This window comes from Cetorhinus maximus, chromosome 28 (genome assembly GCF_964194155.1).
Source record: "Cetorhinus maximus chromosome 28, sCetMax3.hap1.1, whole genome shotgun sequence".
Classification (NCBI taxonomy): domain Eukaryota; kingdom Metazoa; phylum Chordata; class Chondrichthyes; order Lamniformes; family Cetorhinidae; genus Cetorhinus; species Cetorhinus maximus.
In genome coordinates this window covers 17,759,562-17,975,574 of record NC_135906.1, presented here as the reverse complement: position 1 = coordinate 17,975,574, position 216,013 = coordinate 17,759,562, and the positions used below count along the sequence as shown (strand labels likewise).

General features: G+C 46.5%; 8 protein-coding genes across 15 annotated transcripts; 6 read left to right on the top strand and 2 right to left on the bottom strand.

Moving 5' to 3' along the window:
• The first annotated feature begins 2,871 nt into the window (after nt 1-2,871).
• On the top strand, nt 2,872-18,208 carry fdx2 (ferredoxin 2). The gene is made up of 5 exons (XM_078531303.1): nt 2,872-3,027; nt 5,006-5,057; nt 5,573-5,679; nt 10,373-10,460; nt 16,739-18,208. Exons 1-5 carry the CDS (start codon nt 2,883-2,885, stop codon nt 16,893-16,895), a joined length of 549 nt encoding a protein of 182 aa, XP_078387429.1. The 5' UTR covers nt 2,872-2,882; the 3' UTR covers nt 16,896-18,208.
• Nucleotides 18,209-27,808: 9,600 nt separating this feature from the next.
• On the top strand, nt 27,809-33,874 carry LOC144668866 (F-box/LRR-repeat protein 12). Its single transcript, XM_078531302.1, has 3 exons — nt 27,809-28,004; nt 31,515-31,587; nt 32,340-33,874. Exons 1-3 carry the CDS (start codon nt 27,898-27,900, stop codon nt 33,150-33,152), a joined length of 993 nt encoding a protein of 330 aa, XP_078387428.1. The 5' UTR covers nt 27,809-27,897; the 3' UTR covers nt 33,153-33,874.
• Nucleotides 33,875-43,827: 9,953 nt separating this feature from the next.
• On the top strand, nt 43,828-65,635 carry atg4da (autophagy related 4D, cysteine peptidase a). 3 transcript variants are annotated; one of them, XM_078531292.1, is made up of 12 exons: nt 43,828-43,891; nt 43,948-44,173; nt 49,323-49,632; nt 50,199-50,282; nt 50,380-50,619; nt 51,880-52,246; nt 52,977-53,047; nt 55,644-55,789; nt 56,152-56,230; nt 57,502-57,578; nt 59,233-59,352; nt 63,860-65,635. In XM_078531292.1, the coding sequence occupies exons 3-12, from the start codon at nt 49,416-49,418 to the stop codon at nt 64,040-64,042; spliced, it is 1,584 nt and encodes a 527-aa protein (XP_078387418.1). In that variant the 5' UTR covers nt 43,828-43,891; nt 43,948-44,173; nt 49,323-49,415; the 3' UTR covers nt 64,043-65,635. The 3 variants fall into 3 exon arrangements, with proteins under 3 accessions (XP_078387418.1, XP_078387420.1, XP_078387419.1); XM_078531294.1 differs by having other exon boundaries at nt 43,829-43,891; nt 50,383-50,619; XM_078531293.1 differs by lacking the exons at nt 43,828-43,891; nt 43,948-44,173 and adding an exon at nt 44,231-44,792.
• Nucleotides 65,636-72,354: 6,719 nt separating this feature from the next.
• LOC144668864 (coiled-coil domain-containing protein 159-like) lies at nt 72,355-101,196 on the bottom strand. Of its 5 annotated transcripts, none has more exons than XM_078531295.1 (12): nt 101,059-101,196; nt 93,385-93,461; nt 89,298-89,331; nt 89,063-89,181; nt 86,989-87,070; nt 83,583-83,787; nt 82,426-82,493; nt 81,196-81,272; nt 79,700-79,773; nt 79,093-79,178; nt 77,802-77,869; nt 72,355-72,499 (listed from the first exon to the last, which is right to left on the bottom strand). In XM_078531295.1, exons 2-12 carry the CDS (start codon nt 93,442-93,444, stop codon nt 72,485-72,487), a joined length of 888 nt encoding a protein of 295 aa, XP_078387421.1. In that variant the 5' UTR covers nt 93,445-93,461; nt 101,059-101,196; the 3' UTR covers nt 72,355-72,484. The 5 variants fall into 5 exon arrangements, with proteins under 5 accessions (XP_078387421.1, XP_078387423.1, XP_078387422.1 ...); XM_078531297.1 differs by having other exon boundaries at nt 89,298-89,328; XM_078531296.1 differs by lacking the exon at nt 101,059-101,196 and adding an exon at nt 100,923-100,998.
• tmem205 (transmembrane protein 205) lies at nt 101,100-114,131 on the top strand. The gene is made up of 4 exons (XM_078531301.1): nt 101,100-101,231; nt 110,074-110,192; nt 111,293-111,456; nt 113,654-114,131. The coding sequence occupies exons 2-4, from the start codon at nt 110,093-110,095 to the stop codon at nt 113,954-113,956; spliced, it is 567 nt and encodes a 188-aa protein (XP_078387427.1). The 5' UTR covers nt 101,100-101,231; nt 110,074-110,092; the 3' UTR covers nt 113,957-114,131.
• Nucleotides 114,132-121,652: 7,521 nt separating this feature from the next.
• On the top strand, nt 121,653-135,147 carry crb3a (crumbs homolog 3a). The gene is made up of 4 exons (XM_078531291.1): nt 121,653-121,839; nt 126,616-127,023; nt 132,500-132,549; nt 133,472-135,147. The coding sequence occupies exons 2-4, from the start codon at nt 126,957-126,959 to the stop codon at nt 133,664-133,666; spliced, it is 312 nt and encodes a 103-aa protein (XP_078387417.1). The 5' UTR covers nt 121,653-121,839; nt 126,616-126,956; the 3' UTR covers nt 133,667-135,147.
• A 2,221-nt stretch (nt 135,148-137,368) lies between these two features.
• On the bottom strand, nt 137,369-194,443 carry LOC144668861 (DENN domain-containing protein 1B-like). 2 transcript variants are annotated; one of them, XM_078531288.1, is made up of 23 exons: nt 194,339-194,443; nt 185,115-185,176; nt 176,016-176,059; nt 174,935-174,984; nt 173,544-173,663; nt 169,540-169,609; nt 168,456-168,536; nt 166,992-167,066; nt 165,862-165,915; nt 165,035-165,145; nt 160,965-161,065; nt 160,767-160,812; nt 159,728-159,829; nt 157,311-157,436; nt 155,399-155,500; nt 154,730-154,820; nt 154,550-154,590; nt 153,938-154,009; nt 153,085-153,141; nt 145,692-145,826; nt 144,939-145,006; nt 143,146-143,356; nt 137,369-140,135 (listed from the first exon to the last, which is right to left on the bottom strand). In XM_078531288.1, exons 1-23 carry the CDS (start codon nt 194,353-194,355, stop codon nt 139,029-139,031), a joined length of 2,943 nt encoding a protein of 980 aa, XP_078387414.1. In that variant the 5' UTR covers nt 194,356-194,443; the 3' UTR covers nt 137,369-139,028. The 2 variants fall into 2 exon arrangements, with proteins under 2 accessions (XP_078387414.1, XP_078387416.1); XM_078531290.1 differs by lacking the exon at nt 166,992-167,066.
• Nucleotides 194,444-208,725: 14,282 nt separating this feature from the next.
• spc24 (SPC24 component of NDC80 kinetochore complex) lies at nt 208,726-215,763 on the top strand. Its single transcript, XM_078531287.1, has 6 exons — nt 208,726-209,503; nt 209,612-209,791; nt 210,401-210,545; nt 211,512-211,616; nt 212,229-212,305; nt 214,710-215,763. The coding sequence occupies exons 2-6, from the start codon at nt 209,629-209,631 to the stop codon at nt 214,814-214,816; spliced, it is 597 nt and encodes a 198-aa protein (XP_078387413.1). The 5' UTR covers nt 208,726-209,503; nt 209,612-209,628; the 3' UTR covers nt 214,817-215,763.
• Nucleotides 215,764-216,013: the final 250 nt, after the last annotated feature.

Here is a 216,013-nt window from a genome sequence, read left to right as displayed (position 1 = left end):
GGACTGAAGTGGGGGAGATTAGAAATGGTTCCTGCTCCTGATTTCTATCCAGCCAATGCTGAATGCAGTTACGTGGATTTTATTTATTCATTCATGGGATGTGGGCGTTAGTGGCTAGGCCAATTTATTGCCCATCCCAAGTTGCCCTTGAGAAGGTGGTGGTGAGCTGCCTTCTTGAACCACTGTAGTTCATATGGTGTAGGTACACCCACAGTGCTGTTAGGGAGGGAGTTCCAGGATTTTGACCCAGTGACAGTGAAGGAAGGTGCTGTCAGAGGAGCCTAGGTGAGTTGCTCCAGCGAATCTTGTAGATGGTACACACTGCTGCCACCGTACGTCAGTGGTGGAGAAAATTATTGTTTAAGTTGGTGGATGGGGTGCCAATTAAGCGGGATGCCAATTAAGCAGGCTGCTTTGGCCTGGATGGTGTCGAGTTTCCTGAGTGTTGTGGGAGCTGCACTCATCCAGGCAAGTGGAGAGTATTCCATCACACTCCTGACTTGTGCCTTGTAAATGGTGGAAAGGCTTTGGGGAGTCGGGAGGTGAGTTACCCTCTGCAGAATTCCCAGCCTCTGACCTGTGAGTCAGGCTCAGCTGTGCAGTTAAATTGCCTGCTAAAATTAAAATGCTGCTAATGCAGAAACACATTAACAGGTAACAGAAATAACATCAGCATAAATCAATAAAGATAGAAATCTTCTTACCTGGGGACAGACTATATTGGAGACGTATGTAATAACCTTGCAGAAGTCTAAGCCTTCAATTTCACGTTGATTTGTTGTACTCAGTTTTGGTAATTTTTCAGTGTAGGTCCCTGTGCAAATATTCTTTTGCTGCCAGACTCGCTTTCTTGGTAACATTGCAAATACTAATACACTTTATTTTTGATCAGCTAAAGAACTTGGAACACTGTTGAGACTGAACACACATCCTCTCTGGCCACAGGGGAGGTACCAGAGGACTGGAGGACAGCAAATATGGTACCATTATTAAAGAAGGGTAGTAGGGATAAACTAGGTAATTACAGGCCAGTCAGTCTAACATCAGTGGTAGGGAAACTATTGGAAAAAGTTCTGAGGGACAGGAATAATCTCCACTTGGAGAGGCAGAGATTAATCAGGGATAGTCAGCATAGCTTTGTCAGGGGGAGATCATTTCTAACAAATTTGAATTTTTCAAGGAGCTGACTAGGTGTTTAGATGAGGGTAGTGCAGTTGATGTAGTCTATATGGACTTCAGTAAGGCTTTTGACAAGGTCCCACATGGGAGAATGGTCAAGAAGGTAAGAGCTCATGGGACCCAGGGCAATTTGGCAAATTGGATCCAAAATTAGCTTAGTGGCAGGAGACAGGGTGGTGGGCGAAGGTTCTTTTTGCGATTGGATTGTAGTGTACATTAATGATTTAGATTTGAATATAGGAGGATGATCAGTAAGTTTGCAGATGACACGAAAATTGGTGGTGTTGTAAATAGTGAGGAGGAACGCCTTAGATTACAGGACAATGTAAGTGGACTGGTAAAATGGGTAGAAGAGTGGCAAATGGAATTTAATCCTGAAGTGTGAGGTGATGCATTTTGGGAGGACTATCATGGCAAGGGAATACACAATGAATGGTAGGACCCTAGGAAGTACAGAGGATCAGAGGGACCTTGGTGTACATGTGCACAGATCCCTGAAGGCAGTAGCACAGCTAGATAAGGTGGTTAGGAAGGCAAATGGGATACTTGCGTTTATTAGCTGAGGCATAGTATACAAGAGCAGGAAGGTTATGTTGGAACTGTATAAACTGCTAGTTAGGCCACAGGTGGAGCACTGTGTGCAGTTCTGGTCGCCACACTATGGGAAGGATGTGATTGTACTGGAGAGGGTGCAGAGGAGATTCACAAGGCTGTTGCCTGGGCTGGAGCGTTTCAGCTATGAAGAGAGATTGAATGGGCTAGGGTTGTTTTCCTGAGAGCAGAGGAGGCTGAGGGGGGACCTGATAGAGGTGTACAAAATTGTGAGGGGCATAAATAGGGTAGATAGGAAGAAACTTTTCCCTTTAGTGGAGGTGTCAATAACCAGGGGGCATAGATTTAAGGTAAGGGACAGGAGGTTTGGAGGGGATTTGAGGAAAATATTTTTCACCCAGAGGATGGTTGGAATCTGGAACTCACTGCCTGAGGGGATGGTAGAGGCAGGAACCCTCACGACATTTAAGAAGTATTTAGTTGAGCACTTGAGACGCCATAGCATACAGGGCTACGGGCTAAGTGCTGGAAAATGGGACTAGATTGGATAGGTACTTGATGGCCGACACGGACATGATGGCCCGAAGGGTCTGTTTCTCTGCTGTATAACTCTCTGACTCTAAATTAATTTACGATAAAATTAGTGTTTGACCATTCAGGCATGAAACAGATCATGACGAACAACTGGGGCTTTCAAAACGGAGAAAGATAAAGCGATCAATGGTGTGAAAATGGAGTTGAGGTGCAGTTGAGCAGTGGTCGAATTGAATGGCGGCACAGAGTCAAGGGGCTGAATGGCCTCCTGCTATTCGGATGTGGAGACAAAGTTATTGCTGCGACCAACAATTCAGAAAAATGAGTCAGAAAATCAGATGGGGAGAGTTCTGGATTTCCTATGGGAGGTAATTTCTGGAGCCAGATTTTAATATTTATTTCTGACGATTTAATTCCAGAAGTTGGGAAAGTGAAAACAAAGTAAGCCTTTGTTATTTCGAGAAAACATCTCAATATTTCACCATTTCAGAATTTACCTTTTTTTTGGGCTTTGGCAATTCTAATAGATTTTTTTTCTCCTTTAAGAAACTTGAGCAACTTCCCCTTTAAGAGGCGGCGCTGACGTCACGGTTGCGTCACGTGGCCGTGCGGCTGTCATGGCGGCGGCCAGTGCTCGGCGCGGCTTCCGCTGGGTCCTGAGGCTCGGAGTCGCTCAGTGGGAACCGGGCCCGCGATCCCCGCGGGGGCATCGGCAGGAAAACCGGCTCAGAGACCGGACTCGGACATTCCACACCGGCCCGAGTGAGTGAGAGAGAGGAGGGAGGCCACCCTGGAGCTGAGCGGGATTCCCGGAGGGGCCGTGACTCCCCCCACCAGGGGGAGAGGGGCGGGGGAGACAGTGACTCCCCTCCCAGGGAGAGAGGGGCGGGGGAGACAGTGACTCCCCTCCCAGGGGGAGAGGGGCGGGGGAGACAGTGACTCCCCTCCCAGGGGGAGAGGGGCGGGGGAGACAGTGACTCCCCTCCCAGGGGGAGAGGGGCGGGGGAGACAGTGATCTCCCTCCAGAGGGAGAGGGCCAGGGGAGACAGTGACTCCCCTCCCAGGGGGAGAGGGGCGGGGGAGACAGTGACTCCCCTCCCAGGGGGAGAGGGGCGGGGGAGACAGTGACTCCCCTCCCAGGGGGAGAGGGGCAGGGGAGACAGTGATCTCCCTCCAGAGGGAGAGGGCCAGGGGAGACAGTGACTCCCCTCCCAGGGGGAGAGGGGCGGGGGAGACAGTGACTCCCCTCCCAGGGGGAGAGGGGCGGGGGAGACAGTGATCTCCCTCCAGAGGGAGAGGGCCAGGGGAGACAGTGACTCCCCTCCCAGGGGGAGAGGGGCGGGGGAGACAGTGACTCCCCTCCCAGGGGGAGAGGGGCGGGGGAGACAGTGACTCCCCTCCCAGGGGGAGAGGGGCGGGGGAGACAGTGATCTCCCTCCAGAGGGAGAGGGCCAGGGGAGACAGTGACTCCCCTCCCAGGGGGAGAGGGGCGGGGGAGACAGTGACTCCCCTCCCAGGGGGAGAGGGGCGGGGTAGACAGTGACTCCCCTCCCAGGGGTGAGGGGCGGGGGAGACAGTGATCTCCCTCCAGAGGGAGAGGGCCAGGGGAGACAGTGACTCCCCTCCCAGGGGGAGAGGGGCGGGGGAGACAGTGACTCCCCTCCCAGGGGGAGAGGGGCGGGGTAGACAGTGACTCCCCTCCCAGGGGGAGAGGGGCGGGGTAGACAGTGACTCCCCTCCCAGGGGGAGAGGGGCGGGGGAGACAGTGACTCCCCTCCCAGGGGGAGAGGGGCGGGGGAGACAGTGACTCCCCTCCCAGGGAGAGAGGGACGGGGGAGACAGTGATCCCCCCACCAGGGGGAGAGGGACGGGGGAGACAGTGATCCCCCCACCAGGGGGAGAGGGGCGGGGGAGACAGTGACTCCCCTCCCAGGGGGAGAGGGGCGGGGGAGACAGTGATCTCCCTCCAGGGGGAGAGGGGCGGGGGAGACAGTGACTCCCCTCCCAGGGGGAGAGGGGCGGGGTAGACAGTGACTCCCCTCCCAGGGGGAGAGGGGCGGGGGAGACAGTGACTCCCCTCCCAGGGGGAGAGGGGCGGGGGAGACAGTGACTCCCCTCCCAGGGAGAGAGGGACGGGGGAGACAGTGATCCCCCCACCAGGGGGAGAGGGGCGGGGGAGACAGTGATCCCCCTCCAGGGGGAGAGGGGCAGAGGAGACTGACTCCCCTGGCAGAGAGGATAAAGACCCGAGGGGTAAGGAGCAGTGACCCCCCTGTTGGGGGGAAGGCTGGAGAAATGATAGGGGTACAAAAGAAGGACAGTAATCCCGAGATGGGACAGTGGAGACTGACCCTTTAGGCGGGGCAGTGACCCCAAGGGTGGGAAAGTGATCCTGGGGAAATGGGTCCCTCCCCATGATTGAGCCACAGTCTGACTCTGACACCACCCAGCTGATGAGCGGCTGGTGCAGCTGACTCTGACCGTTGGTTTTGGCCTCAAACACGGCTCTGTGAGTAATCCAATGCAAAGGCAACTTTAAATATTTATCTTTGTTTCAGGCAGTTAGAAATGAAAAATTACCAAGATCAGGCCAGTGTTCAATTCACTTGTTAATTGCACCACAGTAAATGTCCAACCTGAACCATCACCTGTTGTACAAGTCACTTTTGGACTGACTCATCTTGGACGTGACTTCAAGCTGTCCTCAGTTAAAATGCTGACCACTTTTGTTTGTTCCTAGATACCCATCAGTGTGAAGAGACAAGCCAGAAAACTCAGAGTTTGATGGATGTGTAAGTACAGAGGCTTGTGTCTCCCATTCTATTTTACTTTCCGTTTAATTCTTGTCCTCCCTCAGCTTTTTTTCTCATGAATGTGCTGACTCATGCTGAGATACAATCACTCCCTCTAGGTAAGGCCTTTTGGTGTTATATTTGCTGTGCTGTTGGTGGAGAGATCTGGTGAGTAATGCAGAATCTGGCTCGATCGATATTGCAGATTACTTTGTATCAAAGGTTCTGTGAGTTCATAGGGCGGGAACTTGCCTATGGAAGTGATTATTGAGATAAAGTACCTAAAATGCTTAAATCATTACAGCAAATATTTCCATCAGGGCTGTTGGAGAAATCACAGGCAGCTGAGCGGGACCACATCGTTTCACAGAAAATCAACACCTTTAGGAGTAAAACTGGCATAAAATAAATTATAGATTTTTACAGAGAATCTTCAATAAATATACCAAAATCTCTTAATTGTAATGTTAATCATCTAATAATTGTGTTACAGACAATGTTTTCCCTTGTTTTAGTGTAAATGTAACCTTTATCGACCGTTCAGGGAATCGGATTCCTGTGAAGGGGAAGGTGGGCGACAATATACTGTACTTGGCTCATGAAAATGGGATTGATCTGGAGGGTGAGTACCGATGGAGTGAAATTTTTTAATTCTTCACCTTAAAGAAAGAGAACAAGCTGACTTAGTGAAACAACAATAGAAAATGCTGGAAAAACTCAGCAGGTCTAACAGCATCTGTGGAGAGACGAACACAGTTAACGTTTCGAGTCCGTATGACTCTTCTTCAGAACTAAAAAGTAAAAATGTGATGGAATTTATACTGTTTAAGGGGGGTGGAGGAGTTGGATAGAAGGCCAGCGATAGGTGGGGGCAAAGGAGAGATTGCCAAAGATGTCATGAACAAAAGGGCAAAGGGGTGTTAATAGTAGCGGTGCTGGCTAAAGGAGGTGCTGATGGTGGCATCAGAAAGCAGAATGTGATAATAGCAGGACAAAGGTAAGCACTCTGGAAAGAACAACATGGACAAGTGACAGATGGCCCGGGGGGAGGGGGTGGTGATGGGGAAAAAAGATTGAAAATAGGAAACAAAAGTGAGGATAAAACAATAAAAATGAAAATAAATAAAAATGTGGATAAAAATTTTAAAATTAATATTGAAAAATGGGGATAAAAAAGGGGTGAGGATGGAAGAGAGAGTTCATGGTCTGAAGTTGTTGAACTCAATGTTAAGTCCAGAAGGTTGTAAAGTGCCTAATCGGAAGATGAGATGTTGTTCCTCCAGTTTGCGTTGAGCTTCACTGGAACATTGCAGCAGGCCAAGGACGAACATGTGGGCAAGAGAACAGGGTGGTGTGTTGAAATGGCAAGCGACAGGAGGGCCTGGGTCATGCTTGCGGACAGACCAAAGGTGTTCCGCATGCGGTCACCCAGTCTGCGTTTTGTCTCTCCAATGTAGAGGAGACTGTATTGGGAGCAGCAAATGCAATAGACTAAATTGAGGGAAGTGCAAGTGAAATGCTGCTTCACTTGAAAGGAGTGTTCGGGCCCTTGGACGGTGAGGAGGTAAAGGGGCAGATGTTGCACCTTCTGCGGTTGCATGGGAAGGTGCCGTGGGAGGGGGATGAGGTTTTGGGGGTGATGGAATGGACCAGGGTGTCCCAGATGGAATGGTCGCTATGGAAGGCCAACAGTGTGGGGGGGGGTGAAGGGAAGATGTGTTTGGTGGTGGCATCATGCTGGAGTTGGCGGAAATGGCAGAGGATGATCCTTTGGATGCGGAGGCTGGTGGAGTGAAAATGGAGGGCAAGGGGGACCCTATCATGGTTCTGGGAGGGAGAGGAAGGTGTGAGGGCAGAGGTGCGGGAGATGGGTCAGACATGGTTGAGGGCCCTGTCAACCACAGTGGATGGGAAACCTCAGTTAAAAAAGAAGGAAGACATGCCAGAAGCACTGTTTTGGAAAGTGGCATCATCAGAACAGATGCGACGGAAGTGAAGGAACTGAGAGAATGGGATGGAGTCCTTACAGGAAGCGGGGTGTGAGGAGCTGTAGGAGTTGGTAGGCTTGTAATGAATATCGGTGGACAGTCTATCACCAGAAATTGAGACAGAGGTCAAGGAAGGAGGGGAAGTGTCAGTGATGGACCATGTGAAAGTGATAGAGAGGTGGAAATTGAGAGCAAAATTAATAAATCTTTCCAGATCCAGACAAGAGCATGAAGCGGCATCGAAGCAGTCATTGATGTGCTGAAAAAAGAGTTGTGGGAGGAGGCCCCAGTAAGACTGGAACAAGGAAAGTTCCTCATACCCCATAAAGAGACAGACATAACTGGGGCCCATAGCCACACCTTTTATTTGGAGGAAGTGAGACGAGTTTAAGGAGAAATTGTTCAGTGAGAGAACAAATTCAGCCAGACGCAGGAGAGTGGTGGGTGATGGGGATTGTTCGGGCATCTGTTCGAGGAAGAAACGGAGAACCCTCAGACCATCCTTGTGGGGGATGGAGGTATAGAGGGATTGGACATCCATGGTGAAGAGGAGGTGCTTGGGGCCAGGGAACTGGAAATTGTTGATATGATGTAGGGCATCAGAGGAATTGCAGATGTAGGTGGGAAGAGACTGTACAAGGGGAGAGAGAACGGAGTTAATGTAGGAAGGAATAAGTTCCGTGGGGCAGGATCAGACTGACACGATCGGTCTACTGCGACAGTTCTGTTTGTGGATTTTGGGAAGGAGGTAGAAGCGGGCGGTTGGGAGACTATGAGGTTGGAAGCTGTGGAGGGAAGGTCTCCAGAGGTGATGAGGTCAGTGACAGTCCTGGAAACAATGGCTTGATGTTCGGTGGCGGGGTCATGGTCCAGGGGGAAGTAGGAGGAAGGTGTCTACGAGTTGGCGCTCAGCCTCTGCGAGGTTGAGGTCAGTGCGCCAGACAACAGCAGCACCACCCTTGTCAGCAGGTTTGATAAAGTCAGGGTTGGACTGAGAATGGAGTGCGGCAAGCTCAGAAGGAGACAGGTTAGAGTGGGTGAGAGGAACAGAGAAACTGAGCCGGCCGATGTCACGTCGGCAGTTCTCAATGAAAATGGTGATAGACTGCTCACCGATATTCATGACAAGCCCATCGACTCCCACAGCTACCTCGACTACAGCTCCTCATACCCTGCTTCCTGTAAGGACTCCATCCTGTTCTCTCAGTTCCTTCGCATCTGTTCCAATGATGCCACTTTCCAAAACAGTGCTTCTGGCATGTCTTCCTTCTTCCTTAACCGAGGTTTCCCACCCACAGTGGTTGACAGGGCCCTCAACCGTGCCTGACCCATCTCCCGTGCCTCTGCCCTCAGGCCTTCCTCTCCCTCCCAGAACCATGATAGAGTACCCCTTGTCCTCACTTTTTACCCCACCAGCCCCCCCATTCAAAATATCATCCTCCGCCATTTCCGCCAACTCCAGCATAATGCCACCACCAAACACATCTTCCCTTCACCCCCCCCCACACTGTTGGCCTTCCATAGCGACCATTCCATCTGGGACAGCCTGGTCCACTCCTCCATCACCCCCTACACCTCATCCCCCTCCCACGGCACCGTCCCACGCAATCGCAGAAGGTGCAACACCTGCCCCCTTACCTCCTCCGCTTCACTTGCACCTCCTTCAATTTAGTCTACTGCATCCCCTGCTCCCAATGTGGTCTCCTCTACATTGGAGAGACCAAACGCAGACTGGGTGACCGCTTTGCAGAACACCTTCGGTCTGTCCACAAGCATGACCCAGACCTCCCTGTCGCTTGCCATTTCAACACTCCACCCTGCTCTCATGCCCACATGTCCGTCCTTGGCCTGCTTCAATGTCCCAGTGAAGCTCAACGCAAACTGGAGGAACAGCACCTCATCTTCCAACTAGGCACTTTGCAGCCTTCCGGACTTAACGTTGAGTTCAACAACTTCAGACCATGAACTCTCTCCTTCATCCCCACCCCCTTTTTAATCTGCTTTTTTCAATATTCATTATTTAATTTTTATTTTTTATCCACTTATTTTTATTTTTATTTAGTTTCATTTTTATTAATTGTTTTATCCCCACTTTTTATCCTATTTTCAATCTTTTTTCCCACCACCGTCTCCTCCCCCACCCCATCCATCTGTCACTTGCTCATGTTGTTCTTTCCAGACTGCTTACCCTTGTGCTGCTATTATCACATTCTGCTTTCTATCCTTAACGCCACCATCAGCACCTCCTTTAGCCAGTACCAGCACCATAAACACCCCCTTTGTCCTTTTGTTCATGATATCTTTGTCAATCTCTCCTTTGCCCCCACCTATCACTGGCCTTCTATCCAGCTTCACCTGCTCCACCCCCCTTAAACAGTATCAATTTCATCACATTTTTACTTCCTTTTAGCCCTGAAGAAGAGTCACATGGACTCGAAACGTTAACTGTGTTTTTCTCTCCACAGATGCTGAGCTTTTCCAGCATCTTCTGTTTTTGTTTCAGGTTTCCAGCATCCGCAGTATTTTGCTTTCAAGCTGATTTAGTGATGTTGGTTAAGGGATAAAAATTTGACAGGACACTGGGTAAAACCCACCCCCCCTTCTGTTCTGTGAATAGTACCCTGTGAATGAGATCTTACCTGAGAAGGAAGACAGGGCCTTGGTATAAAGTCCCTCCTATGAATTACAGTATTTTGCACATTCCACAGTTCTGTGAAAACAGGATATCAGCCAGTCAGCTGCGTATTGCTGAATTATTTTGTCAGAGGGTGTAAATAATGGAGACATACCTTTGTAAGCTGTGTAAAGGCCCTCTATGTTCTGGCACCTCATGTGGTAAATACACTGCCTGGTGTGGTGCTGAACAACACACACCACAAAAAGGCTCCAGGTTTTATCTCTGCTGTTTGCTGCAGGAGCCAACATCGTCTGCCTGGCGGTAGTTGGGCTGAGGGATGCTGGCAAAGGTTGTAGTTTGTGCATCTAATCACTATCCAGTGACCCCTGGTGAAATGTGTGTGCGCGTGCATGTGCAAGCACATGCCTGTGCCCCGGTCAGGCACCGTGTGTGCGAGCGTGAGTTCTGTTTGTGTAGATTTTAATGAGGGACAGGATCAGATTCGGCTGTGAGCTCATCTGTGGTTAATTTCAACAACTCTGACTCACGTATAAAGAAAGGAGACTTGAGCACAGCACCAGAGGGCTGCCCCAACTCAATGATACACTTGTACCCCAGCAAGAGTTGGTGTTTTCAAGAAACATGGAGAGAAAATTAGAAAGGACCTGTGGCCAGTGTATGTAAAATAACCATTTCCTTTCCATGTATAGGTGCATGTGAAGCTTCGCTGGCCTGTTCAACCTGTCACGTGTATGTGAATGAAGAACATTTTGATAAACTGCCTGAACCAGCTGAAAGGTACAAAAATGTTGCTATACCTGCGCATGCATTGTAAGCACAAGGATTACAATTCAGGTCCTAATTCATGCTAACTTTCCATTTGCTAACCTGTGTTCTCCATGATATAATATTTGCAGTATGGCGAATGTGAGTAATCAGCCCAAGAGCCAACAATTATACCCTTTTACCATTGGGTTTAGCAGTAAAAGTTGTAAAGGATCCCAGTTGTATAATCCTAATCTTTTCCATAGATGAAACAGCACCATACTGTCAGGTAATATATTTCAGGTTACACTGCAGATCAGAATTTATTACAAAAATACATGTACACAGATTACAGCAGCAGATAAACAGTAATATAGTGCTCATAGCAAAACTTCATATCTCATACGGAAATCAAAATTAATAAACTGTTTAAATAACTCTTATATGGGACACTGCTATGCCTGTGATGTTCTCCACTGTTGATCATTAATGCTTTAATTGGGTTTTTGAGGAACTGAGTGCTGCCTGCTGGTACACATCACACTTCCCTTTGAAGCAGATGCAAGTTATTGTTGTAAGTGGACCATGAACAGCAGCCCCCCTTCACAACCTGGGACAATCTTCATGGGTCATACCTGAGTGAAGTGGGGATTCTTCAGTGACCTGGATACAAGCGTATTACTAGGGGAAGACGGTGGATTAATAGTAATGTCACTCGATTAGTAATCCTCCGGAGGCCCAGGCCTCTTGGGACATGGGTTCAAATCCCATCACGGCAGCTGGTAGAATTTAAATTCAATTAATAAAATGTGGAATTGAAAGCTAGTCTCAGTGATGGCGACCATAAAACTATCATTGGTTAAAACAAAAAGCTAAAAGCTACTGCGGATGCTGGAAATCCAAAACAAAAACAGAATTACCTGGAAAAACTCAGCAGGTCTGGCAGCATCGGTGGAGAAGAAATCAGTCAACGTTTCGAGTCTTCATGACCCTTCGGCAGAACTGAAGCATAGTTAGGAGAAAGATGAAATATAAGCTGGTTTAAGGTGGGGGGGTGGGGGGAGAGAGAGAAGTTGAGGGTGTGGTGATTGTGGAGATAAGCGAGCAGTGATAGGAGCAGATAATCAAAAGATGTTACAGACAAAAGGATCAAAGAGGTGTTGAAGGTGGTGATATTGTCTAAGAAAGGTGCTAATTAAGAATGGAAGACAGGACACTCAAGGTACAGCTCTAGTGGGGGTGGGGTGGAAAGACTAACAAAGTTTTAGTTTTAGATTTAAAAATAATGGAAATAGGTGGGAAAAGAAGAATCTATATAAATTATTGGAAAAAAAAGGGAGGGGGGAGAAACGGGGTGGGGATGGGGGGAGGGGGGGTGGTGGGGGGGGGTAGTTTAAGATCTAAAGTTGTTGAATTCAATATTCAGCCCGGAAGGCTGTAAAGTGCCTAGTCGGAAGATGAGGTGCTGTTCCTCCAGTTTGCGTTGGGCTTCACTGGAACAATGCAGCAAGCCAAGGACAGACATGTGGGCAAGAGAACAGGGTGGAGTGTTAAAATGGCAAGCGACAGGGAGGTTTGGGTCATTCTTGCGGACAGACCGCAGGTGTTCTGCAAAGCGGTCGCCCAGTTTGCGTTTGGTCTCTCCAATGTAGAGGAGACCGCATTGGGAGCAATGAATGCAGTAGACTAAGTTAGGGGAAATGCAAGTGAAATGCTGCTTCACTTGAAAGGAGTGTTTGGGCCCTTGGACGGTGAGGAGAGAGGAAGTGAAGGAGCAGGTGTTGCATCTTCTGCGTGGGCATGGGGAGGTGCCATAGGTGGGGGTTGAGGAGTAGGGGGTGACGGAGGAGTGGACCAGGGTGTCCCGGAGGGAACGATCCCTACGGAATGCCGTCAGGGGGGGTGAAGGGAAGATGTGTTTGGTGGTGGCATCATGCTGGAGTTGGCGGAAATGGCGGAGGATGATCCTTTGAATGCGGAGGCTGGTGGGGTGATAAGTGAGGACAAGGGGGACTCTATCATGTTTCTGGGAAGGAGGAGAAGGCGTGAGGGAGGATGCGCGGGATATGGGCCGGACACGGTTGAGGGCCCTGTCAACGACCGTGGGTGGAAAACCTCGGTTAAGGAAGAAGGAGGACATGTCAGAGGAGCTGTTTTTGAAGGTAGCATCATCAGAACAGATGCGACGGAGGTGAAGGAACTGAGAGAATGGGATGGAGTCCTTACAGGAAGCGGGGTGTGAGGAGCTGTAGTCGAGGTAGCTGTGGGAGTCGGTAGGCTTGTAATGGATATTGGTGGACAGTCTATCATCAGAAATTGAGATAGAGAGGTCAAGGAAGGGAAGAGAAGTGTCAGAGATGGACCATGTGAAAATGATGGAGGGGTGGAGATTGGAAGCAAAATTAATAAATTTTTCCAGGTCCCGACGAGAGCATGAAGCAGCACCGAAGTAATCATCGATGTACCGGAGAAAGAGTTGTGGGAGGGGGCCATCATTCATTGGTTGTCATTGGTTGTTGTATAAACCCATCTGGTTCACTAATGTCCTTTAGGGAAGAAAATCTGCCATCCTTACCTGGTCTGGCCTACATGTGACTCCAGACCCAAAGCAATGTAGATGACTCTTAACTCCCCTCTCAAATGGCCTAGCAAGACACTCAGCTCAAGGTTAATTAGGGATGGGCAATAAATGCTGATTTGCTGGTGATGCCTACATCCAATGAAAGAATAAATTTTAAAAATACACTAGAACCATTACAGCTCTCAAATCCGTCAACTTTTCAAGGAAAAATATTAAAATTGTACTGCTTTTCATAATTCAAGCTGCTTTAGCATGAACATTTATCACACCCGCTATTCATGACATTGACACACAAGTATGTAATGGAAGCATAAATATATAGAAAATTATCTGCAGGTAATGTCCCAGATAATTATCGTAGGAGGCCTGAAATCACGTGACATGACTTTAAGGAATGCTCCCCCATTATTAAACTGATTTCTGTAATACCTGTTTAAATGTCAGCTTTCTTTTAAGATAGGCTATCGCTCTGGACTCAGTCCTTTGTCAGATTAAAGATGTGGAATTAGTCAAGGCTTTTGAGATATGTATAGACATGAATGATCCAACTCACTACTAAATGATGTAGGTTCAGTCTTATTGAGATTGTAGGATTCTCTGATACCGCTGGAATAATGTAGATTGTAAAATCTGACGCCCTTGAAGAAATCATTGACCTCTCTTGAAGGTGCAGCTGATGGTAAAATTTGTAACAGAGCCAGGAATAAAAGAAACTTCAAGAGGAGAGTTATTTTATGGTAACTTTGGCTAAAATTATTTTTGTGCCTCTGGTTTGTTGAGAAGAGGAGAAACTTTTTCTACGCAGCGAGTGGTCAAGGTCTGGAATGCGCTGCCTGGGAGTGTGGTGGAAGCAGGTTCAACTGAAGCATTTAAAAGGGAATTAGACTGTTATCTGAAAAGGAAGAATGTGCAGGTCTAGGGAGAGAAGGCAGGCAAATGGTACTAGGTGAGTTACTCATTTGGAAAGCCGGTGCAGACACGATGGGCTAAATGGCCGCCTCCTGCTCTGTAACAATTCTGTGGAAGTACAGTGTTAATACCTTTTTAAAAAAATAAGTAGTTTTACTGAAAATTGAGAAATGGAGTTATAACTTCTGAATTTATTGCATCTGCCAAGAATGCAGCCTTGAAGTAAAATTTCTGTTTCTCACAATACGGAGAAACAATGGGGCCAATGGGACTGATTGGAGTTTGGGCAGCTATTTCAAAGAGTCGGCACAGGCATGATGGGCTGAATGGCCTCCTGTGCTGTGTCATTCTGTGATTCAGTTTAACCACCCAGCAACGACTGAGGCACAGAAAACAACGGTAAATTCAGCCCTTTGCAAAGTCCTCCTTACTAGCATCTGGGGGCTAGTGCCAAAATTGGGAGGGCTGTCTCACAGACTAGTCAAGCAACAGCCTGACATAGTCATCCTTAGGGAATCATACCTTACAGATAATGTCCCAGACACCACCGTCACCATTCCTGGGTATGTCCTGACCCACCAGCAGGAGAGACCCAGCGGAAGTGGCTGCACAGTGGTATACAGTCAGGAGGGAGCTGCCTTGGGAGTCCTCAATATCGACTCCGGACCTCACGAAGTCTCATGGCATCAGGTCAAACATGGGCAAGGAAACCTCCTGCTGATTACCACGTACTGCCCTCCCTCAGCTGATGAATCAGTGCTTCTCCATGTTGAGCATCACTTGGAGGAAGCACTGAGGGTGGCAAGGGTGCAGAAGGTACTCTGGGTGGGGGACTTCAATGTCCAATGCTCACGGTGCTTTCTAGCACCATGACAGTATTAGTAGGAGTGACCACTGCACAGTCCTTGTGGAGATGAAGCCCCATCTTCACATTGAGGATACCCTCCATCATGTGTGGCACCACCACCATACTAAAGGGGATAGACCTTGAACAGATATAGCAACCCAAAACTGGGCGTCATGAGGCACCGTGGGCCATCAGCAGCAGCAGAATTGTACTCGAATGCAATCTGTAACCTCATGGTCTGGCATATCCCCCACTCTACCATTACTATCAAGCCAGGGGATCAACCTTGGCTCAATGAAGAGTGCAGGAGGGCATGCCAGGAGCAGCACCAGGCATACCTAAAAATGAGGTGTCAACCTGGTGAAGTTATAACACAGGACTACTTGCGTGCCAAACAGCATAAGCAGCAAGTGATAGAGCTGAGTGATTCCACAACCAACGGATCAGACCTAAGATCTGCAGTCCTGCCGCATCCAGTCATGAATGGTGGTGGACAATTAAACAACTCACTGGAGGAGGAGGCTCCATAAATATCCCCATCCTTGATGATGGGGGAGCTCAGCACGTCAGGGCAACAGATAAGGCTGAAGCATTTGCAACAATCTTCAGCCAGAAGTGCCATCTCGGCCTCCTCCAGAAGTCCCCAGCATCACAGATGCCAGACTTCAGCCATTTCGATTCACTCCAAGTGGTATCAAGAAACAGCTGAAGACATTGGATACTGCAAAGGCTATGGGCCCTGACAACATTCCAGCAATAGTATTGAAGACTTTTGCTCCAGAGCTTGCCACGCCCCTAGCCAAGCTGTTCCAGTACAGCTATAACACCAGCATCTACCTGTCAAGGTGGAAAGTTGCCCAGGTATGTCCTGTACACAAAAAGGAGGACAAATCCAACCTGGCTGATTACTGCCCCATCAGTCTACTCTAGATCATCAGTAAAGTGATGGAAGGGGTCAAGAGGCACTTTCTTAGCAATAACCTGATCACTAACGCTTAATTTGGGTTCCGCCAGGGCCACTCAGCTCCTGACCTCTTTACAGCCTTAGTTCGAACGTGGAGAAAAAAGCTGAACTCGTGAGGTGAGTGTGACTGCTCTTGACATCAAGGCCACATTTGACTGAGTGTGGCATCAAGGAGCTCTAGCAAAACTGGAGGCAATGGGAATCAGGGGGAAAACTCTCCGCTGGTTGAGTCATACCTAGCACAAAGGAAGATGGTAGTGGTTGTTGGAGGTCAGTCATCTCAGTCCCAGATATTTGCTGCAGGAGTTCCTCAGGGTAGTGTCCTCAGCCCAACCATCTTCAGCTGCTTCATCAATGACCTTCCTTCTGTCATACGGTCAGAAGTGGCGATGTGCAATCATCAGCAAACAATGTTCAGCGCCATTCGTGACTCCTCAGTTTCTGAAGCAGTCTGTGCCCGTATGCAGCAAGACCTGGACAACATTCAGGTTTGGGCTGATAAGTGGCAAGTAACATTCGCACCACACAAGCCAGGCAATGACCATTTCCAACAGGAGAGAATCTATTCATTGCCCCTTGACATTCAGTGGCATTATCATCGCTGAATCCCCCACTATCGACATCCTGGGGGTTACCATTGACCAGAAACTGAACTGGACTAGCCATATAAATACTGTGGCTACAAGAGCAGGTCAGAGGCTAGGAATCCTGTGACGAGTAACTCACCTCCTGACTCCCCAAAGCCATCTACAAGGCACAAGTCAGGAGTGTGATGGAATACTCCCCACTTGCCTGGATGAATGAAAGTAATTTCAGTTGTAACTGTGAATGTAGGAATTCATAATGAAAACAAGTTCATCCAAAAATGTGGCAACAGGTTTTGTCAAAGGGAAGTAACATTTTTAATACTTTTTCAATAGATATACGTGTCAGAGTTTGCAAAGGATGAGAGTCAGCTGCAAATGAAAATGTATGACTGATTAAACGAATTAAATGTATTGTTTTTCCAGGGAGGAAGACATGTTGGACATGGCACCAGTCCTGCAGCTCAACTCCCGGCTGGGATGTCAGATCATCCTCACCAAAGAGTTAGAAGGCATGGAACTGACGCTGCCTAAAATCACCAGGAACTTCTATGTGGATGGGCATGTGCCAAAACCCCACTGATGGGCATTTGCTGGGGCTTGTGGTATATAGGGAGACTCGCATCATTCCAGTAATGCTTCAGTCACATGGTTCACTTTGTGATGGACCAGCACCTAATGGGCAGTCACTTCCACCTCAAGGCAGGGGGGGGGAGAGGAACAGTAAAAGCAATTTGTCAACTTGGAGTTGGGGAGAAGACGGGCAACAAGAAATTTAGGGGTAAAGGTCACCCTCTACTCAGCCCAGCCCCACCCCTCCCACTGCCCTCCCAACGTCTCCCTCCCTCCCGTGAATTCCCTGAGGACTTCCAAGCAGTGTGTAGAACTCCTGCCCGGGTCCTCATTACTCCACAGGAAATGATATGTTTGTTGCTGGAACTCTCTGCCCCGTCCCATTCTGACCTCTGCCATTAACGCCATTAAAGTGCTGTCCATCAGATGGGACTAGCCTGTTGTGATTTGGGACTGTGCCGTTAGCATTTCAGTCCTCATTTGTTTGCTGAGCTTTGTAAAGCCACAACCCAGCGCGACTAGAATCCCTAATTCCAAGAGTCTCCTCCTTTTAGGGTGAAGGGGACAATGGTTTCTGGGCATAAATAGATAAAATAACTTTTCAACTGGGAGGTTCAGTCGTTGCAGTTGCTTCTTGAGAAGGACCACAGAGAATGCTACAATAATCTAAAACATAGCACAACAGAAGATTTTGAAGTATTTCTGAAGGATAAGGATCAAGTGCTGCTGTAAGAGAGTGCAGATTTCCAGAGGGTGTTCAGGAAATGAAGGTTTGCTAATGAAATGAGAGAGAATTACGCTGCAGCGTGGATTCCTGGGATTGATTACAAAACTCTCTGGGATTTGAGCACCGGACAGTTGAAGGCTAAGGCTCTGACTAATTCATCAAAGCTGCAAAGTGAGATCCCTCTTCTCCCACAGATCTGTGAACCCAAAAGCGGATAATACCTCACCCAGGTTGATAACTGCTTTGTAACCCACCAGAGAACAGCTTGTATGAATCACACTGTGGATGTGCAGCCAGCCAGTGCAAAGGCTACCTGTCTCTCAGCCTCTCAAACAGCAATGTCCTGACAACACAGTCAGTTCACAAGCTGCTCGAACACAACAGTGTGTTTCAGAGCTAAATATATATATTACAATATTTCAAGCAATGCTACAATTCTATTCTTGTTAGTTGGGGTGAACCAGGAAGGATTGTTCTTTTTGTGTTACGGTTGGTAAATGTGGCGGGATTTTAAACATATGGAGTTTATTTAAACTTTATTACAGTAAAATATTGATGCATAAAATCTACAATAAAATCAGATACATATTTTGTCACCACTACTTGTCATGTTTCTACTTGAAGAGCTGTGTTCCTGAAACCCGTGCTGATTTCCTCCATAGAACAGTCTAAACAAACTGCCCACCGTGCGTTTTTGTGAAAAGTTTGAACCAATGTTGCCTGTTCCTGGTGCAGGTTCAGGATGAAAATCAGAATTGAGGTTAGACAGTTGAAGGAGGTGTTACAAATGCAAAGTTTTATAAGATTGTTATGTTTCCAAACTGCCCGTTTTAAGTTAGGATAAAATGGAGGAAGGAAGGGAGGTTCTGAATTCGACTCAACAACGAGCTTGGGTGCAAAAGCCGATATAGTGGATGCTGGAAAATCTGAAAGGAGAAGTAATTGTGGAAATGCTCAGCAGGTCAGGCACCGCTGTGGGGAGAAACAAGAATTCATGTTTCAGGTCGATGACCTTTCATCAGACTTTTTTTTTACGGTTGGGAAGAGACTACAAGGAGAGAGTCGAGATAGGAAGAAGTTCCAAGTAGCAGGGACAGACTGAAACAGTGGACTGACCAGGGCAGCCCTGTTTGTGAATTGTAGGAAGAAGGTAGAGGCAGGCTGTACGTGTTTGGGGGACTATGAGGTTAGAAGCTGGGGAGGGAAGATCCCCAGTGGAGATGAGGTCAGTAATAGTCCTGGATCCAATAGTTTGATGTTCGGTAGTGGGGTCATGGTCCAGGGGGAGGTAGGAGGAAATGTCGGAGAGTTGGCATTTGGCCTCGGCGAGGTAGAGGCCCATACATCAGACAACACCACCATCCTCGTCAGCAGGTTTGATGACATGTCAGAGTTAGACTTGAGAGAATGGAGGGCGGCAAGTTCAGAGGGAGACGGGTTAGAGTGAATGAGAGGAGCAGAGAAATTGGGACAGCCGATGTCACGCCAGCAGTTCTCAATTGAAAGATCTAAAGAGAGTAAGAGGCCGGAGGGAAGCGGAGGGAGGGAGAATACTGGAGATGGGAGAAGCAATCCGTTAAGTGGTGGGGGAAGACTTCTGTTCTCATGAAAGGGCAGCAACTGAAACGTTAACTCTTTCTCCACACAGATGCTGCCTGAGCATCATGGGTGACTTGATTGTTACCGGTTAAAGGGAGCCCCAGGTTTTCTTCCTCGAAAGAAGGTGCAAGATATTCACTCTTGTAAAGAATGATACGAGCAGCTGTGCTGTTAGTGGATAGACTATTAGTCTCCAACTCCCAGGGAGGTGTTAACAATATCCGGTTTCGTAAATGGTTATACTTTAAACTGTCTATTTAATTCCAAGATAGAATGAGGGTCTCGAGGATAGCTAATAAGTGTTTCTACCTGGTGTTACAGGCAGAATTTATCTGTTCTGTTATTGCCTGTGATCAATATCATACAGAAAGAGGTGTGTGTTTTCTTAAGCCTGGAGTGTGTATTCCAATTATAACATTCCGCAAGCTTTTGTGAGTTTAAAAATAATGGTTATTTATTCTCACACACTTGCCCCAAATTTAACAGAACGTCTCACATGCACACAGTCTCACTCATGCACCCAAACACACACACGTTGGATACAGATAAAGGCCATGCACTTTTACAGGTTACAGTTATCTCAGTCTCTGATTTACGATCTCCGGTCTCCCACGTACAGGCTTGTGGTCTTTTTAATTGATTTGATGATTTAAAGTTGAAGTGAGGGTTTTGTCAAGCGAAGGGTTCACAGCAGATTGTGAGGTTTCTTGAAGGCAAATAGTCAGGAGGTTGGTTCTCAGACAAACTTTAAACTGGAACACAGTATGTACTCTGGCTAAGAACAGAAAATGCTGGAAATCGCTAGCTGCCTGATGCCTAGCACCTTGTTTCTGAGCTTGGTTCACAGACTGGCTGAACTGATGCGTTGGTAGAACTGACTGCTCTCAGCTCCTAGCCAATCTTTCAAACAGACAAAGAAAACACGGCTGCCTTCATGTAGTTTTTCACAAATTCAATATATTTTCCAAATAAGGTCTGGTGTTCATGTTGATTCCACATCCTGTGTTGTGGGTTAACACCTCTGAGGTCCACCCAGCCTAGTTTGGATGGGGAAAACCATCATGATACAATGAGATAAAAACAGAAAGTACTGGAAAAATGTAGCAGGTCTGGCAGCATCTGTGGAGAGAGGAACAGAGCTAACGTTTTGAGTCGGTATGACTCTACTTCAGAGAAGCAATTTCAACAGCTGGTTTGTATCCATTTTTTAAACATATTGTCCGAAAGTTCATAATTACTGGGCATGACACTGGATACGAAGCCCATGTGCTTCACGTTGCCATGAAGCTGGGCTTTGAGAGTGGAAGAGTCCATAGGAAGACAACATTGCAGGATTAGGTTGCAGTTTTCCCTAAGAATATCACTGAACCTGTGCAGGCAGGGTCAGTCTGCAAGAGTCCAAGAGAGTGCGATAAAGGCAGCAAGTCTCTATTGTCCACCATGCAGGATGCACGTGGGAGCTTGCGCGCAAATCGAGGAGGCCAAGTTTGTGAGTTTTTAAACAAAGCTAGAAGATTCGCCCAGATTTGGCTAGAGGGAGGGATCTCCAATTTGTCCCTCGTGGTGAAAGTCCGTTCTGGGAGTAGAGGTTACCAAGCTGGAAAAGGAGCTGAGAATAGCCTTGCACTGGTTCCAGGACAATGAAGTGTCTACTTAAGAGACAGAGTGAGCATAAGAACGGAGGGATATTTTTGGTTGTTTTAAATGTTAAGTGGGGGACCTTTTCTGTAGTTCCAGTCAAGAGAAAGGACTGCAAGACATTATTGATGGATGAGGAACAGGAGGTGAGGTGGGTGGAGCATTTTCTTAACCAGCCCAATTCCAGCTCCATGTCTGAGTTCGACAACAGCAATGCAGCTCAATAGCTGAACATCAACCTTGGAGAAATGAGCAGATCAGAGGTCCAAAGAGCCTGAAAAACAAGGCACCTGGGATTGTCGAGATACCAGATCATTGAAACACGGTAAGAAAACGGTCATAACAGAGCTCATGGAGCTGTTCAGCAGGCTCTGGACTGCAGAGGGCATCCTGGATAATTGGGGGCAAGGGAAAATCGTCAAGCTGTCCAAGAAGGAAAACTTCAGTGACTGCAACAACTGGAGGGGCATAACTCTGTTGGCAGTACATGGCAAGGTCTTCAGCATGTTGCTCCTCATCAGGTTGAAAGCAAAAGTAGACGGTACTCTTTGTGAAGAACAGGCAGGTTTCAAGGTGGTAGGTCATGCTGTGAGCAGATCATATACCAGAGCCTGGAGTATCAGAGGCCACGTGTTATCAACTTCTTTGATTTCAAAAAGGCTTTTGATAGTGTCCATCAGTAGTCACTCTGCACATTGTAAGATAGTAGAGCAGCCCAGAGCAGCATATTAACATCTTCAGGGCCTTTTACCATGACTTCAACTGTTGCGACAGGACCACCACGGGCACCACAGATTCCTTCAACATCAAAGGACTAGGGCAAGGCTACATATTCTCCTCATTCCTTTTCCTGTTGGTTATTGATTTCATCATGAGAAAGATGAGGGTGGGATTTGAGCCCATGTCCCCAGAGCATTAGAACAAATACAAAAATACCTGGAAAAACTCAGCAGGTCTGACAGCAACTGCGGAGAGGAACACAGTTAATGTTTCGAGTCCGAATGACTCTTTGTCAGAACTAAGGAAAAATAGAAAAGAGGTGAATTATAAGCTGGTTTAAGGGGTCGGGGTCGGGGGCGGGGGGTGGGGGGGGAGGTGGGACAGATAGAGGGCCAATGATAGGTGGAGATTGCCAAAAGATGTCATAGACAAAAGAACAAAGAGGTGTTGACGGTGGTGATATTATCTAAGGAATGTGCTAAAGGGGACATTAATGGTAGAAAGCAGGACGAGCAAGGTACAGATAGCCCTAGTGGGGGTGGGGTGGGGGAGGGAATCGAAATAGGCTAAAAGGTAGAGATAAAACAATGGATGGAAATAAATTTAAAAATAATGGAAATAGGTGGGAAAAGAAAAATATATTTAAATTATTGGAAAAGGGGAGTCGGAAAGGGGGTGGGGATGGAGGAGAGAGTTTATACATTCCGGAAGGCTGTAAAGTGCCTAGTCGGAAGATGAGGTGCTGTTCCTCCAGTTTGCGTGAAGCTCAACCGACTAAGTACTTTACAGCCTTCCGGACTGAATATTGAGTTCAACAACTTTAGATCATGAACTCTCTCCTCCATCCCCACCCTCTTTCCAACCACCCCCCACCCCACCCCTTTCCAATAATTTATATATGTTTTTCTTTTCCCACCTATTTCCATTATTTTTAAATGTATTTCCATCTATTGTTTTATCTCTACCTTTTAGCCTATTTCGATCCCTTCACCCCACCCCACCCCCACTAGGGCTAACTGTACCTTGCTTGTCCTGCTTTCTACCCTTAATGTCCCCTTTAGCACATTCCTTAGATAATATCACCACCGTCAACACCTCTTTGTCCTTTTGTCTATGACATCTTTTGGTTATCTCCACCTATCACTGGCCCTCTATCCAGCTCTACCTGTCCCACCCCACCCTCCCTTAAACCAGCTTATATTTCAAAACAAAAATAACAAAAGCTGGAAAAACTCAGCAGGTCTGGCAGCATCTGCAGAGAGGAACACAGTTAATGGATGACTCTTCAACAGGACTAATTAAAAATAGAAAAGAGGTGAAATAAAAGCTGGTTCAAGGGGGGTGGGACAGGTAGAGCTGGATAGAGGGCCAGTGATAGGTGGAGATAACCAAAAGATGTCATAGACAAAAGCACAAAGAGGTATTGACATGGCTGCAAGGGGATCAGGACTGGGAGCTAAATATCCAAGGATATACATCCTATCGAAAAGATAGGCAGATTGGCAGAGGGGGTGGGGTTGCTTTGTTAGTAAGAAATTAAATTAAATCGATAGCAAGAAACGACGTAGGGTCAGATGATGTAGAATCTGTGTGGGTAGAGTTGAGGAACCGCAAAGATAAAAAAACCATAATGGGAGTTATGTACAGGCCTCCGAACAGTAGTCAGGATGTGGGGCACAAGGTACACCAGGGGATAGAAAAGGCGTGTAAGAAAGGCAAGGTTACAGTGATCATGGGGGATTTCAATATGCAGGTACACTGGGAAAATCAGGTTGGTAGTGGATCCCAAGAAAAGGAATTCGTGGAATGTCTACGAGATGGCCTTTTGGAGCAGCTTGTGGTGGAGCCCACTAGGGAACAGGCAATTCTAGATTTAGTGATGTGTAATGAGGCAGATTTGATAAGGGAGCTTAAGGTGAAGGAACCCTTAGGAGGAAGTAACCATAATATGATAGAATTTACCCTGCAATTTGAGAGGAAAAAGCTGGAATCAGATGTAACAGTATTACAGTTGAATAAATGCAACTACAGAGGCATGAGGGAGGAGCTGGCCAGAAATGACTGGGAGATGAGCCTAGCAGGAAAGACAGTGGAACAGCAATGGCAGGAGTTTCTGGGAGTAATTTGGAAGACACAGCAAAAATTCATCCCTCGGAAGAAGAAGCATACTAAAGGGAGGACGAGGCAACCATGGCTGACAAGAGAAGTCAGGGACAGCATAAAAGCTAAAGAGAAAGCATACAATGCGGTGAAGAGCAGTGGGAAACCAGGGGATTGGGAAGCCTACAAAGACCAACAGAGGACAACTAAAAAAGAAATAAGGAGGGAGAAGATTAAATATGAGGGTAAACTAGCCAGTAATATAAAAGAAGATTGCAAGAGTTTTTTTAGATATATAAAGGGTAAGAGAGAGGCATAAGTGGACATTGGGCCGCTGGAAAATGACGCTGGAGAAGTAGTAGTGGGGAACAAAGAAATGGCGGAGGAACTGAATAGGTACTTTGCGTCACTCTTCACGGTGGAAGACACGAGTAACATCCCCAAAGTTCAAGAGAGTCGGGGGGGCAGAGGTGAGTATGGTGGCCATTACCAAGGAGAAGGTGCTAGGAAAACTGAGAGGTCTGAAGGTGGATAAATCACCTGGACCAGATGGATTACACCCCAGAGTTCTGAAGGAGATAGCTGAAGAGATAGTAGAGGCGTTAGTGGTGATCTTTCAGGAATCACTCGAGTCAGGGAGGGTCCCAGAGTACTGGATAATCACTAATGTAACCCCCCTGTTTAAGAAGGGAGTGAAGCAAAAGACGGGAAATTACAGGCCGATTAGCCTGACCTCGGTCGTTGGTAAGATTTTAGAGTCCATTATTAAGGATGAGATTTCAGAATACTTGGAAGTGCATGATAAAATAGGGCAAGTCAGCATGGTTTCATCAAGGGGAGGTCATGCCTGACAAATCTGTTAGAATTCTTTGAGGAGGTAACGAGTAGGCTAGACAAAGGAGAGCCAATGGATGTTATCTATTTGGACTTCCAGAAGGCCTTTGACAAGGTGCCGCACAGGAGGCTGCTCAGTAAGATAAGAGCAAGGTACTAGCATGGATAGAAGATTGGCTGTCTGGCACGAGGCAGAGAGTGGGGATAAGGGGGCCCTTCTCAGGATGGTGGCCGGTGACTAGTGGAGTTCCGCAGGGGTCAGTGTTGGGACCACAACTTTTCACTTTATACATTAATGATCTAGATGAAGGAACTGGGCATCCTGGCTAAGTTTGCAGATGATACAAAGATAGGTGGAGGGACAGGTAGTATTGAGGAGGCGGGGAGGCTGCAGAAGGATTTGGACAGGTTAGGAGAATGGGCAAAGAAGTGGCAGATGGAATACAATGTGGGGAAGTGTGAGGTCATGCACTTTGGTAGGAAGAATAGAGGCATAGACTATTTTCTAAATGGGGAGAGAATTCAGAAATCTGGAGTTCAAAGGGACTTGGGAGTCCTAGTCCAGGATTCTCTTAAGGTTAACTTGCAGGTTGAGTCGGTAGTTAGGAAGGCAAATGCAATGTTGGCATTTATTTCGAAAGGACTAGAATATAAAAGCAGGGATGTGCTGCTGAGGCTTTATAAGGCTCTGGCCAGACCACATTTAGAATATTGTGAGCAATTTTGGGCCCCGTATCTCAGGAAGGATGTGCTGGCCCTGGAGAGGGTCCAGAGGAGGTTCACGAGAACGATCCCAGGAATGAAAGGCTTAACATATGAGGAACGTTTGAGGACTCTGGGTCTATACTCGATGGAGTTTAGAAGGATGAGGGGGGATCTGATTGAAACTTACAGAATACTGAAAGGCCTGGATAGAGTGGATGTGAGGAAGATGTTTCCATTAGTAGGAGAGACTAGGACCCAAGGGCACAGCCTCAGAGTAAAGGGAAGACCTTTTAGAACAGAAATGAGGAGAAACTTCTTTAGCCAGAAAGTGGTGAATCTATGGAATTCATTGCCACAGAAGGCTGTGGAGGCCAGGTCATTGAGTGAATTTAAGACCGAGATAGATAGGTTCTTGATTGGTAAGAGGATCAAAGGTTACGGGGAGAAGGCGGGAGAATGGGGTTGAGAAACTTATCAGCCATGATTGAATGACGGAGCAGACTCGATGGGCCGAATGGCCTAATTTCTGCTCCTATGTCTTATGGTCTTATGACGGTGGTGATATTATCTAAGAAATGTGCTAAAGGAGACATTAAGGGTAGAAAGCAGGACGAGCAAGGTATAGATAGCCCTAGTGGGGGTGGGAATCGAAAAAGGCTAAAAGGGAGAGATAAAACAATGGATGGAAATAAATTTAAAAATAATGGAAATAGGTGGGAAAAGAAAAATATATATAAATTATTGGAAAAGGGGGGGGTCGGAAAGGGGGTGGGGATGGAGGAGATAGTTCATGATCTAAAATTGTTGAACTCAATATTCAGTCCGGAAGGCTGTAAAGTGCCTAGTCGGAAGATGAGGTGCTGTCCCTCCAGTTTGCGTGAAGCTCAACCGACTAAGTACTTTACAGCCTTCCGGACTGAATATTGAGTTCAACAATTTTAGATCATGAACTCTCTCCTCCATCCCCACCCCCTTTCCGAATGCCCCCCCCACTTTTTCCAATAATTTATATAGATTTTTCTTTTCCCACCTATTTCCATCCATTGTTTTATCTGTACCTTTTAGCCTATTTTGACCCCTTCCCCCCACCCCCACTAGGGCTATCTGTACCTTGCTGGTCCTGCTTTCTACCCTTAATTAGTACATTCCTTAGATAATATCACCACCTTCAACACCTCTTTGTGCTTTTGTCTGTGACATCATTTGGTTATCTCCACCTATCACTGGCCCTCTATCCAGCTCTACCAGTCCCACCCCCCCTTAAACCAGCTTATATTTCACCTCCTTTCTATTTTTCCTTAGTTCTGTTGAAGAGTCATACGGACTGGAAATGTTAACTGTGTCCCTCTCCGCAGATGCTGTAAAACCTGCTGAGTTTTTCCAGGTATTTTTGTTCTAGATTTCCAGCATCCGCAGTTTTTTGCTTTTACCCCCAGATCATTAGCCTGGGCATCTGGTTTACTAACCGAGTGATATGACCACTCCGCCATCATCTCCCACACTGTCACGCAGAGAAGGCCAGGGCAGGTATTTTGCCTCCTGGGCGTATGTCAGGCCAGAATGGCAGCAGGGTGGACACCAGCCGCTGCAAGATGACGACGTCGCCGAGCGACGAGGGCGGGGCCGGGCGACGGGCCAGGCGTCAAGGGCGGGGGGCGGGGCCGAGCGACGAAGGCGGAGCCGGGGGCGGGACCAGGCGACGAGGCCACGGTGGGGGGGGCGGGGCCGGACGACGAGGGAGGGCCGAGCGACGAAGGCGGGGCCGGGCAACGAGGGCGGGGCCGGGCGACGAAGACCTGCTGAAGTACGTTGAAGGAGAGACTGAGTTTGGAATGTGTTGATAATAGAAATAGTGTTTAGTCAATGTTTGTTTTTAGTTTCTTTTTCTTAAAAACTTGAAATCTCCTGTGTGATCTTTTCAGTCATTTACAGGCAATTCGAATTTCTTAAGAAAAATTAATGGTCTCAGAAAATCCAAATGGGAGACCTGATGGAGGGAGATTCCAGAACATTGGAGAGTGGCTGGAGGGGCAGGAGGTCGGGCCCGGGAGGGGGCGGTGTGCCGGGAGGCCGGGCTCGGTGTGCCGGGATGGGGTGGTGTGCCGGGAGGCCGGACTCGGCGCCGGGAGGTGGAGCTGTGCCGGGAGGCCGGGCTCGGTGCCGGGAGGGGGCGGTGTGCCTGGAGTCCGGGCTCCGGGCCGGGAGGGGGCGGTGTGCCGGGGGGCTGGTGTGCGGGGAGGGCGGGCTCGGGGCCGGGATGCCGGGAGGGCGGGCTCGGGGGCGGTGTGGCGGGAGTCCGGGCTAGGGGCCGGGAGGTGGAGCTGTGCCAGGAGGCCGGGCTCGGGGCCAGGAGGGGGCGGGAGGCCGGGAGGGGGCGGTGTGCCGGGAGGGCGGGCTCGGGGCCGGGAGGGGGCGGTGTGCCGGGAGGCCGGACTGGGGGCCGGGAGGGGGCGGTGTGCCGGGAGGCCGGACTCGGGGCCGGGAGGGGGCGGTGTGCCGGGAGGGCGGGCTCGGGGCCGGGAGGGGGCGGTGTGCCGGGAGTCCGGGCCGGGAGGGGGCGTTGTGCCGGGAGGGCGGGCTCGGGGCCGGGAGGGGGCGGTGTGCCGGGAGGCCGGGCCGCTGGTTACGGGGCTCGGAGCCGGGACTGAGTCTCTGACAGGCGGATGTTGTCGGTTTAGTTGCTGTGAAAATGGCCACAATGTTGGGGGAAAAGGCGACATTGAACTCGCTGCCGGAGAATGTGTTGGTGGAAATCCTGTCCTACCTGTCAACCCGGGATCTGCTCCGGATCAGCAGGTACCGGCCGGGATGGAGAGACCGAGTCCCGGAGGAGCAGGGGGGGGGGGTGAAGAGATAGACCCAAGGGGTGGGGGGAACATTTCAGATTTCCCCCACTCCCACCCCCTCCCCCATTCTTCCCCCAGAGCCCCTCCCCTCCACCCCCCAGACCCCCCTCCCCTCCAGACTCCCCCTCCCCCCCCAGACTCCCCCTCCCCCCCCAGACTCCCCCTCCCCACTACCCCCCAGACCCCCCTCCCCTCCATCCCCCCAGATCCCCCCCACCCCCCAGACACCCCCTCCCCACCACCCCACAGACACCCCCTCCCCACCACCCCCCAGACCCCCCTCCCCTCCACCCCCAGACCTCCCCTCCCCTCCACCCCCCAGACCTCCCCTCCCCTCCACCCCCTCGCCTCCACCCCCACACCCCCCCTTCCTCTCCACCCCCCACACCCCCCGCCCCTCCACCCCCCACACCCCCCGCCCCTCCACCCCCCACACCCCCCGCCCCTCCACCCCCCACACCCCCCTCCCCTCACACCCCCCCTCCCCTCACACCCCCTCCCCTCACACCCCCCTCCCCTCCACCCCCACACCCCCTTCCCCTCCAACCCCCTCCCACCACCCCCCAGACACCCCTCCCCTCCATCCCCCCAGATCCCCCTCCCTCCATCCCCCCAAATCCCCCCCACCCCCCAGACACCCCCTCCCCACCACCCCCGACACCCCCTCCCCACCACCCCCGACACCCCCTCCCCACCACCCCCCAGACACCACCCCCCAGACACCCCCTCCCCACCACCCCCCAGAACCCCCCTCCCCCCACGCCCCAGATCCTCCCCATCCCCCAGATCCCCCTCCCCACCACCCCCCAGACCCCCCCTCCCCTCCACCCCCCACACTCCACCCCCCCTCCCCCACCACCCCCCCAGACCCCCCCTCCCCTCCACCCCCCACACTCCACCCCCCCTCCCCACCACCCCCCAGACCCCCCCTCCCCTCCACCCCCCACACTCCACTCCCCCTCCCCTCCACCCCCCAGACCTCCCCTCCCCTCCACCCCCCAGACCTCCCCTCCCCTCCACCCCCCAGACCTCCCCTCCCCTCCACCCCCCAGACCTCCCCTCCCCTCCACCCCCCAGACCTCCCCTCCCCTCCACCCCCCAGACCTCCCCTCCCCTCCACCCCCTCGCCTCCATCCCCCACACCCCCCCTTCCCCTCCACCCCCCAGACCCCCCCTCCCCTCCACCCCCAGATTCCCCCTCCCCTCCACCCCCCAGACCCCCCCTCCCCTCCACCCCCCAGATTCCCCTCCCCTCCACCCCAGATTCCCCTCCCCTCCACCCCCCGGATTCCCTCCCCACCACCTCCCAGACCCCCCTCCCCTCCACCCCCCCAGACCCCCCTCCCCTCCACCACCCAGACACCCCCCAGACCTCCCCTCCCCTCCACCCCCAGACCTCCCCTCCCCTCCACCCCCCAGACCCCTCCCCTCCACCCCCAGACCTCCCCTCCCCTCCACCCCCACCTCCCCTCCCCTCCACCCCCCCTCCCCACCCCTCCCCTCCCCACCCTCCACCCCCCCCACCCCACCCCCCCTTCCTCCCCCCACACCCCCCGCCCCTCCACCCCCCACACCCCCCTCCCCTCACACCCCCCTCCCTCACACCCCCTCCCCTCACACCCCCCTCCCCTCCACCCCCACACCCCCTTCCCCTCCAACCCCCTTCCCCTCCAACCCCCTTCCCCTCCACCCCCTCCACCCCCACCTCCCCTCCTCTCCCCCACCCCCCCCTCCTCTCCCCCACCCCCCCTCCTCTCCCCCACCCCCCCTCCTCTCCCCCACCCCCCCTCCTCTCCCCCACCCCCCATCCTCTCCCCCTCATCCCACCTCCACCCCCTCCCCGTCCCCGCCCCCACCCCCTCCCTGTACCTGTCCCCACCCCCTCTTCCCCCCAACCAGCCTCCAATCCCTCTTCGCCCCCCTCCCCAGTCCTCCACCTCCCCCTTCCCCCCCACCAGTTCCCATCCCCCTCCCGCCATCTGCACCTTTAGGAGAGGGGGTTCTCGGCATTTTCCAGTGAGGAGGCTATGCTGAGCAGCATTTTGAAATCATTCCTCTGTACATTATGGAAGTTCATTACTGGACATAAATCTGTGGAAATGTTTATCTACATGGTTCCCCATCGTTTGTGCTGGGGGAAGGGAGCAATGGCCAGGATTCCAACTTCTGCCGCAACTCTCCTTTCCCTCCCCCTGCCCCCAACCCAGCTAAAAGAAAAACCAGCTGGTACTTACATTTTTAAAGCATTGTTCATATGAAAGTGTCTCAGAATGGTTCACAATGAATTATTTGCGAAGATCAGTGAGAATTGTGAATGAACTGAACTGGTTTCGGGTGAGAGAACGTTGCCCAGGATTCCAGTCGAATCCTCTGCTTGACGTATCACATTGAGCTCCACCCTGTGCATCCTTGACAATGTAGCACTCCCTTAGCACTGCGCTGGGAGCACAGGGGAGGAAGTTATGCTGCATTTGTATGACGCTTTGGTATGCCCTTCGGAGCAGTAAGCTCAATTCTGGGTACAGTCTGGATCTTCGAGGCAATTCATCACAGATTAACCAGAATAATACTGGGGCTAAAAGAGTTAAAATTATAAGCACAACCTATATCAACTTGGCTTCCATTCCCTTCACAAAAGCAGGGGTGATTGATTAAAATGTTAGTAGAGGGAAAGAGAGAGAAACTAGTTCTTCCCGAGAGGGGAAATGGAGAATAAAAATTTGAGCCAGACTAATTGGGAGGAGACTCTTTTCATTCTCAAAGAGTGAGAATTTTGAAATGTTGAGGCTGTGGATGCTGGGAGTCAAATAGAAATAGACTGAGATCAATAGGGGTGAGTGATGGGGGTGAGTAAATCAAGGGATATGGAGCTGACATACTGACTAAATGGTGAAGGAGGCTCAATGGTGAGTGGCTGCCTCCTGTTCCTGTGGAGTGCCAGTTTGGTTTCCGCTGAAACTTTGGGTGCGGGAGGAGGCGTACTCTGGCGGGCTGGAGTGGTGGGGAGGCTTGAAGACGGGGAGGTGGGGTGGAGGGGCAAAGCTTGTGTCTGGGAGGGTGGCGGGGAGGGGTAAGGCTTGTTACTCTGAAGGTTATGACCCTGAGGCAAGTGTGTCATTAACTGAGGCAAGCTGAGGTTTGAGTTGCTGCAGGCAGCGGTCAGGCTGCCAAGGAAATCAGTGGAAAAACCAAGCAGGTCTGGCAGTACCTCTGGAGTGAGAAACAGAGTTAACCTTTTTGAGTGGAATATGACTTCTTCAGAACCAGAGTTCAATAGGAGAGTCATAATGGACTCAAATGTTAACTCTGTTTCTCACTCCACAGATACTGCCAGACCTGCTGAGTTTTTCCAGCATTTTCTGTTTTTATTTCAGATTTCCAGCATCGGCAGTATTTTGCTTTAATTATATAAAATAAATCAGTTGTTAAACTGACACATTCATATTTTCTGCTTCTACAGAGTTTGTAAAAGATGGAGAAGATTAGCTTATGACAAAGGACTCTGGAAAGATGTTAATTTAACTCCATACAAGGTATAGAACAATTGCACACAAGTGATTATTTCTGTTAAAAGATTTTGGATTGTCACAGGTTTTTAACCAAGGGGATTTTGGGTGCAGTTTAAAACCTGATGTTTCTAAAGATTCCAAACTTCACAGTTAAGGATATTAATTCCCTACATGCAAACATCATCAATAATTAAAAGATAATGCTTTTCTAGGGTTCAGATTTCCACTGCCTTATTCTGTGAGGATGCTTATCCTCTCATTGCCCTGATCAGCTTACCCCTGGTTTTAATGTTGTAACCCCTGGTTTTAATGTTGTAACCCCTGGTTTTAATGTTGTAACCCCTGGTTTTAATGTTGTAACCCCTGGTTTTAATGTTGTAACCCCTGGTTTTAATGTTGTAACCCCTGGTTTTAATGTTGTAACCCCTGGTTTTAATGTTGTAACCCCTGGTTTTAATGTTGTAACCTCTGGTGTTAATGTTCTAACCCCTGGTTTTAATGTTGTAACCTCTGGTGTTAATGTTCTAACCCCTGGTTTTAATGTTGTAACCTCTGGTGTTAATGTTGTACCCTCTTGTTCTGGAAGAGCTTCTCTCTTTTCCCTATCACAAGGCAGCCCTTATGATCCACACTGATGACGCTACATGTAGACACTGGGAATATGTTGTGTTTCTCAGCTCAGAATTCTCACCCTGAAACCTTTTCTCAAAATAAGTCCATGTCTTCTCAGAATGTTTCCTGTGTGAATCACTAATGGTTTGATGCTGCTGTTTCAGGTAAACTCACGGATACTCTGGCACCTGGTCAGGCATTACCTTGGTGGCACTCTGAGGACCCTAAGGGTTAAAGGTGTCCTTCATTCCATCAAGAAACACGAATCGCTGACTGAAGCCTTGCTGTTGGAGATTGGGAAACGCTGTCCAAACCTGAGTGAGCTCCGGCTCATTGAGATGAATCTGCGAGGCATTAGTTATGAGTGTCTGCCTCCGTCGCTGCTCAGTCTGGAGCTGACGCACTGTGAGATCCCCTTGCATTGGTTCAGAGTGGCAGCGATGTCCAACGGGACCCGCGTCCCACCTCGGATCAAGAACCTGGAGGTGGACAATGTGCCGAACTTCTCAGACCAGCACCTCCAGAACCTTGCGTCACGCACGGCCTTGAAGGTGCTGATCCTCTCTGGCACATACAGGGTGACCGACTCTGGGATTGAAAAATCGGCCGAGTCTCTCTCGGAGGTTGTCCACCTCAAGCTGCACGGCTGCAACATCTCAGACGACTCACTGCGCCACATTGCCCGGCACCTGACACAGCTCCGCACTTTAGACCTCACAAACTTCTGCTCCATGACTGACGCAGGCCTGACCTGTCTCGGAGGTTTGCGCTCCCTCCAGTCGCTGTGCTTCGAGTATTGTGACCAGATTACTGTTGAAAAGCTCCTGGCTGTCTGCACTGGCCTTCCATCGCTGACCAAACTGAACCTGAACGGAAATCCATATTCCGAAGAAGACCTGCAGAGAATACGGCAGAGTTTACCGAACTGCACCGTCACCAACGATTTCCCTGACATGGATTCTATGCCTAAATTTTAACAGTGGATTGCTGGTGCCTATTATCATGGCACTGGTTTGGCTTGTGGCTGGGGAGGGCCGGGGGTTGCTGATTGTATAGCTGGGGCTGTTCTTTTTTTCCCCTTGGTTTGAATTGATTCCACGTGGATCATCAGGCCCTGAGAACATTGTGTTTTAATAAGTGGGAACATCCCCGTTCACCCACTGAGTAAATGAGCACCCCAAAATCAATGTGTACACTCCCAACCTTAGCGGGAGAGGTTATGGGGCGGTGAGCGCACAAATTACTACCATGGACTAATGAGGTTGAGGAGTGTATTCACACAAGGCACGTACACGGAATGCTGGGCAGAGGTGAGATAGGAAGGAAGTGATTTACTTTGGTTCCTCGAAAGATTGGATCGTGGGATCATTGATGCTTTGTATCTTGCATCTTGCTCCTTTTCAGATGGAAGAATATGGTATTTGGGGTTGCAGCAACCTGTCTGAGGAAAACCGTTTAGAAATATATCCAACTGCAACTTGCCGCACATTGTAAGACTGGTAAACAGTATGACATACAGATCTTAGACCACAAGAGTGAATACACAAGTGTGGCTAACCAATGGTTTACATTACTAGGTCCTGACAGCCTATGAACAACATTTAAACTCTTCAGTAATTGTTATACCATTAAGCTAAGTAATTTTATTTGGCAGCTTTGTTTCATTGCTATTGAAAATAAACTTTATCATTTGTAATAATTCATCTCTATTTCCTGTATTTAATGTAAAGAAATTGATGTCCCTTATGAACAACCTCGTTGGCCAATTGTGACCATGTGACTTTGAATTTTGATGCTTTGAGCAAATCTCATTGGCCAATAGTCATCACATGACCGGAACATAATCCCATCTTCACCAATAACTGTCCCTTGAGTTTGGTTATTGGCCATCTCCATGCTGGTTCCATTCTTATCTATCCTGACATAGCCAGGGAATCACCTGCAATGGCTTCTCTTCCAGCTCCTGCACTATTACCTCTGGTGGCCCCCTAGCTTCTATCCTTGTCTTCCTCCTATTTCTCCCCTAAACGCTGCCACTTGGTAACATCGTCAAAAACACAGTAGGTTCCACATGCTGACAATACAGAAGCTTTACCTCACCACCTCCTCGCTACCTGATTTGTCAGATTGCTTATCCAACATCCAGTAATGGTTGAGCACAAGTTTCCTCTAATTAAATATTTTAAAAATTGACTTTGGTTCCCGCCACCAGCTGCATCTCTCAAGCTGGCAACAGCCTGAGGATGAACCAGACTCCTCATAACCTTAACGATGAGCTTCTGACCACATCATCAACTCCACCACCAAGCCCACCTACTTAAATCTCTGTAACATCACCCGAATCCACCCTTCTCTCAGTTCATCTGCTGCTGAAACCCACATCTATGCCCTCGTTACCTTAAATTGTTCCCACATTCTCCTGGCAAGCCTCCCACTTCGCACCCTCTAAACCTGAAGCGAAAACTCTGCTGCCTGTGCCCTTGTACCAACTCCTATTCACCCATCACCCCTGTGCTTGTTGACCAACATTGGCACCCTTTCTGGCAACATATCGGTTTTAAAAATGTCATCCTTGTTTTCAAATTCCTCCATTGCCTAATCTCCTCCGTATCTCTGTAAAAGATGTAAATGCGTTGGAAGCAGCTCAGAGAAGGTTTACTAGACTGATACCAGGAACGGGTGGGTTGTCTTATGAGGAAAGGCTAGATAGGTTAGGCTTGTAGCCACTGGAGTTTAGAAGAGTAAAAGGTGACTTGATTGAAACCTTTAAGATCCTGAGGGGTCTTGACAAGGCGGATGTTGGAGAATCTAGAACTAGGAGTCACTAATAATAAGGGGTCACTCATTTAAAACGGAGATGACAATTTCTTTTCTCTGAGGTTTGAGAGTCTTTGGAACTCTCTTCCTCAAAAGACGGTGGAAGGAGAGACTTTGAATATTTTTAAGGCAGAGCTAGATAGATTCTTGATTAACAAGGGGCTGAAAAGTTATCGAGATATGCAGGAATGTGGGGTTGAGTTACAATTAGATCAGCCATGATCTTATTGAATGGCGGAGCAGGCTCAAGGGTCTGAGTGGTCTACTCCTGCTCCTAGCTCTTATATCCTGCAGCCCTCACTCCTCCAATCTGGCCTCTTGTGCCATCCCAATTTTAATCACCCCACTATTAGTACCTGTGCTTTCAGCTGCCAAAGCTCTAAGATCTGGAATTCCTTCAGTAAGCCTCTAGGTCACCACCACCCCCTTGTCCCCAACCTTTAAGATGCTCCTTAAAATCCACCCATGTTTGCAAAAGGGCTGGAGTATAAAAGAAGGGAAGCCTTGACACAGGGCATTGATGAGACTGCACCTGGAGTATTGTGTACAATGTTGGTTTCTTTATTTAAGGGTGGAGGGGAGTTTTATTTGCACTGGAAACAGTTCAGAGAAGGTTCACTGGGCTGATTCCTGGGATGAAGGGATTGTCTTATAAGGAAAGGCTGGACCTATATCCATTGGAGTTTAGAAGAATGAGAGATGATCTTCTTGAAACATAAGATTCTGAGGGGGTCTTAACCAGGTAGATGCTGACTGCATTTCTCCTTTTGACAAGGAATCTAGAACCAGGGGGCATCTCCCATAGTGGTATTTGTCACTGGACTGGTAATCCAGGGACCTAGGGCAATGCTCTGGGGAACTGGGTTCAAATCCCGCCAGAGCAAATGGTGGAATTTGAATTCAATAAAAATCTAGAATTAAAAGTCTGATGATGACCCTGAAACCATTGCTGTTTGTTGTAAAAATCCAGCTGGTTCACTATGGTCCTCCCTTTAGGGAAGGAAATCTGCCGTCCTTACCTGGTCTGACTTAAATCTGACTCCAGACTCAGCACTGTGGTTTGACTCTCAAATGCCCTCTGAACAAGGGCAATTTGGGCAATAAATGCTGGCCCAGCAAGCAACACTCACATCCCATGAACAAATGTAAAAAAAAAATTAAAACAGAGATGAGGAGGAATTTCTTCTCTTAGGATGGTTAGTCTGTGGAATCCTCTTCTTAGAGAGCAGTGGATGCTGGGTCATTGAAGATATTCAAAGCTGAGTTAGATTTTTGATTGACAAGGGAGTCAAAAGTTATTGGGAGTAGACAAAACAGTGGAGTTAAGGCCACATTAGATCAGCCATGATCTCATTGAATGGTGGAGCAGGTTTGAATGGCCCTACTGCTCCTAGTGTCACCTATTTGGCCAAGCTTTTGGTCACCTGTCACCCATGCCAGCCATTGTGGCTCAGTGTCAAATTTTGTTTGCTCACTGCTCTTGTGAAGTACCTTGGCATGCTGTACTACTTTAAAAACGCTACATAAATGCAATTGTTGTTGAGACTGCCGCGACACGAGTCACAAACAGAGCATGTTGCAATTTCCTTCTTTATCTACTTTGATCTTTCTATGATGTTTGATGTGATTGATCACTGTCGTGGGACATCCCATGACCCTTTCCGTTTTATCTGGCTGTTTGGTGATTTGAACCCTCACGAGGCTCAAGTTTGATCAACTGAACGTTGACAAGATTGAAGCCTTGGGTTCTCACCACACTATCTGCAGCTTAGATACCGGTTCCATCTCCCTCCCTCGCCTCTCAATCAAATTGCACACAATCTTAGTCCATACTCAGAGCGAATAAACAAGAACAATGAAAGCTACAAAACAAACCCATTAAGCTACAAGGTGAATAAATCAGAATGAATCAAGAGACAGAAAAGCAAACAAAAAAGTACAGGAATAAAGAAAAACATTGGGAGCAACTTCAGAGAATTGTTTGCAGATGCATTCCCGAAGGGCAGTCATCTCTTGCCTTTTAATTCATTTTCACTGATATTTAACTCCCAAGCTCTCACTATTGGGGAGGTTTCGTTTTGAAGACTTTCTAACGTCTCCAAGCTGTTCAGTGACATTGTTGCATTTCTGACACTGTTGAATCTTGTTATGGTTGTTTGGTTTGTGCAATGTTTTATAGTTACTGTAGTTTTTAGTTAGTTAATATAGTTGTAATCTGTTCTGGTAAAAGCACCAGAGGAGAAATAAAAAATATTTCAATACCATCCCTTGTCTAGCTTTTATTTAATGTCTTTGTTTGGTAAGTTTGCGTATAATCCATAATCAAAGGACAGGGATTAACCACGTCAAATTCATCTTAATTATACTGAATCTGGGAATTGCATTCTGAGATTGTCCATTTTACAGTTTATCGTAACTGCATTCTAATTATGAGTTTCCAGGAGTTTCTGTTTTGGGATCAGATTTCATAATCCCAGTTTTTTGTTTTCAAGAGTTATAAACCAGCTCAAGGCCACAAACATTGTTCAGAACCACTCAAAGAACACGATGTGCTATTAGAAATCCCATGCAGTTAAAAAGAACAGCCTTGCAGTGATATAAATCACACATTTCAGTCTATGCCTCATGTGCTTTTTGTACTTTATTCCTGAAATTGTTTTGTTGCTGCACCATCAGTGTATCCACACCAACGCCCCAGTGTCTCTCTCCGCACATGGCTTCTTGAGTTTGGGAAATGAGATGGTCTTGATTTGGACGCTGGGAGAATTTCTCTGCTCTTCTTTAGAATAGTACCAGGGAATCTTTTACATTAATAGTACCAGGGAATCTTTTACATTCATCTCAGAGGGCAGTTTAATATTTTATCTGAGAAACAGCACCCCTGACAAAGCTGCGCTCTGATCATGTGCTCAGAACCTGGATTGGAGCTTGAATGTAGAACCCGCCGACTGAGAAGTGAGAGTCGTGCCAACTGAAGGAAAACTGACTGAGAGATATTAGGTGCTGAACCACCTGCTGATGCAAATTTCACACACACACAAACCGTTGGGCTGAAGTAAACATTCTAGTGGTTTGAGTGTGAGCAGCAGCTGCAGCCTCATCACCCAGAATCGCTGTCAAACCTGTAGCAGTTTCTGTCTGTTCCACTCTCGATTGCTTCTCTTTAATTCCCCACGCAATTGCTTTCAGTGCCAAAATTTCAAATTTTTCTTTTAAAAGCTGCCTGTAAAACAAGCAAAACTTAGTGTGCAAGCTGTTTATTCTGAGGGCAGAGCCGTTTCCCCATCAATATAATACTAATAATCTAGAAAACTGCAAGCGTCCGTCTCCCTGTCTCCGCACTGCGAGCGTCCGTCTCTCCCTGTCTCCGCACTGCGAGCGTCCGTCTCTCCCCGTCTCCGTCCTGCGAGTGTCCGTCTCTCCCCGTCTCCGTCCTGCGAGTGTCCGTCTCTCCCCGTCTCCGTCCTGCGAGCGTCTGTCTCTCCCCGTCTCCGTCCTGCGAGCGTCCGTCTCTCCCCGTCTCCGCCCTGCTATGCGTCAGTCTTTCCCCGTCTCCGTCCTGCGAGCGTCCGTCTCTCCCCGTCTCCGCCCTGCTATGCGTCAGTCTTTCCCCGTCTCCGTCCTGCGAGCGTCCGTCTCTCCCCGTCTGCGTCCTGCGAGCGTACGTCTCTCCCCGTCTGCGTCCTGCGAGCGTCAGTCTCTCCCCATCTCCGTCCTGCGAGTGTCCGTCTCTCCCCGTCTCCGTCCTGCGAGCGTCCGTTTCTCCCCGTCTCCGTCCTGCAGGCGTCCGTCTCTCCCCGTCTCCGTCCTGCGAGCGTCCGTCTCTCCCCGTCTCTGCCCTGCGAGCGTCCGTCTCTCCCCGTCTCTGCCCTGCGAGCGTCCGTCTCTCGCCGTCTCTGCCCTGCGAGCGTCAGTCTCTCCCCGTCTGCGTCCTGCGAGCGTCCGTCTCTCCCCGTCTCCGCCCTGCGAGCGTCAGTCTCCCCGTCTCCGTCCTGCGAGCGTCCGTCTCTCCCCGTCTCCGCCCTGCGAGCGTCAGTCTCCCCGTCTCCGTCCTGCGAGCATCCGTCTCTCCCCGTCTCCGTCCTGCGAGCGTCAGTCTCTCCCCGTCTCCGTCCTGCGAGCGTCCGTCTCTCCCCGTCTCCGCACTGCGAGCGTCCGTCTCTCCCCGTCTGAGCCCTGCGAGCGTCCGTCTCTCCCCGTCTCCGTCCTGCGAGCATCCGTCTCTCCCCGTCTCCGTCCTGCGAGCGTCCGTCTCTCCCCGTCTCCGTCCTGCGAGCGTCCGTCTCTTCCCGTCTCCGTCCTGCGAGCGTCCGTCTCTCCCCGTCTCCGTCCTGCGAGCGTCCGTCTCTCCCCGTCTCCGTCCTGCGAGTGTCCGTCTCTCCCGTCAGTCTCTTCTCGTCTCCATCCTGCTGTCATTTCACTCCTATCTTGCAGCATTTCTGGCACTCAGCATCTTCCCCAGATGCTATGACGCAGACTGGGATACTCATTGCAGTGCACACGCACTCCAAGGAAGAAATACAGCCATGACTTGTGTTCCAGCACTCCTGCAAAACAAATAGTATTAACTCGCTGCTGAAAGATTGTATTTGTTTTAAATGACCTGAAGTGTCAGCCTTGATTGAGTGAGTAACACTCTTGCTTCTGAGTCAGGTTATGGATTCGATTCCTACCCTTGTGACTTGTACGCACAATCCAGGCTGACTCTCTCAGTGCAATACTGGAAGTGGAGGGAGGATAGTTTTGGGTCTGGCTGTAATGCTACTTTTGGCCTTGTACCCTTCCTGAACAATGTGACATGTCCAGCTCCGTTTTCTTTGGCTGATTATGCTCCTATGAAGCACCTTGAACCATTTTATTACATTGAAGACGCTATAGAAACGCAAATTGTTGTCATAATGGAACAAACACAGTGTCTGTGGACTGGATGAGGGCGCTGTGGGATGCTAAATCCAGATCTTGAGGGGTCTTGACAGGGTGGATATGGAGATGATGTTTCCTCTTTGGGGGAATCTAGAACTAGGGTCACTGTTTAAAAATAAGGGGTCACCCATTTAAAACAGAGATAAGGCGAAATGTTTTCTCTTAAAGGGTTGTGAGTCTTTGGAACTCTCTTCCTGAAAAGGTGGTGGAAGCAGAGTCTTTGAATATTTTCAAGGCAGTGTGGATAGATTTTGGTAAGCAAGGGGGTGATAGGTTATCGGGTTACCAGGTTAGGTTAATAGGTTATTGGGAGTAGGCGGGATGCAGATTTGAGGTTACTATCAGATCAGCCATGACCTTATTAAATGGGGGAACAGGCTGGAGGGGCTGAATGGCCTACTCCTGCTCCTTGTTCGAATGGGAAAGTCAGTCCACTGCTGTAACAAAAGATACTGAAAACTACAGAGTGGCAGAAACATTTTATTTGTGAAAAGGTGCAGAAGTTGGGATTATGGCTTGGAATTCCAGTCCCGACTTGCTTCTTTACCCAAAGCTTGTGAGAGTACAGTGAAATTACACACGACAATACCCATCTCAAAATACCTCTGTATGGAAATGCCCCATCTCCCTCACGCTGTTATATAACTCATCAGTTCAACAGACTAGACGGGTAGTAAAACCTTTCTTTGATGATGCATGTTGGGTCTGACTTTTTCCATACAAACATTAAATGTGTCGTGACAATAACTATGTGTAAATGCATTCTTCTAAAGTGGCTGTGAAAAATACAACCCCCTCCCATGCAACTTCTTATGAATACATTTGACTATTTTTCTTAAACACCCACTACTGCAGGCAAGCTGTACAAGTGACTGGGTCTGACTCCTATTCTGTGTTAGGCTGCCCGTGTTTGACCCCTGCCCTCTGTTGTGTTAGCTGATGTTAGCTGTTGTAAAACAAGAGAATTTCAATTGTTAATGCAGTGTTTTAATGCAGCTCAGATGCAGAGGATAATGTTGACCTCGTCTGTGATGATCTAACCTGAAATAAGATAGAGGACCAAGCCTTCTGGGTCAAAATTGGTTGAAGGAAATTAACCTTGATTGGCAGTGAGATTTCAAAAGGAAGCAGGAAGAGTTCCTGAGTTGGAAAAGGAACAAGGCAAGGTACTTCAGAAAGAGCCTGGGGAATCCAAGGACCACAGCTGGATGAAAAAGGAGTGTGTAGCCGTTCAGCAGCCTGAAGAAATGAAGACTGTCTTAAAGAACGACCTGGAAGAACAGCAGAAGAAACCCAAAGGGACTCTGCTGAATTACAGAATTCAAGATGAAGTGAGTGAGCTTCACAAAGAAAAGGTAAACCTGTTGAAAGACCTTCACACACACCACAAGGATCCCTCAGGTCAAAGTTCGTGTCTCTGGAAAATTACAAAGAGAAACAGGAAGAATTTAACATCTCTCTGAACAAACTGAAGAACCAGTTGGCAGAGAAGATGCAGCAATGTTCAAGTTTCCAGGAGGAAGCCAACAGATACAAGAAGGAGACGGAAGAGCTGAAGAATCAGCTGAATGAAGCTAAAGAGGCTTTACAAACAAAAGTCATTGAACTTTCCAAGATGCGAGTAGATCATGAAGTCATGGGTAGCTCAACTGCTGAACTAAGACAAGTTGAGATTGCATCTGGGAGAAATCTGGCCAACAGTGAAGTCAAAAAGAAGGCCGAGACTAAATTCTTTGGTAAAAAGGAGAAGGCACGTAGCAAGAGGATGCAGAATTATCAATGAGGCACCATCTTTGGATAAGTCTAAGCCTAATACTTCCAAATTTGGAGGGGAAGGTGGAGAAAAGTCAAGGGAACCAAAAAGCGACTGATGATTTGCATAGTTGTGAGTGACAATTTACTGTTGGAGAAGGAGTATACATAAGGAATTTCGGTGGAGGACCGAAGTTGTTACCTGGTAAAGTAAGCCATGTGACCAGACCATTGGCATACCACGTGGAAGTGGAGGGCTGGATCACCCATAAGCATGTGGATCATTTATGTAAAAGGGAGATACCCCAAGAAAATGATGTTCCACCTGTAAGTATTACTGAACCTGTGGTTCCTGTTGAAGTTGCTCAACCAAGGACAGACATGTCTGATGTCTCTGTCGGAGTGGCAGACACTGAACTGCATGTGCCTAATGAGGTTCCTGATGTTAATGCGGTTCCAGAGAATGTGGTTCCTGTCAAAGAATTGGAAGTCATGAAGCTACGAAGTTCGACACAGATCAGGTAACCATCTGAAAGACAACTTGTAATTTCATGACCTGTGTAAACATTGTAATGTCATGAGATAAATATCCTTGTAAATACAAAATGTACAGAAAAGTTAAAGGGGGAGGAATGTAGTAATTATAGTTTTGATAAACGTAGGACTGTAGCTTTAAGAATAATCCTGTGTTGTAAGATCACACGATCTGTGAAAACCAATGTGTTAGCAGTGCAGGTAACATCTAGTAGAGAGAGTTCTTCTTTAGTTATGGAGTTTGATGCACAAGTGTAGTTGCTGCTGCTGCCTTGCAAATTAAGTTAAATGAGTCCACAAAGAAAAGTTGTCTGGAATCACAGTACCCTTTCCCTGATGATTGTAATTGTTTTAAGTTCCTCCCTTCCTTTCACCTCCTGATTCACAATTATTTTTGGGATGCTATTTGTATCCTCTACAAGGAAGACAGATACAAAATATCTGTTCAATTCATCTGTCATTCCCTTATTTTCCATTTTTAATTCCCATTCTCACTCTCTAGAGGACCAACATTCACTTTACTTACCTTTTTAAATACCTGTAGAAACTCTTACTATCTGTTTTTATATTTCTAGTTAGCTTTCTCTCATATTCTAATTTCTCCCCCTTACTAATCTTTTAGTCATTATTTGCTGTTCTTTATATTCTGTTCAGCCTTCTGACCTGCCACTCCTTTTCACGGAATGAGACACTTTTTCTTCCAATCAGATACTACCTTTAACTTTTTTAGTTAGCCACATAGGGTGTGTTCTCTTTTAGTCTTTTTTTCATTGCAGTGTATCTTTTCTAAGTATTCTGAAACATCTCCTTAAATGTCTGCCACTGCATCTCTGCTGACCTTAGATAAAAACTAAAAACTGCGGATGCTGGAAATCCAGAACAAAAAACAGAAACAGAAATACCTGGAAAAACTCAGCAGGTCTGGCAGCATCGGCGGAGAAGAGCACAATTGACGTTTCGAGTCCTCATGACCCTTAGTTGAAGTTCAACTAAGGGTCATAAGGACTCAAAACGTCAACTCTCCGCCGATGCTGCCAGACCTAAGGGTCATGAGGACTCGAAACGTCAACTCTTTTCTTCTCCGCCGATGCTGCCAGACCTGCTGAGTTTTTCCAGGTATTTCTGTTTCTGTTTTTGTTCTCTACTGACCTTATTGCTTAACCTAATTTTCCAGTTCATCTGCTGTACCTGCATTCTAACCTTTTGTGATTCATGTACCATGACACCCAGATCCCTCTGCATCGCAGCAATGGGCAGTCTCTCTCCATTCAAACAATATTCTGCTTTTCTATTCTTGCTGCCAAAATGGACAACCTCACACGAAGGTGGCGCTGTAGCGGAGCTCAACAAACACGCTCCCCCCACGCGGCTCCCCAGCTCCTCCCGGACTGCAGGTGACGCTGTAGCGGCGCTTACCAGCAACCTCCCCCGCCCCCCCCCCCCCAACCGGCTCCACCCCAAGCTCTTCCCGGACTGCAGGTGGCGCTGTATTGGCGCTCACCACACCCGGTCCCCCCCCCCCAGCTCCTCCCGGACTGCAGGCGGCGCTGTAGCGGGGCTCACCATTCCCCGCCCCCCCCCCCCGCCCACCACCGCCCCCGATCCCGCCTTGCCCCCGATCCGCCAGCTGCTACTGGACTGCAAGAGGCGCCCACCACCCCACGGCCTTCCATCTCCTCCCGGACTGTAGGTGGCGCTGTAGCGGCGCCCACCACCCCCGGCCTTCCAGCTCCTCCCGGACTGCAGGTGGCGCTGTAGCGGCGCCAGCCGTGAGTTTGTGCTCGGTCGCCGCTTTCTCTCCACTGGTGACAATTGTCGTGAGGGGACGGCTGTCTGGTCAGTTAATCTGACACTTGACAGGAAAGCGAATAAACTATGGGCTAAGATGACCGTTTAAACTCCAATCAACCGAAACGAAGCTGTTCCAAATCTTGCCTTTTTTTAAAGAGAGACCCTGGAGAAATGGGTTAAGGTGAGCGCCTGAAATAAAATCTCCACAATTAAAGCCCGAGAGTCGAGCTGACGGCACAGGGCAGGGGGCGGGACCAGGGTCAAATCGGGCGGCGATTGGCTAGCTGCCTGCCGATCAGGCTGAATCTGCCCTTTGATTGGTCCGCACGGATGTCAATCAAAGCTCCCTCCGGAGTGGGGACAAGTTTGGTGTCTGCCTGGCGTGGGGCCCGAAACCTTCAGACCAGCGTCTGCCCTGCAGACTCTCTGCTACTTCAACAGAGAGTGGGGCGCCCTGGAGCGGTTTAATAGACCCGTCAGCTTTCCACTTCTGTGAATTGAAGCTCCTGTCGTTCCGGATTGTTCACAAGCTTTCCCTCCATATCCTGAACCCAGTGCTGGGGGCGGGGGGGTGAGTTCCCGACTGTTCCTGATCACCCCCCTAACATTCGGCCCATCTACTTCCATCCCAAACCATGACTTACAGCTCTCAATCACCAGAGTCTGTCATCAGATTTGTTGTTACTTAGGAGTCACTTCCTCATGTCGACCATTTAGTTTATTTTTGCTGGTGTATCTTCAGCTGATCAACATGTGGGGGATGTGAACACTGCGGGATCACTGATTATGAAGCAACTACCGTAAGCTTAGTTAATGATACTTTACCAGGGGATAATATTCTGACCTTCAGTGTGTTCGTCGGGAGAAGCTGGGGGAATTTTTTTGCTTCTGGAGGGAGCTTTTTTTCCTGTTTCAAGAGGCGAGTACATAAAGCTACATGAAAGTCGAGTGGTCCAAAGACACCAAGAATATGGGTGAGAAACAGAGGCAGTTCAAGGACAATTAAGTGGTGAATGAAAGTTTTAAAAGTTGGATAATTCGCGGATGAAGGAAATGAGGAGTCCCACAATTCAAAATTTGGAATGGGAGATGCTCCACACAGTTAGGATTTAGGAAGGAGGTGAGGTGTGTAAGGGCACACTTGGATATTTGGGAGCATGAGATAAAACAGCTCGGGGGCAAGATATATAAGCATCAGGACAATAATGTTCCAGAGGTGATATTGTTTTTCTGTAAATAATTAAAGTTGGATAAGAGGCGGTTACTCCCTCAGAAATATTATGAAACATATTTTTATTCTAATATTTGACTCGTCTGCAATTCATAGAGGAAAATATTAGTAAGAATTCTTAGTACTGTTTTACTGGTATTCTGTCAAGGATGGGAATGGAGGCGGAATGGCTGTGCCCTATTTTACACAGGGTGTGTCCCTCCAATGATATGGGGAAGTTTTTGTGGTATGTTTCATTGAGCTGTATTTGACAAGCTTATTATTTGCCAAATTATTTTTGAAGAACGCTGGTTTAAATGTAGCAGAATAGTTTCCAAAGTGTGAAAGATTTCAGACACTTCATTGCTTTTCACTTGCTGTAAGTCTATAAATTGATGAGCACAGTCAGCTCTGTAACCACATGATTTGCATGTAATGCAGACCAAAGTATTTATTTCAGTTCTTTTACTTGTTTACTCTGGTTAATGGGAGTGCAAACTGCAGGTGAAAATAAAAATTGCTTGGTATGGTCCTTTTCAGTTTGAGCATCAGTGAAACTGATGGTATTGCAGTTGTTGTTAAAGTGCTAACTTGTCATGTTGGGAGTTATTAAAGAGTTGTCATTAACTAACAGGAGTCACTAACTTCTCATTGCATTGACATCAACAACTTGTGTTTATACTTTTAACACAGTAAAACATCCTAAGGTGTTTCACAGGAGTGATATCAAACAAAATAAGACACTGAGCCACATGAGATCTTAGGACACATCACCAAAAGCTTGGTCAAAGAGGTCAGTTTTAACAATCGTCCTAAAGGAGGAGAGAGAGAGATAGAGAGGTTTATAACCCCAGAGAACTTGAGGCACAGGCCAAGGATGGAATGATTAAAATCAGGTATGTGCAAGAGGCCAGAATAGGAGGAGCATAAAGATCTTAGAGAGTTGTAGGGCTGGAGGAGATTACAGAACAGGAGGGGCACAGACCACCGAGAGTTGTAGGGCTGGTGGAGATTACAATGATCTAGAGGGACAATGATGTGGAGAGATTTGAAAGTAAGAAAGAGAATTTTAAAATTGAGATGTTGGTGGACTGGGAGCCAGTGTAGACTCATACCCTCACCTACTGGACTCTTTTTAACAGAACCTCAGAGCGGTGAAACACTTTTGTCTTCCTTTCCTCCTACATTTTACAGCTTCTAAAGCCTAAGTTTAGCTTCGCAAATCACAGAAGCCTCAATGATTTCTCCAACCCTTTTCAGTCTTGGTACTGTCCTATACACTGGGCCTGGTGAAGGTCGCACTGGTGTAACTCTGGCATTTTGAATGTATTGAAATTGGGACATTGATTCTGTGACCACATACACACACCCGAGGTTCTCTACTGTAAAATTAAATCATGTGGAAGCAAAGTTGAGGCCTTCATTGGTACCCTCTTCAAACCTGTATTGGAAGTACTCACACTGTTACTCAAGTGTTGAAGATTATTTAAGAGAGATTATTGACCCAGCATTGACTGTACCTGTAGCAGCACACACTGTCTAGCGTTGACTCTACGTTTAGCAGCGCACACTGTCCCAGCATTGACTATACCTGTAGCAGCACACACTGCACCAGCATTGACTCTACATGTAGCAGCACACACTGCCCCAGCATTGACTGTACCTGTAGCAGCGCACACTGCACTAGCATTGACTGTACCTGTAGCAGCGCACACTGTCGCAGCATTGACTGTACCTGTAGCAGCACACACTGCCCCAGCATTGACTGTACCTGTAGCAGCACACATTGCCCCAGCATTGACTGCACCTGTAGTAGCGCACACTGTCCCAGCATTGACTGTACCTGTAGCAGCGCACACTGTCCCAGCATTGACTGTACCTGTAGCAGAATACACTGCCCCAGCATTGACTGTACCTGTAGCAGCACACACTGCCCCAGCATTGACTCTATATGTAGCAGCACACACTGCCCCAGCATTGACTCTACGTGTAGCAGCGCACACTGCCCCAGCATTGACTGTACCTGTAGCAGCGCACACTGCACTAGCATTGACTGTACCTGTAGCAGCGCACACTGTCGCAGCATTGACTGTACCTGTAGCAGCACACACTGCCCCAGCATTGACTGTACCTGTAGCAGCACACACTGCCCCAGCATTGACTGCACCTGTAGTAGCGCACACTGTCCCAGCATTGACTACCTGTAGCAGCGCACACTGTCCCAGCATTGACTGTACCTGTAGCAGAATACACTGCCCCAGCATTGACTGTACCTGTAGCAGCACACACTGCCCCAGCATTGACTCTATATGTAGCAGCACACACTGCCCCAGCATTGACTCTACGTGTAGCAGCGCACACTGCCCCAGCATTGACTGTACCTGTAGCAGCGCACACTGCACTAGCATTGACTGTACCTGTAGCAGCGCACACTGTCGCAGCATTGACTGTACCTGTAGCAGCACACACTGCCCCAGCATTGACTGTACCTGTAGCAGCACACACTGCCCCAGTATTGACTGTACCTGTAGCAGCGCACACTGCCCCAGCATTGACTGTACCTGTAGCAGCACACACTGTCCCAGCATTGACTGTACCTGTAGCAGCGCACACTGTCCCAGCATTGACTTTACCTGTAGCAGTGCACACTGCCCCAGCATTGACTGTACCTGTAGCAGCGCACACTGCCCCAGCATTGACTGTACCTGTAGCAGCGCACACTGCCCCAGCATTGACTATACCTGTAGCAGCATACACTGTCCTAGAATTGACTGTACCTGTAGCAGTCCTAGCATTGACTGTACCTGTAGCAGCACACACTGTCCTAGCATTGTCTGTACCTGTAGCAGAACACACTGTCCTAGCATTGTCTGTACCTGTAGCAGCGCACACTGCCCCAGCATTGGCTGTACCTGTAGCAGCGCACACTGCCCCAGCATTGGCTGTACCTGTAGCAGTGTACACTGCCCCAGCATTGGCTGTACCTGTAGCAGCGCACACTGCCCCAGCATTGGCTGTACCTGTAGCAGCGCACACTGCCCCAGCATTGGCTGTACCTGTAGCAGCGCACACTGCCCCAGCATTGGCTGTACCTGTAGCAGCGCACACTGTCCCAGCATTGGCTGTACCTGTAGCAGCGCACACTGCCCCAGCATTGGCTGTACCTGTAGCAGCGCACACTGCCCCAGCATTGGCTGTACCTGTAGCAGCACGCACTGTCCTAGCATTGTCTGTACCTGTAGCAGTGCACACTGCCCCAGCATTGGCTGTACCTGTAGCAGCGCACACTGTCCCAGCATTGACTGTACCTGTAGCAGCACACACTGTCCTAGCATTGACTGTACCTGTAGCAGCGCACACTGCCCCAGCATTGGCTGTACCTGTAGCAGCACGCACTGCCCCAGCATTGACTCTACGTGTAGCAGCACACATTGTCCCAGCATTGATTATACCTGTAGCAACACGCCCTGTCCTAATTTGAAACTGTGATTTTATTAATCTGGAGTGTACCTGTTGGTGCTTTTATACTGTGTAACTTGGCATTTACAAGACAAAAAAAATTAGAAATACACTGAAACCTCATCTTCTGAAAAAATAGTTTACTGTTGTGTGTGGGTGTGGTTAGCCTTCATCAGAACAACCTGTTAAATTTATTACTTTAACAACTGCAGTGTTGCCATCCTCCGTAATGCAGCCAACAAAGCTGGCTCAAATGCAAAATAGACTGGAAATCTGAAATAAAACTAGAAAATGCTGGAAAAATCTAGCAAGTATTTCTTTCTTCCACCTCTTGTGTCCTCGTCTTATCACAGTGCTACTTGACCTCTGGTACGTACCATCCCTGGGTTTTCTAGTTCACAGCATATCATTAGACCTGCTACTCCAGACACATTGTGGATCTAGTGGCAGCATTAACTCATTACAAACAGATTTTGTACCAAGCAAAATAAATGTGCTTGAAAGAACACCCAAGTCAAATTGGGATACCCCCTCATTCTTTCTGTGCTCAGTTGTGCCTTCAGCCTGCTTAGCTTGTAGGTCTGTGTTCTTGTGAATTTTATGACTGCCACACTTTGCTGAATTTTAATTGCTTTCTTTGTATGTGTTTTCCCTCTTCTAGGCAATTCTTGCTCTAACTTAGATGGCCAAGAGGCAAATGAATAAATGCACTGTCCACCAATGCTGTGTCTTACCACAGTTAACTACATGACCAATGAATTCCGTCTCGCCTTCCTCCGCTCAGTACATCCAAAGCCGGGAAGACTTGCGTCCGTCAGACTCAATAAGGCAATTGCTTCCAGGACCCAGTGATCATGAGAATCGCTGGAACAGCCATTGTAGTTCAGCAGAGAAGCCTCAACAGAACGAACCAGACGAGGTGGACAAGATTAAAGCTAAACTGATGACAGCATGGAATAATGTCAAATATGGTGAGGACTTTTGTTTGCAAAGATGGGAATGTTTCTTTCCTCTTTGTTTGCTGCCCTGTACTGAAAGCACTGTGTCATGTTGGCTACACCTGCTGTCCTTCCTCCATTGTGTTGTCTAAATGATTATTGAGATTGTTGAAAATCAGTTGATTTTCTCATGTTCTCGTGTACTTTCTAGCAGCAGTTTCTGGATCTGAAGCTGAGAGCTTGCTAACTCTAGTTACCACTGCTGCCCTGATCAACCAGCTGTGCTGGGATTAAAACCCCTGGCTCCCTTGCCCTCAAGCCTGCCTCTCTTTTCCATTAAAATAACAGCTGATAATTATGATCAGGGAACTTGCTTGGATGAGTTCCTGACCCTGACAGCACGAGAGAATTGACCGCACGTTGTAAAATAATGAGGTTTAATACATGTTCCTCTACTGATGTTCATCCAGACATCTCACACTTCTGACTTTAATATCTTCCCTTCCCCCTCAGCCAGTGGTGTTGTCAGCACTTGTTGTGGAGAGGATTATCCTCACTAGTCAGTTGTGCTAATCTGTTTCTTTTCTGTGTCTTCATAGGTTGGGTGGTGAAAGGGAGAACAAACTTCAGCAAAACGTCCCCAGTTTTTCTTCTGGGACGGTGCTACTGCTTTGAGTCAGAAGGTAATGTGTTCACCCCACCCCCAGACCAGGACGAACTGCGACATTGTAAGTCACTAACTGCCAGGAGCTAATAATATCACCTCCTTCCTTTTCCCAGCAGCTGATTCACCACCAAACTCAGACGCAAGTTATGAGACAAGCAACAACCAAAATTCCCCTCCTACCTCGGTGGAATTATTCCGGAAGGACTTTGCTTCACGCATCTGGTTGACGTACAGGCGCGAATTTCCTCAGCTGGAGGGTTCTGTGTGGACCACGGACTGTGGCTGGGGTTGCATGTTACGCAGTGGGCAGATGTTACTGGCTCAAGGACTTCTTGTTCATCTTCTGTCTCGAAGTAAGTCTTGCCCCTTTTTGTTTTATGCTCTCCTTTCTTCTCTCCTGAATGCACTGACTGTTGCTGAGGTGCATGGGATGTGGGCTTCGCTGGCTGGGCCAGCATTTATTGCCCATCCCTAATTGCCCTTGAGAAGGTGGTGGTGAGCTGCCACCTTGAACTGCTGCAGTCCATGTGGTGTAGGTACACCCACAGTGCTGTTAGGAAGAAATACTTGTCTAAGTGGCCATTTTTATACTGGAAGCATGGGGATTGGGTGCCGTGCTATTTACCCAAGTGAGGCATTACAGCTGAACACCATCCTGCTCTTTAATGTCATCTACATACCGGCATTTCCCCACAGACATCAGTGGGTGGCAATCTGTGATCGGTAATCCTGCCTGATTCTCTCTCTCTTTTCCCCGCGTTCCCCACAAATCCTAGCCCAGGTTGCCACAGAAAACTCTAGCCCTAATTGCAGCCCAGTTGAGATCACCTAAGTCCAATCAGATTTGGTCTTTAAGGCAAAGAAATGTACTGAGCAGAATGTTACCCACGAAGACAAAAGCTTATATAATATGATAGTTAATGTGTTTGTCAGCATATTGCAATACATAGCAAAGGCATGATGCAGATCTTAGAGTAACTCTAAAGCTGGAATCTAAAGACGGATTTTAACATAAACTGCAAGTGTGATAAGGTGGTATGCAACAAACCTCACTAAGTCCAACTTTCCTTCCTACATATAAAATACGTTTTAGAATTGAATATTTGTTTCTCTAATGCAACAAGAGCGCCACCATACAGACTAGAAGGTTATAGAGTCATAGAGTTTTACAGCAGGGAAAGAGGCCTTTCAGCCCATCGTGTCCACACCGGTCATTACCCTATCTACTCTAATCCCATTTTCCAGCACTTGGCCCATAGCCCTGTATGCTATGGCGTTTCAAGTGTTCATCTAAATACTTCTTAAATGTTGTGAGGGTTCCCGCCTCTACCATCCTTTCAGGCAGTGAGTTCTGGATACCTCCCACCCTCTGGGTGAAAAAAATTTTCTTCAAATCCTAGGTCCGAGGCTCAATCTCTGGGCAATGTTGATGTTTGCAGTAACAGTTGTACAATTGACTTTACTGTCCTTAAGCAAAAGAGGAGAAAATTCAGGTTCCTGCTCCTGATTGCTATCTAGCCACCGCTGCTGGGAAGTGTGATGTGTTGGGTGAGGACAGGGTCAGCCTTGGATGTGATGTATGTGTCACTATTGAATGACCTTTATTTTTTCAGACTGGACCTGGCCTGATGTGTTACTGTCTGTTGAATCAGAAGCTGAGTCCAGAGCACCCTCCAAATCAAACGCTTTAAATTGGCCAATCTTCTCTGAGGTTCTTGGCTCGCAATTGGACAGAAGTAGAAGCCTCAGGGATACGCAGAGAACCACCATGACACAAACACACGCACAAGCATGGAGACAGGCCAACATTGACCAGTACACTATGGACAAAGAGGAATTGGAGCACCGGAAAATCATCTCCTGGTTTGGAGATCACCCCAAAGCTCCATTTGGAGTACATCAGTTGGTGGAATATGGGAAGAGATCTGGGAAGAAGGCTGGGGACTGGTATGGCCCATCCATTGTAGCTCACATAATCAAGTGAGTAAAAGCTGTCTGCAACAGCAGCGAGTACTTGCATTAATATAGCACCTTTCAAATCATCAGAGTGTCCAACAGTAATCCATTAGTTGTAAAATAGTCACCATTATACTGGTAAGTGTAGCAGCCAATTTGAATTATAAGATCCCACATACAGCAAATAAGATGAATAAGCTGTCTGTCCTGACTTGGACAAGAGTGTAACCACTGAACCGTGCCGACTAGCTCAAGGTGTGAAGGGTGGATCATAAGCTTCAACACTTAACGTCAGAAATTAAATATAAATTTTGACCCAAGATTGTTGGCAAGTGAATCATAAGTACCAAATGATACCACCCTTTTACTTGCTTCCTGCCATGGGAATAGCTCCTCTGATAGTTTCTGGGTAAGTTCATAATGCAATACGCAAAGATATAAATTCCAAACTCCTTTCTCTTCATCACTCTCCTGTGACTACTCCTAGAAATTACCTCTGAACATATACTGGGATAGGACAGGATCAGGCTGGGACTACAGTGCCTTCCATTGTTGAATAACGAGCTGATATATTGCCTCGGCACAGACATAAGGAATGTCACTTGGCTGAGGTGCTGAAAGGCTGCTGGTGTCCGTACAGTTTCACCCCAGGATGGGTCTGAAGAAAGAGAGCTGAATTTGTTTGTAGTTATGTCTTTATCACTGTAGTTGTTTTACTTGACTCCTCATAATCCTAGTTCTCCATTTCTTTCAGGAGGGCAGTAGAAAAAGCTGAAGATCCTGAATCTCTTAACATTGCTGTCTATGTAGCACAGGACTGCACAGGTGAGTGTGTGCTATGGTCCTTACAGAAGTACATATTCAGTACTGCACTAATTATTTAGTGAGGGTAAAGGTCCCTTTCTTGTTTTTTTTTTCACGAGTTACTGTTAGTGGAGTTAAGTTCCTCTATAATTTTATTTGTGCAAGATTTATTAGAAGTGTTCAGAGTTATGAAACTATTTGCAGTGACAGAAGGGTCAGTAACCAGAGGACACAGCTTTAAGGTGAATGGCAGAGAGCTAGAGGTGATATGAGGAAACTTTGTTTTTACACAGCGCGTTCTCGTGATCCGGAATGCGCTACCAGATTTGATAGTAATATTCAAACTTGGATAAATACTTGAAAAGAAAAAGAATTGCAGGGCTATGGCGAATTAGCTGGGGAGGGGCTCCAATTGGATAGCATAGGTGCAATGGGCTGAATGGCCTCCTAGTCTCCTATACCTTTCTACAATTCTACCAGTTCTCCATCTGCCATGTCAGCTGCATGAATAATCAACCTATTCCCAAGCCACCGCCAGCTGAATTTTCCATTTAGCTGCTCAAGGGTGTTAGGTGTTCATCCAGATGCTTAATTCTGAATGGTGTGTTGTCAAACTTGGTGTGTTGTCAAACATCCCCTTTCCACAGAATTCTGCATTAGGATCTGTGCTGAAGTTAAGGCCCATTCTTTAAGTGTATATTTACACAGTACACAGCAAACTCTGATCCAAACACTCTTGAGTTTGTTGTGGGTATTGACATTGTTCAATGCTGCTGTAAGAGCTTTGCCAGCAGTAGGGAGGGTAGTGTGTGAGAGTGGCTCAAGGCAAATTCCTCCTTCAGTTTTTCCCCCTGTCGCAGTGATGATGAGCTATGTTATTTTGGGTAGGGTGAGGAGGACACTGAAAAAATAAGCGGAAGTATCTGCTGTCACATTCCAGCCTGAAAAGGCTGTAATTGGATTTATTTTCTGGAGAACCAGTCATCTGACTTCCAGTTCCTCATGCATTGGAAGAGCTTCTCTGAAGTAACAGCCTAACCCCACTAATGTGAAGAATTTGCTGCATTCCAATGATTTATTCGGTTTTTTTATATACGTTCCCGGAATGTGGGTGTTGCTGGCCAGGCCAGCATTTATTGTCCATCCATAATTGCCCTTGAGAAGGTGGTGGTGAGCTGCCTTCTTGAACTGCTGCAGTCCATGTGGTTTAGGTACACCCACAGTGCTGTTAGGGAGGGAGTTCCAGGATTTTGACCCAGTGACAGTGAAGGAATGACGATATATTTCCAAGTCAGGGTGGTGAGTGATTGGGAGGGGAACTTCCAGTTAGTGGTGTTCCCATGTATCTGCTGCCCTTGTCTTTCTAGATAGTAGCAGTCGTGGGTTGGAAAGTGCTGTCTAAGGAGGCTTTCTGAGTTCCTGCAGTGCATCTTGTTGGTACACACTGTTGCTACCGTACGTCAGTGGTGGAGGGAGTGAATATTTATTGTGGTGAATGGGGTGCCAGTCAAGTAGGCTGCTTTGTCCTGAATGGTATTGAGCTTCTTGAGTGTTGTTGGAGCTGCACAGCCACAGCTGCAATTCTGGCATCTATCTGGCAATGTGGAGAATTACTCAGGTTTGAAAGTAAATGCTTACCCTTAAAGGATAGGTGGAGATGCACAGCTTCTGCCCACCCCTTGCACACACACCCTCCGCCGCCGCCGCCGCCCCCCCCCCCCCCCCCCCCCCCCAGTTGATAGGAAAACAACTCACTGCCCCTTCTCTAAGAAAAAAAAGAAATTAACTGCATTTACATAGCACATCTTTCGTGACCTTGGAATGATCCAAAGTACCTGAGAGCCACTGGGGTGCTTTTGAACTGTAGAAATACATCAGCTAACTCTCACACAGCAAAGTCCCATAAACAACAATGAGATAAATAACCACATAATCTACATTAGTAATGTTGGTTGAGGGTTAAGGATTAGCTAGGACACCAGAACAACCCTTTTCCCCTACCCCTGTTCCAGCTCCGGTTGTGGTAATGGCATGGAATCTTTTGCTTTCAGCTGAGAAGGCAGAAGGGGCCTCAGTTTATCTCATAAAAGATAAAGCCCCCGACAGTGCAGCACTCCCTCAATACTGCACTGAAGCATCAGTCTAGATTTTGACCTGAAGCCTTTGGAGTGGGGTTTGAACCTGTGACCTCTTAACTCGGCGGCACGAATGTTACCCCCGAATCCAGGCTGACACCGACACCTGACCCCGCCTCAACTGGAGTTCAGACTGCTAGTGGGACAAAGTAAACAAAGCCGCCTCTTTGCAATGCTGTGATGTTGCATGTTACCATTCTGTGTCATACTGAAGGGGAAATTAGCTGATGATCAATGGATCTTTAGTCCTCAGGAGGTATTTTAAATATTTTATTTCCAGGAATTTTTTTTTTCACCAAATTTTGAAAGCTGTAAATCTGAATCCTGCAAAAATTCTGCCAGGTGATCAAATACCAGTATTGGGGTGGTGAATAATCAAAGTTCTGTTGTATGTGTATAGTATTTTACATGATTTGAAGCAGAATGCTTCTTGTTGTGGCAACTTGGAAGTTGGCAACTTTTTTTTTCCCTGTCTGAGACAGTGTACGAAGGAGACGTGCTGAATCTCTGTGAGACACAGTTAAAGAGTGGAATAGTTCCTGGTTTTGATTGGAAGTCCGTTATTATCCTGGTGCCTGTTCGACTTGGAGGAGAAAATCTCAATCCAGTGTACATGCAGTGTGTGAAGGTAATAAAGCTGTGATGATTGAGTTATAAATCTTTCAGCGTGTCCTGTGCTTACATCTCCCTCGCATACTAACAGCGGAAATCATTCATTTTGCTATTAAAATGCAAAGTATTTTGATGTCTATCTTAAACATTGCACCAGACATTTAACTGAGTTTGCACTCATGACGCTTCCCAAACAGCAGCATCAGTCCCTAGCACTCTCCCTGCTTTACAGGCACTCTGTCTTTATCCTGTTGGTGACCAGTTCTTACAGCTTCCCTACTGGTGTGCTCAGGTGTGCCTTCCTGTCTCACCTTTCATGTGGCTATGCTAAACAAATGGCACGGCAATATACCAAAACTGATCCTTGTTTGTTTGTAGGAGATTCTGAAGCTTGAATGTTGCATTGGAATCATCGGTGGGAAACCCAAACACTCACTTTACTTCATTGGCTTTCAAGGTAGGTGTTGGAGCAGAGTAGATTTTTTTTTTGTTCTGGGCTGTGGACAAAGGAAAATGATGAAGAAAGAGTTGGAAATCATTGCTGCATGTGCATTTTTAGTGATAATGATCCGTCGGAGGCAGGCAGCTGGACGGAAAACTAATAAGATTTTATTGCTCAGACCATTGAGTGCAAAATGAAACTCACTGTAGGTAGGAAATAGAAGGCTGTGGAGAGTTTGGAGTATTAAGTTCAGTGTTGGAACTGGAACTGGAGACTTTGAAAAGGGTGCAGAGGAAAAGTGACCTGCGATGATATTAAATCCAGAAGTTTTTAGTTATGAGGATTTAGGATTTTTTTTGTTTCTAAGAAGCACTGGCTCAGTGAATTGGATATATTGTTAAATGAAGGGAATTGATGTCGTCCCATTAGGTTATTTGGATTCTATAGGGTTGCCACTTAAATGTGAAGACAAAGAGTTACGTTGGATTCTGGGAAGTATTTCTTTTCAGAGTCATCATTGTACAGAACAAATTTCTGTGATGTGGTGAGTATGGGGTTGCTACAGTCCTTTGAAAAGGAACTTAACAAGTTCTTGAAAGAAGAGAACATGGCCAGTTACAGGGTTACATGGTTTAAGTCGTGACGTATCACAGAGGACTTTCCCAGAATTTTCCCTGCATTGACCACAGCTTTTTTTTTCCTGTCTTTTTTATTTGTTTTTCTCGGGAGTTAGCACAAAGAGGCGATGGGCTGGGGTGGACTGGATTGGGGTGAGCTGGTTGGATCAGATGGATTTGTATCTCAACCAGATGAGGAAGCTCCCAGGTTAGATCCTTTGCCTAGGCCTCGGGGCCAGGTTTAAGGAGACAAAAACCAGCTGGGGCTTCCTTACCCAAGACTCCTGACCAGTGTGTAGGCTTGTGCTTGGCTGTGACCACCCGACTGCCAAATATCTTATCAGTACTCAGTATCTGGGCTCGTATAAGAATAGTGATCAGTTGTTTTGGCACCAGTCAAAGTTAAACAAGAAATAAATCATTTTTGACTATTCAGCAATGGGACCAATCTTATGCTGAATGTGCAGACACACATCCTTGAGAAGTCACAGGATATTCATCAGGGACATTCTGTTAATTTTAAATCTCCTTCTGCTCTCCAAGCCTAGGAGCACGGAACACTGTTTCATTGTTCCTAAAGCCATGTTAGCTGAGATTACTTTTATCCTTGGTGGAAGTATGAGTTGTGATGAAACAGAATACGAAGTAATTGGTGCCATCATTTTGCAGATGATTTCTTGCTGTATTTGGACCCTCACTACTGCCAGCCTGTTGTGGATGTAACTAAACGTGGCTTTCAGTTGGAGGTAAGCAATGCTACACTGTTGGTATGGGGCGGGTCTGCATCAGTTGCTGTCCTGGACTCAGTGCCTAATGATTGTAGGGGAAGAGAGATGGACTTGTATTTTGAGGATTATAGAGACTAAATTGAATGCACAGTTTAGAGCTGTCTAATTTGGTATTACAAGGATTAATTTCTTGTTGGTATGTGTCTATGCTATTTTAAACCAACTGCCACTTCTATTTCAAATAAGATAGTAAGGCATTATCATCATAGAAAGAGGAACTTGATATGCAGTGGACTAAAATAACACCCAGAGGAACTGGAAACTGTTAATCTTTCTTGTAAGAGATCAAAGGGCTACTTGCTATGGGAAATTGTAGTATCAACTTGATGTAGTCTGATGTTAGGGTTCAGGCAGGTTGTTGGGGTGGAATAGAGACAGCTTTGCACTTTTACCCACGCTTCAGCCAACTTGGAAAAGTTTCCTATTTCAGAGCAGTTGCATTTCTCAAAACCCACCCAATTAGTGCTTTGTACTGAGTTTTATTTTGGCTCTGATGGGCTTATCATTGCTCAGGATGTGGAGGGGAAACTTGGGCTAGAGAATTTGATGGAGTCAGGGTCAGAGGGTCAGGTTCGGCTGAGGTGACCCCCACCCCACCCCCCATCAACTTGCACATGGAGAATGGCCAATGTAACTAGTCCTGGCCGGGGGGGGCGACAATCACTGTGCTCTATTACCAGACCCCATTGGGAGGGATGGAAATCTACTGAAAAGAGCTTTTTAAAAAATTTTATATCGTTAATGGGATGAGAGTGTTACTGGCAAAGGCTACACTTTATTGTAGATCCCTTATTGCCCTTGAGAAGGTGGTGGTGAGCCACCTTCTTGAACCGCTGCAGTCTGTGCGGTGAAGGTACACCCACAGTGTCGTTAGGGAGTTCTAAGATTTTGGCCCAACGACAACAAAGGAACAGCGATATATTTCTAAGTTACAATGGTGGGTGACTTGGAGAGGAAATTGCAAGTGATGGTGTTCCTGTATTTCCCTTGTCCTTCTGGGTGATTGAAGGGTTTGGGAGGTGAGCTAGGAGGATATTCTCTCCTTCCCTTTCTTCTGCTCACTGACCGCTAATTCCGACTGCAACCCTGTACTGATTTCATAAATATTTTACTTCCCCTCTTGATACTTCATATACGGTCAGAGTTCTCTCCTAAATCCCTTCAGGGCTGGTGAGACAGATTCAGGAGGCAGTTCTGGTGGTTTGGAGAAGGAAGTACTGAATAACACACAGAATAATTTCTGAATATATTACATATGTCGATTAGTCTGTCATAATATACTTGGATTTCTGGAGACGGATGCCCTACAGTACCAAAGTGTCCATCATTCATGTGATCAAATGTCAACTAGCTGTTCACCTATATGTGCGATGTAGCTGAGCCAATGTTGTTCTCACCTTATGTTCACACACTCTAGAATGATCAGGAGTGGAAAGCTAAGCTAATTATTTATTCATATTACCTTTTCCTTCACCCCCTTCAGTCAAGAGGGAGATTGAACTGATGTTCTTGCGAACCTCATCATCCAGATGTATATTGGGGGTTAGAGGAGGATTAAGTGTTTCACTTAAAAAGGGAGCTCTTTATGAATAGATGATTGTTTATTCCACAGTCATTTCATTGCATCTCTCCAAGAAAGCTGTCCTTCAGTAAGATGGATCCCAGCTGTACCATAGGGTTTTATGCAAAGACGAAGGGGGATTTTGAAAACTTGTGTAAAAATGTCACAATGGTGAGTGTCATGTCATTCTGAGCAGTAAGTCTGTCCTATATTCTATATTTCTGGTTAAAATTCTGTGTGAGGAAATGAAATGTTCCAAATGCTGCAAAAGTAACTAAATGGCATACTAATATATTGAACTGAAAATAAATTTTAGCATATTTGTTTCTGTGTTGCTGCCTGTCATATGCTGGAGATGTCTCATGGTACTGGAACCATGGTGTTCCAGTCCATTGCTGTACAAGATCAGTCTGGCACATAAGAGAATGACCAACTTTATTAGATAACTCCACTCCTGGTGTTATAGGAGAGTGTGATGGGCCTGAGGAATCAAAGTGTGAGTGCTGTACGTGGGAAGGGCAAATGAGCAATACAAACGCATAACTGCATGAATGGAAATAGTAAAGGGTGAAGTCAAGCGACCTAGGAACCTGAGTAGGCGCAGCCCTCAATATATCCAACCAAGACAGAATAAAGTTATTGGGCTGTTAAACTACACTGCCAAAATAGTTCAGCACATGTCGAAGAAACTGGTGATCAAACTGTATAGGGAACATAGGAAATAGGAGCAGCAATAGACCATTCGGCCCCTCAAGTGTACTCTGCCATTCAACTAGATCATGACTGATCCTCTACCTCAACACCGTTTTCCTGCACTATCCCATATCCCTTGATGTTTTTCATATCTAGAAATCTGTCGATCTTTGTCTTGAACATAATGACTGAGCCTCCACAGCTCCCTCGGGTAGAGATTTCAATATATTTAATGCTGGGATAGACAGATTTTTGGTGTCTCAGGGAATCAAGGGATATAGGGAGCAAGCAGGAAGGTGGAGTTGAAGCCCAAGATTGACCACGATCCTGTTGAATAGCGGAACAGGGTTGATGGGCCATATAGTTTTCTCCTGCTGCTGTTTCTTATGGCCATGGGATCTTTTGCATCCACCTGAGAGGACAGAGGGGGTCCGGGTTTAACATCTCATCCAAAAGTCAGCACCCCTGATAGTGCAGCACCCCTTCAGTGTCAGCTTGGATTTTGCACTCGAGTCTCTGGAGTGGGACTTGAACCCAAAGTTGAGAGTGCTACCCACTGAGCCAGAGCTCTGGTTAGATGACACGGTGAACACTGAATCATGTTCTAGTCACTGAGAAACAAGAAAGATATTCAAGCTCTGGAAGAGTTGCTAAGAAAAGACACAGAGCTGATCCTAGTGTCAGGGATTTGGGATGTGAGGTAAGACCAGAGAAAGGTGAATCTTCAGCCTGGAAATGAAGTAACTGAAAGACCTTTGTAGACGGATCTTTCATAAAGGGATACAAAATAATAAATAGTATGGAAAAAGTTTAATCTAAAATACCACAAATTAATCTTGAGTTTTCAACAAGGGCACCAGTTCAAGCTAGTGAAATGTAACTTTAGGTCGAAAATTAAGAGGTGGTTCTTCATGCATAAAGTGATTAATAGTTGGAGTAGACTCCTGGGCTGAGTGCTTGAGATCAAAACCTAGGAGCTATTTACAAAGGAACTATATGCAGCAATTGAGGGACTGCAAGGTTTTTCTGAATAGATGAATTAAGATGGGCTGAATGGTGTTCCTCGTCTGTAAATATCTTGCAAATCCCTAATTTCATTGAGTCACTGTGTGGGAATTCTTCACCATTTGTTGATTTAGTCAATTCGCCCAGAGTTAATATCTGCTGTCACCAAAGTTATCCCATCAGCTGCAAGTTCCCTAACCTTAATGAACAGTAAGTTCCTTCTTGCACCTAACTTTAAAAAATCTGCAGTGTTGTTACTACCTTCCAACCCTGAAATCTTCTCAATATCTGTTGATCCAGCTCCTTTTAAACAATGAATCATTGACCCTGATCAATTACATTTTCTGAGCCAAAAACAAAAATACCTGGAAAAACTCAGCAGGTCTGGCAGCATCTGCGGAGAGGAATACAGTTAACGTTTCGAGTCCGTATGACTCCTCAACAGAACTAAGGAAAAATAGAAGAGAGGTGAAATATAAGCTGGTTTAAGGTGGGGGTGGGACAGGTAGAACTGGATAGAGGGTCAGTGATAGTTGGAGATTGCCAAAAGATTTCATAGACAAAAGGACAAAGAGGTGTTGAAGGTGGTGATGTTGTCTAAGGAATGTGATAATAAAGGTACAGATAGCCCTAGTGGGGGTGGGGGGAAGGGATCGAAATAGGCTAAAAGGCAAAGATAAAACAATGGATGGAAATACATTTAAAAATAATGGAAATAGGTGGGAAAAGAAAAATCTGTATAAATTATTGGAAAAAAGGGGGATCGGAAAGGGGGTTTTGATGGAGGAGAGAGTTCATGATCTAAAATTGTTGTACTCAATATTCAGTCTGGAAGGCTGTAAAGTGCCTAGTCGGAAGATGAGGTGCTGTTCCTCCAGTTTGCGTTGAGCTTCACTGGAACAATGCAGCAGGCCAAGAACGGACATGTGGGCATGAGAGCAGGGTGGAGTGTTGAAATGGCAAGCGACAGGGAGGTCTGGGTCATGCTTGCGGATAGACCAAAGGTGTTCTGCAAAACGGTCACCCAGTCTGAGTTTGGTCTCCCCAATGTAGAGGAAACCACATTGGGAGCAGTGAATGCAGTCGACTAAATTGAGGGAAGTGCAAGTGAAATGCTGCTTCACTTGAAAGGAGTGTTTGGGCCCTTGGACAGTGAGGAGAGGGGAAGTAAAGGGGCAAGTGTTGCACCTTCTGCGGTTGCATGGGAAGGTGCCGTGGGAGGGGGTTGAGGTATAGGGGGTGATGGAGGAGTGGACCAGGGTGTCCCGGAGGGAACGATCCCTGCGGAATGCCGCCGGGGGGGTGAAGGGAAGATGTGTTTGGTGGTGGCATCATGCTGGAGTTGGCGGAAATGGTGGAGGATGATCCTTTGAATGCAGAGGCTGGTGTGGTGATAAGTGAGGACAAGGGGGACCCTATCATGGTTCTGGGAGGGAGCAGAAGGCGTGAGGGCGGATGCGCGGGAGATGGGCCGGACACGGTTGAGGGCCCCGTCAACCACCATGGGTGGAAAACCTCGGTTAAGGAAGAAGGAAGACATGTCAGAGGAACTGTTTTTGAAAGTGGCATCATCAGAACAGATGTGACGGAGGCGAAGAAACTGAGAGAATGGGATGGAGTCAGGAAGTGGGGTGTGAGGAGCGAGGAGCTGTAGTCGATGAAGCTGTGGGAGTCGGTAGGCTTGTAATGAATATTGGTGGACAGTCTATCACCCGAAATTGAGACAGAGAGGTCAAGGAAGAAGGGAAGGGAAGTGTCAGAGATGGACCATGTGAAAATGATGGAGGGGTGGAAATTGGAAGCAAAATTAATAAATTTTTCTAGGTCCAGACGAGAGGATCATCCTCCGCCATTTCCGCCAACTCCAGCATGATGCCACCACCAAACACATCTTCCCTTCACCCCCCCACCCCCCCCCCCCCGGCAGCATTCCACAGGGATTGTTCCCTCCGTGACACCCTGGTCCAGTCTTCCATCACCCCCTATACCTCAACCCCCTCCCACGGCACCTTCCCATGCAACTGCAGAAGGTGCAACACCTGCCCCTTTACTTCCCCTCTCCTCACCGTCCAAGGGCCCAAACACTCCTTTCAAGTGAAGCAGCATTTCACTTGCACTTCCCTTAATTTAGTCTACTGCATTCGCTGCTCCCAACGTGGTTTCCTCTACATTGGAGACCAAACGCAGACTGGGTGACCGTTTTGCGGAACACCTTCAGTCTGTCCGCAAGCATGACCCAGACCTCCCTGTCGCTTGCCATTTCAACACTCCACTGTGCTCTCATGCCCACATGTCCGTCCTTGGTCTGCTGCATTGTTCCAGTGAAGCTCAACGCAAACTGGAGGAACAGCACCTCATCTTCCGACTAGGCACTTTACAGCCTTCCGGACTGAATATTGAGTTCAACAATTTTAGATCATGAACTCTCTCCTCCATCCTCACCCCCTTTCCAATCCCCCCTTTTTTCCAATAATTTATATAGATTTTTCTTTTCCCACCTATTTCCATTATTTTTAAATGTATTTCCATCCATTGTTTTATCTTTGCCTTTTAGCCTATTTCGATCCCTTCCCCCCACCCCACCCCCACTAGGGCTATCTGTACCTTTATTATCACATTCCTTAGATAACATCACCACCTTCAACACCTCTTTGCCTTTTGTCTATGATATCTTTTGGCAATCTCCAACTATCACTGGCCCTCTAACCAGCTCTACCTGTCCCATCTCCCCCCTTAAACCAGCTTATATTTCACCTCTCTTCTATTTTTCCCTAATTCTGTTGAAGAGTCATACGGACTTGAAACGTTAACTGTGCTCCTATCCGCAGATGCTTTCAGATCTGCTGAGTTTTTCCAGGTATTTTTGTTTTTATTTTGGATTTCCAGCATCCGCAGTTTTTTGCTTTTACATTTTCTGAGTGTTTGTTTCATGTTATAAGGGCGAGTTTGTGATCTGATGTATTTTATTTTTTCCCTTTAGGTATTGAGCTCCTCATCTTTGAAAGAGAAGTACCCCATTTTCACCTTTGCAGGGGGCTGTGCTCAGGATTATAGTCTGGATGAACTCTGCACTCACAAACCGGATAAAACTGTGCTAATCTCCAAGTCTGGAAGACCAGGGAAGTCAAAGCAGAACAGCACTGATGAATTTGTCTTCCTGTGATGAGCAAATGGACTCAGTTAGATATCTGTGTCTGTTATATTTCAGCAGGGAATAAACTGGGAGCCTCTGAGTGTTCCTATATTTATATTCTGTTGCCTTTCCACAAAGGGGATGGTATCATGAAGATACACAACCTCCCCTGTGGATGGCTTTTATTTTGACACTGGTGTTAGCTCTCTTCCTTCCTGACCAAGCATCATTTGGTGGGATTTTCTTTCCCTCGTAGCAGTGCTGGTGCTGCACATGTCTGTTGTAGATCTGTTTGGTGCAGGTGTTTCGGGGTGGGGGGTTACAGGACGTGGGGGTGCAGTTTGTCGATTGCAAGCTGACCAACACTGGTTTGAATTCAAACATGTTATGGGTATCACAAAAGGCCCACCTGTTGCTGGATCATTTAGAGTAAGATGGTGACTTACACTGGGATAGGTGACAGCAGGCCCTCATAACTTGCCCAGTCTTTATAGTGTGTGAGCCTGAACAGTGAGTGGCAGGCAGGGAGTTAGTTCCTTGGGGGGGTGGCTGGGGGGCACAGGAATTGGAGCAGAGTTTGGTGCTGCCTTCACCAATGTTCATGTTCATGCACAATTCCAGGAGATCAGGTTGCAGTCAAGGCTGGGAATCCTGACTCACTTCCCCTTTTCCCCGGGACCACTGAGGCTGATTGTCTGGTTCCACTGCTCCCTTGACAAGTAGACAAATTCAGCAGAGAATCAAGGAAATCCACCTTTTAATTTGCATGTTTCTTTTTCTTATATTTCACCCCTGGGAAGAAAGACAAATCAGCCCCAAGGTCCACATTCACACAAGTGACTAGACTCTATTGAGTTAATGTAGGTCATACAGTACTGTAGGTCATGTGGGAGAAAATAACACGGAAGTCACCCTCGACCCACATTGACTCAATATAGACCAGTCACTAGTGTGAGCGTAGACTTATACCCTGCCTCTCCACAACACAGAATGGTGGGCCTGCAACATTCCTTTGGAATTTCTCTTTTCAGACTCCTGGTTTGCCTCACACATTCTATTTAAAGATAAATTGACAGTGTTGTAACCCGAATACTTTTGGTGCCTCTGGAACTGCACTTTCAGGTGGGAAATAGAAGAGCAAAATGTTTAGTTCTGAAAATTGGAATTAACATAAAATATTTTTTTACTGATTCTTTTTAAATTCAAACATGAAGTAGTGCTGACATCAAAAGAATGACATTGAACAAGGGAAAGATCAGTACAAATACTATTATTAAAAACTAGTGTTACCTCAGTGTCAAATCATATAGCTCTCTTGCACTGTGATCTTTTTAACCCAATGCTTCTGATACAATCTCGTTCGTTTTTTGACATTTTTTATGGTGCAGGGAGAATTGGGTGAGGCACCTTTTACCTCTGGGACCTGGATTCAAATCTATCTCAGTGACGAGATGGAATGGCTGCTACCTTATTGGTAAGGAGCATAGACAGTTTAAAACTAGACATTAGAGAACAGCACAGAATGTAATACTAATAGGCACTAAAATCTCTGACCACGGGACGTGGGAAATGGAAAAGACCAGTGTTGGAGGGGCTCTTTTCTGAGGTTTATGTTAAGGCGCAACATTGTTCTGCACCTACCCATACTGCACTTGATGACCTACAATCTGTGAACATAGGATGACCCCCCAGGGATGTTCTGATCCCTGTGTGACCTGTGACTCCAGCACTCCTACCTAACCCAAACCTGCAACACTTATTGCCAGCTAATCAGTGCTGGCTGCAAAAGCTTGAAGAGTGACTACTAATCCAAATGACACCCCAAAAGTGTCATCTTTCTTAACTAATTGATCAAAAAAAGAGCTGGCTAATTGCATCATTATTTAGGTTGTGTTATTTATTTCATGCAGTCCAATTCCTGTATTGTGAGATGCGGATGTTTGTGTTTTTGGAATTGCTCTTGATCTGAAGCAGAGCTGTGTTTATTTCCTTGTGTCTGACTGTGCCCTTCCCAGCCCCCAGGAGGGGATCTGTTGCATGTTAGTATAGCACTTTCAAAGTTTTTGCACATGAAACAATCTGCCAGAACGCTAGTAGGATTTCCTGCACCAGTGTACATCAACAGGGAGGTAATTGGTCAGAGATCGTCAGAAACTGATGGCTTCCCCTTGGGTCACTGTATAAAATAAGTGCAAAAAGTACCAAACTGACCCCAAAGTTAAACCGGGAAACCTTATTTTTAAATCCTTTTTCTATTTTGGTGGGGAATCTCAATGCAGGAATTTTAGGTTTGTTGCCCTAGTTATTTTGGTTTCGCATGCAGCCTAATATATCCTTGCAAACAGAAGCTGATGTCACTAGCAAGGTACAGAACTTCACTGGAAATTTTAGAATACTGTTTGGAAACTTGTGAACATTGCTAGACAGATGGCTAGAATAAAGGCTTTTCAACAGCATTGCTGAAGATGATGCATCGGATGGCTGTGAGGAGGGCAAGAGTACCCACCCTCAGAGGTGACAGCGAGAGTACACTGCTGTCTTTACAATGAGAGCGTTCTGAAACTTCAACATCTCCAATATCTCCATCACCAGGGAGTCTGAGCTTTCCCTGCTCTTGTCAACAACCATTGCTAGACAGATTTTTCCTTCAGACAGTGCCTATTTTGTGTTTACAGCAGATGAAGAATGTCACATACATGTCATTTGTAACTAGCAACCTTTAAATGTGTTTTGTGTGTATGACAGATTGGCTTAATTTCCTCTAAACCTTGTGATGGTTGAATCTGTACCCTTCAGTCTAATCTGGCTGGTGTAGATTTTAGCTTGCAAGACCTGATAGCTTTGTTAAAATTATTCGATGGCTTTATTTGGGAGTGTATGTACACCATAGTGCCTATATATGTAATGAGAAACCCATGAAAGCCAAATATTGCCTTTAGGGATATTGCTTGGCTGAAAGATGTGAGCTCCTTGGAGAGAGGAGCCGCAGTAGCACATTCAGAAGTGATTTGCAAGGACAGAGGGGATGGGGTGGGTGTTGACAAGAACTGGGAAAGCTCAGACTCCCTGGTGATGAAGATCTTGGAGGTGTTGAAGTTTCAGAACGCTCTCAGTGAAAGCTGATTGTAAATACAGCAGTGTACTCTCACTGTCACCTCTGAGGGTGGATACTCTTGCCCTCCTCACAGCCATCCGATGTATCGTCCTTAGCAATGCTGTTGAAAAACCTTTATATCAATATTTGCCTTTATGAGCTCAGTTCATTAAACCTGTTAATTGTTGCATTTCAGTCTCCCACTGAAAGAAAAGCACTGGACTAAACCATCAGTAGAACATGGTGGCCAGTCTAATCTTTGTGTAAATGTTAACATATATCCTCAAATCTTTTTTAGAAGGAAGAGATGATGTTTCTAATCGCTTGTACAATAATTTGGACATGTATGCTACGTTTAGAGAAGTAATTTTACGTTGCACCTTTATTAATTTTTTTAAACTTAGACAGAACAGATAAGAAAAACCTATTTAAGTTTTCGTGGTCCATCTTTCTTTACTTTAACTGGAAGGTTAGTGGTGGAACTGTCACAGCCTTCGTCACTCCCAGTACGATTTACTAATGGGTGTGCTTTACTGTGGGGTGTGTAGTGCACTGTAAATTCAGAATTAATGAAATTGCAAAATTGGCAGCAAGGGTTGGGAGTGCACTGTCAGTTTTGAATGTATTATTAAAAATGGTCACACCCAATCTTCCTAAGCAAACTCAAATGTATAATCATTGACTATTTTGCTAATGACCGTAACTGTGCATTACTAACATGCTTTTCTGATTACCTCTCAACTATTTCCATGCCAACATCCAGTCCTGGGGTTTTTTTCATTGTAGGTGTTGGGTTAGACTGTCAGAAGATATGCAAACACTCCTCACTTACTGAAGCCTTGCTGTCTGAGAGATAGTAATGCTGTCTGAATATGCAAGGATGGTAAGTCCCCTCTTTCACCAGTTCATTGGGGTTTCTGTCACCTGCCCTAATGTAGAATAGTTCACTCTTGAATCTCAATCCATCCAAAGTAGATACAAAATTGGATTGCTTCTTCTGTTTTGAACAGGCTGATTATAACCAAGAAATTATTGTTGTTTTATTCTCCATTTTGTGTGTTCCCCTCCACCACCACCACTACTCTTGTGGCCTCCTGCTCATGTGGTTCAGGTGAATGTTCAAGATCCCAGGGCACCATTCACAGAAGTGTAGGGAATTTTCCCGGTGTGGTGGATTGGCCAACTTTCCTCCCTTAACATCACCAAAACAGATGTAACATCTCATTGCTCTTTGTGGGACCTTGTGTGCAAAATCCTGCCATATTTACCCATAGAACCACGGTCATTTGCTGTAATTATCGTACGAGAAGCACTTTGAGATATTTGAGAGAGATGTTAAGTTGCTATACAAATCCAAGTTCTTCTTTTTCAATATACTAGCTGAATTGCTTCTTTCAAAATTCTCTCAGCAGGGTTGTACTCCCAGATTCCTTGTTCCTCCACCACTATCTGAAATGCACCATCAACCAGCATATTCACAGTGCATGTGGGGCTGTGATGGAATTTCTCCCACTGAGCTCAGTCTGACTCGGGCTCACCACTCTAACCCTGTCTGTGTGTATCTTGTACCAATTTTGGCTTCAATCATTGACACAACTGGTTTAGTATTCAGGACATCACGGAGAAATTCCATGGTGGTTAGGACTACTATTGTGGGCTGAGAAAGTTGGCTGTCTTCATGATTTCTGTGTATTGTCAAAGCTTGCACTTGGGTGGCAGGGAGGATCGAGTCTGTTGGCTGTAGGGTGGTGTTCTCTGTAGAATTTTGTTTCCTTTGTCTCAACTACTGATGGAAGTTCCATCACTTTTGTTTTTGTGATTTTGTTTCTCTTTGCTCACTGCCCCAAACATGGACTCATTGCTAGGATAAATATGGCTTCCTGCATCTCTTCCCACCCCTCAATCAAACATGTAACTCATATTGGTGAGTGCAGGCAGGCTATTTAGCTGTGGAGAACTTCACAGCCTGATCCTTGCCTTTGCATTTCCAACAAGGGTCATTGAATAGTGATCAGGGAACATGAACAAAAGGCAATTCCCCTCTCTTCCAACCATTATCCTAAGATAGGCAGACTAGACTGGACCAGACATTGAAACTGTGATCTTCCTGACTCAACTAGCGTCTTTACCTCTAAGCCATTCAGGGAGTTTTCCCCTCTTTTTATTTGAAGCAAACTCCTTGCATGACTCTGAATTGAAAGTTAGAATCGTAACTCCCACCCCCCAGGGCTGGCTGATGGCAGTGGTGTGTGCCTCCCTGGTTACAGACTTCCAAATCATATGTAAATCAAATCCTGCAAGATTGATGAGAAAATCAGGTGTATAATTTCTCTTTGGAGCCTTTGCTGTGTTTGTATACATTTTAATTCCAATTCCCAACTTTGAAATGAAGAATTATATTAACTTGGAATGGGGGGAAATTGGCATCAATGGCCAGTGCAATGGTCATTGTTTTGTCTAAGAGAATGTTGAACTGTTTGTGTTTAAATGATGTTTGTATTCACACTGTGTCATTGAAATCTGTTCATTGTTGATGCTGTTGTGCATGTACTACTGAAGACAGCTGTTCCAACACTGCTGTTTTAGTAGGGCCTGTGTGTCTACTGAGAGTGTCCAAATTATTTTATAGCTCCCTTTAAGAGCATAGTGTGGAATTGTGCCATATTATGCTGCTCAGTCATGAATGATCAGGAAAATCCCAAGCTCTATCCCTGGTCTGTGCTGAGCTTTCCTGTTCTCAGCTGGGGATTTGGTGCCTCTGGGTTAGAGAGGAAGAGAAAAATCAGCCAGGATTTGGGTTCTTGATTGCTGGATCTGCGTGTAAAGATCAGGTGAAGACCAGCATCCTTGATCACATTCAATTATGGTTGTGGTCCCTGAGCGTGGCTGGCATGAGAACCATATCCCAGTGTGGCTCAGCGCCTTCAGAAGAGGAGGGAAGGTGAAGGGTAAATTTTACTCTGAATTTACCCTCCTGCTGGTTGCTGCTGTAGGGTCAGACAGCTGTGCTCCCTTCAGCCTGATGCAGAAGCTTTGTGTAGACAATCCCATCTTTTCACTAACACAGAATCGACACAGGCCTTCCTAAAACACTGTACTCTGCAACTAATCGCAGTACTGCTAAACCAGATACTTTTACTGTGGAATATGAGGGGTTCCCAGGTAACACTAGGAGCTTTTAACCCTTTGAGGATGTATTTTTTTGATGGGGAAGGGGAGAGAAAAGTGCATTCCACCTCCTCCCAGCGTCCTTGCACATCTTGCAGTTGAGAGGGAGGGTGGAGCAGCTCACTGACTACTCTGTATGTGTCCGCCACTTCAAGGTTAGAGCTGTGCAGTCAGTTTTGGTCCCTTTTCACCCTACATGTAACATTAAAGGGGTGGGGCAAGTCACTTTAAAGATTTTCTTCTCTAAATGTATGTGCAGCCAGGATAAAACATTCCGTAATATGGAACATGAGGGGACTTGTGCAAGGACCTCAAGTTTGAAAGACCGTGAAAATGTCTGAAATTGCAGTATTTTCAGATCTGTTGTACAAAAGTGTCAACCGCACTCCTCAAAAGGGTTAAAGCCTCACTTCTTTCTAATTTATTTTTGTTCAGAAATAAACTCTTGTTATCTTGAAGCTGTTAGGCAGCTTTAAATAAATGGAAATATCCACAATTGACAATCCCTATACTCCAGCTTCTATTGTTTTATTTAACAGACTTGTTATTTAAAAAGATCTAACCCAGCCATCCACAGACACAACATGTGCCAAGGTAAAGAGTCTGAGGGGAGGTACAAAAGGTACTTAATGGGCTAAAGAGAGTAAACCTAAAATAGCATTGAATACACAAGGAAGCAGAGCAATGGGCACATGTTCAATGTTATTGAAGGCAAACTTAGAGCAAATGACAGAGAATATTTCTGTACGCAGTGATCAGTGGCAAGAATGGGTTACCAGGAAGGATGGTTGAGGACCTTGGGCTCATTTACCAAGCAGTTGGATTTGCAGAGAGAGAGTTCAGGTGAGATGAGACTCTGCTTTCTGCCTGTGATAGTCATGCAATGTTTGATTCAAATTCAAAGATTTATTTTCAAGCCATTGTTTTTCATTATCCTGACAATTTGTGGTCTGCGTTGGAGGGAATCACAGGCCAGTCCGATTGTTTCCCCACCAGGGATCACTGGATGGCGATCAAGAGTAAGGACCCTGGCTGTTTCCTTTATTCATTTGCTCTTTTGTTGATTAGGTATTAGCTAGGACCATTTGTTCTAAGTGACTTACAGCTTATTTCCTACAGTACTTAAGTGACTACACTTCAAAAGTACTTTATTGGCTGTAAAGCACATTGGGATGTCCTGAGTTTGTGAAAGGCAGGTTTCTTAGTATTTAACACTGCATTAGCCATCTGGTTCATTGAAGCACTCAATATCTTGCTTTCAATTATAAGGTAGCAATGGTAGGGACCTAGATGACATTAGTTAGGTGCACTCTTCACTTTTGGGATTTGGCTTTGAATGCATTCTTGGCTTGTGTGCATGAGTCAATTAGGATTCCAACTTACAGTATCAGGTGATGAAAAGTCACAGACCAGAAACATAAACTCTGTTTTTTCTGTCCACGCATGCGGCTTGCCCAGCTGAGTATTTGCAACATTTTCTGTTTTTATTTCAGATTTCCAGCACCCACAGTATTTTGCTTTTGTTTGAGCATTTTGACTCAGGTTCACCTGCTATTGTAAATTGTGGCGTCAAAAGTAAAGTCATTTCCCATCGAAACTAAAATGGTAACTGCAGCCTTGACTCGGCCATGGGGTTGGGGAGGGTGGTGGAAAGGGGTAAATGCATTGCCTTCTGGATCAGACAGCTTCATTCCCTGCCTCATTTGAGCTTGCTGGAGCAGCAGAAAGAGTATAGTCTTGCTGCTGATTGTGCTGGTGGAAGTAAGGAAATAAAGCAAAGGTTGCTATTCTTAACTGCTACTTCATGTCTCCTGCTGTCATATGTGCATGTTTGTGCTTGGCTATGATCCTCTCCATGGTTCAATAGCTGCCAATGGTTGTTAAACTCACATCATAAAGGATCATCACTTGGACAAGTTGCCTGATGACTGCCAAGCAGTGAGAAAAAAACTTGATTTCAAAGCTGCTTCCTCTCTCTTACTGCTCCAAAGCAAACCTTTTGATACAAGTAACCTGGTGTGTGAGGACCCTCCTGAGAAGCTAGAAAACTTTGACATCTCAATAAATAAGAGACTGCTCTGGAGTTTGTGTAATTCATTTTATTAAGCTTGAGGCTCCTGGCCTTTTGCACCTGTCTGTGATGCTGTTCCAGCAGCTGGGTCATTGGATGATGGTATTCAGGGCAGTAGCTGTCAAAAGCTTAGACTGTTCTACCATGTGTCGGTCTAAAGGGAAAGGAAAGGGATGCAGTTGGTCAAGAGTGGGATAGAAATCAGAATTTTCCAGGGTGAGAGAGGGGGGAGGGCTATATTCTCCTCCATTATCTCTTTCTAGATTGGTATGAGCTTGTGAATGGGGCAGGGATGGTATGTTACAGTATAAAAACAAATATCTGACTTTGACTATGCCAAGGGTATTTAAGTGTTTTGCTGTCTTTTTTCCCTGGAACACTCAAACATCAGATTAACTCCCAAGGAACCAGGTTGCCTTGTGTTGCCCTTGTCTTAGTTCAGGAGAGGAAGAGAGAGATGTTGGAGTGGGGAATTGACCATAAACACTATTTGCATCATTGCTCTCTGTGACAATGAGTGAGATCAGTTGCAATTATCTCGCTGAATGTGAGATGTGCATTTTTAGCCTAGAATTATTTATTTTGGATTGCAGTGCTAATGAGGGGCGAATGGTATTAGGCCAGCCCCAAGTACCCGTTTGCTTTTCACTCAGTTGCCTTTGCCTTTCAGGCAAATGGAAATCTAGCTGTTAAACTCCAGAAGATAGCGGATCTGCACTATCCTGCACTGGATGCAGGGACCAGGTAAAACTGGCGCTTTATATTTCTAATGAGGAACTGTCTCACAGCGCTTGTCGAACACCGAATCATTGTCCTGAGGTCTTGAAAGATGATTATATAAATACGAGTTATTGTTGGTTTCTAACATAGCAATGAGCCTTTCACTCAGTGGTACCATCCCCACCCCTGAGCCAGAAGGTGAAGGGTTCTCATTCAAAACAGACCAGGCAAGTGGAGACTGCAGCTTCAATGCTGAATGCTGGATTGGCATGTAGCAGATACTCGCATTCCATGATTTTGGGTGGTCTCCTCTTCATCATATTGGAGCCCATGATAACAACGCCCCCTCCACCTCATATAGGATTAATCTGCCTATCCACTGGTTAAAAAAATATGCTTACAGCCATGGAAGGAGTGTTCAGGTGGCAGCCTGTCAGAAGACTAGGATAGAGAGATTGGTAGGGCTTGGATCAGGACCAAGGTTTAACTTCTGAAGCAGCATACTGGGGAATGGAGACTCTTTTGCACCAGTGTTGCACCAAGACATGACATTCAAGAAGAATAGGAAGCTAGGTGAAGGGGTAGCACTGTTAATCAAAGAGGGCATTGATGCAATAGTTAGAGATGACCTTGGTTCAGGAGATCAGGATGTGGAATTGGTTTGGCTGGAGATGAGGAATGGTAGGGGGAAAAGTAATTAGTAGGAGTGGTTTACAGGCCCCCTAACAGTAGCCACGGTGTAGGACAAAGTATTCAAGAGAAAATATTGTGTGCTTGTGATAAAGAGATGGCAATAATCATGGGTGATTTTAATCTACACATAAATTGGAAAATTCAGATTGGCAGTAGTAGCCTGGATGAGGAGTTCTTAGAATGCTTTCCAGATAGTTTCTTAGAGCAGCATGTTCTGAAACCAACCAGAAAGCGGGTTATATTAGACTTGGTATTGTGTAACGTGACAAGATTAATTAATGGCCTTAGAGTAAAGGCACCCCTAGGTAGCAGCAACTACTATATGATGGAATTTTACATTCAGTTTGAAAGGGAGAAGACTAGTATCTTAAACTTAAATAAGGGCAACTATGTGGGGATGAAAGCTGAGCTAGCTGAAGTGAACTAGGGAACTAGCCTAGAGGTTAGATCAATAGAGAAGCAGTGGCAGATATTTAAGGGGATATTTCAGAGTATTCAGAATAAGTACATTCCTACTATAAAGAAAAATTCTAAGGGGAGGACCCACCATCCGTGGTTAACTAAAGATGTTAAGGAAAGGATCAAACTTAAGGAAAAAGCATACAACTCCACAAAGTGGCAGGACAGATGATTGGACAGAATATGGCAGAGAATGACTAAAAGGTTAATCAGGAGAAAGAAATTAGTGACAGTGGGGAGTTGATAGATAATAAGGAAATGGTGGAAGAAATGAACAAATATTTTGCTTCTGTGTTCACTATAGAGGATACAAAAAACATTCCAGCAATAGCTGCAAATCAGGAGGTGAACGGGAGAAAGGAACTTGGTGAAATTTAATCACGAGGGAAACGGTACTGAGCAAACTGATGGAGCTGCGGGCTGGCAAGTCTCCGGGTCCTGATGGACTACATCCTAGGGTCTTAAGAGGTGGCTAATGAGGTAGTTGATGTGCTGGTGTTAATTTTCCAAAATTCGCTAGTTCTGGAAAAGTTCCATCAGATTGGAAAGTAGCAAATATAACCCCTGTATTCAAAAAGGGAGGGAGGCAGGAAACTATAGGCCAGTTAGCTTGACGTCTGTCGTGGGGAAGTTATTAGAATTGATCATCGAGGAGGCTTTAGCTGGGCACTTAGAAGAGCTCAAGGCAATAGGGAAGAGTCAGCATGGTTTTGTGAAAGGAAAATCATGTTTAACCAATTTATTGGAGTTTTTTGAAGGAGTAACATGTGCAGTGGGTAAAGGGGAGCCTGTAGATGAACTGTACTTAAATTTCCAGAACGCAATTGATAAGGTGCCACTTCAAAGATTATTACGGAAAATAAAAATGCATGGTGTAGTGGGCAACATATTAACATGGATAGAAGATTGGCTGGCTGGCTGGCAGAAAGCAGAGAGTATGTATAAATGGCAGGATGTGATGAATGGACTCCCACAGGGGTTTACTGGGGGCTCAACTTTTTACGATTTACATCAATGATTTAGATGAGGGGAGTGAAGACATGGTAGCTAAATTTACAGATGACACAAAGATTGGAAAGTATGTTGTGAAGAGGACATGAGGTTGCAGGTGGATATAGATAGGTTGAGTGAATAGGTAAAGATCTGGCAAATGGAGTTTAATGTGGGAAAATGTGACATTGTTCACTTTGATAGGAAGAGCAAAACAGTAGAGTATTACTTAAATGGAGAACGGTTGCATAATTCTGAGGTGCAGAGGGATCTAGGTGTTCTTGTATATGAGTCACAAAAAGTTAGTATGCAGGTACAGCAAGTAGTTAAGAAGGCTAATGGATGCTATCCTTTATTACGAGAGGGATTGAACATAAAAGTAAGGATGTTATGCTTCAGTTATACAGGGCATTGATGAGACCGCACCTCGAATACTGTGTGCAGTTTTAGTCTCCTTATTTAAGGACGGATGTAAATGCATTGGAGGCGGTTCAGAGGAGGTTTACTAGATTGATACCTGGAATGAGTGGGTTATTTTATGAGGAAAGATTGGACAGACTGGGCTTGTTTCCACTGGAGTTTAGAAGAGTGAGGGGTGATTTGACTGAAGTATACAAGATCCTGAACGGCCTTGACAAGGTGGACATCGAAAGGATGTTTCCTGTTGTGGGTGAATCCAGAACTAGGGGGCACTGTTTTAAAATTAGGGGTCGCCCTTTTAGGACAGAAATGAGGAGAAATTCTTTCTCTGAGGGTTGTGCGACTTTGGAACTCTCTGCCTGAGAAGGTGGTGGAGGCGGGTTCATTGAATATTTTTAAGGCAGAGGTAGATAGATTCTTGTTAGGCAAAGGAATCAAAGGTTATCGGGGTGAGATGGGAATGTGGAAATCAAAGCACAAGAAGATCAGCCATGATCTTATTGAATGGCGGAGCAGGCTCGAGGGGCCGAGTGGTCTACTCCTGTTCCTATTTCTTATGTTCTTAGTTTTGATAGCCAACCTAGGTTGAATATAACATGGGTGCCGTGCATCATAAATCCCCCAATTACACTAGCCCAGTTAGGTGCCGTGTGAAGCTCCCTCTTTTCCGTTCAAACAACAAGCACAACCTCCTCCAGCCCCACTCCAATCGCAGAAAAGATGAGGAAGGCAAATCATTTCCACCCTCATATTATTGGACTGGATCCACTTTAAACCAGCAAAACCTAAACAGCAGATTTCTGTTGCTTAGTTCTTTGTACATCTGCGCGTGGGCATAAGGAAACAAAATATTCTCATCCTGTGATTTACTGTTGAAATTTGAAGGACAGCTTACAGAGCTGTTGGCTCTTACATGGCCACAAATGGCATTTTAGAATATTGACCGTCTGAGGCCAACCTGTTGGAAAATGATTTGGATGAAGGAATCTTCACCTAAATTTGGGTTATCTTCCCTAATGACTCAGTGGTGAATGCAGAGGCTGGTGTAGTTATGGGGTTATAAAAGCCATCCCTTGTCTGTAAGGAATTAGCTGGGTGGCTAAAATTAACATCAGTATTTTAGGTTATAGTGGGGAGGGGGGCGGGGGGGAGGGGGCGCAGGGGGTTAGCTTCAAGGGTCCCTAACTCATTAAATTGCAAAATAGAACATGAGATAACAAAGTGGTCTAGTGAGGATCTGTCAAAGAGCAACCATGAGTTCCCTCTCCTACAAAGGGTGAACATCAGCTACTTGTGGAGGGGAAGTTGTCAACACCTGTGGACCATAGAAACATTTACAGCACAGAAAAAAGCCATTTGGCTCATTTATACTGTGCCAGCCAAAAAAAACACTAGCTCGACTAATCCTATCTTCCAGCTCTTGGTCTGTAGGATTATATAGGTTACAGCATTTCAATTACGTATCCAATTGGTTTTTTTTAAATACAATGAGGGTTTCTGCCTTTATCACCTTTTCACACAGTGAGTTCCAGACTCCCAACACCCTCTAAAAGAAAATAATTACTCCTCAAGTCCCCTCTAATCCTTCTACCAATTTAAATCTATGACCCTCTGCTAATGGAGATAGGTCTTTCCTATCCACTTTATCCAGGCCCATCATAATCACCTCAATTAAATTTCTCCTCTGTCCCCAGCCTATCCAATCTTTCCTCTTAGCTAAGATTCTCCAAGCCTGGCAATATCCTCATAATTAGAATGTGCAGGTTTAGGGGAAGAAATGGAAGCACTAGCTGAATTGCTCATTCAGAGAGCCAGCATAGACACAATGGGCTAAATGGCCTCCTCCTGTACTGTAATAATTATCTGATTCTGTGAACTCTCTTCTGTGCCCTCTCTAGTGTGATCACATCCCTCCTGTAATGAGGTGAACAGAACTGGACTTAGTACTCTAGCTATGGCCTAATGAGTGTTTTATACAGTTCTAGCTTCAACTAATAAAACAAAGGACTCAGTTTGCCCTCTTGACCACCTTAGCTATCTGTCCTGCTGCCTTCAGTGATCTGTGGACATACACTCCAAGGCCCATATCGTGAGTTCACACCTTTAGGACAGATGGGAAGACAGAGGAGCAGGGTGAGCAAGGCAATGGGTGGGCATGTGAACGTCTAACTCACATCAGAATCTGAGGCATTGGACAAGTGTTTCACCATCATCTCTTTCCTTGTGCATTCAATACTTCTACCTATTAAAGAGAAGAAAAGTTCCATTAGTAATGACCCCGATGTACTCATTGTGTTGGTTAGACACTCTGGTCAGATTGACTCGTGTTACTGATGACTGCCATTAAGCACCATTAACTTTATAGGACTCCGTGATGCAAAATGTTACTGTTCTTGCATCCCTGGCAGGAAGGTTATTTCAATTGTTACATAAACATAAATGTTAGGCTCCCCTGATGGCTCAGTCCAAATTAGCTAGGTGAGCACCCGACACCAAGGCTGCAACCATCCTGGTACCAGCTTAGTGCCAACACATCGGGTAGTGCCCTCACCGACTGAACCATCAGTGAAAATTTGGCAATTGTTCTGTAGACTGGAATGTAAATGGGCAGATGGTTATAGCTCCCATGGAGTACTGAGTGAGAGGGCAAGACAGTGATTTCCATTTTTTTGCTGGTTCGCTCACTGATAACCAGCAACAGGTTAGTGTCAAGTGTTCTGGCCATAAGCAGTGATCAAAGATAACACAGGGTGTCATGAGATGCCAGTTCCTAGCCATTGTCAAACCTGGAAATATTGTTGGTTTGGAGTGAATCTTTATCCTCCCACCCAAATAATAAAAAAAGGAATCAAATATTGGGCCACTGAGAGGAGAGAAAGATGGTTGTTTGCTCTTACAGCTCTTGGTAGCAGTTTTAAGAACTGTATTGTAACATTGGCCAGGGATAGCTCATGCCTAGGGGGGATCCAAGAATGGGAATTAGAGTGAGGATTATGGAGCTCACAGCCACAGCTTAAAATTTAAATGACTTGGGAACACAAAATATATTGTGGATAGGTTTAGATTTTGTGTTAGCTTCTGTTTCCCCTTCTAATGAGATGAAGCTTGTTGTAATATGGGTTCTTTAGATGTCTCAATGATAAGATCTTGAGACTTGTATATTTAAACATGAACCCTTTATGTTAATCTTTAACTATTTACAAATCCCAGGTTACTGTCATGCATGGTGCTATTACCTCCATGCAGGCTGGTTCCAGTGTGTTCTTTCTAGACTGTTCTCTCAGCCCATTACCATGTGACTCTATACATCATACCGTGGGTGGTGCTATTCTCCAGTCCCACGTTAACCCTTGCTCTGCCAAGCATCTTTACATTGCATTGGCATGCAGGCACATCATACAACAAAAATCTCAAATTGGACGCTGTTAAAGAACAAGTCATGGAATCTGTGCTGTTTAGACTGACCTCTCTTAATTCTGGCAATGGTATTGTTTTGTTTGCTGGAATAACAAAGGTTCTGAATCTGCTCCTGCATATCAATCATTGCTAATCTGTGTGGAAAGACAAGTGGGGAACATAAACAATTACAGACCTGATTGGGGTCACACTCAAACTCACTCACTCCACCCTCGGGTTCATACTCACTCCACCCTTTGTGTTCATTTTCTTGTTGGTTGTTCTTGTTTCCCACTCAGCACCATCCCTAACCCCAAGGTTGCTAACTCTTGCTGGTTCCTCACTAAAAGGTCATTCTGTGTGACCCTAGCCAGTGAGTGGCAGCAGAATATTTAGCCTTGGCATAACATCACAGCCAAGCCTAATCCTCTCCTCCTGTTCCAGTAAAGATCACTGGATAACAAACATGAGCAGGAATCCAAAGCCTAGCTGATCTGGACACTGCGACCAATTACTGCACTAGGACTGTTGGAGGTCCTGACTGGGCCCTTGCTGCTCTGTATGGATCAATATTACCCCAGGCAGTGCATTTATCATTGAGCAGTCCATTCTCACGTCATTGCATTCACATTCACTCCCGCAATTTCTGCTTCCAGCCAGTTTCTGTGCCACCTACTTAATGTCTTTCAGCTCCTGTTCAGGATCCAGAGACTGCACTTGTCTGCATCTTTGTATTAGTCTCTCTAGAATCTGCGTGGGGGGCAAAGAACACAAGATGTTACTTTGACGCACTGATGCCAGCCACAAGACCAACAGCATAAGCTGTCATTGCAATGCATTGGCACTATCAAATAGTCCATTCCACCCCTGCTCTGTGCTGAGTTAGCTGGTAACAGTGGTGGTACCATAGTCAAGTTTGTGTCCATGACCCAAGAACAGTATCAGGCAAAATTCACACTCCTGGTCACTGTTCTGTGACCCCTGTGTGGACATCAGGGGTGAGGATAAGATCAAGGCAGTAATGGAGGTTCTTCTGCTGTTTCTGAAATTACAGCCTGAGGTGAGGAGGAAGAAGCGGAGAATATTTTAGACCGATCTCTCTTAAGTATTATTTCCATTCTGCCGCATTGAAAGGCAATTTAGGATTATTTGCAGGATGGCTGACACACTGATCAATAAGAGTCATTAGTCCAAAGGAAATCTTATTCTACTAACAGAGAAATAGTGTGTACATGCAATGGTCTAAACACCCTTTAGGGACCCTGGTGTTTTGAGCAGGACTCCCATTCAGAGATTCTCGTTCCTCTAGGAGACGTGCCTTAGACTTCCATTCAAAGAGATTGGCAGCTCAGCTGTAGAGTGTTTGATTCCTATCAGTTAGCCCCTGCAGTTTAAATTCTTGCCTCAATTAGTTCATCATAAACTGCACTGTGCCCGGTGGGCACCGCGGGGACTGGGGTGTTTTGTTGACCCCTTTAATCACATCTTGGTTTAATATTTGCAAGGTTCCTTTAAAGTTTTTCCTTGATTTTACAGCTGACCTGACTTAGGGGCTGTGCTTGATTTCTCCCCTGTTATTGTTAATTTAGTTAATTGTTTTAACTCTACAAGAGATAAACTGCACTGTGCACAGGAGCTTCCTAGCACCAGCTGCCCTGTGTCTGCAACACTAATGGCAAATTCCCATTGCACAGAAACACATAGGGGCTTTCCCTGGCTTAGCATTCCCAGTGGTAATGGAGAGTTAATGGATGGACCAAGGTCTCCAATTGAGCTAAGAAGCATGGATAAAGAGAAATTCGTGGTGGTAAATAGGTAGTTTAATTCACTATAGCAAGGACTGGTGGGGCTAGAATTCAGGTTTACAGATGTCCATATGGAAGCTCCCTTGAAGCCTGGTGGGAAAGCCCTAGGATATGGCTACAGTGTAGTACCGGTGTTTGACCAGGGACTAGCAAGAAGGACTTGGAGAAAAGTCAACATTAAAATCAACAACAAGGCAAAAGAAACTATTTTGTTGATCTTTTGTAAGCAGATGTGAGTTGTAAGTACTTGATTTCCAGCCAGCCAGAAAGTTGGTGCAATAATTACGAGGGCAACCAGATTGCAAGTAACTTTAAAAAAAGAACAACAGAATGAAGAGCACAGTGAATAATTATCTTGCTGCTGTACCTGATTATATTTCTTTTGGTTTTGTCTGAGTATCTTGCAATCTGTCAAACTGCTTAACAAATCATCCTCTTGAATAGCTGCAATCAAAAAGGGACACATGTTGAATGTATTTTCATTTTATTCCCAGTCTCTCTAGGTTTACGTGAGTCACCCATAATTCTCCCTGGGTTGGTGGGAGGATAATTGGGAGTGGTCTGAGGTGATCTGCTTTCTTTTTGTCCTGGCTTCTGGTGCCTCCTTTGTCCCTGACAGGATACCCTGAGTTGCCACGGAATGGCGCAGAGACTAGCAGTCACAGGACTTCCCAACCTCATTTCATGCAGGTTATCAGACACGGTAGATTTCATGAAACCACTTCAGGCTGCATTTGAACTCAGGCCCTGGGGTGAAGAGACAGACTCTCAATGTCCTGCTTATGTAAGTTTCCCCTCTCCTCTCTGCTGAATACACTGATTAATGAGATAAAGTTCCCAGAGGGCAGATTTCCAAGCAGTGGGCAGGACTAAGGAGTGCATTACAACCAAACAAAACCTGTCTTCATTCAACCTCCACATGTGCTGTCTGATTTGGGAGGGAGCGGTGGTGCCTTTCGTCAGTGAGTGGGAGCAGAATTTGTGTCCCCCTTTTTTCCTCTCCAGCCTAGAGATGCTGCAACCAACAGAAATGTTTTAGCTTCACCCTGGCTATGATCTGATCGGCCTGGGACCCTCCACATCTTTAAGGCTTAATTCCACACTGGCCACTTTCCCAGTCAGAAAGACTTTGAGGGAGCTGCATTGCTGTTTTTCAGCTGAAGATGGGAGTGTCCTTTAAACAGCCTCTCCAGCTGCTTTAAATTTATATATAATTACACAAAATATCACACTCTGCTGTGTGATGTGAACAGATAATGGGGTGAAATTGGTCAGGCAGCAGTGTCAAGTGGCCAGTAGCTAATTGCTCAAAATGTGCCCAGTCCAAGATCACCCCCCAATATCTTTTGGGGGTGAAATAATAACTGCTTCAGCCTTGCTTTCAAAGCTTTTTCAATCCTGCATCGGGTAATTGCCTTGTAAGGTGTTTCCAATGCGGTATTAACCTGCTGATAAACACCAATGTGGCATCGTCCTGTTGGTACCAAACTCCAATGTGGCACTAATCTGCCTATCTGGTACCTCAGCCCCAGCCTATCATTTGTCAAGTTTATCAACCAATACACATCACAATGCAAGTTGGGTAAAGGATACTGACTTAGCTTTCGATTAATTTGCTCTATTTCTTTCCGCAATGATTCACATTCTTCCCATAAAAACTTTTTACTGTAAGAAACAAAAATAATTCAGTTAATCTCTGGATTTTGACATATCAGGGAACATTTCATTTCATCTACAGCAAATGGAAGAGAAGCTGTCCCAATATGGTATCCCATCATCCAGATGTCACTCTGGTCTCTGACGAATTTATTTCAATTGAGACCAGATCCATTGTTAATTGTTGTAAAACTTTCCCCGTCCTATCCCTGAATCTGTGTCACCAATCAGCAGGCCTTGAAGTTCACTGAAGTTGAAGAACATAAAATCCAGAGCAAGAGAAGGCCATTCAGCCCATCAAGTCCACACCTTCCAGAATCCATAGCTCATTATTCTGTCATGCATTTTCCCATCTACATCACGTGTTAATCCCCTACTGTAAGGAACACTGAGTTCTTTCCCTCACCATCCCTGGAAAAAATATTAAACAGCTCCATTAGTATCTTTCTAACTTCACTCTTCACTTCTCATCAGATATTAAGCCAGTTGACCCCCATTTCTCTCGCTCCTCCAGGAATCTAATTCCATACAAATTATCCTGCGTAGAAGGTGCAGTTATTTTCTCTAACCTGAAACTCACCAACCAGCAAAGCAAATTCCTGCAGAGATGGAATCAAACCTGCTGCTCCTCAGTGGGAGTCCAACACTTAAGTTTGTAGCTACCAGATCACCATTAATCTAGGCTTTTATATCATCAAACCTGGGAGTTACTAAGCTGGGATTGTGACTCCATCCAGCGATTGCTGTGGGAATCAACGGCCAACGAGTTGTTGAGCTGGGATATGGCTCCACAAGCACCAAAAGCTATGCGACAATGAGTAACAAGAGGTTTCTTGACTGTGGGACCATTGACGGACAAATTGTATCTCCCCAGCATCCATAAAAATTGGGGACGGAGGGGGAGGGGTCTCTGACATCAATAAAGAATGGAAATCTTGGCCATTATCCCTTCCCTGACTAATTTCTAGTCACCTGTGCCCTAATGGAGATTGGCTCAGTAAGCGCAGACCTGGGGTTTGATCTCACTGAGCTCTGTTAAGTTTTACATATATTTTTTGTAATAAAAGTCTTCATTTTCTCTCTCTTTGCATTGCCTACCTCTCATGTATTTCTGCAGCAAGTTCTTCGGCATGGCTGCTGGTGTCTGTGGTCTGCACTTGGTTTTCTGTTTGCTGGACTGCCTCTTGTGCTTTGGTTAGGTTTGAGGACAGTTCCTTCTTCCAGTCTTCAATCTTTCTGTCTATCATTAAATTAATCCTGTCCTCTTCAATATTACTGCTCATGCTCAGTCTCCTCACTTCCGCTGTGTAAGACATAAATAGTTTACCAATGCGATGAAAGTGGCCATACCATCTGTCCACTGTCTTACTATCTGTCAGGTTTCGGGTGGGGAAGTGTGGGCCTGCCATCTCATATAGGTGGCGTAGTGAGTCAGTGCACAAATTCAGCTGCATCATTCCAATGGGGACATGGTTACAGTCACTCCCTCTAGTTCACGTTGAGTTCCCAATCTCAGCCATGGGGAGGCATTAAAGAGAAACCCAGGTGAGGGTCAGAAATGAGGTTTCTCCTCTGGGTCTGTTGGATGACTTTGAGTCTCTGTCAACAGTATTGGGTCTTGGATGTGGGAGCAGATTAGTGGACTGGCCTCAGATCTGAAGATGTTATAAGAAGAAAATCGAAGATTCAGACCAGAAAAGAAACAAACAATTTGTACCAGTCCACGCTCGTTCCTGGCTGAGTTAGTTGTTCTTAGCCAATGTGAGATGGGACACAATTGGAAAGTGCACACGTGTGAACAGGATTGCAGCAGCTGATTTCCCCTTATGATTGAATATCTTACCAACGGACACTATCGGGGCACATACATGACAAATAGCCCCCTTGTTTGAAGTACTGGAGGGTGGTGACCAACCCAGCATGAGTTAACATCTTTTTGACAGGGTGTAGCAAGGTTAACAAAATAGAATGAATAAATACGGCTCATGTTGTGCTGAGGGAGTGCTGCACATTCTGAGGCTCTGTCTTTCAGGTGAGACATTAAACCAAGGTCCCATCTATCTTCTTGGTGAACATAAAAGATCCCAAGGCACTATTTCAGATAAGCTGGGGAGTTCTCTCTGGTGTCCTGACAAATATCAACATCACTAACCAACATCACAAAATCAGATTATCTGGCCAATGATCTTATTTATGTTTGTGGGACTTGCTGTGGCCAAATTTGCTGCTGTGTTTCCTACAGAGCAACAGGGACTACACTTCAGAAATACTTCATTGGCTGTAAAGCGCTTTGATGATGTGAAAGGTGCTATTAATAAATGCAACTTCTTTCATCTTTACCTCTCCATTGGAACTGGGTTAGTATTTCGCCACTATCCACATTCAAGTTGCCTTCCTTGAAGTGCGTGCTGGGATAGTGAGTGTGGGCAGGCTTTTGGCTATGAAAGGTCCACACCACTGCTGCCACTATCTTCCATCCCCCTGCCACACCCCTATTCTCCCACTGTGCATCCTCATAACCTGAACTTATCCTTCCAGATTTTGGTAAATATTTGTTAGACCATAAATATTGAGGCCACCTGGAGGCTCCTCTCATGTGCTAGATCTTGGTCTGTACGGCTTATACCACAATTATTGATACCTCTGAGCCACTGGAACCATTCTTTTATTCATAGGATGTGGGTGTCACTGGCTCAGCCAGCATTTATTGCCCATCCCTAGATGCCCTTGAGAAGGTGGTGTTGAGCTGCCTTCTTGAACCGCTGCAGTCCATGTAGTGTAGGTACACCTACAGTGCCGTTAGGAAGGGAGTTCCAGGATTTTGACCCAGCGACAGTGAAGGAACAGCGATATATTCCCAAGACAGAATAGTGAGTGGCTTGGAGGGAAAATTCCAGGTGTTAGTGTTCCCATCCATCTGCTGCCCTTGTCCTTCTAGACCGTGGTGGTCATGGATTTTGAAGGTGCTGTCTAAGAAGCCTTGGTGAGTTCCTGCAGTGCATTTTGTAGATGGCACCCACTGCAGACACTATGTGTCAGGGGTGGAGGGAGTGAATGTTTGTGGATGTGGTGCCGATCAAGTGAGCTGCTTTGTCCTGGATGGTGTCAAGTTTCTTGAGTGTTGTTGGAGCTACACTCATCCAGGCAAGTGGGGAGTATTCCATCACACTCCTGACTTGTGCCTTGTAGATGGCGGACAAGCTTTGGGGAGTTAGGAGGTGAGTTACTCACCACAGGGTTCCTAGCCTCTGACCTGCTCTTGTAGCCACAGTATTTATATGGCTAGTCCAGTTTAGTTTCTGGTCAATGCTAATCCCCAGGACGTTGATAGTGAGGGATTCAGCGATGGTAATGCCATTGAATGTCATGGGGCGATGGTTAGATTCTCCCTTGTTGGTTCCCTCACCACCTGCCGCAGACCCAGTCTAGCAGCCATGTCCTTTAGGACTTGGCCATCTTGGTCAGTAGAGGTGCTACCGAGCCACTCTTGGTGATGCACATTGAAGTCCCCCCACTCAGAGTACATATGTGCCCCTGCCACCCTCAGTGCTTCCTCCAAGTGATGTTCAACATGGAGGAGTACTGATTCATCAGCTGAGGGCAGGGGGGGTGGTGCAGTTGAGGATGGGGTGCTTTGTGGTAATCAGCAGGAGGTTTCCTTGCCCATGTTTGACCTGATGCCATGAGACTTCATGGGTTCCGGAGTCGATGTTGAGGACTCCCAGGGCAACTCCCTCCCGACTGTATACCACTGTGCCGCCACCTCTGCTGGGTCTGTCCTGCCGGTGGGACAGGACATACCTAGGGATGGTGATGGTGGTGTCTGGGACATTATCTATAAGATATAATTCCGTGAGGATGACTATGTCAGGCTGTTGCTTGACTAGTCTGTGAGACAGCTCTCCCAATTTTGGCACTAGCCCCCAGATGTCAGTAATGAGGAATTTGCAGGGTCGACAGGGCTGCGATTGCCGTTGTTGTTTCCGGTGCCTAGGTCGATGCCAGGTGGTCTGTCCAGTTACATTCGTTATTGACTTTCTAGTGGCTTGCTAAGGCATTTAAGAGTCAGCCACATTACTGTGGATCTGGAGTCACATGCAGGCCAGACCAGGTAAGGAAGGCAGACATTAGTGAACCAGATGGGTTTCTACGACAATTGACAATGGTTTCACGGTCAACATTAGACTTTTAATTTCAGATATTTATTGATTGAATTCAAACTCCACCATCTGCCATGGCGGGATTCAAACTCAGGTACCCAAAGCATTACCCTGGGTCTCTGGATTACTCATCTAGTGACTTACACCCCCATATAACCTCAGATAACAGATGTTCAAAGATGTTTGGGCAGTGCCAGATTTGGCCAAGAGATTACTGGGAAATGTATCGAACATGGTGCTACCTCCTGACCACTTCCTGAACCCAGCCCCCTGCCCATTCTGGTCACTCTCTACCAACCCCAATCCACATGTCTGGCCTACGTACATTTCCCTGTCCCACGTACCCTCCAGTAGTCGGATCTGCTGCTGATGATGGCTTCGCTCCTTTGCTAGGAGGCTCACTGTTTGATTCAAGGATTCAATAGTCTAGGAATAAAGTAAACTGTGAGAACAAAAGCAACAACGCAACCCGCTAGCACTGTGCACTGTTAAACCACATGGCAACTTCTGTTACAAATACATAGGGCACACAGACATACGGCATAAGATTAATTAGGAATATGTCAGAGTCTGTTATATAAGGAATAACGGCTGCGTGGGATACATTGGACAAGACAACAGATAGTGCGGGGGAGAGATGTAAACACAGAACAGAAAGTGATGGGGGAGTTACAGTAACAGATAGCTGGAGGTGGGTGCATGATGCAGAATAACAGTGTTGCATAGTAGATGATGGGTTGCAGCAAGTGCGTTCTTTTACTTTCTTTGCTGTGCTTAGCAACGCACACAAGACAAACCATTTCTTCCACATATTTACATCCGGTAAATTGCGCTCTGGGTCATTTCATAATAAAGTCCCTCATTTGATTAGACACGTGGCTAGCCTGACTCTGCTCGATGCAATAAGGAGAGAGTCACTCCACTTAGGACTAACCCAGCATTCAGAGGCCAGGCTACTCTGGGCGGTTTCACTGCATTCCCACCAGTCGTCAGTTCTCTGTTGGATGTTAAAGCATTATATGTGGACTGGACACTCTCACCTTAACTTTCCAGGGCTGTCTGGAGTGAAACTCGAACCTACAACCTTCCAGCTCAGAGATAGGAATGTTAGCCCTGAGTCTAGGCTCATTCCTAAGAAGGTAATATGCACAATAGATAGTAATGAGTGTGTTAAACAGAAGATGAGATAATGCTAGGGTGTGTGTTATAGGGAATATAACTGATAACAGGAAGGTTCTACATGGAAAATAACAGCACATCAGGCATAGAATGTTTGATAAGTGACAGTACATGACTTGGAGGGTAACGAGGCTGGGGGTGTGATACATGGAGGGTAACGGGGCTGAGTTACGTGGAGGGTAATGAGGCTGGGGGTGTGATACATGGAGGGTAACGGGGCTGAGTTACGTGGAGGGTGATGAGGCTGAGTTAATGGAGGGTGACGGGGGTGAGTTACATGGAGGGTGACAAAGCTGAGTTAATGGAGGGTAACGAGGGTGAGTTACGTGGAGGGTGACGAGGCTGAGTTAATGGAGGGTAATGAGGCTGAGTTACGTGGAGGGCGACGAGGCTGAGTTAATGGAGGGTGACGAGGCTGAGTTACGTGGAGGGTGACAGGGCTGAGTTAAGTGGAGGATGACGGGGCTGAGTTACGTGGAGGGTGACGAGGCTGAGTTAAGTGGAGGGTGACGGGGCTGAGTTAAGTGGAGGATGACGGGGCTGAGTTACGTGGAGGGTAACGGGGGCTGAGTTAAGTGGAGGATGACAGGCTGAGTTATGTGGAGGGTGATGAAGCTGAGTTAATGGAGGGTGACGAGGCTGAGTTATGTGGAGGGTGATGAAGCTGAGTTAATGGAGGGTGATGGGTCTGAGTTATGTGGAGGGTGACGAGGCTGAGTTAATGGAGGTAACGAGGCTGAGTTAATGGAGGGTGATGAAGCTGAGTTAATGGAGGGTGACGAGGCTGAGTTAAGTGGAGGGTAATGAGGCTGAGTTACATGGAGGGTAACACGGCCGGGTTATGTGGAGGGTAATGAGGCTGAGTTAGATTGAACATAACAGGGCTGAGTTACGTGGAGGGTAATGAGGCTGAGTTAATGGAGGGTGATGAGGTTGAGTTAATGGAGGGTGACGAGGCTGAGTTATGTGGAGGGTGACGGGGCTGAGTTATGTGGAGGGTGACGGGGCTGAGTTACGTGGAGGGTAATGAGGCTGAGTTAGATTGAACATAACAGGGCTGAGTTACGTGGAGGGTAACGAGGCTGAGTTAATGGAGGGTGATGAGGTTGAGTTAATGGAGGGTGACGAGGCTGAGTTAAATGGAGGGTAATGAGGCTGAGTTACATGGAGGGTAAGAGTACATGAGAAAGGAGTAACTTGTGAAGTCAGAAAAAGAAATGTTTTTTGCCTGAGCCATACTCTGGTTTGGACTTCAATGTGGAACTTGATGACCTCAAGCTCATCCATCAGGTGCTTGCTGTCAGGTGGAGATCCCGAGTGGGTGTCAGGGAAACTTCGCACTTTATTAAATGTAGGGTCTGAAAAACAAGAGGAATTTCATCAGACCTGCTGGTCAAGTTGTCTTTTTAATGACAGTAAACACTCGTGCTGATGGACTGCAGATTTGATTTGAAATATGAACACACATCCCCACCTTTCTGGTGACAGCCGCCAAACTTCAATGTCTGCTGCAATGGAAGAAAATAATATCAGTGATTCAATACTAACTTCTGGGAGAGTTTGAGACTGGCTCCAACTTTACTCATTCTGTACTCCACACAGGAATAAACTATTTGCCCCACCAGTTTGCTACACCACTTTGTCAGCAACAGTTACTCTATCACTTTACATCCATATCCTTTGAAACTCTTGCTTCCAAAGTAACTTTTCCAGTTTAAATGACTTAATGGGCTCTGGAACTATGGTTCAGATCTTTTTAGTTTTTTTTCCTGAATTCTCTTGCCTCCTCTCAGTGTTGGACTGACTAAGCCAGCCCAGGAGGATCCCAGAATACACTCCAGTGCACAGGCACTGCAGCAGATGGTGCTACAGCTGACTGCAACAGTCCTGAGTAACCAAGAGAGAGAAACATCAAAGGTCCCTGTTCTTGTTTGCTATCCAGTGGCTCCTGCTGGACAGTATATATGAATGTAAAGTGGGTGAGGCCCTCCACCATTGAATGGCCTCACCTCTCCAATATTTGAAACATTTACTTTTGGGAATTCTCCTCAAATGATTCGGAAATGTCAAATCGATCATCTTGAAGTCTAATTTCCAAAGGAACCAAATTACCTTCAGATCTCTGATCCCTGGAACCATACCCCCCTACCCAACCACCCCCCAGTTAGAAATCATAATCTTGCAGTGTTGGCAATATATATATAATGTATGTGGTATGGTTTGCAGGGAGGGTGGGAGCAAGCTTTACCTTGCAGCTTACAGACAGCCCAGGAGCTGCTCCTGGTGCGAGTTCCTGGGATTCACTAGTATAGCTGTTTGCTGCAGTTATTCCCACCACTGCTCTTTTTAAGTGAAATCCCACTAACAGGCCGCTCTTGCTGTTCAATGCTTGGATTATACGGCTGTTGCTGTCAGCATCTCAGTCCAGTGTCTGCAGTAGAACACAAATGGCAAACAGACCTTTGAGCATTTCCCTTAAATGGTGCAGCCTTTTGTCCCCGGCTGACTACACTCCATATCACTTCAGCCCACACTGAGCGACAGGCAATTCATCTGTCTGCCACCTTCTTCGTTTGACTACAGTTAGGAGCCAACCCATTTCTGGAACCAATGTCAGAACACTCAGCAGGCCGTGAGCTGGGCTGGCTTAGCAACAACTTGCATTGATGTGGCAGGTCAGGCAGCATCTGTGGAGAGAAACAGAGTTAATGTGGCAAGATGACCTTCCATCAAAACTGATGAAAGGTCATCTTGAGCTGAAACATTACCTTACAAAACTTGACCTGCTGAGTATTTCCAGCATTTTCTGTTTAATTTCGGATTCCCAGCATCCAGTGTTTTGCTTTTGCATTTCTGTAGCATCTTTAATGTAGGTAACCATCACAAGGCTCAGGAGCATTATCAGACAACATTTGATAACAAGCCACATTGGGAGATATTAGGTTAGACTTGATTAAAGAGATAGGTTTTAGGGAGGGAGGGAGAGAGAGAGAGAGAGAGAGAGGCAGAGAGAGAGAGAGGGAGAGGCAGAGAGGTTTAGGGAGGATATTCCAGAGCTTAGGGACTTGGCAGCTGAATGTATAGCTGTACATAGTGGGGTGAAGGAAATTGAGGATGCACAAGAGGTCAGACTAGGGGGAGCGCAGAGACCTCAGAGGGTTGTAGAGCTGGAGGAGATTACAGCTCATTCACATGGTGGGAGGAATTTGAACATTGCCAACACTGCTTTGCAATTTTGAGGTAAAATGTGAGTAAAATGTCCCCTCCCCAGCACAGCCTCTACCCATCATTGCTCTAGGGTTCCATTTGCACAGATCTGAACATTGATCTTAACTTGCCCTTTGAATCTATTGCAGGTGGAAACAGTACATGATGGCTCACAACTCAATTCCCAATAGGACCCAAATGAGAACACTTGGCTTGCTATCTTTGTATCATCTGGGTACGTCAATGGCTGGATGCCCCTAGTTAACAAGGTATGAAATAGCTTGTTTTGGGGGTAGCAGAAGGTGTTTTGGAAGATGTGATATTAAGGAATATAGTAGCTCTGTTTTCAGTGAACTCTGCATGCTTGATGTGCCAGAAGTTGGAGCTCTTACCATGATGGGAATGTCAAGATTGTGTGATATGCATAAATATAGCTGAGGACTGGCCTATTTTTCATCATACTCACAAGGATACTCTAAGTTAAAGGGTGTAGCTGAGGGACATGGGGAGAGCTTTGGAATGGCACCACAGGAATGGTCATTGGTGACACCTGATTCAGCACTACCCAACCTGTTCTGCGGCGGCATTGGTAGGTACTGCTATTTGGACTTTGGGACACTCAGTAATAAGAATTGCTTGAAGTGTTTTCTCTCTACTCAAGTAACTCAGTATTTGCCCTTTTCTTTTACTACAGCTGGGCAGACTGATCCCATTGTTCTGTTTAACACAAAGAGTGCAACCTCCAGATCTCATAGTCCAAGAACAATAGAAAAGAGGAAAAGAAAGAGAAGGGGATGAATTAAAACATTAGTTAGGCCATGGCTAGCGTGCTGTGTAGAGTCCTGGTCACCAAGTTACAGGAAGGGTATGAACACACTAGAGAAGGTACAGAGGAGATTGTGAGGACGTTGCCAAGGCTGGAGAATTTTGGCGATGAACAAAGATTAGATAGGCTGGGAAAACTCAGCAGGTCTGGCAGCATCTGTGGAGAGAGAAACAGAATTAACGTTTTGAGTCCTTATGACTCTTCTTCAGGGTCAAAGAGGGGTAGAAATGTGATGGATTTTATACTGTGATGGATTTTATTCTGTTTTTATTTCAGATTTACAGCATCCGCAGTATTTTGCTTTCATCCTAGATAGGCTGGGGTTGTTTTGATTGGAACAGAAAAAGGCTGAGGGAGATTTAATTGCCGTGTGTCAAATTATGAGGGGCCTTGACAGAGTGGTTATGAAGGATCTATTCTCCTTAGCAAGGGGTCAATAGGCAGGATGAATAGGTTTAAAGAGATTGGCAGAAGGATCTGTGATTAGAGGGAGTTCAGGAGAAAATGTTTCCACCCAGAGGGTGGTAGGGGTTTGGAACTGACAGTCTGAAAGGCTGGTAGAGGCAGAAATCCTCATCATGCTGAAAAAGTACTTGAAGTGCCTATGGTAATTTACATGGCTACGGATCAGGTATTCGGCTGGATAGCTCTTTTTTGACCGGTACTGATGTCATGGGCTGAATAGCCTCCTTCTGAGACTTAATTTCCATGATTCTACAACAACTTGTATTTATATAGCGTCTTTATTGTAATGAATCACCTCAAGACGCTTCACAGGAGCATTATAAAACAAAGTATGACACCGCGCCACATAAGGAGATAGCAGGTCAGATGACCAAAATTTTGGTCAAAGAGGTAGGTTTTAAGGAGCGTCCTTAAGGAGGAGAGCGAGGTGGAGAAGTGAAGAGAGGGTATTCCAGAGCGTGGGGCCTAAGCAACTGAAGACGTGGCCAATAGTGGTGGAGCAATTATGATTGGGAATACAAGAGGCCAGAATTAGAGGGGCACACTTATCTTGGAGGATCATGGGGCTGGAGGAGATTACAGAGATAGGAAGGGAACAAGACCATGGAGAGGTTTGAAAACAAGGATGAGAATTTTGAAATCAAGGCGTTGGTTGACTGGGAGCCAGTGTAGGGGACCGGGACTTGGTGCAAGTTGAGGCATGGGCAGCATATGGATAACCTCAAGATAGAATATGGGAGGCCAGCCAGGAGTGCATTGGAGTGGTCGAGTCTTGAGGTAATGAAGGCATGGAGGGTTTCAGCAGCAGATGAATGGAGATGGGGTGGAGTCTGGTGATGTTACGGCAGTGGAAATAGGTAATCTTAGAGATGGCACGGATATGAGGTTGGAAGCTCATCTCAGGGTCAAATGTGATAACAAGGATGTGAACAGGCAATGAATAGAATTCGTACTCGCTGTCCCTAGCAGCCCTTGCAATGATCATCACTTGCCACTTTTAACCTTGCACATTGTTGCCTCAAAGCCACGAGGCACATGTCTAATTTGAGCAGCGCTGACTTACCATAGTATCCACATCACTATCTGTGACTATCCGAGACATGAGCGAAATATCAGTATTCATCTCTCAAAGTGATCAAACTGCAAAAGCAAAGCACAAAAATCCGTCACAGCATTTCATCTATAGTTTCACTACAAATTGTTCCTCTCTTTACTACAATCTCATTGGCTTTGTAAAGAATTCCTTCTTGGTGACGTCGCTGGCAAGGCCAGCATTTTGTTGCTTATCTCTAGTCGCTCTTGAGAAGGTGGTCGTGAGCCACCTCCTTGAGCTGTTGCAATCTGTGTGGTGAAGGTGCTCCCAATGTTTGGGAGGAAGTTCCAGGATTCTGATCCGGCGACAATTAGGCTAATAATGGTCACGGAACCTCTCAAAGCTTCCTAATTCCTTTAAACAAACTCACTGGGACATTATTGATTTGTGTTACTTTTCATCCCATTAATTACAATGAATTGTCACTTACTGATGGTTCCTTGTAACATCTAATAAATATATTGAGAAAGTACATGATTTAGTGTGAAAAAGTTAAAATAAAACTTCAGTGCTGTATGGTATCCTATTGGATGTCATAAAATTAAGTTTTAAAAAAATTGAATATGGCTATGAATTCGGCAGCCAGACGATTGTAAAACCGTCTGTGACAGGTGCTCCCACCATGTGTGACTCCCCAGTGAAATCACTGAAATGTATTTTCTAGAGGAATGATTTACAGGTTACAGCAGTTGAGAGGAGTAGCCTTGTTAGATTGATGAGAATCTTGAGAATTTGTACTGGTGCAGTAATATCTAACCCCTGGGCTGTAAATCTTTGCAGCCACAGCCTTCCTGTGTCCCAGCAACGCAAGGAACTGCTTCATCGTGTGTTGCAGATTGAAAAAGTTGGCTTCCAAGATGGTCCGAGGCTAGATGCTGTACATGGTTTGCAATGGTCCATACTGACCAGGAAACCCCATCTTTAATCCCTGATTTGGGCCCAGCTAGCTGATCTCAAGTCATGGCAATGGTGGAGCACTACAATTATTCACAATGTTCCCAATCTGGGGGGGATAACTCTACTGAATGATAAATGACCTCTCAAAAAGTTTACAAGATAATTACGGAAGAGGATGCCCATTCAGCTCATCTTAGGCAATCTGGAAGAACCTCATACTGGCTACCCCAATTCCGATATTTGGTTTTTATCTTCCTTGATCCAGGTTTTTCATCTTCTCTGTTCTACCTGGAAGTCCATGTCCTCTCTGTGTAAAGAAAAGTTTGTTTTCTGCTAATCCGAACCCATCTTCCCTCACAATTTAGTTCTACGTTATATTCCAGATCTCTCTTTTCCCATATCACTTACATACTCTAAAAAGAGCATCACTCAGTCAGTATTCAAGGCTCCTACAGTCTTTCCTCATACCCACTTGCACAATGCATCAGCCTCATGTCTCTTCTCTGAATCATCTCCACGGCTTCAATGTTGCCCCAAAACTTAGTAAAAGGAACTGGACACACTATTCAAGATTGTATCAAACTCTATACAATTCGAGAAAGGTTTCCTCTGACTTTACATTTTAGTTCAGCATCTTATTTGCATTGGTCAGACATGTTCAGGGTTGAATCTACTAGACGCATACGAATATTGCTGAAAAGAGAGACATGTTGTTGAAGCTTTCCATCTTGCACTCATCAGGATAAACACAAGAATGCCAAATTTCAAATGATTACAATTTATACTGTAGGAGAAAAGGAAGATGATTGGTTGCAAGTCGACTTTGATTGGCTGAGGCATTGCCATGGAGAAAGCAACGGGGAACCATAAGGCTCCCCAAGCTCCTGGGTAATCAAAAAAGTGTTATGACGTGGCAGATGATGTGTGCCAGGTGGACCAAATCCGTGAGGGCAACTTGGTCATGCTATCACAACAGTTTTGCAATTTGTATTTATTATAGGATGCATGCACTGAATTCAGAAGTTGTAATTCCAAAGACCTTTACAGATTTTTAAAAGTTAAAATAAATATTTATTAACAAAATAAAAGATTTCAAGCATGCACATAAGACTACAATTACTATTATAATAACTCCTAAAATTCATAATTAACCTGAGGCCCAGTTACATTCTCTTTAAGACAACAGTCCAAAAATCGATTTTAGATTTAAAACAAACTCAGCAAGTTAACACAATATCCTGGACAGTGGAATTCCAAATGGCTTTTCTACAGCTTCAGTTTTGTTAGATAGCAGACTTATGCACAAATGCTGCAGGTTTCATTAAGGCTATTTCACACACTCCTGTTAGATCGTTGGTGGCCTTCTGACACATTATCTTTCATTCTACTTTATATATGTTTCTCTCCTTTTAATACATAAATTCTACTGTTCCATATGTCTTTGAAACTGTTATCTTCCTCATAATATAAAAACTTTCATGTTGCCACTATATATTGTCAGTACCTTCGGGAAAAACATTCCTTAGCCTTGCTTATCTGGCTAGTTGTAAACAGACTAAAATCGCTTTGAAAGTCCTTTCATTTCTCAAAAAATGCAAATTCCCTGCACATCTTACATGTTAAGCCAGCATCCATGTTTACTCATTAGCATGTCAAGCACATTTCTATACCTAGCTTCCTTTGATGATTTAAAACTTGCAGTCTGCTTGACTCCAAATATACTTAAATCACACAGACAGAACCAACTATACTTATCCCCATAAACCTACTTCACAATAAACCAGAAAAATATTATGATAAAAACGTTAGTTCCATGTCAAAAGGTGCAAGGCTTGAGCATTTTGCAGAGAACAGGTCCCTGCGTATGAAAGTATATTGGTTTTAGCAAGCATAAATGAGCCACGATACGAGCTCGACTGATTAGAACATAATAGGAGCAGGAGTAGGCTATTCGGCCCCTCAAGCCTGTCCCGCCATTCAATAAGATCATGGTTGATCTGCCCCAGGCCTCAACTCCTCTATCATGCCAGCTCCTCACAGCCCTCAACTCCCCGATATTTCAAAAGTTGATCTACCTCCTCTTTAAATACTTTCAGTGATCTAGCCTCACAACTCTCTGAAGTAGAGAATTTCAGACATTCACTGCCCTCTGAGAAGAAATTCCTTCGCATCTCAGTTTTAAATGAGTGTCCCCTTATTCTGTAACTATGCCCCCTAGTTCGAGATTCCACCACTAGTGGAAACATCTTCTCAACATCTACCCTGTCAAGCCCCCTCAGAATCTTGTACGTTTCAATAAGATCACCCCTCATTCTTCTAACCTCTTATGAATAAAGGCCTAACCTGTTTAGCCATTCTTGATAAGTCAACCCCTTCATCCCAGGAATCAGCCTAGTGAATCTCTTTTGAACTGCCTCCAATGCCAGTATATACTTTCTTAAATACAGGGACTCAGTGCTCCAGGTGCGGCCTCACCAACACCCTGTACAGTTGTAACAAGACTTGCCTATTTTTAAACTCCAACCCCATAGCAATACAAGCCAAAATTCCAATCTTAAATTGGTTGTTAGTGTCGCTATTAGTGCACTCAGGATTGTTCAGCAAGTGCTGCCCAATCACAGAATCATATCTAACAGTAGACATTCTGTTTTGGGTTTTGTAAGCGCCCGCTGATTGAGTACATTTCATACTCTGCCACCACAAACAACCGAAGGAACACGCTGTTTAATTCGATCAGCCAATCGCTGGGACATACGGCCTACGTACCTGGCATTGCTCTGGCACTGAAATTCACACACAATATAGTTTAATACGTGGTAGGAAGAACCATCTTTTAGGATTGGCAGTAGCATCCTGTTCGTGATAAATACCATTCATGTAGCCACTGCACAGTATCAGTGTGAAACTGCTTGTTTAACCCATTGTTCAAATTTTTAAGATACTTTGCCTTTCCAGGGTAATTTGAGGTAGACCAGGCACCTTCCAGGTCCAAAAGTGGTGACCTTTGGCCTATCTGCGAGTTTGCATGATACATAGCAAACAATGATCTGATCAGGATCAGGATTGTCCGGCAAAGGATAGCTTTGATGTGCTCTATTTCTGCATCAAGCTTGCAAGGTGAGCAAATGGCCAGGGCCTTATTTAAAAGATTGCTGATATTGCTCGGAACAATACAAATCCCAACCCGTATATTGACCAGTGAGGGTATGTTTGCAGTCGACAGCAGTGGAGGACCCATTAGTGGATTTTTCATCCAGCATGTTGAGGAAATGGAGTGCGTTAGACTGCTCCATTTCAAAAGTGAACTTAAGTGTGGGCTGGAGCGTGTTAAGGTCTGTAAGGAAATCCTTACATGTGGCTGCACATTCAAGTGTTGTGAATGTATCGTCTACTTATCAGAAATATGCACAGGGTAGGAGGTTAGGACTCATTCCATCAAAAACTTGTTTCTCGTGGAAACTGACAAAAATATTAGTGAGCACTGGACCTAGAGTGGATCCCATGGCTACACTATGTTTTTGGGCATACATAGTGTCATTAAAACTGAACTCGACTGCGTGAGTTGCTAAGTTTAATGAATACAGATTCAGAAAATGGCGGCGAGAGTGCGAGAGGAGGACGCTGGTACAGGCAGTCAGCAGCACCTAGAGGAGAGTCTGAGAGGAGGACCCCGGGACAGGTAGTCAGCAGCACCTAGAGGAGAGTGTGAGAGGAGGACCCCAGAACAGGTAGTCAGCAGCATCTAGAGGAGAGTCTGAGAGGAGGACTCCAGGACAGGCAGTCAGCAGCACCTAGAGGAGAGTGTGAGAGGAGGACCCTGGGACAGGCAGTCAGCAGCACCTAGAGGAGTGTGAGAGGAGGACCTTGGGACAGGCAGTCAGCAGCATCTACAGGAGGGTGCAAGAGGAGGACCTGTTTCTACCTGTCAGAGCCTAAATGTGACATCAAAGGAAAACAGGTAGGTGATTGGTGGGTATCTCTTCCGTGTCTCTTTTGATTGGCCAAGTGGTTCAAATGAGGAGACGTTATTACAGCTGAAGAATACAGTTAAGAAATTCACTTTTAAAATATTTAACATCCAAATTAATTAATTAAATAGAATAGAGATGGTTGGGCAGGTGATGTGTTGCAGCTGTAGTACGTGGGTGCTGGTGGACACCGGTGCGATCCATGGTGACCACATCTGTAGCAAGTGTTGGCTGCTCGAGGAACTTCGGCTCAGAGTTAATGAACTGGAGTCAGAGCTGCGGACACTGTGACACATCAGAGAAGGGGGGAGAGTTACCTGGACTCTGTTTCAGGAGGCAGTCACACCTCTTAGATTAATTACATCAAATTTGGACTGTGTTCAGGGACAGGAGGGTGTGACTGCGAGCGAGGCAGGTATGGACATGCAGAATTTAGCTTTGGAGGAGCCTCAACCAGTGCCCTTGTCCAATAGGTTCGAGGTTCTTGCTCCCGGTGTGGACGAGGGCACAGACTGCAGGGAGGGCGAGCAAACTGACCACAGCACCATGGTACAGAGCGCCTTTCAAGTGGGGGGAGAAAAGAGAAATGTAGTAGTAATAGAGGATAGCATAGTTAGGGGAATAGATACTGTTCTCTGTATCAAAGACAGAGAGTCTCGAAGACTGTGTTGCCTTCCTGGTGCCAAGGTTAAGGACATCTCTTCTGGGCTGGAGAGGAACTTGGAGTGGGAGGGGAAGGATCCAGTTGTCGTGGTCCACCTAGACACCTAGATACCACCGACATAGGAAAGAGGTTCTGCTGAGGGACTACAAGCAGCTCGGGGCTAAATTAAAAAGCAGGACCACAAAGGTAATAATCTCTGGCTTACTACCTGAGCCACGTGCAAATTGGCATGGGGTAAATAAGATTAGAGAGGTAAACGCTTGGCTCAAAGATTGGTGTGGGAGAAATGAGTTCCAGTTCTTAGGGCACTGGCACCAGTACTGGGGAAGGAAAGAGCTGTTCTGTTGGGATGGGCTTCATTTGAACCATGCTGGGGTCAGTGCCCTATCGTATAACCAGGGTTATAGTTAGGACTTTAAACTAACTAGTTGGGGGGGGGGGGGAAGGGTTCAATTGAAGGGAAGCTTAAAAAATCAAAAAGAAAGGAGAGAGCAGAGGTACAGGGTAGCGAAGAGGTGAACGATAATCAAAGTGTGACAAGAAGGGGTAGAAAATATAAGCAGAAGATTGCAGCAGTAATCAGAACCAGAATGAGTAATAATGGTAAAAAGACAAAGCTTAAGGCTCTTTAACTGAATGCACGCAGCATTTGTAACAAGATAGATGAGTTGACGGCACAAATAGAAATAAATTAACATGACTTGATAACTATTACAAAGACGTGGTTGCAGGGTGACCAAGACTAAGAACTCAATATTCATGGGTATTAGACGTTCTGGAAAAATAGGCAAAAAGGAAAAGGAGGTGGGGTAACTTTGTTAGTAAAGGTATCAGTGCAGTGGTGAGGAGTGATATAGGTGCAATAGCTCATGATGTGCAATCAGTTTGGGTGGAAATAAGGAATAGCAAAGGGAAGAAGTCATGGGTGGGAGTTGTCTATAGGCACCGGAAGAGTTGCCTCACTGTAGGACAAAGTATAAATCAGGAAATAATGAAGAAAGGCGCTACAATTTTCATGGGTGATTTTAATCTGCATATTGACTGGACAAATCAGATTGGCAGGGGTAACATGGAAGACGAATTTGTAGAGAGCATCAGGGATTGTTTCGTAGAGCAATACGTTGCAGAACCTTCCCGGGAACAGGCTATTTTACATCTAGTAATGTGTAGTGAGATGGGATTAATAAGAGATATCATTGTTAAGGATCCTCTCTAGATGGTAGCGATCACAACATGGTAGAATTTCAAATTCAGTTTGAGGGTGAGTAACTCGGATCTCAAACCAGTGTCCTCAACTTAAATAAGGGCAATTATAGAGGTATGAAGAAAGTGTTGTCTAAAGCGGGCTGGGAAATCAGACTAAGGGGAAGGTCAGTAGATGAGCATTGGCTGACATTTAAGCAGATATTTCATAACGCTCAGCAAAAATCTATCCTGGTCAAACAGAAGAACTCGATGAGAAGGAAAAACTACCTGTGGTTAACAAAGGTGGTCAAGGAGAGTATCCAATCAAAAACTAAGGCATATAAAGCGGTGAAAACTAATGGTAGGCCAGAGGATTGGTAATATTTTAGGAACCAGCAGCAGATGACTCAAAAGCTAATAAAGAGGGAGAAAATTGATTATGAAAGTAAGTTGGCAAGGAATATAAAAACACACAAGACCTTCCACAGGTTCATAAAAATGAGTGGCTAAAGTGAGCGTGGGACCCTTGGAGGATGCATTCTCTCAGAATAACCATCAATTCCTCACAAATCAGCTCTCTTGTCAAGAAGACGGGCAAAAATCAAACCAGTGTCAAATTAAAAAGATGTTGATTTAATATTTAGTAAATGCTGTATGAATATAATGCAACTATAGTGAATAATTGTCTTGTAAATTTTCAATTGCTTTAGGTTCTAAATCAATTCTAAGTAAAATTACCTTCTATCTTTAAGCAAAAATTTAAAGCTGTAAGTTGAATGTTCTGTCTCACTTACCTGTAGTAGCTTTGAGCCACCACCAGACTTCAAACCATATGATTAAACACAAGCGCATTACGTCGCCGCGGATTGGTTTGTTACACATGAGCTTCCGTAACGGCGGCTGGCGGTGGGGGGCGGGGCGGTCATTCACCCAAGCTTGAAGGCGGGAGTACCGTGGCCCCGCCCATCTGGCTGTGATTGGTTCCATTGCTGGGAAGCCCCGGGCACGGTTCCACGTCGATCATAGCGATGCCACTTCTTCTCTGAAGGCCTTTCCTGTCAATCTGGGGCAGCAGGTTAGGAGGCGGCTGAGGCGCGCAGCAGGTGAGTGACAGGAGCTGTCAGACGGCCGAGGGGGAGAGCTCCGGGCTCCGGCGTGTGATTTGTTGCTCTGAAAATAACGCGGACACCGCGAATTTACTCAAAACCCATTAAAATGTTAAGTTTGCCGTCGAGCTCCTGGTCACCTTTCGTCACCCTTACAGCGCGAGACCGCCCGCTTGAAAAAAACTGCCACCTGACCCCGCCCCTTCCATAGAAACTAGGAGCAGGAGAAGGCCATTCGGCCCTTCGAGCCTGCTCGACCATTCATTATGATCATGGCTGATCATCCAACTCAATAGCCAACTCCCACTTTCTCCCCATATCCTTTAATCCCTTTCACCCCAAGAGCTGTATCTAACTCCTTCTTGAAAACATACAATGTTTTGGCCTCAACTACTTTCTGTGGTGGTGAATTCCACAGGCTCACCACTCTCTGGGTGAAGAAACTTCTCCTCATCTCAGTCCTAAATGGTCTACCCCATATCCTCAGACTGTGACCCCTGGTTCTGGACTCCCCCCACCATCGGGAACATCCTTCCTGCATCTATCTTGTCCAGTCCTGTTAGAATTTTATAGGTTTCTATGAGATCCCCCCCTCATTCCTCTGAACTCCAGCGAATATAATCCTAACCGACTCAATCTCTCCTCATATGTCAGTCCCACCATCCCAGGAATCAGTCTGGTAAAGCTTCGTTGCACTCCCTCTATAGCAAGAACGTCCTTCCTCAGATAAGGAGACCAAAACTGCACACAATATTCCAGTTGTGGTCTCACCAAGTCCCTGTATAATTGCAGCAAGACATCCCTGCTCCTGTACTCGAATCCTCTGACTATAAAGGCTAATACCATTTGCCTTCTTTACCGCCTGCTGCACCTGCATGCTTACCTTCAGCGACTGGTGTACGAGGACACCCAGGTCTCATTGCACATTCCCCTCTCTCAATTTATAGCCATTCAGATAATAATCTGCCTTCCTGTTTTTGCTACCAAAGTGGATAACCTCACATTTATCCACATTATACTGCATCTGCCATGCATTTGCCCACACCCAGCTTGTCCAAATCACACTGCATCCTCCCCACAGCTCACCCTCCCACCCAGCTTTGTTGTCAACTGCAAATTTGGAGATATATTTAGTTCCCTCATCTAAATCATTAATATATATTGTGAATAGCTGGGGTCCCAGCACCGATCCCTGCGGTACCCCACTAGTTACTGCCTGCCATTCGGGAAAAAAAAACATTTATTCCTACTCTTTGTTTCCTGTCTGCCAACCAGTTTTCTATCCATCTCAATACACAACCTCCAATCCCATGCGCTTTAATTTTACACGCTAATCTCTTATGTGGGACTTTGTCGAAAGCCTTCCGAAAGTCCAAATAAACCACATCCACTGGCTCCCCCTCATCAACTCTACTAGTTACATTCTGGAAAAATTCCAGTAGATTTGTCAAGCATGATTTCCCTTTCGTAAATCTATGCTGACTGTCTGATTCTGCCACTGTTTTCCAAGTGCTCAGCTATTAAATCTTTTATAATGGACTCTAGAATTTTCCCCACTACTGACATCAGGCTGAGTACTCTATAATTCCCTGTTTTCTCTCTACATCCCTTTTTAAATAGTGGGGTTACATTAGCTACCCTCCAATCTGTAGGAACTGTTCCAGTGTCTATAGAATCTCGGAAGATGACCACCAATGCATCCACTATTTCTAGGGCCACTTCCTTAAGCACTCTGGGATGTAGATTATCAGGTCCTGGGTCTTCAGTCCCATCAATTTCTCCAACACCATTTCCCTTATAATACTGATTTCTTTCAGTTCCTCCCTCTCATTAAACCCTGTGTTCCCCAACATTGCGGGTATGTTATTTGTGTCCTCCTTTGTGAAGACAGAACCAAAGTATGTATTTAGTTGGTCAGCCATTTCTTTGTTCCCCATTATAAATTCCCCTGTTTCTGACTGTAAGGGACCTACATTTGTCTTCACCAATCTTTTTCTCTTCACGTACCTATAGAAACTTTTAAAGTCAGTTTTTATGTTCCCCGCAAGCTTACTCTCGTACTCTATTTCCCTCTTCTTAATGAATCCCTTGGCCCTCCTTTGCTGAATTCTAAACTGCTCCCAATCCTCAGGTCTGTTGTTTTTTCTGGCCAATTTGTATGCCTCTTCCTTGGATCTAATACTATCTCTAATTTCCCTTGTAAGCCATGGTTTGGTCACCTTTCCTATTTTACTTTTGTGCCAGACAGGAATAAACAATTGTTGCAGTTCACCCATGTGCTCTTTGAACGTTTGCCATTGCCTATCCACCGTCATCCCTTTAAGTAACGTTTCCCAATCCATCATAGCCAACTCACGTCTCATACCATTGTAGTTTCCTTTATTAAGATTCAGGACCCTAGTCTCAGAATCAATTACGTCACTCTCCACCTTGATGAAGAATTCTATCATATTATGGTCGCTCATCCCCAAGGGGCCTCACACAACTCGATTGCCAATTATTCCTTTCTCATTACACAATACCCAGTCTAGGATGGCCTATTCTCTAGTTGGTTCCTCAACGTGTTGGTCCAGAAAACCATCCCGTATACATTCCAGGAATTCCTCCTCTACAGTATTGTTACTAATTTGATTTGCCCAATCAATATGCAGATTAAAGTCACCCATAATTACAGATGTTCCTTTACTGCATGCGTCTCTAATTTCCTGTTTAATGCCATTCCCAACATCACCACTACAGTTTGAGGGGTCTATATACAACCCCCACTAACGTTTTTTGCCCCTTGGTGTTTCTCAGCTCTACCCATACAGATTCCACATTGTCGGAGCTAATATCTTTCCTCATTATTGCATTAATTTCCTCTTTAACCAGCAATGCAACTCCACCGCCTTTTCCTTTTTGTCTGTCCTTCATCCAATTTATTGCGAATGCTCCTCGCGTTAAGGCACAAAGCCTTAAGGCTTGTCTTTTTAACATTACTTGTCCCGTTCCCACTATTTTTCACTGAGACCCTGTTTGATTCATGCCTTTGATTTCTCTGCCTATCGCTTTTCTTATTCCCCTTTCTGTCTTTTGTTCTTGCCCTTGATTCCCCCTCCTCTGACTCCTTCCACGTATTTATCTGATGTTTCCTGCTATTTCTACTCTGACTAGCACGTGGCACTGGTAGTAATCCTGAGATCACTACCTTTGAGGTCCTACTTTTCAATTTACTTCCTAACTCCCTATATTCTGCTTTTCGGACCTCATCCCTTTTTTTACCTATGTCGTTTGTACCAATGTGTACCACGACCACTGGCTGTTCACTCTCCCCCTTCAGAATGTCCTGTAGCCGCTCTGAGACATCTGACCTGACCACGCCTCCTTCTGACCTGACCATGCCCCATTGAACCTGACCCCTACCACACACTGTCCCCATCCCCATTCATACCTCTCCCCTCACTGACCCCTCCCCCACTCATACCCCTTCCCTCATTGACCCCTTCCCCATACTGACTCCTCCCCCTCACACCGACCCCTCCCCCACACTGACAACTCTCACACTGACCCCTTCCTGCGCACTGACCCCTCCCTTCAGACCAACAACTCCCACTGACCCCTCCCCTCACGCTGACCCCTCCCCTCACGCTGACCCCTCCCTTCACGCTGACCCCTCCCCTCACGCTGACCCCTCCCCTCACGCTGACCCCTCCCCTCACGCTGACCCCCTCCCCTCACGCTGACCCCCTCCCCTCACGCTGACCCCCTCCCCTCACGCTGACCCCCTCCCCTCACGCTGACCCCCTCCCCTCACGCTGACCCCCTCCCCTCACGCTGACCCCCTCCCCTCACGCTGACCCCCTCCCCTCACGCTGACCCCCTCCCCTCACGCTGACCCCCTCCCCTCACGCTGACCCCCTCCCCTCACGCTGACCCTTCCCCTCACGCTGACCCCTCCCCTCACGCTGACCCCTCCCCTCACGCTGACCCCCTCCCCTCACGCTGACCCCTCCCCTCACGCTGACCCGCTCGCCACACCAACCCCTCCCACACACACAGACCCCCACTTTGACCCCTCCCTCTCACTGACCCCTCTCCCAACCCGACCCCACTCCCACACTGGCCCCTCCCCTACATTGACCCGTCCAACATTCATCACTCATCACTGACTCTAAACAATAAAACGTCCAGACTAATCTGTGACACAAACCTTTATCTGTAATATCTTAATGCTAATAATATCTAACCTATAGAGAGCTTGCATTGTTAGTGATGGACACAATAAAAAACTTGCCAATCTGGTCTATCAGTCGATAAAGTTAAATACTGTGGAAGCTGGAAATCTGAAATCAAAACAGAGACTGCAGGTCAGGCAGCATCCATGCAGAGAAATAGAGTTAACATTTCATATCGATGACCTGTCATCAGAACTGCTAACAGAATATCGATACCTGGAAAAACCCAGCAGGTCTGGCAGCATCGGTGGAGAAGAGTACAGTTGACGTTTCAAGTCCTCATGACCCCTCCACCATCCGCAGTTTTTTGTTTTTATAACAGAATATCGAGCTTATAGTCAAAGCAGCTCAGCAGAAATCAGAGGAAGTAGAGACAGTAGTACAGGGCTGTGGTCAGGCAGCACTGTGAACAGTCCTGCTCCCTAAGATTGTAGAAGGCATTGCCACACTGGTCACAGCGCAGAGTCACTACACAAAGTCAGTAGCAGTTTCTGTTATCCCCAACTCTCACCCCCACCTCGACAATTGTGTAGATTCAGTAGCTGCTGCTGCAGAGCTGGCTGTGATGTCAATAATGGTGAGATTGATGATGTAGATTGACCATCTTTAATAATCACTGCCATTGTTTCTTGGGGGAGGGACAGAGGGCTCCATGTGTATGTAGCAGGCTGACTGTGCCACACACATGCCAGATGCCTTCTCGTAGGAGTCACTGTTCAGTGTCTGAATAGAGTAGCCATTTGATGAGTCAGTACCCCCAGAGAAGGTGCTGGGTGTATATTCAGTATTACCTAATAACTCTCGGCACTTGTTATATGTATCTCCCATTCATGCTTGCTCACAGTTTTGAATGTAAATGTCACAATAGGAGGGGATAAGTACACAGTGCAGTCAAGAGAAGCATTTCTGCAGTGTGGGCGAGGCCACTTTTCACAAGGCAAGCCAATAGCCCATTAAATAAGAACTGGACAGCAGATTGAAAGAAAAAGCACGAGTTAGTGTTTCCTCCTGACTGTGGAGTCAAAACGTAGGGGTCATGGTTCCAGAGTAAGGGATCGGCCCTTTCGGACTGGGAATGAAGAAGTTGTCAATCTTTTGAATACATTACCCCAGAGGGATGTGGATAATTACTGAGTTTATTCAAGGCAGAGATTGATAAATTTTTGGGCACAAAGGGAACCAATGGTACAGGATGGGAGGAGAAGGTGGTGTAGTGGTAATGTTACTGGACTCGTAATCCAGAGGCCCAGGGTAATGCTCTGGGGAACACCAGTTCAAATCCACCAGCCAGTGGAATTTAAATTTAATTGAAAAGTTAGTCTCAGTAATGGTGACCATGAAACCATTGTCGATTGTTGTGAAAACCCATCTGGTTCATTAATGACCTTTAGGGAAGGAAATCTGCCATCCTTACCCGGTTTGGTCTGCATGAGACTCCAGACCCACAGCAATGTGGTTGACTCTTAACTGCCCCTCTGAAATGGCCCAGCAAGCCACTCAGTTCAAGGGCAATTAAGGATGGGCAACAAATGCTGGCCTTGCCAGCAACACTCGCATCCCATGAAAGAATAAAGAAAAATAGGATGCAGAAGTATAGTTGAGTTCACAGATCAGCCATGAATTCATCGAATGCAGAACAGGCTTGAGTGGCTGTATAGCCTACTCCTCCTATTTCCCACGTTCTTATGTTTCACATGGAATCCTTCATCAGTGCCTTATTTCTGTTCTTCAAAAGTCAGCCTCTTTTTCTTAATATTTTACAGTCAGTTCCTGGGATATGGTTCATCTTAAACAAAATGTTTATAATAAAGAAAGAAAGGCTTGCATTTATATAGTGTCTGTGAGGAGCTCAGAATGACCCAAAGTGCTTTACAGTCAATTAAATACTTTTGTTAAGTGTATTCACTTTGTAATGTAGGACATGTGACAGCCAATTTATACACAGCAAGCTGTCAAAAACAGAAGTGTGATAATTACCAGATAATCTGTTGCTGTGATATACATTCGGGGATAACTATTATCCAGGACACCGGGGAAAGTCACCTGCTGTTTCACAAAATGTTGCCATGGTATCTTTTATATCCGTATGAGAGGGCAGAAGGGGCTTCAGTTTATTTTCTCACCTGAAAGACAGCACATCCGACAGTGCGGCATACCCTCAGTACTGACCCTCCGACAGTGCGGAGGTCCCCCAGTACTGACTCTCCGACAGTGCGGAGCTCCCCCTGTACTGACTCTCCGACAGTGCGGAGGTCCCCCAGTACTGACTCTCCGACAGTGCGGAGCTCCCCCTGTACTGACTCTCCGACAGTGCGGAGCTCCCCCTGTATTGACTCTCCGACAGTGCGGAGCTCCCCCTGTACTGACTCTCCGACAGTGCGGAGCTCCCCCAGTACTGACACTCCGACAGTGCGGCATACCCTCAGTACTGACTCTCCGACAGTGCAGCGCTCCCTCAGTACTGACTCTCCGACAGTGCGGAGCTCCCTCAGTACTGACTCTCCGACAGTGTGGCATACCCTTAGTACTGACTCTCCGACAGTGCGGAGCTCCCCCAGTACTGACTCTCCGACAGTGCAGAGCTCCCTCAGTACTGACTCTCCGACAGTGCGGAGCTCCCCCAGTACTGACTCTCCGACAGTGCGGAGCTCCCCCAGTACTGACTCGCCGACAGTGCGGAGCTCCCCCAGTACTGACTCTCCGACAGTGCGGAGCTCCCCCAGTACTGACTCTCCGACAGTGCGGAGCTCCCCCAGTACTGACTCTCCGACAGTGCGGAGCTCCCCCAGTACTGACTCTCCGACAGTGCGGAGCTCCCCCAGTACTGACTCTCCGACAGTGCGGAGGTCCCCCAGTACTGACTCTCCGACAGTGCGGAGCTCCCCCAGTACTGACTCTCCGACAGTGCGGAGCTCCCCCAGTACTGACTCTCCGACAGTGCGGAGCTCCCCCAGTACTGACTCTCCGACAGTGCAGAGCTCCCCCAGTACTGACTCTCCGACAGTGCGGAGGTCCCCCAGTACTGACTCTCCGACAGTGCGGAGCTCCCCCAGTACTGACTCTCCGACAGTGCGGAGGTCCCCCAGTACTGACTCTCCGACAGTGCGGAGCTCCCCCAGTACTGACTCTCCGACAGTGCGGAGCTCCCCCAGTACTGACTCTCCGACAGTGCGGAGCTCCCCCAGTACTGACTCTCCGACAGTGCGGAGCTCCCCCTGTACTGACTCTCCAACAGTGCGGAGCTCCCCCAGTACTGACTCTCCGACAGTGCGGAGCTCCCCCAGTACTGACTCTCCGACAGTGCGGAGCTCCCCCAGTACTGACTCTCCGACAGTGCGGAGCTCCCCCAGTACTGACTCTCCGACAGTGCGGAGCTCCCCCAGTACTGACTCTCCGACAGTGCGGAGCTCCCCCACTACTGACTCTCCGACAGTGCAGCGCTCCCTCAGTACTGACCCTCTGACAGTGCAGCACTCCCTCAGTACTGACCCTCTGACAGTGTGGAGCTCCCTCAGTACTGACCCCCCAACTGTGCAACGCACAACAAGTACCACATTGGGAGTATCAGCTGACATTTTGTGCTCAAATTTCTGGAGTGCAATTTGAACCCACAACCTGCTGACTGAGGCAAGAGTGCTACTCACTATGTCATGATGTGACACACACAAAATGTTATAATATCTTTTCATTTTTCCACAGAAACTAGCTGACCATGTGTCTTAAACAGTTTCAATATTTGTTTCAGAATTACAACATTTGCTGTTTGTTAGCCTTTTCTTGATTTGCTCAACAAAGCAGTTTGTTCTTGATTTTGTTACTGCGCCAGAATTACTGAAATGTTGAAATTTGTGCCAGTGAATTTTCACAGAGCGATGTCCCACAAAGAGCTTCAGGTTAAAAAGCTCATCAGTTTTAATGATGCTGGCTGAGGAAGAAATTGTTCACATCCTGACGCAGGATCTTTTACATCCATCTGGGGGACAGTAGATGGGATTCACGTGGTTTCAGTTTACATAGAAACGAAGAAAATTTACAGCAGCTGGAGGCCTTTCGGCCCATCATGTCCATAAAAGTTTAGTGCATGGCCAAAGACGACATACTTCACTGGATCACGGGCTCAAGGTGTCAGAATAGCAAAAGGCTTCCTCACGTGAAGCAGTGACTGACTGTGCCTCTATTGTGGGAGTGTCAGCCTAGATTGTGGGGTCAAGTCCCTGGGGTGGGTTATGAACCCACAACCTTCTGACTCAGGCATGAGTATCACCACCGAGTCAAGACACATGAAAAATAGCACCCAGATGTGTAGAGAGAGATGATGAGACCTTTCTAATGAAGGGTCACAGACCTGAAACTTTAACTCTGTTTCTCTCTCCCCAGATGCTGCCAGACCTGCTGAGCTTTTCCAGCATTTTCTGTTTTTATTTCGGATTTCCAGTATCTGCAGGATTTTGCTTTTGCAATTAAAAACAGAATTCTTTTTGTTTTAAAAAGCATTTCACTTGGACTCAGTAGTGGAGGGGTGCCAGTTCCAGGAAATGTGCTCCCCGCCAAGAGTTGACGTCTTAGGAGAGATGAAAACTGGGATAAATAAAATACATTAATTTTTCTTTATTGTAATAAAACAGAGCCTGACAAGAATACAGAATGCCAACAGAAGGAGAACCTACCACCCTGGTTAAAACAGCCCATCTGATTATACTGTCTACCTCCTGGGGCATGCAGATATGGGTGTCGTTCATATCGGGTAAGATGCAGGAGGGAGCCAGCAGTACAGAGTTAATAAGGTCACAGTTTTCAAAGATTGTGTTCCGATCCTTCCCATCAACAATTTAATCACAGATCGACGCCTGAGACTGTCTGTCACAAATTGACAATTTTTTTATTCATGGAAGTATTTTAATGCTATTCTTTAATGGCATATTTTCTTGTTTGTTTTTTAAAAAAAAAACATTTTAAATAATTTTGGAGTTGATGTCCGGTTCTGCTCCCTCCTGAAGCCCTCGAAGCAGCTGTGAATGGTATACAAGATAATGAGCACGATAATTAGCGACTCACTAACAGCGTGGTGAACTGGAGCTGGGGGAATATAGAAACCAGAATCCTACAGAAAGATCAACATAGCCCGGGAGTGGGGAGAACTTATAGTTTCTCAAAGTTGGTTTTTAATCGTACGCTACATGGGTAGTTGCAATATATTAGGTTTTATTTTATACAAGATTTTACAAGGTAGAGTCTGCTGCTGGCCAGAATCTGCAACAACATTATTGCAAGCAACTGCTTACATACAAAATTACTGTTGTAAATCTTTACACGTAGTTTCAATATCGAATGTTGACATAAAAGCACTAACTGAATGTGCAACATTTGCAAGAACTTTAATAACCCACAGGCTTTGGTTTGTGGTTTGCTGATGGTTTCCCCAGGTTCCAGTGCCAAACCGTTACCGCTTTTTATTCATTCTTGGGATGCGGGCGTCGCTGGCTGGGCCAGCATATACTGCCCATCCCCGGAGTCCCTGTTCTCAGCTGAATTAGTCTCAGCACGTAGCAAGTGTAGACCAATTACCTCCTAACAGTACAGGAAGGGGGATCAGAGGGAGATTTACGAGATGATTTCAGATTATCAAGGTTATTCAGCCCATCTGGAAAAATACTATACTCCCCCCTGCAGCAGCCAATTGTTATTCAAATGATTCAGGATTTTCACTGCTAGATTTCTGCTGGAAGTGTGCTCCAAGTGTTGATCACTTTTTGTGTAAAGAAGATTTTTTTTTAAATCTTTGTATCTTTGTCCGTGAGGTAAAATCAGAATTTTAAAGGCTTTAAAACTGTTCTTTCTCCACAGGTTTTGTTCTGATTAACAGTATTAACAGACATACATTCGGCTTAGTTCAAAGCAGCCTGTTTCCTTACTATTTTTACTCTGTGCTGGGAGGCTCATTCCTCAATCTGGCTCTTTACGCATTGTATCATCCGCACGAGTTACTCGACAACGATGAAGCCATTCAGGTAACTCAGAAACAACATACAGCTAATATAGAGATCATGTACAGTAACCTAGAGTCAGTATCCAATAACTTAAAAGATAACTACGTTTGTACTTCCAGTTGCTCCTCCTGCTCTCCTAAAGGCTTTTGACTGTTGCTGCAGTGGGATTCCACAGCCACCTGTCTGCTGACCTTTCCTCATGTGCGAGTCAACAGTGATTGTACCACAATTTACGCGACCCTCCTTTGTTAAACTTGTTCACTTCCCAGCAGGAATCACTAGGTAGTGAACAGAAGTTAGATTCCCAAATGATTCCTCCCTACCCCCAAGTCCAGGAATGTTGAGGTCAGTTGTAGTGTTCTACGAACATACATATGAACATACAGCTATGCCGTATGGACTAGCCATATAAATACTGTGGCTACAAGAGCAGGTCAAAGTCCAGGAATCCTGCAGCGAGTAACTCACCTCCTGACTCCCCAAAGCCTGTCCACCATCTACAAGGCACAAGTCAGGAGTGTGATGGAATACGCCCCACTTAGCTGGATGAGTGCAGCTCCCACAACACTCAAGAAGCTCGACACCATCCAGGACAAAGCAGCTCACTTGATTGGCACCACATCCACAAACATTCATTCCCTCCACCACCGACACACAGTAGCAGCAGTGTGTACCATCTACAAGATGCACTGCAGGAATTCACCAAGGCTCCTTCAATAGCACCTTCCAAACCCACGACCGCTACCATCTAGAAGGGTAAGGGCAGCAGATAGATGGGAACACCACCACCTGGAAGTTCCCCTCCAAGTCACTCACCATCCTGACTTGGAAATATATTGGCGTTCCTTCACTGTCGTTGGGTCAAAATCCTGGAGCTCTCTCCCTAACAGCACTGTGGGTGTACCTACACCACATGGACTGCAGAGGTTCAAGAAGGTAGCTCACCACCACCTTCCCAAGGGAATTAGGGGTGGGCAATAAATGCTGGCCCACATCCCATGAATGAATAACAAAAAAAATAACTATTGGGAGCAGGAATAGGCCACTCGGCCCCTCAAGCCTGCCCCGTCATTCAATAAGTTCATGGCTGATCTGAATGTAACCTCAACCCCACATTCCTGCCTATCCCAGATAACCTTTCACCCCCTTGTTAATCAAGAATCTATCTGGCTCAGCCTTAAAAATATTCAAAGACTCTGCTTCCGCCGCCTTTTCAGAAAGAAAGTTCCAAAGACTCACGAACCCCAGAGAAAAAATTTCTCGTCTCTGTTTTAACTGAGTGACCCCTAGTTTTAGATTCTCCCACAAGGGGAAATATCCTCTTCACGTCCACCTTGTCAAGACCCCTCAGGATCTTAAAGGTTTCAATTAATTCGCCTCTTACTCTTCTAAATTCCAGTGGATACATGCCTAACCTGTCCAGCCTTTCCTCATAAGACAACCCGCTCATTCCTGGTATTGGTCTAGTAAATTTTCTCTGAACTGCTTCTAACGCATTTACATCTTTCTTTAAATAAGGGGACCAGAACTGTACACAATACTCCAGATGTGCTCTCACCAGTGCCCTGTACAACTGAAGCATAACCTCCCTACTTTTTTAAACAATTCCCCTCACAATAAATGATAACATTCTATTAGCTTTCCTAACTACCTGCTGTACCTGCATACTAACCTTTTGTGATTCGTGCACTAGCTGATCTCACCCATTATCCTGGCTGCGATCAGCTAATTAGCATGGAGACGGGAGGGTGGGGGAGGATGGGGGGTGGTGGGTTGTGGGGGCAGCCATAGGGGGTGAGGGAATTTTCTGCAATTCACTAACTTTAGCAATGAAGTGAACACAATACAAAGTGGATTTCCTGAGAGATACATAAACTAAGGTGGAGATAGAGTCTGTGGAAAAGAGTCAGTGAGTTGAAACTCTGGTGCAAGATGCCACCTGGATAGAAATAGTTCAGACTCCTCACATGACAGAGTTCCCAATCTCGGCAGAATGCCACAGAGATGTCCCAGCTGTGTTTGCATCTCTGATGATGGTGGTAGAGGCGCTGTCATTAACCCTTATAGCGGCCAAAAAGCAGCAGGGGTGAACTCCTGGGCTAAGAGTCCATGCTGTCTTCCGCAGGAGACGAGTGAGCCCAGGGAAACTGACTGTGGTTGGAGATATTCAAGAGTAATTTAATTGATCTTACTCCCACCCATTCCTATTTTCTCTCAGATAACATCATTTTTTGTCTGCGTGATCCTCTCTGCACTCAACGCCCAGTGGTTTGGTGAAACCACAACGGAGATCATGTTTCAGATGCACGAGATTGAGAAGGAACACGACTTGGGGGAGGAGGTGGGGTTTGGAACCAACCGAGAACTCTACAAGAAGCTGAAGAAGAAGGACCCTAAATATCAGAAACTGAGCCAACGCTTTGTCAAGTACCATGTCCTCTCCATGGTGTGTAACCTGATCTGTGTTATCTGTAATGGACTGAATCTGTTCTACACTGCAGCCAATTTGAAGACTTTCTAGAAAATCTCTGTTACCTTCCTCTGCCTCTGCTGAAATATTCCTTTAGGGATTTTGCAATACTCTGGACATCGTAATCTCTGTGTGTTATCTCCATTTTGATCATTGTGTTTTAACTATGTCAATCACTGTTCTTCAACAGGAAACAGCCCAGTTTCTGAAAGCTTTATACTCTGAAGAGCAGTGGGTTACCTCATTGTCCTTCTAGCCCTGGGGTCCAGGCCAGGTCAAAGGTTGCAAACCTATGCCTCTTTAGGAAGGGTGCTACATGAGATGAGTTTGTGACATTTCAGCTCCTTGTCAGTGCGAGTCCAAGCACAAAACCCAGGTTGATATTGTGTTAAATCACTCTTGGTGAAATGGTTATGTCCCTGACACTGCAGCCTTCTCTTGGGACCATTAACTCTGTCTTGTTTTGCAATTCCAGCTTTCTTTTATGTGAAGTGTAACTAGATTCACCAGCTTCACTCTGGCTCAGAATCTGACAGAGATCAGCACTGGGTGGTAATGTAAAACAGGCTGGTGTCCCCCTGCTGCCCTGACGGCAGCCCTGGGATCTAGAAGCATCATCATCATCAAGTGTACAAGGATGGTCAGTGCTGGAAATGGAAATAAGGTTGCAGTTAATGTACATGATCGAAGATGTGCAAAGGCAGGTTTTCTCTGACTCTAACCTGGACTGCATTGTTCATGGAGCTGCTTGATAAAAATTAGAAAAGTTAAAACAGATTTCTAATTAAGGCACTGATGCTCCCTCAGTTTATAAGCACAAATAAGCTACTTTGCCATCATATAGTATTGGGTTGGATACAGGAATGTGTATATCCAAAAGCAAAATACTGCGGATGCTGAAAACCTGAAATATAAACAGAAAATGCTGGAAATACTCAGCAGCATGTGAGGAGAGAGAAACACAGTGAATGTTTCGGATCCTAACCTTTTATCAGAATGGGGAATGTTAGAAATGTGATAGCTTTCACTCAGGTGAAATGGGGGAGGGTGGAAAAAAACGCAAGGCCTGTGATAGAGAACCAGACACAGGAAACAAAAGAGTTGTTGATGACGGGCCAAAGAGACTGATGATGGGACAAGTAAAGAAACAAAAGATGTGTTGAGAGGAGGTGTGAATGGCAGAATACACTGTCTCTCCTGTCAATGCAAGATGGCAGCTGATACCCGTCTGCGCGTGCACGCTTGTCCGCAGATGACCAGTGATGTTGTTTTCAGGAGACACAGTTTGCAGGAGATATGGTGCCGGTTGAATCTCATTCAGATCCTGAAGCTGTTCACCCAGTTTCTGAGCTCCGTGGTGGGTGGGTGGGTGGGTGGGTGGGCAGGCAGTCAGGCGCGGCCTCTCCGCAGTTTCTGGTTGTCACCAGGTGGACCAGAAGCCTCCCCTCCCAATCCGCGGCTCCATTCCTCCCGTCCACACACTGACTCAGGAAGGGGGAGGCTTTTTAAAATCACTGCCTTTAATAACAGTTTGTTTGATAAGCATCTCTGCTTGTAGCCCATGCCTACGCTGCCGCTCACTGTGACGACATGGAGTGAAACAGTACAACTGTGCATGCATGGTTTTGGCAGAATAATGAACAGCCACCATCCAAAAGCAAAAATGAGAAAATCAAGATTAAGGCTGACACATGCAAAGGAAACAAAATGGGGAGCAGAGATTGCAATCTGCAACGATTGAACTCAGTGTTGAGTCCAGAAAGCTGTAAAGTGCTTACAATGCAGTCTCCTCTATATTGGGTAGACCAAACACAGATTGGGTGACCACTTTGTGGAACACCAGTCCATAAGCATGACCCTGAGCTTCCAGTCATTTTAATCCTCCTCCTGGCTCTCACACTGAAACCTCTGACCTCAGACCCCTTTCCAATGAAGCTCAGTGCAAGCTGGAGGAACAGCACCTCATCTTTCAGTCAGGCACTTTACAGCTGTTCATTATTCTGCATTCACAGCGTCTCTGGAGACATCTTTTGTTTCTTTACTTGTCCCATCACCACTCTCCTTTGCCCATCACCACCAATTCTTTTGTTATTTAATGTTTCCTATCACCTGCCCTTTTGTTCTTTTTTCACCCTTCCCCATTTCACTTACATAAAAGCTATTAGCTTCCTGACTTCCTAATTCTGATGAAAGGTCACTGACCTGAAACATTAACTTGTTTCTGTATCCACAGATGCTGCCAGACCTCCTGAGTTTTTCCATATGTTCTTTTCTGAATGAGTTTTGCAAGAGGTGACATTCCAGGTGAGTGTGGCCAATGTGATTAGATTAATAAGAATGGCACTGAATTGCCACAATGTCACTGACCAGAAAAACAAGCTCTTGATGTGTTCATCTGAGGAAGCACCATTTAATAGAATAATCTCAGCATTATGTCTAATCAAACCAAGAGAAGCTGAATCATTATATTATCCACATTAATGACTCAGTCTATGCCCTGCAGTGCCCTTGAGAGTAGCACTGGGCACTGCATGCACCTTTCCAGCACTACTGGGTACAGGCAAGATTACACAGACGGGGCAGGCAGTCAGAGTGACTCTTTATCCCCTGCAAACGTACCCACGTCTCCCAGTCTCCCTGGGCCTGTGTGTTCCAGGTGAGTAAGTGATGTATAGTTTGTGATTTTCTGTTGTTTCGAACTATTAACAAATCCTCAACCTGTGCCTTTGCCACTGATAGGGATCCCCACACATGGAGCTAGGATGAAAGTTAGAAAGGAATCATTTTTTTTAAAATAAAAGCTAACGTTGGCTTAAAGATAGTCTTGTCTCTGAGCGATCGTATAGCAGGAAGATCACATGTTCTAGCCACGGGCTGTGCAGATGTTACTGCTGATGACCGAGATGATAGCTGGAATTGTACAGTTCATCTTAAATAGGTAGAGAGAGGAAAATTAGCCAGTGTGTTCTTCTTGAATCCTTGGAACCCCACTGGAAAGTACCTGTGTGGGTGAGTGTATGAACTTTAGGTGGTGACTGAATGGGATCAGCTGTCCATGTCAGATAATCTATTGATCTCACTGACTAGAGCCACATCAGAAGAATGTCCCCAGAGTCAAGTTATCATAGGACTCTGCAATTCCCACAAGACAGGAGAAAACCTCCTGATGTTCTGTGTGAGTGAGTGTCCACACTGCTCAGTACTATGACCTTCCGTAGTAAATAAGCAGCATTTCCACACCAAGGCAAGATGGTTCCTCACTGAACCAGTGCAGCTGGTTAGATACTAGGAGGATTAAGAGCAGGGGTGAGTGGGTAGGGCTGGGTGGGAATGGGTCAGGATTGAGTGTCTTACATCCAAATTGAGACCCTGTGAGTGGTGATGTACACTGTTGATTTTTGTAGTTCTAAGCCTGACCTGCCTGTCTGAAGCCAGTGAAGCAGTATAGAAAGAGAGTATATATCTGGCTGATGTATTTGGGTATTGCAGTCTCTGCTTAACAAGCAATCTTCAGATCTGCCAAGTGTCAGCAACAGTCATTCATTTCTTGTTAAAATGTTTTTACCTTTTTCTGTCATGAGAAAACTCTAAACATTCCATTTCTCGCATCTTACCTTTCCCACTGCTGTTACCTTAACAATTGTGTATTAAAGGTAAAAACTTGAAGCCTTCAGGTTTCACAAGAGGACATTTTCTTTAGTTCCTGTGCAGCTGCAGTGATGCCATTTGCCCACAGATGGCGCTTTCAAGCCCTGCAGTCACAGCCTTTCACACATTGGCTGGGATTTTCCATGGCCGCCGGCATTGGGCGTGTTCGCTGGCATGAGTGGACAATATGACAGTGTGAAACCAGTTCGCGATCGTCTGCTCAGCCACGTTCTCTGCCATCAGATGTCGGGAACCTCATTATAACACATCAGCATATCATTATTAGGCCTGCCCGCCAGAATCGTCCCCCCCCTGCTGGATCGTCCACCCACGTCGGTGGGAAAATACACCAACATGTTTCGCAACAGCACATGTGACATGCACCTGGCGAGCTGCACTTCTCTCAGGGCTTCGAGGTTTGTTTGCCTACCTGGCTTCAGACAGCACTCGCAGTCATCAGCGCCAGGCTTCACAGACAGCACCACATCACTTTTAGGGGGCTCATAGGCAGGTCTCCACCTACCAGATAAGTCATATATGGATGGCTTTTCAATAGCTGCAAGGCTAGGACTTGCTTGAAGAAATGGCCTCAGGCAAGGGAAGAGGCTGCAGGATAAGGGCTGTCCTGGGGAAGGGGGGGGTATCCCAGGGTGTGTTGGGGAGGGGGGAGGGGGTGGGGGTGGGGGTGGGCACAAGTTGATCTGTGCAAGTGGCCTCAAGATGGTGAGGGCTGAGGAGGCTGGTGCAGGGAGTGGGTGGGGGACTGGGTGAGGATGGTGCAAGGCTGGGCGGGTGGGGGACTGGGTGAGGATGGTGCAGGGAGTGGGTGGGGGACTGGGTGAGGATGGTGCAGGGAGTGGGTGGGGGACTGGGTGAGGATGGTGCAGGGAGTGGATGGGGGACTGGGTGAGGATGGTGCAGGGAGTGGGTGGGGGACTGGGTGAGGATGGTGCAGGGAGTGGGTGGGTGGGGGACTGGGTGAGGATGGTGCCGGGTGGGTGGGCAACTGGGTGAGGATGGTGCAGGGAGTGGGTGGGGGACTGGGTGAGGATGGTGCAGGGCTGGGTGGGTGGGGGACTGGGTGAGGATGGTGCAGGGAGTGGGTGGGGGACTGGGTGAGGATGGTGCAGGGCTGGGCGGGTGGGTGACTGGGTGAGGATGGTGCAGGGAGTGGATGGGGGACTGGGTGAGGATGGTGCAGGGCTGGGCGGGTGGGTGACTGGGTGAGGATGGTGCAGGGAGTGGATGGGGGACTGGGTGAGGATGGTGCTGGGCAGGTGGGGGACTCAGTGAGGATGGTGCAGGGAGTGGGTGGGTGGGGGGACTGGGTGAGGATGGTGCCGGGCTGGGTGGGGGGACTGGGTGAGGATGGTGCCGGGCTGGGTGGGGGGACTGGGCGAGGATGGTGCCGGGTTGGGCGGGTGGGGGACTGGGTGAGGATGGTGCTGGGCGGGTGGGGGACTGGGTGAGGATGGTGCCGGGTTGGGCGGGTGGGGGACTGGGTGAGGATAGTGCAGGGAGTGGGTGGGGTGGGGTCAGATGAGGGTGTGGTTGGGTGGGGCAGGGATGAGTGGGTGGGGCTGGGAAGAAATGGGGCAGGATTGAGTGGGTGGGCTGGGGTTAGGTGAGGATGTGGTTGAGTGAGTGTGAGCTGAGATTAGGTGTGGACAGGCTTGAGAGTGGAGGTTTGGGGGATTGTGGGTGAGGGTGGGATAGGGTTCAGTGGGTGGGGTGGAGGTAGATGGGGTTGGATGAGGATGGGTGGGGTGGGGCGAGGGCAGTCCGTGATGCTTACCTGTTTAAGAGATTACCAACAATTGCTGGCTAAACTCACAAAGGAAATATTGTCTTTTGGTTACTGCCCCCCTTATCTTGCCATTGTCAGCCATCTCAAGCCCTTGAATTTCTGCCTAGAAACAACTACTTCTCCACTCTTCTCTTTCACTTTGACCAAATCTTTGCTCCTAGTAGCTGCTCTTATGCCTGTGAAGCAACTTGAGACTTATTCCTTCAATACAAAAGGTGCTGTATAATTGAGGCTGATTCAGGAAGAGTGTCATTGTCCCACATCTGGTTTAACTTCAGGATAATGAAAACAAATACACAGGCAGGAGGGGTCATTGTATCAGTGGAACTTGTACTCTTTCATTTAAAACGTACATGACATCTTTCCCATCCTACTTGCTGCAACAGAAATCATAAGGATCCTTTCTGAAGGAATCTACAGACTTAACAAAAGGAAGGATTAATATATTGTCTTTACACATCTGTGGCCAGGTTTTGTATCCAGCCAGACTGATAGGATATCCTAATATCAAACCGTTCTGAACAAGAGTCATATTGGACTTGAAACATTAACTCTGCCTCTCCACAGATGCTGCCAGACCTGCTGAGTTTTTCCAGCATTTTCTGTTTTTTATCTCTGAAAGGATACAAGTTGGGGAAACTTTGTTGAGGGAATCTGAATCCAGTTTCCTGTTGGGGAAAATCCACAGGTCAAAGCTGCTAACTGAGTTTTTGTGCCAAAATTCCTGCTCGAGAAGATTAATAGTTCATCACGTGGGGAGACTGTACATGGTCTGTGAAAGGAGACCAGGGTGAAGACCAAAAGAGGGAAAAGACCTTTTCTTACTGTTTTTGAAGGAGATTTGTGTCACGATTTGATAATTGAAATGATGATTATGTGAACAGTGCAAGGTTGATCCCTCCCTTCAGAAGAATGAGTCATGAGGAAATAAAAACAAAAATACCTGGAAAAACTCAGCAGGTCTGATAGCATCTGCGGAGAGGGATACAGTTGACGTTTCGAGTCTGTATGACTCTTCATCAGAATTAAGACACATAGAAATGAGATGAAATATAAGCTGGTAGAAGGGGGTGGGACAAGAGAGCTCGAAAGGGGGCCAGTGATAGGTGGAGGCCAAGAAGAGGCTGCCAAAGATGTCATAGACAAAAGGACAAAGGGGTGTTGATGGTGGTGATATTATCTAAAGGATGTGCTAATGGGAACATTAAGGGAAGCAAGCTAGTGGCAGATGGCCCTAGTGTGGGTGGGGTGGGGGGGGGAAGGGATCGAAATGGGCTAAAAGGTGGAGATAAAACAATAGATCGAAATAAATTTAAAAATAGGAGGGAAAAGAAAAAAATATATAGTTGTAAAAAAATTATAAATTATTGGAAAAAGGGGGATCGGAAAGGGGACGGGGATGGAGGAGAGAGTTCATGATTTGAAATTGTTGAACTCAATATTAAGTCTGGAAGGCTGTAAAGTGCCTGTAAAGAGTCATGAGGAAAGATTGGAGAAACTTTGAAAAGAGGAGCCATGTATAAGATACTAAATGGCACAAAAATAGATTAAATCCAGCTCCTTGCTTCAAATAAAACGATACCAGTAAGAGAAGGGGACACAGGGAATGCTTCACACAAGCAGCGATCCACCACATGAAGAATGAACTTGCAGTTACAGTGACGGAAGCGAAAATCTTGGAATCGTTTAGGATGCTGCAATGGGAGAAGGTCGGAGAGAGAGGGGCTGAATGGACTTCCTCAACTGTGGTAATCTGGCCATTTGAGATGCTGTTGGGGATGCAGCGTGAGATAAGTGAGTTGGAATGGGTTAAACAACTGGCCCCGTGGGTTATTCTTGTGGCAAACCTGTGTTATTGGAACTGGAGCAGTCACACAGCCAGGGGTCAAATCTGTTTAAAAAAAATTATAATGTTATTATTCGACAATCCTGACCCTCAATTTAAAAAGCACACACATTTAGTCATGTTTTTATACAGCGTCTTTTAGAGCCTTATAGTTAGCCCTGCATTGATGTAGAATCTTTAGTTTCGGAACATCTCAAAAGTGCTTTAAAGACAATGAAGTAGTTTTGAATAAGAGTAAACGCAGGAACTGTTGTGTTGTGAGTGATTTAAACGTTTGCTTTTTGTGAAATTTGAGATTGGACTTTGACGAACACCTAGTTTCCAGGGTTTCCGATGGGGTATTTGCTGGGGGTTGTGTGCGGGGGTGGTACACTCTCCCGGCTCCGATTAACGCCAGCTTTTTTCCTGGGCTCTGGCTTTCTCAGGTTACCAAAGGTTCAGGTGTTGCAATCGGAAATGTTGGCTGGAGGTGGGGCAGGAGCTCCACAGAGACAGGCAAGTAAGAGCTGGAAACTCCGGCTCCAGCCCCGTGCAGCCAGCGGTCTAATCAAATCTTTAATAAAAGTTGGGAGTTTAGACATTTCAGCATCTTCTGTTGCGAAAGAGAAGTTTCCAATTTGCTGATTTCAGTCGGTAAGTTTCATTCGGCGCCTGGATCCGCTCTCGGTGCTTTGGGCTTTTGTGTTAATGGGGATTTACCTGCGATTCAGGAAACTGGGTGTTAATTGGGTTACAAATTCCAATAACCGAAACCTCGAAACCAGAACGATGACAAAATCTCTTTCACATTTGTGGGGTTTTTTTTTTCAGGTTGTTGGGTCCTCAGGTTGGTCATTAACCTTCTGGGATTTTCTTTCACGGTTAAGGGTCGCGGATGGTATCCCTGGGAGTTCTGTAAATGCAGTGAATCCGATTCAAGAGTTCAGATCTAGGTATACTTTCTAAAGGAGCTGAGTGTGTGTGTGTGTGTGGGGTGGGGTGGGGGGGGGGAATGTGTGTGTGTGTGTGGGGGAATGTGTGTGTGTGTGTGTGTGGGGGGGGGGGGGAAATGTGTGTGTGTGTGTGGGGGAATGTGTGTGTGTGTGTGTGTGGGGGGGGGGGGAATGTGTGTGTGTGTGTGGGGGGGGGAATGTGTGTGTGTGTGTGTGTGGGGGGGGGGGAATGTGTGTGTGTGTGGGGGGGAATGTGTGTGTGTGTGTGTGGGGGGGGGGGAATGTGTGTGTGTGGGGTGGGGAGGAATGTGTGTGGGGGTGGGGGTGGGGTGGGGGGGTGTGGATTGTGGGGGTGGGGGGGGGATTGTGTGTGTGTGTGTGTGGGGGAGGGGAGGGGTGTGGGGGGGATTGTGTGTGGGTGTGGGGGGGATTTTGTGTGGGTGTGGGGGGGATTATGTGTGGGGGTGGGGGGGGGGTGGATTGTGGGGGTGGGGTGTTGTGGGGGTGGATTGTGGGGGTGGGTGTGGGGGGTGGATTGTGGGGGTGGGGGGGGGTGGATTGTGGGGGTGGGGGGGAGTGGATTGTGGGGGTGGGGGGGTGTGGATTGTGGGGGTGGGGGGGGATTGTGGGGGTGGGGTGGGGGGCGATGGTGGGGGTGGGGGGGATTGTGTGTGGGTGTGGGGGGGATTGTGTGTGGGTGTGGGGGAGGGGAGGATTGTGTGTGGGTGTGGGGGGGGAATGTGTGTGTGTGTGTGGGGGGGGAATGTGTGTGTGTGGGGGGGGGGAATGTGTGTGTGTGTGTGTGTGTGTGTTGTGTGGGGGGGGGGGGGTGTGTGTGTGGGGGGGGGAATGTGTGTGTGTGGGGGTGGGGAGGAATGTGTGTGGGGGTGGGGGTGGGGTGGGGGGTGTGGATTGTGGGGGTGGGGGGGGATTGTGTGTGTGTGGGGGAGGGGAGGGGTGTGGGGGGATTGTGTGTGGGTGTGGGGGGGATTTTGTGTGGGTGTGGGGGGGGATTATGTGTGGGGGTGGGGGGGGGTGGATTGTGGGGGTGGGGTGTTGTGGGGGTGGATTGTGGGGGTGGGTGTGGGGGGTGGATTGTGGGGGTGGGGGGGGAGTGGATTGTGGGGGTGGGGGGGGTGTGGATTGTGGGGGTGGGGGGGGGGATTGTGGGGGTGGGGGTGGGGGGCGATGGTGGGGGTGGGGGGATTGTGTGTGGGTGTGGGGGGGGATTGTGTGTGGGTGTGGGGGAGGGGAGGATTGTGTGTGGGTGTGGGGGAGGGGAGGATTGTGTGTGGGTGTGGGGGAGGGGAGGATTGTGTGTGGGTGTGGGGGAGGGGAGGATTGTGTGTGGGTGTGGGGGAGGGGAGGATTGTGTGTGGGTGTGGGGGAGGGGAGGATTGTGTGTGGGTGTGGGGGAGGGGAGGATTGTGTGTGGGTGTGGGGGGGATTGTGTGTGTGGGGGAGGGGAGGATTGTGTGTGTGGGTGTGGGTGTGGGGGGGGATTGTGTGTGGGTGTGGGGGAGGGGGGATTGTGGGTGTGGGGGAGGGGAGGATTGTGTGTGTGGGTGTGGGGGAGGGGAGGATGTGTGTGTGGGTGGGGGAGGGGAGGATTGTGTGTGTGGGTGTGGGTGTGGGGGGGGGATTGTGTGTGGGTGTGGGGGAGGGAGGATTGTGTGTGTGGGTGTGGGGGAGGGGAGGATTGTGTGTGTGTGGGGGAGGGGAGGATTGTGTGTGTGGGTGTGGGTGTGGGGGGGGGGATTGTGTGTGGGTGTGGGGGAGGGGAGGATTGTGTGTGTGGGTGTGGGGGAGGATTGTGTGTGGGTGTGGGGGAGGGGAGGATTGTGTGTGTGGGTGTGGGGGAGGGGAGGATTGTGTGTGTGGGTGTGGGGAGGATTGTGTGTGAGTGTGGGGGAGGGGAGGATTGTGAGTGGTGGGTGTGGGGATTGTGTGTGGGTGTGGGGAGGGGAGGATTGTGTGTGTGGGTGTGGGGGGGGGATTGTGTGTGGGTGTGGGGGGGGGATTGTGTGGGTGTGGGGGAGGGAGGGAGTGTGGGTGTGGGGGGGGGTTGTGTGTGGGTGTGGGGGAGGGGAGGATTGTGTGTGTGTGGGGGAGGGGAGGATTGTGTGTGTGGGTGTGGGGGAGGGGGGATTGTGTGTGTGGGTGTGGGGGGGGATTGTGTGTGGGTGTGGGGGAGGGGAGGATTGTGTGTGTGGGTGTGGGGGAGGATTGTGTGTGGGTGTGGGGGAGGGGAGGATTGTGTGTGTGGGTGTGGGGGAGGGGAGGATTGTGTGTGAGTGTGGGGGAGGGGAGGATTGTGTGTGTGGGTGTTGGGGGGATGTGTGTGGGTGTGGGGGAGGGGAGGATTGTGTGTGTGGGTGTGGGGGGGGATTGTGTGTGGGTGTGGGGGGGGATTGTGTGGGTGGGGGAGGGGAGGGGTGGTGTGGGGGGGGGATTGTGTGTGGGTGTGGGGGGGGATTGTGTGTGGCTGTGGGGGGGGATTGTGTGTGGGTGTGGGGGGGAGGGGAATCATACAGACTCGAAGGGTTAGCTGTTTCTCTCTCCACAGATGCTGCCAGACCTGCTGAGTTTCTCCACTTTCTGTTTTAATTTTAAGTTTCCAGCATCCGCAGTGTTTTGGTTTTATTATGAATATAGGGTTCTGTGTTTGTGTGTGCCTCGGAGCATGTGGGGGATAGTGTATGTATGTGTGTCTCTGGGAATGTTGCGTGCCTGTGGGAATGGTGTCCACATGGTCACAACTCCAGGGACCCGGGTTCGATCCTGACCCCAGTGTCTGTCTGTGGTTTGCAGGTTTGCACCTTCTCCCCATTTCCACATTGGTTTCCTCCCACCATCCAAAGACATGCTGGTTAGGCAGAATGGCTATGGTAAATTGTCCCCCAGTGTGTGCGTGTGTGCCCTGTGAGGGACTGGTGTCCGGTCCTGGGTGTACCCTGCCTAGTGCCCATTCCCTATCGGGATAGGCTCCGACTCCCTATGGCCCTGAATTGGATGAAGGGGTTCTGGAAAAGTGAGTGAGTGAGCCTATAGGTAGATGTCTGTGTGGGGATTTTGTGTGTGTGTGTGTTTATGTGTGCGTGTGTGTGTGCGCGCACATGCATGTGTTTGGTGGTGTGTGGGGGGTGGCAGAGTGTGACCCCCCCACCGAAGATGTGGAGTTGAGAAAGGATGCTGTTCTCTGCCCCTCTGGTATCTCCTTCGTGACCTGAAACACTGAGTTTGGCAGTGAAGCCTCAGAGTTAAACCACCTAACAATGGCTCACTTGAATAAAATCAACAGATGCTGGAAATACTCAGCAGCTTATGAAAGGTCATCTTGACCGGAAAGGTTAACTCTCCACAGATGCTGCCAAGACCCTTCCGAGCACTTCCAGCATTTTTCTATTTTTATTACAGATTTCCATCATCTGCGATATTTTACTTTTGTATGAGTGTTGGAATGGTTCATAGGAGCTTGCCCTGTTTTACCAGCTCCTCATAGCTCTCCTGCTTTAACTATTCACACATTCTCTAGGTCTCTGTATGTATTTTATTTTCCTCACCCCCTATAAAATCCCACAGCACTGTTTTGAAGAACAGGAGAGTTCTGTTTGTTGTCACACCCAATATTTCATCACTAACATCACTAAAAACAGGTTGGATGGTCTTTGCTGTTTGTGGGATCTTGCTGTACACAAATTGGCTGTCATGCTTCCTATGTTAGAACAGAGACTACACTTGGTAACCAATGAAATACTTTTCCCAAGTTTTTTTGAGATGTTTTCCCTCGCTTACAGATGCATTTTCCATTTTTTGTTTCAGATTTCCAGCACCTGGTTTCAATGTTGTGCTTCTCACCACAGAGATGCCCTGAGAATAAATGAGTCACTCAGTCAGGCATGGGCTGTATTAACACATTTTAATTACTTCTTGGACGTTCACAGAGACACACTGGAGAATGTTTTACCTCATGTTCTTTTTTTCATTTTAAAGGAACCTGTTATTTTAGTTTTGCTGTGGACTGGCGGACTACTTGTGTGGGCCCCTGGGCCTTGGGGCTTGCGCGGGCCCCTGGGCCTTGGGGCTTGCGCGGGCCCCTGGGCCTTGGCACTTGAGCGGGTCCTTGGGCCTTGGCGCTTGCGCGGGGCCCTGGGCCTTGGCGCTTGCGCGGGGCCCTGGGCCTTGGCGCTTGCGCGGGGCCCTGGGCCTCGGCTGCCTTGTGGAATTTTGAGTCACTCGTCCTTCCAACGTGGTCTGTGAACATCGACAAGTTATTTAACCATAATGGGGACATCACCACTGGGTCCAATCCTGCCCTCTCCACATGTCTCCTTTCCCACAGAGTCACTGGAGATTAGTTAGAAACATGGTCTCTGATTCCCTCCCATCTCCCCTTTTTCCCAGAGTAATAGATGATCATAATGCCACAGTCATTAAGCATTTTATAACATTAAATATAATTTTATTTTTCTTTTAGAGCTTTTTGGTGCAAAGAGGAAGCTAAAATCTGAGGAGATGAATTCTGTATGACTTGCATCAGCTTTTAAAAGGTGTACCCAGTGTATATCACAGTGACAATTAAAGGAATTCCCCCTATAGTGCGCCTGCTGGGGGATCCCCATCAGTTCTGGTCAAGGCTGCACCAGCTGCCGTGCTCCAATGCTGATCTTCTGGAAGTTTCTAAGTGAGAGGTTTTGAAGTGCGTGATCTGTCTCGAACACCTTTTGGACTTGTTGGGATCTTCAATGCTCAGAACTATTTAACCCAAGTTTCTCAAGGGTCAGAGAAGCGTGAGTCTCGGAGCCAGTTGATGCAGCGATGGAGAGGTTACAGTATCTTCCAGCCGCCGCTCTGCTGGGTGGTGACAGGAGGTCCACTCAAGTGGGTGAGTTAATCATTTTTCACAACTTTGAGGGGTGTTGGAATGGAGACAGTTTTTGCCGTGTCTGACCTGGCCTCATTTTGAAAGGGAAAGCAGGTTTTGGGACGGGGTAAGTTGGTCATTTGAGGCTTGTTGTGGGGTGAGCAGAGTATGCTTTGAAGGAACAGGTAACTCTGGACCTGTGGTTCCCAACTCTCTCCACCCCTGGTGGTTTTCCTCAGCTCCTGTCTGTGTCTGTTGTAGACTCATTGAGAAAGACTGATCACTCTGATTAGACGATAACTCCATCATTGTAACACGCAGGATGGTAGAAGAGGAACTGGATGGGCTGTTACCTTCTGCAGCAATTCCTAAATTCCTATATAATCCCACTGATGGTTCAAATTTAGGACAAGGTTTTGCTGAAAAAAGACAATTTGTCGAAACTTTTCATCTTGCACTCATCAGGACAATCACAAGAATAACATTGTTAGGGGAAATAACAACTTTATATTGTATGAGTGCAGTCAGCACTCTTTTCTCGTACAGGATAAAGTTGTTACTTCCCTTGACGTTTGCTATTCTTGTGATTGTCCTGATGAGTGCAAGATAAAAAGCTTCGACAAAATGTCAAGTTAAGTTGTCTTTGACCAAGACCTGACTGGTGGGTGCAAGCTGCTGTGCTCCTGAAGCCCCAAGCTTTGTGGATGAGGTTAGGAAAGTTGGCATTTAGAAGGTTCTTGGTGGTGGACTATCTGCCGTCAGGCTCTGCATTGATAATCTGGTGCGGTGTTGAGGCACCAATGGAGATATGGGCCTTTCACATCGGAAGGAAGTCGGTGTGATTTGTTCTGTTGCAGGATCAGTTTAAGTGATGTTTTATAAGAAAAGTTAAGGATGGGAAGAGAGTATTTGGCCAATCAAAGCTCACCGTTCTAGTAGCCTCATTCTCCTATTAAAGCCTCTCTCTCTATTTGGCACACCCTTCAGTTGAGGAGTTGGTGGCCCTGAAAAGATGAGCTTCAAGCCCTAATTTAAATTAGATTCTCAGACAGCTTTCTGTGTGCCCGCTCCCTCTGACCCAGCTGGTAGAACTGGCTTCCATTGATGTGCTCAGCCATTCAAGGCAGGAAGGGCCCTTGTTCTCTCCATGGTCAGTGCCGTGTTGCCCGCCCGGCTGCCTGGTCAGTGCCGTGTTGCCCGCCCGGCGCCCAGCTGCCCGCTGGGTTCTGCAATCAGCCTCTGAAGCAAAAGGGAAAACAAGTAGCCAGGATTTCTGTTCTGATCCCTCTCCTGGCCTTTGCTGGAAAGTGGGAATCTGTGACCTAGATGTCAGTGTTTGATAATCAGCCGACACTCTGCCTAAAGCTCACATAGAAAAATTATTGGAGTTGGACAGTGAATGCGGCACTTCTGCTGTGAATCAACGTTTTCACGGTGAGAAGGGAGAAAGCCACAAGCAAGGGTTCAGGAAATATTCTAATGTATTCATACAATTTACAAGCAGATGGCGGCTCTTTATCTGGCTTCACATGACCCATATAATCAGCCCAGCTGGGCAGTCATCTGGTACTTTGAACTCAAATGTTTTCACTCTGAGCTTCTGAGATTGCTGCAATGTTTTATAGTTTAACAATTTCAAGCAACATTTCCTGAAACTGTACAAACTGAGGGCAGCCCAGGCTGCTTTGACTAAACAGTTCCAGGTTGCTGAATATCAAACCTGGCCCCGTGTCTACCCACCAGGAACTCTTGAGACTGATTTCTCTGATCGATCCTGGCTGTATCTCTACCCCGCCAGTGACACAGGCTGAGTTCTCACACTTTGATTCCTCCTTTAGTGGGAAATGGTCTATCTTCCTGTCACAGTCGAGATTGACACTGCCCTCTCCAGCTAGACCACTGGGGAGTGATCAGGGTGGAGGAATCCTCACCGTGTATTCCCCATCTTGTGTGTCTGTTGTTTTCCCTTCTGAGTTTGCTGTTAAATCAGGTTCTTATCTGTTTAAAGGAGGTCATACTATTTCTGTGTGACTTGGGCTGCAATCTCAACCCTATGATAGGATCCATGTAACGAGAGAGCATATCTCAGTGATTGTGCAGATTTTATCTGAATTGTTCTAACAGTCAGTGCTTCTGATGGCTCACTGAGAACATATACCAGAGATGCAGAGACCAGTAGCTTCCAAGTTCAACCTTTACATCAACAAAATAACATTTAATTTCTTAGAGAATGAGTGCAGCTTGTTTTAGAAGTCCTGGAACTTGCTCTTTAGCAGCAATGTGGGAGCACCTTCACCACACAGACTGCAGTAACTCAGGGTCCAGCAGGTCCTGAGTGTATAAATAATGCTTCAGGAGCAGACGTTCCCTTTTTATGCTGGACATCTGCACAAATTTTGGTCTTTTGTAATAACTTATCAATTGATGGAATCCTCAGCACCTTTTTAATTACTGTCACCACATCAGTAATTAGGATGTAACGCAATTTATGAACACTCTCTCACACACTATCCTACCGAAGCCACTGCGTAGCAATCAATATTGGGCATTGGGGTTGTGCTGAGCTCCACCAATGCCCCAGCGTTAAATCCCTTTTGAAGAGAGATTGTTCTTTTCAGCTATCTCCAGGTCTCTCTAATCATTGCAGCAATGTTGAGGGGACTCGTCGGAGTAGATGCTGAGAGGATGTTTCTCCTCATGTATTAACCTAGAACCAGGGGGCACAGTTTAAAAATAAAGGGCCGCCTGTTTAAGACTAAGATGAGATGGAATTTCTTCTGAGGGTCATTAGTCTTTGGAATTCTCTTCCCCAGACGCAGTGGAGGCTCGGTTGTTGAATAGATTCAAGGCCGAGTTAGACAGGGTTTCGATCTACAAGAGAGTCGTGGGATATGGGGGACAGGCAGGAAAGGGAAGGACACAGTCAGATCAGCCATGGTCTTGTTGAATGCTGGAGCAGGCTTGGTGGGCCGAATGGCCTGGTTCTGCTCCTATTTCTTACAATCTTATGAGTTGACATTGAAATTTTGGGTTATTGTTGAAGCTCCGCTCCTGTCCCAGGACAGGCTCACTCTCCAGTTTTACCCTGGAATTTGTGGAATGCTTCCATTATAGAATCAGGCTGTTCAACCCATCGAGTCTGTTCTCCCCACACTCTTTAACATTCTTCATTTTCAAGCAACAATCTAACCTCCCCTTTAAATTTTTTTGTAAATTTCTTAAATATGTGCTCCCTGTAATCTTCATTAATACTTGTTCCATATTAATTTCATTTCTACTATTAAGTCCTGTATACACCCATACAAAAGCCCCTCCCAGTGAAGGTGGTAAAGAGTCTACTCCAGCGCCTGTTTCTCATCTTTCCCAGTCTGACACTAATACAAAAGGTTTGTCTTTCTTTTCTCAACTGTCTTCATGATCCTTGTGTTACTGTTTGCATTTGTAAGGAGTAACTTGTTTTGTAATGACCCTGATGTGCTTATCTCCATCTCCAGCTCTGCAATTCCTTTCTTACCTCATTGCATTGCATTCTGGTGACTGCACCTGCCCAAGTCAGCTCCAAGTTTAAATGTATATTACTCTGCAAAATAAAAATGCAAGAAATAGGCGCAGGGATAAACCATACACCCCTTGGCCCTGTTCTGCCATTCAAGATCTTGGCTGATCTTCTATTTTAACTCCACTTTTTTGCACTATCCCCATCTCCCTTAATTCCCTTAGCGTCTAAAAACCTGTCAATCTATATCTTGAATATCTTCAGCAACTGAGCATCCACAGCCCTCAGGGTAGAGAATTCCAAAGATTCACAACCCACTGAGTGAAGGATCTCCCCTCAACTCAGTCCTAAGTGGCCGACACCTTGGATAACACCTCCTAGTTCTCTCCAGCCAGAAGAAACATCCTGAATAAACAATATTTTTTTCAAATATTAGTTATTCCACTGGGAGAAGTTAATTTAGATGAATTGATACTTAAAGTGGGTTAGAAACTGACTGAGAGAGTTTGTTTGTCTTTATGATGATTATTGGTTAATCATTACCAAGTGGATCTGTGAACAGGAAATGGGAGTGAATTAATGCTTGTTCTCCGTATGGTGCCTTGTGAAACATGAAGACAGGGAAAAAAAAACAATCTCTGAGAGTGAGGTTGGTTTTGTACAATGACGGAGAGGATTATTCATTAACATGGTACAGGACTATTTGTTCAGTGCAATGTCAACTAGACCTGGGTATTGGGGGATGGGATAAGATGTAACCACCTGTGCTGGGTTGGAAGGGGAAATCAGGGCAATTCAGGAAATTAGAGGTGGAGAGATTTTCAGAACCCATGCCCAGGGGAGGAGAAAAATAACTGTCCCCGGGGAGATGTCCTCGCTACTCTCTTCCCCTCTCCTGCCCCCACCCCAACTTTGTCCCCCGCCCCAACTTTGTCCATACCTTCCTCCGTGGTTGAATGCCTGAAGCAGACCAGATTGATTTGTTCAATGCTTACAACGGATCTTTAATTTCTGTCTGTGATGGTGGTGAGTGAATTTGTGAATGTTCATGTAACTGTGAGCTGCATGATTCTGGAATGATCTTCAAGGTGCTCTTGTTGCTACAGTAACAGCTTTTAGCTCTAATCAGTGTTTTGCACCAGGCTCACAGCCAGTGGGGCAGTTGGCAACTTTAGTTTTGTCATCAGTACTGGCTTTACAAGTCTTACTTTGTAGTTTTTCCCTCCCTTCCATTTTATAGATGTTGTGCACCAGCCTGAGGGAGCAGACAGGAACTTCAGTGCAGTCTGAAGGAACAGAGTGTCTTTACATGACAACTTTTGAGTTTTTGGGATTGTCTTTGTTTCTATGCCAGAATTTGACAGAAGATCCAAAGACTTGATCTCAAATTTTTAAAAAAGTGACTGCGTCACAGGTAAAGTGGATTGCAAGAGCGAGCTATGCTTAAAAAAACACCTCTCCAAAGATTCCCCCCTCTTCCATCTTGAATGCCTTGTGCTTTTTTTATTGGGGTTGGGTAGACATTGTCTATTGGTGCGTTACTCAAGCATGTTAATGCCAGCAACATAATTAACCTTGCAACTGAATCTCACCTTGTGGCCCCATCACTGACATCCACAATTCCAGCTGTGTGACACTGAATCAAAATCAGGACTGGGAGCTCTGATTTCCTCTTCTGACTGGGGAAGAAGAGTTAAAAGCTTAGGCCAATTGTTAAAATTCTGGTGTCAGCATCTTGACGTAGACCCAGGGGTCTCCTGGCCCGTGAGGCTGATTCACGCATAGCATGAAATGTTCTTGTTAAAGTAGAGTCCCCTGTGTAGGAAATGGATGTTAATTGTCTTTACTTTCTGGAATAACTTGTTCATTTGACATCAGTGACATTTGTCTTTCAAGTTTCAAATGGTTTTCACTGGACCAGGAAGTGTTCTCATTGACAATTGGCTCATTTTATTTTATACCCTTTGGAAATAAAATTCCTTTGATTTTTTACCACTGTAGATAACACCACAAGCCCAAATTCCACAGAGGCACCTGGATCAGACGTACCAGTGAGTGACATCTTCCTTTCTTTTAACTGTGCTATGCTGATTGATGTAGATTGAGCTTGTGATTCAGGGCTTGTTACAGGTCGGTGTCTCTGGCCTTCACCTTTGGTGCATGGGATGAGACTGGGATGGGCAGAGTTGCTTTGTGCTGCCCTTTGTTTGTAGAGTCCTGTTTGGTTGTGCTCTCTGACAGTAAAGGGGTAGAGTTGGAGGGGGGAACATTTGCATGGCCCCAGAAAAAACATGGGGGTGAAATTTCTCTCCCTGCTTGTAGCTTCTGTTTAATAGTCAATTAAATGGCGAGAATCATTTGGTTTATTGGAAAGTAGAGGGTTGTGGTGGGATGTAACATCCTTGGACCTTCCATCCAGAGAGCTCCCATTTCTCTGACTTTCTGTTGCACTTTTTGTTTTGAGATGATTATCTTATCTCTTTCTGAGCAACGCAGTTGGCTCCCAATGAACCCGTAAGAAGCTGCACTAAGTAGTCTGATGCTGAAATGTTCAATTCGGAATAGTAGTGGGCTCTGTCTTGAGCCTGTGCCGAACTCAAGGCTATTAGCCAGGCTGCTTCCACAGGCCAGAGTCAAGCCTGATTCCATTGGTGCTGTAGCTTTGGGAATCTTGTTTCCAGGAATAGGGTGGGGTGGAATGAGCCACGTTTCTTTTCGTTTAGTGTTCAGCGACAGCTACGCAGTGGCACAGCCACAAAATACCCCGTGATTGAATTGACTACCTACGCTCTCTGGAGTCGGATCTGAAGCATGGGCATTGGGAGTAGATTTTTTGGAGGGTTAACGTTGCCTGAACTCCAGTGGGGATTGAGCACCTTCGGGAGCTGGAAAGGGATATTGGAAATGTGAGTAATAAGGGCTTGCTGATGCCTGGTGAGTTATTGACCTGCAGGTTGATTCTTATTTTAACAGATTGCTGCCATCGTAGCTCCCTGTGTGATCGGTGGGGTGCTGCTCATCATCATCATCCTCGCCGTGGTCTTCATAAAGCTGAAGGGAAAGCGGAGAGATGAGGGGACATACAACCCTAGCCAGCAGGAGCAGATTGGGGTACGCACACAAGTCAACCATGGCCTGAAGCTGCCCCCGGAGGAGAGACTCATCTAATGGTCTCACACTGCCTCAGCCACTGCAATGGAATGATAACTAGAGAAAGATGCTTTGTAGAGTGCTGTTAATTAGCAGTGATTCTATGACCTTTACCCTTTTAAATTGATTTTATTTTTGTTGGGTTAAAGGTGAAGGATATTCAGTAGTCACTTGTAGATTACGAGACACGGTATCCCCTTTTATTTAATGTTCTCAGGTGTGTACCGCATCACTATTTGAAGGATCCAGTTACATTACACTGCTGCTCCAGGGCTATCTCTGGGTCAAACGGAAACTCTCAGACATGGCAAGCCAAAATTGGCCCCAAGCGCCAAGCAACAACCAACCTGTATTGAACTGTTGAGGGTCCAGCTGCCCTGTGTCAGCTGCTGGCAGTAGGGTACTCGACCCTGCTGAATAAAGACATTCAGGCCAGTGTGCCCTAGAGGTTTCCCATCTGAGATTATTTTTTTAAAAAGAAACAAAGAAGCAAGGGAGCTGACTTGCATTGTAACTGGGACCATTGTAGCATACACTGTCCTTCTAAATCAGAAATAGATCCAAAATGAAGACACATCACCGCTCGCAATTAAATCTACAATGCAGCAAAATGAAAGTTAGTGCTCAGCAATCAGCAGTAACCACTCTGCAATCTCACTGTTTTTCCTGTTAAACCACTGTTTTTTTTAATCCCCCTCCCTGTATTTAACCAAGCAGGCAATCTCCTGAACCTGTGAATTGTCAATGGATTAACAATTAACAAGTTACAGCACAAATTTCAGTCATGCAGGTGATATCATGAGGAACTTCGCCTGCCTTCAGTGTGTTATGTAATTTAAAAGAATATTTAAATTAATTTTTGAGATTTTGTTTTAAAGAACCCCCTGTTTAACTCTAGTTGCATCAATAGGTCAGTCACCTTTAAGATGTTGAGGCGTAATTAGCTTTGGGATATCAGGACTTTCCCGGTATATGGGCTGGCTTCATGTTGATCCTGACCTGTGGCACAATCTCAGTTTGAGACTCATGACAGACTCTGTGGTTGTTTAGCCGAGCAGATCTTCTATGGTCGAGCTTGTTGGATGCTGAAAGATTTGACGTTTTATTGTCAGGCTGAGTGAGAACGAAATAAGGATGCAGAATTTGGAAAGAGATTTGTATGAGATGTGCTTAGAGTAAGAGCTAGTTAATGTCTTCTTGATGTTTTCATGGGAAATTTGAAGCAAATATATTATTTTTTCTGCGGCTGATCTTGATGTAACTGTCTTGCACTAGATATGAAAAAAATTACATATAAAACTATCAAATCTTCCTGGATCACGGTAAGTCAGAGGTTCTGTTGTTCAAGGCCAGGAGCCTTATATAATGCAAAATAGAATGTAAATATGTTTCTCTTCAAGGCTAGATTGTCAAATTGCTGTTGAGTAAACACTGGTTAAGTTTATATCAAGGTCGAGAGATTGCTGCTTTTAAATAAACACTGGGTGAATTTATACAGATCAAGTAAGAGAATGCAGACATTCTTGCACTGGAATTGTGTGTTCCTGGAGAGTTCCTTTCTTGTTATACCTTTAAGTACAGGAAATGCATACACAATATATGTTATAAATATTACAGTTGCATACGCTTTCTATCTAGCAAAGAGCACTTCCCATATTCTCATATTTTCGTCTTGCTTTCTTTTTGCCATTGTTAAGTTCTTGTGACCAAATTTATAATTGAAACAACCTATGTAAACTTGTCATATTGTAATTTACCTTCTCACCGTGGGGATGCTGCAATGTCCCTCCCACCTTCTTGGCCTGTACATAAGTGAAACTAAATTAATTTTAGTTTTGCTATTTAATATTATACTTCCAATGTTTAACATATTAAGTTTAAAATGGGCACTGAATTAGGATTAAGGACCCTGCTCTAGTTTCCCATGGTACTCTAAATCTATGTGTATGTAACATCACAGGAAGTCAACAAGTTTCTTAGACTGTAAAACAGAATCTGTAGATTCTGATAGAAAATCCCAGTGCTTTTCCAAATCCCTGTAACCAGCTGGACCAGTGTTTATCTTCCATTATAGTAATGGTCAGCCAGAAACAGCTGTGGTGGCTGATATCTGAGATTATGTACTAGGTTTTGGGAAAATTCCCAAACACTAACATACGATCCCAGGAGAAAGATCCCTAAACCCTAATAGGCAATCCAAGGAGAAATATCCCCAAATGCCAGCATGCAATCCCAGGATAAATAGTCACTGTTTGAATTAAAAATGGTGAAGTGATGAAGGAATTTTATCCTTGAAATGTGCGGTGAACTTGGCAGTGTGTAGGAACAGAAAAGGCCATTTGCCTGTTGAGGGGTTTCTGCCATTTTCACTAACCACTCTTTTTGATCCCAATACCACATCCTCTCCAACCCCTTAGTACAGCAGTGTCTATTTTCCACGGAATGAGATTCTCAATTGACCTTTAATGCAAATCCTCTTTTTTATTCTGAGAAGGCAATTTTTGATTAATTGCATTAATTCAGTCAGTTCACAAGGTATTCGTGGTTTATCTGCATTAGTATATCACACCTGACAGTATTTAGATGGCCTGGAGAATACTGTACATGACAGATCTGCCATTTTAATACTCCTTTTCACACTGTTTCAAAATAGAGGCTTCAGTCACTGCTGAATCTGGAAGAAATATCCTATCTGGTCTTTGGGGTATTATATATTGTGAGGATGTTGGGCTTTGTCCTCCTTGGTGTAGACCAGGAAAGATCGTGGTTCAACCCCAATCTGCACTGGACAATTTGCCTCAGTGCCCATGGGGACGGGGGGGTGGTATGCAGAATTGTCAGATTGGAGACAGTTACAGCAATCAGCTTGGGCTGACAAGTGGCAAGTAACATTCACGCCACTCAAGGGCCAGGCAATCACCATCTCCAACAAGAGAGAATCTTAACCATCGACCCTTGACATTCAATGGCCTTAGCATCACTGAATCCCCCACTATCAACATCCTGGGGGGTTATCATTGACCAGAAACTGGACTGGACCAGCCATATAAATACTGTGGCTACAAGAGCAGACAAGAGGCTAGGAATCCTACAGCGAGTAAGTCACCTCCTGACTCCCCAAAGCCTGTCCACCATCTGTAAGGTTCAAGTCAGGCATGTGACAGAACACTCCTCGCTTGCCTGGATGAGTGCAGCTCCCACAACACTCAAGATGTTTGACACCATCCAGGACAAAGCAGCCCAGTTGATTGGCACCACATTCACAAACATTCACTCTCCCTCCACCACTGGCGCACAGTAGCAGCAGTGTGTACCATCTACAAGATACACTGCAGGAATTCACCAAGGCTCCTTCAACAGCACCTTCCAAACCCACTACCACTATCATCTAGAAGGACAAGGGCAGCAGATAGATGGGAACACCACCACCTAGAAGTTCCCCTTCAAGTCACTCACCATCCTGATCTGGAAATATATCACCGTTCTTTCACGGTCAGGTCCAAATCCTGGAACTCTCCCTAACAGCACTGTGGGTGTACCTACACCACAGGAATTGCAGCGGTTCAAGAAGGCAGCTCACCACCACCTTCAATGGCAATTAGGGATGGGCAATAAATGCTGGCCTAGACAGCAACGCCCACACATTGTAAATGAATTAAAAAGATAGATGGTTTAGATCATTTGACGTTAATGCAATACTGATGGAGAGCAGCTCTGTTGGAGGTGCTGACTTTCAGATGAGACATTCAATTGAAGCCCTGCCTGTTGGATGTGGAAGATTCCATGGTGCTACTTTAAAGAGCAGCAGACTTACCCCTGGTGTCCTGGCAAATATTTATCCCTCAATCAACATCGCTAAAGCAAATATCCATTTCACTTTGCTGTTTGTGGGATCTTGATGTGTGCTAATTGGCTGCTGTGTTTCATACATTATGACAGTGACTACATTGGTTGTAAAGTGACTTGGGACATCATGTGATTGCAAAAGGTGCTGCAAATCTTTCCTTCTCCCTTTAGCTGAACATTTCCTGTTAAATTGCTGTAAATAGTCCATCATCATTATTGGAACAACATCACTCTCACCTGGCCAAAGGCTGGTACTGCAGCATACACATATCTGACATTCACACTGAGGATTAATCATATAGCACACAGAGAGGCCATTCGGCCCATTCCAAGAGCTGCCTCTTGGAAAGAGCTATCCAATTAATCCCATTTCCCTGTTCTCTGTCCACGGGCCTGCCATTTGATCCCTTCAAGTATTTCTGCAATTTTTTTTTGGAAAGTTGCTATTGAATTTGATCCACTCCTTTTCAAGCAGATCACAACAACTTGCTGTGTAAAGAAATCTTCATCTCCCCTCTCGTTCTTTTGCCAATTACCTAAAATCTCACTCTGCTCATTACTGATCTTTCCGCCAATGCTAACTGTTTTCCCTTTTTAATTTAATCTTACAAACCTGTTCATGATTTTGACCAACCTTACCAAAATCTCCCTCAACCTTCTCTGCTCAAATGAGAACAATCCCAACTTCTCCAGATGCCTGAGGTCCCTCATCCATGATTTCATTCCAATAAATCTCCTCTGTACCCTCCTTGACATCCTAAGGTGTAGTGCCCAGAGTTGAACACTCTATTGTACTGAGGCCTAACCAGTATTTTAGAAAGGTTTAGACGGGAAATAACTTCCTTGCTTCTGTACTATACCCCTATATTAATAAAGCCAAAGATCCTATTTGCTTTTTAAACAGCTTTCTCAACTTGAGGATGTAAATGCACAAATCTTTGAAAGTGACAGGGTAAGTCTGTTCTCCCACCCCTTAAAAATGTACCATTAAGTTCATTTGCCTCTCTCTCATTCCTCCTACCAAAATTAATTGCTTCACACAAGTAAAAAATATATTACTTGGACGCTGGCAAAGCTGATTGTGTGAGGAGCCTGCCTACAGCCACACTGGCTCCATCTGTCACATGTCACTCCTTTAAATTTAGAAAATTCTGAACTATAGTGGCCTAATCTGTAAGCATCAATCCCTCCTGCACCCCCACCCTCACCCCACCCCCTCCCCACAAACGCTGCTAATTGCTTCAGCTGAAATTCAGGTCCAGGAAGCCATTTTAAAAAAATTACTGAGTGGGAGACGTTAATGGGTAAATCAAAAGCCTCCTCTTTAAGACTATATCTTTTAGAGGCTTCAGCTCAGTTTCTCTGTATATTTAAAAAAAAATTAATGGTGACTGACGCCTGGAAAAACCTGTGAGGCTCAGTAACCTCTATTATGGATATGCATGGCCACAAAGCAAAGATCTTATACTGACTTTTCAACATTCAGTTAGGAAGGCCAACTAGTGAAAAACATACTTATAAGTCCAGACATTTGCTAGGATTCAAATCTCTTTTTCAGCTCTGAAACCTTTCTAGGGGGTGTAATGTCTGGGTCTTTGTCAGAAAGTGTTGCTGATTCAGGTTTCTGTACCTCACTGTCCGGAGATGTTGTTTCTCTGACTGACCTGTCAGCGGGGGTGTTGGGCTCAGAGAGGGCCTTCTCTGCATTGTGTTCCTCTTGCCAATCGGTTTTGCTACCCAGGGACCCACCGGCTGAGGGGGATGACTGGCAGACTTTTCCTTTTACAGCCTTTTGTTCCTCCGATCGAGCCTTGAAATAGGAGAGTGCAGACTGCACATTCGGAGTTGTCTCCTCATGAGTGGCAGTGTCTGCAGGAGCAGGTGAAGAGTCTTCTGTACTCGAAACGTGCTCCTTAGATCCCATTTCCTGACCACTGGAACTTTCCCCCTTTATTTCACCGCTATTTAATCCTTTGCCTTCAGGATCCTGGGCTGTCAGCTTTGCTCTCAGCTCTGCTGCTGATGTTTTAGGAGCCGTTGGTGGAGGAGATTTTTCAGTGTTACTGCTCTGGTCAGGTCTACTCTCTGCGCACGTTACTGCACTCCTGGCATGATCCATTGCTTCGTCTGGTCCTTTGTGATGCTTGGATTCATCTTTAGAAGCTTTCAGCTCGTCGGTCTCGACAGTCTCGTTTAGGACTTCATCTCTTGTCTTGCTCGCCTCCAGTTGAGAATCTCCATTTTCAGCCAATATTCCATTGGGCTGGGCCAGTAAAGATCCTTTATCCCAGTGAATCCCTGTACACTTCTCATTGGATTTGCCAGTTGGGGAAAGAGCTGAAGCTTCTTCTGTCGATCCAAGCTCCTTTTTATTGCTGTCGTTTGGAGTGTTGTGTTTCAGTGTCTCAGCCTCGGAAGCTGCTATGTTTTCTTCGTGACTGCTGCTGGAGAGACTGCCGGAGTCTCCAAGGTCCGGTTGGCTGTTGGACACTGAGGATAGGCCTGAAGATTCATCCAAGGAGGCCGAGAGGGACTTCACGCACTCCGCAGAACCATCAAAGCCCCACATCCTGGGTCCGACTGGTTCAGGCTCCCTCCTGATCTTGCTCAGATTCTCCTCGCTGGGGTTGATGTCTTTGATCTGCAAGTATGAGAACGATAAATTAACAGTTTTATCAATCCAATAATCTGAATGTTTAGATGGAGAATGCCAACCCTGGGTAGGTTGAGATACTTTGGCCCCAAGTTTCAGTATTAGGCTTTTCCTGGTCAGATACAGTGCCTGCTGCAATTATCACAAAGAAAATCGAATCCAGAATACAAGAGAGGTTCATTCAGACAGATCTCCCACATCACGGAGCATTTAACACACTGACTTTACCTTGACGTGCAGTGACTGTGGTTGAATAAGGAAATGCCTTTCAGTACACAGCAATGAAATAAACACGAGATATACACAAGGATAGCGGTGCAGTAATTGTTACTGGACTAGTAATCCAGAAAACATAAGTTAAAATCTCACCATGACTTAAAAAACTTGTGTTCATTTTAAAAAAGAAATTAAGATATAAAAAGCTTGTGTCAGTATAAGTGAGGTTACAGGTTATGTTCGAGTACAATTCTGCTGTTGCCGATGGCCCACAGCGCCTCATGGTGCCCAGTCTTTTGAGTTGCTAGATCTGTTCGAAATCTATCCCATTTAGCACGGTGATAGTGCCACACAACATGATGGAGGGTATCCTCAATGTGAAGGCGGGACTTCATCTCCACAATGACTGTGCGGTGGTCACTCCTACTGATACTGTCATGGACAGATGCATGTGCGGCAGGCAGGTTGGTGAAGATGAGGTCAAGTATGTTTTTCCATCTTGTTGGTTCCCTCAACACCAGCCGCAGACCCAGTCTAGCAGCTATGTTCTTTAGGACTCAGCCAGCTTGGTCAGTAGTGGTGCTACTGAGCCACTCCTGGTGATGGACATTGAAGTCCCCCCACCCAGATTAAATTCTGCGCCCTTGTCACCCTCAGTGCTTCCTCCAAGTGATGTTCAATATGGAGGAGCATTGATTCATCAGCTGAGGGGAGGGCGGTATGTGGTAATCAGCAAGAGGTTTCCTTGCCCATATTTAACCTGATGCCACGAGACTTCATGAGGTCCAGAGTCGATTTTGAGGACTCCCAGGGCAACTGCCTCCTGGCTGTATATCACTGTGCCGCCACCTCTGCTTGGTCTGTCCTGCCGGTGACACAGGACATACCCAGGGATGACAATAGTGGAGTCTGGGGCGTTATCTGTAAGGTGAAGGCCTTGATTTTATATCACATAAAAGACAGCATCTCTGACAGCGCAGCGCTCCCTCAGAACTGACCCTCTGTCAGTGCAGCGCTCCCTCAGTACTGACCCTCTGACAGTGCAGCGCTCCCTCAGAACTGACCCTCTGACAGTGCAGCGCTCCCTCAGTACTGACCCTCTGACAGTGCAGCGCTCCCTCAGTACTGACCCTCTGACAGTGCAGCGCTCCCTCAGAACTGACCCTCTGACAGTGCAGCGCTCCCTCAGTACTGACCCTCTGACAGTGCAGCGCTCCCTCAGTACTGACCCTCTGACAGTGCAGCGCTCCCTCAGTACTGACCCTCTGACAGTGCAGCGTTCCCTCAGTACTGATCCTCTGAAAATGCAGCACTCCCTCTGTATTGACCCTCTGACAGTGCAGCACTCCCTCCGTACTGACCCTCTGACAGTGCAGCACTCCCTCTGTACTGACCCTCTGACAGTGCAGCGCTCCCTCAGTACAGCCCCTCCGACAGTGCATCACTCCCTCAGTACAGCCCCTCTGACAGTGCAGCGCTCCCTCAGTACTGACCCTCTGACAGTACAGCACTCCCTCCATACTGACCCTCTGACAGTGCAGCGCTACCTCAGTACTGACCCTCTGACAGTGTAGCACTCCCTCTGTACTGACCCTCTGACAGTGCAGCACTCCCTCTGTACTGACCCTCTGACAGTGCAGCACTCCCTCCGTACTGACCCTCTGACAGTGCAGCACTCCCTCCGTACTGACCCTCTGACAGTGCAGCACTCCCTCAGCACTGACCCTCTGACAGTACAGCACTCCCTCAGTACTGACCGTCTGACAGTGCAGCACTCCCTCCATACTGAGCCTCTGACAGTGCAGCACTCCCTCAGCACTGACCCTCTGACAGTGCAGCACTCCCTCAGCACTGACCCTCTGACAGTACAGCACTCCCTCAGTACTGACCGTCTGACAGTGCAGCACTCCCTCCATACTGAGCCTCTGACAGTGCAGCACTCCCTCAGCACTGACCCTCTGACAGTGCAGCACTCCCTCAGCACTGACCCTCTGACAGTACAGCACTCCCTCAGTACTGACCGTCTGACAGTGCAGCACTCCCTCCATACTGAGCCTCTGACAGTGCAGCACTCCCTCAGCACTGACCCTCTGACAGTGCAGCACTCCCTCAGCACTGACCCTCTGACAGTGCAGCACTCCCTCAGTACTGACCCTCTGACAGTGCAGCGCTCCCTCAGTACTGACCCTCTGACAGTGCAGCACTCCCTCTGTACTGACCCTCTGACAGTGCAGCACTCCCTCAGCACTGACCCTCTGACAGTGCAGCACTCCCTCAGTACTGACCCTCTGACAGTGCAGCGCTCCCTCAGCACTGACCGTCTGACAGTACAGCACTCCCTCCATACTGACCCTCTGACAGTGCAGCGCTCCCTCAGTACTGACCCTCTGACAGTGCAGCACTCCCTCTGTACTGACCCTCTGACAGTGCAGCACTCCCTCCATACTGAGCCTCTGACAGTGCAGCACTCCCTCAGCACTGACCCTCTGACAGTGCAGCACTCCCTCTGTACTGACCCTCTGACAGTGCAGCACTCCCTCAGCACTGACCCTCTGACAGTGCAGCACCCCCTCAGTACTGCACTGGAGTGTCAGCTTGGATTTACCGCACATTACCGCTTTTGGAGTGAGGCTTGAATGCACAACATTCTTAGAGGCAAATGGTACATTTGAAATACTCCAGGAAACTGTGGACAAGGCCTTTGGAAAAAGGTTTCCTGGTTAGGGAATGACTGGATAAAAATGAGCAGACCCAGCAGGATCGATGTTAGGGAATTCCTCACCCTATGGATATCCTCTGTTGAATCTAAGTTGTAAAAGTCGAGGCTGCGAGTTGCATACAGAAGACCCTTGTCATGTGCAGTCTGGGTGCTGAGGGTGTCGAAGATCTCCCCCAGCAGATCCATATCCTCATCCTGCAGGAGGTTACAGTCCAGAAGCTCATCTTCAATAGGGTCCAGTGAGCTGTCCAGCACGAGCTCTCCACTGGTGGATCTGCACAAGACAAGCAAATAACTTACAGCAAAACAGAGGCTCAAGGGGATTCCTTACATCATGGACTAGGGAAATGTAACAGGTCCTGCACTGGGGTCTCGCAAATCTTACATGGGATTAGACAAAGACAATGTGAAAACAAGCTGGAGTATGGTGAGGGTTTTGTTCATTGCTCAGGAGGTTTGCATCGGTGGGTGATGGGACGGTGTTGTTGGGCAGGGGTGGGGGGGGAGGAGGGAGTTGGGTGGGGGAGATGCGGTATTAATACCCCATGCGGAGATGGGATGGTAGAAGAAACGTTAATACCCCACACAGTGATGGGCAGTTTGGGGGGACACGGTGTTAATACCCCACACAGTGATGGGCAGTTTGGGGGGCACAGTGTTAATACCCCACACAGTGATGGACAGTTTGGGGGGACACGGTGTTAATACCCCACACAGTGATGGGCAGTTTGGGGGGACACGGTGTTAATACTCCACACAGTGATGGGCAGTTTGGGGGGCACAGTGTTAATACCCCACACAGTGATGGACAGTTTGGGGGACACAGTGTTAATACCCCACACAGTGATGGACAGTTTGGGGGGACACGGTGTTAATACCCCACACAGTGATGGACAGTTTGGGGGACACGGTGTTAATACCCCACACAGTGATGGACAGTTTGGGGGACACGGTGCTAATACCCCACACAGCGATGGACAGTTTGGGGGGTACGGTGTTAATACCCCACACAGTGATGGACAGTCTGGGGGGACACAGTGTTAATACCCCACACAGTGATGGACAGTTTGGGGGGCACGGTGTTAATACCCCACACAGCGATGGACAGTTTGGGGGGTACGGTGTTAATACCCCACACACTGATGGACAGTTTGGGGGACACAGTGTTAATACCCCACACAGTGATGGGCAGTTTGGGGGGGCACAGTGTTAATACCCCACACAGTGATGGGCAGTTTGGGGGGGCACAGTGTTAATACCCCACACAGTGATGGACAGTTTGGGGGACACAGTGTTAATACCCCACACAGTGATGGACAGTCTGGGGGGGGCACAGTGTTAATACCCCACACAGTGATGGACAGTTTGGGGGGCACGGTGTTAATACCCCACACAGTGATGGGCAGTTTGGGGGACACGGTGTTAATACCCCACACAGTGATGGACAGTCTGGGGGGGCACAGTGTTAATACCCCACACAGTGATGGACAGTTTGGGGGGCACGGTGTTAATACCCCACACAGTGATGGACAGTTTGGGGGACACGGTGTTAATACCCCACACAGTGATGGACAGTTTGGGGGACACGGTGTTAATACCCCACACAGTGATGGGACAGGGTGCAGGTGGTGTTAGTTCCCACATGGTTTTGGGATGGTGTGGGGTGGGTGGTGTTACTACCCTATACGATGCTGGGGTGCTTTGATGTGTGAGCTGTGGGCGGTGTGCGTATCATCCATACGGAGCATATCAAGGACAGATCCAGAGGGCGGGTATATTTGGAGAAACACGTGCTTGGGCCCCTTTGACCCGTGCAAACCTGGACTCAGGTATCTATCTACAACAGAAAGCATTACCTGACTTTCTCAGGGGGGAGTGTTGCATCGAAATTTGTGTAGCGACGAGCTGGTCGGCGAGGACGAGACTGGAGGAGAAATAGTAAACGTGTTTAAGTGTAAAACAGGACCAGGATAGGCTGAAGCTCTCTCCTGCACCCAATCAATTCCACCAGCCACCCCATCCAACAAACTCTCAACCAAATAAATAACGTGGTATTTGGTTCTGAGTTTCCAAAAGTGGAGACAGTATTTTTGATTTTAATCTGAGACTGCTGATCTCGATATTTCAATCTGTGCAGATCTAAGTTCTTCACTATTCCGAGCTGTCAGCTCCTGTGCTTTCTTTTCCCTTGAGTCTCAATCTCTGACAACACCTCCTGCAAATTCAGTGGGCTGGTGGCATGGTTCCTGTTCCGGACTCTCTCTAAGGCTCGGTTAGGAAGCCCACCGCCCAGCAACCTTGTTAAGGGCCACAATGACCTGCACCTCATTCCCCAAAGCAAAGGTCGGGGTAAGAATGAAAAAGCAGCCAAGGTTGTTCCCTCTTGATCATCACCCCAATATTTTGTGAAGAGTCAGAGTGAAGCTCAGTTACGATGCTCTCTGTCACTTGCTGTCTACAGCACAGTTGTGGAGGTGGGGGAATTAGATGGACAGTCAATGTGTTAGGGAGTGGTGCTGAACGTGAGCAGTTAGGGTGCAGATGGCTAGTGCCTGTTCTGAATGGGCACCCAGTTTTCTAAGCCTTGGAAAGCTTAGGCTACTCCTTACCTGACCGAAGTGCTGGGTGATTGGCAGACGATTTTGTAAACACTCTGACTGCATATGTCTCTCATAGGAGCAGCCCCCAACTGGTTCACACCTCAGTGACCCACCACGGTGAACTCCTCGTGCTTCACCCAGCTCCTGGAAATAAAACACCATTCATCATTCTGCTGCATTGTTGAAAGGTGAAAGGCCAAGCCAGTCTCTCCGGGTTTACCTGCTGGTGCATTTGCCATGCAGCAGCCAGGCCTGGACTTACATCAATAGTGTAAGTTTTATCAGTCACACATTCACACTTGTCTTCTAAATTACAAGGATTGCAACTTCTGAACAAATGAGCGCACACAAACTCACACAAACACACAGACACAAACTCACACAAACACACAGACACAAACTCACACAAACACACAGACACAAACTCACACAAACACACAGACACATACAAGTACAAACACACAGACACAAACTCACACAAACACACAGACACAAACTCACACAAACACACAGACACATACAAGTACAAACACACAGACACATACAAGTACAAACACACAGACACAAACTCACACAAACACACAGACACAAACTCACACAAACACACAGACACATACAAGTACAAACACACAGACACAAACTCACACAAACACACAGACACATACAAGTACAAACACACAGACACATACAAGTACAAACACACAGACACATACAAGTACAAACACACAGACACAAACTCACACAAACACACAGACACATACAAGTACAAACACACAGACACAAACTCACACAAACACACAGACACATACAAGTACAAACACACAGACACAAACTCACACAAACACACAGACACAAACTCACACAAACACACAGACACATACAAGTACAAACACACAGACACAAACTCACACAAACACACAGACACATACAAGTACAAACACACAGACACATACAAGTACAAACACACAGACACAAACTCACACAAACACACAGACACATACAAGTACAAACACACAGACACAAACTCACACAAACACACAGGCACAAATTCACACAAACTCACACAAACACACAGACACATACAAGTACAAACACACAGACACAAACTCACACAAACACACAGACACATACAAGTACAAACACACAGACACAAACTCACACACACAAACTCACACAAACACATACAAGTACAAACACACAGACACAAACTCATACAAACACATAGGCACAAACTCACACAAACACATAGGCACAAACTCACACAAACACACAGGCACAAATTCACACAAACACACAGGCACAAACTCACACAAACACAGGCACAAATTCACACAAACACACAGACACAAACTCATACAAACACACAGACACAAACTCACACAAACACACAGGCACAAACTCACACAAACACAGGTACATACAAACACAAACACCCAGGCACAAACAGACACATACAAACACAAACACCCAGGCACAAACAGACACATACAAACACAAACACCCATGCACAAACACACAGACACATACAGACACAAACTCACACACACACACACACAAACACAAACACACAGGTACGAACTCACACAAGCACATATAAACACAAACACACACAGACACATACAAACATAAACATACAGATACAAACTCACACAAACACAGACACAAACATACGGACACAAACTCACACAGACACATACAAACACAAACACACAGACTCTCACAAACACAGACACAAACTCACACGAACACACAGACACATACAAACACAAAGGCACAAACTCACACAAACGCACAGATGCAAACATACAGACACATACAAACAAAGACACAGACACAAACACACAGATACATACAAACACAAACACACAGACACAAACACATAAGCACAAACTCACACAAACACACAGGCATAAACTCACACAAACACACAGGCACAAACTCACACAAACACATACAAACACAAACACGCAGGCACAAACTCTCACAAACGCACAGATGCAAACATACAGACACATACAAACAAAGACACAAACACACGGATACATACAAACATAAACACACAGGCACAAACTCACGCAAATACACAGATACATACAAACACAAACACACAGACACAAACACATAAGCACAAACTCACACAAACACACAGGCACAAACTCACACAAACACACAGGCACAAACTCACACAAACACAAACACACGGACACAAACTCACACAGACACATACAAACACAAACACACAGACACAAACACACAAGCACAAACTCACACAAACACAAACTCACACAAACACAAACTCACACAAACACACAGACACATACACACACAAATACACAGGCACAAACTGACAAACACATACAAACTCAAACACACAGACACAAACTACACGAACACACAGACACAGACAAACACACCGGCACAAACTCACACAAACACAAACTCACAAACACAGGCAGGAACTCACACAAACACACAGACACATACAAATACAAACTACAAAAACACACAAACTCACACAAACAGACAAACACAAACACACAGACACAACCTACACATAGACACAAACTCACACAAATACAAACTCACACACAGGCAGGAACTCACAGGGGAAAATTTTCTCCACGTCAGGGGTGTTGGACGGGAGCCAATTAAGGCCCGCCCAATGTAACGCGCACCCGGAAGCGTGTATGGGCAGGGGGAGTAGGCTGATTCGGGGCCTGCGCTCTTCCGTGCATCCGCGTGAAAGAGCGCAGAAATCTCCCCGAAGTAAAGAGCTGCCTCAGGGAAATCAGCTTTATTTTTGAAACTTTTAATGAAGGGAAAACAAAAATTTTTAAGACACGTCCCCTCATGTGACAGTGTCACTTGAGCTGGGACATGGCAATGAATTTTATTATAAATTTTTATAAAACTTTAAAAACCTTCATTAAAACCTCATCCTGCCCATGGATGAGGTTTGATGATAAACGCGAAGGCCGCCTGGGCTCTTCTCCTGCCCCCCCGCCAACCTTATGGTTGGACAGACAGGCAGCTCAGTTAATTCGTTTAATTACTATTAAACTATTAACCCAGTTCGAGGGTTGTGCAGCCAACTCCAGTGTGCACCCGCCGAACTCAAGATCTGAATGACGCGTGGTGACGTCGGGATGCATGCCCAATGTCACCGCGTGTCATTTTACATATCAGCAAGCAGGACCCGCCCCCGCTTGCTGACCCGAAGATTCTGCCCTTGGACACAAACTCACACAAACACACAGACACAAACACACAAGACACAAACACAGATACATACAAACACAAACACACAGACACAAACTCACAAATACACAGACACAAACTCACACAAACACACAGACACAAACACAGATACATACAAACACAAACACACAGACACAAACTCACAAATACACAGACACAAACTCACACAAACACACAGACACAAACACAGATACATACAAACACAAACACACACACAAACTCACAAATACACAGACACAAACTCACACAAACACACAGACACAAACACACAAGACACAAACACAGATACATACAAACACACAGACACAAACTCACAAATACACAGACACAAACTCACACAAACACACAGACACAAACACAGATACATACAAACACAAACACACAGACACAAACTCACAAATACAGACACAAACTCACACAAACACACAGACACAAACACAGATACATACAAACACAAACACACACACAAACTCACAAATACACAGACACAAACTCACACAAACACACAGACACAAACACAGATACATACAAACACAAACACACAGACACAAACTCACACAAACACACAGACACAAACACAGATACATATAAACACAAACACACAGACACAAACTCACACAAACACACAGACACAAACACAGATACATACAAACACAATCACAGAGACACTAACTCACACAAACACATAGGCCAGAATTTTCCCGTCGGTGATTTGGGGGCGGGGCCTGCTCGCCGAGGGGAAAATGACGCGGTATGACATTGGGAGGAACCCCGGATGTCATCCCGGTCCATTTAAATCTTTAGGAAGGTGGGCGGACAGCGAAATCAGCTGTTTGCCCGCCGACCTGTCAATGGCCAATTGAGGCCATTGACAAGATCATTAGGCTCATTGAAAGACCTGCCTGTCCAACCTTAAGGCTGGCGGGTAGGCCAGGAGCCCCAGTGGGCTTCTGAAAAAAGATAAAACCTCATCCACTGGCGGGATGAGGTTTCATCTCAGTTTTTAAAAAGTTTATTAACATGTACCATCTCGTGTGACGGTGTCACATGAGGGGGGCATGTTAATAATGTTTTTCTTTCTCTATTTTAAAAGTTTTTTAAACATTCAGCGCTCTCCCTGAGACGGCACTTAGTCTCAGGGAGCCGTGCACTCTTTCGTGGGGAATCCCTCCACCCCCCACACAGGAAGTGCATAACGCATAGCGCTTCCTTTCGGGCAGGCCACGGGGCGGGCCTTAATTGGCCCGCCCACATAAAACGGTGGCCGGCCCCGTTTCGGTGGCGGAGTTTAGCTGCCCGCCCGCCCATCAAGGTCAAAATTCTGGCTATACAAACACAAGCACAGAGACACCAACTCACACAAACATACAAACAAACACACAGACACAAACTCACAGACACACAAACAAACACACAGACACAAACTCACACAAACATAAACACAGACACAAACTCACACAAACAAACACATAGACACAAACTCTCACTAACACACAGACACAAACTTACACAAACACACAGACACAAACTCACACAAACACACAGACACAAACTTACACTAACACACAGACACAAACTCACACAAAGACACAAACTCACACTAACACACAGACACAAACTCACACTAACACACAGACACAAACTCACACTAACACACAGACACAAACTCTCACTAACACACAGACACAAACTTACACAAACACACAGACACAAACTCACACAAACACACAGACACAAACTTACACTAACACACAGACACAAACTCACACAAAGACACAAACTCACACAAAGACACAAACTCACACTAACACACAGACACAAACTCACACTAACACACAGACACAAACTCACACTAACACACAGACACATACAAACATAAACACAGACACAAACACAGATACAAACTCACAGATACAAACTCACACTAACACAGACACAAACTCACACTAACACACAGACACAAACTCACACTAACACACACACACAAACTCACACTAACACACAGACACAAACTCACACTAACACACAGACACAAACTCACACTAACACACAGACACAAACTTACACAAACACACAGACACATACAAACATAAACACAGACACAAACTCACACAAACATAGACACAAACTCACACAAACACACAGACACAAACATACAAACAAACACACAGACACAAACTCACAGACACATGCAAACATAAACACAGACACAAACACACAGACACAAACTCACACTAACATACAGACACATACAAACATAAACACAGTCACAAACACACAGACACAAACTCAAACAAACACACAGACACAAACACACAGACACAAACTCACACTAACACACAGACACATACAAACATAAACACAGTCACAAACACACAGACAAAAGTTATTGGAAGTTGGAGGCCAGTAAGGGGAACATTGGAATAGTCAAGTATGGAGGTGAGAAATCCATGGATGAAGGTGTCAGAGGCTGATGGGCTGAGGCAGAGCTGGAAGCTGGGATGTTAGGGGTATGGTAGTAGCCGGTCTTTGTGATGCAGGCAATATGCAGTAGGAGTCAAATGGGTCACCGAGGTTATGAACAATCTGGTTTACCCTGAGAGTACTGGGGTGGGTGATGTAATCCTAGCGAGGACACTGTTTGTGATGCGACTGAAGAGGTGGTGAAACAGTCGAGAGAGCTGGGTGTCATCAGCGTGCCTGTGAAAGCTGACCCACATCTTCAGATGATGTAGATTAGGAAGCGAATTGATCCTTCCAGAAGTACAACTGGATTGGTTAAGAGTGGAAACAAGAGAGGCCAGTCCCACAGTGATCTATGAAGGAGGGATACTGGAGGATGATGTGGTTGATATGCAGGGAGGACAAGGGGAGATAATACACGATGGTCAATACTGAGGATGTCATTTGTGATATTGATCGGGGCCCTTCATTACTGTGCAAGGGGCAGAAACCTGGTTCAAATATGGAGTTTCAGGAAGGATAGGTATATATTTGGGAGGTGACAACATGTTGGATGAGGTTGGCCATGGGGAGGTAATTTGCAAGGACCAGGGAAGCGGGTGTCTAGGTTTTCTGAGGGGTGGGATGATGATGGGAGGGGGATTGGTAGCTTTGGAAAAGATTTACAATGTCAGGTAGTGTGGGGGCCAAGAAGACGGTTGGGAAGTTGGGTGATCAGCAGTTCAGTGGTAACGGAGACATATGAGGTCGGGCAAGTCAAGGCAGCAGGAGGTGTCATGGACAAGATGAGTTTGGAGGGGAGGAAGGCAGAAGAAGGTAGAGAAAGATCCAGGCACTGGACTTGGATAGAAGGGTAGGTTTGGATCAGTGGGGGTAGGGGATGTGCCTGATGCAGCGGCTTAATTAAAATCAGTACCATTAGGGGCTGAATGGCCTACTCCTGCTCCTATTTTCTCAGTTCATTACAGAGTATCAAAGGCTGTAGTCTCTGCAATATTTTGTTTTAAAATATTACAATACTTCTTAAATCAAATTACTCAATCAGTAATGCAACATCCCTACTCCAGCAACACAGCAAACTTGAATACTTCAGTCCTTATAAAGAGGCATCTGAGGAAGGATCTTAGAGAAACGATCAAAGAAAGATTGGTAAGGGTATGGAAAGGTCCATCTGAAATCTAATTCCAGACATAATGTGAGTTTAGGACAAACAGGTTTAATACAATATTTAGGACTGATTTCTCACCGAGATCATATCCTGGAATAGATTCTGGGCAACTTGAAAGAGAATTATGGAATCATTTTTTTGTATTTACTTGTTCACGGGATGTGGGTGTTGCTGGCTGGGCCAGCATTTATTGCTCATCCCTAATTGCCCTTGAGAAGGTGGTGGTGAGCTGCCTTCTTGAACCGCTGCAGTCCATGTGGTGTAGGTACACCCACAGTGCTGTTAGGGAGGGAATTCCAGGATTTTGACCCAGCGACAGTGAAGGAACGACGACATATTTCCAAGTCAGGATGGTGAGTGGCTTGGAGGGGAACTTGCTGTCTGTTGTGATGGGGGTTTAGGATCTGTTTAATGGGATAGGCTTGAATGGCCTCCCTCATCTGTGTCTAAATCCTGTGAACTAATTCAGACCAGTGGGAAAAAAAGATAAATGATGAAGGAAGCAGCTGGTACCTTGTGTTTCAGCCGGTTTTTCATCCCCTTCAGGCCCAATTTAGCTTGACCTTTAGCCTGAAAGTGAAAGATAATCAAACCAAGTGAGTATTCCTGCATCTTGAACATCATTGTCTCCCCACCTCATATCCACCCTTCTCCCTTTATCACTACCATCTCTAAATCTTTCAATCTTTCTTTCTCTGGTTTGGTGCTATATCAGACTGACTGAGTCTTTAACAAGCTTTAACAGACTAAAATGTCCTGTGGTGCTTCGCAAGGGTGTTAGCAAACAAAATTTAACACCAGTTACATGAGATAATAGGGCAGGTGACCAAAAGCTTGGTCAAAGAGGTAGGTTTTAAGGAGTGTCATAAAGAAGGAAAGAGAAGGAGAGAATGAAGAGGTGGAGGGAGATAATTCCAGAGTTTAGGGGCCCAGGCAGCTGAAGGCAAGGCCACTAATGGCGGAGCCATTAAAATCAGGAATGGTTTATAGGTCAGAGTGGAGGAGAATAAAGATCTCTGAAGGTTATAGAGACAAGGAAGGGTGGTTCCATAAGATATAGGTAAGGATACAGGATAGCAGGTGACTTTGATTGGATAGTGAGCACAAGAGAGACACAAGTTGCGTCAGTAGGATTGTTGACAAGTATGAGCTCTGCATGAGTTGTTTGATATCTGTAATTCCTAAGACGAGAGGTCTTATTTGTTCGCAGCAGTTTCAGTCCCATCAATTGGTATATTTCCCAATATTGACAGCTCCCTGTTGAGAACACAACTAACCCGTCAGCCTGTCTAGACAGCTCATTAATACTAGCTCTGAGAGATCACACTGACCCAGAGAAGAGAGTGCCCTTTAGCTCTGTACTTACGTATTTATACATGTTCTTCATGGCTGGATTGGTTTTGGTTCTCACTGTCTGAATCAGGGCTCCGCCACCTTTCTGGAAACAGAGTCAACCGTTAAAACATTAGATAGTCCCACTCCAACAGGCCCCTCAAAATTCACCTTCAAACTCAATAACTTTATTACCTTCTCCAGGCTTCAGTTCCAGGAGCAGCCTCGGGATCCACCTTCACCCCATGGACCTCATCCCCATGCCTTTCCCCATGCTGTGCTGTCTCCTGTTCCCTATACTCTGCCCTCCCTTCTCCCTACACTCCACCTGCTCTCTCCCTCCTCCTGATACTTCACCCTCTCTTTTGTTCCCTACACTCTGCCCTCTCTCCCTCCTCCCTTTTCCCCTGAATCCTCACTGTGTAGAAATAAAGACTAACTGTGTTACTCTAACTCATTTGTCCTGCTTCCTCCTAGCTGCTCCCCTTCATATTTTTCTCTTGCTCCTAGAGTCCACAGGCTTTTCAAATCCAATCACAGTGTTATTGGATTGTGTCTTCTCAATCTTCTCACCAACCCCGGCTATGTCCCAAACTTTGATCCTCATCTGGCTTTATCACTAAAAGAAACAGTTGTTTATATTTACCTTAAAGTTTTGCATCCACATCTGGTATGACCTGGAGCAGCCTGGGGAGAGAGAGAGGGAGGGAGAGAGAGGGAGAACATAAAGTTAACGCTTATTGGTAAAGAGGAGCTTTGCAGGGGGTGGCAGCCTGGTGTCTGCGTTGGATGATGAGAGAGTAAACTCAGGATCCTAGGCCCTCACCTGATGAATAACCGCCCAGATTGACTTCCTCCTCGAATATATCCGTTAATCCTTTCCCTTGGTTAAGCTTTTCCAGACGATTGTCTATAAACTGAATCCAAACCAGAGAAGAATTAAACAAATTATTTCCAATGGACCAAATTGAACAAGAGGAAATTTAATGGATGGGGTGAATTGGCAAAACACTGCTTGCAGTGAGTGGAATGGGGCCAAGGGTGATGGGGAAGTCATTGATGATGGCCACCAATTTAAAATGTATGTTAAGAGTCGAGAGAGGGTTAGGAGAAATTTAATTACACAGGGACTGTTGAAGCAAGAGCTGTTTTGCCACAGGGATTGGTTGAGGATGAGACAGTTGCATCTTTTAAAGGAAATTTGGATAAATATTTGAAGTGGAGATAGATTCAAGGCTCTGGGGAGGGAGCAGGGCAGTGGGTTTAGTTTGGGATTGCTGTAGCATAGACCTGGAACAGCCTTGCTGGGCTGACTGAGTGCTTTCTCAGCTGTAAACTTCCAAGTTTTTTCTAAAATTTGGAATGCTGAATGAAAGAGCATTGGGAGTATCTACCCTCGACATTGAAGGATTATTCAACTGATCAAGAAGCCTTAGCAAAACCCCCTCAAATGGCTGGTTTCATACCTGACACACAGGCTCCCACCAAGTCTCACCTGTTTGAACAGCTGAAGGTGCACGGCATGTTGCAGAAAATTCTTCATCAAGGTAGACTTGTGATTCAAAAACGTCTCCTCGCAAAACGTGACTGGTTCATCCTAAATACACAGGGAAACAAATTCCATTAATAGTTTCTCCTTTTTCTCATTTTTTTCATTAGGGTGTTTAAGCTGTTGCCAGTCATAGAGACCAGGGTGATGGTGGCGTAGTGGCAATGCCACTGGACTAGTAATCCAGAGGCCCAGGCTAACGCTCTGGGTATATGGGTTCACATTCCACCACGGCAGCTCATGGACTTTAAATTCAGTTAATAGAATCTGGAATATAAAGCTGGTCTCAGGAATGACAACTGCCATCAATTGTTGTAAAAACCCATCTGGTTCACTAATGTCCTTTAGGGAAAGAATTCCGCTGTCCTTACTTGGTCTGGCCTCCATGTGACTCCAGACTCACAGCGGCATGGTTGACTCTGAAATAGCCTAGGAAGTCACTCAGTTCAAGGGCAATTAGGGATGGGTAACAAATCCCATGAAAGAATAAAGAAAAAGAAGCTAACAGCATAGAAGGAGGCCATTGTACCTGTTCCAGTCCTTTGAAAGACCCACTCTGTTGCTCTTTCTCCAGAGGCCCGAAGGTGTTTATCTTTTAATCCTCACTTACTGAATCGGCTTCCCTTTCCACAATGCATTCCAAATCACAATAACTTGACGTGTAAAAAAAGCCCTCCATGGCCTTGTCCTATACCATGTCTGGATATTCCTATAGCCATCAATAAAGTTTCAGTACTCTCCATTACACCCTATCCTTTTTTTACCAATGGCCACACTGCGGGGTAGTGATGGAGATCAGGAGCCTCTACCTGATGTAGGAAGCACCACAATTGTCCCATGTGGGATCAGTTATCTGGGCAGCAACAGTTTGGATGGCACCGTGTCATACCAGCTGATAATTCACCTCAAGCCATTGAGGAAACTAAATTTTAAATTTAACACCATGTCACAACTAAAGATAAAATCATTCAATTTCTACAATTCTGATCATTGTACATGTATCTGGACAGGATGTTCTCACTCTAAAACAGCACCTACAAGCGAATTAATGATCAAACACTCTTGTCCCATCACATTCTTTCTTGTTTCTCTCTATTTCAACAATACAATTGGTCAAAGGTCTCTGAACGTTCTTCCCCTGTGCCTCTGCTGACTGTCCAATGTGCTCTACCACACTCTCCTCCCTCGATCGTTAATTAACTCATGCACCAGCTCCTACTCAGACTTATTGTGTCTCAGAATGCCTCACTGCCCAAATGCTCTCCCTTCCTCACCTCATCTGCAGACATTTCAAAGCCTATTTTGCCAGTTAATCGCTACATTCCAATTTATGTCATTGTCTCTTTTACCAATTCATTCTTTTCCTTTCTATCTTCGTGCCCACAGTACGGGTTTATCTTCCCTGTTTCTCAGCTGAGGTGTTTCAGGGTCCTCAGAGGGATTAGAACTGTTAAGGGAAAGATTTTTTTTAATTCAATCAATCATTCACGGGATGTGGGTGTCGCTGGCTGGGCCAACATTTATTGCCCATCCCTAATTGCCCTTGAGAAAGTGGTGGTGAGCTGCTTTCTTGAACCGCTGCAGTCCATGTGGTGTAGGCACACCCACAGTGCTGTTAGGGAGGGAGTTCCAGGATTTTGACCCAGCGACAGCGAAGGAACGGCGATATATTTCCAAGTCAGGATGGTGAGTGACTTGGAGGGGAACTTGCAGGTGGTGGTGTTGGTGATTGGTGCTTTCAATAGCGAGTGAGTGTAGTAGAGAACCATCCATGCTGAATACTGGGACTCAGTGTGTGCGTTAGACAGGGTGCAGGTGGAGGAGATGCAGCTGAGTCTGAGTGGCTGCGGACACTTACAGCGTTAAACTTAAGGGCATCCTGGTAGCTTCCAAAGATTGCTGCCTGTGCCCTGAGAAAGGCCCGTGCCACCACGTCACCAGTCACTGCTGACTGCTTCTTTAACTTCATCTTCAGAATGGACACCTGGAATATACGGAACAAACAGATGATGAAACATCATTGAGGGAGAACCATCACAATTCATGTTTATACGCTCACCTCCTGCAGCCAATTCTGTGGCTTTTGAAATAATTTTAGGTCCCTTTATCCAGACAGTGCCCCTCACCATTCCCGTCACCACAGCGTCCCTCACATTGATTCTTGAACTGTTCTGAACTTCGCTCCACACCGGTTCCTGTATACCACACTATGCACCGTTCCAATACCATGAATCTATCGTCAAACAGCATCCTGCTCTCTACACTCCCACTGTGAAATGTTTATTGCACTGGTCCCCATGCTGCACACTGCTCATTGCTCCTCTCCCCGTACTGCATACTGCTCATTGCTCCTCTCCCTGTACTGCACACTGCTCATTGCTCCTCTCCCTGTACTGCACACTGCTCATTGCTCCTCTCCCCGTACTGCACACTGCTCATTGCTCCTCTCCCCGTACTGCACACTGCTCATTGCTCCTCTCCCCGTACTGCACACTGCTCATTGCTCCTCTCCCTGTACTGCACACTGCTCATTGCTCCTCTCCCCGTACTGCACACTGCTCATTGCTCCTCTCCCTGTACTGCACACTGCTCATTGCTCCTCTCCCCGTACTGCACACTGCTCACTGCTCCTCTCCCCGTACTGCACACTGCTCATTGCTCCTCTCCCCGTACTGCACACTGCTCATTGCTCCTCTCCCTGTACTGCACATTGCTCATTGCTCCTCTCCCTGTACTGCACACTGCTCATTGCTCCTCTTCCCGTACTGCACACTGCTCATTGCTCCTCTTCCCGTACTGCACACTGCTCATTGCTCCTCTCCCCGTACTGCACACTGCTCATTGCTCCTCTCCCCGTACTGCACACTGCTCATTGCTCCTCTCCCTGTACTGCACACTGCTCATTGCTCCTCTCCCCGTACTGCACACTGCTCATTGCTCCTCTCCCCGTACTGCACACTGCTCATTGCTCCTCTCCCTGTACTGCACACTGCTCATTGCTCCTCTCCCTGTACTGCACACTGCTCCTCTCCCTGTACTGTGTACTGCTCATTGCTCCTCTCCCCGTACTGCACACTGCTCATTGCACCTCTCCCTGTACTGCACACTGCTCATTGCTCCTCTCCCTGTACTGCACACTGCTCATTGCTCCTCTCCCTGTACTGCACACTGCTCATTGCCCCTCTCCCTGTACTGCACACTGCTCATTGCTCCTCTCCCCGTACTGCACACTGCTCATTGCTCCTCTCCCTGTACTGCACACTGCTCATTGCTCCTCTCCCCGTACTGCACACTGCTCATTGCTCCTCTCCCCTTACTGCACACTGCTCATTGCCCCTCTCCCCGTACTGCGTACTGCTCATTGCTCCACTCCTCATACTGCACACTGCTCATTGCTCCTCTCCCCTTACTGCACACTGCTCATTGCCCCTCTCCCCGTACTGCGTACTGCTCATTGCTCCACTCCTCATACTGCACACTGCTCATTGCTCCTCTCCCTGTACTGCACACTGCTCATTGCCCCTCTCCCTGTACTGCACACTGCTCATTGCTCCTCTCCCTGTACTGCACACTGCTCATTGCTCCTCTCCCTGTACTGCACACTGCTCATTGCTCCTCTCCCTGTACTGCACACTGCTCATTGCTCCTCTCCCTGTACTGCACACTGCTCATTGCTCCACTCTCTGTAATGTGTAGTGTTTATTGCTTTGCTCTCTGCACTGTGTACCAGTCGTCCCAACACTGCCCTTCCTGGGAACAGAGTGAGGCGAATGTCGCTGCCCCAGTTGTTCATGGATCAAACGTGGGGCTTTGCTCATGAATGCTGCAACATCACAGAAGCCTATATTTAGTCAGGGGAAGTGTGAAGAGTGCAAGTTGTTGAAGTTAAGGTGCTGCACTGTGCATTGCCAGTTTGCGCAGGTGGACCTTTCCATTCACCCCTTGCCAACACTCTGCACTGTCACCTCCCCCTTCCCGCCCGCCCCCCGCCACCCCAACACCCCCTCCCCCCCGCCCGCCCCGCTGTAGCAACATCTCCCATTACAGCTGAATTTAAACAGAAGGATTCTGGACTTAAAAAGATTTCCAGGTGTCAGGCCCAATCCCATGCTATAAGTTCCAGGATAGTCTGGACATGTGTGGAGTGGGGGTCAGGGGAATGACTAGCGTGACCACCACCGATGGGGTTTTGCTTCAAGGACGATGATGTACGATCTTTCAGTGATTGTTGGTATAGAGTGGATGTGACGGTTTGATTTGTCACTGTGAACTCACCACGTCTGATGGCAGCTTTTCCAGATCGTTGAATGGCGACTCCAGGGTGTTTGAGTCAACATTCAATATAACCACATCCTCCAGAGCTTTGCTTCTCGCTCGCTGCAAGAGAAAGGGATATCTGAAAGATACAAACTTTCATTTTTTGCATTCTCATTTGCTTTGAGAAAGACAGGGGCTCTGTCAGGGTGAACTTACATTTGGTTGCTACTTCCACTGGCTTCTCCACAATCAGTTCTGATACCACAGTCTAGACCTGTGAGAATGTCCATTGTATCACAACCTAATCCTCACACCAATGAGACACTCGCCTGGAGAGCTGCAGACAATAAAGCACTAGAAATCCCTTTGGGACAAGTTCAGTGTCTCGTCACCTCAACATATCTCAAAGTGTTTCATCTTATTACTTGGGTTTTGATATTTGGTAGCTTATATTATGTAGCTATATGTGGTGGCCATATTGTACACAGCAAGATCCCACAAACAGCAATGCGATTATGTTTTTTGTGGTGGTGAAGGGAGGAATGTTGGGAGAAGTTCCCGCTCTACTGTGAAAGATAATGTGACCTTTAATGTCTACCCGAATCTCCTCTCTTCTATTTTTCCTTAGTTCTGTTGAAGAGTCATACGGACTCGAAACGTTAATTGTGCTCCTCTCCGCAGATGCTGTCAGACCTGCTGAGTTTTTCCAGGTATTTTTATTTTTGTTTTTGTCACTGAATCATGTTTGGAACCCTTGTAGAATGGTTAGAACCCACAATCTTGTTCTTCTATCCCTGTTTATTCTGAGCAGTATCCTGCATTTATCTATTTGACCTTGTTCATTACCCTGGTGTGAGAGTGGCCGGAAGCAAACCAAGTCTAAGGACAAGGAGAATGTTACTGTTTTATCAGCAGACAGAGACAATGAAGACTCACCAAAGGTCAAAGTTTGTTTCTTGACTATAGTCAGGATGTGAAGTTTGGCTGGACTGTTTGAAGAAAGAAGTTTGTCAGCAATGTCAATTAGTGAGATAGCAACACATACTGAGTCACTCACCTCCATTAGGCTGCAGTGAATCCCTATGAGATAAGGCATTGGAGCACTGTAAGTACAAAAGGCAACAAGATAAAGGGTTAACACGCTGATCTTTCACCTCTGGCACCTGCTCAATGCCAGCCATTACTGAGGTGTCTGCTGTTTACCACCTCTGCCTCCACAACCAATAGGAAAGAGGGAAAGGAACGGTTTTCTTACCAGCAATAATCAAGGAGATGGGGAGGGAGCACAGGGATGTAGATGTGTTGCCAGTACATGGGATAGAGCATTGCAGCTGAGCCGTGTACACAAGCAGTTAACTGTGGAACAGAAAAAAATAGCAATGTACGGATAAATAAATCACAGTCAATTAACTACAACCTGTGGCCACTGCCTAGCAGATTGTGTGTAATGTCTTCCCTAATATTGTCAGAAGAGGACAATTAGGGAGGATGACAGAACAACATTTGGGATTGTTGTAAACATGGTACCAGAGAGTGAGAAATATTGATGGAACTCATCACCACAGCCAAGTGCTGAGTGGGCACCCTGTGCATTCTGACCGGGAAGAAGTGAACGTGAAAAGGAAATCTTCCCCCTGCCCATATCCTACAGATGAGTGTGGTCCCATAGTGCCATCACCCACCTCCATAACTTACCCATAGTGCAAACACAAGTGAATCCAGGCAGTGATTAATGGGGCCATCCTATACCCCAGCACATGAGCACTTTTCAGCAGGTCCAACTGACTGGGCTGAGGAACAAGATGCTTTCCTGAGAGTTTCCTCTCAAAGCCAGAGGCATTGAAGCTAATTCACACCGTTGCTGACCTGGTTAAAGATCAGAGAACTCTGTATGGACCAAGGTCCAAATCTGAACTGTTTGTGTGTTTTAGCTCCAGACCTTTTACAGCAGACTCCTCTAGGTAGACTGTCACAGCTGAACCCTGTCGAGGGACTGTCACAGCGGAACCGTCTAGATAGACTGTCACAGCTGAACTCTCCAGATAGACTGTCACAGCTGAACCTGGTCAAGAGACTGTCACAGCGGAACCATCTAGATAGTCTGTCACAGCTGAACTCTCCAGATAGACTGTCACAGCTGAACCTGGTCAAGAGACTGTCACAGCGGAACCATCTAGATAGTCTGTCACAGCTGAACTCTCCAGATAGACTGACACAGCTGAACCCGGTCGAGAGACTGTCACAGTGGAACCATCTAGATAGACTGTCACAGCTGAACCCTGTAGATAGACTACATGGCTGAACCCTGTCCAGAGACTGTCACAGCTGAATCATCTAGATAGAGTGTCAGAGCCGAACCCTGTAGATAGATTGTCATAGCTGAACCCTGTAGATAGACTACCATGGCTGAACCCTGCAGATAGACTGTCTTAGCTGAGCCCTGTCCAGAGACTGTCACAGCTGAACCATCTAGATAGACTGTCACAGCTGAACCCTGTAGATAGACTGTCATAGCTGAGCCCTGTAGATAGACTGTCATAGCTGAGCCCTGTCCAGAGACTGTCACAGATGAACCATCTAGATAGACTGTCACAGCTGAACCCTGTAGATAGACTGTCATAGCTGAGCCCTGTCCAGAGACTGTCACAGATGAACCATCTAGATAGACTGTCAGAGCCGAACCCTGTGGATAGACTTTCATAGCTGAACCCTGTAGATAGACTCACAGCTGAACCCTGGAGATAGGCTGTCACAGCGGAACCATCTAGATAGACTGTCATAACTGAACCCTGTTGAGAGACTGTCACAGTGGAACCATCTAGAAAGACTGTCAGAGCTGAACACGCGGATAGACTGTCACAGCGGAACTGTCTAGATAGACTGTCATAATTGAACCCTGTTGATAGACTGTCACAGCAAAACTGTCTAGGTAGACTGTCAGAGCTGAACCCTGTAGATAGACTGTCATAGCTGAGCCCTGTTGAGAGACTGTCACAGCTGAACCATCTAGATAGACTGTCACAGCTGAACCCGGTTGAGAGACTGTCACAGCGGAACCATCTAGATAGACTGTCACAGCTGAACCCGGTTGAGAGACTGTCACAGCGGAACCATCTAGATAGACTGTCACAGCTGAACCCGGTTGAGAGACTGTCACAGCGGAACCATCTAGATAGACTGTCACAGCTGAACTCTGTAGATAGACTACCATGGTTGAACCCTGTCCAGAAACTGTCACAGCTGAACCATCTAGAGTGTCAGAGCCGAACCCTGTAGATAGACTGTCATAGCTGAACCCTGTAGATAGACTACCATGGCTGAACCCTGCAGATAGACTGTCTTAGCTGAGCCCTGTCCAGAGACTGTCACAGCTGAACCATCTACATAGACTGTCACAGCTGAATCCTGTAGATAGACTTTCATAGCTGAACCCTGTAGATAGACTACCATGGCTGAACTCTGTTGAGAGACTGTCACAGTGGAACCATCTAGAAAGACTGTCACAGCTGAACTCTGTAGATAGACTACCATGGCTGAACCCTGCAGATAGACTGTCTTAGCTGAGCCCTGTCCAGAGACTGTCACAGCGGAACCATCTAGATAGACTGTCACAGCTGAACCCTGTAGATAGACTGTCATAGCTGAACCCTGTTGAGAGACTGTCACAGTGGAACCATCTAGATAGACTGTCATAGCTGAACCCTGTTGAGAGACTGTCACAGTGGAACCATCTAGATAGACTGTCATAGCTGAACCCTGTTGAGAGACTGTCACAGTGGAACCATCTAGATAGACTGTCATAACTGAACCCTGTTGAGAGACTGTCACAGTGGAACCATCTAGATTGACTTTCAGAGCTGAACCTGCAGATAGACTGTCACAGCAGAACCGTCTTGATGGACTGTCACAGCTGAACCCTGTTGAGAGACTCACAGCGAAACTGTCTAGGTAGGCTGTCAGAGCTGAACCCTGTAGAGACACTGTCATAGCTGAACCATCTAGATAGATTGTCACAGTTGAACCCTGTAGAGGGACTGTCACAGCAGAACTGCCTAGATACACTGTCACGGCTGAAAGCTGTAGAAAGGCTGTCACAGCTGAACCCTGTCAAGGAACTGTAACAGTGGAACCGTTTAGATACTGTCACAGCTGAAACCTGCAGATGGACTGTCACAGCTGAACCCTGTCACAGGACTGTCACAGCAGAACTGTCTAGATAGACTCTCGCATCTGAAACCTGTAGACAGACTGTTACAGCTGAACCCTGTACATAGACTGTCAGAGCTGAACCCACTAGATAGACTGTCACAGCTGAAGCTTCTAGATAGATTGCCAGAGCTGAACCCTGTAGGTAGACTGTCAGAGCTGAATCCTGTAGATAGACATCAACAGCTGAACCCTTTAAATAGACTGTCATAGCTGATCCCTGTAGATAGACGGTCCCTGCTGAACCCCGTAAATAGATTATCATAGCTGAACCCTGTAGATAGACTGCCACAGCTGAACCGTCTAGATAGACTGCCACAGCCGAACCCCGTAGATAGACTGTCATAGCTGAACCCTGTAGATAGACTGCCACAGCTGAACCCTCTAGATAGACTGCCACAGCCGAACCCTGTAGATAGACTGCCACAGCTGAACCCTGTAGATAGACTGCCACAGCCGAACCCCGTAGATAGACTGTCACACCTGAACCCTGTACATAAACTGCTACAGCTGAACCCTGTAGATGGACTGTCATAGCTAAACCCTGTAGATAGACTGTCACAGTGAACCCTGTAGATAGACTGTCACAGCTGAACCCTGAAGATAGTCTGTCACAGCTTAAAACTCTAGATAGACTATCACAGCTGAACCCTGTAGGTAGACTGTCACAGCTGAACCCTGTAGATTGAATGCCACAGCTGAACCCTGTAGATTGAATGCCACAGCTGAACTCTGTAGATAGACTTTCACACCTGAACCCTGTACATAGTCTGCTACAGCTGAACCCTGAAGATAGACTGTCACAGCTGAATCCTGTAGGTAGCCTGTCAGAGCTGATCCCTGCAGATAGACTGTCACAGCTGATCCCTGTAGATAGACTGTCACAGCTGATCCCCGTTGATTGACTGTCATAGCTGAACTATTTAGGTAGACTGTCACAGTTGCAACCTGTAGATAGACAGTCACAGCTGAACCCTGTAGAGAGGCTGTCATGGCTTAACCCTGTAGATAGAATGTCACAGTTGTACCCTGTAGATAGAGACTGTTAAAGTTAAGTGTTCTAAGAGAATTGGGGAGAAATGCCATCGGAGGGATGACATTGTCTGTGCTGGCACTTACTGTGCTGAGTTTGCTGGAAGTGATGATAATGCGCCTCTCGTGAAGCATACTGGCATAGAGATGTAGCATGTTATTCACATCTACAGCAACCACATATTCTGTCAGGTTCCTCTGTAACACAAATACATTTATACAGAACTGGGAAACAAAGAGCAAACATATTATATAACATTACTTGGTATCTTACTAGTAAAACTGAATCCATATAAATGGAAACCTTATCCAACAGAGCACTGAACAATCCCCTTCCCATTACCTCAACAGAGCAAATCCCTCCCTTGTTAAGTGTTACTGCACAGATCCCTCCATGTTCATAGATAAAATTGTTATGTGTGCATTCTCTTTCCCTATAGAATTCAGCGCTACTGCCTGGTAGGTGGGAGACTTCAATGACTCTGGAAAGATGCAAAGGAACTAGACAGGATAAACACCTGAACAAAGCAGAAACTGTTGTCAATCCCTAATATCTTTTCCTTCACAGGTGGATGATGGTGGGGGCGGAGGGTGGGTGCAATGGGGATTGAGGATAGTAGGATGATTGGAGAACTCTGTGTTCATTATGATTTCAATTCCTGATTCAGGTATAAATATATTGCAGTCAGCCATCTCTGTGTGTGTGCGAGTTTATGGGTGACTGTGTATCTGCGTATGCTGTAAATCGAATGGGTTCTTGGTCTATGTTTGAGAAACTACCTGCATGTCCATCTATGGTCAACGGGAAACCCAGACAGATTTCCCACTGAGATATTCCCTGGTTAGTCAGCCAGCAGCACTCGCTACCCCCCCAACACCCCCCACCAACCACCTGAACACTGAGTCATACTTACACTCTCTGGTATCGTAGGCAAGCTGTTGGTGTCAGGGGCAATAAAGTAAGAAAGCTGGAGGTAAAAAGAGATGAAAGGTTATGTTTATAAAACGTACAGTTTGCAGAGTGTTCATTTGTCAGTGATTAAATCACAAAGAGATTAGAATTTAGGAGTACGGATCCCACAAGGGATTAACAAGAATAATGATCAAAATGGTTAACAGAGCTGCAAGGCAAACAAGATTGAAGTAAGAAATGTTTTGTGGTGCTCATTAAAATGCTGGAGCCTGACTCCCCCCCTCCTCCCCTCTCCTCTTCCCTACCCCTCACCTCCCCTTGTCTCCCTTAACCCTCTTCTCCCACCCTGTTCTGTTCCCCCTCACCCTCTCCTCCAACCTTTCCTTCAGCTCTCTCGTCCCAGAGAGGGTCATTGGCATTCTAGAGGGGCAGTTTGTCACTCTATCGTGGAATAGGTGCACTGGTCTGGCCAGTGGGACTGGCCGTTCCAAGGATGATTTGTTCTTTTCTGATGGGCAGTTGATTTCTCTCTGAACCCTGGTTACTGCTAGGTCAAGTCGTAGGCTTCAGATGTATACTTCCCCGGGTCTCTGCGGAAGACATGGCAGGCTCAACAATGTGAAATCTGTGATCTTTAGTCTGTAAAGGAGGAAGGGTGCAGCCTGCAGGAGGCCTGGAGGAAAAGAAGCATCCAATGGTCAGCTCACTCAGGACTGCCCTGCCGGGGGTGACCTAGCCTTCCTGGGCTGAGCCTTTGCAGGGGTCTACCTCAGGAGCCCTGTCTCAGGGGCCCTGTCTCAGGGGCTCTGTCTCAGGGGCTCTGTCTCAGGGGCCCTGTCTCATGAAGTGACTCCACAGTCACTAGGATTCCACCATTCAGATTATAAAGGCTGAAATATAGAGCAACTTTTGCTAAACAGGAAACCCTTGTTAATAAAGGAAAGATTGACAATCTGCACAATTAGAGAACAGGTTAGTCTGCAGATAGCAAGTGTTCTACATAAAAGGCAGCATAGGTTGCTAATTAATTTGATCAGCATGCATGGGTAGAGTTAGGTGCTGTTTAGTTATTGGGTTAATTTGATCAGTTCCAGTATAGTGGCTTTGGTTATCGGGTTTTGCCCGACTCACCGACGGCATACCACTACTAGGATCCCTCTTCTGATCTTTCAGAAACCGTCTTGTTGTAACTCCCAGCTGCTGGGCCTTGTGAGACAGTATTGTGCAATTATTTTTCATTCCAAAATATCACATTACAATGTATATGTTATCATCTTTGTGTTAGGAAAAATCTCTCACTTGTTGTCAGCCATGGATCATTGGGTAACACTCTTGCCTCCAAGTCAGAACTCTAGTGAGTTCATGCTCCACTCCAGAGACTTGAGAGCATGATCCAGGCCAACACTGCGAGTGCAGTACTGAGGGAATGCTGCACTGTTGGAGGTGCCATCTCTCAGATGAGATATCTGCCATCACAGATAAACATAAAAGGTTCCATGACACTCTTTCAAAGAAGAGTAGAGGAATTCTCCCCAGTGTCCTGGTCAATATTTATCCAACCAATATCACAAAAGCAGATCGTCTGGTCATTATCTCATTGCAGTCTGTGGGAGTTTACTTTGTGTAAATTGAAATTACAACAGTGACTACACTTCAAAAGTACTTTACATCACAGAACATTATCGACCTGAAATATGAACTCTGTTTTTCTCTCTCTCCACAGATGCAGCCTGATTTTATTTTATTCAGTCATGGGATTTGGGCATCGCTTGCAAGGCCAGCATTTATTACCCTAGTTGCCCTTGAGAAGGTGGTGGTGAGCTGCCTTCTTGAACCACTGCAGTCCATGTGGTGTAGGTACACCCACAGTGCTGTTAGGGAGGGAGTTCCAGGATTTTGACCCAGCGACAGTGAAGGAACGACCGATATATTTCCAAGTCAGGATGGTGAGTGGCTTGGAGGGGAGCTTGCAGGTGGTGGTGTTCCCATCTATCTGCTGCCCTTGTCCTTCTAGATGAAAGAGGTCGTGGGTTTGGATTGCTGAATATTTCCAGGATTTTCTATTTTTGTTCCAGATTTCCAACATCCGCAGTATTTTGCTTTTGCATCAAAATTACTTAATTGGCTTTAAAGTGCTTTGGAATATCCTGAGTTAATTAAAGGTGTTATAGAAATGAAAGTGTATCTTTCAAAGAAACCTTATGTCAGTCAGTCTAGATCGTGAGTGACTTCAGACTATTCACACAAATAGGGCAGACATACCTTCCATAAGGATAGTTGGCCAATTTTAGCGGCTCCCCATCCAGAATCACTAAGACCACCTGTTGCACCCCAGCTTACCCCAAAGGTTCAGCGTAGCCTTGCTGGTCTGTTTGGCTCATTATCACATTAGAAGATGTTTTACTGACTGAATCACAATTCCACTTAATCACTGACCCTAACGTGTATAAAATGATGGGTAGTTTTTTGCATATTTAACAAGCATATGCTGCACAGCCCAGTGAGTGGTGATGGGGGTGCTATGAAATGGTTGCAGACGTCCTCAGATTGTAAAAGGTGCTAAATAAATGCAGTTTCTTTCTTTCCTTTACTTACAAATCCAAGATTGAGTGGAGAGTCTGGCTGGGGAGGTGGGTGAGCGTACAGAGCACTCAAGAGCTCTTTCACTTCACTGTCCTGTAGAAATAAACACACAGACATTACAGCTCACAGAAAGCAGACCTATGGACTTAGAAAAAGCAGCAAGCTCCCCAAAACATCAGCAAATGCAAAGGCCAGAAGCATTCTGAATGGAAATGGTGCAATCTGGGAGAATTATGTTGTTTTGTTTGAACAATATAGAATGAGTCTTACTCCTGAGCTGTACCTGTCCTGGGAGTATTTGATGCGGACAACGTAGAGGGAGCTTTACTCTGCATCTAACCCGTGCTGCAATTGCTTTGAGAGTGTTTGATGGTGACAGTGTAGAGAAAGCTTTATTTTGTATCTAACCCCTTGCTGTACCTGTGCTGGGAGTATTTGATGAGGACAGTGTAGGGGGAGCTTTACTCTGTATCTAACCCTGTACTGTGCCTGCCCTGGGAGCGTTCGATGGGGACAGCGTAGCGGAGGATTTACTCTGTATCTAACCCCGTGCTGTACCTGCCCTGGGAGTGTTTGATGGGGACAGCGTAGCGGAGGATTTACTCTGTATCTAACCCCGTGCTGTACCTGCCCTGGGAGTGTTTGATGGGGACAGTGTAGAGGGAGCTTTACTCTGTATCTAACCCCGTGCTGTACCTGCCCTGGGAGTGTTTGATGGGGACAGTGTAGAGGGAGCTTTACTCTGTATCTAACCCTGTGCTGTACCTGTCCTGGGAGTGTTTGATGGGGACAGTGTAGAGGGAGCTTTACTCTGTATCTAACCCATGCTGTACCTGCCCTGGGAGTGTTTGATGGGGACAGTGTAGAGGGAGCTTTACTCTGTATCTAACCCCGTGCTGTACCTGCCCTGGGGGTGTTTGATGGGACAATATGGATGGATCTCTACGCTGTCACTCAGTGTGTAGCAAGCTCTGAATCAACCTATTAATTCTGATTAGTGAACGATATGTATTCATATCCTATAGCAAACTGTGTGTTACAGTATAATATTTACTCTGGTTATACAGCGGTGTATTTTACATGTTGTAATATTTACCTGTCCTTTTGCTACGTAGTCAGCTATATTGTTTAGGAGCTTGTAGAAAACTTCAAACCAGGGCAGGAAACTAGAAGACAAACGGAGCAACAAATGAAAAAGCTGCAGAGCCCCAGTACAAAGGAGTGATGAACAAAAACAGTTCCAGTGCAATTAACAGTTTAAAAAGTACTTGCTTTATTATTAATTATCTTGTTGCATACTTTTTCAATGATCACTCCTGGGAATGAGGTGGACAAGGATCATTGTATCATAAGGTTGGCTATGGAAAAGGGCAAAGAACAATCCCGAGTAAGAAAAATTAACCGGGAGAAAGCCAACTTCAATGGGGTAAGAACGGATCTCAGCTGAATAAAATGGAATCAAAGGTTGGCAGGAAAAATGGTAGCTGAACAATGGTCTACCTTCAAAGAAGAGATAATTCAGGCACAGTCAAGGTACATTCTCCCAAAGGGGAAAGATAGGACAAACAAATCCAGAGCTCCCTGGATGACAAAAGAGATAGAGTTTAAGATGAAGAAGAAGAAGTTTGCTTATGACAGATGTTGGGTGGATAACATAACGGAGAATCAGGCTGAATATAGAAGGTTCAGAGGGGCAGTGAAAAAGCAAGTAAGTAAGAAGGTATAGCTGAGGTATTAAATAAATACTTTGTCTTTACCAAGGAAGAAGATACTATCCAGACCACAGTGAAAGAGGTGGTAATTAATAGAAGGGTTTAAATTGATAAGGAGGTGGTATTGGATAAGCTGTCTATACTTAAAGTTGATAAAGCAGCAGGACCGGATGAGATGTATCCAAGGATACAGAGGGAAATGAAAGTGAAAGTTGCAGAGGCAATGGTCATAATTTTCCAGTCTTCCTTAGACTCAGGGGTGGTGCCAGAGGACTGGAAAAATGCAAATGTTACATCCTTAAGCCTAGCAACTACAGGCCAGTTAGTTTAACTTTGGTGTGGTGGGGAAACTTTTAGAAACAATAATTCAGGACAAAATTAATAATCACATGGACAAATGCGGGCTAATTAAGGAAAGCCACCACAGATTTGTTAAGGGAAAATTTTGTTTAGCTAACTTGCTGGTGTTTTTGAAGAGTTAACAGAGAGGGTTGATGAGGGCAATGCTGTTGATGTGGTGTACATGGACTTCCAAAAGGCATTTGATACAGTGCTGCACAACAGACTTGTGAAAAAGTTACAGCTCATGGAATAAAAGGGACAGTAGCAACATGGATATGAAATTGGCTGAGTGACAGAAAACAGAGAGTAATGGTTAATGGATGTTTTTCGGGCTTGGGGAAGGTGTGTAGTGGAGTTCCCAGGGGTCAGTATTGGGATCCTTACTCTTGCTTATACATAATAATGACCTAGACCTTGGTGTGCAGGGCACAATTTCAAAATTTATGGATGATTCGAAACTTGGAAGCATTGTGAACTGTGAGGAGGGTAGTGTAGAACTTCAAAAGGACGTAGTCCAATTGGTAGACAATATGGACTGCAGCGTTTCAAGAAGGCAGCCCACCGCCACCTTCTCAAGAGCAGCTAAGGATGGGCAATAAATGCTGTCCCAGTCAGTGGAGCCCACATCCCATGAATGAATTAAAAAATAGAATGGGCGGACAAGTGAAAGATGAAGTTCAATGCGGAGAAATGTGAGGTGATTCATTTTGGTAGGAAGAACATGGACAGACAACATAAAATAAAGGGTACAACTCTAAAGGGAGTGCTGGAACAGAGGGACCTGGGTGTGTATGTGCATAAGTCATTGAAGGTGGCAGAACAGGTTGAGAGAGCAGTTAATAATGTATACAGTAACCTAGGCTTTATTAATAGGGACACGGAGATCCACCCCCCAACCACAATTTCACACTGGCTGGCCAATTAACGGTCAGCGTGAAACGCGCGCTGAAATGCTTAGCGCTGCTAGGGTGGGGGCAGGGAGAGGGCGGGCAATGATGTCACCGTGGGCGCAGGTGAGCGCTGCGAGAAAGCTCCCTGAAGGCAGACAGATGCATCAGGGAGCTGCAGACCTGAAAAATCATCAAATAAAAGGTTTTAAGAGCTGAAAAAAAATGTCCATGCATCACAATCAATCACCTGAAAATATAGCTGATAAAAATGCTTCCCACAGATAGTTATTTTTATTTTATTTCATAACGGAAATGTCATGCTGCCCTTGGATGAGGTTTGATGAAAAATGCAAAGTCCGCCTGGCTGATTTGCCCTTCCGCCAACCGTAAGGTTTGACGGGCTGTGAAAAATCGGAGATAATTGCGCTGTTAGTGGGCTTAATTGCGTGCCCGCCCACAGGATATAAAATTCAACCCCAGGAATACCATTTGGAAATACATAGGTACAGTACTTCAAATCTAGCTATCCAAAAACCAGCAAAATCTGAAAACTGGACATTTTTAAGGACATCTTGAACTGTTTTTTTCCAGAGAATTCCCTTAGTCTATTGGCAGAGCAATGCTTTGGCAATCTGTGTGATTTTACCTATAGGGCTTTTGATCTAAACAGGCTATTGCAGTCAATACATTCTCAGCTGACTGCCAAAGGCAGGGTACATGGCTAAAAAAAATGTAGATGTGATTAGCGGCCCAGACTTGATCCCGAGGTTGCCAGGTTTGAGACACAGTAGCTGTAGGATGCTGCGAAGTGAAGACAATGGCCTGGGGAGGAGGCTCCCTCCCTCCCTCCTCTCTCCCTGGGGAGGAGACTACCTCCCTCCCTCATCTCTCTCCCTGGGGAGGAGACTCCCTCCCTCCCTCCCTCATCTCTCTCCGGGGGGAGACTCCCTCCCTCCTCCCTCTCTCCCTGGGGATTATGGGCACTTTCTTACACAGTGTTAGTTGGATGTGAGATTTGTGGTTTAAACCCAAGTTGCAGCTCACCTGGCATCAAAAAACAATTGGTGTGGCCATCCTTTGGACAGTTTGAAAGTGGGATCCCATCACCCTACTTCAATGCGGTAAAGATCCCCATTTGATGCAGAACAGGGAGTGTTCCTGGTATATTCCTGGCACAATCAATGGCACCAACAACCGATTAGCTGGCTGTTCATCTCATTGTTTTTTTGAGGGACACTACTGGCACTAAACTACTGCCCCATTTGCCAAACTAACAGCAGTTACTGCCCTTCAAAGTTGCTGTCTGTAATTGGTGTTTGGAGAGCTCTTGATGAAGCAGTCATATGCTGGGTTTGGTTTGTTTGATCCTCGGGCTGGTGCTCATTATGCCAGGTGACTCTTTTTGAAATATTCCAGGAAATGTTTCACTTCCTCAGTAAGTGGCTGGAAATGGAAATTTTAGTTTCTGTGGCCTCCTGTTGAATAGCCAAGTCACATGTTCTTATTTCTAGTTCCGCCCCATCTCCTTGTAACCAGATTTTCTTCCTCAGCCAGGCTGATGCCACTTACTGAGTCTGAATCTGATGCAATTAGACACAGGTATGTTTGAGCAGGGGCAGGAGTGGTACTGTGAAGAGCTATCCTGGAAACTCTTATCACCAAACCACTGTGTAGTGCTTGTGCCTGGGTAGCTGAGTTAATATCTGGGAGAGTGTCTGGGGCATGGGGACTGTAGGAGTTATTGTCTCTGGGTGCTGGAGAGCCTCTGGGGTATGAGGGCTGTAGGAGTCAGTGTCTCTGGGTATTGGAGAGTGTCTGGGGCATGGGGACTGTAGGAGTCCATGTCTCTGAGTACTGGAGAGTGTCTGGGGCATGGGGACTGTAGGAGTCCATGTCTCTGAGTACTGGAGAGTGTCTGGGGCATGGGGACTGTAGGAGTCAGTGTCTCTGGATACTGAGAGTGTTTGACGCCTGGGGTACTGTAGGAGTTAGTGTCTTTGACTGAGGGAACAGGTTTGGAGGAAATGGAGAAAAGGATAATAAAAATCTTCTTTAGTATTTTTTAAAGAAGTAAATTCATGAAAGTTTTTTGGAAAATTAGTTTGTTGGAATTGACCAAGTGCCAGTTTCATGAGGATTTGTGTCCTGGGTCCTACCTGAGGATGCAAATGCAGGTCTTTGATCCACCAGTCAGTCGGCAAAAGCCAAACCGCTGATTGCCGTCTATATCCGTCAACACAAAGGCGAATTGCTGGACCACGGAACTCTCCAACATCCTGCCAAACAGAAACATGGTTTTCAGCTCACACAGTGAGTTCACATTTCATCATCCAATGACAGAATTCCAACCCAATGATCAACTGGGCCTTGTGCAGACTATCCCAATACCACGCTATGCTCTCATTACAACACCAGGGTTAATATGCCATCACGTGACTCTGAAGGTCCATTCTAATATCGGCATGTTTAACCAGTGATGAACAAACACACACTGATCAGGAAACTCACACTGTAAGCTGATTGCAGCTGGAGCTGGGTCTTTGTGTGAGCTTTTTGGATAAGGACAGGGTTGGATGGGTTGTGATGCCTCCATGGTTAAATAACCCTCCAGCGTTCACAGTCTGTGCCTGTCAGAATGGGGCTTGGGTCCTGACTCAGATATGAATAATGAGGTTACCCAAAACCCATGAACCTAAAGGGGTGAGTCTGTACCCACCAAGTGTGGGCCAGGAGAATGGAGGTGACAATATTGTCCAGGCTGTGAGCCTAAGACTATCATTTACTCCTAGTCAGGGTCATCTCCAAGATAGGAGGCGAAGCAACAACACCTTAGTCATACAAACAACATACTTTTTGTAACCTGGGATTGAATGAAAAAGGATAACCTTTATTAAGTTGGAAGCAAGTTGATGTACAGCAATCCAGAGTCAAACTCCATCTTTAACCCCACTGAGGGTGTATTCTGCATCAAACAGGTTATCTAACTGATGCATATCAGAAACTCTTTGTTATAGCAATCTGAATATTTCCATATTCCTGTCCTCTTTGATCTCAAAGCCCTGCAATCTTCCTCTGCTTCAAATACTGATCCAACTTTCTAATAAATGATGCAGTGGCCCTCGGCCTCAACCACTCCTTGTTAAAGCAAACAATACTCTATAAAATAGAGGTGTTTTCCTTCTCCCTCTCTTTTTCTTTCCCCCTTCCCCTCACTCTCCTCCCTTCCCCTTCACTCTCCTCCTCCCCCCTCACTCTTCACTCTCCTCCTCCCCCCTCCCTTTCCCTCATTCTCCTCCCCTCCCACGTGTTCGTTGAACACGAACCAGTAAAATTCCTTTGGAGTTAAGATAGTAAATAAAGGATAATACTCGAGAGAAAATTAAACCCTGTCACTATGTACTGTGGCGTTGTACCAATCAGGAGCTGACTGAGACCTGACCTTCAAATTGATTTCAATTTGGACCTGAAACTGACCTCAGATTGTGGACACCCAGGTAAGGAGCAGCGGGAGAGACATTCATCCCTAAATCCATGGCTTAACTCTTACCTTTCCACATCAAAAGGGAAGCAGAATTTGGGCAGGCTCTGTAGAGATTCCTGTGAGAAAAAAAGCAGGCATGTTTTGATGGTTTAATAACTGCTGTCAGTAATATATCAGGTTAGTTACCTACGTCTGGGCCACCGATGGCTCAGGTCACTTTGATACTGAGCCATACTGCCAGGGGGTCCATGGGATTGATTCCTGGGCCCCCATTTCAGCTTGCTGTCCAGTGGCTTCTATTGCAAGGCTGCAGCTGCAGTTGCAGTGCAGGGTGTAACATGCTTGACCGTGACGCCTCCATTGGCTACAGAGGGCAGGATTTTCCAGTCCCGCCCATCATCGGGATTGTCCAGTACTGCCGAAAGTCAGTGGACTTTTGGCTGGGCGGCTGAATCTCCTGCAGCACGACGGGGCTAGAAAACCCTGGCCATAGTCTGCTGACTCTTTAACTCGTCCATATGCAGAGTTAAATTCGGGCTCTTGCCGCCTGGGTTCACACCTGAAAAATAACTGCACGAGTGAACTGGGGAGTTTCAACAGAACAGGATGGAAGGAAAAATGGATAAAACTGAAGAAGGTGAGGAGTTCCCACATCAGCAATCATGTTGTAAAGGAATATAAGATGGCGCTGAGGCACCAGTCAGCCAGGCAGTGTTAGGCACTCATTGCTTTTAGCTGTTTCCTTTCATTAGTACTAGCCCATAACAATGTCATGAATTCTCATTACTTGTTTTAATAGTATCATAATTACTAGTTGGCTCGTGCTGCCATGATGATTTTTCAATAAACCAACGACCTATCTATCTACTGTGTACACATGATAAACCAATTCACATACAGGATAACAAAACAGTATCATAATCAACAAATGTTTAACATGACCCAAAGCAATCATTTTAAAATCCACTGTGGAGCTCATACTCAGGTAGAACTCCCATTCTTTGAATATATATGAATGTGAAGCAGACTCGTTCAGCACCCATCTGTGTCCGGACCTATCAGCAGTTTAATTGTTAATCAGTTCACTAACAGGTTAGTTAGGTTTTCCAGTGGCAAATTACAGAGTGAGATAAAAGATACAGCTTACCTGGTCATTGTAATCTTCAGGAAACTGTCTCAGCACTGCAGGATCTGAAAGGGAAGAGCAAGCCCAACAAATAGTCATCAATCTCAGCACTCAACTTGTACACTACACTCATGGTCCCTCCTGATTTGCTGCTTCGTGTACTCATCTGCAAACACTGTGGGATGATTTGTTGCAAGAAAGGAGAGCCGAAAGTAAGCAAAGAACCTGCTGACCCTCTCCTGATTCATTTGAAAGAGATACAGTTGGGAGTTGATCACAAGTTACCTTGGCTAAATGCAGGAGATGTGCTGAAGCTGCAGGTTTCCTGCTGAGTCCATCGCCACATCAACATGTGAAGGGGGCAAAAGGCATCTGCAGAACACAATCTCTTCAAACTAGGAGGCAGACTATCAGCACAGCAAAGTGGGAGCATGTTCCACGTGCAGTCAAAGGACAGGACGATAAGGCAGGCTGACCAGTACAGGCACAATGGGCCAAATGGCCTCCTTCCATGCTGCATTATCCTATGATTTTGGGGGTGAGGCTAATCTATAACATCTTTCTTTGGGATGGAAATCAGTGAGTTTTCAACAGACTGGAAATGATGCTGCCCAGTGGAACTGAAGCATTGAGAGTGGAATCTCCAAGATTCAATCCCAATCTACTTTGTTAGGTTGGAATGGGAAATGCTATTATTGGCCCAAGGCTGAGGGAAGGAAACAGCAATGAACCCTGCTCCCCATGATCATTACCCACTGCTGGAAAGTGTTTCCATGTGATAAAACCTCACCAATCCTCCTGTTAGTGTCCCAATGGAAGCTGTCCCACATCACTTACATAAGGTTGAATCTTGGAGAATAATCACAGATTGTTGGTAGGATGACATCTTTGTTAGGATTGGCACTGGGTTTACAGCACACGCCAAGAGCAATCTACTAACGTGGATGTGAAATATCCATTGAGTCTCTCCAAGTGATCCTATTGGACATCATAGATTAATACAATGACGTAGCTTTGTGGTTATATTACTGGATGAGAAATCCACAGGGTGTGGGTTCAAATCCCAAGTTGTGAAATTGAATTCAACAAAGCAGTACAGTAACCGCCAGCCAATGGGATTTGGGTCATTCCACCAGCAGAGGACTTGGACATATGTAGTTGTCAAGCATTAATCAGCTTCTTTATAACTAATATTCCTTCCCCTACCCAGAACCCTGACTGGCCTCTATACTGCTCACCATGCCTCCACTATATCACCTTCATCTCTTCATTATAAACCTTCTCTAACCTGCTCCTCTCTGTAATTGTCCCTCAATTCTACTCTTCCCTCCTGAATACTGTACCCCTCTATCTCACACCCCTACCTCACTCAGATCTCTATAGATTTGTGATTTGAATGCAATGATAGCTTCCCCAAATGCACAGTTGGGTTTGATACTAATCCACACAGACCAGGAGCCATAAGATTCAGGGTCATAGGCAAGGTAAGAAACCTCAGTTTAACTACACCTGCCATTACTGCTCACAACTAGCCTGTTCAATCTACCATTGGTGCCTTTGACCTTCATAATCAGTAGCTTTGAGTATTAAAGCACACAACGATGGGAAGCCATACCTAGTAACTGTGCTGATATGTCCCTGTATAGTGCTTGTGGATTGTGTCCTGTTTAAACAGCGTTAATGGGGGAGTTTTCCCACCTATTTCCATTATTTTTAAATGTATTTCCATCCATTGTTTTATCTCTGCCTTTTAGCCTATTTCGATTCCTTCACCCCACCCCACCCCCACTAGGGCTATCTGTACCTTGCTTGTCCTGCTTTCTACCCTTAAGTAGCACATTCCTTAGATAATATCACCACCTTCAACACCTCTTTGTCCCTTTGTCTGTGACATCTTTTGGTTATCTCCACTTATCACTGGCCCTCTATCCAGCTCTACCTGTCCAGCATCCCCCCTTAAACCAGCTTATATTTCACCTCTCTTCTATTTTTACTTAGTTCTGTTGAAGAGTCATACGGACTCGAAACGTTAACTATGTTCCTCTCCGCAGATGCTGCCAGACCTGCTGAGTTTTTCCAGGTATTTTTATTTTTGTTTTGGATTTCCAACATCCGCAGTTTTTTGCTTTTATCTTAATGGGGGAGTGGTCTGGATACCAGAGGTTGCCCATCCCAGTACATCTGTCTGTAGCAAGAGTCAGCACTTTCAGGACAGGAGGGAAGAAAAGGGGAAAACCACATGCAGTAGTGGAGCATTTGTGACAAATCCCTGCATTGCACCAGCAGAGAGTTGGGCCTGTTTCCTAGCAGACAGGATGTGGTTTAACACAAGATGGGGCTGCTCATTAACTGGAACGTGATTCTGTTTTCTTTTACTATAAAATGTCTGATCTACACATCCTGCCTTGTCGTCCTATCCCCTGTCAGCACGTGGTTACAAGCACTCCTTTCTGCTGACAGTCTGCCTCCTGAGTTTATAGGGATTATGTTTTGTGGATGGCTTTTCTGCCCTTCACACATTGCCCTGGTGATGAGCTCAGCAGGAAACCTGTGGCTTCAGCACAACTTTTTAAAAAAATCCAAACTGCAGAAAGGAGTCAGACACTGAGACAGACTCTAAGTCCCACAACCACAGGAGCCCCTCTGCCTGTTCTGGTGCCTTCAGATTTTGTTTATGCTCTTCCCCCCAACGCACTGACCTGTGGCCACTGACAGCCTTATATATCATCCAGGTGGCCATTCAATATTTATGAACAAGCTGGCTGTTTGACAACAGGAGGCATTGCTGTTAAACAGGTCCTGTCCAAACACCTACGCTTTCCAGTACCTATCACAGTGCTCAGGAGTCTGAACTTTGGGCTTCCTAGGTCCTAGGTCAGTTGCCCTGCCCTCTGCTGCCACCATGACTGAGGTCAGCTTAATTCAGCAGAGATCAGGGATTGAAACTGGGATCTTCCTGGGTTTGTATGGCACAACAGTAATTTGCATTTCTCCAAGCACCTTGAGCGTAGTAAACATTTTCACCGGACTGTTAACAAACAAAATTTGACAATGGGCTACGTAAAGAGATTTAAAATAGGAGACCAAGAGGTAGGTTTTAAGGAGTGTCTTAAAGGAGAAAGGGGCAAAGAAGTTTTTAAGAGTGGGAATTCCAGAGCTTAGGGTCCAGGTAGCTGGAGACACAGCCGCCGATGGTGGAGCAATGGAAATTGGGGATGCTTAAGAGGCCAGAATTGGAGGAACAGAAATCTCAGGGGCCTGGAAGAGGTTTTAGAGATGGGGGAATGGCAAGACCATGAAGGAATTTTAAAACAAGGATGATAATTTTAAAATCATGGGGGGGCGTGGGGGGACTGTGGTTGTGGGGCTTACATATTATTAGGTTAAACACCATGAAGCTTCTTGCCTCTTTCCCCCACAAGCAAGGTAAGAAGTCACAGATTTCCCCTTGCAACTGTTCCAAGGCTGCAGTAAGACAGGAGACTCTGTTCCACTGAGTGACTGACCCAGGCAGACACGGTCATTACACAGATGAGAGGAATGCTGCAGGACATGCTTTTCCTCGGGCAGGACTAGTTTTATGTTTCATGAAGTGTTGATGTACGGTGAGGACAGGACGGGACTGTGGCCTGTGAAGCCTCTGTAGGTGCACATTCTCTGGTACCTTGGTACCAGAGAATATGCATCACCTACAGAATACATTGAAGGGAGAATATGGTCAAAATATGCTGACAATGAGCTACCCCTTTAATGGCTATAATGTCAGTTTGGAAAATTGGACATTACTATCAGTCGAAAAATTAGTAAATTTAAGACAACCCCTAACGTGAGCATGAGAGGAAAGAGTGTATTCAGAGAATGTTGAAGCTGTGCAAATTTGTTTCCTGTAGCAATTGGTGATTGCTCAACCACAGCATCAGCACACTTGCTCCGCCCCACTTGTCCATATCAGTCACAATTTTAAGGTGTGTCATGTTAGACTTAACAAGCTTAAATGTTGAGATCAAGTCACATAAACTTGACCTGTGATCCTTCGAGTTTAGAAGATCGAGGGGGATCTGATGGAGATATTTAAAATGATTAAAGGATACAATGGGGCAGATAGAGAGAAACTATTTCCTCTGGATGGGGAAATCTTAAAATTAGAGTTAGACTGTTCAGAAATGAAATGGAGATGCACTTTTTCACACAAAAAGGTAGAGGAAATCTGGAATTCTCTCTCCAAAAGACTGTGGAGCTTTCAAGACTCTGATTGACAGATTTTTGTTAGCTTAGGGTATCAAGAGATATAGAGCTAAGGTGGGTAAATGGAATTGAAGTATAGATCAGATATGGCTTAACGAAATGACAGGACCTGCTTGAGGGGCTGAATGACCTTCTCCTGTTCCTATTTTTAAATAAAGCTAGATTCTGTTTTAGTCTCCTCTTCCTGATTTTCTTCACTCCTTTTCTTAATTAATCTACATGACAGCTATTTAACAATAGGAGGCTTTGTATCTAAGCCTGATCCTGATCTCTGTCATTATCCACAGTCTGTCAGGGTAAGGAGCTGATTTTTCTTTCTGCTATCTTGGAGACAGGGAGGTGACTTACAATATCATCACTGAGCCCTGAGCTATCTGAGCACAGATAATGAGCAGAACCTGAAGCCTTCTTGGCCGAGGCTGAGTACCATTGTACGTGATGCATAAGTAATTGCTGGTCATTACTTAAATTTGCTGTTATGCTGTTTTCTTCCAATCTTTGCCAATGGGGACTTCAGCTTAATTAAATTCCTTTAAGTTTGTGACATTGATAAAGTTAATCATCAGATAACCCAGAACTCTTCTGCCTCATGCTTAAATCAACCCCTGTGAGATGGGGTAGGGGAAAGAATCCAGCGCCAGCTCCTGCTATGATCGGTATGCAGTGAACTCTACTGGAAAGTGCCTGGGGAAACGTCAAGCTCCGCCAGTTAATACTCACATTCAGGGATCACACGAGGGATGGGAAGAGCGAAGTAGGATTGACAGAAAAAACACTACTTTGCAAGAAATGTTTCATAATTAATGCTGTCTTTCTCTACTATCGATCTGCCATTAATGCTGCTCATAACTGCAATCTGCTCACCTCTGCAATGTGTCTGCAGATGCCTCAAACTCCTCCTGGGTCCTGACATACCCCTTCGATTCCCACCATCAACCTCATTTCAGGAGGTGGCCATTGGCCGCCTGGCTTTCCACTGGTCAGCTGCTGCTTCACCAGTGCTGTGGGTTAACATGTGTTAAAATCCCTACCAACAGTCATGAATTAGTAAAAGAGAGAGTGCGTGGAATTGAAGGCTGCCTTGTTTTATGGGTTTGTAATTGGTTGGGCGGTTGGAGACAGAGGGCCAAATTTCCACCAGGCTTGGGAAAAGCCGACCGAAGTACTTTTGTAGCTCACAGAATGCACACCCCGATCCACGTGTGACTTTACATTTACACAGGGGCTGGGCTGGCAGTGCATTTTGCAAGCTGTGATGGAGTGCGTGAGGAGGAGTGTGGATGTGGAGGCAGGCCAGTTAGAAACTCTCCTTGGTTCTCCAACACAGCCACCCAGCTCCCAACTGCACCTAAATCTCACCCTCACCCCCTCAACCTCCCCCACCCACCCCATGCCACCTCACTTGCCCTTATGCCAGCCCATGGGTGGAATCGTCCCAGATTTGCACAAAGTGTGGTAGTGAGCGGGAAAACTTTGTTTTACCGGCCGCAATGGCGGATTTTCGCGCCACATTGTCCCGCTCCCGCCTCATTAATTATGCAGCCCACAGGAAACACGCCGTCTCGCTGGTGGGCGGCCTTCAATTTGCTAGCCACACCGTTATCTCGTCCTTCCTCACTCCAGGCGCCATATTTCAACTGTAGTCGCATGCACAGATCTCAACCCTTGCAGCCCAGGACTGCTCCGGAGAAAACACGGCTCTGAAAGTCAAGAAGAGTGCAGTCTCCCGATTCAGTGACGCATCCCTAGGTCGCATTCTGGACCCTGTGGACGCCAGCCGTGATGTCCTCTACCCTTGCCCTGGCCGCAGGAGGCCCATCAGCCTCACCACTCTGGCATGGGAGATGTTGGCAGAGGTGGTCAGTGCCAATGTTGCACAGAAGAGGTTGGCCAGCCAGTACAGAAAATGGATGAATGATCTTATCCATGCTGCCAGGATAAGGCAACCATCTCATCACTCTAAACTTACACACTCAGAAGGCCTTTGCACATTCACTGGCATCTCATTCACTACCAGCTCAAGAGACGTCACCACTCACTCTCTCTCACACACACCCTCACATCTCCGCCTGGCCTCATCTCTTCTGGAGACTGCCTCCTCAGCCCTCACCATCTTGAAGCCACTTGCACAGATCAACATGTGACCTCACACAAACCTTGGGATACCCCCCTTCCCCAGTACAGCCCTTGCCCTGCAACCTCTTCCCTTACCTGAGGCCATTTCTCCCCCTTTCCCAAGAAAGCCCTAACCCTGCAGTCGTTGAGAAGCCACCTCTGCCTTACGGCTGGTCTGGTAGGTAGAGACCTGCCTGTGACCCCCCCTAAAGGTGATGTGGTGCTGCCCGTGAAGCCTGGCACTGCTGACCACGAGTGCTGCCCGAAGCAGGGCAGGCAAACAAACCTCGACGTCCTGAGCGACGTGCAGCTCACCAGGTGCATATCGCTTATGGACAGTTGTGAAACACGTTGGCGTGCAATCACGTCAATGTGCCCGGATGATCCAGCATTGGGGGGGATGATTCCGGTGAGCAGGGCTTATAATGAGATGCTAAAGTATTGAAATTAGGTTCCCGGCATGCAGCGATGGGAAATGTGGCCCGCCGTTGACGGGTGGAGCGGACGATCGCAAACTGGTTTCAGGATGGCGTGAAACCGATTTTTGGCCTTCTCTCCATATCCCCGCCTGACGCCAATGGGGCAGGAAAATTCCGGCCCATGTCACCTCTATGCCACCTCCCATTCCCAATCCACCTCATGCATACTCTATGCCCCCCATGCATCCTACATAGCTACTCATCTGTATGCACTATTTATAGTTCTCAGGAGCCATGCAATAGTAATGAGAATTATGTTAACATCATTGGAAAACCATTAAACCTTTAACAATCTAAGAAAATCCTGAATCCAAACTCAGTATCATTGATACTGGACCAAAACACCCAAGGGAAAAATAGATGTAATCTTTTAAGTGTCTATTAGGTTTGTAAACAAACAAGAAACCATATCAAAGACATGTTCCATCTGTTATTATAGGTGTGTAAACATTTCAATAGCTCTTGTATCAATAAGACTACCTGTTGAGCTTAAGCTTTTGAAACCCAGCCAAGCATTCATAATGGAACACCTGTCATAACAAAAGCTTCCAACTTCACTGACAGAACAGATATCCATTTCCCTTTCAAATCAGTGTGCCAATCAATGGAGGGGAGCAGCTGCAGACCAATTGTTCTACTTTCAGAAGCAGGGTTTTTTTTTTAAACAGCCAGATCTGCCAGTGCAAATAAATCAGAGCACAAAAATTATGACAGCAGAGGACATTTTAAAAATACATTATATTACTTTCTCCATTGGAAAAGTACCGTAATGCATGTGAGCAATTACACAAAGCCGGTCAATGTAAGGGTCAACTTATATTGCAGGACTGATTTGTTCATTAAAAATACACCTACATTACAATATAGCACCAATTAGTGACACTTGAAGATGTCAAAATATTTTACACTGACCTTTCAGAATATTCCAGACTCTTCAGCAGGCTTTCCATTTTCTTCACAAACTATCAAATCTGGTGTGCTTTTAATGGGTTTCTAGAACCTTGCACCACTAGATGAACATGGTGTGTGGGAGGAAATCTGATCTTCACCCCCCCATTTAAAATGGGGAACTTGACCTCAGTGGGGATGGGTGAGCGTTTTGCACACTAGGCATTCCTGATCCGCAAAAAGGCGTGGGTCGGGAATGCAGAGGAAAATTGGATTTCCTCTAAAATAAATCAAAGTGTGGCTACTCACACACTAAAATGCAGCTCCTCACCTGGATGAAAATTTGTCCCAGAGAATAGGGATAAAAGGTTCATTCTCTGAGAATTGTATATTCATGTTTGCAGATGGTACTAAGTTACGAAGCATGATAAGTGGTGTTGATGGGAGCAGGAAGTTACAAAGGGACATAGGTTAGGTGAACGTGAATGGAATTCAATGTGGGGAAGACCGAAGTTAATCTGAGAAAAACAAGTTGGAATATTTTCTTAATGGTGAGAGAACATGGAGGAGAGAAGGAATTTGGATGGCCAGTTACACAAATCACTAAAAACTAGAGTACAGGCACAAAACAACGTCAAAAGCTTAATTAGCTTTTATCTCAATTAGGCTGGGATTTAACAAAAGGGAGCAAAATGATGCTTGGGTTATACAGAGCCTTGGTCCCCCATTTGGGATATTGTGTTCAATTCTGGACACTGCACCCCAGGAAATTGGTCTCAGAGCGTGTACAGTGCACATTCACTGGGATGATGCCAGGGCTTAAAGGGTTAGTTATGGCTCACATTCCCTTGAGTTTAGAAGAGTGAGGGGTGAACAATTTGAGGTATTTCAAAATGAGAAAAAAAGCATTCTATAGAGTAGATACAGAGAAACCATTTCCTCCAGCGGGGGAATTCAGAACAAGATACAATCTCAAAACTGAAGTTCCAATCAGGAAGCACCTCTCCGCACAAAGGGCAGTGAAAATCTGCAGCTCTCTCCCCAAAAGACTGCAGATGTGTGAATATTTAAAATTTTCAAGATAGAGGTTAATAGATTTTTCTGAGGTAAGGGTATTGGAGCAGATGAATGAAAGGTGTGTAAATGAAGTTCAATTACAGGTCAGCCATGGCTTGAATGGCAGAACAGGATTGAGGGGCTGAATCATCTCTTGTTTTGAAGTAAGAAGTAGATGGGAAGTAGAGGGACTTTTTGCCAGAATGAGTCGGGTTGGATCAGTCTCATCTATATCCAACTTATCAAGTGCTCTCCTCATCTATATCAATCCATTTGAAGATAAATTTAAGATTGAACAACCTTTCAGCACTTCTATTTGGTAATTTTTCTCACTCACCAACGTCTGATTTTGGACACGAGACCTCGATAAACAACTCGAACGTCTTTTCCGGGCTTTCTCTAAAAATAAAAATATTTTTAAAATGAGTTAAGTCACAGCTCATCTGGAAAAGCAAGTCTTCTCTCCTGAAGCACTAATTCAAGCAGGGTACAATGTCCCAGGCTGCCCTATGGTAACTAGGCCTAGTGGCCATTCAACATTTATGAACCTTGGAGGTATCTCAGAAGATCCTAACATGTGCACATTCACACACTCTCACACACACACACACGCACTCTCACACATATTCTCACACTCACGCAGAGGAGTCATTGGTTAGCAAAAAGCACCATGGTGGAAAATAACGAGTTAAACTACAGAATCACTGAATTTGTATGGTTCAGAAGGAGGCCATCTGGCCCATTGTGTCTTTCGTGTTCTCCGAATGAGCAACTCAACTAGTTTGATTCTCCCCATAACTCTGCACATTCTTCCTTTTCAGATAACAGTCTAATTCCCTTTTGAATGCCTCATTTGAACCTGCCTCCACCACTCTCTCAGGCAGAGCATTTCAAACCCTAATCACTCACTGCATGAAAAGCCTTTCCTCATCAGTTTTGCTTCATTTACTAATTACTTTAAATCTGTGCCCTCTCTTTCCCAATCCTTTCATGAGCGGGAACAGTTTCTCCGTATCTACTCTGTCCAGAGTCCTCGTAATTTTGAATACATCAATTAAATTTCCTCTCAGTCTTCTCCAAGTCTTAGAATGGAGAAGTTATCTTCATTATTTAAGTTCCTCATCCCTGGAACCATTCCCGTGAATCTTTTCTGCTCTCTCTCCAATGTCTTCACATCCTTCCTAAAGCGCGGGGTGCAGAACTGGATGCAGTACTCCAGCTGAGGCCAAACCAGTGACTTCTACTAGTTCAACATAGCCTCCTTGCTCTTGTACTGTATGCCCCTATTAATAAAATAATAATAAAAATAGTAATAAAATCTAGGATACTGAATGCTTTATTAGCTGTGCTCTCAACCTGTCCTGCTACCTTCAATGGCTTATGTATATATACACCCAGATCCCTCTACTCCTACACCCCCTTTAGAGTTTTAACCCCTATTTTGTATGGTCTTTCTACCAAAATGAATCACTTCACATTTCTCTGCATTGAATTTCATCTTTCACCTGCCCGCCCATTCCACCAATTTGTTTATGTCCTTTTGAAGCTCTACACTATCCTCCTCACAGTTCACAATGCTTCTGGGTTTTCTATCAGCTGTAGACTTTGAAACTGTGCCCTGCACACCAAGATCCAGATGATTAATATATATCAGGAGAAGCAAGGATCCCAACACTTACCTCTGCAGAACTCTACTACAAGCCTTCCTCCAGCCCAAAAAATTCTCTGTTTCCTGCCCCTCAGCCAATTCTGTATCCATGTTGCTACTGTCCCTTTTATTCCATGAGCTATAGCTTTGCTCACAAGTCTGTTGTGCGACATTGTATCAAATGCCTTTTGGAAGTCCATGTACACCACATCAACAGCATTGCTCTCATCAACCCACTCTGATATCTCTTCGAAAAACTCCAGAAAGTCAGTTAAACATGATTTTCCCTTAAGAAATCTAGGTTGGCTTTCCTTAATTAACTCACATTTGTCCATGTGACTATTAATTTTGGCCAGAATTATTGCTTCTAGAAGTTTCCTCTCCACTGAAGTTAAACTGACTGGCCTATAGTTATTGAGTTTATCCTTACACCCCTTTTTGAACAAGGGTGTAACGTTTACAATTCTCCAGCCCACTGGCACCACCCCTGAGACTAAGGAAAACTGAAAAATTATGGCCAGTGCCTCCGCAATTTCCACTCTCACTTCTCGCTGTATCCTTGGGTGCTTCTCATTCGGTCCCAGTGCCTTATCAACACAAGTACAGATATCCTAACCAATACCACCTTCTTTTCAATTTTAAACCCTTCCAGTGTCTGGATTGCCTTCCCTTTTACTTTGGCCTGGGTAGTATCTTCTTCATTGGTAAAGACACATGCAAAGTATTCATTTAATACCTCAGCTATACCCTCTGCCTCCATGTGCAGGTTCCCTTTTTGGTCCCTCATCATCTCTAATCCTCCTTTTACCACTCCTTTTCTATTTATATGCCTATAGAAGATTTTGGGATTCACTTTGACGTTAGCTTCCGGTCTCTTTTCATACTCCCTCTTTACTTCTCTTACTTACTCCTTCACCTCCCTTTTGTACCTTCGTTATTCAGCTGGTTCCCTATTGTAGTCTTTACCTGAAACCTGTCATAAGCACACTTTATCTTAATTTCTAGTTCCTTTGTTATTCAGGGAACTCTGGATTTGATTGCCCTACCTTTCACTTTCGAGGGAGTATAAATCTTCTTTGAAGGTAGCCCATTGATCAGCTACTGTTTCTCCTGACAACCTTTGACTCCAATTTATTCGGTCCAGGTTGTTCTCATCCCATTGAAGTTGGCTTTCCTCCAGTTAATTTTTCTTACTCTGGGTTGTTCTTTGTCCCTTTCCATAGCCAACCTGAACCTTATGATACAATAATCACTGTCTCCTAAATGTTCTTCCACCGATACTTGATCTACTTGGCCCACCTCATTTCCAGGAACCGGGTCTGGCAGCGCCTCCTTCCTTGTTGGGAAGAAAATTTTCCTGAACATACTTTAGGAACTCTTGCCCCACTTTGTCCTTTACACAAATACTATCCCAGTATAGATTCAGGTAATTAAAGTCCCCCATTATAACTACTCTATAGTTTTTGCAACTCTCTGCAATTTCCTTGCAAATTTGTTCCTCTACATCCTTCCCCCTAGTTGGTGGTCTGTAGATGACACCAAGCAATGCAATTGCACCTTTTTTGTTCCTTAGCTCTAGCCAAATGGATTCTGTCCTTGACCCCTTGACTACAGTTCATAATCCATTCAATACTTTATACCAATGTCTCCCCCTGCCCTCTTTCAACCTAACTTCTGACAATCAAAAGCCCCTTCTTGAGTCTGCTCCCTAACACTGTCAAACTCTGTTTGAGCAATGTTCCCACCCTCATTGGTGCCCAACTCTACCCTCTCCACCCAAGAGCACTGACCCCAGGATTTTTAACTGACAGAGGCCTGACCTTCACCAACACCAAAGTGTCTGGCACCAACTGGATCACCAGCCTTGGCTGGTGGCTCAAGTTCAGATCAATGGATGGGCAACTTTGAAATCTCTTGATCCTGGTCTAAGCTTTCTTCCCCACATCCAGACTTCTGCCAAAATGATTTTGCGCCCTACAACATTACCCACCAAGCTCCTAGCTAATGATAGCGTGGTCTTAATTCCCATTGCGGTTGATTATTGTTGCCCTTGGGGTGGGGGGGTGCAGGGGGAGCGGTCACAGAATAATAGAATTGTTACAGCACAGAAGGAGGCCAATCAGCCCATCATGTCTGCACTGGCTCTCTGAATGAGCATTTCACCTAGTGCCATTCTCCTGCCTTCTCCCCGTAACCTGCACATTGTTTATTTTCAAATAATCATCTAATTCCCTCGTGAATACCTCGATTGAACCTGCCTCTACCACTTTCTCAGGCAGTGCATTCCAGAGCCTAACCACTCGCTGTGTGAAAAAGTTTTGTCTCATATTACTTTTGCTTCTTTTTCCAATTACCTTAAATCTATGCCCTCCGGTTATCAATCCCTGTCAATGGGGTTTCCCCCATCTACTCTGCCCAGGCCCCTCATGATTTTGAATACTTCTATCAAATCTTCTCTCAGCCTTCTTTTGAACAAGGAAAACAGTCCCAACTTCTCCAATCTATCTTCATAACTGACGCTTCTCGGAATGATCCCTGTAAACCTCTTCTACACTCTCTCCAATGCGTTCACATCCTTCCTTTTGGTGCCCAAAACTGTACACGGTACTCCAGCTGAGGTCTAACTAGTGTCTTATACAAGCTCAACCTAACCTCCTTGCTCTTTAACTCTATGCCCCTATTTACAAAGCCTAGAATAATGTATGCTTTATTAACTGCTCTCTCAACCTGTCCTGCCACTTTTAATGACTTAAGCGCATATACACCCAGGCCTCTCAGCTCCTCCCTTTAGAGTTCTACCCTTTATTTTATACTTTCTCTCCATGTTATTTCTACCAAAATGTATCAACTCACGCTTCCCCACATTGAACTTTATCTGACACCTGTCTGTCCATTCCACCAATTTGTCTATGTCCTTTTGAAGTTCTACACTGTCCTCCTCACAGTTTACAATGCTTCCAACTTTCGTATCATCTGCAAATTTTGAAATTGTTCCCTGTACACCAAGGTCTAGATCATTAATCTATGTCATGAAAAGCAAGGGTCCCAATACTGGCCCCTGGGGAACTCCACTACAAACCATCCTCCAGCACTAAAAACATCCATTGACCATTACTCTCTGTTTCCTGTCACTCAGCCAATTTTGTTTCCATGTTGCTATTGTCCCCTTTATTCCATGAGCTATAACTTTTCTCACAAGTCTGCTGTGCAGCACTGTATGCTTGTGGCACTGACAAAGCCTGAGCTACCTTGAAGACACATTTTTCTAATGCTGGAAAAGCCTCCTGCCTTCCACACTTCATAAACTCACAACAACTTTTATATATATTATATTTACATAGTGCCTTTAACATAACTAAACATCTCAAGGCGCTTCATAGGAGCATTATAAAACAAAGTATGACAACGAACCATATAAGGGGATATTAGGTCAGATGACCAAAAGCTTGGTCAAGGACGTAGATTTTAAGAAGTGTCTTAAAGAGGGAAAGTGAGGAAGAGAGTCGGAGAGGTGTAGGGAAGTAATTCCAGAGCTTAGGATCTTGGCAGCTGAAAGCACAGCAATCAAAGGTGAAGTGGTTCTGAGTGTCGAGATTTAGAGTGTGGGGGATCTAGCCCAGCCCCTCCTTGTCAAAGTGCCTGCCCGTCTAATTTAAACTATTGATTTTTAGTCAAGTGAGACTTTCCCTTCAACCAATTATTCTGATCCTACCTTACTCGGAGTCCGAGTCGCTGTGGCAGGGTACGTTTTTACATGCATGTTGTAGCCTGGAGCTACGGATAGTGGTAGTAGAGGCTCCAATTTCTTTCCATCACATAGCTGACCAGGAATCTCTCCCTCTCTTGGCACATGTTGGAAGGAATTATAAGTTGATAACTAACCTGTTTGGCTATACTAGGAATGCATCTTCCTTTGGGCATCAAGTCCTGGAATGGGATTTGAACCCAGAACTTCTGGCTCAGAGGGAGGGACGCTATCCACTGCCCTACAAGACCTCCTATGAAGGCACTACAGAGAGTGTAACGGAACAGTTTACTGCCTGTTGCTGCATTATTGAACCAATATAAAGACTCGGTGAACTGATTGTACAAGGAAAAGACAGATACAGCACATACAATTACAATGTGGGTGACAGGGATTCCCATGTCACTGGTTTTCACACTGAGTGTATAGTTTGGTCAATTCACACAAACTTAGAGGAAAGCAAACAACATGGACATGGACAAGGTGCTTGAACCTTGGATTGAGTGGAGCAGTTCATGGGTTTGTTGTGATCTGTAATTATATAGTGTATCCTGTTTTTTAATTCCTAATGTGGTGTACTTGCTTAGTTTAGTACTGTTTCTTAAAATTAATTGTGAGCTGCAGGAATCTGTTAAAACTGGTGACCCTAAAAAGTTTTTTGTAAAACAATCTTGAAAGAAAAGCTGACTAACACCACAAAGCCACAACTCAATGAAAAGGAAGTATGATCAAGACTAATGAAGGAAGAGGGGCTAATTGCTTTGGAACATCTCTTAAACCAAGGCCCAATGTTGAAACAGTATGATAATTGGGACTCACACAAGGGAGGGCAGGGACGAGCATGTTGGCAGAACTTTGTAAAAAATAAATGTGACATAAACAAACTGAACAATCTAAATGGGAAATAGCCAAGCCTGGACTTGCTGGAGTAAGAACCATTCAAAGACCATGCCCTGGCCTGAGGGGAGAGACCAGACAAAGAAAGGAACTTCTCTTCACATTAAACCAGTATTCTCATAAGAATCTGTTGAGTAATTAGTGAAACAAGGGTGGTGCTGTTATTGTCTGGCGCACTGACCTCTACCTCGCGGAGGCTGAGCGTCAACTCGCAGACACTTCCTCCTACACCTCTCCCTGGACCATGACCCCACCATTGAACATCAAGCCATTGTTTCCAGGACTGTCACTGACCTCATCTCCTCTGGAGATCTTGCTCCCACAGCTTCTAACCTGATAGTCGCCCAACCTCGGACGGCCCGCTTCTACCTCCTACCCAAAATCCACAAACAGAACTGTCCCGGCAGACCGATCGTGTCAGCCTGTTCCTGCCCCACGGAACTCATTTCTCGTTATCTTGACTCCCTTCTCTCTCCCCTTGTCCAGTCCCTTCCCACCTACATCCGTGATTCCTCTGACACCTTACGTCACATCAACAATTTCCAGTTCCCTGGCCCCAACCGCTTCCTCTTCACCATGGTCGTCCAATCCCTCTACACCTCCATCCCCCACCAGGATGGTCTGAGGGCCCTTAGCTTCTTCCTTGAACAGAGGCCCGAACAATCCCCATCCACCACTACTCTCCTCCGTCTGGCTGAACTTGTTCTCACACTGAACAATTTCTCCTTTAACTCCTCTCACTTCCTCCATATAAAAGGTGTGGCTATGGGTACCCACATGGGCCCCAGCTATGCCTGTCTCTTTATGGGGTATGTGGAACATTCCTTGTTCCAGTCCTACTCCGGCCCCCTCCCACAACTCTTTCTCCAGTACATCGATGATTACTTCGGTGCTGCTTCATGCTCTCGTCGGGACCTGGAAAAATTTATTAATTTTGCTTCCAATCTTCACCCCTCCGTCATTTTCACATGGTCCATCTCTGACACTTCCCTTCCCTTCCTTGACCTCTCTGTCTCAATTTCTGGTGATAGACTGTCCACCAATATCCATTACAAGCCTACCGACTCCCATAGCTACCTCGACTACAGCTCCTCACACCCCGCTTCCTGTAAGGACTCCATCCCATTCTCTCAGTTCCTTCGCCTCCGTCGCATCTGTTCTGATGATGCTACCTTCAAAAACAGTTCCTCTGACATGTCCTCCTTCTTCCTTAACCGAGGTTTTCCACCCACGGTCATTGACAGGGCCCTCAACCGTGTCCGGCCCATCTCCCGCGCATCCGCCCTCACGCCTTCTCCTTCCTCCCAGAAACATGATAGGGTCCCCCTTGTCCTCACTTATCACCCCACTAGCCTCCGCATTCAAAGGATCATCCTCCGCCATTTCCGCCAACTCCAACATGATGCCACCACCAAACACATCTTCCCTTCACCCCCCCTGGCGGCATTCCGTAGGGATCGTTCCCTCCGGGATACCCTGGTCCACTCCTCCATCACCCCCTACTCCTCAACCCCCACCTATGGCACCTCCCCATGCCCACGCAGAAGATGCAACGCCTGCCCCTTCACTTCCTCTCTCCTCACCGTCCAAGGGCCCAAACACTCCTTTCAAGTGAAGCAGCATTTCACTTGCATTTCCCCTAACTTAGTCTACTGCATTCATTGCTCCCAATGCGGTCTCCTCTACATTGGAGAGACCAAACGTAAACTGGGCGACCGCTTTGCAGAACACCTGCGGTCTGTCCGCAAGAAAGACCCAAACCTCCTTGTCGCTTGCCATTTTAACACTCCACCCTGCTCTCTTGCCCACATGTCTGTCCTTGGCTTGCTGCATTGTTCCAGTGAAGCCCAACGCAAACTGGACGAACAGCACCTCATCTTCCGACTAGGCACTTTACAGCCTTCCAGACTGAATATTGAATTCAACAACCTTAGATCTTGAACTCCCTCCTCCATCCCCACCCCCTTTCCGTTTCTTCCCCCTCCCTTTTGTTTTTTCCAATAATTTATATAGATTTTTCTTTTCCCACCTATTTCCATTATTTTTAAATCTATACCTGTAATGCCCTGTCAGTCTTTCCACCCCATCCCCACTAGAGCTGTACCTTGAGTGTCCTGCCATCCATTCTTAATTAGCACATTCTCTTGGATAATATCACCACCTTCAACACCTCTTTGTTCCTTTATCTGTGACATCTTTTGATTATCTGCTCCTATCACTGCTTGCTTGTCCCTACAACCACCCCCCGCCCCCCAACTTCTCTTCCCCCACCTTAAACCAGCTTATATTTCACCCCTCTCCTATTTTTACTTAGTTCTGTTGAAGGGTCATGAGGACTCGAAACGTCAACTCTTTTCTTCTCCGCCGATGCTGCCAGACCTGCTGAGTTTTTCCAGGTAATTCTGTTTTTGTATTAGTGAAACAAATGCACCTATTAACTAGTTAGTAATAGAATGAGCATTAGAAACAGTACAAGGTAAAATTTCTCTGTTTCTGCTTCCTCTGTTCTCAGGATCTTTTATTCTCAACATTTATAGATTTAGCTGGTCTATATCGGGCTAATATTAGTTAAGCAATGTCTTGTAACAGATTTAGAGATTGTACTCAACAGGCTAGATTGAGAATCCACAAACCCCACCATCAACATTGGGTGAAACAGTTACTTACAAGCTACCCCATCAAGTTCGTTCAACATCCGCTCTCTGTTCCATTTCAAAGCTTCTTACTTTCTGAGAGTGATGATTTAGATTTGTGAAGAACAAGCTTCTGTCAGATTATTGAGTGTTGTAGAACATGGGGTGAAACAACTACACACAACAGTAGAAAGTCGAGATGATCTACATCCATCAGGTCACAAACCTAGGTTAGGTACGAACCTCACACTAACTTCCTTTTTAAGCAACCATTTTGTTATCACTCAATCTCTTGTACAGACTTAATCCCAGGTGTACAGGCGACATTAGCCTCTCCCAGCCCTTGCTCACCAGCTATATTTGTTGACAAAGGTTAAAGCAGTGGCAAAGAGTTAAAAATGAGACTAAGAAAATAATTATTTAAATTCACTTCAACGATACAAAACCACCTGTTGACTCGAGCATCAGCTAAACCGCAATTTCAGCTCCTTCCCTTCAAACCCTGAGTTCACTTCAAATAACTGTCGCTCGAGCATGAGCTGAGCAGAGCAATGGCAGAGAAGGAAACAAATGCAACAGACAAAATAAGGAAAGTGTCACAATCTTGCAATCACATTGAAAGTGGTTGAGTCTCTTACTTGATCCTGGATCCCATGGTTGTCTACATGGCAGTGTTCTCAGCCGGAAAAAATCCTAGTCTGGATTTGGACAGATCATGGAGTTTGGGGAGAGGTGGGGGGGGGGACCTGGGGTGGGGTGGGGTGGGGGGGAGAGGGAGTGTGCAGCGGTTCCAAGGAGTGCAGTTGTTAGATTTGACAGAGTTTTCTGCCAGTATGTAATGCTGCAATCCTTCCGTTACAATATAGGAAGTATGGTGTATGACGCGCGACTCAGAGCAGAGTCACTATATGTAGCGATACCACAGGCTTAGAGTTCAGTGTGTTAGAGCGGGGACCACAGGCTACGACACAGGTTACTGCACAACAACCCTTCTATCCGTCGTCACTTTATCACCTAACATAATGAAGTTAAATGTTTCCTAAAGATCTGATAGTGCCTGTGATATGGATATGTAAATATTTCCTGAAGAGTTTCAGCACAGGATAACTGCCTGACAGGGGAATGAGAGAAGGGGTAAAATCTGTCTCAGGATAAAAGTCACAAGTCAGTTGTACTTTCAGTGGTCGTAGTTCAAAGAAAGCTAGTCAGTTCCTGCTGATTCTTTCTAACTTGGTGCCTAGAGATTTACAAACATATACCAAGTCGTACGGACTCGAAACGTCAACTGTATTCCTCTCCGCAGATGCTGTCAGACCTGCTCAGTTTTTCCAGCTATTTTTATTTTTGTGCCAATCTTCACGCTTTCCTCACGAAAAGCAATTAGCCTCCCATTGGGCAGAACGTTCAGCAAGTTGTCTCGAATTTAAGGGTCAGGCCTACTTATATCCTGTGTCACCTTAACAGCAGTTTGTACATAATTATGAAATAGCAAACCATCCAACGTTCCACCAGCAATGCCACAGGGTACCTGCTAGCAAGGTGGCCTGAAAGGGAGAACGGTTTATTAACTTGATCCGATGGAACATCTGGAACCTTTTATTAGTTAGAATGTGGGAGTTGCTGTCAAGCTTGGAAAGTTTTACTTTCTCCTCTTCTGACTTCTCCTGACATCAGGTTCCACAGACACCAGGCCTCTTCCAGAGTCTCACCTGAGTGGGCCATTTGTGAGGACAGATGCCAAAATGAGAAGGCTATTGGATCGCGGAGCTATCATAGATGAGCCCGATGCCGTCCACACACAAAGCTCAGAGGAAAGTGGCGCTGGATTGCAATCAGGCCTGGGAGCTTCAATGGGATTTTCCTTCTCTAACTGCGAGCACCGAGGGTGACTGCAGCCCCAGCATTTTTTTCATGAATTCATGTGATGTGGGCATCACCGGCAAGGCCAACATTTGTTGCCCATCCCCAACTGCCCTTCAGTATCCAGGTAAGATCAGCTAACTCAGAATAGGCTGGGGATGGAGTCAGGGAGCGCCTGCATTGTGAAGCTCAGTTACTCACTGGCTGAATGCAGCAGTTATATCTAAATCAGGTCATGGTGTCATGGTGACACCTACTGTCCATCTCTCTATATTACATTGAGGCGCTAAAGGAAAATAACTCAAAATTTCTATAACACCTTTCTGATTTCAGCATGTCCCAAAGCACTTTATAGCCAATTAAGTGATTTTCTTAAGTTCACTGTTGTAGTGCAGAAAACTCAGCAGCCAATTTGCTCACCGTAAGATCCCACACACAGGAATGAGATAATAACCACATAATCTGTTTTTAGGGATATTGGTTGGAGGATATTCATCAGGACATTTGCTCCCCTTCAAACAATGCTCCGGGATCTTTTAAATCCACTGAATGGGATCTCAATTTAAAGTTACATCTAAAAGATGGCTCCTCCAACAGTGCAGCATTCCTTCTTATTGCACTGGGAACGCTCCCTCAGTACTGCGCTGGGGAGCACTCTCCATGTACTGCGCTGGGGAGCACTCTCCATGTACTGCGCTGGGGAGCACCCCCACTGTGCTGCGCTGGGGAGCACCCCCTCACTGCTGCGCCAGGTGCGGTCTCTCAGTGCTGCACCTTCTAATGGGGTGTCATGAAGATATTAATGTTATTGGAAATTATTTTAAATTTGACTTGTTGTAGGGTCTGTGTCTGTGGGTGTGAGTGTATTTGTCCTAATTGGATTAAAGCCAGCTAGTCTGGGTGTTTTGATGTATGGTAGTTTTGAGATGTTAAATGGTTAGGTAGAGGGGACATTTGCATTTTGTTGAATAAACCGTTCAAAGACTGGGGGTGAAATCTTGCACCTAGCTAGGAGACTCCAAACAATATGTTTATATTACTAATAAAATTGGTGCTCTAAAAGGGGTTTTATTGTTAGAAGAGGTGGAGTTCAAAGAGCCTGGTGATACAATGAGAATTTATATTCAAAGAGAAGGCTAGGTATACACAGAAGAGTTTTGTGTGGTGGTCAGAGGCATGTGAGATCTAAGCTGCCTGTAAGCCTACAACTGTGTCTGCGAAGGAACAAATTGAAAGGAACCTCATTTTGAATTCGTAAGATAAAATGTGCTTTTCCTGGTGTCTGTTTAAGTCTATGGGTTATTGTTGCCTTGGGAAAGATTACCTGGGACTGATTAATTTGGGGATTTGTTTTCAAGTTATTATGGTAGTAATTTGTAGACATATGTATGTGTTTAAATGTGTTGTTAAATTAATAAATGTTTAATTTACGTAAAAAAAAACCTCTGGAGGCTTGGTGGGTTTTATTCCTGAATTCAGAGCTGCATCTCAAACATACCAAATGAAAATAAGGTTATGACAGTTGTTAAAAGTTTCCCTCTGGGAGTTTAAATAACTCAACCTTTATGAACCTCTGTGGCATAACAATTGGGGGCTCTTGGCAGGAAAACATTTGTAATTCCTTGATTGGTTTGGAATTGGTGAATCTTAAGGTTACGAGTACGAGAAGCACTTTGAATTCAGGAGTTGGTGAGGTGTTTTTAGAAGTGGTGAGGCTGCAAGACGGCTTTGGCAATTGCTAAGACTTGTCTGGGAGTAAAAGATATAACTCTGATTGGGTTGCAGAAAATAACCAAGAGGAAGTTAACAGAGTTGGGCAGATAAAATTGGGGTTACCTGCGGGGCTAGGAAATCAGGCATAGTTAAAAGTATAGCACAGTATCTATAGTTGGAAGTGAAACCTGACACTAGTGAGTCACTGCTGGAGGTAGAGAGACTTCAGTCTGAAATGAAGAAGCTTGAATTTGAACAAGCAAAGGAACTGAGAAAAACTTGAATTAGGAGCAAAGGAAAGAGAAATGGCATTTAAAAGGGAGCAAGCAGACAGGCAGGAGAAAGAAAGGAAGCTGGAACTGGAATTTCAGCCAAGAGGGAAAGAGAGAGAAAGAGAATACCTGCTTAAAAGGCTGGAAGTTAAAAAAGATATCTCGGATTCTGAGGAGAGTTCTGATGATGAGAAAACCTTTAGCCTAAAACCCAGTAGGTGGGGGGGGGGGGGGGATGTTTAAATTTGTACAAGCTCTTCCAAAGTTTGAGGAAAAAGATGTTGAAGCATTCTTTATTTCATTTGAGAAGATAGCTAAATAGATGAAATGGCCACAGGAGTACTGGACGTTATTATTACAGTCTAAGTTGCTGGGTAGAGCGCATGAGGTATATGCTTTGCTGTCTGAAGAGGTATCGGTGAATTATGATGTGGTGAAAAAGCCCATTTTGAGTGCATATGAGTTGGTTCCTAAAGCATACAGGCAGAAATTTAGGAATATGAGAAAACAGCCTGGGCAAAGGTATATTGAGTTTGAGAGCGTAAAATAAAATAATTTTGACCGGTGGATACGGGCGTTAAAAACAGAGACAACATACGCAGCTCTTAGGGAAGTAATTCTTTTGGAAGAATTTAAAGACTCAATCCCTTCAGTAGTGAGAACTCATGTGGGGGAACAGAGGGTTCAAACTGTAAGACAAGCAGCAGAGATAGCTGATGAATGAGTTAGTTCACCTTCTTTTCGTCACACTTTCAAATTCAAAAAGGATAGAAAGTGGGAAGGTGAAAGGAAGGTAGGTAGTTAGGGAAGAGAAGGAGGGGCTGGGAATTCCCAGGAAGTTTTTTTTCAGAATAAAAAGGAAGGTGCTGAGGGTAGGAGTGATATTTGAAAATCGAGGTGTTTTCATTGCATTAAAGTGGGGCACACGAAGTCAGTGTGTTGGAAATTGCAAGGAAAATCTGCTGAAATTACTGAGGCACCGAAAAGTTCTGGAAGTAGAAGTACTGTGGGTTGTGAGGTTCAGGCACAGGGAAAAAACAATGGTTTGTGTACAGGTGAAACAGGGAGAATCAGTGATCGGTAAAGAAGTATGAATGTGTTCACAATTTACCCAAGAGAATTCTGAGGAGCAGGTTGCAGAAATATTTAAAGATTTTGTTTGTGAGGGGAAAGTCTTCCATATGTACAGGGTGGAGTAGGTAAAGATGTTACAATATTAAGAGACACAGGGGCTATGTCATAACATGATGTTTGAACCCATGACTTTCTGGCTAAACGGCGAGATTGCTAACCCAATGAGTGATCAGTCATGACCTACTCCACCTCTGCTATCTCAGGAGGTCTTGTACATATGTCCAATAATGTACATTACAACCTGTTTCTGTTCTCATCTTTTATTTGATTGGAATATATTCCAAGGTGTTTTATTATATATTTTCTCCTCAACATTCCTAGTCAGAAAGTCATTATTTCAAGATCCGTTTCACAACTGAGCACAAGTCTAGACTGACATTCCAGTGCATAAGCACCATATTAACCGAGGGTGCTGTATTATCAGGGATGCTGAATCATCAGGGTGCCCTATTATCAAGGGCATTTCACAACTTAGCACATCTAGACAGTGCATAAGCACTATATTATCAGAGGTGCTCTATTATCAGAGGTGCTTTATTATCAGAGGTGCTTTATTATCAGAGGTGCTTTATTATCAGAGGTGCCGTATTCTCAGAGGTGCCGTATTGTCAGGGATGCTGTATTGTCAGGGATGCTGTATTGTCAGGGATGCTGTATTATGGGGGATACTGTATAATCGGGGATGCCATATTATCAGGGTTGTTGTATTATCAAGGATGCCGTATTATCAGGGATACCGTATTATCAGAGGCACCCCATTATCAGAGGCGCCCCATTATCAGGGATGATGTATTATCAGGGATACCATATTATCAGAGGCACCCCATTATCAGAGGCGCCCCATTATCAGAGGCGCCCCATTATCAGGGATGACGTATTATCAGGGATACCATATTATCAGAGGCACCCCATTATCAGAGGCGCCCCATTATCAGAGGCGCCCCATTATCAGAGGCGCCCCATTATCAGAGGCGCCCCATTATCAGGGATGATGTATTATGAGAGGTGCCGTATTATCAAGGATGATGTATTATCAGAGGAGCCACTGTGTATGTTTAGATGTTAAAGATCCCAATGCATTATTTGAAGAGAAGCCAGATTTCTCCTAATTTTTGCCCAACAATATCTGATTGGTGGTAGTGGGACATGATTACTGTAGTTATGCAGGCACTGTTATTGGGCACTGTCCACTATTCTTCAAAGGGATCTTACCAGCCCTAGATTATCAGGACTATGGGGCTTTGAGCTTGAAGACAAGGCAACAGTCACTGCAAATGTCTCACCTATGTGTTCTCTACAATCAGATTAACAGACAGGGTGGCATTGTATGGTTCTACAGCAGTGTCAGTGTCTTGGGGGAGGGCATCTGTCTGGATATTCTTCTCTGATCTTGCTGGTTGAGGAGGGTTCCCATGACAGACCCCGTGTCATTACCCAGGGAATGGGTGAGCTGGAACCCTTGGAGGCTGTTGCCTCTTTCCTTATCATGTCCAGTTCAGCTCCTAAGCTCAGTTATATCCAGCTCCACTCTGACCTGCAGCAGAGGAGAGCAGTTATTAGCGAAGAGACAGCAGATAGGTTCATGCTGGGCAAGATGTACTTTGCTAGGTGCACAGATAGACCCACTGCCATTTCTCAGTCTTGTAAACACCAACTCCTGCTGCCTCAACCTCCTGCCACCAGCCATTGTTTAAAGATGAACTAAACAGCAGCTGTTGGAATATTTGACTGTCAGGAGCTGATGCTGATCAATATTCACATTGGGTATGGACAGCTAAGGTGTGTAAATATTCTTTGATTTAAACACGATTGCTGTCAGTCACAATAACAACCATTGGGGAATTGGACGTAGCACCCTAGCAGAAGCACTGTCTACAATTACTGAAGTGGTTCAAAGGGAGAGACAACAACTACATTAAGAACTAGCGTTAAGCAATAATTGCTGACTTGGCAGCATCAGACACATCCAGAGAACAAACACTTGCAGCTGATTCATCTAGAGAAGGAGGCCATTCTTGTGCTCAGCCACAGGCCAGACTCTGTGGATTTCTGCTCAAAGATGTATGGATATTAGAGGAAGGACATTCCCATAATGAACTAGACAACCTGTGAAGTGTTGAAGTTAGCAAAGATCATACACAAGTTTCTTCATTTGTGGTGTGAGGCCATAAGGCTAAGGAGAAGCATATTTTAAAATCAAACAGAATGCAGCAAGCAGATCGATAGAGCAAGATTAAACCCAGCCCGTGATAGTTTTGCATACTTTATATGAATGCTGCCTATCAGGAAGCTGTGGTTTATCAATTTCCTGAGTTTGTACTGCCGAGTAACCAGGTTTCTGACAGAGTTGCCTTTTCAGAAGTTAGCAGCTGTTAAAATCGAGTTGCTTCCCCAGGCAGTCGGCAATCAGCCTAAGGACAGTTAGGGTGCTCATTGGCACCCTCCTGTCAGGAAGAGGGGAGAAGGGGAAGTGGGGTGAGGGGGAGGTGGGAAGGAAGCGGGGAGGTGGGGAGGGAGGGGGAGAAGGGGAAGTGGGGTGAGGGCGGAGGTGGGAAGGGACGGGGGAGAAGGGGAAGTAGGGGGAGGGGGAGGTGGGAAGGGACAGGGGAGAAGGGGAAGTGGGAAGAGAAGGGGAATGAAAGGGGTGAGAAAGGGAAGGGGAAGTGGGGGAAGATAAGGAAGAAGGCAGGGGGAGGGAAAAGGGTGAGGAAGGGTGATGGGAAATGGGGAGGTAGGGTGAGGGAAAGAGAGGGAGGGAGGGTGAGGGGAGGGAGGGTGAGGGGAGGGAGGGTGAGGGGAGGGAGGGTGAGGGGAGGGAGGGTGAGGGGAGGGTGGGATGAGGGAAAGATAGAGGAAGGGTAGGGGGGGAGGGATGGAGGGTGGGAGTGAGGTTGGGGGAGGGAAGAAAGGAAGGATGGTGGGTGTAAGAGAGAAGGGTTGGGAGAAGGGAGGGAGGGGTGAAGGGAGGAGGGAGGAAGGGGGTGGGGGAGAATGGGGATGGAAGGACGGGTAAGGATGAGAGCGGGTAGAACGGAAGGGAGGGAGGTAAAGAGGGGTGAGAGGAATAGGGGGGTGAGAGAGAGAGAGACTGCCTGCCAGGGTAGGGATGGGGGTGTGAGTGAATGGGTGGGTTGAGAAAGGGAGGGTAGAGAGGAGGAGGGATGTGGGGGTAAGGGGCTGGGGAAGGGAGTTAGAGGAAGGGAGGGAAGGGGTGGTAGGGAGGAGGAGGCTGCCATCTTTGGGGGAAAGAGAGAGGTTGCCTGCTAGGACAAGAGTAGTCACACCTTCTCCATCTGCAGAAGCTGTGAGCAGGTCTCAGCACGACTGAATTGACAGGAGAATTCTAGTTTCTTTGCTACTTTGTTTTGGACAGGGAGGGAAACTTGCAGCAGCAATCTGTCAGCTCGGACTGGAGCTCTGCACCATTCAGTTAATGTCAGGGAAAGTTTCTCAGGGTCACATCTGCCAGTGGTTTGTTGAGTCTGTAAACTGGATAAGGACATATGTATTATATTACGTAAAGCAGCCGAATAACTTTTGAAGAAATCGCTTCAAGTGATTCTATGGACATTCTATTATTTTCTCTTTGTGAATGTGTAATGAACAACTTGCATTTTTATGGTGCTTTTTATGACCTTGGGACAGTCCAAAGTACTTTACCTTCAATGAAATACTTTGGCAGTGTAGTCACTGTTGTAATGAAGGAAATGTAATGAGGTAAATGTTCAATTAATTTAGGGGAGTTTAGGAATAGGGAGCATAATGTAAAAATTACAACCAGATCTTTCAGGAGTGAAATTGGGAAACACTTCTACACACAAAGGGTGGTAGAAGTTTGGAATCTCTTCCGCAAACAGTAATTGATGATAGATCAATATTAATGCTAGATCAATTGTTAAATTTAAATTTGAGATTGAAATCTGAGATGCAATAAAAAGGATAATAACTATTTGCTTAAAATCTTCATACACGATGAGAACACATTGGCTGTGATCTCATCACTCTGTGGAAGGTGTGTTCAGGGTGATGGCTTTCTGTGTGTAGAAGTGAGAGTTAGTTATCTTGAAAAGACTTTTGTTGTTAACTTTTGCCTGTTGACTTGTGTCAATTTAAATACTGTGGTGTGTAGGATATTAATGGTTTCCTTATGTGTTGTGGCTTTAAGTTTAATGGAGGAGTGATGATTATTGAGGATATTGTTGAATTCTTCTAATTCTGCTTCTGTGAGAGTCCAAATACCACATTTGTCAACATAAATACAGAAGGCAATGTTACTACGTGACTGCAACACCTAACAAAGGAGTTAGTGAGAATGAAAAAAGAGCCCTGAAAACCAAAAAATAGCCCTTGAGAAAAGATCAAGAGGAACCCTTGAAAAAAAATTATTTTGACCCCTTGTATCAATCAGCACGGCTCAGGGAATAACATAATGCCCAGCTGGCAGCTGAGAAAAACAGAATGAGTCAAACAGCAGCTATCCCCTCCAGCAGTACAGGGCTGCCAACTTCAAACTAATAGGAAGCAAGCTCTGGGCTCAGCATCACCCATGCATCCCCTTCCGACAGAGGTGCCAATACTCTGGAGTATAATTCAGCATTTAATCAGCTCTGGCAACAGCCCGCTTCCCAATCTCACATCTCTGACAGCAGTGGGGGGGCTGTGAGAGTGGGGGGGGGGGGCTGTGAGAGTGGGGTGGGGGGGGGGGGGGGGGGCTGTGAGAGTGGGGTGGGGGGGGGGGCTGTGAGAGTGGCGGGGGGGGGCTGTGAGAGTGGGGGGGGGGGCTGTGAGAGTGGGGTGGGGGGGGGCTGTGAGAGTGGGGGGGGGGCTGTGAGAGTGGGGGGGGGGCTGTGAGAGTGGGGTGGGGGGGCTGTGAGAGTTGGGTGGGGGGGCTGTGAGAGTGGGGGGGGGGCTGTGAGAGTGGGGTGGGGGGGGGGCTGTGAGAGTTGGGTGGGGGGGGGCTGTGAGAGTGGGGGGGGGGCTGTGAGAGTGGGGTGGGGGGGGCTGTGAGAGTGGCGGGGGGGGGCTGTGAGAGTGGGGGGGGGGCTGTGAGAGTGGGGTGGGGGGGGCTGTGAGAGTGGGGGGGGGGGCTGTGAGAGTGGGGTGGGGGGGGCTGTGAGAGTTGGGTGGGGGGGCTGTGAGAGTGGGGTGGGGGGGGCTGTGAGAGTTGGGTGGGGGGGGCTGTGAGAGTTGGGTGGGGGGGGGCTGTGAGAGTGGGGTGGGGGGGCTGTGAGAGTGGGGGGGGGGGGCTGTGAGAGTGGGGTGGGGGGGGCTGTGAGAGTTGGGTGGGGGGGGTTGTGAGAGTGGGGTGGGGGGGGCTGTGAGTGTGGGGCGGGGGGGGGCTGTGAGAGTGGGGGGGGGGCTGTGAGAGTGGGGTGGGGGGGGCTGTGAGAGTGGGGTGGGGGGGGCTGTGAGAGTGGGGTGGGGGGGGCTGTGAGTGTGGGGCGGGGGGGGGCTGTGAGAGTGGGGGGGGGCTGTGAGAGTGGGGTGGGGGGGGCTGTGAGAGTTGGGTGGGGGGGGGCTGTGAGAGTGGGGTGGGGGGGGCTGTGAGAGTGGGGTGGGGGGGCTGTGAGAGTGGGGGGGGGGCTGTGAGAGTGGGGTGGGGGGGGCTGTGAGAGTTGGGTGGGGGGGGTTGTGAGGGTGGGGTGGGGGGGGCTGTGAGGGTGGGGGTGGGGGGGGGCTGTGAGGGTGGGGGGGCGTCTGCGAGAGTGGGGCGGGGGGGTCAGCGAGAGTGGGGCGGGGGGGCTTTGCGAGTGGGGCGGGGGGGCTTTGCGAGTGGGGTGGGGGGGCTGTGCGAGTGGGGTGGGGGGGTTGTGCGAGTGGGGTGGTGGGGGCTGTGAGAGTGGGGCGGGGGTGCTGTGAGTGTGGGGCGGGGGGGCTGTGAGTGTGGGGCGGGGGGGGCTGTGAGTGTGGGGCGGGGGGGCTGAGAGTGTGGGGCAGGGGGGGGCTGTGATGGTGGGGGGGGTCTGCGAGAGTGGGGCGGGGGGGCTGTGAGTGTGCGGCGGGGGGGGCTGTGAGTGTGCGGCGGGGGGGGCTGTGAGTGTGGGGCGGGGGGGGCTGTGAGTGTGGGGCGGGGGGGGCTGTGAGTGTGGGGCGGGGGGGGCTGTGAGTGTGGGGCGGGGGGGGCTGTGAGTGTGGGGCGGGGGGGGCTGTGAGTGTGGGGCGGGGGGGGCTGTGAGTGTGGGGCGGGGTGGGGGGGTCTGTGAGGGTGGGGGGGGTCTGTGAGTGTGGGGCGGGGGGGGCTTTGCGAGTGGGGTGGGGGGGGCTGCGAGAGTGGGGTGGGGGGGGCTGCGAGAGTGGGGTGGTGGGGGCTGTGAGTGTGGGGCGGGGGGGGCTGTGAGTGTGGGGCGGGGGGGCTGAGAGTGTGGGGCGGGGGGGGGCTGTGAGTGTGGGGCGGGGGGGGCTGTGAGTGTGGGGTGGGGTGGGGGGGGGGCTGTGAGAGTGGGGTGTGGGGGTGCTGTGAGAGTGGGGTGGGGGGGGCTGTGAGAGTGGGGTGGGGGGGGCTGTGAGAGTGGGGTGGGGGGGGCTGTGAGAGTGGGGTGGGGGGGGGCTGTGAGAATGGGGTGGGGGGGGGCTGTGAGAGTGGGGTGGGGGGGGCTGTGAGAGTGGGGTGGGGGGGGCTGTGAGAGTGGGGTGGGGGGGGCTGTGAGAGTGGGGTGGGGGGGGCTGTGAGAGTGGGGTGGGGGGGGCTGTGAAAGTGGGGTGGGGGGGGCTGTGAGAGTGGGGTGGGGGGGGCTGTGAGAGTGGGGTGGGGGGGGCTGTGAGAGTGGGGTGGGGGGGGCTGTGAGAGTGGGGTGGGGGGGCTGTGAGAGTGGGGTGTGGGGGGGGCTGTGAGAGTGGGGTGGGGTGGGGGGGGCTGTGAGAGTGGGGTGGGGGGGGGCTGTGAGAGTGGAGTGGGGGGGGCTGTGAGAGTGGGGTGGGGTGGGGGGGGCTGTGAGAGTGGGGTGGGGGGGGGGGGCTGTGAGAGTGGGGTGGGGGAGGGCTGTGAGAGTGGGGTGGGGGGGGGGCTGTGAGAGTGGGGTGTGGGGGGCTGTGAGAGTGGGGTGGGGGGGGGCTGTGAGGGTGGGGGGGGGCTGTGAGGGTGGGGGTGGCTGCGAGAGTGGGGTGGGGGGGGCTGTGAGGGTGAGAGTGGGGGGGGGTGCTGCGAGAGTGGGGTGGGGGGGGCTTTGCGAGTCGGGTGGGGGGGGGGCTGTGAGATTGGGGTGGGGGGTGCTGTGAGATTGGGGTGGGGGGGGTCTGTGAGTGTGGGGCGGGGGGGGCTTTGCGAGTGGGGTGGGGGGGTGCTGTGAGAGTGGGGTGGGGGGCGCGGCGAGTGTGGGGTGGGGGGGGCTGCGAGAGTGGGGTGGGGGGGCTGTGAGAGTGGGGTGGGGGGGCTGTGAGAGTGGGGGGGCTGTGAGAGTGGAGGGGGCTGTGAGAGTGGGGTGGGGGGGGCTGTGAGAGTGGGATGGGGTGGGGGGGGGGGCTGTGAGAGTGGGGTGGGGGGGGCTGTGAGAGTGGGGTGGGGTGGGCCGTGAGAGTGGGGTGTGGGGGGGGGCTGAGAGAGTGGGGTGTGGGGGGAGCTGTGAGAGTGGAGTGCGGGAGGGCTGTGAGAGTGGGGTGGGGGGGGGGCTGTGAGAGTGGGGTGGGGGGGGGCTGTGAGAGTGGGGTGGGGGGGGCTGTGAGAGTGGGGTGGGGGGGGGGCTGTGAGAGTGGGGTGGGGGGGGCTGTGAGAGTGGGGTGTGGGGGGCTGTGAGAGTGGGGTGGGGGGGGGCTGTGAGAGTGGGGCGGGGGGGCTGTGCGAGTGGGGTGGTGGGGGCTGAGAGTGTGGGGCGGGGGGGGCTGTGAGTGTGGGGCGGGGGGGCTGAGAGTGTGGGGCGGGGGGGGGCTGTGAGTGTGGGGCGGGGGGGGCTGTGAGTGTGGGGCGGGGGGGCTGTGAGTGTGGGGCGGGGGGGCTGAGAGTGTGGGCGCGGGGGGGCTGTGAGTGTGGGGCGGGGGGGGCTGTGAGTGTGGGGCGGGGGGGGCTGTGAGTGTGGGGCGGGGGGGGCTGTGAGTGTGGGGCGGGGGGGGCTGTGAGTGTGGGGTGGGGGGGTGCTGTGAGAATGGGGGGGCTGCGAGAGTGGGGTGGGGGGGGCTGCGAGAGTGGGGTGGGGGGGGCTGCGAGAGTGGGGTGGGGGGGGCTGCGAGAGTGGGGTAGGGGGGGGACTTTGAGAGTGGTGGGGGGGCTGTGAGAGTGGGGTGGGGGGGGCTGCGAGAGTGGGGTGGGGGGGCTGCGAGAGTGGGGTGGGGGGGGCTGCGAGAGTGGGGTGGGGGGGGCTGTGAGAGTGGGGGGGGGCTGTGAGAGTGGGGGGGGTGCTGCGAGAGTGGGGTGGGGGGGGCTTTGCGAGTCGGGTGGGGGGGGGCTGTGAGATTGGGGTGGGGGGTGCTGTGAGATTGGGGTGGGGGGGGTCTGTGAGTGTGGGGCGGGGGGGGCTTTGCGAGTGGGGTGGGGGGGTGCTGTGAGAGTGGGGTGGGGGGCGCGGCGAGTGTGGGGTGGGGGGGGCTGCGAGAGTGGGGTGGGGGGGCTGTGAGAGTGGGGTGGGGGGGCTGTGAGAGTGGGGTGGGGGGGCTGTGAGAGTGGGGTGGGGGGGCTGTGAGAGTGGAGGGGGCTGTGAGAGTGGAGGGGGCTGTGAGAGTGGGGTGGGGGGGGCTGTGAGAGTGGGATGGGGTGGGGGGGGGCTGTGAGAGTGGGATGGGGTGGGGGGTGGGGCTGTGAGAGTGGGGTGGGGGGGGCTGTGAGAGTGGGGTGGGGGGGCTGTGCGAGTGGGGTGGTGGGGGCTGTGAGTGTGGGGCGGGGGGGGCTGTGAGTGTGGGGCGGGGGGGCTGTGAGTGTGGGGCGCTGAGAGTGTGGGGCGGGGGGGGGCTGTGAGTGTGGGGCGGGGGGGCTGTGAGTGTGGGGCGGGGGGGCTGTGAGTGTGGGGTGGGGGGGTGCTGTGAGTGTGGGGTGGGGGGGTGCTGTGAGAATGGGGGGACTGCGAGAGTGGGGTGGGGGGGGCTGCGAGAGTGGGGTGGGGGGGGCTGCGAGAGTGGGGTGGGGGGGGCTGCGAGAGTGGGGTGGGGGGGGCTGCGAGAGTGGGGTGGGGGGGGCTGCGAGAGTGGGGTGGGGGGGGCTGCGAGAGTGGGGTGGGGGGGGCTGCGAGAGTGGGGTGGGGGGGGCTGCGAGAGTGGGGTGGGGGGGGACTTTGAGAGTGGTGGGGGGGCTGTGAGAGTGGGGTGGGCTGTGAGAGTGGGGTGGGGGGGGCTGCGAGAGTGGGGTGGGGGGGGCTGCGAGAGTGGGGTGGGGGGGGCTGCGAGAGTGGGGTGGGGGGGGCTGCGAGAGTGGGGTGGGGGGGGCTGCGAGAGTGGGGTGGGGGGGGCTGCGAGAGTGGGGTGGGGGGGGCTGCGAGAGTGGGGTGGGGGGGGCTGCGAGAGTGGGGTGGGGGGTGCGTCAGAGCTAAGAGTGGGCAAACAAGAGGAGAGCGGGTATGCATATGAATTATGGGAAGAACAGCGTCCCAGCAGCATGTGACAAGGGACAATGACCTCAGATACAGGACAATCCCGTAAAATAAGGTCCAGTTGGTCATCCTGAGATACATGGAGAGCAGCAAAAATAAACTTGATGAAGTGCCAGCATTTTGAGTCTAAAGTGTGATTATTTCTAACATATGGGAATCAGAAGGTATAACATCTATCCTAACAGCTCCTTACGTGACTCGCTGCCAAATTTTGTCTGATTTTCGTCCCCACGACGCCTTGGAATGTTTTACTACGTTAAAGGCGCTATTTCAATGCAAGCTCTTGTTGTTGCTTTCTGAGGTGTCCAGTTGAAATGCTGGAGGAATCCAGTCCAGGCGACGGGTGAGAGGATTTTCTCTCCCATAACAAAACAAACGTAATGAGTCCATCAATAATTAATTAATTTAAAAATGCCGCTGTAAATATAACGGAATTGGCAAAATTTAAATTGACTTCACTTTCCAAACCGGCAGCTCCTTAGTCGGCGCAGCGGGGTCCTCCAGGCGGACGTTGGGCGGAGAATTCGAATTGAGTTTGGATTAACCGACAGCGGAAAGGCGGGAAAAGCGGGAAGAGAGAGAGAGAGAGATAGAGAGAGAAAATACCCGGAGAGGGGGATAGAGAGAAAGAAAAATACCCGGAGAGGGGGATAGAGAGAGAGAAAAAAAATACCCGGAGAGAGAGATAGAGAGAGAGAGAAAATACCCGGAGAGGGGGATAGAGAGAAAGAAAAATACCCGGAGAGGGGGATAGAGAGAGAGAAAAAAAATACCCGGAGAGAGAGATAGAGAGAGAGAGAAAATACCCGGAGAGAGAGAGAGAGAAAATACCCGGAGAGAGAGAGAGAGAAAATACCCGGAGAGAGAGAGAGAAAATACCCGGAGAGAGAGAGAGAGAGAGAAAATACCCGGAGAGAGAGAGAGAAAATACCCGGAGAGAGAGAGAAAATACCCGGAGAGAGAGATAGAGAGAAAATACCCGGAGAGAGAGAAAATACCCGGAGAGAGAGAGAAAATACCCGGAGAGAGAGATAGAGAGAAAATACCCGGAGAGAGAGAAAATACCCGGAGAGAGAGAGAAAATACCCGGAGAGAGAGAGAGAGAGAGAAAATACCCGGAGAGAGAGAGAAAATACCCGGAGAGAGAGAGAGAGAAAATACCCGGAGAGGGGGATAGAGAGAGAGAAATACCCAGGGAGAGGGGAAAAATAGCCGAAGGGAGGGAGAGAGAAAAACACCCGGGGAGAGAAATATAAACACCGCAGGAAAGAGGGAAAAACATCCAGGAAGCGAGACTGAAAACTGGAGAAATTGGTCAGTAAACCCGTCCCCCCCAAGACTGTGCCTGACTGACTGACTCCTCTCCACATCTTTACAATGAACGATGGAACAAGAAACTAAAGTGTAGAAATTCTGTCTTTAGGTTGCATCCCATAAAAGATGGAGGCCCAGATGCAGGAATTTAAGGCGTTAGCTGATGAAATGCTGATCATCCTCTCTGGCTGTCATGGGGAGGTGTTGCTGCAGAAGGCCATGATGAATAAAGCCAAGACTGTCAATAGGTACCTGGAATTTGAAAAATCAGTGAAGCATCGGCTTACAGGTAAGACGGACGAATTCAGAATTTAGGTAAATGAGCTGAAACCTCATTTGTAAACTTGGCACTGAAGGTTTAAAAAGAGATGCAAACTGAGATTGGGTACTCCAACCGTTGGCAATAGCAGTCGAGATGCTGAGGCCAATAGACACACAATAAATAGACTTCTCTGGTACCTGAACTAGAAACCACACTAACAGTTGTGTGGAGGCACACCACATCATGCAGCAATCATAGCCATACATTAAAAAAAAAACCCCATGTGTGCAGGTAAATTAAAAAACACAAATTGTATCTCTGTCCCCATGGTATATTTGAACTGACCTGGTTTGTCTATCTTTGCAAGTGGTGATTGTTTGGACTTCTGTTTTCAAACAGTACAACCTCTCATGTTTAGCGTTGCTCAGTGATCTGTTTTATGTCCTTAAAATTGACTTTAAATCAACTCCCTGCTGCTTGAAAATGTTAATGGTTGGATTCCAGCAGTTACCTTGACTTTATAATATGCTGATATAAAAATCATTGCTTTGAAATGAGAGTTTCCCCGATTACAGTATTTTGGAAATAACCGTGGCTATTTCAAGATGTTTGAGAATTAAATCATGGTGATTTCAGAGATACAGCAGACACGGGAGAAAGTGGCACTGAAAGTTATAGAGTTTGGAGAAGAACAAGAGAAAAGCTTTCTGGAGGTGCAGAAGATTAAGGAAGAGTGGAAAAAGAGTCAGCAACTGAATTCTGAGAAAGAAGCAGAACTCAAATATCCTTTACTACTGATTTTTTTTTAAAGTGCCTAATTAGATCAGAAAACTGTAATGCGCTCAAACTGACAAATTACTTCAGTTTGGAAGAAAGGTCCTTGACCTGAAATGTTAACTCTGTTTCTTTCTGCACAGATGCTGCTTGACCTGAGTATTTCCAGCATTTTCTATTTTTACTTAAGACAAATTGCTTTGTTTTTTTTCAACTTGTTGTGCTGGAGATTAACTTCTAATAAGCTGGATGCAGAATAGAGTAACTTCACTTGGGCTTTGAAGTAAATGTTTTCTACCACAGGTTGGCGCTCAAACATTTTGGTTTTCTGTATTAAACAACTCTGGTACTGCATTAATGGTGTATGCTACCTGCACAATTGCATCTTTGAATCAAATCTTGGACTAGTAAGTCCATTTCCTATCAGCTGGTTGAGCTAATGAATAGTTGAAATATGAAAACTCAGAGGATCTCTGGTTTGACCATAGTTATTTCTGAGCTAGCTAATTGGTGGGTTTTGGGTAATTGAGGCAAAAATCGGCCCAGTCCCTGCGGCGTGAGCTGGAAATGTGGGTATTGAGTGAGGATGGAAACAAACATAGCTGTGATGTTACCTGTTTAGTAAGCTATTCATGTTTAGTTTGGAGAATGAAGATGACAACTTGGATGACATACTTAGATGTGACATTGTTTAAATCAAACAATGTCGCAAACACTCACCCACAAATGGATTTTATTGCTGTTTGTTGGACATTGCTCCAAAATAATTTGCGCCTATAAATCAGTACAGTATAAATGTAATTCAAAAGCTTTAGAGATGTTGATAATGTGACGAGCACTAAGTAAATTCAAGTTTTATCATTAGTTTCACTTGCACCTTGTGAAACATTAGTGTATCCAGCTCATACAAAGCAGGGACAATGTTATAATAACTGATTATATACTATTCCTTTCCTTAATATACAAAAGCCACACTGTTACAGAAAGAGCTGGAAGAGCTTGAAAGGACTGAAAAAGAAATATCCAAAATGGAAGAAGAGGTAGCTGAAGACACAACAGTGGTTATTCCTTCTTCCAAGTAAGTTTTAAAGTAACACACAGATTTACTTAAGATATACTTGTCTAGTTACACTGTGTCTTTATGCTATGCTGCATCATGGAGTTTTAGAAAGTCAAATTCTTGAACTCTGTCAGGCTGTTTGCTGACATATGAAGGGAGATGAGCTGGCTGCTTCTGCACAGCACGGAAGGATGAACATTTATCTTTAGAGGACTTTTGAGTAGCTGACATGATGAAAGATTACTTGTTCCCAGGCCAACTAATATGGAAGTACACAAACTAGTTTATGGCACGAATATGAAAAATTAACTGGTGCACTTAAAAAACCAGCTGATTCTCAGCAGATGCGCCAACAATCTACACTCAGACTTCTGCCAGTGGTCATTCTGCACCAGCTACCATAACCGTATATGAGCAGGATGGTTCATGATTTCAGTGGGGGGGGAGAAACATTTCTCCTAACCTAGCTGTTATGAGATGATACATTTTCTACTACTCCATTATGAGGTGCGGCATGGCATACTAAATGCCACAAAAATGATTTTGTCTCAACTTAAATGGTTTTGCTGTCAGTTCACAACATGTCATGTCTTATGTGAAGTGCTTATATTTGTATATGATTTCATGCAGGTACTTGGCTCATATCTTCCATAAGGTCACTAAGATCATTTGGGACTATGACAGTGACTCTTCTCTTGTAAAAGGCGGTATCCTTTCATTTGTGAATTTGGTAAAAGTAGTGGAAGCTAGATGTGGGACTACCAATGTTTAGAATGATAGAAATGGATGAATCAACAAGTATTGTCATGGTTTTAAAAAAAATTCAGGAGAATAAAGACTGGAGAGTTCCATTCTATAAAGCCTGGGAGAAAAATGAGTTTGAATACGGTATGATAGTATGAGTCTTGAATTCAATAAAGTCCCTCCACCCCAACCCAGACATTTTGTCACCTGTAAGTTGTTGAGGGAAAAGTAATTGGCATGAAAGAGGAAACTGAATTTCTTGGAAACAGTTTAAGCAATAGGAAGAGTATTAGACCATTCAACCCCTCGAGCCAGTTTCCTCCCATTTATTGAGATGATGGCTGATTTGCCCTAACTCCATCCTCCTGCCTTGGCTCCAAAATCTCCTAATAGGTTTGGCTTAAAAAGATTTGTTGACCTCTGATATAAATGATTAATTTAGATAGCATCTACTGATTTTAATGGGTGAGAGTTCTGCATTCTACCATGATTTGTTCCTATTCTCACTCCCGAGTGGCCTGGCTCTTTTAATTTTACAGCCTCTTGTCCTAGGCTCTTCCACTAGTGGGAAAAGTTCTCTACTGTATTCATTCCTTTCAAAATCCTTAAAAAAAAGCTCAATCATATTACTCTTTAAGCTTTTGCATTCCCTGGAATAAAAGCATAAACCTCTTATAATCTAACCCTTGGAGCCCTGGTAATATTCTGGTGAATCTGCATGGCACGCCTTCCAAGGCTAAGGTACTCTTTCTAAGGTTTGGTGCCCAGAACTGTACGCAGTACTCCAGATGTGGTTTAACGAGGAGTTTGTATAGCCTCCTTTTTCTATTTCAGCCCTCTAGTTATAAAGGCTAACATTCCATTAGCCTGTTTGATTACTTTTTGTACATGATCACTACATTTTAGTGATCTGTGTATGTGGACTTCTGAATTTCTTTGGACCTTCACTGTTTGCAGTTTGTCATTTATGTAATAATCCCCTTTGGTCCAAAATGGATGACCTCACACTTTCCTGCATTGAAATCCAACTAGTTCAGTTTTGCCCACTCGGTTAATCTATTAATAGCTTATAATTATCTTTCTACACTACTTACTAAGCCACCAGTCTTTGTGTCATTGGCAAACAAGGATTAATGGCTCTCTATTGTGATACTCTTTTAAGTCATTAATAAACATAGTAAATAGTTGAAGGCACAGCCCAGATCCTTGTGGGAAACCACTAACCACTTCCTTTCAATTTGAGTAAGTACCCTTTATCCCTACTATCTTCTGCCTGACCAATCTCTTAACCAGGCCAATAATTTGCCTTTAATCTATGAGCTTTATTCTTAGCTAACAGTCTGTTACATGGAGACTTATCAAATGCCTTCTGGAAGTCATTTCTGGAAATGCATGTGATCTACATCCAGAGACATTTTTCCTATCCACTACTTTAGTTACTTCCTTCAAAAATCAATTCAGTTTACAACCTACCCTTTATAAATCCATTTTTTTCTCTGTAATCAGTTCAAACAAGTGCTCAATCACTCTGTCCTTAATTATAGATTCCAAGACCTCCCCTGCGAAAGATGCTGCTGGACTAATAGCTCTATAATCTCTGGTTTTGCTCTCCTTTTTTATGAAGGAAATGTGGGAATTTAATTTGAATTGAAGGCAAGAATATCAATGAATGAGGAAAACTGCAAAAAACTCTCATAGGTTGTTTTCCTTCTCTGCTGAAAACTTTTTTATTTCTAGCTATGCATAATTAGTTGAACTTGAGCAATTTTGTTGCTGATTCAATCTTGATGGAAATGTAAGCTTGGTGTGAGAGTATATGAAAAAGTGCATAGTGTCAGAACAGTGGAAAGCAAGAGTCCATAGCAGTGAGAAACAAATGATCAATAACATTCAAAACAATTTGATTTATGAATACTAGTGAGTTGGGCATGCTGAAAATCATGTAGCGATCTTCGATTAGGTCAGAACGTTTAGGATAATTGGATAACTTGTTTGCTTGGAGATAGCAAAAACTGAGATGGGTAGCTACACCAGAAAATATAATTCTTAAAAAAAGTTATGGTGCTCAGTTGGGTCATATATTTCATTTCTCTTTTGACATGCTGGTGAATTTTGGGAACTCACTTGCGAAGGATTATGATCCAAATCTGACATTTATTTCTGCTATTGCACTATAATATCACCAACTCAATATTCTGCCTTTTTTAATAAAATAATTCCTCTCAAACAAAAGATATTGGTGGATTTTTTTGTGTTAACCTGAGAGCTGCTTATTTCATTGATTATATCCATATAAGTGGTAGAAAGTGGAATATTATTTGTTGGGATTGACTTGTATGCAATGCTTTCCTTAACTATTTTTCTCAGTTCATTTCGGGATGGGTATACCGCAGCCCATTAACATCGACTCTACTAAGCACTCGGAGAGTTTTATTTGTGATTACCTGTGGAACCTGGTGAGCACGGATTGGTAGATTTGTTCTCTGAACAAGTAACAAGAATAAGTGAACTGTTCATTTTGAATCGCTGTTTTTTTTGTGCATCCAGTCTTTCTGAAGCCATGGCTCGGATCTTGGAAAATCTAGCATCCATCTCTAATTTTGCAAATAACATGAATTTTTATGGATGTGGTATTTTAACAAGGTATGCACCAACCCCTAGTCAATGCCATTTGTGACGATTGCAAGAAGGACACAAGGCTGCCGGGGTGACTTGCACATGACAACTTTTGGACAATGCTTTTCCTAATAGCATCGCTGAGATTGAAAATTCTTTCCTTGTGAGAACTTGCAGGCACAAACCTGTGTACTACCACCCCATATCAGCAGTAGAATGCTGTAAAGTTCTATTTTTTGCAAAAAAAATCCATATATTGACGTAAACCTTTGCAAAAACATTGAAATGGTTGACCCAGTTGCTCTGACTAGAGTAGACTCATTAATCTAGTGTACTGAATTCTAGTCTTTATTTGGATTGGATAAATTTTACCTTTTTTTTAGTAAGGTTGAAGATTTGCAAACATCAAATGAAAATATTAGGCATTACTCTTTAAAGACCCATTAGCTGGCTTCCTGAAATATGGTGTGCCTCCTGATCTACATCAAGAAAGCCACAGGGGAAAGAAACATTGCTGATGTGACAAATGAGAATGTTTCTCTTAGAAATAGCAGCAAATTGAAAAAACTGTACCCAGTGCAATTTTGATGTGGAATGTGTATGTCTAATTTCAGAGAACTATGACATATACAACCTTGGCTCATAATCAGGTTCTACATGTATTTACATTGCAACATTTGATAGTTGCATCTGTGCCCCCTTTCTTAAGCTGTTTTCTGTGCCTACCTTGAAATTACATTCTTCAGCTCAAATAAAGTGGTTTATTCCCTTTTCTACTGTGGGAATAATCTTTTATTTCTCTCGACTTCTATTTGATAATCGTATGCAAACAACGTTTGTAGAGGAGTTGGAACCTTGCATCAGTGAAGGTTACTGGAATGGTGCGGTGTACTCTCCCAAAGTGCAAGTTTTACACCTGTGATTGAGATTTACTGCAATTATATCAATAACAGTCAGGATTAAACAGTTAAAAGCACAAGCTAATAGCTTTCTGCTAGCACATTACGATCCATTCGCCCAGCTGCTAGATTGGTGCATGTATCAATTCATTATTT

Bases quoted from the DNA above. Each gene is read 5' to 3' on its own strand.
- fdx2 (XM_078531303.1), top strand. From the start codon at position 2,883: ATGGCGGCGGCCAGTGCTCGGCGCGGCTTCCGCTGGGTCCTGAGGCTC. The intron at 3,028-5,005 runs GTGAGTGAGAGA...GTTTGTTCCTAG, and splicing joins GACATTCCACACCGGCCCGA to ATACCCATCAGTGTGAAGAG. The intron at 5,058-5,572 runs GTAAGTACAGAG...CCCTTGTTTTAG, and splicing joins ACTCAGAGTTTGATGGATGT to TGTAAATGTAACCTTTATCG.
- LOC144668866 (XM_078531302.1), top strand. From the start codon at position 27,898: ATGGCCACAATGTTGGGGGAAAAGGCGACATTGAACTCGCTGCCGGAG. The intron at 28,005-31,514 runs GTACCGGCCGGG...CTGCTTCTACAG, and splicing joins GATCTGCTCCGGATCAGCAG to AGTTTGTAAAAGATGGAGAA. The intron at 31,588-32,339 runs GTATAGAACAAT...CTGCTGTTTCAG, and splicing joins TTAATTTAACTCCATACAAG to GTAAACTCACGGATACTCTG.
- atg4da (XM_078531292.1), top strand. From the start codon at position 49,416: ATGAATTCCGTCTCGCCTTCCTCCGCTCAGTACATCCAAAGCCGGGAA. The intron at 50,283-50,379 runs GTAATGTGTTCA...TCCTTTTCCCAG, and splicing joins CTACTGCTTTGAGTCAGAAG to CAGCTGATTCACCACCAAAC. The intron at 57,579-59,232 runs GTAAGCAATGCT...TTTATTCCACAG, and splicing joins AACGTGGCTTTCAGTTGGAG to TCATTTCATTGCATCTCTCC.
- LOC144668864 (XM_078531295.1), bottom strand. From the start codon at position 93,444: ATGAATACTGATATTTCGCTCATGTCTCGGATAGTCACAGATAGTGAT. The intron at 81,273-82,425 runs GTCAGTATCCTT...TTTTGATTGCAG, and splicing joins GCAAATTAATCGAAAGCTAA to CTATTCAAGAGGATGATTTG. The intron at 77,870-79,092 runs GTCAGTCTAAAC...TCTCTTTAATAG, and splicing joins CATTGCCAGAATTAAGAGAG to GTAGAAGTATTGAATGCACA.
- tmem205 (XM_078531301.1), top strand. From the start codon at position 110,093: ATGCCAACAGAAGGAGAACCTACCACCCTGGTTAAAACAGCCCATCTG. The intron at 110,193-111,292 runs GTAAGATGCAGG...CTTTCTCCACAG, and splicing joins ATGGGTGTCGTTCATATCGG to GTTTTGTTCTGATTAACAGT. The intron at 111,457-113,653 runs GTAACTCAGAAA...ATTTTCTCTCAG, and splicing joins ACAACGATGAAGCCATTCAG to ATAACATCATTTTTTGTCTG.
- crb3a (XM_078531291.1), top strand. From the start codon at position 126,957: ATGGAGAGGTTACAGTATCTTCCAGCCGCCGCTCTGCTGGGTGGTGAC. The intron at 127,024-132,499 runs GTGAGTTAATCA...TTACCACTGTAG, and splicing joins CAGGAGGTCCACTCAAGTGG to ATAACACCACAAGCCCAAAT. The intron at 132,550-133,471 runs GTGAGTGACATC...TTATTTTAACAG, and splicing joins CACCTGGATCAGACGTACCA to ATTGCTGCCATCGTAGCTCC.
- LOC144668861 (XM_078531288.1), bottom strand. The intron at 176,060-185,114 runs GTGAGTGAGAAA...CTTCCCTTTCAG, and splicing joins GTGTCCAAAATCAGACGTTG to ATCCTGCAGTGCTGAGACAG. The intron at 173,664-174,934 runs GTAAGAGTTAAG...TCTGTTTGGCAG, and splicing joins TTCCCTTTTGATGTGGAAAG to GATGTTGGAGAGTTCCGTGG.
- spc24 (XM_078531287.1), top strand. From the start codon at position 209,629: ATGGAGGCCCAGATGCAGGAATTTAAGGCGTTAGCTGATGAAATGCTG. The intron at 211,617-212,228 runs GTAAGTTTTAAA...GATTTCATGCAG, and splicing joins GTGGTTATTCCTTCTTCCAA to GTACTTGGCTCATATCTTCC. The intron at 212,306-214,709 runs GTATCCTTTCAT...TATTTTTCTCAG, and splicing joins CTCTTCTCTTGTAAAAGGCG to TTCATTTCGGGATGGGTATA.